At 43.4% G+C, this 272,048-nt stretch overlaps 1 protein-coding gene and 1 pseudogene across 7 annotated transcripts; one reads left to right on the top strand and one right to left on the bottom strand.

The window, feature by feature from the left end:
- Window positions 1–23,350: 23,350 nt before the first annotated feature.
- LOC125176336 (transcription cofactor vestigial-like protein 1) lies at window positions 23,351–27,046 on the bottom strand (annotated as a pseudogene).
- Window positions 27,047–49,145: 22,099 nt separating this feature from the next.
- Window positions 49,146–188,580, top strand: LOC125175982 (uncharacterized). 7 transcript variants are annotated; one of them, XM_047876680.1, is made up of 20 exons: window positions 49,146–49,255; window positions 86,679–86,700; window positions 90,884–91,016; window positions 92,683–92,780; window positions 93,624–93,659; window positions 93,739–93,801; window positions 93,929–94,023; window positions 95,425–95,537; window positions 96,552–96,611; window positions 97,320–97,527; window positions 98,470–98,551; window positions 100,007–100,158; window positions 100,794–100,858; window positions 102,492–102,629; window positions 107,538–107,613; window positions 109,780–109,839; window positions 132,108–132,137; window positions 170,877–170,976; window positions 174,514–174,603; window positions 188,539–188,580. In XM_047876680.1, the coding sequence occupies exons 7-19, from the start codon at window positions 93,984–93,986 to the stop codon at window positions 174,575–174,577; spliced, it is 1,188 nt and encodes a 395-aa protein (XP_047732636.1). In that variant the 5' UTR covers window positions 49,146–49,255; window positions 86,679–86,700; window positions 90,884–91,016; window positions 92,683–92,780; window positions 93,624–93,659; window positions 93,739–93,801; window positions 93,929–93,983; the 3' UTR covers window positions 174,578–174,603; window positions 188,539–188,580. The 7 variants fall into 7 exon arrangements, with proteins under 7 accessions (XP_047732636.1, XP_047732634.1, XP_047732635.1 ...); XM_047876678.1 differs by lacking the exon at window positions 93,624–93,659 and adding an exon at window positions 91,218–91,340 and having other exon boundaries at window positions 93,752–93,801; XM_047876679.1 differs by lacking the exon at window positions 93,624–93,659 and having other exon boundaries at window positions 93,752–93,801.
- Window positions 188,581–272,048: the final 83,468 nt, after the last annotated feature.

The following is a 272,048-nucleotide window of genomic DNA, read 5'->3' as shown; positions in this document are numbered from 1 at the left end:
TAGCATCACTGTCAGGACCAATTTCCAGTTTCAGGCTGAGAGAAACTGAAGACTCCATAAAAATAGACTTTTTGCTCCTTTTCTGGCTTCTATTCTTGCAAGGAACTGGCATCCCCCTCTACACATGCCTTGAATGCAAACAGTGAATGTCGTCCATGTGAGAGACAAGAAGTTAACGATTTCTCTAGAACAGGTAATATCTAAGAAAGGGCCAGGTAAGGGTGACCAGATGAAGCTATTATACCCGTATTCCAGACCTCCAGAACTAAACATCTCAATGCTAAGACCTCCTGGCTCCAGGGAATAACAGCTGGGCCCTTGTCTTTGTTCTCACCAGTTCCTGGATGCCTGAGAGGACAGGTGCACCAGACCTAATCCTCAAAACAAAACAAAACAAAACAAAAAACCCAGACCCCGAACAAAGACAAGACTGTCTCCTTTATGAGTCTGCCGGACACTCGGTCCGTACCTGCATTTTCTCTATACCTTCAATTAACTCTGCTTTCACCTCCTGCTGGCTCATGCTTCATTTCCATCCTTGGTGTGGCCCAGGACCCTCTTGGTTGGTCCTGAAGGACCCCCTCTGGGTCTCCTGGCCCAGCCTGCCAGCATCAAGGCAAAGGAAGAGACGTTTCTCCAAGTGACATTTAGGTATGAACTGCATTTGTTCTAACAAGCAGATATGACCTCCTTCTTCAGTCTGAAATTTTCCTTCATCATTGTGTGCCAATTGGGGGGTGGTGGTGGTTATGAGAGTCACGCCAATGGTCCCCACAGCTACACTGAATGGTGCCAGAGATGGGTTCCTACACTAGTTAGAGTCTCTGCCCTTTGGTATAAAGTGTGCAGATTGAGTCACTGGAGAAGCAGAAAAGAATATGAATTCCTAACACACACCTCTACATTGTACTCAGGAACTCTATCTAATGAGCTTTCCAACTGAGCAAGTTACTCAAAGGTTGTGTAGGAGTACAGTCCAGCATCCTAACAGGGATGGAAGTTGAAAATAGCTAAACATCTGTTACTGTACAAAATGTTGACTCATAGTGTGAGACTTTACTTTTATATGTGACTAGCCTTCCACGAAAGCTCTGGAAGACCTGGCTAATTAACGCAGATTATTTTTTTTCTAATCGTTACAATGATTGACTGAATTTTCTTCTTTACTCTGTATATTACAGCTACAGCCATGAAAGTCTCCACAGTCATTTTTTCAAGCATCTTCCCAGGATGAATTCAATGGTAACACCTAGTCACAAGTTATAAAAACTTTTATGTTGGAATCAATTTTTGAGACTTTTGTACTGTTAAAAAGAAAACCATAGGCCCCAAATGGTGTCACTTAGTTAAGGCCCCACATCAGCAAACCAAGACTTACTACCTAACCTAACTACATCTTCAACCCCCAGGAATGTAACCTTTAACCAGTCAACATGGGGATTTCCTGGTAAGCACTAGGAAATGAATTGACAGTCTCCTTTAATTCCCCTTACAAGGGTGACCTTGCCTAAAATAATGGATTCTTTGCTAATTCCTTTTTTCCATTCCCCTTCTATCTTTAAAAACCTTTACTTTTGTGTAGCCCTTTGGAGCTGCCCTCTACCTGCTAGAGGGCTGCTGCCCGGTTGAAGAACTGATTCATAGAGCCAGTTAAATCTTTAAAGTGTAATTGGTTGGGTTTTTATTAGTTAACAAAAGCTAAGAGAAAATAGCTAGAGACACTGACCAACTGTATGATTTTTTTTTTTTTTTTTTTTTGCTAATGTCATGTGATGGATAATTTATCCAGGGTAAGTGGATCATAGGGCTATTGATTCATGTTTTTCAGACTCTTATGAAAATGACATATTAAGTAGCCACCTCATTTGACGTTAAGGGGAATTACACCTACCAGATCATGTTCATAACAGTTACACCTTAAGTACGATGTTATCTAGAACATTGAAGTAAAAACCATGAAAAAGAAGTAGATACAAAATCTGAAAAAATGTTCACCTTTCTTCTGTTTATAATGTCTATGCTGCAAGCCATAGGCTTTTGTCACTGTCCACCAATAAACAGTAGGTAGACAGGCAGGTGCTCAAGGAAATGCACAAACATTATGAATTTCTTTCTAAATCATTAGAAAAAACCTTAGTAATGACATTTGGGAAGTGAGTCTTGAACTCCACTATCTTGCATTTTTGTTCCAATAATTGCCCAGGAAAATAGAGTTTCATTTCACCATAAAGAATTATTTCAGAATAAAATAAGTTTACTCACTATCATGTCTCAGACTGAAAGAACTATAGCAACACTCTGCTTCTGCCTTAACCTTTTCAGTATGCTGCGATTTCGCCATCTGACATTTACCCTTCACTCTTCTTCAGAAAATGGACTAGCCTTTGGAATAATTGGAAAAGGTCAAATTTTGTGTTTCCTTATATTTCAAAAACTCTTAACATGTTGCCATATTGTTGATATGACTTGTTATTGTAGAAGAAGGTATGTACACATATATACATCTATATAGTTTATCATAATGTATAATATATATTCATAAAATGCACATCCAGTATATGCACATAATACACATATATGGTAAAATACATTTTCAAAGCATAGTTTTGAACCTACAAAAAACATTATGCTCATAAATATTGATTTGGTTTTTGATTCTTGTCCTATCATTTCTTTCTTTCTTTTCATGATTCCAACTTTTTCTAGTCACTATATGTTACCTGCCACTCCTACAGTTATTTTCAGCCTGGTAGTTCAGAGTATAGGATCGAGACCCAGAATGTGTGGGCTTGAATGCCAGCTCTGAAGATTACCAGATGTGCATTCTTCCCTGAATTTCTTTTTTTTAATATATAATTTATTGTCAAATTGGTTTCCATACAACACCCAGTGCTCATCCCAACAGGTGTCCTCCTCAATGCCCATCACCCACTTTCCCCTCTCCCACACCCCCCATCAACCCTCAGTTTGTTCTCAGCATTTAAGAGTCTCTTACGGTTTGCCTCCTTCCCTCCCTGTAACTTTCCTCCCCCCACCGCTCCCCCCGGTCTTCTGTTAGGTTTCTCAGGACCCACATAAGAGTGAAAACATATGGTATCTGTCTTTCTCTGCCTGACTTATTTCACTTAGCATAACACTCTCCGGTTCCATCCACGTTGCTACAAATGGGTAGATTTCATTCTTTCTCATTGCCAAGTAGTATTCCATTGTATATATAAACCACATCTTTATCCATTCGTCAGTTGATGGACATTTAGGCTCTTTCCAAAATTTGGCTATTGCTGAAAGTGCTGCTATAAACATTGGGGTACAAGTGCCCCTGTGCATCAGCACTCCTGTATCCCTTGGGTCAATTCCTAGCAGTGCTCTTGCTGGGTCATAGGGTAGTTCTATTTTTAATTTTTTGAGGAACCTCCACACTGTTTTCCAGAGCAGCTGCACCAATTCTCATTCCCACCAACAGTGCAAGAGAGTTCCCGTTTCTCCACATCTTCTCCAGCATCTGTAGTCTCCTGATTTGTTCATTTTAGCCACTCTGAGCAGCATGAGGTAGTATCTCAGTGTGGTTTTGATTTGTATTTCCCTGATGAGGAGCGACGTTGAGCATCTTTTCATGTGCCTATTGGCCATCTGGATGTCTTCTTTAGAAAAGTGTCTATTCATGTCTTCTGCCCATTTCTTCACTGGATTATTTGTTTTTCGGGTGTGGAGTTTAGTGAGTTCTTTATAGATTTTGAATACTAGCCCTTTGTCTGATATGTCATTTGCAAATATCTTTTCCCATTCCGTTGGTTGCCTTTTAGTTTTGTTGATTGTTTCCTTGGCAGTGCAGAAGCTTTTTATCTTCATGAGGTCCCAATAGTTCATTTTTGCTTTTAATTCCCTTGCCTTTGGAGATGTGTCAAGTAAGAAATGGCTGCACCTGAGGTCAGAGAGGTTTTTTCCTGCTTTCTCCTCTAGGGTTTTGATGGTTTCCTGTCTCACATTCAGGTCCTTCATCCATTTTGAGTTTATTTTTGTGAATAGTGTAAGAAAGTGGTCTAGTTTCATTCTTCTGCATGTTGCTGTCCAGTTCTCCCAGAAGCATTTGTTAAAGAGACTGTCTTTTTTCCATTGGTTATTCTTCCCTGCTTTGTCAAAGATTAGTTGGCCATACATTTGTGGGTCCAATTCTGGAGTCTCTATTCTATTCCATTGGTCTATGTATCTGTTTTTATGCCAATACCATGCTGTCTTGATGATTACAGCTTTGTAGTAGAGGCTAAAGTCTGGGATTGTGATGCCTCCTGCTTTGGTCTTCTTCTTCGATATTACTTTGGCTATTCGGGGTCTTTTGTGGTTCCATACAAATTTTAGGATTGCTTGTTCTAGCTCCGAGAAGAATGCTGGTGCAATTTTGATTGGGATTGCATTGAATGTGTAGATTGCTTTGGGTAGTATTGACATTTTAACAATATCTATTCTTCCAATTCATGAGCACGGAATGTTTTTCCATTTCTTTGTATCTTCTTCAGTTTCCTTCATAAGCTTCCTATAGTTTTCAGCATAGAGATCTTTTACATCTTTGGTTAGGTTTATTCCAAGGTATTTTATGATTCTTGGTGCAACTGTAAATGGGACCAGTTTCTTTATTTGTCTTTCTGTTGCTTCATTATTGGTGTATAAAAATACAACTGATTTCTGTACATTAATTTTGTATCCTGCGACTTTGCTGAATTCATGTATCAGTTCTAGCAGACTTTTCTTCCCTGAATTTCTTAACTTTTCTGGGCCTCATTATCTAATTCTACAGGTAAGAAAGAAGAAAACATAACATTATCTCCTTCATTAGGTTTTTGTAAGGATTAAATGAGTTCATATATCTTAGACTCAGAAAATAGTGCTTGGCAAATATCCACATTCAGCCAATGTTAGCAATTGTAGAGAAAGGATGTGGCTCTTGAATTCCTTTTCTACATTGTTTTATACCACCCCCTCTTAACCCTCATACAATCTAATAAAATTTAGGTTTCAACTTACATGTCTCTGATCAGGTGGTACAAAGTGTCTGGAATATTGTTACGCAAGATTTTGAAGACTCTTTTATGGTCAGCAGGAAAGAATGACAGACCATTAGCAATACTTGACAGGGACATGGAAAGTTGTCCCTCATGTCAGATATATGTCATCCTTGAAAAAAAATATCTGCACAATATTTAGGAAATTTTCAATATGTATTTATCATTTTGATCACAATTATTTTATCATTTTATAATAGTTATCATAAGATGGTTTAGGGTAGGTGCCATATTAGACCCCACTCATAAAACTTTTGTTTAAAATTTACTATATTTGTTGCAATATGCTGGGTACTGTTACCAGTAGCAGGACTAGAAACAGAATACAAGTAGTTGACTTTGAACTAGAAGCTAGTTCCATGAAGCCTATTTTAATTTATTCATTCTAGATGGCTAAACAAACTTAAGAAGAAACATCTGCAAGGAAACATCTACTTGAACATCCACAAAGTAAAAATGAAGCGTGGACTCATTTGTTTTAGGTTTAGTATATCTGCTATGTGCTCACAGCTTATTTATTAGCATATGTATCAAATCCATGTCATGTTGGCATTGTCCAGACATTGGGTAGTTCCTGATTAATTTCCATTCGCCTCTTAGAGCGTAAGCAACTTCACACATTCGGTTCCTTTTTCTCATACTATGTTTAATAAGAAAGTTACCCTTTACTCAAGAAGCAGTAGAAAATAAAGCATTAATCACATGCCAGCTTTTTCTTATAAACTGATTTATATGTGTAGAGACCCCATGCTTTCGGAGGGCAGGGCAGCGGGGGGGGTGTGGTTACAGGAGAGCAGCCAGGCACCAACAGGAAGGGGGATAATGGAAGGCAAAGCTGGCCTGGTGACAATGTTGACCCACATACAGGCAGAAGACAGCTGACGGTGGGGTGAATGTGGATGCAGGAGTGCCTTAGAGTCTGATGGCCTGGACTTTAAAGGGGACAACCATAAGCAGAGCCTCAGACTGGGGCTGGGCATCTGGGGTATAGAACTTTTGCACAATTCAAGTCATATCCCACACAATCACTCATTTCGCCCCTGAAGACAGAGCTGGAAACAATCTGGAGTGTCTTGGCAGGGAGGGTCCAGAGGTAATGGTCTGGCTACCCTCCAGAGGGAACTCTGGGAGCCTCCCTTGCTGGAGGGGCCTGGGCTCCCATCAGGCATCCCGCCCAATTGGGAACTGCCAAACATGTTCTCAAAGATTGCTCTGGTGTGACGCCATTCAGGTGCTCTGGGGGTCACCCCGTGCTCCAAGGAACCAGAGCGTCCCTTGCAGCCGGAAGTGGGATGGCAGGTGCAGAAGTGCATCTTCAGGCTAAGGGGACCTGGGACAGGGCCGGGTCATAGAGCAGCCTATTCGGGGGTACCTGTAATCTTAGTTGTCACAGAGGCACATATTTCCCCTGAAGGCAAATCAGAGGGTAATTGCACAGCCTTCTGGCACCTGGTGGGGACCTGCTGGCTGTTGACTCCCCCCACAAAGGGCTCCGGGAGAGGCTTGATTGTTGGCAAATCAGGGACCGCATTGGGCGAGCAGGCCACATGAGGACTGAGTGCCACCACACTGAAGCTGCCATCGCTGCAACAGTCTCTGGGGTGGGATCTCTTTCCCCTGGAGGCTTTCAGGGCGGTTGGGAAAGGCGGGCTGTCCCAGAGAGCCGGCTTCCCAGAATCCCGTGTTTGGGTGCCGACTGCGCATGCGCCGGTAGCCAGGCTGTGTTTCGGTTTCGGTTACGGGAGCGCGCCCTGGGCGGCCCAAGGCCTCTACGTGATCCCAAGCCCTGTCCTGTGCAGGTGCCCCTGTGTCACCCTGGGAGGTAAAGCTGGAAAGTGCGCGGTGCCTGGCCGTTGGCATCTTTGTGGCTGCAGATGTATTCTTCTCTAACGGACACTTGGGAGCCTTGATTCCCGGGAACCCCGAGGTCCTCGGCAGGCGGGCAACCAGTCTCAGTGGGGACTGACTTTCACCACTTCACGCCGTCACCTCAGAATGTGTTGGGTCGGTGCCTTTCCCCTCCCTCCATCCCTAAATCTGGGGGCTGTTGAAGTGATTCAGGCTAATCTGAACCATCGCTGGTCGGGGGTGGGTCTTACGATGCTGATGGAGCGCATAGCTGTCCTTGTCAGGGGAGCCCGGGACGTGGGCCAAGAGTCAGGTGTGGCAGCGTCTCCAGGATGGGCTAGTGGTGACACATAAACCCCATCCACCTTTCAGCCTGAACCTGCACAAATGGGTGTATTTCCCTTTAAGCCAGAATTGAAGGAAACTGTGCTGTTTTGCCCGGGTGCACCTGAGTTCACGGTCTTCTCCTCCCAGAAGAGACACCTGAGTGCCGAGTTCTGGAGGACGTGGGGGCTTGTTTATGCAGCCAGCCCCAATTGCGGCTAATTGTAGCCAGTTTAAAACTGCTGCTCAAAGATTTTGAGGCTGGGGTGGGGCTGGTCCCATTGGCCAGCTGGTTAGGCAGCTGAATGAGTGCTCCCCCACCTCCAGGCTGACAAGGCATGTACTGCGCAGGAGCGAGCTGTGGTGGTTCCCAAAGCCAGCGGCTATGAACGGGGCAAGTGCCTATTGAGTCTCGGTCTCCGGAGCAGGCTGTTGGGTTTATAGTGCACCTGCTTGTTCCAAATTATATCCTACACAGCGGTGCGTATGCTTTATGAAGGTGCAGGTGGAGGAGTCTGGACTGCCCTTCCACGACTTCGTTGGGCTGCAAGAATGGCCTTCACGCAGAGACACCTGGGAGCCTTGAGGACTGGTAAGCCTGGGATCACCAGGCAGCCATTCTAAATGGGGACTGAGCTTGGCCGCTTGAGAGGTATGTCTAAGAAAGCTTTTTGGGTGGTGGGCTCCCTCTGGCCTGGCGGTTGCGCATGTGATTCATGACCAACCTGGCTCCACAGTCTCAGATAACACCCGACTATGGTCTGTGGGCTGATGGGGTGCCTGCTGAGCATCCTGGAGCCATGCAGGGGAAGGTGTCTAGGGATCTGGTACAGGGCAAGTGTCTGGAGAGGCCACGTCACAGAAGTAGCCTAGTGGACTACATGGCATCTGCCTACTTCCAAGCATTAATCTACACAAATTTGCATGTGTCCACTGAAGTCTGTTGTCCTTTGGGTTTGGGGAAGCAAATGATGCTCAGATTAATACTGTCTTTGCCAACATATCTTGTTAAAATTTTGAAATTTAAATTTTAGTTAATATACAGGGAAATGTTGGTTTCAGGAGCAGAATTCAGTGATTCATCACTTACATACACACCCAGTGCTCAGCACAAATGCCTTAATGCCCATCACCCATTCTAGCCCATGCCCCATCCTAGCCCATGCCCCATCCTCCTTCCTCCATTAACCCTCAGTTCTCTATATTTAAGAGTCTCTCGTGGTTTCTTTCCCTGTCTCCTCTTTTTTTTTTTAATTTTTTTTCAAAGTTTGTTTATTTTTGGGACAGAGAGAGACAGAGCATGAACGGGGGAGGGGCAGAGAGAGAGGGAGACACAGACTCGGAAACAGGCTCCAGGCTCTGAGCCATCAGCCCAGAGCCTGATGCGGGGCTCGAACTCGCAGACCGCGAGATCGTGACCTGGCTGAAGTCGGACGCTTAACCGACTGTGCCACCCAGGTGCCCCTGTCTCCTCTTTTTTAAAATTCCCCCCATTCCCATATGCTCATCTTTGTTTCTTAACTTCTACATATAAGTAAAATCATATGGTATTTATCTTTCTCTGACTTATTTTGCTTAGCATAATACATTCAAACTCCATGTCTCTTCAAATGACAAGATTTCATTATTTTTGATGGCTGAGTAATATTCCATTGTATATATACACCACATCTTCTTTTTCCATTCATCAGTGGATGGACATTTGGGTTCTTTCTATAGTTTGTTTATTGTTGATAGCACTGCTATACACATTGGGATGTGCACGCCCCTCCGAATCAGCAGTATTGTATCCTTTTGTATCCTTTGGGTAAATATCTGTAGTGCAGTTGCTGGCTTATAGGGCAGTTCTATTTTTTATTTTTTGAGGAACCTCCATACTGTTTTCCAGAGTGGCTGCATCAGTGTGCATTCCCAGCAACAGTGAAAAAGGGTTCCCCTTTCTCTGCATCCTTGCCAACATCTGTGGTTGCCTGAGTTGTTAATTTTAGCCATTCTGACTGGTGTGAGGTGATATCTCATCATGGTTTTGATTTGTATTTCCCTGATGATGAGTGATGTTGAGCATCTTTTCATGTGTGTTAGCCATCTGGATGTCTCCTTTGGAAAAGTATGTATTTGTGTCTTCTGCCCATTTTTTTTTAACAGAATTATTTGTTTTTGGGGTGTGAAGTTTGATAAGTTCTTTATAGATTTTGGATACCAACCCTTTATCTGATATGTCATTTGCAACTATCTTCTCCCGTTCTGTAGGCTGCCTTTTAGTTTTGTTGATTGTTTGCTTTGCTGTGCAGAAGATTTTTATCTTGATGAAATCCCAATAGTTCATGCTTGCTTTTATTTCTCTTGCCTTTTGTTTCCCTTTCCCACACTGGTTCACTGTGCAGGTATCTCCAGACAATTAATGGTTTTAAATTTACCATTAAAGAAATCACATGGTCTGAACTAATGCTAAGTTAATCACACTATTGTTGCAGGCAAGGGGAGATGAAAGGAATCAAGTTCAAATTTACTCAAGGTGTAATTTTTAAAAAAAAAAATTTTTTTTAACGTTTATTTATTTTTGAGACAGAGAGAGACAGAGCATGAACGGGGGAGGGTCAGAGAGAGAGGGAGACACAGAATCTGAAACAGGCTCCAGGCTCTGAGCCATCAGCACAGAGCCCGACGCGGGGCTCGAACCCACGGACCGCGAGATCGTGACCTGAGCCGAAGTCGGACGCTTAACCGACCAAGTCACCCAGGCGCCCCTCAAGGTGTAATTTTATAGGAATTGGCACATGGGGAGGCACCTTTTCCAACTAAGATCTGACCTCCATCTGCTAGAGTCAAAGTGAATTTTGGTGTTCCTGGAGCTTGTTTCTAGGGAAGAAGAGTCTGGTGTTGATGAGTGAGGTGCACTTGGCTAAGGGGCCTCTGCATGGCTTTCACCACTGCCTGTCTCCTTTCCTGTGGCAGGTATGAGTAGTTATAAGGTCTTTGGAGAGAGATCTGAAATCAGCAAATAATAGCCATGTCCAGACGGAACACTCTCAGGTAGTCTCCCAACTCTCAGTATTTATACTCTGTGTGTTCCCTTGTCATGGTTGCTTCTTCCTACATCTTCACTGATGAGCCTCCAGCGGGGCCCCCACAGCAGCTGAGCTGCTGACTTCTTAGGGGTGAGAGCAGATGAGACAATGACATCCCAATACAACTACTGAATTCTTATATCAAAACAACTTCAATATAAAAAACAGTATTTTTTTGTCTTTGACATAAATGAGTGGATTTGAAATTATATCAAAGCAACACACAACAATCTATCTTGCGATTTCAAATCACTCACACACCAATTCATACTAGGGCCTAATATCCTATACAGACTCTAGTTCTCAGAAATATCTATCCACCCTGTGATTCTACATCACTTATAGTCTTCATCACAAACACTGAATTGTATTTTGTATTTTTTCTTTGATGCACATACTTGTACACCATAATTTGATGATCAGTTTAAGGAACTGTATCTTTAATATGGTCAATATAAGCACAAGAACGAAGACTGTTAGCAAGGTCCTGTATCCAATTATCAAATGATCAAAAGTTAAACTTGTTAAGCCAGTCACTTAAGTTCCTTGACAATTAGGCTTCCAAGGAAAGATCATTTTTATAAGGCACTCTGGGGTACTAGCTTGCATAGCACCATCTAGGACATGTTTGGTTGCCATAACATTAGAATCAGGGCTGTCAAGGGGCGCCTGGGTGGCGCAGTCGGTTAAGCGTCCGACTTCAGCCAGGTCACGATCTCGCGGTCCGTGAATTCAAGCCCTGCGTCAGGCTCAGGGCTGATGGCTCAGAGCCTGGAGCCTGTTTCCGATTCTGTGTCTCCCTCTCTCTCTGCCCCTCCCCCGTTCATGTCTCTCTGTGTCCCCAAAATAAATAAATGTTGAAAAAAAAAATTTAGAGTCAGGGCTGTCAATATCTTAGAGAATGACTGTTTTTTTTCTCTTTTCAATTCCTGCAAAATTATTTTTTCAGTCTCAACTTCCAAATATTTCTTTATTGTCTTCACTTTTCTAATATATTGCTTAGGTTTATCAGATTAATTTTTGGAAGCTTAATGTGAAATATTACTCTGGCTATTTTATTTATTAAAAACATTTTTTAATGTTTGTTTATTTTGGCGAGGGCGAGGGAGAGACAGAGCATGAGTGGGGGGGGGGAGGGGCACAGAGAGAGACACACACACAGAATCTGGCACACAGCAGGCTCCGGGCTCCCAGCTGTCGGCACAGAGCCCGACATGGGGCTCGAACCCACAAACCGTGAGATCATGACCTGAGCCAAAGTTGGATGTTTAACTGACTAAGCCACCCTGGTGCTCCTACCCTGGTTATTTTAATAGTTCCTTTATCTTCTCTGATGTCCGGTAATATTTTCTTCTTTTGTTGCATTTTTGACCCATTCTAATTGTATACATCTCATCGTTTTGTGTTGTCTTCTTCTCTTGTTTCTAGTAGGTTAGGCTGAGGCTTGGCTTAGAGTATACTATACTGGACCAAGTTCCTGTATTACGTGTAACTGGTTGAGGCATCAAGGTCATATTCATAACTACTCATACCATAGGTAAAGTCAAAGGTCTAAGAGTTACAGGGTAATTTCATTCCATTCCACAATCTCTATAAGAACATGTTATCCTTCCATCATAAAGGGTTTCCTGTGGCCTGTAGGTTCACTCTGCGCTCCCCTTTGGTATTGTGGAACCACAAAGAGGTGGTAAGCCAGTGTCGTGTTTCCTCCTTCAAATGCCAGTACTCTAATATCACGGTTACCCAAGGAATCACAGTCATTAGGATGTGTGGTATTCAGTTGTGGCCAGGTTGTCTGGCACCTCGGACAACCAGGATTGCCCCAAGATGATAGCTGTTGTAAGAGTATTCCTGGTATCAGCCAATCTTGACTGCAACAATTAGAGAAACCTCTTTGATGTCAGTTTCGAGTATGTTGTTAGTTTTTGTGATTTCTCCAATTGCCTTATGCCAAATTTCTATCACTTTATTTAATTCTGTGTGAATTCACTTACGTTTTGTAATATATTGCTAATTTTATCCATCTGTGTACCCAGCGATGACAAAGCTGACATAGCGTCTGTGTGAAATTGAGCTTGTTTGTTTTCAAACTATTTAAAACTTAATGTGGTTTGGTTGATTTGCATTTGAGAAAAAGTGGCTGCCACTGTTCCTCCAGTTAAACCTTCTACCAGTTCAACAAGGAATTGTCAGGGTTTTCTTCTTTTTAGCAAATCTGCATATGGCATAAATTGTACATTGGGCATAAATGAAGTTGGACAAAATTTAGCACATTTTGGGGATCTGTATGTGTCTACAAAGTCCTGTCTATTAAGTTTCCAGTCATAGGCTACCGTTATAACTTCTAATATGATCACGAGAAGGTTTATTAAGAGAGAATTCCATGTTGCTGGGAAGGAATTATGCGGTATAAGCTTGAAGACTGGCATATACTGCCAAGGATAATGATGTGTGTTATATGCTAAGTTTGCTATGTACAGAATACAAGGTGCCACTTTTCTTTTTTTCAATGTTTATTTTTGACAGTACGCGCATGTGTGCGCGTGCACATGAGTGGGGAATGGGCGGAAAGAGAGGGAGACCCAAAATCGGAAGCAGGCTCCAGGCTCTATGCTGTCAGCACAGAGCCCAATGCAGGGTTCCAACTCATAAACCATGAGATCATGACCTGAGCCCAAGTCAAACGCTCAACCAGCTGAGCCACCCAGGCGCCCCAAAGTGTCACTTTTCTGTTAAAGTCTGGACATAGTGTCCATGGATCTATTGTTAATGATCTAATTAGTGACAGTTGTAAGTTCCTTGGAGGCTTCCCAGATTTAATCTGAAGCCAGCCCCTGGTCGGTGAGCAAGGAGAGACTAAAGAAGGGTCAGAGCACTCCAGATCGGTAGGTGGCAGGTTTAAGAAGCAAGGTAATTTACATCTATGGCTTGTCTTGGGAGCAGCAAAAAGAGTAGATCTCCATACCTGCCTTCCATATCTTAGAAGTTTATATAGAGGCTGTAATAGAGTTCAGTCAGAGTGTGTGCATATCATCCACATAGTCTCAACACCATATCAATATCTCAAGGCCATATCCTTTGGGCCTCTGGGAGTGGGGAAGGTGAGCAAAACCCACATTCCAAGGACAAGGAAGCAAAGGAGGAGCCTCCAGATTCCTTGGTCCAGATCATGGCAAGTGTTGGTAATATCCTGTCATTGACCTTTACCAAAACGCCAACCTCTGTGAGCAGCAGTTAGTCTCATGTTAATCTCTCTTCTACAATGTGCCCTGAGCAGTCAAGAAGGGGTTTCACTAGCATGGAGATGGCTCCTGTGCCAGCTATCTGGTGGCATTTGAGGCAGATGCCACAGCAATAATAGAGGCACATGCAAGATAAAGCATAGATTAAGACAGTGATTCTGAAAATGAGTGGCAGCTTTTTCCACTAAGAGGCCCATGATAACAACCCTTGATTTATTAAATCCCCATGGCTATGGTTGGATCACTCAGGGCATTCACTTATGTCCTCATGTGATTTAAGAAATATGATACATTAGCAGACTCCTCACGCATGAACACACAACATTCTGTTTGGATAATGGCACAGGTGCCTCCTTGCAAGACAACAGCAGTGTCCAAGGTCACTGTATTTTAGAGGACTACTGTTTTCATTAGAGACATTTCGATGTTTGGTAAAGGCAGGCTTTTTTTTTTTTTTTTTTGGTTGTCCCTCAAGAGTTACTGAGTGAATTCATTAAGGGCTTTATGTGCTGCAATGTCGGCAAAGCCAGTGGAGCAAACAAAGACAGCAGCCCAGTAGCCGTGAAGCAGCAAGTATGTGCATCTGCTTGAAGGAGAGGGAGGTTGTCAACTGTTATGCTTAGGGAAAACAAAGGTACAATGACTCAGCACCCAACTGGAAGACATGGCCAGATATTTGTGCCACAAAACCGTGGGATCCCATTAGGGGCTACCCTCCAAATACCTGGGTGTTGTGATCCGTCATTGCCAACCAGTCACTCTCCCTTCACATGACAGGATGGATGTAGTCTCAGTGGTATCCATCCCACATCGTTGGTGCAATTGGGTTGATTTTGTTTAGAGTGATATTTCTGTTTTCAACAAAGGGGTGCCCTGATATAATGGTCCATAGCCAAAGCCACATAAGCCCATTCCTAACCTGAGCATAACCTTGTTTGGGTCTGATGGTGGTCTTTCTAGGCCCTTTCCAGTGAGTGATTTGATGGATGCCTTTATAGGTTGTAGAATAGAAAAAGAATACCCATGACCGGTGTTATCAATACACTACTGATAATATCAGATGAAACGAGAGTGCTCGACCTACCTTGTTCTCAATTAATGTAATGCTTTAGGGCCTTCCAATTTGTCTCTTGGAGAGGCAATACCTAGCATGGCAATCCTGTTGAACTAGAGAGGGCAGGTGCCCATGTACTGAACACTTGAATTGATTTCCTGCATGAGTGGGCTCTCTCCAGGAAGGTATATTCTTTAGGTGCTCATCATGTGACTGGACACCACGGGAGCAGCAGAGTCTAAGGTCAAAAAGAGAAATAGTAGGAATTTGCATGGGGGGAGGTCTCTCCCTTCTACAAGAGTGACCTTTGTGGCCTGATCTTTAGATGTTAGTATGGCTGCCTTTTTAGGAATTTGACCAGGTTGTGTGTGCCACTGATGTTGGCCATGGAAGACAGTCCTGTCAGGTGTCAAGAGATGAACTGTGGGGAGGATCTGGCAGACCAGAACCCTGACCTTCTCCCCTCTTTTTATGCCATATGTTCCATTCCAGGTACAGTGCATTATAACAGGTTTCACTGAAGCAGTACAGTGGGATCCTGGTGGAGACTGAATAGTTTCCCGTCGTTCAGGGGTGCAAAATAACTTGCCTATGCCAGCAGGACTTCCCATTGCAAATTCAAGTACAAATTCCTTTCTGGGGTGTGATCTGGCTTGCTGTTCTCTCCAGCATGCACATTGATCAGGGCAGTGGCTGAGTCCTGTAACTTCCATACTCTTACGGTATTGGGTGCTTCAGCAGGGGTTTCCTGTGTGGCATATGAGACAAGAGACCCTACTCATTGAATTCATCTTTAATTCAAATGAATTAAAGAATGGATAGTACTTTAGTCCACCCACCCTAGGTGGTTTTACCTGTTACTAATTTAATCTGATCCTTGAATACTCCGTTGTTCTCTCTTCCAAAGCTGCAGCTTGTGGGATGCAGAAGAGAAGATGGAACCCCCACTCACTGCCACATTCTTGTCCTTAGTCGTGCACATTATGATCTTTGAAATGTCAACCCCTTGATCACTATTCAGTGAGCTTATCAATACATGGTCCTCAGCTGCTCTGGTCCCCTAGTGTTTGCAGCCCGGTTTCCATGACAACAGGGGAAAGCTTGCATTAGGCCACATGCAGTGTCTGCACAAACTAAGGCATATTTACAATCTTCACTTGGAGGGAGAGGGCTGTTATAATTAGTTTGCTGATCTCATCCCGGCTGAGAGCTGGAGTGGAAGCTTCAGGGCTTCTTTGGCAGTTGTGTTGGGCATTGTTGACAACACACAGGGCATGGTGTCACTGTGTTAACCGAATCACTGGGCTTCAAGGGCAGCTGGGATCAGTGGCAATGTGCCACCCATCCAGGTACTGTGTTGGCCACTCTGTCTACGTGCCCAGCCTGCAATATCTCTATGAAAAGTCTGTTGCTATGGGGTTCATGCCTCATCTGGGGCATCTGCTGCCTGATTACCAGGAGCTGTCAGTGCCTTACGAGCCAGGATATGAAAAACAGTGAGGACCACCTCATGGTCTTGCAGATAAACCCAAATGTCTTTCCACATAATCTTGACCCCACAGAAGCTTATTGATGATCATCCACCTTTCGGCTTCTTATTGTTCATCCCTTGAGAACAGCCCAGCTCTCCATCTAATGGATTACATACTCATGAGTGATCACCAGCCAAGCAGCCAAGTTCTGCACTGGGCCTTGTCTGATCTGGCTGCTGTGGTGTGTTTCTGTTTCCATCCGGATGGTGTCAGTGTTGGTGGAGTAGTGACTGCAGTTCAGGTGGTGAATTGCATCCATGAGAACAGTGCGGACAGGCATCAGCCAGAATTTCCCTGCTCCCTGTCCACAGGCTCCAGGGATGCTCCAGGAAGAGAGGGTGTGGCATTTGGAGCATCTACATACTCTATAGGGCCTAGTTTTGCCCTTATTTCTAGAGATAGTGGGTACACAGGGTGGTCCTCTGCTGAGAGAGACCCATAGTCACAGTGGGGGTTCCAGCCATGGCAGAGGTGGATTGTTGGAACACGTCCTCACTCGACTGCTTGAAAGGCAGAGAAGTTCTTCGCACAATATCCTTTTCCTTATGCGAGACTCTGCCTGTAGGAGCACTGCATACACTGCCAGAGCTCACGATCTGTGGGTAGCCAGCCACATGAGACTCCAGGAGCCTCCAGTTCTATAAGTGACTGACACCCCATCAGGTAGCCTGTGCAAATGGAGGGTGATGGTTGGAAGTAGAAAACTGCACCCCACCCCCACCCATCAGAAAGATGCTGGCTGCGTGTGGTCACTGCACCCTTGAGGCTCTAAGGGGTCTGAGGGCTGGCCCTAGCTCCACAGACCTGGAGTTCCCAGGCTCCTCAAGGCTCCCTGACAGGGTCAGTGAGCTTGCAGGCCCTGCAAGCCAGTAGACCCAGGAACCTGCAAGGAGGCAGCTGTAGGGAGATGCCAGGCCACAGAGGGCGGAAACTGGGAGCCGTTGGCTTCTGCCTCCAACTTCAGCTTCCAACTCCACAAATGTGCATGTCTTTCCTGAAGGCAGACCTGGAAGAATATGGAGGACCTTGGCATGACCCCATGGGAGGTAGGGAGGTCCCCTCTGAGAAGAGATACCTGGAGGCCTTGACTGCTGAAGAAGCCTCAGACCCCACAGAAGGTGCTAGTCCCCAAAGGGATCAACAGTCCTTAGTATCAAAGGAAGCCCAGAAGGCCATTCAGAGTGTGGCCTCTGCACCCTGGATGCTGTGCAGGTGGACGGGTCAGGTCAGATGTTCACAGGCTTAGAATACGCCTGGCAGCCTGGGGCCAGCCACCAGCGTGCTGACCATGTGAGGGCAGGTGGAGCAGGTCAGGGGAGCCAGGACCCAGAACAGGACAATGTCCAGCCAGGCTGTGGGGGGGGGGGGGGGACAGTGGGAACTGTTGGGAGGTTCATGGCAGCCTGAACCTGCACCATTGGGCAGGCTTCATTGAAGACTGAACCTGCACCATTGGGCCTATTGGTCTCCCTTAGGGCAGACCCGGAGGACTTGGATTTGCCCTGCTAGATCGGGGCCTGCCCACTGGACTCCAGCCAAAAGCAACACCTGGGGGCCTTGAGTTCTGGAGAAGGCCAGGAACGCATTGTGCAGCCTGTCTGAAGGGTGAGTGACAGTAGCCAGTTAGAAGCAGCCAGCTTGGAATGAGTTTCAGTGGGTGGTGTCCTTATAGCCTGGAAGCTATAGCCTGGTTGTGGATAAGCCCAAATCCACAGGGCTGAAGAAAGGCACCCCAAGACTGACTGACTGGGTCTGAAGGAGCTAACAGACCACATAGACAGCTGTGTGGAGTAGGGCAGCTGTAAGGAGGGCCCAAGGCACAGGAACAGGCCCTTGGGAGGGTCATGGCAACTTGCTTGATTTGACTCCACACCCACACAAGGCAGAGAGGGAGAAATCAGGACTCCCTGACCAGAAGGCAAGGGATGGCCAGTATGCCCACCTTCTGGACACATCTGGGAGCCTAGATGGTTGGGAAAACCCTCACCGCCTCAGGCAGCGGGAGTGAACTGGGACTGATGGTTGCCAGTTGGAAACAAAGCCTTAGCAAGGTTTTCTGGGTGAGGTTTCTCTCCTGCATGGAGGCTCCATAGGAGTCAGGACAAGCTTCACTCTAGAGGCTTGCAGGGCTGCTGACTCTGTGAAGATGGGCGTGTGAGCTGGCAGAACATGTCAGGGGGCTCAGGGACCTGGGACAGGGCAGCCGTTGGGATAGGCAGACTCTGCCTGACTCTAAGATGAAATCTAACAAACGCCTTTTTGCCCTGAAGGCAGGCCTGGAGGAATCTGGACCGCATCTACAGATGGGACACCTGTGGGATGGTCTAGGTAAAAACCAATAAGAGACACCTAGGCAGCCTTGACTGCTGGAGAAACCTGCGACCTTTTCTAGTGGCAGCCAGTGACAATCCCTACCATTAAATGGAGGCTCAGGAAGATATTACGGATGTGGGTGCTACCCACTCTGAAGTCTTTCCCTGTGATTGAGGATGGGCCCTATCTTCACAGGGCTGGAGTGACCCCTGTAGCTCCAAACCAGCTCACAGTGTGTAGATGCCCCGGTCTAGGTGGTGCAGTCAGTGTAGCCAGGGGCCTGAAACAGGGCAAGATGAGACCAATGGGGCTGGTAACAGGAGAAGCTGTTAGGGGTATCTGGCACCTGCCTTTTTTTCCAATCCTTAACCATCACACTGAGTCTGTTCCACCATAGGGACGTTGATTGCCCTGCCAGAGCAGGGCCTGGCCACTGGCATGGGTAGCCAGCCAAAAACCAAACAAAGAAACAAAACAAAAACAAAAAACTGCAGGGTGACAGAAGTGGCTGACTGCCCCTGTATGAGCTGAGCCAGACTGTCAGGGGCCCACTGCACATGCCAAGGCAGAGGCTGGAAGAGGGAGGGCCCACCCATGGGCAGCCCAGCCTCGAAATGAGGCCTGCTATTGAAATGAAGGACCGTAGGTTCGAGCCCAGGCTCCTGATCAGGCTGCCAGGAGGCCAGTCTGTCCCCAGCACAGAACTTTGAAAGCCTTTGCTGTTTTAGAAGCTATGAGTCACATTAGGCACCCACTCCACAGGGGACTGTGTGTGGCCAGGTGCAGTAGCCTCCTTGAAAGAATTTTGAAAAGGAAGCATTTTCCACCCTGGGAGTGGGCATTTTGGGGAGACTGGCCCCAGCTTGACAGCCAGGAACTAATTTGTAGGTCAAGGCTGGGTGGCACAGGAGCTGAATGCTCATGCACAGCCTAAGACCAGCTGAGACAGAGCTAGCTGTGCACGTATGGGCTATTCAGGCTCCAGGGGAGGTCTGGACCTGAAACAGAGAAGTATAGGTAGAGCCCAGCCCCTGAGCAGGCCCCTGGTGGACTGGTGTGAACTCAGCTGCCCAACAGAGCCCCTACAGGCAAACTAGCCTGGCAGTGACCAGTTGGAGGGCAGCTCAGCATGAGCCAACTGTGCATTCATGGCCACCACAGGCCTTGGATGCCCTGGACTTTATAAAGGGCAGCTGAATGCAGAACCCAGGCCTGAGAACTGGCTCCCAGAGGTGCTTGGTACCTACACAGTCCAAGTCGTATCACACAAAATCACGTGTACTGCCCAGAAGGCAGAGCTGGAGTAATCTGGGATGCGTTGGAGCAAAGTTGAGAGGGGTGGTTGGACACCTTGGAGCCTCCAGTGCTGGACACCATCAGACAGCCAGTTCAATTAGGAACTGTCAGCTAGGATCTGACTGCCACCTCAGAGGGACTATCCTGGGGTAGGCTTCCTCTGTCCTGAGGCTGTGCAGGGGCTGTTAAGTGTCTCGGGTGCTCTACAGACTGGAGTGTCCCCAGGAGTACATGGCTGGCAAGGCCTAGACAGCATGTATGTGGGCCACTCAGAGATCAGAGCAGACAAGGACCTAAAACAAGGCAGCTTAGGGGGAGGGCATAGGTTAGGGTTAGGTTTTCAATCAGAATAATACTGTGTAGCCCCATCCTCATTGCAAATAGCACAGTGACATTGGTGTTCCTGGCAGACTATACTGCAAGGTCATGTGATCTGAACTGGTTTTCTCCTCAGACCTACGCTTCAGGCTGAACAAGGGCTAGCTTTAGAGTTAGGACCTGGGTGAGGGTAGGGGCCAATCCACTGGCAAAGTGGAGACCTCTCCAGAGGGCTGAGTTCAGGGCAAGGATGAGGTGGCGGATCAGGCTTAAGCTTTGGGGTCAGGGGCCAGTTGATTGTGTGAGTTAGGATTAGGGTTTAGGGTTTGGGTTAGGCTGGGGTTAAGGTTTAGGAGTGAGAAGGCTGTTAGGCTTAGGTCCCGGGAAGTGGAAGAAGCCACACTGTGAGAGGTGCACTGATCTCTCCATAGCACTGAGTGGAGGGCGCGATTTAGGATGTGGCCCAGGCTTAGGTTCAAGTTCAGGGGCCAGCTGCTTGCACAAGCTAGGCTTAGGTTTTTGGATCAGGATCCCCTCTGCAGCTCCATCTGGGCTGTGTACATGTCCCGGCCAGCTTCTCTGTTCTGCTCTGAGTAATTCAGTGACAGTGATGGGTCCCCAATCCGTTCTTTTCTCGCACCTAGGAGATGAGCCTCTAAGGGGCCAGAGCCATGGCTAGGGTTAGGGTTAGGTCCCCAGAGGTATCAGGGGCCAAACCCCTAGCACTGCAGTGATCTCCCTGGAGGGCTGAGTTTAGGGCACATGTGTTGGTCAGGCTTAGAGTTTGGGCTCAGGGGCCTGCTGGTGGCCTGGCCCAAGGTGAGGTTGGGGCTCAGAATCCCCATCTACAGCCACATCCCAGCCATGGAAATGTCATGGAAAACTCGTCACTGAATAATTCTGCACAGATCATGTGTCACATATCCATTCTTTCCTCAGACTTGGGAGATGAGCTCCCTTAGGGCCAGAGCCATGGCTAGGGTTAGGATCGGGTCCTGGGAGGTGGCAGGGTCCAAACTTCCACCAGCTGAATTTTTTCCCTGGAGGGCTAACTTGAGAGGACATACTGGGTTGCAGGTCAGACCTAGGCTTTAGGCTCAGTGGATGGCGTGTGGTTTGGGCCAGGGTTAGGTCTTGCCTCAGGATCCCCATCACCGGCTCCATACCATCCATGGAAATGTCATGGTGCAATTCTGGGTTCATTGCTGAATAACTCTGTACCAGTCGTGGGCCCCTCTCTCGTTGATTGCTCAGACCTAAGAGATGGGCCATCTTCAAGCCAGAACCATGGCTAGGGTTAGTGTTAGGTCGAGGGAGGTGGCATTGGCCAAATAGCCAGGAGTGCAGTGATCTGCCTGGAGGGCTGAGTGGAGGACGCGTGTTAGGTTGCAGGTCAGGCTGGGGGTCTGGGCTCATGACCTGATGGTCTGGGCCAGGGTTAGGCTTGGCTCAGGATCCCCTTCTGCAGCTCCAGCCCAGCCATGAAAATGGCATGTTCAACTTTGGGTTCCTGGCTGAATAATTCTGCCTAGGTTTGGTCCCCAAATCCTTTCTTTCCTCAGACCTAGGAGGCAGAACAGGCCTGAATGAGGAGGTAGGTCCTGCCTCCTGGGAGCCTCAAATGGGATTGCATCCCCAGCCCACACCTTCCTCTCAGGGAACCCAAGTAAGCTGCGCCCGGACTCCTACCCACGGATACTGTGAGATAGTAAATGTGCCTTGTTTCAAGCCACCTAGTCCACTGTAATGTTGTTTATGCCAGAATCGCTGATGGAAGCATCTTCCTGTGTCTGGGCATATTTACATCTTTCTCTTTGTTTTTTGTTTTGTTTTGTTTTCCAAAAAAAGTAGTTCTATTATTCACCTTCTGAGTTACTGCTCAGGAACAAGTGCGGGCTACATGGAATGGAGAACATGGACATCAAGGCCTTCTGGGGTTCTCATGGGCTAATTGCCAAGCTCACACTGGCCACAAGGGTGTCTACTAGGTCAGAGGGATGAATGAGTTTGGAGAAATTTGTCACGTTATCTGGAACAATCTGCAGGGAGGTCCTGCTCCCATGTCTTGGACTAAGCCTTGTCTTTCACCACCAATTGGTCTAAGATGCTGTGGGTATCCACGTGGGTGGCCCCAGCAGCTCTGTACTGAAAAGAGAGCTAATAGTTCCCAGATGTCCCTAACAGTGAGAGAGCTGAAGGGAAGGTTTCATTGTTTGTGGAAGCCAGGTGGACCCTGGTGGCAGGCTGTCAGGTGTCACCCAGGTCCAGGGGAACACTTATGGGGTATATCAGAGGCCAGAATCCTCATCCTCAGAGTGAGAGCAGAAAGAAACTTCTGGAACTGCAACTAAGAAATGCTCTTGGCACAGAACTTACTCCAGGCCCATCTTGGGATAGGGCAGTTTCCCAACTAACTCCCAGTAAGTTAGTTCTCAGATTTCCCAGTGAGTCTATTTGGAATCACTTTTTTTTTTTTAATGGAGAAATCAAAAATCCCAAGTGAAAGTACTTCATTTGGGGTGCCTGGGTGGCTCAGTCAGTTGATTGTCTGACTTCAGCTTAGGTCATGATGTCACAGTTTGTGAATCGAGACTTGCATCAGGCTTATGGCTCTCAGTGCAGAGCCCTCTTTGGATCTTCTGATCCCCCTCTCTCTGCCCCTTCCCTGCTCACACTCGCTCTCTCAAAAATAAATAATAAAACATTAAAAAAAAAGAAAGTACTTTATTCATGAGAGGCTTCCTGAAACCTTTTCAGGATCCTTCCATACTCTGAGGATGCAGGGAATGCCCAGCCTCAACTCTTTCTCAATGGGTCTTTCACATTGTAAGTTCATTTTGCTTCTGGTGGAGGCTGGAGTGCAATTGGCCACAGTCTAGGTGAGGCTAGAAAGCTTCAGGTTGTTCCTCAGATCCCCTCCATTCAGTTGGCAAAGTGGGATAACCCCATACAACACCAAAGACCCTGCTGGTAGAGGGTGAAGGGACTGTGATTTCTAAGTAGGAGGGCTTTGGGTGCAGGGAGGGTGGGATGAGCCTCTGTGGGCCCATCACTGAACTGCTCTTTTAAACATTTCATATGCTGGGGCGTCACTGAAGTTTGAGTACTCCTGTAATAGGGCATAGGTGCCAAGGCACAGAAGTGTAGAATTTTAGGGAGAACAGAAACTTGCCCCTGGTGCAATACTGTTTAGTGACAGAAAGAAAAAAAGGACAGTACAGTCTCTAGACCCTCTAGACTCACAGTAGAAAATCATGAGCAGGTTTGGGAAAAGGAATTCTCTTCTTCAGACCAAAATTCAATAAAAGAACACATTTCTTCTCTCTGGAGACTGGCTTTTTTCACTTGCAAGGTTGGCATTGGCAGATGCGCGATCTGGGGGGAAATGTATTTTCTTATAGTGGGCTGAGCTGGGAGGCAAGTTGAAGAGCAATCCCATGCTTCCGGCTATCTGGGCAGAGCTGCAGTCCTCCCACGCTGCAGATTCCTGAGGAGGGGCTAGGTATCAGTCTTGCTGGAGGAGGCTTAAGGGGGGCTCATATTTCCTATCAGGCTGGGTCTCTGGCACCACATGCCCACTGGAGTAGGTGTGAGAGTAGCCAGGCTCTGAGGAACTGGGGCTGGCTGGGAGGGGTAATGCCATGGCTTGCCAGACAGAACAGAGGGCCTCCCTGCCTGGGACATCAGGTACTGATCCATAGTTGTGAGACCAAGCCCACTGAAGCCGCAGTTGGTGGCACCATATGCAAAAATGCTTCTGGCTCTGGCTTTGTCCACTGAGGAGAGAAAAGCCATGGATTTGGAGGCATGTCACTGTCATTCCTCAAGGTCACATCTGCACCCTGGCTCAGTCGCTGGGGGCTCTTGACAAGGCTCAGAGCTCTGGAGAAGTGTCCATCCACTTCGTCACTGATGTCCCCTTGGAAATAGGAGACAAGGATGCACTGGGAATTCTACTTTTTATAGGTCTCTGCAGCTGGATATCAGTCTTCCCCATTTCTTCCCTTGTGAGGGACGCAGATAAAAGCTACGTGTGCCCCTGGGAGGTGGTGCCACACCACGTATTGGTCCCTGTGGGCCCCTTGGAGACGGCCACTGTGATTTCTTAGTCACTCACAGCAGCCAAGCACGTTTGATGAGGACCCTTGCATATGTTTGCAGGGAAGACTCATCACAGCCTCACTCATGGGCCTACACTTGCATATTTCAGGTATGCATACTGCCACACTGCCTCCCCAAGGGGGCATCATGGTAGGTAGAGTGTCAACAGTGAAGACGCCAAGAACAGGAAGAGGATTTCACTCCTTCTACCCTGACAGGGGTCTTCACTCTCTAATTGACTAATTCTTTGTTGTAGCCACCTTTGACCTTGGACAAGAGACCCTGCAGGCAAAGCATCCCCTGCTGGAACCCACATCACACCCTCAAGCAGCAAGGACTGTCCTGAGTCCCTGCCCAGGATTGACCCCAGGACAATGATGGGCCTGACCTCAGTACCCCCTGGCACACACCCATTGGCCTTCTCTCCCCCCTGCATGCACCCAGCAGCTTAACTGCCCCCTTGTACATACCCAGTGCCCCCTGCACTCACCTGTGGGCACCCCTGCACACACACACTTGCCCCCTCCCCACACGCACCTGCCTCCTACACGCACAAACCTTCCCCCACTGCATGCACCCATGTGCTCCTGAACGCACCAACCCCTCATCACTCACCCCAGGGGCCTCTGTCCCACATCTTCCTCTATTACCCCCTTGCCCTGGTTACAGGGTGCTATAGTTGGAGGGAAGAAATGAGGCCAAGTGCTCCTGGGGAGACCTGGTGCACCTGCAGAAAAATCCCGTGGCATCGCCTCCCAGGGAGGAAGAAGGGGTGCCCAGGCTTGCAGCAGGTGCGGCTGAGCCCCTGATGGGCCTGAGAGGCTGCACAACACAACTGAAGCCAGGGAAGCTCTCATCCAAGTTGGAACATGAAGAGGAGATTTTCCCTTGGGATCTTTCTGGATTCAGATCCTACATTGGTGGAGGTTTATCTCAGGGGAAAGCCCATGAGTGGAACTTCTGATTTGTTGTCCTATAATGTCCTCCCTGGAGGAACGTTCTGCATGAGTGACAAGATAATCCCACTGGCTGTGGGTGGCTGTGGGGCCTCCAGGAAGGTGCTGTTCTGACCTCAGCAATGTCCCTGCCCCCCTCCCACCCTCCATTCTCCTGGTGTCCATGAGACAAGCAGAGAAATGGAAGAGCTGGTGAAACTTTGGAAGAGGCCACATGCCTTTAGGTGCTTGGGACCATCAGACCTGATGCACACACGATTGCTGCTGTGAGTGTGGTCAGAGGAAATGCCCATGGACACTAAAAAGCTGTTGGCATGAATCATTATTAACAATCACAGAGTCTGCAGTTTCAGGGCCAAATCAGGTCCTCCTGAGACACACCAACATGTCTAATGGCCCTGCTGCCCATAAACGTTCACAGTGGCTGACAAGGCAATGTGCCCACCTGACTGACAGTGCCAGCACCTCTTGGACCCACCTGCTCAGAGCAACCTGGATGGCAGGGACCTGTTTCCAGGCTGGCCTTCCCCCACCCCACACAGAACCTGCTCTCCAGTTCTTCCCTGTTTCTGTGTCTCTCATTCCTTTTCCTCTGCCTTTGTGTCCCCAATCCCTAACTTCCTGCTGAGCATTCCTACAAGCTCGGGGGAAATGGGGTGGCCAAGAGAGACTCGCCACCGTCAATGAGTTTCAGGACATTCTGGCTATTTCCCCCAGGCCAAAAGACTGTCTCTCTGGGCACATCCTGGCTCTTTGCTGGCAATGAGGGCACTGTTTAAATCTTAATTATTTTAAAATAACAAGTATTGGTGAGGACGTGCAGAGAAAGAAACGCTCCTGCACTATTGGTGGGAATGCAAACTGGTGCAGCTACCTTGGGGAACAGTTTGGAGGTTCCTCAAAAAGTTAAAAACAGAGCCACCCGATGGTCCAGTAACTCCACTCCTGGGTATTTACCCAAAGGAAAGGAAATCACTGTTTGGAAGAGATCTCTGCACATCCATGTTCATGGCAGCATTGTTCACAATGGCCAAGTCATGGAAGCAAGTTAAGTGTCCATCCATTGATTGATGTACGTACGGAGGAATATCGCTCAGCTGTAAAAAAGAACGGTCAGATCTGGAGGATGTTATGCTGAATGAAATAAGCCAGACACACAAGGAGAAGGCTGTGTGGTGTCACTTACACGTGGAATCTGAAGAACAGGCAGAAGCTGAGCACAGAACGACCTGGTGTAGGGACAGGTCGGGATCAGTTGGCCTCATCATTGGTGGGGCACACGGTGTCAGTAATGCAGGAGGAACCCTGGAGACCTGGCACCCGGCACAGTGACCGGCTGACAGCGCTGTACTGTATGTGTGTGACCTCAGGTGCTATGACTACACACAGACAGTAACCGAGTGGGAAGGCAGGGCCAGAGCTTGGCTCAAGTCATCACGTCACTGATACGCATGCCTCACATCACTGTGCTGAACACCCTAAATAGATGCAGTTCTTACTAAAATGTTTAAAGTTTTAAAAGTAGAACAACTAGCCTGTGTGGAGATTTTGGGGGCACAGGTGCAAAGTGTAAGCCTCAGGCCCACGAGAATGTGTCTCCAGTACTCACTTTGATAGTTAAGGTGTCCTGAACTAGTGGTGCCACTACCTGCTCTCCAGGGACTCCAGGTAGATGGATAGAGGTGGGTCAACAGAAGGGCAGGGCCATCACCTTCTAGGACTGAAGCCACCTGTGAACCTGTCTGGTACACTGGGGGTGACAGGAAGGAGCGGACACCCCCATCCCATTCATCCCGGACATCTGCCTGCAGTGGACCATATGTCGACCAGATGTGCCGTGATTCTGCCTCAGCAGGTGCGTCACTTGTGCTGGTCTCTACACTGGTCTCCTCAGATGGGAGGTGGTCTAGGGGAACCTGCCTGGACCCCTTGTGCATGGGGAAGCTTGGAATTCACGACCCCTTGTGGTGATGCCTGGGGGCTTCCTGACAAGTGAAGAGCCCCTAGCACCCCACTCAGGTCTGCCGGGGCCCTGGGAAAATCAGTGGGGCCCCACTTGCCACATACAGAATCGTGCAGAACATTACATGCCTGTTGTTTCCATAAGGGCATTTCTGTGGTTTGGATGCTGGGGTGGGTGACCCTGACAAAGTCCAGTTGGGTGGTCCAAGCTTAGCTGCCCTTGGTGGCATACATCCCTCTGGCTCTCTTTCCAGCCCTGCCCTCCCCAAAGAAGCTTCTAGATGCTGGGAGGGCAGGCTGTGGGTGGTGGGCCAGGCGATGGGAGGGCAGGCTGTGGGTGGTGGGCCAGGCGATGGGTCTACTCTCTTTGCTCCAGCAGGCTCCTGGATCTCCAATAGCCTGAGATGTTTCTCTGTGCAGTGGCCTCAGCAGTTGCCCGAGACACAACATAATGACCCTGGTAAGCAGGGGCGGCCACCCTACTCTGCAGGGATCCATCCCAGGGCCCACCAGTGCTGTGGCCAAGACCTGGGCTGCAGAGGCTGGAACATGGCCTCCTCTGAAAGACATGCCACACACAGGCCAGGCCCTGTCTCTGTATCTCTCTCTCAGTCTGTCTCTGTCTCTATCACTCCATGTGGTCCCTCTGCTGGGTGCCCTCGGAATCCAGCTTGTCACATGGACACTACCCATGCAGGTGTCGCAAGAGAAGTGGGCATAGCTGCACAGCCTCCTCGATGGAAGCCTCAGGATTTGCATGGGTCACAGAGCCCACCTGGGGAGCTGTGGGGACCCAGGAGGAGGTCCACCATCTCAAAGCCCCACTCTGACCTCAGGACACAGCTATCTGGCCAGATCCTCTCTTGCCTGCACATGGACTTCACAATCCATAGGGTTGGCAGGCAGCCTCTTCCATCTGGAGTTGACACCCTCCAGCCCCCCTGCACCTGCCCTGTCTGCTGACGAATGATGTTTACAGGCCAAGGGATGAAAAACACAGAAGTTCAGCCGGGTTGGACAGGAATGAATGTTTGTGTGAAGTAACACAAAATCTGGCTATTTGGTAAAGCTATTTCCAGACAAGAAGTTTGGGCTGCAAATATGAGAAAGGCCATCTCAGAGGGGGGTCTTACATTAATGAAATTTAGTGGTGTCACTGAAGAAATAGAGCTGGGTCCAGAGCTGAATCATGCCCCCCAGCTAGACATGTCCTACCTCTGTTTCCATTCCCTGCATGAGGACTTTTAACCTTCATGCTGGCCACCTCCTAGTTACAAAATAGCTACCAGAGCTCCAGGCTTGACACCAACATCCCATGTTTGAAGGAAGGGGCCAGGGGGGAAAGCCGATGGAGTCTCCAACTGATTAAAAAAAATTTTTTAATGTTTATTTATCTTTGAGAGTGAGAGAGAGAGAGAGAGAGAGAGAGAGAATATGAGCAGGGGAGGGGCAGAGAGAGAGGGAGACACAGAATCTGAAGTGGGCTCCAGGCTCTGAGCTGTCAGCACAGAGCCTGATGTGGAGCTCGAACCCACAAGCCGTGAGATCATGACCTGAGCCTAAATCGGATGCTTAACTTACTGAGCCACCCAGGGGCCCCACTGATTTTTTTTTTTTTTTGCCTTGCAGGGTGCCATTCACTTCTTGGAATCAGTGGCAAAGGAAAGGGGCATTTTTGCTGTGACTAGTTTACCCCAAAGGAATGTGGGAACCCTCTCTTCTCAGAGTCAAGGGTTCTCTGCCTGCTACACAAATGCAGAATTCGATTCTTCTGGCAAGGAAAGAAGTGAGGAGCCAGTGAGTAGGAAGAAGACGGTGTCTTCCATGAGTGTGGGGTTGGGTGGGGAAGGTCCCAGATATGGCTTCTTATGTCAGGCAGGGCCTATGTTCAGAGCTCCTAAATAAGGTCAAATCTTGATTCTGTTTGGATTAGAGAAGGAAGAACATAGAAATGTGAGCAAGGAAGCCAACAGTAGCCCGTCATTTGAATCCCGCATCCCACACTTTGTCTTTGAAACAAAAGTGAGCCAAGGAGTTTGTGTCCCAACAAAATCCTGCTGAGGCATCGATGGTCTCACAGACCCTCTCTAGAGGATTAGTTGAGGCCAGACGGATGCAGGGAGGGCCAGCTGCAAGGACAACTTCTCCGGGAGCTCCCCCAAATGGGCATCAGCCCGCACATGGGACTCCCAGCTAATCTGGGTCAGAAACCTGTGCAGATGTGTCTGAGTCTTGACTCCACCTGTCAGCAGGGTCTCCCAGGCTGGTATGTTTCTCCCACCAGAACTGTGAAATCTTCTGTCACCATATACATTTGGGAAATGACAGGAACATCTCCTCAGCCTTCAACCCCAGCATGGATGGACATGGGGCAGCAAATGGCATGTGCACTGGGCAGGACCCAGCAACAGAAGCCAAGTGCAGATGTGAGTGTAAGTGGTTTGGCCACCAGGCAACCATCTGGCAGCTTCTTCTGGAGGGAAGCATTCACCTGGCCTATTAACCAGGACGAATGAAAATATGTGCCCTCCACCCCTGCCAAAGCCATCAGCCCCTGTCTGTATGATCACTTATCTGGACAATGAGGCCAGCATGCCCTGCCAGCCTGTTGGTAGTGGGAAAACTCAAGCCCTGGGGTATTAGAGACCCAGGTGCCTCTGCCCACCAGGAATGCTCCAGTCAGGGTGGGTTCTCTAACCAGACTTGATAGAACATACAGATTGCGTGCTTGTGTGGGGGACTCCTGACACTCAGAGCTGTGTCTCAGAGATTCATCTGTTTCCTGGCATGGACCCTTCCTTTTCCACGGCTGAGTGCAATTCCAGGTTACAGTAAATCTGTGAGCACTCGCGTATATGCCTTTTGGTCAACATGTTCCCTTAATTTGGTTGATCTGTACCCAGAAGAGTGACTGACAGGTTGGAGCACATGTGCCTTTCTGCCACCAATGGTGCTGTTGAACCAGTATCCAAAGCAGCTTTACCACTTCATGTCCCCACCAACTGCTCCACATCCTCACCAGCACACGGTATTGTCAACTCTAGAATTCTCTTGGGTGAGTAGTTTCCATGTACGTTTATTACTGTGCTAATTACACTAGAGTGTTGGGGGCGGTTCCTAATTTGGCACGCCCATCTACTTCCCCTTCCTTAATGTAGTACACTTGTAGCTGGGTACCTGAGCACTCAGCTAGTGAGTGCACATCCCAGCTTCCCTTGCAGCTGCAAGCAGCCCCATGGCTAAGTTCTGGTCAATAGTATGTGACAGAGCTGATGTATGCCACTTCCTGTCCCAGTGAATCTGTGAGCCTACCCTTCCCCCCTGCAGGTGGATGACAGCCACGCTGCCCACAGTCTTCCTGTCCATCTCTGGCAATGTTAGGTAACAAGTAAAGAGATGTACACCTTTATTTAGCCACTTTATTTCAGATCTCTTTATTATTGCAGCAGACGATGGCCCCAAAGGAATGCACCGTGATTTCACATTCACCCTCTGGCTCTATCTAACACATTAGGACCTGTGCTGGTTCTGTCTGTTCAGCACCATTTTTTTTGCCAGGGTTCTGCTCCCACCCAGACCCAAGATTCTGTTATATGATGGACACATCCTGCCATAGGCTCAGGCAGGTGACCCAGGTCTGACCGGTTGTGACTTCCCATCCTATTCAGGATGGGGCCAGAGCCATGACTAGGGTTAGGATTTGGCCCCAGGAGGTGTCAGGGGCTCAACCACCAGCACTGCAGTGAAGGTTGAGTTGAGGGCATGTGTTAGGCTGTGGGTCAGAGTTAGGGTTTGGGTTCAGGAGCCAGACAATTGGGTGGGCCAGGGTTAGGTGTGGGTTCAGGATCTGCTCCTCCAACTCCATCCCAGCCTTGGGAATGTCATGGCAAAATTCTGGGTTCCTTGCTGAAATAGTTTGCTCTGGTTCTTGGCCCCAAATTCCTTCTTTCCTCAGACATAAAAGGTGGGCCCCCTCAGGGCAAGTGCCATGGCTAAGGTTAGGGTGAGATCCCAGAAGGCAGCAGGGTCCAAACCACCAGCAGTGCAGTGATATCCCTGGAGGGCTGAGTTGAAGGCACATGCTACAGCACTGGTCTGGCTTTGAGTTTAAGTTCAGGGGTCTGCCATCGTGTGGGCCAATGATAGGTTTTGGGTCAGGAGCCACTACTGCAGCACTATCCCAGCCACGAAAATGTTGTGGCAAGCTTCTGAGTTCCTTGCTGAATAATTCTGCACAGGTCATGGACCCCATATCCATTCTTTCCTCTGACCTAGGAGGTGTGGAACCCCCTTTGGGCCAGGCCGTGGCTACGGTTAGGGTTGGTCCTGGAAGGCAGCAGGGGTCGAACCACCTCCCTTTCCTTGATCGCCAAGGAGGGCTGAGTTTAGGGCATGTGGTAGGATGTGGGTCAGGTTAGGGTTTAGGCTCTGGGGGTGGCTTATGGTTTGGCCAGTGTTAGGTTTTGGCTCAGGATACCCTTCTACAGCTCCATACCAGTTGTGGAAATGTCATGGCAAAATTTTTGGGTTCCTTGCTGAAAGATTCTGCACTGCTCATTGCCCTCAAAGCTTTTCTTATCTCAGCCTAAAAGATGGGCTCCCTAGGGCAAGTGCAATGGCTAGGGTTAGTGTTAGGTCCAAGGAAGCGCCAGGGGCCCAACCACAATCAGTGCAGTGATCTCCCTGGATGCCTGAGTTGAGGCTGTGTGTTATGGGGTGTGTCAGGCTTAGATTTGAGTTCAGTGGCTGGATGATTGTGTGAGCCAGTGTTAGGTTTTGGCTCTGGATCCCCTTTGGCCACTCCATCCCTGCTGTGGAAATACCATGGATATTTTCTGGGTTCCTTGCTGAGTATTCCTGCACCAGTAATGGGCCACCAATCTGTTCTCTTCAGACCTAGGAGGTAGGTCCCCTTAGGGGAACAGCCTTGGCTAAGAAGTGGCCCCGGGAGGTGGTCGGGGCTGAACCACCACCAGTTCAGTGATCTCCAGGAGGGCTGAGTTGAGCACACATGTTAGGCTGTGGGTCAGGCCTAGGCTTCAGGCTCAGGGAGCAGCCAGTTGTTTGGGCCAGGGTTAGGTTTAGGCTCAGGATCCCTATCTATAGCTCCATAGAGGCCATGGAAAGGTCATGGTACAATTCTGGGTCTGTTGCTGAATAATTCTATGCTGGTCATGGGCCCCTCTATCATTTATTCCTTAGATATAAGAGATGGGCCCCTTTAAAGCCAGAGGGAGGTGGCAGTGACAGTGGCCAAATAGCCAGCAGGGCAGTGATCTGCCCGGAGGGCTGAGTGGAGGACCAGCATTAGGGTGCGTGTCAGGCTTAGAATCTAGGCTCATGGGTCTCTTGATGATGTGGGCCAGGGTAAGGTTTTGGCACAGTATCCCCATCTACAGCTCCATCGCAGCCATAGTAATGTCATGGTGATATTCTGGGTTCTTTGCTTAATAATTCTGTGCCAGTCATGTGCCCCAAATTCATTCTTTTCTCACATCTAATAGGTGGGCCCCTTGGGGCTGAGCCTCGGTGTAGCTTATCCCCTGAAGGGGCAGGTGGCTTTCCCATCTAGGGCAACCCATGGGGCCTCACCCCAGATGAGAAGCTTTCCTGACAGTGGTCCCTCATAAAGGAAGTAAGAGCTTAGAATGCCTTCTCAGTCCATGTGTGCTCAGGCCTAGAGCCTCCCAGGAGCTAGGAGCCAAGCTTTGGGGCATCTCTCTGTAACCTCCTTTCCTTGGAGGACTTCTTGTTTTTGAAGTTGACTGCATCAGGTTCCCTCTCCTGGTTTAGCCACTGTGGGCCAGCTTGTTTTCCTGTTTTTTTTTTAAATGTTTATTTTTAAGAGAGAGAGCGAGAGAGAGAGGAGAGAGAGCATGCACGAGAGGGTGGGGGTGCAGAGAGAGAGGGAGACACACAATCCGAAGCAGACTCCAGGCTCTGAGGTGTCAGCACAGAGCCCAACACGGGGCGGGGCTCAAACCCACGCACCATGAGATCATGACCTGAGCCTAAGTCGGATGCCCAACCAACTGACCCACCCAGGTGCCCCTTGTTTTCCTGTTTAACACCTTTGGTTCATTTCATTAACTTATCAGTAGTGGGAAATCCTGGGTTCCTAAACCAGAGGCCAGGTACTTTCATGGGCGTGGTCTTCCCCTGCCCCACTGGTTGGCGGTTCCCCCTCGAGCCCAATGAAGGCTGCTCTTCCCTGGGGGGTCTGAGGTCTCCTTGAAGGCTCCTAATTGCTGTTACCTCCAGGCTCCTCCCTAAACATCACCACCTGTCAGTTGTTTGGTCTCTGAGAATGTTCCTTCGTGATCAGTTCCCTGTTGCCAGCAGAGCCTGGAGCCCAGAAACAATGTTGCAACCCCCCTCCCCCAATCCTGTTTAAAGAATAGAGAGATTGGTTTCAGTACAAACCATTTATACAGATAGCAAGGTAGAAGCTATTCTGCCTTCTCAAAGAGAGGAATTTTGTTTGTAAACTCCAGACCCAGAAAATTGACTTTGGCCAACATGAGATAATTATCTGTCCTCCTGAAGCAGAATGTTCTTTCTCTGGAGCCCCGCCTGGCCGTGGGCCTTCCTCCACTTTGCTGTGGTGCAGGGGGCAGGGCTCACAGGCTCGCTGGGCAGGGCTCTTGCAGAGCATGGGATGAGGGGATGCAGCATGAGAGAGGGAAGCTAGTTCTGAAAGCCTCAGTCTCCTCCCTGTGCCTTCACAGTGGGAGACTGAACATTCACCTCAGCATTGTGCCCACTGGGAAGAAACATCACCACGGAGACCCCCTTCCACTTCTGTACAGGGCACACACTGTCTCTTGTTTCTCTGTTTCTCAAGGGTGTCCGGGCCCCTGAAGAATCTCTCAGGACTGCATCCTGGAATCACCCTGCGAAGCTCAGAGTCCTCAGGCAGTGTCACCCGCCCTTCTGTGCATGTTGTGCTGCTTCTGATATATCCAGGAAGTTTGAGAATTACGCTAAGACCAGGTTGGGGAGGGGAGCAGCACCACCGTGCCATTTGGCCTGGGCTCTGGAGACACCCCTCCCCTCCCACCTCATCATCTGCATGTTCTGTGGGATGTTGGCGTAGGGGGCATCCTGGCTTGGGGTGACACACCCCAGGACGGTAGAGAGCAGGGTCTGGCTTAGGCTGGGGCCTGACCATGAGTCCAGGCAGTGCAGAACCTTGCCCAAGGGTCTGCATGAACCCCTCAATCTTCTCCCCATGGGGACGGGAGGCATTTATTTGTGCACCCCCCGCCCCCACCCTCAATGAGTAATGAGCCCAAGATCAAGATGCCCATAGATCAGGTGTTTGTGCGAGCATGTTTCCTGGTTCACAGACAGCTCCTCTTTGCTGTGTCCTCACTTGGGCGAGGGGTGAGTGAACTTTGTGGGGTCTTTTGTAAGGGCCCCACTCCCATCCATGGAGGATCCATCCTCCTCAACTAAGCACCTCCCACAAGCCCCACCTCCTAACACCATCATCTTGGGTGCTGGGATTCTAACACGAGCTTGGGGGGCACACGACCATTCAGACCATAGAGGTATTGCATCTCCAGACTCATTGCCAGCTGTCTCACAAAGGGGTCTCCACCTTCCATAGACACTGCCTTTGAAGTCCCAGATGAACCTGTCCTCTCTTCTGTGCAGTCATGTCTTTAAAGCCACAACCTTCCTTGTAGCCTCTCTGTTGGGGGTCAAGCTGCTGCACTGGCATATATTTCAGGTACGATGTAGGCCAAATGTTCATCTGCACACTCAGGGCTGTGCAGGTATGCTGTGACAAGGCATACTTGTCCCCATGCCTGTCTGATGGAGTCAGTGTATGCCATTTGCCCTGGGCCCTTCCAGGTGTGGGACTCCTGCTCAGACTTGAGCTCTGGTCCCCACAAGCAGGAAAGGCTAATGTGTCAGAGTGAGACTGGGCACGTTAATGTTTGCACCCCTGGATTCAGGTAATGTGCTCGTTTGTCTCATTTATTTAACGAACTTTGTGATTCCAGCATACTGATTGGTCGATGAGCCTTTGTGGTCCATGACCTCTGGGGTAGCTTGTCCGGCAATGCACCTGGCAGAGACAAAGCGGTGTCTTCACCACCTCCTCCAGCTGCAGCTCCTCCCGGTGCTCCAGAGGTGGAAGGAGACTTCCTGCCTGCCTTCGAAGGACTGTGCAATTATGGAGGCAACTGGCCCTAGCAAACAAACCCTGTGTTCTCCTTCTTTGAGTAGGACACAAGATCTGGGCTGGCCCAGAAACAGCTGTTCCTCAGGAGATTAAATGTCACCTGGTGTGTGGGGCTGTAGCCTCTGTAAGATCAAACATTTTGGGTAACAAGAGTTAGGCATAGCCAGTTGCTCACATAGGTGCATGTGACCGTGTGACATGTGTGTGGATAACTCAGACATCCAGGAGGCCCTAAGTAGCCACACGATGTCCAGACAGTCACCGTGATGGCATGACTTTGCATGCAAGGGCAGCCCTCAGGCACCACCTCCTGACTGCTGGCTCTCTTCTCTGCTGTGTTATAAAAAGTGAAGCTGCAGGATGGCTGGAACATAGACCATGGAAGGTAGGAGGTGGTTGCTGTTGCAGGAGAGGCATGCTGGCAGCAGTGACATGAGCAAGAATGGGGAAACCGTGAGCAGCAGATCCAAGAAATAAAAAAGCCAGTAGATGGGGCAGGGGTGTCAGGGCTGCTTCCTTGGGAACATCATTGCTTTATGGTTCAATGAGCCATGGTCTGGTCTTGCAGACGTGTGTGCCAAAGCCCCAGTGGGACCTGGGATCGCCCAGGCATCTCTACCGTGTGCTCGTCAGCCATAACTCAAGCTTGTATCCTTCTCACCTTCTCAGGATCAAGGGTATCATTGGTCCTTGCAAAGTACATCCTGTGTCTTCACAAGTTTGCAAACATCACAGTTTGCAAAGGGATGACGCTGGGGACCTGGATTCCCAATGCAGTACTTTCTGACTTCAAGATGTCTATTCATTGGCAACCTGGTGAATTTTGTAAATAGGACCCATGTTTGTTAATTCAGCTGCATCAAATTAATAAGATCAAATAAGGTCCTTTCATAATACATTAGTTGACATCAAATCCGATGAGATACTTCTGAAAATCTCAGTTGACCGAGAAGGCTTTTCCAGAAAATGAGCCCTGACTCGTGGAGCAGCAACTTAAAGATTTGTCTTGTAGTTGAGACCCTCCTGTAAGCTCCCCTCCCATGGCTTGTGTCATGTCTGCTGCTGCTGCCAAGTGGGGATCAGCCCTGGGTTGGCCTCCTTTCCATGACATTGTACTTGGCCTCAGCACAAGCAGATGGACTGCTGGCATGGAGGCTGGAACTGGGAACTAACAGAATCTGATCCCAGGTGTAATTTCTAAGGGGATCCAGTATGCAGAGCAGAGCCACCAGGTATTCGGGGCTGCTATAGAGAGATATCCATAGTTTTGGAACAACCCCTGTACACCCCGATTCCACTTTCTCCTGCCACTAGCAGATACTGAGAAATGCCATTACCAGGTCAGTGAGGGACCTCAGCCCAGGGACGTGGAGGGCAGCATGTTGTCCCCAGCTCTGACTGCTCCCCACTGTGGACCCATCCATGGCAGCATCAAGACATCTTTGGCCTCAACCACTGTGTCAGGAAAACACCTGAAAAAGTTAATCTCAGCATTTATTTCCAAGGTTCCAAGCCACATCTGAGGAAGGAAAGATCAGCAACAATGCAAAGAGAGCCCCTTAGCCCAGCCCTGCTCACCAGCCCTGAGGTCCAGGGGTGAAGTTCAAGGGTCCAGAGGGAAGGACCTATAGGGTTGAGTAAGACAGTCTCCTCAGCATTGATTCCACAGGGTGTCACTTTCTTGGCTTATCCCCATCCAGCCCACAGATATCCAACAGAATATGTGGGCTTTCTGGAAACTTGAGGGCTGTAGTGGGTGGTGGGGGCATTCTAGGCCTGTGTTTTTGAGGAAAGATGCCACATGGTTAAGACCCCAGGCTTGGTGCTCTGGGAGTGGGCCAGCTGTAGGTGTGTTCAGAGGTCATGGCAATGCTCAGGGCTGTGTGGTCATTGGTGGGCCTGGGGTCAGTGGGCCCCCTGCAATGCCCTTCCTGCACATAATGGGGCTTTTCTGTCTCTGTAACCCCAGTGACTGGCTGGGGCCTGTGCCAAGGTAGGCACTTAAAAGATATTAAAAATAGAATATTATAACTGGTCCAGCCCAGTATGCTGCTCCCTCCTACCCATGCCACTCTGGTATCTCCTTTGATGCCTGCTTGGCTTGATGTATCTGGAGGACTAGTGCCTGGGCATAAGCTGTGCCCATCAGTGGTCAACAAGAATTCCTTGAATGCCTGATGTGTTAAGGAACTTGTCTGATCCCAATGTGAAGGGTGAGGAGACAGTTGCTGGGGTTGGGGGTTCAGAGTGAGCAGGGGAAGAGATCGGATTCACTGGCTGGAATCCCCCAAGACTCTGATACTTGGAGGGGCCCAGAGATGGTGTTCGTGGGTAAGGCATGAACCTTCATTCCAGCCCACTTTATCCCTCTCTGGCCCACCTTTCAGAAGTCTTCATGGGAGGGCCCCCTTGTAGGTAAAGGCTGATATGTCTGATGACCAAAGTGTCACCTGGATCACATACTTGGGCAAGGGGTTCCCGATCAGGATTCTGACCCTAAACAATGAGATGCATGTGCAAACTTGGAACACCCCTCCCCAGGATAACATCCTCAGTGAGGACTGAGAGAAGGAGCCCCCTGGCACGGAAGTGGGTGTTTGGTCCTCGTGCCCTCAGAGCAGGGCCTTTCCCATGTGCGAGGGAGGCAGTTGGGGTGCTGTTGTCTATCATTTCCCCACTGTCTGGTCCTTGCCTTTCCCCACAGGGGCCCTTGCAGGAAAATCTTCTTAGGGTTCATCCCTTTCAGTTGCCCTCTTCCTTCACTCATTGAGGAAAGTTCTCAAGCACATCCTTTGTAAAACCATTGTTTCAGAGTTGGAAACATCACCAGGAGACACCTGAGCCCAGTGTTGTCTTTGCTGATACTTAATCAGGGGAGCTTAGGAGGAAATCAGAACCACTGAAGGTCCCGCCAATGTCCTCCCTGGGAATGAATCCCATCAGGACACCAGGGCTCATTGACTTCAGGGCAGCCCTACCCTCTGTACTGGTGCTCCTCCTTCCTCTTAGCTCTTGTGGGTTTTCCATCAGTTGTTGTGCGGTGTGTAAGAGGTCTGGTGTTACACTTGGGGCTGTCCAGTGTTCCCAGCACCATTCACTGAAGAGACTGTCTTTTCACCATTGCATATTATTGGCTCCTTTGTTGTGAATTAATTGACCACATATGTGTGGATTTGCTTTTGGACTGTCCATTCTGCTCCATTGGTCTTTCTGTCTCTTAGCCCATAGCATACTGTTTTGGTTACTGTAGCTTTGTAATATAGTTTCAGATCAGGGAATGTGATGCCTCCCGGCTTGTTCTTCTCTATACAGATACTTTGGCTATTCATGGTCCTCTGTGGTTTCATGCACCTTTTAGGATTTCTCTACTTCTGTGTAAAATGGTACTAGAATGTTGATCAGGAGGGATTACATTTGTACATCACTTTGGGTAAAATGACAATCCTATAATATTCATTTTTATAATCCAGGAATACATAATATCTTTCCATTTCTTCATCAATGTCTTATCATTTTCATGGTATAGGTTTTTCTCGTCTGTGGTAAGGTTTTTTCCTAATTGTTTTCTTAACTTCTCTTGATGGTTCATTATGAGTTTGTCCAATGTAATGATTTTTGTATCTTGTTTTTGTATCCTACAATTTCACTGAGTTTGTTTATGTAACTTTTTTTTAGTTTTGTTTTTTTGTGGAGTGATGTGGTGGAAGATGGGAAATCAAAATGGCGTGTTTCTACCATATCCTAGGTCATCCACAACCTCCACAGCATCATGGCCACTAATATAATTTTACCACAAGGTCCTTTAGTAATATGTTGCACCTTGTGAACTATGTCCCGGTAGGGTTTGGCCTCCACCATGAAGCTTGATGTGTTCTACACTTCTCTGGTATGTTACTAATATGGTTGTTTTGAGAAGTAATGTAGTTTCCATGAATTTCCAACATATAGAAAGTCTGCAATAGCAGTAGAAATACTCTTTATCGCTACACTCAGCTTCACCAGCTATCATTTTACACAGTTGCCCCTTCTTATGACATACTTCTTTGTTTTTTACTCGAAACGGGACATCTTCCCCAGGAACTGTCATAGAACTCCCAAACACGGAAATCATTATGGTTTCTTCATTGTAATCTAATCCAGACGCAACTGCAACTGTCATCACCTGCCTGAACTCTGTGACAATGACTCCTCCTGTTGTGACCCACTTTACTGTTCTTGAGACTTTCACTCACTTCACAACCGTGATGGATTTAAAGATCACAGAGGGCTCCAATCTGGGCAGCCTTTCCTGTGTGGCTTCTGTAATTTAGTATGTTTTCAATCTTTGTTCGTGTTGTGACATGTTTGAGTACTTCAGTCATGACTTTAATTGTGGTTAAATTTACAAAACATAATAGTGACCATTTAAAAGATTTTTTAAAGTTTTTAAAAGTTTTTAAATGTTTATTTATTTTTGAGAGGGAGAGAGCGAGAGAGCGAGAGAGAGAGAGCAAGCGAGTGAGCCTGGGTAGTGGAAGGGCAGAGAGAGAGAGAGAGAGACAGAATCTGAAGCAGGTTCCAGGCTTTGAGCTGTTGGCACAGAGCCCAACATGGGGCTCGAACCCACAAACTGTGAGATCATGGCCTGAGCCTAAGTTGGGCACTTAACTGACTGAGCTACTCAAGCGCCCCTAAAAGATTTTAAGTCTAGAGTTGTATGCCACTAAATATATTCCCATTGTGCACAAATCACCATATTTCGCCTTGAGAATGTTTAAATTTTGACCAAGTGAAAGTCTGTGTATATTAAACATTAACTCCCCATTCTTCTTTCCCCATCTGCCTGGAAACCATATTTTACTTTTTTTGGTGAATTTGATCACATGAATCAAATTATTTTGGATACCCCAAACAAGTAGAATCTTATAATATTCTTTTCTGTGATTGGTTTATTACTCTTGCGTAGTGAATTGATGGTTCATCCATATTGTAATATGAATCAGTACTTTAGTCCTTTGCATGGCTGGGTAATATTCCACTGTGTATACATCACCCATTCACTCTTCAATGGTCAGGTTAGCCTTTTGACTATTGTGCATGATGGGGCTACAAATCTTGGAGAAGAATTACAGAGTGAGTCCCTGCTTCCAAATATTTGGGGTATACACCCTGAGGTATATTAATTAATTGTATTTTTAAGATATTGAGGAACTCCCATTCAGTTTTCCTCAGTAGCTGTACAAATTTATTTCATTTTTTGATATGTTGGAAGAACATTTCAGTTTATGGATCTACCCCATGTTGTATGTTCATTTACCCTTTGTGGCATGTTTGCATATTTTGTACCATTTTCCAATTGTGAATAGTATTGCTGTGAATGTTTATGTTGGCTTTGGTTGTGATAATGGTTCTGGTTGATGATGTGTGCATCATGGTATATGGCTTATAGATTATGGTTTTAGGATTCTATTGTTTAATGGTGTACAGTTTTGGGTTTGTGGCATATGGCTTTGTGTTCACACGCCGTTATGATTTGGGTGTTTTTGTGTGAGGAGGTGGGAAGAAGAGTGTTATTGGGTTTGAGATGAAATATTTCTTGTGGGTGAGTGGATGAGGGGGTAAGCTGGTGGATGTTTGTAGGGGAGGGTTTAGGAGGTTCAGTGGGTGGTGTGGGGGGGGAGCTAGTGGGTTCAGAATTTGGAAGTGATGGTTTAAGGGTGAGTGAGTGAGGGTCTGAGAGGGTAATTGTTTAGGTGGTAAGGGGGTGACAGTATTTGGGGTGGGTTTAGAAGGTTTTGAGGATGAGTGCTTATTAGTTGAGAGATTAGAGGGATAAGGTGGTAATGGTTTAGGGAATGAGGGTTTAGGATATGAGGATAGGAGTTAGGGTGAACCTTGAGTCATTGGAGATAATGGTTAATGTGTTTAGGCTGGGGTGGTGGAAGATGCAAGGAGAACCCAGTTGTCCAGAGGACTCATTAGGGAGAGCACTAGACTGATTAACTGGAGTTTGTGGGTTGCAACCTAGAGGTAGTGTTGGAGAAATGAATAAAGTAATGTACCAAAGATGGCCAATGGGACTAAAACAAGCTCTGGTCTCTATCTTAGAGACCCTCTCCTGGGTTCTTCTTGCCCTGTTTGCCTTGTGCGCGAAAACTCACACAGATATGGAAACTGACAACTATAAATTACCCTTCCCACTTGCATTCGGGGCTCAGATCTTTGGAGAAACAGTCTCCTCCTCTGAGCCCGCTGGTATTAAATAAATCTCCAATCCACCAAGACCTCTGAGTGCCCCTTGGTTTTTCCACCAGCATTCCAGCCTGGTTCTGTAACATATTTGGCTCCCTGACCAGGAAAACCAACTGCGCTGGCCCATGGTTGCCACCGGTTTGGAAGAACAGCGAGGTGGTGATGGAGTGAAGAAACAGCAAAGGAGAAAGTGCCCCCTGCCTGAATTTCGTCAGTCTCCTGTCCAGCTGTCTCTGGCCAGCCCCGCTCTGCTGTTCCCGCCGGGTTCAAAGAGGCCTGGTAGGTGGGGAACTGGACTCAACGTCGGAACCAGTAAGGCCAGAGCCCCAAAGTAGTGAGGCCCACCCAAAAGGGTGGAAGGGGGACCTGATCACTGCCTGGAGACCTGAGTGATCTCACAGGTAGAAAATTTTGCAGGAGGGAATGTAATAGCCTCTGCTGTGTGTGTGTGTGTGTGTGTGTGTGTGTGTGTGTGTGTGTGTGTGAATGTGTGGCTTGGCGAGGCTTGCCAGTCGAGTTCGAGTTTGTGGCTCCATGGACGGGCACCCTTAAGGTCCCCAAAAGTCTATGGAGTCTGAGTGGGCTCACCTACATTGCAGTGAAAAGCATACAGTCCAGGGTGGCATCAGATTAGACTCCAGTCACAAGTTACAAAGCCGAATCCACTATGGCCAAGCCTCACCTAAAGTTTCCCACGGGAACGCAACCAGTGGAGTATCTGATTGGTCCTCTCATCTGAGGGGATACCCTCCCTTTGTCTGTCTCCATGACACTGAACACGAGAAAGGAATTAATAATGGGATCAAAACAGAGTAAGCCTACGATTTTAGAGGTCATGCTCAAAAATTTTAAAAAGGGTTTTTCAGGTGATTATGGGGTAAAAATGACACCTGGGAAGTTAAGGACCTTTGTGAACTAGAATGGCCCATATTCGATGTAGGATGTCCCTCGGAAGGGACATTAGATGCTCAAGTAGTGCAGCAGGTTTGGCTGATGGTCACTGGGAACCCAGGTCACCCTGATCGATTTCCATACATCGACTCCTGGCTTGAAATTGCCCCAAATCCTCTCCCTTGGGTGCGATTCATCCATAGCAAGCAGAGATAGGCAAAGGTTTTAGCTGCCTTATCTGGAGACTCACCCAGGGAACCACAGAAGCAACCCACCACTTCCCTAGTGTTTGCAGGAGACCCAGAAGAAGATCCCATCTTTCCGCCACCTTATGACTCACCGTGCTCCCTCCCCCCTGCCCCTGTGCTTTAAACTCCTCCTCTGTCTGTCTCTCCTCCAGCCCTGGATGTGCTGCCCATCTTTCCTCCCTTCACAGACCCAGAGAACCCTCCCCCACAAGGACCAGTGGCCAGATTGTGCCCTCAGTCAGGCACAGACACTCTCCAGATGCCCATCCACATCCACAGGTACCAAGAGGCTCTCCTCCAGGGGATCAGAGCAGGGGCAGAGAAGCCCATGAATAGGCCCAGCAGCAAGGGGATTCCCCCAGGGATTATTATGAGAGGCTATGTGAGGCTTACACCCTGTTTGCTCCAGAGGCACAAGAGAGCCACAACAGAAGGATGGGGAAGGTCTACCCGCCAAAAGGTGTAAGGCCCAGAACCTCCTTAGCAAGGGGTCAGTGAGACTACTGCAAGGAGAAAGGACATGAAAAGAATAAATGTCACAACCAGGGAAAGTCCCGGAAACCCAGCCGATATCAGGAGGAACCTCGAGAAGGGGACCTTATTGGTCTGGCCGAGATAGAATCAGACTGAAGGGGACACTGACTCTCTCTCCCTCTTCCTCTGCCTAATGGATGTGAGGGATTCTCCCTCATTTCCCAGGTTAACAGCTATAATTGGAGCCAAATGTGGTTAGTCTACCTCGGGATGGGGACTTTAAGGAATGTTCCCAAGCAGTTTCTGAAACTCCATTTGTTTTGGGGAAATTCCCGGTCTTCTCTGGCCTGATGTGGACTCCATATTTCCACTTTGGTGGAAAAAACATGGCGTCTGCTCCTCTCTCTGAGTTAAGGTTTTGAATTAGGTTTTCTTTCTCTGCCTTTTACTGGCACCTTGCCTCTTCTGCCTTCCCCTCCCCCTGCTGTTTCTGCACCAACTTGGGTGTGGTCTACATAACTGGTTCCTTTATCCTCCTCAGTGCCTCAGGCACCATTGGCTTCTCCTCCCATTCTCAAGGTCAAGGAGTAAAGTGCATCCTCTTGGACATCTAGGTCTTTTCCAAATAGAATGAATTGCTAAAGCTTTGATTACTGAACATAGGTTGTATTTTTAACTTCTTATTGCAGAGAAATTAAGGCTATTTGGACCTATTGGAAAACATGCTTTGTACTTAATTGGTTGATGAATTTACCATCTAAGAAAAATTCTGGTGTAAATACCTCTCAGTTGGTTACTAAGTCCTCAATTGGAGACTAAGTTTTCCTAAGAGTTAAAATTCTGCTAAGTGTACTTAAGACTGATGGAAATAGGGAAAGCAACCCTGTATGTAGGAAAGTAGGAGGTATGTAAGAAAGATATAAGGAATGGAAATACATTTTTGTTGAGGGTAGAAGAAGGTAATTTTGTCCTAAATGAGACGGGTTATTTGGAGAGAAATGGCTTTGGGACAAAGTTTGAAGGCAAAGGGAAGTTGTAGAAGGTCCATGAAGGGCAATCCCAAGGAATTTATGTGCGCTCAGGATAGACTAAGGTTGAGATGAATGGAATTTTAAAAGTACACTGGTATAAGGTTGAAATTCTGCTTTTCTCTCTGCTCAAATTACAAAGTTTTCTTGGACTGCTGATCTGTTCTTGATAAGACAGTGCAAACAAAGGTTTGTTTTCCGGGAAAACCAAAGTTTTAGGTTTCATCTTTATAAGGTCTTTGATTACTTCGTTTAAAACTTCTCAATGTTAAGGGAGCTAGGTTTTGGTAAGAACTATATAATGCTATACATTGACCTTTTGGATCTTTTATTGCCACCTTCGTTGAATAAATAAAGTCTTAAGATTTGTAATCATCTGTAAACCTATTTAGGCTGTACTTATAACTTGCTAAGGTTTTAAAAAACTTCCCAGGATTTAAGTTGTAAATGAAGTCTTTTTGACCAATTAGGCCCTTTTATTTGGGATGCTTAGTTATTGGGAAAAGTACTGTCGTACAATGGTAAACCTTAGGTTGTACTGCACAGGTAAGTGCTGTAACTGCCCAAATATATATGCATTTCCTAATGTTTTAATGTTTTGGCATACAGTCATCACTTAATATTCTGATTACTTGAATTGTTATGTGTCACAGAAACAACTGAATTTCTTTGTCAATTGCATCATAATGAACTCTGATCAGATCTTTAACAATGTCTATTTCTGAGATTTTTGTCATTTATAATTGTTCTTATTCTCTCACAAAATGTGTTTCTTCTTCAAGGAGATTTATAAAAAGGACTTTGGGGACAAATACAGGTATTTGACATCTTTAAGATTAATATTAAAATGGGTAAGAATTTCCAGAACTAAAAAGCTGCATTCAAAATGAACAAGAATTAGGAACGTGGGATTAAATGAACTCAGGAAGATTATAGTTTTGTGATTCTTGTTGAAAATATTGTTGGTTCTCTAATGTTTGCTCTTCCAGATTAAGGACACTTTCTCTCAAGATATCTATGATATACAGAAATGTCATATTCATTTGCAAACTGAAACATTTATCTTTTCTCTCTACATAACTCCCCTGAAATTCAAAAACTCTCAGTGAGTATTCTTTCTTTCATGGCAATTACGGTTTGCATAAGTTCAGTAAGAATCTGTTCATCTTGTAACAGGTCACCATTGGAAATACTGGTTATTTTACCAAGGCTTTGACTGCAATGTCATATGTGAGAGTGACATTCATAGACTCAGATATGACCAGAGAGCTTTAAGGAACTAAGGTTGGCTTTATGAAACACGGAGCCATAAAGTCCCTTGGAAATGTTGGCCTGATACCTTGCTTACAGAGTTCCCAGCAGCCTCACCAGCTGAGTAAAGGAGGTCACTTCCTGGCAGGTGCAGGACCCTCAGGATATCTTGGGGACCTCATGAAGAGCAATTAGCCCTATTCTACAGGTATTGCAGGCCTGTCTGATGGCAAGCATTTGGCTCAGCTTCTGGCCTAGAGAAGCTACTAAATGTTCAACCCAGAGATTCCTTATAAAAGGTTCCAGCAAAGCAAACTTTAAAAGATCCTCATGATCAATCGCTATTCTTGCTGAGCTTACTAAATAATCAGGCCACGTTTGTTAAGACTGGACTTGTTCTACAAATGCACTGGTCTCAATTTGGCTATCTCTGGAAAGGGGGGCGGTTAGAGAGAAAAACTGTGTTTCAACAATGCACTGTTATGGATGTTAAATTCTAGTTCTGATTGTCTTTAAATGTTTGTTGTTTGCCTAAACTAGACAACTTGAGGTACACTTCAGAAAAATTGTCACAGTATATTATGTATAGACAATCTTCTGTGCTTGTTTTCTGTGGGGATAACAATAAGACCCCCATGGGCATATGATTATTTAGACAACTGGAAAACAGGATGAATCTCTAAATATGCAAACCATGTCTTCCCTAAAACTTATCTGACATTTACCAGAAACCCACCCCTTTCTGAGACTTGGAGGTGGACTTTACAGATATACAACCAAATAAGAGGATTCAGTTTCAGGTATCACCCTATGGGTCCATCACTCCAGACTTAAGAAGGCCAACTCAGAGGAACCCTCAACCTGGTGAAGTGATCCAGATCCAGTCAGCCCGCTTAAACTTACCCTCAAAAAGACAGTGGCCCCTGAGATCTCCAGCCCTGCTCCAGCCACACCCTGGAAGCTGGCTGGCCTGCGCATGGAAGAAGCTTGAGGAATCAACACGCAGACTGAGCCCAGGGGTTCAGATGCAACTCTGCCAGCCCTTGCCCCTTACTAGTGTCATCGCCCTGATCTTGCTTCTTGCTGTCGGGCTAATAGAGACGGCACCAACAAGCTGGACACGGAACAGACGGCAGACTCCCTGGGAACCTGACAAAGCCAAATAAACTCCCTGGCAGCAGTGTGCCTCCAAAATAGGCCAGCCCTCAACCCCCTCACTTCAGAAAAAGGAGGGACTTGTATCTTTCTGGGGGAGGAATGTTGCTATTTCATAAGCCAGTCAGGAATAGTTACAACTAAGGTTAAAGAACTCAAGGAAAGAATTCAACGTAGGCAACAGGAAAACATCAGTCAATGGAGAGGATGGGATCTCACAGACTGGGCATTCTGGCGCCCTTCCCTGGCAGGGCCCCTCCTTTCCATAATTTTACTTGTGGCCATCGGCCCCTGTATACTAAATACCCTGGTATGTTTTATTGAAAATGCTGTTGTTCGCCAAACTGCAGCATGTATCTTAGCCTTCCGAGGGTACCAACCCCTAGAGCTAAAAGGTGATGCCTAAGAAAAGATTTCTAAAAAGTCATCAATGGGGGGGGGGGGGACTGTTGGGAAAATGAATAAAGTTTTACACCATAAGATGGCTGACAGGACTAAAACAAGCTCTGTTCTCTACCTTAGAGACCTCTTCCGGGTTCTTCTTGCCCTGTTGCCGCATACATGAAACCCCACCACAGATATGGAAGCTGAAAACTATAAATTACCCTCACCCCCCTTCATTCGGGGCTCAGATCTTTGGAGAAGTGGTCTCCTCTGAACCCGCCGGCGTTAAATAAATCTCCGATTCACCAAGATCTCCAAGTGCCAGTTGGTTTTTCCGCCAGCATTCCAGCCTGATTCCGTAACATCACCAGGCAGGAAGACACAGAAAAAGACAACAAAATAAGGTTCATGTTATGGGAAAGAGAAGCATATATATATAAACCTTTGGTAATTTTCCTTCAGTCCATTACTGTCATTTGAAGAGAGATTTGAGGCCTTCCACTGGTTCACAGGAATAAGAAGGCATGTCAGCTTGCATACTAGATTCCTGTGAAGAAGGTCCAGGTTTAATTCTTGATATGTGAGTCCATGAAGAATGGCCTTCTAATTTTACTGTAGTGGAAGTACATAATACAACCCACTAAGGGGACCTTCCATTTTGGAGCTAAAACCCCTGCTGTATTAGACTTCCAGTCTTTTAAATACACCATGTCTCCTGGATTTATATGGGGTGGGTTTCTAGTAACAGATCAGGTTAAGCAAGGCTATAACTTGCATATTCATTTAGAGATGTATCAATTAACCCGGCCTCAAGTGAATAATTAAATAAAGCGCTATAGTCTATTTATAGGTCTACAGTGAGAAAAGACTTTCCATATGCAATTATTGGAGGAGTCCATCCCATTTTTAGTTGTTTAAGCAATCATATGCCCATGGGGTCCTGTTACTCTCTGCACAGAATAACAAGCAAGATTGTCCATGCCTGTGCCATTGTGACAGTTTTTTTCAAGTTTATCTCAAGTTGTCCAGCTTAGGCAAACAATATTTGTAGACTATCAGAAGTAGAATTTTACATCCACGAAGTTGCATTATTGAAACATAGTTTTTCTCTTTAAAAACCCTCATTTCCAGAGGAAGCCAAATCAAGACTAATTCATTTGTAAAACAAGTCCAGTTTTCACAACCTTGACCTAATAATTACATAAGCTCAGCAAGACTGATGATTGAGCATATAGATCTTTGAAAATTTGATTTGCTGGAACCTTTCATAAGGAACCTCTAGACTGAAATTCTAGTAGCCTCTCTAGGCCAAAAGCCAGGTCAAGTACTTGGCATCAGACCTGTCTGCAAAACCTGCAGATTTGGGCAGATTCCTTTTCATGAGGTCCCCACAGTATCCTGAGGTTCCTGTACCTTCCAGGAAGTGACTTTTTTACTCACCTGGTAAGGCTGTTGGGAACTCTGTAAGCAAGGTATCAGGCCAGCATTTCCAAGGGGCTTTATTGGCATCATGCTTCATAGTCAATCTTAGTTTCTTAAATATGTTACCATTCTGGCTAGGGTACTAACTTCCAACCATAAGGCAGGTAGAGTAGCCACGGTTGAGGGGATGGCAGCCTGAGCGATTGACATGACAGTGTTCCAATAAGACCATACTTCTCAAAAGACCCTGAAATGAGGGTAAAGGAAGGAAAGCGTACTCATCAAGTTTGCACCAGCCCAGAATCCAGATGAAAAGACCCATTGCCCCACATGATGGGTGCCATATAAATGATGAAGTTTTGGGGGTGATAGTGGGGTTCGCGGGGTCCGGAGCCCACGCCAAGAAAGAATTCTTGAAGACATCTTTGGTGCAAAAGGGTGATTTTATTAAAGCACAGGGACAGGACCGTGGGCAGGAAGAGCTGCCCCTTGTGTTTGCATTTTAAATTTCTCTACAGTTTCCAGTGAATTTTGGTGTAGGTGGTAAAGTTTGTGTGTACATTTCATTTCATATGGTTTCCAATTAATTGTTCCTTAACTATTTTTGGCACAGTTGGGGGATAGTGGGCTCCGCTTCAGTTTCAATTTCCAAAATGTCATGGATTCAGCTGGTGGCCAGGAAGGGGCGCTGCCTCCGTGGACCTGTGAGCCCAGCATGTCCAGCACTACCTCCACCGCCTGCAGGGGGGCGCCTGAGCCAGGCGCTCGCACGCGCATTCAGCCCGCCTCCTGTGTGACAGGAGCCACGCTTCCTCGGGACCCGCTGTGGGGGATTCAGGAGGACGTGGGGCCGCGTCCACACCGACAAGAACCCGGTCTCCTCGGGACCCGCCCGGGGAGGAGCAGGTGAGGAGAAAGCGAAGCCCGGAGAGGAGGAGCTTCCGGGGCGGGGACGCTGAAGGGGGTCGGTGTTCAGGGGACCCATCGGGGGAAGGACCCGGCGCCGCTTCGTGCGCGGTGATACTGTGTCCCCCGCGGGGCTGTGCGCGCGGCCGTCCGGTCTTCCCGCTCTGGGCCCCGGGGCCGCGCGTCCGTGTTCCTGCTCCGCGCCAACTCGGTTTCCGCCACGTCCTCATGCGGTTCGCAGTCTGGGAGCAGGTGCCCGGGCGGTGCTTGCGCTCCGGTCGCTCTGGCCGCTCTGGTCGGGGTGTCTGTTCCGCGTCTGCGACGGCGTCCTGGGGAGTTCGGTGCCGGATCTGGCCCCGGATCCGTAGATCGCTCCGCGCAGGACGGACGTGGTCACAGTGTCAGTTCCTCCACGTCCAGGAGCACAGAGTGGCTTTCCATCCGTGTGAGTCTTCCTCCGTTTCTGTCCCCAGTGTCCTGTCCTCAGAGAGCAGGCCTGTCACCTGCTTGCTTAGATTACCCCCACCCCCCCAGCACGTCGTTCCTTCTGATGCGGTTGTAAACGGGATGGTCTCTTTCTTCTTCCTGTGGGTCGTGAGGAGTGTGTAGATGCGCATGTGGTGTTTGTGTGTTGGTCTCATATCCTGCGAGTGTGCTTATTCATTAGTTCTGTTTACCTTAAAAACAACACCTCCAGTTTCTACCAGCAGAAGCGGGTTTATTTGGAAAGAAGAGAGTATTTGACCTCCTGTGATTGGCGTATTTCCCTTAGGACGATGACTGCAAGGTTCAGTCCATGTTGTAACAGGTGTCAGACTTCCCTTCCTTTGTGAAGCTGAGCCTGTTGCATTGTGTAGAGACCACATCTTGTTTATTTATTCACCTGTCCCGCCGTCACTTGGGTTGCTTCCATGTTTTAGCTGTTGTGAAGAAGCTGCTATGAACACAGGAACAGGAATGTCGGCTCAAGGCTTCGCTTTCAATTTCTGGGTGCGTGTGTGCAGAGGTGGGGTCCGGTGTTAACTTTATGAGGAACCACTGCACTGTTCTCTACAGCCTCACCATGTTACTTCATTCCTTTATAGGACAGAATGATATTGCTGTTCGTGGGTTTGCCCCAGTTTGTTTATCCATTCACCCACCGCGGGGCATTGGCATAGTTTCTACCATTCCACTACTGTGAACAGTGCTGCTGTATATGTTTGTGCACGTGCTCTTTTTTTAAACTACTGTTTTCAATTCATTGGGATATACATCTAAGAGTAGAGTTATTGAGCCATATGGTAATTCTATGTTGTTATCTTTTTGAGGAAATGCCAAATTATTTTACACGTAGGCTCCACCATTTTACATTTCCACATTAAGGGTTCCAATTTGTCGATATCTTTGCCAACATTTGTTATTTTGTAGTTTTCTTGATTATAGCAATTTTAGTGTGTGTAAAAGGGTATCTAACGGTGGTTCAAATCTTCCATTTCCATAAGGACTAATGTTTAACATCTTTACATGTCTATTCACCATGATCTCCCTGGGGAAAGGTATATCTGAGTCCTTTGTCCATTTTAAAACTTGTTTGTTGTTGTTATTGTTGATGATGAGTTGTAAAAGCTCTTTATATATTCTGTGTAACAGACTGTTACAACACAAATAATGTGCGAATATTTTCTTCCATTCTAGGTATTGTCTTCTCACTTTTGGGATAGCACCTTTTGATGTACAAAGGTTTTTAATGTTGAGGAAACTAATTATCTACTCTTTTCCCCTTGCTTGTGCTTTGGTGTCAGCTCTAAGAGCATTGTTAAACTCAATGCTCATGAAGATTTATCCCCATTTATTCTTCTAGAGTTTATAAGTTTACCTCTTACCTTTGAGTTTTTGATCCACTTTGAGTTAATGTTTGTATGTGGTGTGAGGGTAAGGGTCCAATTTCATTCCTCTGCGCATGTGATAGTCAGTTGTCTAGCACCCTTTTGTCGCAAAGACCATTGTATCCATAATGGGATGTTGTCCGCCCTTGTCAAAATTCAGTTGACCGTAGATGAAAGGGTGTATTTCTGTGTTTTCAATTAAATCCCACTGATCTGTATGTATATGTTTACGACAGTATCACAATGTTTATTTACTGTTGCTTTGTTTGAAGATTTGAAATTGGCAAGTATGAGTTCTACCTTTTATTTTTTTGATTGTTTTATTTATTTTGTAGCCCCTTGATTTTCCATATGACTGTCAGGATGAGCTTGTGCATTTCTTCTCAGAGGCCTTTGTGAATTTTCCGGGGAATCACATTGAATCTACATGTTGCATTGTGTACTATCGCCATTTAGCAATAGTACATTTCAGATCATCTTTAATTTCTTTCAGCAGTGTTTTTACATCTTTTACCAAGTATTTTATTGATGATGTTACCTAAAATGGAATTGTTTTCTTAAATTCTTCTTCATTGGATTCATTGTTAGTGTATAAAAATAAGTGAGATATTTGTGTATCAAAATTTTGCCCTGTAACTTTCCAGAATTAAGTGACTAACTCCAATAATTTTTGTTGATTTCTTTTGGAAGTCCTTTATATAAGATGATGTCATCTCTGGTTTCTGAATAGATGTAGTTCTGCCTTTTCCTTTCACATGTGGATGACTTTTTTTTTCCCCTCGTTGCTCTGGATAGAACTTTCAGTACAGTATTGAGTAATGAGTGAAAAGCCTGCATCTTGGCCTTGTTCTCGGTATCAGAGGAAACCTTACAGTCTTCAAAATTGAGAATGATTTTTGCTGTAGGTTTATTAAACAAATTACTCTTTATTCTGACTTTCTTGTGTGCATATCATAAACTAGCATTGGATTTTGTTTAGAGCTTTTTCTGTATCAATTAATATGATCACATGTTTTCATTTAAAAACATGTGCATAAGAATGCTTGGTTTCAGTGTGTTGAATAACCCTTGAATGTCTGGGGTAGACTTGCTTATGGTGCGTGATTCTTTTATGTGCTTTGGTTTTATATCGCTGTATTCTCTGGAGGATTGTTAGATCTGTATTTAAAGGGATACAAATATGTTTTTTTTCTGGTTTTGTGTTGTATTGATATTATATGACTAGAAAAGGTATTAGGGTTTAAAGAACTATGGCTGTGTCCAGAATAAATTATGGGGATGGGATGAGGATGGGTAAAGGTTACAGTGACATTCAGGGTTATGGCCAAAGTAAAAGATAAAGGTAGGGGTTAAGGGTCAGAATCAGGGTTAAGAAGAGGTGAGTAAATTGAGAATCAAGGTGAAAGTCAGGGTATAAAGTCAGGGTAAAGGGTCAGGATCAAGGTGAGGTGAGGGTTTAAGGGTTAGGGTTGAGGGTTAGGGAAGGTCGGATTTAGAAATGGGGGGGTTGGGGTTAGGGTTCAGGTTTGGGTTTGGGTTCAGGTTAGGGGTTAGGGCTAGGGGTTAGATTTAGGGTTAGGGGTTAGGGTTGGGGCTAGGGGTTAAGGGTTAGGGGTCAGGGTTCGGGTATAGGGTTAGGGTTCAGTGTTAGTGGGTTAGGGTTAGGGGTTTAGGGTTAGAGGATTAGGGTTAGAGGGTGAGGGTTACTTGTTAGGGTTAGGTGATTAGAGGGTTAGGGTGTCATGTTTTGGGTTAGGGGTTATGGTTTAGCGTTAGCGGGTTAGGGTTAGCAGTTACTGTTTGGCAGTCAGGGTTTAGGGTTAGAGTTAGAGGGTTATGTTTGGGGGTTAGGGTTAGAGGGTTAAGGCTAGTCGTTAGGGTTTAGGGATTGAGGTTTCGGAGTTGGGTTTAGGTTTAGAGATTAGGGTTAAGCGGTTAGGTCTAGAAGATTAATGTTAGGATTAGCTAAGGTTAGGGTTACCATCAGGAGTAGAGTAAGGGTTAATTCAAGTCACGTCTCTCCTGGCACAGGAGTGGTTCATGCATTAGCAAGGGTGTTTGTGCATGCTCCCCACTATGGGAGCGAGAGGGTGTTCTTTCACACATGCGCACAGTGTTGCTTGGGATGGATGGCTGCTGGGGCATGCGCATGATCAGACTTGGTGAGGTAAGGTGTCTGTGTATATGTAAAACCTCCGCTCAAAGACATCGGGTGATCGCGCATGGTCCCCACGCTCAATCGTGCGGAAGGATGTTGAAGCATGTGCGCAGTGACTTTTTGTTGGGAAGCTTGCTCACGCATGAGTACAACATGCCTCATGACAGAATGTGGTCACACATGCTCACAATGCTGCTCCACTGGGAAGGGCCTCTGCGCATGAACATCATGCCCCATCAGTGACGTAGGTCTTTTGCTCATGTGCCCCAATTCCGTTGGCGTTGAACTGAGCAGAAACCACCCTCTGCAAGGTAGGATGTTCACAAATCGCCCCGTCCCACTTGGCCCAAGAGGTGGTGTATAGACTTCTGCCTCTCCTCAGGTTCCCACGTGAGAGTTTCACTCATGTACAGCTTCACCCCTCAGGGATGAAGTAGTGATGTCACTATTAAATGTGATGTTTCATGAAAGGTTCTTTCCACTTTCACAGGTGAAGAAACATGCAGCTCTTTAGATAAGGGTTTGGGTTAGCATTACCATCAGGGGTAGGGCAAGGGTTAAGTCAAGCCATCTCCTCCTTGGGTACGGGAGGTTTTCAAGTATTAGTGCGCCCCCCCCCTTTGGTATGGGAGTGCGTTCACCCACGCACCAGACGGCACTCAGGCAGGGGAGGGTGTTGCGCTATGCGCCTCGCCCATTCACTGGGGATGGGGTTTCACGCATGTGCATCACCCCTCTTCAGGGAGGGAAGGTACAAACTATGCATCTCCGCGCCCTTCAATGCCAGAGGGTGTTCACACATGCACACAGCCCTTCCTCCTGGTGGGAGGGTTTTCCCGCATGTGCACACCCTCCTGGATGAGGTAGGGCATTTGTGCATGTGCACAACCCCCCTCCGCAAGGGAGGGAGTTCACGCATGCTCACAGCGCCCCCTCGTGGCAGAAGGTTGTTCACGCATGCACACAGCCCTGCTGGGTGAGGTAGGGCATCTGCACATGCACACAACACCCCCTTAGCCAGGGAGGGCGATCGCGCATGTGCCCCACTCCCCTCGGTGCCAAACAGTGTACACGCATCCACCGCCCCCCCCCCCCCGCGGCCTTGGCAGAGGGTGTTCATGCATGCGCACTGTTCCCCCTCGTGGCGGGAGGGTGTTCTAGGGAGCGCACAACCCTCTCTCTGGGAGGTAGTCATTCGCGCATGCACACAACACCCCCCAGCCACGGAGGACGTTCATACATGTTCCCCACTCCCCTTGGTGCAGGAGGGTGTTCACGCATGTGCACAGCACCCCTTAGTTGCGGATGGCTGTTGACGCATGCGCACGACCAGGATCAGCGAGGTAGGGTGTCTGCACACGCACACCCCCTTCCCCGCAATCAGGGAGAGAGGGCGATCTCGCATGCGCCCCACTTCCCTTGGTGGAAGGGTGTCCATGCATGCGTACCGCCCCCCTTCGTATGCACACAGCCCCTGTGGCAGAAAGGTGTTCATGCATGCCCACAACCTACGCTCCATGAGGTAGGGCATTTGCGCAGACACACAACCCCCCCATCAGCCAGGGAGGGCGTTCACGCATGTGCCCCACTCACCTTGGCACGGTAGGTGTTCACACGTGTGCACAGCCACTCCTTGTGGTGGGAGGGTGTGATGCACGTGCACAACCCCGCTCTGCGAGGAGGGTTTGCACAGGTGCCCCGCCCCTCTCAGCCCATGAGGTGTTTGAGGCTTTCGCCTCGCCCCCATACCCCCATCAGCGGGTGAGAGGGTCACCCCTTGAGGAGGGAGTAGTGATGTCAGTATTAAATGTGATGTTACATGAATGGTTCTTTTCACATTCACAGCTGAAGAAACACATCTCTTAAGGTAAGGGTTAGGGTCAGCATTACCATCGGGGTAGGGTAAGACTTGGGTCATGCTTACTCCCCCCTGGGCATGGAAGGTTTTCAGGCATTAGCGTGCCCCCCTTTGCACAGGAGTGGGTTCAGCATGGCCTCCCCCCCCCCCCCCCCGTGGTGAAGGAGGGGGTCACCATTGCACCATCGCCTCGGGAGGGAATGGTGTCACTCATGTGCTCTGCCTCCCCTCAGCACAGGAGGGGGTCACGCAGGCGCTGCTTCTGCGTCCATTCATCAGTGATATAGAGGTAATGTTCCTTTTAGGTCAGATGTTTTTTGTGGTGTCTCGGTTGCTCAGTGGATTAAACGTCCCACTTCGCTCAAGTCATGGTCTCACGGTTTGTGGGTTTGATCCCTGGGTGGGCTTCTGTGCTGACAGCTCTGAATGTGTAGTCTGCTTCAGATACTGTGTCTCCCTCTCTCTCTGCCCCTTCCCCACTCGCGTTCTGTCTTTCTCTCTCTCTCCCCCTCTCTCTGAGGGATGAAATGAAGCTAAAAACATTTAGCTCTCTCTCCCTCTGTCTTTGAGGGATGAAATGAAGGTAAAAACAGTTTAAAGCAGCTCCATAGGTCTTCTTGACTCTTGTCCTATTCCCGCCTCTTCATGAGAAGGTCTGTTTCACCCATTTGAAGAGACTGTAAAACCCTCGTGTGGCCCTTCATATGAGTCACTATTTAGGGAACAAGTGATTATGCTACCTTTGCACGGTCAGGTTACCAAAGCCCTTTCACAAATCTCCTTGGTCAGGCATGGCCTCTAGTACTAGAAATGCTAGACGTGATTTTATTGGTAAACAGGCAGGGTTTGTGTTCGCTGAGTTCCTTTACTTCTTTTCATCTTTCCTTGATTGCCTATCTGTGTTGGGTCAACAATTGCTTTGATATCGACTTTACAGATAGGTTATTTTCATCTTATTGTTGACTATCCATGGTTATTCGCTCTGATAGAGGCTGATACAAGGACAAATATTTCTTTTTTTTTTTTTAATTTTTTTTTCAACGTTTATTTATTTTTGGGACAGAGAGAGACAGAGCATGAACGGGGGAGGGGCAGAGAGAGAGGGAGACACAGAATGGAAACAGGCTCCAGGCTCTGAGCCATCGGCCCAGAGCCCAACGTGGGGCTCGAACTCGTGGACCGCGAGATTGTGACCTGGCTGAAGTCGGACGCTTACCCGACTGCGCCACCCAGGCGCCCCAAATATTTCTTGTTGCACATACTAGCATTATTGCTTCTCTTGTGAAATTCACCCGGTCTCAACTTGGGAGTTGGTTGTCTACTTTTGGTCTTCAGATCTTAAGATCATATACCAATGCCTGAGCCCTACTATGAATGCTCATCACTGCATCCCTAACAACTGCCTACACTACACGAATCATATTTTTTGCCCTTCTAGGACAGCCTCGATACACCTACATCAGCGATGGACAGGTGTCACGCTTGCAACCCATTGGTGAGGGAGCAGTGATGCCACTATTAAATACGACGTTTCCTGAATGGCTCTTTTCACTTTCACAGCTAAAGAAGCAGGCAACTGTTGAGGTAATGGTTAGGGGTAAGATTAGAATTAGGGCTTAGGGTAAATGTTAGGTCATGCTTGCACCCACCCTTTGGCGAAGGAGGGGATCTCGCCTGCGCTCTGCTCCCCTCAATGAGTGAGGGGGTTCATGCTTGCGCCCCATCACCCCTCAGCGCAGGAGGGGGTTCACGCATGTGCCCCTGCCCTTGGGGAGGGGGGGTCACCGTTGCGTCGTGGCCTCAGCAAAGGAGTTGTGTCACTCATGCACTCTGCCCCACCACGGCACAGGAGGGGGTCATACGTGTGCCCCTTCTACGTCCCTTCATCAGCGATGTAGCAGTGATGTTCCTTATAGGTCAGACGTTTTTTGCAGTGCCTCAGTCACTCAGTGGGTTAAGCATCCCACCTCTGCTCAGGTCATGGTCTCACAGTTTGTAGGTATGAACCCTGGGTTGGCCTCTGTGCTGACGGCACTGAACGTGGAGCCTGCTTCAGATACTGTGTCTCCCTCTGTCTCTGCATCCTTCCCCACTTGTGTCCAGCCTTTCTCTCTCTCTCTCTCTCTCTCTCTCTCTCTCTCTCTCTCTCTCTGTTTCTCAGAAAAATGAAGCTAAAATTTTATTTATTTATTTATTTATTTACTTATTTAATAATTCTATTTTTTTAAATTTACATCCAAATTAGTTAGCATATTGTGCAACAATGATTTCAGGACTAGATTCCTTAATGCTCCTTCCCCATTCAGCCCATCCCCCCTCCCACAACCCCTCCAGTAACCCTGTGTTTGTTCTCCATATTTAAGAGTCTCTTATGTTTTTCCCCCCTCCTGTTTTTATATTATTTTTGTTTCCCTTCCCTTATGTTCATCTGCTTGGTCTCTTACAGTCCTCATATGAGTGAGGTCATATGGTATTTGTCTTTCTGTGACTAATTTCGCTTAGCATAATACCCTCCAGTCCATCCACATAGTTCCAAATGGCAAGATTTCATTGTTTTTGAAATATATATATATATGTATATATATATATATATATATATATACATTATATATATATATATATATATATATATATATATATATGTATATACACATACACACACCCCACATCTTCTTTATCCATTCATCCAACGATGGACATTTGGGCTCTTTCCATACTTTGGCTATTATTGATAGTGCTGCTATAAACATTGGGGTGCATGCATCCCTTGAAAACAGCATACCTGTATCCCTTGGATAAATACCTAGTAGTGCACTTGCTGGGTCGTAGGGTAGTCCTCTTTTTAATTTTCTGAGGAACCTCCATACTGTTTTCCAGAGTGGCTGCACCAGTTTCCATCCCACCAACAATGCAAAAGAGTTCCTCTTTCTCCGCATCCTGGCCAACATCTGTTGTTGCCTGAGTTGTTAATGTTAGCCATTCTGACAGGTGTGAGGTGGTATCTCCTTGTGGTTTTGATTTGTATTTCCCTGTTGATGAGTGATGTTGAACATTTTTTTCATGTGTCGGTTGGCCATCTGGTTATCTTCCTTGGAGAAGTGACTATTCATGTCTTTGCCCATTTCTTCACTGGATTATTTGCGTTTTGGGTGTTGAATTTGATACGTTCTTTATAGATTTTGGATATTAATCCTTTATCTGATATGTCATTTGCAAATATCTTCTCCCATTCTGTTGGTTGCCTTTTAGTTTTGCTGATTGTTTCCTTCACTGTGCAGAAGATTTTTATTTTGATGAGGTCCCAATAGTTCATTTTTTGCTTTTGTTTCCCTGGCCTCCAGAGACGTGTTGGTTGAGTAAGAAGTTGCTGAGGCCAAGGTCAAAGAGTTATTTGCCTGCTTTCTCCTCGAGGATTTTGATGGCTCCCTATCTTACATTTAGGTCTTTCATCCATTTTGAGTGTCTTTTTGTGTATGGTGTGGGCAAGTGGTCCAGTCTCATTCTTCTGCATGTTGCTGTACAGTTTTTGCAGCATCACTTGCTGAGGAGACTGTCATTATTCCATTGGATATTCTCTCCTGCTTTGTCAAAGGCTAGTTGGCCATACATCTTGGGGTGCATTTCTGGGTTCTCTATTCTGTTCCATTGATCTGATTGTCTGTTCTTGTGCCAGTACCATATTGTCTTGATTACAGCTTTGTAATACAGCTTGAAGTCTGGGATTGTGATGCCTCCTGCTTTGGTTTTCTTTTTTCAAGATGCTTTGGCTATTCAGGGTCTTTTCACACTGTATGATTGTTTGCTGTAGCTGTGTGAAGAATGCTGGTGTTATTTTTATAGGTATTGCATTGAATATGTAGATTGCTTTAGATACTATTGACATTTTAACAATATTTGTTCTTCCTATCCAGGAGCATGCAGTATTTTTCCATTTTTTTGTGTCTTCAATTTCTTTCATAAGTTTTCTAAAGTTTTAAGCGTATAGATTTTTCACCTCTTTGGTTAGATTTATTCCTAGGTATTTTATGGGTTTTGGTGCAATTGTAAATGGGATCAATTCCTTGATTTCTCTTTATGTTGCTTCATTGTTGGTGTATAGGAATGCAACTGATTTCTGTGCATTGATTTTATATCCTGCCACTTTCCTAAATTCGTGGATCAGTTCTAGCAGTTTTTTGGTGGAATCTTTTGAGTTTTCCATATAGAGTTTCATTCCATGTGCTAAGAGTGAAAGTTTGACCCCCTCCTGGCTGATTTGGATGCCTTTTATTTCCTTGTGTTGTCTGATTGCGGAGGCTAAGACTTCCAATACTATGTTGAATAACAGTGCCGAGAGTGGACATCCCTGTCTTGTTCCTGACCTTAGGGGGAAAGTGCTCAGTTTTTCCCCATTGGGGATGATATTAGCGTTGGGTCGTTCATATATGGCTTTTATGATTGCCAGGTATAATCCTTCTATCCCTACTTTCTTGAGGGTTTTTATCAAGAAACGATGTTGTATTTTGTCACATGCTTTCTGTGCATCTATTGAGAGGATCATGTGGTTCTTGTCCTTTCCTTTATTGATGTGATGAATCACATTGATTGTTTTGCAGATATTGAACCAGCCCTGCATCCCAGGTATAAATCCCACTTGCTCGTGGTGAATAATTTTTTTTGATGTATTGTTGGATCTGGTTGGCTAATGTGTTGTTGAAGATTTTTGCATCCATGTTCATCAGGGAAATTGGTATATTGTTCTCCTTTTTATGGGGGGGGTCTCTGTCTGGTTTTGGAATCAAGGTAATGCTGGCTTCATAGAAAGAGTTTGGAAGTTTTCCTTCCATTTCTGTTTTTTGGAACAGCTTCAAGAGAATAGGTATTAACTCTTCCTTAAATGTTTGGTATAATTCCCCTGGAAAGCCATCTGGCCCTGGACTCTTGTTTTTTGGGAGATTTTTTTTATTACTAATTCGATTTTATACTGGTTATGGGTCTGTTTAAATTTTCTATTTCTTCCTGTTTCAGTTTTGGTAGCTTATATATTTCTAGGAATTTGTGCATTTCTTCCAGATTGCACATTTTATTGTCATATAATTACTCATAATATTCTCTTATTATTGGTTTATTTCTGTTGTGTTAGTTGTGATCTCTCCTCTTTCATTCTTGATTTTATTTGGGTCCTTTCCTTTTTCTTTTTGATACAACTGGCTAGTGGTTTATCAATTTTGTTAATTCTTTCAAAGAACCAGCTTCTGTTCTACTGGTTTTTGTTTGTTTGTTTGCTTGTTTTGATAGCATTGATTTTTGCTCTAATCTGTATCATTTCTTCTGCTGGTTTTGGGTTTTATTTGATGCTCTTTTTCCAGCTCTTTAAGTTGTAAGGTTAGGTTGTGTGTCTGAGACCTTTCTTCCTTCTTTAGAAAGGCCTGAATGCTATATACTTCCCTCTCATGACTACCTTTGCTGCATCGCAGAAGTTTTGGGCTGTCGTGTTATCATTTTCATTGGCTTCCATGTACTTTTTAATTTACTCTCTAACTTCTTGGTTAGCCCATTAATTCTTTAATAGAATGTTCTTTAGTCTCCAAGTATTTGCTGTCTTTCCAAATTTTTTCTTGTGGTTGATTTCGAGTTTTTAGCATTGTGGTCTGAAAATATGCAAGGTATGATTTCGATCTTTTTGTACTTGTTGAGGTCTGATTTGTGTCCCAGTATATGATCTATTCTGCAGAACATTCCATGTGCACTGGAGAAGAATGTATATTCTGCTGCTTTAGGATGAAATGTTAGGAATATATCTGTTAAGTCCATCTGGTCCAGTGTATCATTCAAAGCCATTGTTTCCTTGTTGATTTTCTATTTAGATGATCTTTCCATTGTTGTAAGTGGGGTATTGAAGTCCACTCCTTTTATGGTATTATTATCAATGAGTTTATTTATATGTGTAATTAATTGATTTATATATTTGGGTTGTCTCACATTTGGAACATAAATGTTTACAATTATAAAATCTTCTTGGTGGATAGACCCCCTTAATTATGATATAACACCCTTCTTCATCTCTTGTTACAGTCTTTATTTTAAAATCTAGATTGTATGATATGAGTATGGGTACTCTGGCTTTCTTTTGGTGACCGTTAGCATGATAGATGGTTCTCTATCCCCTTACTTTCAATCTGAAGGTGTCTTTAGGTCTAATGTGTGGGTCTCTGGTAAACAGCATATAGATGGATCTTGTTTTCTTTTCCATTCTGTTCCCCGTCTTTTTTGATAGAAGCATTTAGTCCATTGATGTTTAGAGTGAGTACTGGAAGATATGAATTTATTGCCATGATGTTTCTTATAGAGTTGGAGTTTCTGGTGGTGTTTTCTGGTGCTTTCTAGTCTTTGTTGCTTTTGGTCTTTTTTTTTTTTTTTTTCGTCTTTTCAACCCTCAGAGAGTCCCCCTGAAAATTTCTTGAGGGCTCGTTTAGTGGTCATGAACTCTTTAAGTTTTTTTTTTTTTTTTTTGTCTGGGAAACTTTTAATCTCTCCTATTTTGAATGGCAACCTTACTGCATAATGAATTTTTGCTGCATATTTTTCTGATTCAGCACACTGAATATATCTTGACACTCCTTTTTGGCCTGCCAAATTTCTGTGGATAGGTCTGCTGCAAACATGATCTGCCTTTGCTTGTAAGTTAAAGACTTTTTTTCCCCTTGCTGCTTTCATGATTCTTTCCTTGCCTGAGTATTTCATTGATTTGACTATGATATATCTTGTTGATGGTCGGTTTTTGTTGAATCTTACGGGAGTCCTCTGTGCTTCCTGGATTTTGATGTCTTTATCTTTCCCCAGGTTAGGACAGTTATCCACTATAATTTGCTCACACAACCCTTCTACCCCTTTTTCCATCTCTTCATCTTCTGGGACCCCCATGACTCTCATATTGTTCCTTTTTAATGAGTCACTGATTTCTCTAATTCTTAAATTGTGCTCTTTTGCCTTAGTCTCCCTCTTTCTTTTCTGCTTCAGTATTCTCCATAAGATTGTCCTCTATCGCCGATTTCCTGCTCTGTGTTATCCATCCTTGCTGCCGCAGCATCCATTTGAGATTGCAGCTCAGTTATACCATTTTTTAATTTCATCCTGACTAGCTTTTAGTTCTTTTATCTCCACAGAGAGGGATTCTAACCTATTTTCAACCCCAGCTAGTATTCTTATTATCGTGATTCTAAATTCTGGTTCAGACATCTTGCTTGTATCTGTGCTGATTATGTCCCTGGCTGTCGTTTGTTCCTGCTGTTTCTTTTGGGGTGAATTCCTGATTTGTCATTTTGAAGGGAGAAAAGGAATTAATAAGGAAAAAAATTAAAAAATTAAAAACAACACACACACACACACACACACACACACACACACATCAAATAAATGATGCTAGATCCTAGGCGTGTTTTGGTCTGGCTATTGAAAGGAGCTTGATAGATTAGATAAAAAGGGGGAAAAAAAGGAAAATGTTTGAAAATTTGAGAAAAAGAATACAATGAAAAAGAATAAAATTAAACGATGGAAGTAAAATAGAATTTGAAAAAATTACAAAAAAGTACAAAATATAGCAGAAAAATTAAAATATTTTTAATTATAATTGACAATAAAAATAATTTTTTCCCTTTCTGTATTCAAGAAAAAAAAGAGCAATAAATAAAAAGAAAATTGAATAGACGGACCAATGAACAGAGTGAAATATGATTGAAATTACATCACTTTCCCCTACAAGTGAAACTATGAAGCACTTTGTAGTCCATAAACTAAGTGGGTGCAGAGATTTGTGGTGTTCTTGAATAGTGAGTTTGGCCCAGTTGGGCGGGGCTTAGTGTAACGGCTCTGTTCTCCACTAGGTGGCGCTGCTTAGCTTACGGGGGGCAGGGGTGGAATGTTGTGGCGCTTGTTGGTGTGTATGTGCATGCAGGGGAATGGTGAAAATGGCGTCGCCCACCCACCCAGTCTCTAGTATCAGAACTCTGTGCTCTGCCCGAACAGCAATCGGACACCCATCCTTTGTCTCCAGTTTCTTTCTACTCCCTGCCTTAACACTGTCCGCGCCCAAGCCGTCAATTTGCCAGGTGCACCTCCCTCCTGGGTTTTATCTCAGATGCGGCTGTGTTTTCCCGACCCCTCACTTCTGAGGGACTGCGGCTTTGACCTGATCAGATCCTCTCAGGGAGGGTCTCACTGAGCAATGGCCAGGTGCCAGCCACTCAGAGGATCATGCTGCTGCCGATGCCCAGAGACTGCAGCTGGGTGCCATCCCCCCCCCCCCCCCCCCCAGAAAAAGTTCACGCAATCCCATAGCAGCAACATTTCAGGGATTATGGCAAAATCACAACCCACATCTGGCACCAGACTTCACCCTCAACGACCCTGTTCCAGCACCAGCAAATGTGGTTGTTTTCTGGGGTCTGCTGGGACCAGGTGGCCACACAACCTATAGCAAATGTCCTTCCAGCAGTGGAACCTCTTCTACCTGGGTGGCCCAAGGACCTCCCGGATCCCACTCTGCTCCTGGGGATTCACCTTTCCCACCACAGCACCACCAGGTATTGAGTTGTGGAGTTTCACATTCTGCACTCCCCTGTTTACAGCATCTTAATGGAATTCAAATCGTCTCCTTTCTCCTTTCTTCCTTTTTAGTTCAGTCCCTGTGACTATTTCTAGTTTTCTACTTTCTCTCTAGCCGCTTTGGAGGTGGCTGCTTTTCCTGCATTCTCTTCCCATCTCTGTCGTCTCTCTGGAAGCAAAAACAGCTCCCAGCCCTCTGTGGCTTCTCTATCCCCCATTCACCTCTCCACGCTGTGTGCCTGCTGAGTTCTGTGGTTCAGGTTGTGCAGATTGTTGTGTTAATATTCAAATAAGTTTTCTAGGTGTACATGATGGTTTAGTGTTGATCTGGCTGTATTTCACAGATGCAAGATGGAAAAAAAAAACTTCCATGCTGTTCTGCCATCTTGGCTCCTCCCTATTGGGTTAGTTTTTATACTATTCACCAAACCCTCCAACTCTTCACTCTCACCTCTTCTGTGTCTGCCTTTTCCAGCTGCTTGGTTTCATTGGAATTCCTAAGTGCTAATATTTAAAATTCTTTTTACATTTATTTATTTTTGAGAGACATAGAGAGACAGAGCACAAGTTGGAGAGGGGCAGAGAGAGAAGGAGACACAGAATCCAAAGCAGACTCCAGGCTCTGAACTGTCAGCACAGAGCCTGATGCGGGACTTGAACTTACAAACTGTGAGATCATGACCTGAGCCGAAGTCGGATGCTTAACTGACTGAGCCACCCAGGCACCCCCTAAGTGCTAATATTAATCGGGTGGTGGTGTCATCCTGCCATCCTACTGCGTTTCTCTGTTCCACTCACCTACATGACTGCTCCATAGCTTTCCTTCACTCCTCCAATCTGTAATACATCAGTGTTTTAAAAAAAATTGTTAATGTTTATTCATTATTTGTGTGTGTGTGTGTGTGTGTGTGTGTGTGTGTGTGTGTGTGTGAGAGAGAGAGAGAGAGAGAGAGAGAGAGAAAGCGAGGGAGAGCACAAGCAGGAGAGGGGCAGAGAGAGGAGGATACAGAATTTGAAGCAGGCTCTGGGCTCTGAGCTGTCAGCACAGAGCCTGATGCAGGGCTCAAACCCACGGATTGTGAGATCATGACCTGAGCCAAAGTCGGATGCTTAACTGAATGAGCCACCCAGGCACCTCTCTAATACATCAGCCTTGTTCATTCGTCTCAGCTGATTCCTTTGTACTGTATCCCACTGAAAAAGCAGAATTAGTTAGGAGATATATCTTGCTGCTCCTAGGGAGGAATTGTCCATGGTCCTGCCTGAGGCCAGCCCCTCCAGCCTTACATTAGATCCCATTAGATTCACTACATTCAATTCCTTCCCCCTTACTTAGGATGTTGGCAACTCTCACCTCCGTGGCATGTCAATTTTCCCCCTCTTGACTGTGTCATCCCCAAAGCATATAAACATGTTATTGCTTTTCCCCTAAGAAAAATATTCCTCTCCTGATCCCATTCCTCGTTCTTAGATACCATTCCATGTTTCCATTCCCCTTTTTCTGCCTAAACCAGAGATACATTCATTTTTTCCAGTTTCTCTCATCCATGACCTCTAGAAGCTACTCAAATCAGGCTGCTTGTTTTTTCAAGGTCACCAAAGGCCTCCATATTGCTAAGTCCCTTGGGCAATACTAGACTTCTTTCTTTATTCTTAGTCTTCATCTTATTTGACCTATCAATAATACTTAGATCAATGCAAATGTTCACTGTTAGGGACTGAATGTTTATGTTCTACCCTATATTTATATGTTAAAATTCTACTCCCCAACATGATAGTATTAGGAGGTGAGACCTTCAGGAAGTAATTAGCATCAGGTGCCGTCATGAGGATGATGTCTTTAGGGATGGGATTAGTGCCCTTGTAATGAATCATGAGAGAGCCTGCCTCATTTCTCTGCTTCTGTCACATGAGGATACAAAGAGAAATCTGCACCCCAGAAGAGAGCTCTCACCAGAACCTGACCATGATGCTCCTTGATCTTGGACTTCCAGACTCCAGAATTTTGAGAAATAAATTTGTATTGTTTATAAGCCACCCATGTGTGGTATTCTGTTATATTAATCAGAACTAAGACACTCCAATTGATACAGCTTCATCACTTAGCTTACAATATACCATATCGATCAAGTCTCTTCTTACTCAGTGTTTTCTTTGCTGATTCCTGTTTCTCCCCAAACCTTAAATATTGGAGGCTCCCCATCTCAATCCTTACATCTCTTCTTTTCACTGTTATCATTCTCCTAAATACCTTTCCCCCTGATGATCCTCAAATTTAAATCACCAGCCCAGACCTCCCCCTGAACTTCTGTCTCCTATTTCTCCACTTGATGCCCTTGCTTGTTTGTCTAACAAACATCTCAAACACATTATATTCAAAACGAAAATCGTGATCCTCTTACAACCTTCTCATTCCACAGTCCTCTTCCCATAGTAAATATAAATTCTATTTTTCCAGGTGTTGAGTTTTAATATCTTGGAGTTTTTTTGACTCCCCACTTTGTTTCATACCCTACCCTCATATCCAGAATGTCGGCAGGTACTGTTGGCCTTACCTTTAAAATACTTCTAAATCAGACTCCGTTTCATCCTCTCTGAACTTACCACCCTGGTCCAAGCTACCATCATTCTTCATCTAGAACATTGTAGCCGTCTTCTCATTGATATCCTGCTTTCTGTCTGACTCATAATTTTATTATTTTTTTAAAACAGAAGCCAAAATCGTCCGTTAAAAACTGAAGTATGACTGTGTGACTCTTCCACTCACAATTCTGCATTGTCTTCCAGCTCTCTCAGAGTAAAACCCAAAGTCATTACCCTGTGGCTAACGAGATCTTATATTATCTGCCCCCATCCTTGCTAGTCTTTGACCTTATCTTCTACCAGTCTCTCCTTCCCTCACTCTACTCCACCTATATTGACCTCTTTGCTGGTTTTCAAACACACCAAGTTTTTATTTCTGAAACTTTGCAAGAAACTTGGAAAGGATTTCCTCAACTATACACATGGATTGCAGCCTTCCCTCCTTCTGGCCCTAGAGCAAATGCTATCTTGTCAATAAAACTTTCCAACTACCCTAACTAAATTACACCTTCTTTCCAAACTTTGAATTCTCATACCCATTTATTTTTTTCCATAATACTCATCCGAGCTCATATATTATATCATTTTGCTTATGTTTTTGGTAAATTATCTGTTCCCCAATTCCCCCATTGAGTATTAGCTCCATGAGGACAGAGAGTATGGTCTGTTTTGTGAATGCCTGTATCCCTATTGCTTTGAACAGGGCTTTAATAAATAGATGTTCAAAGATCGAATACCTTCATATCTTTATATGAACTCTTTCCTCTGAGATGTCCTGAACGCTGTTTGTTTTGCAATTTTTAAAAAATATTTTGGTAATACAGCATCCTGTCAGAGAGATTTTCCTCTCTTATGAAAACAGCTCCTAGTTTCTTTTACTAAAATAATAATGATAATCACCATCACCATCATCATCATCATCATCATCATCATCATCACTACCGGTTATATTATGCTGACTCTGATCTAAATGCTTTATCTCTTTTATAGGTACCATAACAACCCCATGAAGTAGGAGCTATTGTAATGTCTACTTTACAGATGAGTTGACACAGGACATTTAAATTTACACAGGTAGTAAGTGGTGAAGCCAGGGTATTTTAAACTCAAGGAATATGGCTCTAAAGGCTGTACTTTCAACCATTGTATTATGCTGCTTAGAGACAGAAGTTGTGTTAAGGAGGTCTGCAGAAAAGGTGAATAGAGACTTTCATTTGACTTATGGAAGCCAGTTTCTCTTAGTGATGGCATCTGAGTATTCTTGAAAATGATTGGATAAATTTGCATAAAGGAGTCTGTGGATATTTCAGGAAGAAAGGTTGAGTTATGATTTCATTTCTGGTGCTTAACGGTGTTGGAGAAGGTGACAACTCTTACTGTCATGGTGAGACATCGGATCAGAAATAGTTCTGAGTTGTGGCAAGAAGCAAAGAGAGTGCTCTGTTTCTATGACGCAGCAAAGCCTGGAACTAGTCCCAACCCAGCCAAATAGCTCTCCTGTAAGCAGCTGGGCTGGTGAACTGAAAAACTGGCTCAGGGAAGCCTTGAAAACTGGGCCCATTAGGGCAAGACATCATCTCAACCGAACCCTATAGTTGTCATCATAGGGGCTTTGGGAAAAGTTTCTTCTGCAGGAGCACAGCCCCCTACAGCCTTCTGTTCAGTTCTTGCCATTATTCCTAAAAAGGTTCCTCTCACAGCCTGAACTCCATAATCACTAACCCTTGAGGTGACAGGCAGTCTCTAAAAACCTGACTTGACCTCACCACTCTGGGGCTGCCTTATGCCTTACGAATATGCATAGGCGAGGGAATGACAAAGCATTGATACTCAGAGTCCTGGCCCCTTCTCTGAGCATAATGCTGGGGAGTGTGCTCTTCCATCTTCAGAATCTTTAACAGCTGTGAATAGATGCTGCCATACTCCTTGAGTATGACTTCTGAGCCCCCAGTACCATGCTTCCAACACAGCCTGCTGATACCAGGTTTTAAATCTCCACTTAGCAAACTGGGTTAGGGCAAAACTGAAACCCACTGCTGTTTTGATGTATGAAAGAGAAGAGAATCTGAGAGATTCAGAATGAGTGAACTTTCTGTTACAGTACCTGGTGGTTGGTAACTCCAAGCATAGCCGAGATAGCGTCCCATTAATTGCACTCAAACCTTAAAGAAAGATGACCAGGTGTACTTCCAAATCCATCACAAATGTTATCTTACTGACTTCCTTCAGGCTAAATGTTAAACCACTGTCTCAACTTTTCCTTGCCTTGATCATAATGCTGTTAGTCCTTAGTTAATATCTCCGTCTCTCCCCACTAGCCAGTAAACTCAAGGGTAGGAACCATCTCTGATGGACCTACTTACCCTTAGACTTAGTTGTGCCTCACATGGGAAGACTCTTACTCTCTCCTTGATAATTGACTGGACAAATGAATGAGTCATGGGTGGACAAAGAATTTCTCTTTTCAGATTATGTTATTGCTACTGGGTATGCATTCTGTTTTAACAAAAACTTTATCAACAGATGGTGTCATATTGAAGGAGGGATTTGTGGCAGATATTTTGGGACATTTGTACTTTACAAACATTATGCTTCAAAAGTTGTTTCCTTTATACAAAGCTGGTATCTAATATACATATGTTAAATTAACTAAACTGAATTTATGGAACAGTAGATAGAGCAGGTCTGGTTTTAGTCCCATTTTTGCCACTGACCTTGAACAAGGAGGTTGACCTCTAAAGTCCCTTCTGGCTGTTTTGTTCTACAGCTTTGTGAATTTATATGTGGAAGTAATCTATGCATTTGTTTCCTAGTAAAATTAGTGAAAAGACAGATAAAAACACCCAGCCACTCTCAAAGCAGAGCCTACTTCTCTGATAAGAAAAGAATGTAAGGAATTCTCTCTGTTAGGCTCCATTGGGTATGGATTATTTTGCATTTATGGCACCAATCTGAGAAAAAGCTATTGTTTGAACATTTGACTCGTGATAGATATAAACAGAAACCTGTATATTTTCTGTTGTTCGAATGGATGTAATTCTAACACCTTCAGAAAACCTCATAGATTATTGGAAAAGTTCCATGAGACCAACAGTGAAATTGTAACATAATCTATTGTCTTATTTGGAGGGCTTTATAGCTCCATTCCTAAGAGAATAGAATAATACCTTGGTAAACTGGCATCTATGAGGATCACTAATTGTTAATTCACCTCTACATTGTTATAAATTTGTTGAAAATACTATAATAGTATTGCTTTGATTGATAAGAAAAATTCTACCACTTGTGTCCAATAGGTACTGCATATAACTTACTACAACAAAATCTTATATTGATTCACTTACTGACATTAATGACAGCATAATGACATATATGTATATTTTCTGCAACTCTGCTGTTAGGTTTGATCAGATTCTAGCCCATAAGCCTGTGCCCTGAAGCAAATTGGATGCTGCTAGTGCAGAGGGAAGAGGACAGGTGTGATGTAATCAGAAGGGCTTAGAGCCTTAATCAGATAAGCCAGTGAATGTTTGGGTTATCTCTCACTTTCAAGTAATTTTAAAAGCAAAAATGTGCTTTGCAATAATAAGATTTCAGGTTAGAAAGTTATGTATAATTGGGCCATTAGGTTTGAATCAGAGAAGAAAATCTCCAGTTCTAAGAACTGTCAGGAAATAGGGGAAAACAACCCCAGCCCCCAGGAGTAGAACCTGGGACTCTGACAGTAAACTGGGGGTAGAGAAGCTGTGGTCAAACGTCAGGAAACATCGGGGAACCTTGCAAAAGTTACACCTGCTCAGAGAGTGAGATCCAATAGGGCTTGTTTGGCATGGACTTTAGGAATCTGCGTTTTTAACAAGCACACTACCAAATAGAAAATTCCTTACAAGTGAGCAGTTATTCCCATGTAAAACATATCAGTCATTTGTGTAAACATTTATTTTTCCCAAGAGAATAAACAGATTTTTTTTTTTTTTGTATTATGTTCATTGCCTCAGACTTTAAGGGCATTACGTATGTAGGCATGACCTCATGCCTGAGGTATGACCTCAGGATATGTCACAACTTCTTGTTTCCCTCTTGGTTTTTTAAAAAGTTATACCTTGTTGTCAGCTCAAATAGAATTTTTAAAATTTTTTAATGTTTATTTATTTTTGAGAGACAGAGCACAAGCAGGGGAGGGGCAGAGAGAGAGAGAGAGGGAGACAGAATCCAAAGCAGGTTCCAGGCTCTGAGCTGTCAGCACATAGCCTGCCGCAGGGCTTGGTCCACAAACCACGAGATCAAGACTCGAGCCGACATTGGATGCCTAACTGACCAAGCCACCCAGGTGCCCCTCAAATAGAATTATTAAGGCATGATTGAGAAGATTGAGCCAAATTTCTGACAGCAGTTTTTTTTCCAGTTTGAATTTTTATTGGATAAGCAAAGTTTATTCATTTCCCATTTATAATCCTTTTCCCCCTCCATTTATAATCTAATTATGTCAAGCTGTATTTTAGTCATGAAAGGTATAAAGATGAATAAAATAGTCCCTGTCCTCAAAGATAGTCCCCTGTCTCTTCGTGGGTGATAAGCATATAGGTACATAAGTGTAATAAAATGTGATTAATGTTATTATTAGAACATATTCCATAGTATGGTTGGAACAGAAGAACTGAGTCAACTCTCACTGGATGGGAAAAAGTTCCCAGAAAGGCTGTATAAGGAAGTAGATGCTTGACCTGATTTTTTTTCTTGCTTTATTGAGATATAATTGACAAATAACATTATGTAAGTTCAAGATGTACAATGTGATGATTTGGTACACATATATATTGTGAAATAATTGCCACAGTAAGGTTGGTCAACACATCCAACACCTCACATTGTTACCTGTTTGTGTATGTGGGGTGGGGGATGCTAAAAATACTTAACTCTATTAGCAACTCTCAAGTACACAGTATTGTTAACCATTGTCACATGCTGCCCTGTGGGGGATAAGTTTAGGAATCCCCCGGGCTTACACCAATGGGTTAACAAGGCACAAAGAAATACAAAGTCAATAAAATGCTCACACCTGAGTTTGGGTAAACCAGATTGGCACTCCAGGAATAGGGGGGTGCAAAGACACCCCAAGAATAGGGAGGCACAAAGGTGCCAGGAATAGGGAGGTGTAATGGCACCCCAAAATAGTGAGGGGGTGCTGAGCCCCCAAAAGTAGAGAGGGAGAGGCAAATGCCTGAAATAGAAATGGCGCAAAGGTGCCCAATACACAGAAATAACAAGATTAGATATTCAGGGTGAAAGCACCCCAAATTTAGTACTGTAGCGGAAAGCTGCTTTCATAGGAGAATAGGGCCAGGTTAGGTAAATTGGTGAATTGGGCTATGGATCACTGTGCTGCAGGCAAAGCAGCCCTGAACGGAGATGGTTAACAAAAGAAAGGGTGCTTATTAACCCTGAGGTTATTCCCCCCATCTGTTTCATCCCCTAGTCTGGCAAAGATAAACAGGCTTGGGGCCTCCTGTCTACTGTTAACAACCATCTACCCATCTGCCCAGCACCAGGATTTTGTTTTATATTGACCGAAACCCCAAACACTGTATATCTTCAAAACCCCTTTCCCCCCTCAGATCACAAGTTAATGTTCCTAGTTTCGTTGTCTCTTTGTACACACCCATCACGTTTGCAAGCCTTCTGATATGAATAAATACGGGGCTAGGACGCTTATTCTGGGCTCTTGTCTTTTTCCTGGACATGAGTCGTCTCTTGTTTTAATCCTGCATCCACTCTTTTGCTAGACAAAAAACTTTACACTTAGAGTCTACGACACTGCACAATCCCCAGAACTTACTCATCTTATACTTGAAGCTTGTGCACTTTGACCAACATCTTTCCATCCTGAGCCCTTGGCAATCACCAATTTGCTCTTGGTTTCTATGAGTGAATTTGACTTTTTTAGATTCATAAATAAGTGGTATTATACAAGATTGGTCTTTCTCTGACTTATTTCACGTAGCATAATGCTCTCAAGGTCCATCCCTGTTGTCACATATGGGAGGATTTCCTTTGTTACGGCTGAATAATATTTCAATATATTTGTGATATTCATATGACATACCATATATCCATATGTTATATATATGTCATATAGACATATCTATCTATCTATATGTCTATATGCCACATATGTATAAATCATATCTTCTTTATCCACTCATCTGTCAGTGGATACTTTGGTTGTTTCCATGTCTTGGCTATTTTGAATAATGCTGCAATGAACATGCAGGGGTGGATATCTCTTTGAGGTAGTGATTTTGTTTCCCAAGAGAATAAACAGATTTGGTTGTACATCCAGAGTGGGTTTGCTGGATCATATGCTAGTTCTATTTTTTTTTTTTAAGTTTCTTTGTTTGTTTATGCCATCTCTACACCCAGCGTGGGACTGAAACTCATGACCCTGAGATCAAGAGTTGGAAGCTCCACTGACCGAGTCAGCCAAGTGCCCTGGTAGTTCTCTTTTCAATATTTGGAGGACTCTCCATACTGTTTGCCTTAGTGGGCATACTAATTTATATTCCTGCCAGCAGCGCATAAAGTTCCCTTTTCTGTACATTCTCACCAGCACTTGTTATCGCTTATCTTTTTTATAATAAGAATCCTAACGGCTGTGAGACAATATCTCATTATGATTTTGATTTGCACTTTGCTGATGTTAGTGATGTTGAGCACCTTTCATGTACCTGTAGGCCATTTTGTGTCTTTGGAAAAATCTTTGGAAAAATGTCTATTTAAGTTCTTTGCCCATTTATATTTAAAAAAATTTTTTTTTACATTTATTCATTTTTGAGAGACAGAAAGAGAACACAAGCGGGGAAGGGGTAGAGAGAGGGAGACACAGAATCTGAAGTATGCTCCAGGCTCTGAGCTGTCAGCACAGAGCCCAACGCGGGGCTCGAACTCACGGACCGCGAGATCATGACCTGAGCCAAAGTCAGACTCTTAACCGACTGAACCACCCAGGCGCCCCAAGTTGTTTGCCTATTTTTAAATTGGGTTATTTGTGGGTTCTGTTACTGAGTGATATGAGTTCTTTATATATTTTGGATATTAATCCCTTATCGGATATATGATATGCGCATATTTTCTCTCATTCTGTAGGTTCACATTTGATTTTGTTGATTATTTCTGAAAGGGCGGGCCTACGCCGGCCAACTCCATCTTGTTCTGTGTCCTTCACCTTGACCACACCTCCTCCCCTTGAGCAACACCCCCCCCACCTGCCTAACAGGAATGGGACCCTTCCCCAGCCAATCAGCTGAGGCCACAGCCATTACCTCACCAACTGCCCCTAGGCCCCAATATAACCTTTGTCCTTTTGAAACTCGCTCTCTCTCTCCGGCATCACACCACTGCCGTGCAGGTAGGGGATTGAGCTCAAGCTAGCTCGAATAAAGGCTCTTTTGCTTTTAGATCGGACTTGGCTCCTTGGCGGTCTTTGGGGATCACGAATTCTGGGCATAACAATTTTCCTTTACTGTGAGATGCTTCTTAGTTTCATGTAGTTCCACTTGTTTATTTTTTATTGCTTGTGCTTTAGTGTCACATCCAAAAAATGTTGTCAAGACCAATATTAAGGGTCTTTTCCTGTTGGTTTTCTTCTAGGAGTTTTACAGTTTCACGTACAACATTTAAGTATGTTAGTTTTTGTGACTACTATGAAATATGAGTTCAATTTCATTCTTCTGCATGTAGCTACTCAGTTTTTCCAGCACCATTTATGGAAGAGACTGTCCTTTACCCATTGTATATTGTTGCCTTCTTTGTTATAAATTAATTGACCACATATGCATGGGTTTATTTTGGGGCTCTTTATTCTGTTGGCCTATGTGTCTTTTTTTTTATGCCAGTACCATAATGTTTTGATTGCTGTAACTTTGCGGTACAATTTAAATTAGGAAGTATGATGCCTCTAGCTTTATATACTTCCTCAGATTGCTTTGGCTATTTGGAATCTTTTGTGGTTACATACAAATTTAAGGGTTTTTTTTTCCCTACTTCTGTGAAAATGCCATTGGAATCTTGATAGAGATTGCATTGACCTATAGATAACTTTAGGTAATATGGACATTTCAATGATATTAATTCTTCTGATCTGTGAACACAGGATATCTTTTCATTTGTTTCTGTTTTCTTGAATTTTTTTCATCAGTTTTATAATTTTCCATGCACAGCCCACTGTCTCCAGAAATGTGGGTGCTACTGGGTCCTATAGAATATGTACATCTTGCAAATGCTCCCACTCTTATTTGTGTTTTGGCCTCTGTGGCCTATAGAGGAAATGGAGGAAATTCCCTCTGATGCCTGATATACAGACAAGTCTAGTTGGGGAAACCCACACACAGAGGAACTCAAGTTACTATTTAACCTAATACTGATGCCACCTGGATGGAAACACTCATGCACCCCTCCCAGGGCACAGGAATCCCTCAGCCTTGCTAGGGGCCCAGAGGGCCCCCCACACCACACTTTACAACCTTCTCCTGCCATCTGCAGCTCTCCCAGCTGCTGGCCTGTGATCCTGAGCTGACCCTTCACTCCGTCCATCCTTGGGGACTGAGATGGCATCACAAAGGGAGACATGGGAGGATGAGAGAAAAATGGGCAGAGGGAGCTGAGCTTGAGGGTGGGGGAAGCATGTATTGTCTCTTGTTCACCCACTCCAGGAGTCACCCTTGAAGGGTACCCTCTGGAACTGCTCATTTCTGAGGTGCACAGAAGTACACATGCACAGAGGAAGAAATAGACACCACAAACACAGAGACACACAGTCATGGAACCACCCACAGCCTCATCTGGGGACTCAGGTATGGGCTCATGGACAGGCTCACACACAGACCCACACTGCAGACATAGACACCCAGAACACTCTCTCCTTCCTTCTCTGTCTCTCTGTCTCTCTCTCTCTCTGTCTCTCTCTCTCTCTCTCTCTCTCTCTCTCTCTCTCTCACACACACACACACACACACACACGTTTCTCTCTCTCTCTCTCTCTCTCTCTCTCTCACACACACACACACACACGTAGATACACACACTCAGGGATACACACATACACACTTTCAGGGACATGTGCAACACTCCCAAGAAGCAAACCCTACACACACTGGCCACACAGAAAACACACACACAGTTGTAATCAGAAACACTCAAAGTGACAGCAAATTCATACATACAACCAATACACACACAGACACAACACACAGATACTCCCACAGGGACACATGTACCTGAGAGATACAGATAATACAGTCACAGACACAGAGATTTGCACAGCAGACATATGCTCATTCAGAGACACAGACACAGATACACATGCATACAGATAAACACAAGAGGAAAATGATGAGGGAGCATAAGGCAAGCTGCCAGGCCTCAAATCCCCGCCCCCACCCTCAGGTGGGATATGTGTGATATCCCTTGGGCACTCCTGGCTGCCCAAGAACAAAGGAAAAGAAAAGAAAAACAAATGGTTAACAGATAGAGATCATAGTCCTGCAGGGCCGTCTCCATCTATTTATAAATATCTTAATAAATCACGAGAAAAAGGCATTGGTAATCTCCAGAAATCTATGGACTTGGTTTCCTAGAGCTCCAGCATCATCCCTCCATAGTGATGTAGGAAACCAAGGCAGAAGGAACTGGCAGATAGAACTAAATTTCCTTATAACCTGCAGCCCATTGACAGATTCTTGAGGCCAACAGAGTGAAACATTTCTCCAGGAACTCCCTGTGTCTTAATGCTAATGCTTTGCTAGAGGGCAAACAACCCTAGTTTGACAAAAGCTAGGCCTCCAGGATCCTGGGTGTCTTATTTAGCATATGAAAGTCTCACTGGAAACTTCCCCTGGACTTGACCTCCCCCCAGCTCCATAGTATATAACTAGTCTCTCCTCATGCTGCCTGGGCAGCTCTTCAGCCAGGGCCACTGGTCCTGTCCCCTGCTTTAATGAAATCACGTTTTTGCACCAAAGATGACTTCAAAAATCCTTTCCTCACGAACCCCACTGTCACCCCAAAACCTCATCAGAAAACATGAAAACAGCCAAATAACAGGAAATTCATGTCCACAGTCAATATAACCACAGACACAGAACTCCCAACTCACAGGTGCATGATGCAGATTACACACACGTGCGCAAGTGCATGTGTATGCGCGCGCGCACACACACACACACACACACACACACACACACACACACACACTCCAGGACAGCTCTGGCACTCCAGTGGAGGCCACTACAAGAAGAAGGAGTGCACAGACCCTGGCATGACCTTTCCCATCTAAGTTGTCATGGAAGGGGGTGTTTTCCTGGTTCCAACCCTGTGTTGGGCATGTGCCCCATGTCAGTGCCTTATGGAGGGTTGTGCCTGTAAGGGTTAAATTGTAGTGTAGGGCTATCGCTTAGCTTGAAAAATAACAGCTTTGTGTTGACACTGCAGATTAAGAGATAACAGCCTTGCTTTACTCTTGTAAATTACGCCTCGTACTCTTGTAAATTAGGCTTCACCAATTACGGAAACAAAAGTTCAAAGAAAAGAGCGTCAGAGGCAGGTTCAAGAGATCCACTGGTTGCAACTTGGAGGCAGAAAGTCTAAACACCTCATCAGGCAGCTGTTTCTAACTCACCTGGAAACTTTTTCTTTGTTCTGTTCCCAGGTGATGATAAAACGATATGATCGGCTATAAAAACTCTGTACCCTGGCTGTTCGAGGCCACACTCTTATCAAGAGTTTTGGTCCCTATCGGTCGGCCTTGCCTCTCATTGTAATAAACTTTGTTGTGACTGTCACTGGTGCCCATAGCATTCTGTTTCAGGAGTCGTGTGGATGCAACATGCCCAGGCCTGGATTCCAGAGAGTGTCCAGGATAGGGTGGCCACAAGGACAGGGGCACAGGGCAGAGACAGGGTATACTTAGAGTGGGGGTGTTGCATGGGACCAGGTCAGATGAGGGAGACAGGCGAGTCTCTCCAGGATCCTTGGGGTGTGTCAAAGTGGGCTGTGCCCGCTCCCACAGCAATAATAGCACTAATGGCATCATCAGGACTAGCATATGACAGCATTATCATCACCACAGAGATGAATGACCAGCAACCTGAGGTGCAGGAGCCAGGCAGTGACCTTGCCATCTCGTTTGGCCTCAGCTTCTGTACAGGCTGACCTGGAGCAAAGCGGGGCTATGGGGCCAAGCATCTTTGTGGCCCTTGCTCCCTCTGGAGTCCCCAGGCCCCAGCTTCCCACTCTCCCAACATCCCCTCCCAGACCCAAGTCAGCAGTGAGCCTTTTCTCAGCCTGGGTCCAGCCTTCCCCTTGAGGGCTCTGAGCCTGGTTCCCCATCTGTGCAAGGGGTTAGAGACGGTACTGCCGCTGGGTCCTGAGAGGTGATGTCTGCAAAGGCAAAGGCTTGCCACAGGCCTGAAACTGGAGGGAACTGAGGTTTTCACCTTTGTTGCCTTTAACAGCTGTGCAACTTTTAAGGCACCAGACTGGGAAGACTCATGCCCCAGGGAGGTGGTGACACTGATATCCACTAGTGCACAGCACGTGGCTTCCTCTTGTCCTCAGCCCAGTTCTGGACACTCCCGTTTTACTGAAGGAAACCAGCCCAGGCTCACACAGCTGGTAAGCAGCACACTGGATCTCAACCTCCAGGCTCCTGGCCCTGCCCCAGGGGCCACGAAGGACTCCCCAGATGGGAGGCTGAATTGGCTTTGGGGACACTTTCTCACCTCCATGAATGATCTCACTTGTTCAAGGCCCCCCAAACTCTGTTCACTGCCTCCTCTTTCCCCGGTTCCTGCTCCAGTCATAATCAGGGTGATCCTGGCCACCCTTCATGGAATTCCCCAGGCCCCCTTATAGTGAGGGCCTCTCTCCCATTCACTTTTGGGCCAGTCGGACTCCACCCCCTCTGTAGCCGGCCTCTCCTTGTACAACCAGGACAGCCCAACTCTGGAGCTCTTTAGGCAGGCAGCAGGATCTAAAGGGAATGTAACACTTGGTTTTTCACTCCTGCTTTGTTTTGGTTTTGGTTGTTTTGTATGGTTTCTTTATATCTAGATTGGAGCCCTTGCTTTGCTATTTTAGCAGTGCCAGAGTGGTTCCTGTTACAATACATTTACATAAAAATAAAAGTGAGGGGATTTAGAGCAATGATTTTCAGTTGGGGGTCACTGAGTCAATCGTGTAGAGAAACTATTTAGGAAGCTCAGCTCAGGACAGGGCCCAGGAGAGATGATCACAGTAGGTTTGTCTAGTCACCTGGGTCCCTGGCCTATGCCCACCTGCTTGTCCCTCCTCACCCAGCACACCTGGTACTGCCAACAATCTGGGTATTGTCCCAGTTCCCCCGGGAGAGAAGCTGATGAACTATTTCTCTTACAATGCTCTCATTCCTGGAGATTGCAGGAGATCCCTTGTGAGTCAGCTGGATTTCCCCTCACCACCCCCCCCCCCCCCGTATGGTTTATAATGTACAGCCCATGCCAATAGGTAGGAGGGTCACACAGATAAGTGACAGATCTACCACCGTTTGTGGTGTTAATGCCTAGGTCAACTAGAGATGATTTGGGGACCAGACAATCTACTCACACTAATATTCCAGGGTATTCCAGGCCAGGAGACATTTTTTATTACAATTTTATCATGCACCTATCATTCAGTTCAAATATAGCTCTTTTTCTTTGGGATTTCTTGACTCATATTCTACTTCTAGAGGAACTTCTCAATTTCTAAACATATGGGAGTTTCTAGTTACTTTATTAGTGATTTCTAGCACATTCTATTACCAAAACATGCTTTGTGTGATTTCCTTTCTCTGAAATCATTTCATTCCTTTGAAATTTCCCTTATGGCTGTAATAAATAGGGTGAATGTTTGTAACTGTATTCTCTGTGCCTAAAGTGAATGTTTCCTCTACAGTGTTATGTCCATGTCGACACATATATGGATATAGCTGTGGGATTCAGATGGTTTGCTGTCAAGATGACTACCTTATGGATGTTCTATCTGCTTTGACTTACTGAGAGAGGGTTATACTTTCCTGTCTGCTTGAGTATTTGATTGTTCTTGCAGTTGTGTCCTCCTTTGCTTTCTCGATTGTTCACCTATTGCCCATGGGAGATGGGAGTTCAGAAAGGAAGCAGAGAGCACTCAGAAGAGGTGACGGGGAGCTGGGTTGGGAGGGCCCAGAAACCAGAAGGTCGGCCAAGTTTCCAGAGAGGAACTGTCGTTGGGATGGCACGTGGTGGTGCACCAGGTGGGAAGTGGCTTTTTAAAATGAGATCACGTGGGGTGTCCATATTACTCTACCAGGGGTGAGGGCAGCTGATTGGTTGAGAGAGAGTATCAAGGCTCTGGGTTGCTAAGGCAACACCCAGACAGGTGGGGGCTTGGAAGAAGAAGGATCTTCCTCTGCTCCACCTGCTCCTGAGAGTCCACTTAACCTGCTGTTTGTGTCCTGCTCACCTAGTGATTTACTGACCTGCTGACCTACTAGCCTGTGTGAATCCTCCCCCTTCCCCTCTTATACTTGATCTGATGCTGGTACTGTCCCTGACCCCCTTCTTCTCCTGACACACCCCTTCCATAGCCCCACCCCTTTTTTATACTCCTCCCCCATCCCCAATTACCACTCCTCCCTCCTTTCCTACCCCTCCCCAGTCTTCCCTTGCACACCTACACCCCATCCCCCATCTCCACATCCTGCCTGGAACCCTAGAGTCCCCTTAAAGGACCAGGACAGAAAGGTGCAGAGGCTGTTTTTCTGGCTCCTTGTGCTTGGGTGTCCTGGTTACCCAAACACAAATGTGAGTAAACATGGGCCATCGGTGGATTCTTCCTTCCTATTGGCTTCTTTCACACTGTGGTTACACAACAGCTTTTCCATGGGGCTTTTGATGGGAACTTCAGAAGAACTTCATTTCTTCCTGAAGACTAAGGACCACAGGGCAGGTTTTTCCCCCAGCCTGAAGTGGTTGTGGCCACAAGTGTCCACATCAAGTTCTGGGTCATGTCTGTGCTGCTTGGTCCAAAAAGAGCAGTGGTGACAGGATGTAAACCCAAACATAGTAGGTTTATAGTGTCAAGAAGGAAGGATTTGTGAAGATACTAAAAGCTATTGAGCTGACTGACTCAAATAGGTGTTTCTACGATGTGTGAATTATTTCATTAAAGTTGTTCTTTTTTTTTTTTTAATTTTTTTTTTCAACGTTTATTTATTTTTGGGACAGAGAGAGACAGAGCATGAACGGGGGAGGGGCAGAGAGAGAGGCAGACACAGAATCGGAAACAGGCTCCAGGCTCTGAGCCATCAGCCCAGAGCCCGACGCGGGGCTCGAACTCCCGGACCAGGAGATCGTGACCTGGCTGAAGTCAGATGCTTAACCGACTACGCCACCCAGGCGCCCCTAAAGTTGTTCTTAAAAATGTCAAGAACTCTTATTTAATAGGAACTATGGGTATTAGACTGGCTCCTGGAAGCCCTGTTAAGATCCTGCTTCAAGCTTTGTAAGCTTAGGGTCCATCTTCTATGTAGTTCGTTTTCCTATCAGCACATTGTTCATATTTGTGAAGTTTGGTAGCTCTGGGAACAGTGGTAACTGAAGCATTGGCGTTGGTACTAGAGTGTTAAAAAGTGAAATGTCTTTGGGCTCTGTGCTTCCTGGTTTGTGGGCTTTTAGCAACTTCTGAGTCATCCCTTTGTCTCTGGTCTTGGAGTCTGTCCCCAGGGATTCTGTGCCCAACTGTGTTGATGGGAGCCTCATAAGCCCAGAAGAAACTAAGTGGCTGCATCTTGCTTGGATATTTACAATAGGAAAATCACGAGGAGCGACATGATCAGGAAGTGAAAGAATTGTTGTCCTTTCTTTAGCTAAGTATGTGCAGAGTGTTGATTTCCTCAAAGCAAGAAGGGTTCTGAATGTCTTTAATATTGTCCAAATATAATGAAATACCTGGTACCCAGTGTGACTATTTCACTGTAATATTGAAAAGAAAACGTGTACCCCTAGGAGAGTGAGACAGACAGACAGACAAACAGAGAACACCATAGAGATAAGTACATTTCTTTAGACTGGCATATACCAGATCCTTAGAGTGGGATCTGGAAAGTCCCAGTAGTCAGGAATAACCCTTGCATTGAGGCAGAATCATTCCACACGAATGCCTCCCATCTAAATAGAATTGTTTCTATTTCTTTTGAGACTCTGAAGGAGGAAAATTCTTGATCATCTTTATGAGAATTTCCCCCCTGTACCTAGGCTACCTCTCACAGATTGGTTCAGCTCTCTCTCCCTACCTCATCTCTGAATTCTTCCATTAACTATCTTGTCTTGCATTTTCCACCTCCACCTACTCATGGCCATTGACTGTGAGAACCTAGTGTTATTGGCCCCATTGGATCTAATCTAGTTCAGCATCAACTACCAATATCAGCAGTCAGCTGCCAGATGCACCAACAGTGCCCACAGCCAAAGATGTTTTACCTTCATGAAAAGATGGCATCTGTCTTTGGTGCATTAGAGCCCCATGATCAACCATTGTGCTTACAGCTACTTCTTTCTTTCAGACAGTGGCTAGTCAAAGACAGTATTTCCCACCGTTACACATTTTTGTGACCTCATCTCTGAGAGCTCAAGATGAAAATGTTATACATTTCAGAGGCTACTTTCTAGACAGGTTCCTTTGCACAAGATTAAGCTTGGTATGTGAATTAGTGTGAACTGCATTGTGAGTGTTTTGCTCCTAAAATGCTTTTAAGTCCAGTTTTTGTAGAATGAGATGTGTTCTGTTGTTTTGGTGACCATATTCAGGAATTTTGTATCCTTTGAGAGATCAATTTTCAGAGTTGCTATTGATTGATTTTAGCACAACACCATGAAATAGAAACATGAATTCCTTTCATTGGCTATTTGGAGATGTGTGTTCAGGTAACTTAAAATCCCAAAGATATTATCAAAATATACACGATCACCTGATTATGCAAATCTTTATGTGCCTCAGAAATCTGACATTTTGAGCTGTGATTCAGAATCAAAGGAACATTGAACGAAAACATTAAAAAGTGAACCATAATATGTAATTTATTTTCTTGGAAGAATAATCCCATATTATTATCATAGCAGTTGCCTGTCTCTCTCAGATATATCCATATCTATAAACATCTTTCTCTAGAACTATCTCATTTGTATCTCTAGTACATTTTGTGTTTTTACTTTCTTTCATTCTTCCATGAATTGGGGCATAGTTTGGAGATATTCCAAAGGATTTTATCCAGGTACTTTGTGAATGTACACTAGAAGTCATTGACTTCTTATCTACTATAAATTTGCATTTTCTTAATTTTTCTATTATATATTGGCTTACAAATTCTTACTATTAAAACACAGTTGAAATATGTTTTGTCAGCAAAATAAAACTTCTCAGTGTTGCCTATTACATCTTTCCTACAGCTTCAGTGTCGTTTAATTTGTATAGAATAACAACACCCTTTTAAAGAATACAGTTCGTTGATATTTGACATATGTAAGCAGCAATGAAACCATGACCACAGTAAGATAGCAAACACAGTCATCACCCCCACAAGTTTGTTCCTGCTCCTTTGTAAGCCATCTGTCCTCTCGCTCTTCCATGAGGAGACATTTGAGAGGTGTGCTTATTAACCTCCTGGAGGCTGGTAGAGGATTTATAAAGATGATTGTTTATGACAGATATAGTGTAAACGTCTTTAAGATTCCTCATCATCTCCAATATTATTTCAGCCTGTCCATATTTTGCCTGACCATTCCCCTCTTGGCTCTGATGTGTTTGAAATTCACTGGAAACATAGCATTATTCCTGCCTCCATGGAAATAATGCTTGTCTAATTTACCTCCAGTGAACTGTTTTTGCTGTGAGTATACTAAAGTACCTTTAGATAGACTTGTAATCATAATTAAGCAGAAAATTTTATAGCTGGACCTTTTATTTGCACTCAATATTACAAATTTCCCTCTAATACGTTCAATTTTCATTATCATTTAGACTAAATACGTTAACATTTCTGTAGAAATGTCTTCTTTGACCTACATGGACTTTTTTTTTTTAATTCAACTATAATTAACATACAGTGCAATATCAGTTTCAGGTGTTCCATATGATTCAGTGATTTCATGCATTTCTCGTGCTCATCACAAGTGTATTATTGATCTACTCACCTCCTTCAGCCATCCCCCAACCCAACTCCCCTCGAATCCATGTCTTTTTGAGATGGTTGTTGTTTTATCTCATTTTTTTTGTCATGGTCCAACTAAGAACTTTTTGTTCTTGACGTCTAGTTTGAGTCATTTGTGGTCTGAGAACATACTTCCTATGATTTCCTTTACTTTGTTCAGATCGCTCTGTGACGTCTCAAGTACCTGCTATAATTTTATAATGTCTTAGGGAGTGACTCTCGTCAAGGAAGCACTTTGTGCACTTTCTGGAAACGTTTGTTCATTTCTGTTGTTGCTTGTGTGTTTTCTCTAGCCATCTCCCACTTCCTTTCTCATTTGAAAACCTTGTTGGTGGTGTGGGAAAAAATCATAGGACCTGATTTGATAGAATTGTTTGTCAGTTCAGGAAATAGCCAACTGCAGGAGACATTTCTCCAGTGTTTCTGGTGAGTCAGAGGCATCTTTTAGTGTAAAGATTTTGCCTTTACTTTTGTTTTTTTCTGAATCTCTGAAATATTTGTGGTTCTAGAGTTTGTTATGGCTATTGGACTTGACAAAAAAGAATTTCAAGTAAATGGTGCATTGGTAATTAAAGTAAGTCTGCCATTTTCATTATTGAAGATTAGTAGTTTGGTATCTGTTTAATAGAATGGAAACAGAGCTTTTGGTCAAAAGATATCTAGCTTAATTCTCTTCCATAGAAATGGTTGTTAAAATATCAGCAAGTAGAAAGGAAATTCTTTCTATAGCTTATTCTACTTCTAAGTTTTTAGTATGCTAGGCCATGACTACATTTTCCTAGAGTGTTTCCTGAGGCAGAGGAAATAAAAACAAAATTAAACAATTGGGGTTGCATCAAAATAAATCACTCCTGCTCAGCGACAGAAACAATTGACAAATCTGAAAGGCAACTTATTAAATGGGAGAAGATATTTGCAAATGACATAGCTGATAAAGGATTAGTACCCAAAATATATAAAGAAATTATACAACTCAACAGCCAGAAAACAAATAATACAATTTACAAATTGGCCGAAGTCACAGGCATTTCCGTGAAGAAGACATTCAAATGACCAACAGACACATGAAAAGATGCTCAACATCATTCATGGTCAGGGAAATGCAAATCAAAACTACCACGTGATATCACCTTACACCTGTCAGAACGGCTAAAATCAATAAGACAAGAAAAAAACGTGTTGGCGAGGATGTGGGGAAAAAGGAACCCTCATGCACTTTTGCTGGGAATGCAAAAGGCTGTTGCCATTTTGAAAAACAGTATGGAATTTCCTCAGATAATTGACAGTAGAACTAATTTGTGTTGGAGTAATTGAACTACTGGGTATTTACCTAAAGAATACAAAAGAAAAAAAAACTGCTTCTAAAGGATATAAGTACCCCTGTGCGAGATAAGCTTAGGAATCCCCTGGGCTTACACCAATGGGTCAACAAGGCACAAAGAAATACATAGTCAAGATAATACAACCGAGTTTGGGTAAACCAGATTGGCACCCCAAGAATGGGGGGTGCAAAGACACTCTGAGAATAGGGAGAAACAAAGGTGCCAGGAATAGGGAGGTGCTGCAAAGATACCCCAAAATAGGGAGGGGGTGCCGAGCCCCCAAATATATAGAGAGAGGCAAAGGACTGAAATAGAAATGGTGCAAAGGTGGCCAATACACAGAAATAACAAGATTAGATATTCAGGGTGAAAACACCCCAAATTTAATAGTATAGCAGAAAGCTGCTTTCATAGGAGAATAGGGCCAGGTTAGGTAAATCGGTGAATTGGACTTTGGGCCACTGCAATTCAGGCAAAGCAGCCCGGAGTGGAGATGGTTAACAAAAGAAAAGGTGGCTTATTAACCTGAGGTTATTCCCCCTATCTGTCTCATCCCCTAGGCTGAGAAAGAAAAACAGGCACGGCACCTCCTGTCTGCTGTTAACAACCATCTACCCATCTGCCTGGTGCCTGGATTTTGTTTTATATTGACTGAAACCCCAAACACTGTATATCTTCAAAATCCCCTTCCCCCCTCACATCCACAAGTTAATGTTCCTAGTTTCTTTGTATCTTTGTATGCCCCCATCATGTTTGCAAGCCTTCTGATCTGAATAAATATGAGGCAAGAACCCTTATTTGGGGCTCTTGTCTTTTTCCTGGACATTAGCCATCTCTTGTTTGAATCCTGCATCTGTTCTTTTGCTGGCCAAAAGAACTTTAGACTTATAGTCTATGACACACCCCTATGTTTACTGCAGCATTATTTACAATAACCAAATTGTGGCAGCAGCCCAAGTGTCCATCCATAGATAAATGGATGAAGAAGAGGTGATATATACGTTAATACACACACACACGCACGCACACACACACACACAAGAATATTACTCAGCCATAAAAAGGAATGAAATCTTGCCATGTGCAACAACATGGATTGAAATAGAGGCTATAATGTTAAGTGAAAGATAAATACCATATGATTTCACTCATGTGGAATTTAAGAAACAGAACAAATGAGCAAAGGTGGACAAAATAGACGAACCAAGAAACAGATTTCTAACTTTAGAGAACAAAGTTATGATTACCAGAGGGGAGGTTGGTGGGGGGGGATGGGAGAAATAGGTAATGGGGATTAAAGAGTACACTTACCCTGATGAGCCCTGAGTAATGTACAATACTGTTGAATCCTAATACATGCACCCGAACCGAACATAACACTGTATATTAACTATACTAGAATTGCAACACTTAAGAAAATAATTTATTGGGGCGCCTGGGTGGCTCAGTCGGTTAGGCATCCGACTTCAGCTCAGGTCACGATCTCACAGTCCGTGAGTTCGAGCCCCACGTCGGGCTTTGGGCTGATGGCTCGGAGCCTGGAGCCTGCTTCCCATTCTGTGTCTCCCTCTCTCTGTCCCTCCCCCGTTCATGCTCTGTCTCTCTCTGTCTCAAAAATAAAATAAACATTAAAAAAAAAATTAAGAAAAAAAAAGAAAAGAATTTATTTTGCTGAACCACACCTTTATTATAATACCACATTGGATTATGATTTTGACTTTTCTGACATGAACTATACTTTTATAAAAAATATTGTTTCTATATCAAATTTAATTTTCTTTGTCCCTCTTCTAGGTAAAGAGCCGATTATATGAAGGTAAGCTTTTGGGCTTCTATTTTCCTTGTAATCTATTCTTTTTTAAATCTTTTTATTTTTTTTTTTTTAAATTTTTTTTTCAACGTTTATTTATTTTTGGGACAGAGAGAGACCGAGCATGAACGGGGGAGGGGCAGAGAGAGAGGGAGACACAGAATCGGAAACAGGCTCCAGGCTCTGGGCCATCAGCCCAGAGCCCGACGCGGGGCTCGAACTCACGGACCGCGAGATCGTGACCTGGCTGAAGTCGGACGCTTAACCGACTGCGCCACCCAGGCGCCCCATTCTTTTTAAAATATTCAAACCCTGACGTGGGGCTCGATCTCACAAACCATGAGATCATGACCTGATCCAAAATCAAGGGTTGGATGCTCAACCGACTGAGCCACCCAGGTGCCCTGTAATCTTTTCTTAATACAGCCGTTCACTGTGGTTTCTAATTCAGCTAGAAGTAAAGACATTGATTATCAAGTCTAGTTAGCCCCTTAACTAGTTAGCCACTCAGCCTCCTTGTTTGCATCCTAAGTGACAACACAGATTGAGTTGCCTGAGACAACTGGCACAGGTGACCAAGTAGAGGAAAAAAATCACACAATTAGAGAGAAGCAGATGAGTTTAACTCTGGTCCTAAATGTTTAAGAATCCAGTGGCAGGAGTATTTTGGCATGATCTGCCCACTGGGGGAAATGTACAGATTAAGGCACTATCCGAGCCTGTCAAGAAGCTCAAGGCTTAGAGAAGAAGTCAGATATTGCCACACCACGTGTGTATCACTAAAGAGGTTTAAAACATGGGTTATGAGTCCTGGGTGGAGAGAGCCTCTAATGCCAGTGGAGACTGAGCAGAAGTGAACAAGATGCAAAATGGGGCTAATGGATTGTGTATGGGCTTCATGGACTGTGCTGATTAAGTGACCCGGCACATAGCGGGTCCTCAAATTCTGGTGTTGCTAATGGGAATACAGCACTGCTGGTATAGAGAAGGGTGACCTCAGGGCAGCAGAGCTCTCACATTGTACAAATAGAAGGTAAGGTTGCAGTTTGGAACCAAAAGATAGAATTCAATGCCTGTCAGAAGATTCTGGAGTGCTGGGCCCTGTTCTACGTGCTGTCCTTGTGCTATCCACGTGTAAGGTGAGTGTTTCCTGCATGGTGTTTACCAGTGATGCAGGTGGTAACATTTGGATCTTGGGCTTTCACATCTTGTGATTTGGGGAGTTATCCAGGGTTCTAGCTAGTGAGTAGTAAAGCTGAGATTTTACCCAAGTGTGTTTGATTCCAAGGCCATATGCACCTGAGTGAGCATCCCACCCTGGTTCTCATGGATGGGACCCTTGGAGCAGCAGAAAGACGTTGGAGGCCTCTGAGTGCCAAACAAGTGACATTTAGAATAATTTCTCTCTCAGTATTTGTTTAAATGTTTATTTACTTATTTTGAGAGAGAGAGTGTATGCATGAGTGGTGGAGGGGCAGAGAGAGAGGGAGAGAGAGAATCCCAAACAGCCTCCACACTTTGAGTACAGAGTCTCACATGGGGCTCAATCTCACCAATTGTGAGATTATGACCTGAACCAAAATCAACGTATTAGGTGCCCAGGTGCCCGCCTCTTATTATTGTTATTGTTGTTTATCTATCTATCTATCTATCTATCTATCTATCTAAAGGATTTGTTTGTTTTTGAGAGAGAGTGAGAGTGCAAGTGAGGAGGGGGGGCAGAGGGAGAGGAAGACAGAAGACCCGAAGGCAGGCTCTGTGTTGACAGCAGCGAGCCCGATATGGGGCTCAAACTTGTGAGCGGTAAGATGAGGACCTGTGCTGAAGTTGGATCTCAACTGACTGAGTCACCCAGGTACCCCTTTCATTATTTTTAAAGGGTGGGTGAAGGTGGGGGGAAACCTGGAAGAAATTAGGTGGGTTATTTGTTCTTTTTGATTCTTGTTTTTAAAGTAATTACACTGATTTGTTTATTTGATAATGAAGGACAGAATATAAGTATGTAGGATACTTGGTTTTTCTCCTTTTCTCCTCTGGTGATGTCAGAGCAGTTTGAACTCTTCATATATTCTAAGAAGAATGTTGCTTAATGATGGGATATTAGGGGACACCTGGGTGTCTCAGTCAGTAGTGTATCTGACTTTTGATTTTGGCTCAGGCAATGATCACAAGGTCATGGGATTGAGCCCTGCCTTGGACTCTGCACTGAGCCTGGAATATGCTTAAGATTCTCTCTCTCTCCCTACCCTTCACCCACTCATGTGTTCTTTCTCTCTCTCTGAAAGAAAAAAAAGAGGAGAGAGAGATAGAGACAGAGAGAGAGGAAGGAGAGAATGAGAGAAAGAAAAATAAAATGCCACTAACTAAAACTTGCTTTCTTCAGGGACCACAGTAATGCCAAAATGTTGTATGTGACCACAGTGCCAGATCATGTGCCTTTGCTGTTGACACAATGGGTAATTTGATTTTACTGGTTTTGGTACTAATCTTAAGAGATTGCTGTTTTACCTTTTTGGTTAATTTAGATCAAATTTCTGATAAGATTAAGTACTACATTAAGGAAAATGCCAAATGTGCAGAAAACATATCCATTTGTGAATAGAAGGTATAACCATCCCCCCCTTTTTTTCATTTTCTTGATTTCACCTGGAATTATGTTCACTTCTGGTTCACTGATTTTGCCATCTCCTCTTTCATCCTGATGTCCCATTTCATTCCATTCTCTAACAGGCTAAATTCAAAGCAATCATCACATATGTAAAATACCACATTATTTATTTCTGTAATGACTTACCCACCAGAGATAGGTTTTTATGTCAGCGTAATTAATATTTTTGAATTCTGAATCCTTTATTATGTATTTGTGTAGATCAACGGAGCAAAGAAATGTGCTCAAGAAACCATTTGGCAAAATAAGCTTCCCTCTTACGAAGCACAAAGATGTAAGATAAGAATCCCTTCTTTGTCCTGGGTGCCTGGGTGGCTCAGTCGGTTAAACATCCAACTCTCGGTTTCAGCTCAAGTCATAGTCTCATGGTTCGTGAGTTTGAGCCCTGCATTGGGCTTCGTGCTGATGGTGGGAAGTCTGCTTGGGATTCTCTCCCTCTGTCTCTCTCTGCCCTTCCCATGCTCACTTGCTCTGGCTCTCTCTCAAAACACAAATTAAAAAAAGCATTAAAATCCCTTCTTTGTCCCTTAAAAATGGAAGTAAAAGTGATGAGTAAGTATTCCTGATGACTATGTGTTTTGTTGAAGAATAACAGTGAGACCCTTGAGCACACTAATGAATTTTTCAATGACATCATTCCAAGTGCGCATGCTTCATTGCAGTCTGAGAGAAATCAGAATGTTAAGAATCGGGGCTTCCTGAGTTACCATAATTTGATGTCTGTGCCCTTCTGGTCATTAGGTGAATTGAGCCCCTCAACCTTCCATGCTGTTCACTGCTGTTTCAAGCAGTAACACCACAGTACCTCTTTTATTTAGGAGTGAGGCAGAATTTGTTTTCATAACCCTGGCTCAATTTTTATATCATTCACTGCTGCTGGGAGAGAGCACTAGAAGTTCCTTGCCATGTTGAACAGTTCTGGTCCTCTTAATGCAGAGCAGAGAATTTTGAAAGAGAATCTGGTGACAATATTTCTCTTCCATAAAGAAAAGTCATTCATTGGGCTGTTTGGCTTGAAAGATTTTACACTTACTTGATTTTTTCATTGTCATCCAGTTACAGTTCCATTGTGTCAAAACCAACATAGTTGCTCTGAATCATTAACACCTTCCACTGTTCTCTTCATCCTTCATTTCTTTATGTGTCTGGCTTTTCTCTTTGGCCCAAACTGGATTGACTGTTTTTAATGATACAGGGACTGACAGTGGGATATGTGCTATTGACAATGCTTCTTTGTGACACATTGTCCTGTGTTTGTTTGGAAAGCCTGGTACACGTTTTGTTTCTATCCTACTTGCAAATCGGGGAAAGGAAAAATCTATAAAGAACTTGAAAGGTGCTAATTTAGTAAACACTTCAGAAGTTTCAGAAGTAAATTCCCTCTTTTTCCTGCAGGATTTCCATTGTACACTTTAGCTTTGAAGAAAAACAAATTTTTCATATCTTAGAATATTCGATTTATATGTTATCTACTGAGTGATCTTCTTGGGAAGAAGTCACTAGAGAGAATGTTTTGCTCAGGTTCACCTCTCCCTTAATGAAGTTCGTACCAGCGAAGTGAAACTGAAGTCTGAAGAACAGGAAGTGAGATCGAAGTCTGAAGATACAGCCTGTGCAGACAGAAAATGCTCAGCTTAAGGTACACAAGAATCAGGTAAAAAAATTTACCATCAACTGTTATATAAATCAGAAATGAACACCATTACTTCCTTTTTAAGTTTCTCTTCTTTAACTGTGGTAAAATACATGCATTAGAAAGTTTCCCAGCATAAACTTTTAAGTATACATTTTAGGAGTGGTAAGTACATTCACGTTCTTCTATAGTCATTCCACCTTTCTCAAATCTGTCTTAAAGTCAGGGGATACAAGTGCACGCATCAAGGATTCTATGCAGAGTCTTGACGTCTCATAAACCTGGAAGAGGTGTTGTTTAGAGGGAATAAAACCACAGTTGGTAGAATGAGTTTGCTCTGGGAAGGTAAAAAGTGGCTTCCTGCCTTGGGAATCCTGTTCTTTCTCCTCTCCCCGCTCATTGCCACACTCGTGGGAACAGGTGCGCATCCTCAAGTACACTGTTTTATGCTTGTCAGGCAGCAAAAGAGAACTGGGGGACAACTGTGAGGCACCTAGGTGTGGGAAAGGGGCAAAGGACCCCAAATGGGACATGCTGAAGAAGAATGTAGATGTTTGTAATGGAATGTGTGGACAAAGAAGCTCACAGAAGAGTAAGACTTTCAGGAATTGTTACAAACACTGTTGTAAGAAAAGATGTGTCAGACAGTGGGGATAATTTTCTTTCTTTGAGCACATTTAACGCCAACCGTACTTTTACCATAGTAATCAGTAAAGAATTGTGTTTCTCCCTTCTGCCTTGATTTCTGTGATCTGCACCTTCCTTCACTTTGTGGAAACCTCAGGGTTCATTTTCATTGTTCTTTACATTTCAGCCCCATCGTAGCAACATGACTGCCATATGTATATATTTTGTTGTTAAACTCTAGACATTGGGTAGGAAATACTGGGAGGAGAATTCATGTGTACTGGGATGGTATCTTGCTGCAGATGAGATGGGAGTTTATGTCTGGTAGGAGATCAGAGGTGCTGGCATTACTGTGAATTCAGTTTTCCTTCCTTTCTCTCTTTTCCCTTCCCTTCCCTTCCCCACATTCCTTTTCCAGGAGACAGTATTCTGAAAGTGGGAAATTCACATCATTTTCTTTTTGTCAGTGTATTTTGCATTCTTCTCAACTGATGTCTTTGAGTCAGGTGGCAGGAGTTCCCTCATGAAGTGTAGAAATGTCCAGTAGGTCATTGTACAGTGTTAATAACACCATGTCCAAGAAAGATGTCTCTATGGCATTGTCATGGCCCGAGCCTTGATTGAGAGTTCAGGGCTCTTGGGAGAAATCAGACAAGTCAGGAACCCCTGCACCATCCTTGTGTGTTTAGTTGTGATGAGTTGGTCAGGCTTGGTTTTGTACACTGAAAAGAAATATGCTTATGCTGTCCCAATCACAAGAGCCTGAGTGCACCCCGTGTGGGCTTTTTATATTTATGTGATGTATTGATGAGTAGGAATAGAGAGCTATGAAGAGAAGCTCAGAGTTGCCAAAGACTTGCCAGCATTCTGGAGTTTCCATTTGTTTAGTCCCTTAACAGGGGGCATCAATGCTTTCCCCTGGTTGTGTTTGTGGATCTCTGCATTTACGGGGAATGGGAGAGTGCACATTTGAGACCTGCCTTCAGATTTCAGGGAGGGAAGAAAGACAGAATTTCTCATGGGCTACCAGGTAATCTATGTTTCTTTCCCTTTAATGAAGCTGCGACTGAAAGAATGGGAGCAGGTGAAAGGGGAGAAGCAGCTGTCAGCCACAGAGGAGAAAGTGAAATTAGCCGCAGAAGAGCTGTGGAACTACAAGTGAGTTCAGCTCCTACCAGCATCTCACACTACACCCATTGTATTACTTTGAAACTTTGTACAGTTAGACCCAAGTAGCACACAAATATACACAAATATTCAGGAGACATTTATTTATATAGACACTTCAAGAGAGATGTGACATTTTCCAGATGTTAAATTAAAAATATTAATCTAAACAAGTTAAGTCACTAAAGATTTCCTGATCCCCGGTGCTGGCCAGGCTATGTGGAAATGTGGTTCCTGAACATATTTCTGGAGGTGCTGGAAATGATTACAAACCTCAGGAAGCAGTTTGGTGGAGGATGAATCACATTGACAAGTATGACCATCCCGTTTGAGAGACCCACTTGTTGTAACCATGAGAAATATGATGAGGATACAAAGAAAAGATTTGAACTTTACAATGAAAGATGCTCATTGCAGAATCAGGGAGCTGTCACCACAGTCAAGGAGACCGTGTCAATGTGGAGCCCCACAGGCATCAAATAATAAATCCAAGATGATGTAGCAATGGCTTTGAGCTTTCTACTCTCCTCCTCATGTGAAATGTGTCTTATATGATTGGGTTGTGTGTATAAGAGTTCAGTTATTATACTGGGAACCTGGGCCAATTAACATCACCCTCAACATGGTGCTTCATCTGATGAAAGCCATTTCATGCCCAGGAGAAGAGTAGAAGAAACACAAGAGCAGCTGCAGCAGTCAGAGCTCACCTTCGGACACCAGGTAGCCTGCACTCTGCCCAGTAGTTCTTGAGTGCTTCAGCACCTAATGCAGATGATCATAATGGGCCACTGAATCTCTCCACATGGGTTTTTACTGATGTGCTGACTCTTTCAGATTGCTCCTTGTGAGAAGGCAGCTCAGGACAACTGGGTAAGAATGTTTTTCTCTCCTCCTCTTGTGCACACCCTGCCACAGCTGAACGTGGATGTGTTTCTCTCTCCCACCTCAGGGCTCATGATCAGGAGAGGGCGGTGGCAGAGCAGAGCAGGGAGGTGGCCTACTTGAAGTGCAGGTACAGGATTTTGACATATTTATTTTAAGGGTGCTGTGAGGTTTTTAAAAAGGCTAAACCGTTCGGTGTCCAGTGGAGGCCTGGGTGTGGTAACTCTTAGTGAAACTGATTCATCTCGATTTTCAAGACTGGAAGTCATCCAAAGACAGAGGCTTCCAGAGGAATTCAGGAGGCACAAACCAATGGCAAGAGGACCTGACAGGGAGATCCCTCCATGGAGAGGTATGGAGCACATTTTGAAATGCAGTAGTTTAACTTCTGTGGCAACATCCGCACAATCGGCTTCTTGTTACCGTGGGTGTAATTGTTTGGTCTCCTGCAAACAGTCCCAGGTGGTTATTAGAGGGCAAAGTTGTCTTACAGTGGTGACAGTACACTGTTTCCCTCAGATGCCCCCAGCCAGCAGGGCTCTTTGGGTCTGTCCCTTGTGAGTGGTGTAGCTCATGCCCCTCCAATGATTGTGGGCCCCCCTGCAACCTCCCAGTTACACTTAACTGGAGAGTGGATGCTAGAATGGACATCGGTCAGCCCCCCTTTCACCTTGAGACAATGTTGAAGGCTGTTTCTTTTGTTTCACATGAATAACGTGGACAACAGCATGAATTGCAGGCTGTATGTCCCAATGAGCTTTCTTGATTTGGCTTTTGGATAAATGCTCCATAGAAAATATGCTTTCTGTAAAGAAAGCAGACATTTCTTTGCTCTGTTTAGAGGTCTCTTTATTCTTTAAAAGTTTTTTTTTTTGTATTGTGAACTATAGTACTCCATTAGTAAAGTAAATCCTTGTGAAATTTCACTCCTCTCATATTATTTTATTAGTGTAACTCTAAAGCTTTGCAGGTCATTCCACACATGGAATTAACCTTTCCTTACCTCATTACTATAGCATTAGTCTCTTCAAGGCAATTTCTGTTCATGAATCCTCACATAATCCCTTGTCAGATACATAAGGCAGATGATGTATACAGTAAACCACTTCAAAAATCCCACCCATGCCTTGTAGAAAAGGACAGTGTGCTTTCATGCTGATGTTTACCGACATTATCCTAAGCCATTCTTATTTTCATTTTTATTTTTATTTTTATTTTATTTATTTATTTTTTTAATTTTTTTTCAACGTTTATTTATTTTTGGGACAGAGAGAGACAGAGCATGAACGGGGGAGGGGCAGAGAGAGAGGGAGACACAGAATCGGAAACAGGCTCCAGGCTCTGAGCCATCAGCCCAGAGCCTGACGCGGGGCTCGAACTCCCAGACCGTGAGATCGTGACCTGGCTGAAGTCAGACGCCTAACCGACTGCGCCACCCAGGCGCCCCTTATTTTCATTTTTAATCTGTGATAAATTGTCTTTTCCCATGATGTGTATTAGGAAACCCTTTTAGTGTTGATTTCCAATGAATTGAGCCCTGACATATCCACAGGTGGTTGATTACCAAATATCTAACAAAAGCCTTCTGGTGCCTTCCTCAAGGCTCCCCTGAGTCCCAAGCGGTCACCTGTGCCATGTGGAAAACCCTCTGTTTCTTGTAAGGGACCTGATTGTAGCAAGCAGTGTAATATGGTGGAGGAAGGCATGGAGGTTTTTTTTGTTTTGTTTTGTTTTGTTTTTTTTTTCCACCCAGTCTATGCAAGTCAGAATAAACCTCCATCCCTTATTTGGCCTCTATCAAATGCAGAACCTGGTGCAGCTTCTGTGAGGAACAAGAATTCTGTCCCTACTATGGACACAGAGAAGGTAAAGGGAAATGATGTGACCATTTTCAGTTGTAGCTCTCTCTCTGGAATCTTTTTCTCTTTATACAGACTTTCTCCTGGTCTTGTCTTTAGGTTGTGTGTTCTGAGATATATCTATGGTGTTATTTACTTTACAAAGAGTAAAACTCTTTGCCAAGAGCCCATGGGCCTCTCTGTTCTTAGCTTGTTTGTCACCTTTGGTGGTGCCTTCAGAAGCCATAAGTGTTTAGAGGCTGAGGACCACAGAGAAGTCACTGTGTGTTTGTGGAAATATGAGGAGGATGACATCTCACTGCACACTTACGTCTCCTGGCCTGGCTCACTTCTTCCAGACCTCCTTTCATGGGAATGTTCCTGAAAACTGAAACAGTAGTGTTGTTGTTCTTTTACTCCTTTTCTATCCAGAGTTAGTCGCCAACCTGTTTAGAACATCGATTGTAATTCTCACTAACTGAAAAACATGAAAAGCCCAACTTTCTGAGAGGTGCGTAGCAATTTTGAATGCTCTTATTCGAAGGTTATTTTTTTCTAAATTTCATAATTCATCAGTTTTCCCATCTCTTTTGGGAAATGTGCTTTTGCAAAGTCATTGCAGCTGTTCAGTTAGTAAAAATATTATGATTTCTCAGGGAAGACATATTTGCAGTAGAAAATGTACACTGGAACTGAAGGAACAGAGAGTGAAAGTCAGGTCTGATGTGCCAGTTTCTAGAAAAGAGCTGAAGCCATGTTCATGTAACCAGGTTCTTTTATGGCCTCTGTAGCTGTTATAGCTGGCATCTTCTATTCATACCTTAACTGTCTTTTCCATTTTGATATCAGAACATATTCATTTTAATTCTGTCATTTCAAATTCCAAAATATTTTTCCGCGGGAAAAAATTAGTCTGTGTGTCACAGTGTACGTAAAAATTCGGCATTACCTGTGAATTCACATATTATCTATAACTTTTCCTAACTAACTCCTGTAGGTGGCACTGTTCCTGCAGAAAACACTTTTCCCAATTCCCCTTTAGGGATGTCATCTCCCCAGAGATCTCTGTGGCTTCGGACAGCAGGTCCAGAGAGGGAGCCAGGTAAGCAGAGGCTGCCAGCAGGACCTTGCAGGCAGAGCTGGTATCAACTCCTGCTTCACCTTTTGCAAGCCTTTTACCTTCATTCCTCTTAGAGCCTGTTTCCTTACATTTAGAGCAGGGTGTGGCTGGCCATCCTTACCTTGCAGAGTTCTGAGAATCAGAGCTCGGGCATGAAAGGCCTGTAGAAGGTTCTCTCATGAGTCTCTATGGTGAAACCACTCATAAGAATTAACTGGAGACAGACTAAAGATTTAAATGAATGCTATGAAACCATAATTCCCTGTCCTTCTATCTGCTCTTAATATGCCAAGATGGAGCTGTTGAGGTGGTAAAGGGCTGGATGGAGAGTAGTCCTGGAAATAGATGCCTGGGTGTGTGGAACAGACATTTTTTAGTAGTCTGGAATTATCTATCTGATCCTCTAGGACCGGCCACTTCCTTCCTCCATTTGCAGACACAGCCAGTAACATGCATGCTGCCAGAAATTTCTGTCTTGGTTCCTCAAACTCCTATAAGGTCTAGGTGGGACCCAGTCGGAGGGGTGGAGTTTTATGGCACTGATGCTGCCCTGTTGAAACCAGGTGGATGGGAAGGAGACAGGCACTGTTCCTGCTTCATTGTGGTTCAGCTATGTTAGTGTTGGTGTTGGTGTTGGATTTTTCACCTTTTACCCTAACACATCTCAAAAGTTTAATTTCTGTCCTACAGGTCAACATGGCTGCCAGAGCATTTCCTTCTTTACCAGAAGTGCCCTCCATGGGGCACTATCCCATGGGCTGCCCTTCATCACCATTCATGGGCTTGGGGCCACCCTTACCTTCTCCACCCTGGTGGTCTCTGGGACCTCACCCTCCATCTCCACCTCCACCTCCACCTCCACCTCCACCTCCACCTCCACCTCCACCTCCAGCATTTGGTAAGATGATCTGAATAGTAGAAGTTGACTTGTAAAACATATTTCATCTTTTTTTCTTGTTGAGTCTTTGGGGGAAGTGCAGTGATGGCATCACAGGGCTTTCAGGTCACCCTGACTGAGGGCATTGTAACATTCTCAGGAGATGCATGAAATGGGCTGTCATTTCCAAATGGTCAGCTGGGCAGCAAGTGTCTCTTATACAGAAGAAACAGGTCTTATACAGGTGGAAAGACATAGCACTCCTTAGTACGTAGCTTGTTACAGAGACCACGTGTTGGGCTCTCTGAGGGATGACACACACCCCTAAATTTATTTCTAGCTAGTTGAGACCTGAGCTATTCACAGGTGCTTGATCAGTTATGAAAACACCTGAACCAAGGCCCTGTGGAATCTTTCTCAAGGGTCAGGGTCAGATCTCTTCTCTTGACTGTAATATTAGTCTAAGTAGATTTCTATTCAGAAATAGTTATATAATACCTGCTCACATGTGAAAGGAAGCTTATAGATAAGCTGAAAGATTGAACAATTCTCCTGGAGCCAGAAGAAACACACCCATGCTCTTCTGTTGAGGATTTATTGATGTTATACCAGTTGACACTCTCATTTTAATTCTTATCTATCATGAGATGGTGATTTATTACCCCTAATGTATATTAAGAAATGGCTGTTTTGGTGACGATTTCCAGATTTCCATTTGAGTTGACCTGTTGAAAGTTATTTGACTAATTATGAAGAACAAGAACCAGGGCCCTATGGTTTCTTCATTAAGATGAGGGGATGGATCTCCCCCTTATCATCGGGGTCACCTGAGGCTTGTGGGTTACTATCTGCCTCTCTTCATGGTCCTGAGTGTGGGGAAGAGTTTAAGATGTCACAAGATGTGGTGTTTGTTTCAATTCTGCACAGTCTACTAAAAGGAGAATACACCTCCATCCCTTCTAGAGACTTTAGCCGATCCAGAAGCTGGTGTCACTCCCGTGAATCACAACAACAAGCACTCTACAAAAATGCCAAGAAGGACCAGGTAAATGCTGGGGCCATTTTCAGCTGTCCATCTGTTGGGACACCCTCATTTGCGATACAGCATGCTCTCCAGCCTTTTCCCTGTTTTGTGTGTTGTGTGATATGTCTGCCTGTTTCTATTTGCCAAATGCACAGCCTTAACCCAAGAGTCTACAGGCTTCTCTCTTTTCAGCCTGTCACCTTTTTCTGGTAAGTTTAGTAGCCAAAGGAACTCAGAGATTGAGGACCCTATGGCTTTTCCCATATGTTCTGGAAATAACACCAGGAAGATAATACTGCACTGCATACTAAAGTCTCTAGGCTTGTTGACTCCTACCATACCGCCTCTCTGGGGGATCAGTGTTGTTGTTATTTTCCTTTTTCTGGTCATGCGATTACATGTTAAAGCTATCTGTTAATTGGAAATGCGAAAAGATGCCCCTCTATTTTGATATTGTGTGCTCTGTACAATTTATGACAAAGTCATTGTCATAACTCACCACCTTCACATCTTCATTGGTCAATGAGCTGTTTGGAATCCTTCAAGCTGTATCATAGGTAAAAAATATTCTGAACGCAAAGTCCTTCAGTTGTGTCTCCAATCTGTATTAGAGCTGATACCATCACTCATGTCGCATCCCTGGGAATTGATACCAAAATCAAAACACGTTCGCATTAATTCTGTTACATGAATTCCTTCCTCTTTTTTCCCATATGATGTATTAGTCTGTGTCTTGTAGTGTGCTCAAAATCAGAATTCCTTATGAATTCAGATAAACACATGTGGGCTTAGTAGACATTGACAAGTAATATGTTTGTCACAGCAAACACTTTCTCAGTTGCCCTGCAAAATGCCAGGCACCCCCCAACTCCCCAGTGTCCTCTTAGGCCTTTGACAGCACAATGAGAGATGGGGAAGACCCCTTTCTCAGGGAGGGAAGCAGAGGGGGGCAAAGTGAGGGGCTTGCAGGCAGAACTTTTCCCCAGGAGTAGCTGTGATTTTTTTGTGTGTGTGCAGATAATGAGCTGTTTATTTGCACTGAATTGTGTGTGTGTGTGTGTGTGTGTGTGTGTTGCGTGTGTGTTCTGAAGATGCCAAAAACAGAGCTTCTACAGTCACTGTAGTGGAGGGATGCAGAGTAATCTTGGACATAGATGTCTGCCTGTCTGGAATATGCTACTTCATTTGTTTGGACTTACTTCTTTTAATCCTCTAAGATGGGATCATTTTGTTCTCCATTCTCAGACATGGGCAGGGATATGTGGTGTCAGTAGTTTAGCCTCCTGCATTTATTTGCCTAGGCTGTAGGTGGTACCCAGTGGGAGGATAGAGTTTTCAGGTAGTGATGCTACTCTCTTGGATCCTAGTGGCAGACAAGGTGGCAGGTGCTGACCCGTACTTCTCTGGGTTTCAGCTCCTTTGGATATTGGTTCTCTTGTCTGGCATATGAATGTAGCAGATACTTCTGTTCTGCAGGGCAGTGTGGATCCGTGGGGGTCTCCTCTCTGAACTGGAAGATTCTGCACACCCTACCCTAAAGGCCACCCTATGGGCTCCTGGGCACATCCACCTCCTGAACCTTGGTGGCCCTGAGGAACACCCTAAAACCCCTCCACCTACACCACTTGGTAAGATGATCTGAGCAGTATGTGTTGACTTGCAAAACACATTCATCTAATTTTTGTTGTTGTTGAGTCTTGGACAAAGTGCAGAGGTGTTACCACTGGGCATTATAATGCAAGAGAAATGTGTCTACCGCAATTACTACATTCCTCAAGTGTCTCATGATCCCTATCATCTTTGTGTCCTTTCTCCCACTCTGTGTTGGTACATATGTCTCTTGTGGAGATGGAATGGGGCCATATACAGAAAAGCAGGCATGGCGCTTCAGCAGATGTGTGCCATACACAGTCCATGTGCTGGGCAGTGGGAGGCATGAGGCTCAGCCTAACGTATATCTATCCAGTTGAGCCCTCACTCATCCACAGTTGTTTGATGAGTTATGAAAGCACCTGAACCAGGGCTATAACAGGTCTTCATTCAAAGTTTAACAGATGGTTCTCCCCTTCACCTTGGGATCGCCTGAAGCATGTGGGATACCCTCTGCATGTGATTTGGGATGTGACTGGGCCAAAGAGTTTAAGTTGTTTGAGGAATGAGGTGATGGTTTTTGTTTTTAGTTTTTTGTTTTGTTTTTTTTTTTGTCTCTGCACAATCTACTCCAATCAAAATAAACCTCCATCCCTTCTCGGGTCTTTTGCAGATCCAGATTTTGCCCCCGTGATTGACAACAAAACTGACTCTACCAAAAGGACCAAGAAGGACAAGGTAAGTGCTGTGGACATTTTCAGTTGTAACTCTTTGTGGAAACCCTTATTTTTCTGTTCAGCACTCTCTCCTGGCATTGTGTCTGTTTTTTGTGTTGTATAATATGTCTGCTTGTTTTTCTTATTTTCAAAATGTACAACCTTAACCCAAGTGTCTACGGGTTCTCTGTTTTCATCCCGTCAACTCCTTGTGGTAAGTTTAGAAGCCAAACATGGTCAGGGCTGAGGACCTGAGGGCTTTTCCAGTATGTTCCTGGAAATAACCCAAAGAGGATGACACCACACTCCACCTGGAAGTCTTCTGGCATGCCTCATTTTTTCTGGACCTCCTCAAAGTTAAATCATTGCTTTTGCTGTTACTTCTGTTCTGTTTCTGTCTAGGGGATTAACGTGTTCAGAAAATCCACGGTTATCCTTATGGTATGAAAATGCAAAATGCCTTCACTCCAACTTTATTTTAGTATGTGTCATTTAGAGTGTTCTTAGACAAAATAAATTTCATACCCATCAACATTTAGCCTTTTTTTCTTTTTTCTTCCTTCCTTCCTTCCTCTTTCTTTCTTTCTTTCTTTCTTTTTCTCTCTTTCTCTCTTTCTTTCTCTCTTTCTTTCTCTCCTTCTTCTTCTGTAAATGTGCTGTCTGGAATCCCTTCACATGTGCCCTCAGTCTAAATACTCTGAACTATAAGAGGTGACATATTTACCCAAGAAAACATGCATTGGAACATGAGTGGCAAAGAGAGAAAATCCGTTATTACCTGCATTGTAATTCCCCAGTGTGTCCTTCATTTGTATTCGCATGAGCACGTTCTCTTGTGTCCTGTGTCAGTGTTACAGGTGAAGCATGGAAATGTAAAGCAGAAATGAAAGTGCATTTATGTTAATTGTTAATTAGAATTTCAGTTCATTTTTCCAGAGGACATGATTACCCTGCAAATTATACTGTACTTAAACTGAGAAGTACCACTGAATGAAAATAAATTACCTAAGCCTAACTAACATGTATAGGTAACATGTTTCTCTAGGAACATGCTTTTCCAGGTTCTCTGCATGACCTCAGGATTCCCATTGCCCCATGTGTGTCTGTGCCCATGGATAGCACTTCCAGAGAGGAGAAGACCCCATTGTCAGGAAAGAAGCAGATTGGGCACAGGTGGGGGTTTAGAGGAAGAGCTTTGAGCCACGAGGGCTATGATTCCATGTGTGGACACTGGCATTGTCATTTCTTCTCATTTTGTAATTCTTCACATACAAATAAGCAGCCTCTGTGGTGGAGGAGGATGAGGGGTGGTGGTTGATCCTGGACTTAGATGCCTTCATATCGGGAATATGCTATTTTATTAATTTACTCCGTATTCACTCCATGAGTCCTCTAGGACAAGAGCCCTTACTGTCCTACATTTGCAGACATATGGGGACACTATTTTCTTCCCATAGCCTCCGTTCCCCACCCCCAAAGCTCTCAGCAGAACCCAAAGTGTGGGTAGAGTTCTTTTGATGCTGATGCTGCCCGCTTGGAACCTGGTGGTGGGAAAGCTGGCGGGAGATGAGCACTGCTTCTTTAGGTTTTTGCTTTTTGCTGGTGCTGGTGCTTGGTTCTGTCCTATGAACACAGCTTTCATTTCTGTTCTGCAGGCCGTTATATATGCAAGAGGGCCTGGTCCTTTCCGAGGTTCGCCTTTAGGTTGTGCCCCATGGATTGCCCTTCATTACCAGTCATGGGCTATCGGCCACCTCCCCCTCCTCCACCAGCTTCTCCATGTACTCAATTTGGTAAGATGACCGGAACTAGATGAGTGACTTATAAAGTGTATTCATCTTCTTGGTGATTGACTTTGTGGGAATGATGTTGAGATGCTTGTGAGGGCTTGGAAATTCAACTACAAATCTGCCTGAGGACAGTGTAATATAAATCCAAAGTTTCTCAGGACATATGTACAATGGGCTTTGCCATTTCCCCACAATGAGGTGAGCTACAGGTTTCTCTTGTCAAAAAGAAGGAGGCTTTTGGTTTTTTTGTTAAAAAGATAACAATACTTTTTTTTAGACTAGCCCCATTCACTTTCCTTTCAGTCAGACCCTTGCTATTTCTCTCCCTCTCCCCTACCCCATTATCTGGCAGAGAATATTATTTTTCCTGGTCTCTAAGCCCTTTTTGTTTGTTTTTTTTTTTTTTTTAATATGAAACTTATTGCCAAATTGGTTTGCATACAACACCCAGTGCTCATCCCAAAATGTGCCCTCCTAAATGCCCATCACCCACCTTTCCCTCCCTCCCACCCCCCATCAACCCTCAGTTTCTTCTCAGTTTTTAAGTCTCTTACGGTTTGGCTCCCTCCATCTCTAACCCTTTTTTTTCCTTCCCCTCCCCCATGGTCTTCTGTTAAGTTTCTCAGGATCCACATAAGAGTGAAAATATATGGTATCTGTCTTTCTCTGCCTGACTTATTTCACTTAGCATAACACTTCCCAGTTCCATCCAAGTTGCTACAAAAGGCCATATTTCATTCTTTCTCATTGCCATGTAGTATTCCATTGTGTATATAAACCACAATTTCTTTACTCATTCATCAGTTGATGGACATTTAGGATCTTTCCATACTTTGGCTATTGTTGACAGTGCTGCTATAAACATTGGGGTCCCAGTGCCCCTATGTATCAGCACTCCTGTATTCCTTGGGTCAATTCCTGGCAGTGCTCTTGCTGGGTCATAGGGTAGATCTATTTATAATTTTTTGAGGAACCTCCACACTGTTTTCCAGAGCAGCTGCACTAGTTTGCATTCCCACCAACAGTACAAGAGAGTTCCCGTTTCTCCACATCCTCGCCAGCATCTATAGTCTCCTGATTTGTTCATTTTGGCCACTCTGACCGGCGTGAGGTAGTATCTCAGTGTGGTTTTGATTTGTATTTCCCTGATGAGGAGCGACGTTGAGCATCTTTTCATGTGCCTATTGGCCATCTGGATGTCTTCTTTAGAGAAGTGTCTATTCATGTCTTCTGCCCATTTTTTCACTGGATTATTTGTTTTTCGGGTGTGGAGTTTTGTGAGTTCTTTATACATTTTAGATACTAGCCCTTTATCTGATATGTCATTTGCAAATATATTTTCCCATTCTGTTGGTTGCCTTTTAGTTTTGTTGATTGTTTCCTTTGCAGTGCAGAAGCTTTTTATCTTCATGAGGTCCCAATAGTTCATTTTTGCTTTTAATTCCCTTGCCTTTGGAGCTGTGTCAAGTAAGAAATGGCTGCGGCCGAGGTCAGAGAGGTCTTTCCCTGGTTTCTCCTCTAGGGTTTTGATGGTTTCCTGTCTCACATTCATGTCCTTTATCTATTTTGAGTTTATTTTTGTGAATGGTGTAAGAAAGTGGTCTAGTTTCATTCTTCTGCATGTTGCTGTCCAGTTCTCCCAGAATCATTTGTTAAAGAGAGTGTCTTTTTTCCATTGGATATTCTTTCCTTCTTTGTCCGAGATTAGTTGGCCATATGTTTGTGGGTCTAATTCTGGAGTTTCTATTCTATTCCATTGGTCTGTGTCTGTTTTGTGCCAATACCATGCTGTCTTGATGAGTACAGCTTTGTAGTAGAGGCTAAAGTCTGGGATTGTGATACCTCCCACTTTGGTCTTCTTCTTCAATGTTACTTTGGCTATTCGGGGTCTTTTGTGGTTCCATACAAATTTTAGGATTGCTTGTTCTAGCTCCGAGAAGAATGCTAGTGCAATTTTGATTGGGATTGCATTGAATGTGTAGATAGCTTTGGGTAGTATTGACGTTTTAACACTATTCTTCCAATCCATGAGCACGGAATGTTTTTCCATTTCTTTATATCTTCAACTTCCTTCATAAGCTTCCTATAGTTTTCAGCATACAGATCTTTTACATCTTTCGTTAGGTTTATTCCTAGGTATTTTATGCTTCTTGGTGCAGTTGTGAATGGGATCAGTTTCTTGATTTGTCTTTCTGTTGCTTCATTATTAGTGTATAAGAATGCAACTGATTTCTGTATCTTGATTTTGTATCCTGCGACTTTGCTGAATTCATGTATCAGTTCTAGCAGACTTTGGTGGAGTCTGTCAAGTTTTCCATGTATAATATCATGTCATCTGCAAAAAGTGAAAGCTTGACTTCATCTTTGCCAATTTTGATGCCTTTGATTTCCTTTTGTTGTCTGATTGCTGATGCTAGCACTTCCAACACTATGTTAAACAACAACGGTGAGAGTGGACATCCCTGTCATGTTCCTGATCTTAGGCGGAAAGCTCTCAGTTTTTCCCCATTGAGGATGATATTAGCTGTGGGCTTTTCATCTATGGCTCTTATGATCTTTAAGTATGTTCCTTCCATCCCGACTTTCTTGCGGGTTTTTATTTAGAAAGGATGCTGTATGTTGTCAAATGTTTTCTGCATTGATTGACAGGATCATATGGTTCTTTTCTTTTCTTTGATTAATGTGATGAATAACACTGATTGATTTGTGAATATTGAACCAGCCCTGCATCCCAGGAATGAATCCCACTTGATCATGGTGAATAATTCTTTTTATATGCTGTTGAATTCGATTTGCTAGTATCTCATTGAGAATTTTTGCATCCATGTTCATCAGGGATATTGGCCTATAGTTCTCCTTTTTTTGTGGGGATCCTGTCTCTTTGGGAATCAAAGTAATGCTGGCTTCATAGAATGAGTCTGGAAGTTTTCCTTCCATTTCTATATTTTTGGGACAGCTTGAGAAGGATTGATATGAACTCTGCTTTAAATGTCTGGTAGAATTCCCCAGGGAAGCCATGTTTGTCCAGGACTCTTATTTATTCAGAGATTTTTGATAACTGATTCAACTTCTTTACTAGATATGGGTCTGTTCATATTTCTGTTTCTTCCCATTTGAGTTTTGGGAGTATGTGGGTGTTTAGGAATTTGTCCATTTCTTCCTGGTTGTCCAATTTGTTGGCATAGAATTTTTCAAAGTATTCTCTGATAATTGCTTGTATTTCTGAGGGATTGGTTGCAAGAAATCCCTTTTCATTAATGATTTTATCTACTTGGGTCCTCTCTCTTCTTTTTGAGAAGCCTGGCTAGAGGTTTATCAATTTTGTTCAGTTTTTCAAGAACCCCCCAACTCTTAGTTTCATTGATCTTTTCTACTGTTTTTTTTGGGGGGGGGGGTTCTGTATTGTTTGTTTCTCCTCTGATCTTTATTATTTCTCTTCTGCTGGGTTTGGGGTTTCTTTGCTGTTCTGCTTCTGGTTCCTTTAGGTGTGCTGTTACATTTTGTATTTGGGACTTGTTTCTTGAGATAGGGCTAGATTGCAATGTATTTTCCTCTTAGGACTGCCTTTGCTGCATCCCAAAGGGTTTGGATTATTGTGTTTTAATTTTCTTTTGTTTCCATATATTTTTAAATTTCTTCTTTAATTGCCTGGTTGACCCATTCATTCTTTAGTAGGATGTTCTTTAGCCTCCATGCATTTGGACGTTTTCCAAGCTTTGTCCTGTGATTAATTTCAAATTTCACAGCATTGTGATCTGAAAGTGTGCATGATATGATCTCAATTCTTTCATATTTATTGAGGGCTGTTTTGTGACCCAGTATGTGATCTATCTTGAAGAATGTTCTCTGTGCACTAGAGAAGAATGTATATTCTGCTGCTGCAGGATGAAAAGTTCTAAATATATCTGTCAAGTCCATCTGGTCCAGTGTATCATTCAGGGCTATTGTTTCTTTATTGCTTTTCTGTCTAGATGACCTGTCCATTGTTGTAAGTGGAGTGTTAATGCTTCTGCAGTTACCACATTCTTATGAATAAGGTTGTTTATGTTTGTTATTAATTGTTTTATCTATTTGGGTGCCTCCAAATTCGGTGCATAGAAATTTATAATTGTTAGCTCTTCCTGATGGATAGATCTCATAATTATTATGTAATGCCCTTCTTCATCTCTTGTTACAACCTTTACTTTAAAATCTAGTTTGTCTGATATAGGTATGGCTATTGCAGCTTTCTTTTGACTTCTAGTAGCATGGTAGATTGTTCTCCATCCCCTCAGTTTCAATCTTAAGGTGTCCTCAGGTCTAAAATGGGTCTCTTGTAGGCAGCAAATAGATGAGTCTTGTGTTTTGTTAATCCATTCTGATACCCTTTGTCTTTTGATTTGAGCATTTAGTTGATTTGCATTCAGTGTTGTTATTGAAAGATATGGGTTTAGAGTCGTTGTATTATCTGTAGGTTTCATGCTTGTAGTGATGTCTCTTTTCTTTGTGGTCCTGGCACCATTTTACTCAGAGAGTCTCCCTTAGGATCTCTTGTAGGGCTGGTTTATTGGTGATGAATTCCTTCAGTTTTTGTTTGTTTGGGAAAACCTTGATCTCTCCTTCTATTCGGAATGACAGTCTTGCTGGATAAAGGATTCTTGGCTGCATCTTTTTGCTGTTTGTCACATTGACAATTTCCTGCCACTCCTTTCTGGCGTGCCAAGTTTCAGTAGACAGGTCAGCTACTACCCTTATCTGTCTACCCTTATATGTTAAGCCCCGTTTATCCCTAGCTGCTTTATGAATTCTCTCTTTATCTTTGTATTTTGCCAGTTTCACTATGACATGTCATGCAGAAGAAGATTGATGCAAGTTACATCTGAAGGGAATTCTCTTTGCCTCCTGGATTTCAATGTTTGTTTCCTGCCCTAGGTTGGGGAAGTTCTCACCTTGTTTTGTTCAAGTACACCATCGGCCCCTTTCTCTCTCTTCTTCTGGAACTCCTGTGGTAAGGATATTGTTCCGTTTCATTGAATCACTTAGTTCTCTAAATCTCCCCTTGTGATCCAGAATTTTTTTCTCTCTTTTCCTCAGCTTCCTCTTTTACCATAATTTTGTCTTCTAATTCACCTATTCTCCCCTCTGCCTCTTCAATCCTTGATGTGACCACCTCTATTTTATTTTGCAGCTCATTTATAGAATTTTTTAATTCATCATTACTGTTTTTTAGTTTATTGATCTCTGCAGCAATAGATTCTCTGCTTTCTTCCATGCTTTTTTTTCAAGCCCAGCAATTAATCTTATGACTATTATTCTAAATTCTTGTGCAATTATATTGTGTATGTCTTTTTTGATCAGTTCTTCAGCTGTCATTTCATCCTGGAATTTCTTTTGAGGAGAACTCTCCCATTTCATCGTTTTGGCTAGTTTTCTGTTTTAAAAGCTTGTTAGGTGCCCCGCACCTGCGAGCACTTCTATATTAAAGAGGGGCCATGCCCTGTCCAGGGCTTGGCCCTTCCCGAGATGTTTTTGTGGAGAGTGTTACTTTCTCTCTCTTGTTGTGACCTTGGGTCCTTTATCTCACAACTCATAGTGATATTTTGGACCCTCCACTACGTGTGCTTTAACTTGTTCATTGAAGTAGCCCTGGAAAGGAAAACAAACAGACAAACAAAAAGCAACCAGAAAACAAAAACATGCAAACACACAAACATACAAACTAAAAAAACCTAGAACAAAAAAACCAGAAACACCAGCTACAAGTAAACCACAGAGTTGAGGCAGTGCTGATGGAAGAGGCCTTATCCCATGAAGAAAGACATGAAAGGGTCAGGGAAAAGAAAGAGTAAAAATGGACCAGAGAAACTATACAGCTTAATCCAGAGAAAGAGAAAGGAGAATAAAGAAGGAGGTGGGGAAAAAAAGAAAAAGAAAATAAAGTTATCTAGACAGAAAAACTACATACTATACAGTTTAATCCAAAGAGAGAGAGAAAGGAAACTGAAGAATGAAGCGGAGAAGAATGAAGTAAGATAAAGTCCAGAAAGAGGAACTATAGGGCTTAATCCAAAGAGAAAGAATGGAGAATAAAGAAGGAGGTATGGAACATGTATCAAGAGAACGGATTAAATATGTCTCTTAAACAAACCAACAACCCGAGTAACCAGAGTAGAGGAGGGAAGAGATGAAAAGGAGAAAAAGAAGGAAGAATGTATCTATATAATTAGAATTGCCCAAGAATTAAATCAGGCAATGTAGCAGCACAGGTCTGGAGGAGGGGATGTCCACTCTGGGTTCTGCTCTCTGATCCCTGAGGCCCTATCTTGGTGGTCGTGGGGAGAAAAATGGTGATACTCCCCCAAAGTCTCTCCTCTGCAGACCATTCTGTTCGAGCTGTGCTCACTGTGCCATGGATACAAATGAGGCAGTCTGTCTCGCTCCCCTGACTCCTGTGCCTGGCACTTGGCTGGGATTCAAACTCTTGCTCCACAGGCTCCAGTACTGGGGAAGTGTCTCTCTGCACCACCTTATATGTGGTCCCTAGCTGGCGGGTGCAGGCAGGCTTTGTCCTGTCCCACAGCACTCCAGGGAGGAGATCGCTTTCTCCTAGTGCGAACTGCGCTCCTCACCTAGCCCCTGAGCCCGGGGCTGGCTCCCCTCCTCCCCCGGTTCGTGATCTGGGCAGCTGGCCCCACTTTGCAGCACACCCTGCAGTTGAGATTGCATCTTACTCTGACCTGGTCTGAGGTTTCTCTCTTGTCCAGATACAGTCCTAGTTTCCCAAGCCACCCTTTCTCTTCCCTTTGTCTCTCCAAAGAAGCGGATCTCACCCTCTGTTCATTTCTTCTCTCCCAGTTCACAATCATGTACCTATGGCCTGTCAGGTTGTCCTGGTGGGTCCCTGGAATTGCGACTGTCTCTTTTCCTCCCGGACTCTTGGGATTCAAAGTCCTTTGGCTTCAATACTTCTTTGTTTTGGAGAAGAGGGAAGTTTAGATTGCCCTACTTCTCCACGATGTTGGCTCCTCCCCTCAGGTGTTACCACTTTAAATGGTTGAAAGGATGCAGCTCTGAAGCCATCAGATCCTGGCCTTTCGTTTGTTGGGAGTTTTTTGATTACTGGTTGAATTTGATTGCTATTCATCATTCTGCTCAAATTTTCTATTTCTTTCAGGTTCACTTTTGGATGTGATGTTTCTAAGAATTGATGCATTTCTTGTAGGTTGTCCGTTTGGTAAGTATATATTTTTTCATGATATTCTGTTATAATCCTTTGTATTTCTGTGATGTCTGTCATTATTTATCCTCTTTAATTTCTGCTTTTAGTTTAGTTCTCTTGTTGGGGGGAGGAGGATGAGTGTAGCTAAAGGTGCATCAATTTTGTTTATTCCTTGAAACTATGAGCTTCTGGTTTCTTTGAAGCCTTCCGGAATCTTTGGGGTTTGTTTGTTCTTTTTCTAACTCCTTTACGTGTGTAAGTTTAGATGCTTTATTTGAGATTTTTCTTCTTGAGGGAGGTCTGGTTTGTTGTAATCGTCCCTCTTCTGTCTTTCACAGCATCCCAAGAATTTTGGACCCTGGTGTTTCCTTTTTCATTTGTCTCCCTATATTTTTGGATTTGCTCTTTGATTTCTTGGTTGACCCATTCATTGCTTAGGAGCATGTTGTTTATCCTGCATTTCCTGATTCTTTTCCTGTGATTGATTTGTGGTTTCCTACCATTGTGGTCAGAAAAGATGCATGAGATACATTCATCTTTTTGAATTTGTTGAAACTTGTTTTGTAGCCTAACACGTGATCTCTTCTGGAGAATGTTCCATGTGCACTTAACAAGAATGTGTATTCTGCTGTTTGGGGATGGAATGTGTGAAATATATTTATTAGATCCATCTGGTCCAACGTGTTATTCAAAGCCACTGTTTTCTTTTTGACTTTCTGATTTGGATGATCTGTCCATTGTTTTAAGGTGATGTTAAAATCCTATACTAATATTGTATTGCTGTGAATTTCTTCTTTTATGTCTGCTGTTAGCTGTGTTATATATTTCAGTGCTCCCATGTTGGTTGCATGAATATTCATAATTGGTATGTCTTCTTGTAGATTGTTCCAATTATCACAATGTAGAGTTCTTGCTCTCCTGATACAGTCTTTGTTTGAAAGTCTATTTTGCCTGATTGGAGTATTGCTACCCCACCTTTCTTTTCACTTCCATTTGCCTGATGAATGTGTTTCCATCTTTTCACTTTTTTTTTTTTAATTTTTTTTTTCAACGTTTATTTATTTTTGGGACAGAGAGAGACAGAGCATGAACGGGTGAGGGGCAGAGAGAGAGGGAGACACAGAATCGGAAACAGGCTCCAGGCTCTGAGCCATCAGCCCAGAGCCTGATGCGGGGCTCGAACTCCTGGACCGCGAGATCGTGACCTGGCTGAAGTCGGACGCTTAACCGACTGCGCCACCCAGGCGCCCCCCATCTTTTCACTTTTGATCTGCATGTGTCTCTAGCTCTGGAATGAGACTCTTGTGGCAGCAGATAGGTGGGTCTTGCTTTTTTATCCATTAAGGCACCCTGTGTGTTTTGATTGGAGCATTTAGTCCACTTATATTCAAAGCTTGTTACTTATTTTAGTATATTTTATTTGCTGAATAGTTAACATGCACTGTTCTGTTAGTTTCAAGCATTCTGTTAGTTTCAACAATTTTCTACATCACCAAAGCACATCATAATAAGTCCACTCCTTAATCCACATCAGTGATTCCACCCATCCCCCACCCCACCACCTCTGGTAATCATCAGTTCTCAAGAGTTAAGAGCCTGTTTCATGGCTCATCTCTCTTTCTCTCTTTTTCCTTCAGTCATTTGTTTCTTAAATGCCACACGTGAGTGAAGTCATTTGGTATTTGCCTTTCTCTGACTGATTTATTTCACGTAGAAGTATACTCTGTAGCTCCATCCGTGTGATTGCAAATGGGAATATTTCATTCTTTTTTATGGCTGGTACGATTCCATTGTGTGTGTGTGTGTGTGTGTGTGTGTGTGTGTGTGTGTGTGTATACATACATACATATACATATACACACATACACATATACATACATACATACATACACACATATATATATATACATACATATATATACATATGTATATATACATACATACAGTTCTTTATGTATCTATCTAGGGACACTTGTGCTCTTCCATAATTTGTCTTGTAAATATTGCTGCCTAAACATGGGGTGCATGTATCCCTGTGAAAGAGTGTTTTTGTATTTTCGTGGTCAATACTCAGTAGTGCTGTTGCTGGATCATTGGGTAGTTCCATTTTTTACCTTGTGGAGGAACCTCCATACTGTTTCCACAGTGTGGCAGCAGTTCGCATTCCTACCAACAGTGCATGAGAGCTCCTTTTCCTGCGCAGCCCATTCTACCCTTGTTTCTTCTGTTGTTAATTGTAGCCATTCTGACAGGTATGAATTGATGTCTCCTTTTACTTTTTATTTGCATTTCCCTGCTGAGGGGAGACGTTAAGCAACTTTTCATGTGTCTGCTGGCTATCTCTGTATCTTCGTTGAAGAGATCTGTTCATTTCTTCTGCTAATTTTTTAATTGGATATTTTTGTGTGGGTTGATTTGCACAAATTCTTTATATATTTGGGATACTAACCCTGTTTTGGATATGTCATTTGCAGATATCTTCTCTCATTCAGTAGGTTCCCTTTTAGCTTTGCTGATTGTTTCTTTTGCTATGCAGAAGCTTTTTATTTTGATGAAGTCCCACGAGTTTATTTTTGCTTTTATTTCCCTTGCCTCAGGGGACATACCTTGAAAAATGTTGCTATGGTTGTTACCAGAGACGTTACTGCCTGTTCTCTGTTCTGGGATGTTTATGGATTCATGTCTCATGTTAGGACCTTAATCCATTTTGAATTTAGTTTTGTGTGTAGTGTAAGAAAGTGGTCCAATTTCATTCTTCTGCTTATAGCTGACCAGTTTTTCCAGCACCATTTGTTGAGGAGCCTGATTTTCCCATTGGATATTCCTTCCTGCTTTGTTGAGGATGAATTGAACATAAAACTGTAGGTTTATTTCTGAATATTTTATTCTGTCCCTCAACGTATGTATTTATTTTTCTGCCAGGACCGTATTGTTTTACTGCTTCCTGCCTTGGACTAGAACTTGAAGTCTTGGATTATGATCCCTCCAGCTTTGCTTTTGTTTTCCAAAGCTTCTTTGGTAATTTGGGATCTTTGCTGGTTCCATATATATTTAGGATTTTTGTTTTGTTGTGTGAAAAAATGCTGTTGGTACTTTGTTAGGGATTACATTAAATCTGTAGATTGCTTTGGGTAGTGTAGGCATTTCAAAAATATTGGTTCTTTCTTTTTCATTTATTTACTGAAAATTTTTTATGTTTGTTTATTTTTGAGAGAGAGAGAGAGCACGAGCATGAGTGGGGGTGGGGCAGGAAGAGACAGAGGCATAGAATCCCAGGCAGGCTCCAGGCTCTGGGCTGTCAGCACATGGCCCAATGTGGGGCTCGAAGGCACAAACTGTGAGATCATGATCCGAGCGGAAGTCGGACACTTAACTGGCTGAGCCAGGTAGGTGCCCCTTTTCTTTTCTTAAAAAAATTTTTTTTAACGTTTTATTTAGTTTCGAGAGACTGAGACAGAGCACGAATGGGGGAGGGGCAGAGAGAGAGGGAGACACAGAATCTGAAGCAGGTTCCAGGTTCTGGGCTGACAGTACAGAGCCTGACGCAGATCTCAAACCCAGAAACATGAGATCATGAACTGAGCTGAAGTCGGACGCTTAATCAACTGAGACACCCAGGCGCCCCTGGTTCTTTCTGTGCATGAGCATGGAATGCCTTTCCATTTATTTGTGTTGTCTTCAATTTCTTTCATCAGTGTTTCACAGTGGTCAGAATAAAGGTCTTGCACTTGTTTGCTTAGGTTTGTTCCTAGGTATCTTATTATTTGTGTGTGTGTGTGTGTGTGTGTGTGTGTGTGTGTGTGTGTGTGTAAATGTAATTGGTATTGTTTCCTTAATTTCCCTTTTATTGCTTTATTATTATAGAAATGCTACTGATTTCTGCACATTGTTTTTCCATCCTGTGACATTACTAAATTCAGGTTTCAGTTCTGGTAGATTTTTGGTGGAGTCTATTGGATTTTCTATATAGAGTATCACATCATGTGCACATAGTGAAATTGTACTTCTTCCTTCCCAATGTGAATGCCTTTCATTTCTTTTTGTTGGCTAAGTGCTGTGACTAGGACTGCCAGTACCTATGTTGAATAGAAGTGGTAAGAGTGGAGATCTTTACTTTTTACTGACCTTGGAGAAAAACTCTCCGTTTTCTCCACTGAGTACGTTGTCTGCTGTGGGCTTACATAGATAGACTATATTAAGCTGAGGTATGTTCCCTCTAAGCCTTCTTTTAGAGGGCTTTTATCATTAATGGGAGTTGTACTTTGTCAAATAATATTTCTGTGTCTGTAGAAATGGTATGTATTTTATCCTTTCAATTATTACTGTGATATTGCAGGTTGATTGATTTTTGAATATGGAACTACCCTTGCATTCTGGAAGATATCCCACTTTATGCTGGTGGACTATTTTTTCTTTTTGAATGTGTTGTTGGATTCTGTTTGCTAAATCTTGGTTGAGGACTTCTGTATCTGTGTGCATGAACTATATGGACCTTTAGTTTTTTTTTTTTTAATGGTGCATTCATCTGGTTTTGGTGTCAGGATAATGCTGGCCTCATATAATTAATTTGGGTATTTTCCTTCCTGTTCTGTTTTCTGGAATAGTTTGACAAGTATGGGCATCAACTTTTCTCCGGATGTTTGATAGAATGTGCTTGTGAAGTCCTCTGGTCCTGGACTGTTGTCTGTTAGCTGATTTTTGATTACTGAGTCTGTCTCCTTGCTAGTAAACAATCTGTTAAAATTTTCTATTTCATCTTGCTTCAGTTTGGTAGGTTCCATGTTATAGGAATTGATCCATATATTCCAGTTTGTCCAGCTTGTTGGCATATAGTTCTTCATAATATTCTTTTACTATTGTTTGTATTTCTTTGGTGTTGGTTGTTCTTCTCTGTCACTGTTATTTATATGTGTCATTTCTGTTGTCTGATTAGTTTGGCTAGGGGTTATGAGTTTTATTGATCTTTTCTTGGAAGCACCTCCTAATTTCATTTATCTTGTTCTTCTGTAGTTTTAATTTCTATATCATTTATTTCTCCTCTACTTTTAATTATTTTCTTCATTCTGCTGTTTGGGGGTTTTGTTTGTTGTCCTTTGTCTAGCATTTATTGTTATAAGGTTATGGGGTTTACTTTAGTTTTTTTTCCCCTGAGGCAGACCTGTATTGCTATAAACTTCCCTGTTAGAACCACTTTTCCCGATTTACAAAAGTTGGGATTGTTGTGTTTTCATATTCATTTGTTTCCATGTCCTTTTGGATTTCTTCTTTGATATCTTGGTTGACTCATTGATTGTTTAGGAGCATGTTATTTAACTTCCTTGTTTTTGTGTTTATTTCCAGATTTTTTTTTCTTGTTGTATACTTCTACTTTCATAGCATTGTGGTCTGAAAAGACACATGGTATGACATCGATGTGTTTGATCTTGTTTTGGCTTGTTTTATGACCTAATATTTTATCTAGTGTGGGGAATGTTCCATGTGTACCTGAAAAGAATGTGTATTGTGCTGTTTTAGGATGGAATGTCCTAAATATATCAGTTAAGTCCAGCTGGTCAACTCTATCATTCAAAGTCACCACTTCCTTGTTGATTTTATGATTGAATGATCTCTCCATTGATACCATTGGGGGTGTTAAAGTGTCCTACTATGATTGTATTACTATCAATTCCTTTACTTTTGTTTTTGACTTGTGTATTTGGATGCTCTCAGGTTGAGCGCATGTATGTTTGCAATTGTTTTATCTTTTGTTGGATTATGCTTTTTATTATTATAGTGTCCTTCTTTGTCTCTTGTTAAAGTTTTATTTTTAAATCTATTTTTTCTGATATAGGTATTGCTACTGAAGTTTTCTTTTGATACTTTAGTTCTATAATTACTCTCGTAAGTAGAAGATAGATGGGTCCTATATTTTATTCATTCTATCACCCAGTGCCTTTTATTATTAAGAGCGAGAGCAGGGGCGCCTGGGTGGCACAGTCGGTTAAGCCTCCGACTTCAGCCAGGTCACGATCTCGCGGTCCAGGAGTTCGAGCCCCGCGTCAGGCTCTGGGCTGATGGCTCAGAGCCTGGAGCCTGTTTCCGATTCTGTGTCTCCCTCTCTCTCTGCCCCTCCCCTGTTCATGCTCTGTCTCTCTCTGTCCCAAAAATAAATAAACGTTGAAAAAAAAATTAAAAAAAAAAAAAGAGCGAGAGCACAGGCATGGGAGGTTGGGGGGGAGTGGGAAGAGAGACAGAGAGACAGAGAGACAGAGACAGAGAGAGAGAGGAGGGGAATGAGAATGGGAATGAATCTTAAGCAAGTTCCATGCTCAGTGCAGAGCTCAACATGGGGCTCAATCCCATGATACTGGGACCACAGCCTGAGCTGAAATCAAGAGTCAAAGTCTCAAGCGATTGAGCCATCCAGGTGCCCCTATCTGTCACCCAGTGCCTTTGATTGGAACATTTATTCTCTTTCCATTGAAAGTAATTGATAGACATGTACTTGTTGTCATTTTATTACTTGATTTTGGTTGTTTCTGAATCTTTCTGATCCTTTCTTCTCTTTCTCTTGTTTATGGTTTGCTGGGTTTCTTTAGTAGTACATTTTTAATTGCTTGTCTTTATTCGCTGCACATGTATTAGTGGTGTTTTGTTTGTAGTTATTATTAGGTTTGTACCTAACCACTTCTGCATATAGAAGTCTATGTTAAGTTGATAGTTGTTTAAGTTTGAGCCACTTCTTTACTCCTCTCCTCCCTGTGTTGTAGATATGTAGTATCATATTTCAAAAGCTTTTATATCGTGAATACCTTGACTGATGTTTGACAGAAATACTCATTTTTATTGCTTCAGCGTTTCACACTTTAATACTCTCACTTTAGGTGTTTATTTTCCACTCAAAGAGTCCCCTTTAACATTTCTTGCAGGGGTGGTTTGTTGGTTGTGAACTCTCTTAGTTTTTATTTGGGAACCCCTTGATCTCTACTTCCATCTGAATGACAGTGTGCTGGATAGACTCTCTATGGCTGCAGATGTTTTCTATTCAGCACCTTTATCATACCATGCTGCTTACTTACGGTTTCAAAGTTTCTTCTGAAAAACATCCAGTGATAACCTTCTGGGGTTTCCCTTGTAGGTAACTGTCATCTTTTGTTTTCCTTCTGTTAAAATTTTTATTTATCACGACATTTTGCGTTTTAATTACTATATGACTTGGTATGGTTCTGCTTCTGTTGAATATATTGGAGGTTCTTTGTGCCTCCTGCTTCTGGATCTGTTTCCTTCCCTACATTAGGGAAGTTTTCATCTTTTGTGTCTTCAAATAAATTTTCTGGTTCTGTTTCTCAGAGTTCTGAGAATGAGAGACCGGACAGGAAAGATTTATTGAAGGTTCTCTGATGAGTCACTGGATTTGCATGTATGGATGATAGATTTGGGACGCAAATGAACAACCTAACTTTAACTTCAAAGAAGTAGAATAAACAACAATCTAAGTCCAATGTTCTCAGAAGGGAGAAAGTAATACACATGAGAGTGGAAACCAATGAAACTGAGACCAAGAAATCAATAGAAAATATGAAGAAGACCAACAGTGGGTTTTCTGAAAAATTAAACAAAATTGACAAGACTGTACATAGACTATGCTAAGACAGAGAGAGGACCCAAATCAAAAGAATTATAAATAAAAGAGAAGACATTACATCTGATGCCACAGGGACATAAAGGAGAAAAAGAGACGACTATGGCCAAATTAAATGCCAGCAAACCGACTATCTAGAAGAAATGGATAGGTTCTTAGAAACACACAACCTACCAAGACTGTATCAGGAAGAAAGAGAAGGTTTTCACAGATCAATTAAAGGAAGACTGTATCAATACCAGAACATAACCAATGAAAGTAATTTGAATCAGTAATTGAAAATCTCCCAGTGAAGAAAAGCCCAGGACCAGATGGGTTCACTGGTGAATTTGACCAAACGTTTGTAGAAGAAACTAACAGCAGTTCTCTCACTGATTGAAGAGGAATGAACACCACGAAACTCATTTCATGAGAGTGTAATTACCCTGTTATGTTAGGAAGCCAGTAAAGGATACTACCTGAACAGAAAACTATAGGCCAGTATCCCCGTGATGTATATAGATGAAAATTTTCCAATAATATAAAAGAAAACCAAATTTAGCAGCACAGTAAAAGGCTCATTTACTGTGATGAAAGGTTTTTTTTCCCTGTAAAGAAAGGATGTTTCAGAAATGCAAATCAATAAATGTGACCCCTCACATAGTTGCATGAAAGAAAAATCAACCAGAAACCAGACTCTTAACTGTAAATAGCAAACTGAGGGTTACTAGAAGGGAGGTGGTGGGGGATGGGTTAAATGGGTAATGGGCTAAGGAGGGCACTAGTAGTGAGGAACACTGGGTGTTGTATGTAAGTGAATGATGACTAAATTCTATACCCGAAAGTAGTATTACACTGTATGTTAACCAACTGGAATTTAAATAAAAACTTGAAAAAATAAATACTAAATAAATACATAAATTGTGTAAAAATTTAAATTAAAAATAAATAAGTTTTAAAAATTAAAAAGAAAACTGATACACCTTGTCAATAGATGCAGAAAAAAGTTCTGAGAAAATTTGGTATCCATCTGTGCTAAAAAACTCTTTAAAAATTCAGTGTAGAATGAACATATCTCAACATAAGAAAGGCCATGAATGTGAAGCCCACACCTAACATCATACTCAATATTGAAATTGTGAAAGATTTTCCTCTAATAGTAGGCACAAGACAAGGATGCCCTAGATATATGAAGGGGATTGGGTGATGCGGGCTTCTGGTTGTGGAATGAATAAATCACAGATAGAAGATATAGCGTAGGGAGCATAGTGAATGGTACTGGAATAGCGATGCATGGTGACTGATGATAGCTACACCTGTGTTAGTGTAGCCGAATGTATACACTTGTCCAGTCACTATGTTGTTCATCTGAAACTAATGTAACATAGTGTGTCAGCTATTCCTAAATAAAATGATTTTTTAAAATAAAGGAATGAAATAAAAAGTTTAATATAAAAGAGCCTGTTAATATCTAATCAAGAAATGCAGTAAGGTTGCAAAATGGAAAGTCACCATACCGAATTCTGTAGCATTCCTACACACTAATAAAAGTATCTAAAAAGAAAAAAACAATCCTACTTACAATAACATCAAAAACAATAAAATATGTAGGAATAAATTTAGCCAAGGAAGTGAAAGATCCCCCTACAGAAAACCATAAAACCTGTGTGGAAAATGGAAGAAATTCAATTTGGATGAAAGAAATGGAAGAACACACAAGTTAGTGAAAAGCCATCCCATGTCCATATTTTGGAGGAATTAATATAGATACAATGTCCATACTACCCAAAGTCATCTAGAGATTCAGTGCAATCTCTATCAAGACTCCAATGCAATTTTTATGCAATTAGAAACACATATCCTAAAATGTATTTGGAACCAGAAAAATACCCCAAGTAGCCAAAGCAAGAGAGAACAAAACAGGAGGCATCACACTTCTAGATTTCAAGCTGCATTGTAACACTAACAAAATCAGTTATGTCACTGGCAAAAGCACACACGCAAGACAATGGAACAGAAATAGAGAGCCCAAACTAAACCCATGCATGCACAGTCAACTAGTATTTGACAAGGGTGTCAAGAATACACAGTGGAGAAAAGTAGTCTCTTGAATAACTGGTGCTGGGAAAATTGGATATCTACATGCATAAGAATAAAGCTTAGAACCTTATGTTACACCACTCACAAGTATGAACTTGAAATGCATTGAAGATGTAAATGAATGATAGGAAAACATAATTCTTCCTCATCATTTCAGCTCTTATTATGCCAGACAGAGCTGTTGAGGTGGTGAAGGGCTGGGTGGAGAGTAGTCCTGGACATAGAAGACTGTGTGTGTGGAACAGACTTTCTTTAGTAGTCTGGAATTACCCTCTGATCCTTTAAGACTAGCCACTTCCTTCCCTACATTTGCAGACACAGCTAGTACCATGCATACTGCCAGCAATGCACTGCTTTGTCCATTATATTGATCTATGCGTCTGTATGTTTTTTTCTTTTTCTTTTTTACTTATTATTTTTGCCAGTACCATACTGTTCTGATCACTACAGCTTTGTAACATAACCTAAAGTCTGGAATTGTGATGTCTCCAGCTTTTCTTTTCTTTTCAAGTTTGTTTTGGCTGTTTGGGGTCTTTTGTCATTCCACACAAATTTGGGGATTATTTGTTCTAGTTCTGTGACAAATGTTTTGTTGATGTGATAGGAATTTCAATACATGTATAGATTGTTTTGAGGAGTGTAGGCATTTTTACAGTAGTTGTTCTTCCCATCCATGAACATGAAATGCATTTTCATTTCTTTGTGTCCTCTTCATCAGTGCTTCATGTCCTTTCATCAGTGTTTCATAGCCTTTAGAGTATAGGTCTTTCACCTCTTTGGTTAGGTTTATTCCTGGTATGTTGGGGTATTTGGTGCACCTGTCAATGGGATTGATTTCTTACTTTCTGTTAATTCATGATTTGTATATAGAGGTGCAGTAGATTTATGTACATTGATTTCTGTATATTTTGACTTGTCGAATTCATATATCACTTCTAGCAGTTTTTATAGAAGTCTTTCATGTGTTTTATAGAGAGCATCATGTCAGTTACAAATAGCGAGAGTTCTACTTCTTCCTTGCCAATTTGGATGCCTCTTATTTCTTTTTGTTGTCTGATTGCTGTGTCTAGGACTTCCAGTACTATGTGGAGTAATAGTGGTGAGAGGGGTCATCCCTGCCTTGTTCCTGACCTTAGAGGAAAAGCTTTCAGTTTTTCCCCATTGAAGATGAGATTAGCTCTGGGTTTTTCATAGATGGCCTTTATTATGTGCAGGTATGTTGAGTCGCAATGTACTTTGCTGAGGGTTTTTTATCATGAATGGATGTGACATTTGTCAAATGCATCATATTGCATCTGCGGAAAGCATCGTATTGTTTTTATCCTTTCTTCTATTGCTGTGGTGCATTATGTTGATTGATCTGTGAATGTGGAACCACCCTTGCAGCACAGGAATATATCCCACTTGATTATGGTAAATGATTCTGTTAATGTATTGTTGACTTTAGAATTTCTGCATACATACTCATCAGGCTATTGGTCTGCAGTTTTATTTAAAAATTTTTTAAAATATATTTTTAGATGTTTATTCATTTACTTAGAGAGACAGAGTACATAAAGGTGAAGGAGGGCAGAGGGATGGGAGAGAGAGAAGCCTGAGCATGCTCCATACTGTCAGCACAGGGTCCAATGTGGGACTCAGACCCAGGAACCACAAGATAATGACCTAATCTGAAGTTAAGAGTCAGACAGTCAACCGACCAAGCCTCCCAGGTGCCCCTGCAGTTTTCGGTTTTAGTGGATTCTATCTGGTTTTGGTATCAGGGTAATGATAGCCTGATAGCCTGAGTTTGTAAGTTTTCCTACTTTTTTATTTTTTGTAATAATTCGAGAAGTATAGATATTACCTCTTCTTTAAATGTTTAGTAGAATTCATCAGTGAAGCCAGCTGGCCTTGAACTCTTCTTGTGTTGGGGGAGATTTTTTTTTTTTTTATTACTGATTCAATTTCTTTCTGGTTTCAGATTTTACCTATCTTCTTTTTTCAGTTTTGGTAGTTTATGTGTTTCAAGGAATTTATCCATTTTTCTCCGAGTGTCCAATTTGCTGCATATAGTTTTTTCTAATATTATCTTCTAACTGTATTTCTGTGGTGTGGACTGTTATTTCTCCTCTCTTATTTGTGATTTTATTTAATTGAGTCCTTTCTCTTTTCTTTGTGAAAAGTCTGCCTAGGAGGTTTTCAAATTGATTACTGTTTTCAAAGAACCAGCCCCTGGTTTCATTGATGCAGTATAGTGTTTTTTTAGTTTCTATATCACTTATTTTCTGCCTTAATCTTTATTGTTTCCTTCCTTCTGCCGTCTTTAGGCTTGGATTGTCCTTTTTCTCATTCCTTTTGTTGTAAGTTTGGATTGTTTGAGATTTTTCTTGCTCTTTAAGGTAGGCTCATATTGCTATATACTTCCATCGTAGACTGCTTTTGCTGCATTCCAAAGGTTTTTACCAGTGCATTTTCATTTTCATTTGTTTCAGTGTAGTTTCTCATTGATTTCCTGGTTGACCCATTCATTTAGTAGTATGTTGTTTAACCTCCCTTTTTTTGTGGCCTTTCTTTCTTTCTTTCTTTCTTTCTTTCTTTCTTTCTTTTTTTGTGGTTGACTTCAAGTTTCCTAGCTTTTTTGTCAGAAAAGATGCTTGGTCTGATCTCTGTCTTTTGGTACATGTTGAGGCCTGATTTGTGACCTAAAATGTGATCGATTCTGGAGAATGTCCCATGTGCACTTGAAAAGAATGTGTACTCTGCCATTTTAGTATGGAGTGTTCTGAATATATCTGTTAAACCCATCTGGTCCAGTGTGTCATTCAAAGCCATTGTTTTCTTGTTGATGTTCTGTTCAGAGTTTCTGTATGTTGATGTGAATGATGGGTTAAAATCCTCTACTATCCTTACATTATTATAAATGAGTTCCTTTATGTTTGTTGTTAATTGTTTTATATATTTGGTGATGGCATGTTGGGTACATAAAAATTTACAATCCTTGGATCTTCTTGTTTGGTTGTCCCCTTTATTATGAGATAGTGTCTGTCTTCATCTCTTGTTACAGCTTTATTTATTTATTTTTTAATTTAAGCTGTAGTTGACATACAGTGCATTATTGGTTTCGGGAGTAGAACTCAGTGATTCATCAGTTACATACAACACCCAGTGCTCATCACAACAAGTGCCCTCCTTAATACCCATTCCCCACCCATCTCCCTCCATCAACCATCAAATTTTCTCTATCATTAAGAGACTCATATGGTTTGTTACCACTCTTCTCTTTTCCTGCCCCCTTCCCATGTTTTTGTCTGTTTTGTTTCTTAAACTACAGAAGTGAAATCATGTATTTGTCTTGCTTTGATTGACATATTTCACTTAGCATAATACATTCTAGCTCCATCCACATCATTGCAATTGGAAAGATTTCATTCTTTCTGATGGCTGAGTAATATTCCATTGTACATATGTATTCATGTATGTATATATGTATATACATATATATGTGTGTATGTGTCTACATATATATACACATACACACAGTCACACACACACACACCTCACGCCTTCTTTATACCCTCATCAATTGATGGATATTTGGGCTTTCTCCATAGTTTGGCTATTGTTGATAATGCTGGTATAAATATTGGGTGCATGCAATTTCACTATTCGGTATTTACCCAAAGGGAACAGAAATAAAGTCTTGGTTTTAAAGTTTATTTTGCCTGATATAAGTATTGCTACTGGCTTTCTTATTGGCATGAGAAATGTTTCTTTATTCCCTCACTTTATTTTTTTAATTTAATTTTTTATTTTTTTATTTTAATTTTTTATTTTTTTAAAGTTTACATCCAAATTAGTTAGCATATAGTGAAACAATGATTTCAGGAGTAGTTTTCTTAATGATCCTTACCCATTTAGCCCATGCCCCCTCCCACAACCCCTCCAGCAACCCTCAATTTGTTCTCCATATTTATGAGTCTCTTCTGTTTTGTCCCCCTCCCTGTTTTAAATTATTTTTGCTTCCCTTCCCTTATGTTCATCTGTTTTGTCTCTTAAAGTCCTCATATGAGTGCAGTAATATGATTTTTGTCTTTCTCGGACTAATTTCACTTAGCATAATACCATCCAGTTCCATCCATGTAGTTGCAAATGTCAAGATTTCATTCTTTTTGATTGCCGAGTAATACTCCATTGTGTGTGTGTGTGTGTGTGTGTGTGTGTGTGTGTGTGTGTGTGTGTGTATATACTCACCACATCTTCTTTATCCATTCATCCATTGATGGACATTTGGGCTCTTTACATACTTTGGCTATTGTTGATAGTGTTGCTATAAACATGGGGGTGCCTGTGTCCCTTCTAAACAGCACACCTGTATTCTGTGGATAACTGCCTAGTAGTGCAACTGCTGGGTCGTAGGGTAGTTCTATTTTTAGTTTTTTGAGGAACCTCCATACTGTTTTCCAGAGTGGCTGCATCACCTTGCATTGCCACCAACAATGCAAAAGAGATCCTCTTTCTCTGCATCCTTGCCACCATCTGTTGTTGCCTGAGTTGTTAATGTTAGCCATTCTGACAGGTGAGGGGGCATCTCATTGTGGTTTTGATTTGTATTTCCCTGATGATGAGTGATGTTGAGCATTTTTTCATGTGTCAGTTGGCCATCTGGATGTCTTCCTTTGAGAAGTATCTATTCATGTCCTTCGCCCATTTCTTCTCTGGATTATTTGTTTTTTGGGTGCTGAGTGTAATAAGTTTCTTATAGATTTTGGATACTAACCCTTTATCTGATATGTCATTTGCAAATATCTTCTCCCATTCTGTCAGTTGCCTTTTAGTTTTGCTGATTGTTTCCTTCGCTGTGCAGCTTCTTATTTGATGAGGTCCCAATAGTTCATTTTTGCTTTTGTTTCCCTTGCCTCCAGAGACTTGTTGAGTAAGAAGTTGCTGTGGGCAAGATCAGAGAGGTTTTTGCCTGCATTCTCCTTGAGGATTTTGATGGCTTCCTGTCTTACATTGAGGTCTTTCATCCATTTTGAGTTTCTTTTTGTATATGGTGTAAAAAAGTGGTCGAGGTTCATTCTTCTGCATGTTGCTGTCCAGTTTTCCCAGCACCACTTGCTGAAAAGACTGTCTTTTTTCCATTGGTAATTCTTTCCTGCTTTGTCAAAGATTAGTTGGCCATATGTTTGTGGGTCCATTTCTGGGTTCTCTATTCTGTTCCATTGATCTGAGTGTCTGTTCTTGTGCCAGTACCATACTGTCTTGATGATTACAGCTTTGTAGTATAGCTTGAAGTCTGGGATTGTGGTGCCTCCTGCTTTGGTTTTCTTTTTCAAGATTGCTTTGGCTATTCAGGGTCTTTTATGGTTCCATACAAATTTTAGTATTATTTGTTCTACCTCTGTGAAGAATGCTGGTGTGACTTTGATAGGGATTGCATTGAACATGTAGATTGCTTTGGGTAGTATCAACATTTTAACAATATTTGTTCTTCCTATTCAGGATCATGGGATCTTTTTCCATTTTTTTGTGTCTTCTTCAATTTCTTTCATAAGCTTTCGATAGTTTTCAGTGTGTAGATTTCCACCTCTTTGGTTAGATTTATTCCTAGGTATTTTATGTTTTTTTGTGCATCTGTAAATGGGATCGATTTCTTGATTTCTCTTTCTGTTGCTTCATTGTTGGTGTATAGGAAGCAACCGATTTTTGTGCATTGATTTTATATCCTACAACTTTGCTGAATTCATGAATCAGTTATAGCAGTGTTGGTGGAATCTTTTGGGTTTTCCATATAGAGTATCATGTCATCTGTGAAGAGTGAAAGTTTAATCTCTTGGCCGATTTGGTTGCCTTTTATTTCTTTGTGTTGTCTGATGTCAGAGCCTAAGACTTCCAATACTATGTTGAATAACAGTGGTGAGAGTGGACATCCCTGTCTTGTTCCTGACCTTAGAGGAAAGGTCTCAGTTTCTCCCCATTGAGGATGATATTAGCGTTGGTTTGTTCATATGTGGCTTTTATGATCTTGAGGTATGATCCTTCTATCCCTACTTTCTTGGGGCTTTTTACAAAGAAAGGATGCTGTATTTTGTCAAATGCTTTCTCTGCATCTATTGAGAGGATCATATGGTCCTTGTCCTTTCTTTTATTGATGTGATGAATTACGTTAATTGTTTTGCGGATATTGAACCAGCCCTGCATCCCAGGTATAAATCCCACTTGGTCGTGGTGAATAATTTTTTTAATGTATTGTTGGATCCAGTTGGCTAATATCTTGTTGAGGATTTTTGCATCCATGTTCATCAGGGAAATTGGTCTATAATTCTCCTTTTTAGTGGGGTCTCTGTCTGGTTTTGGAATCAAGGTAATGCTGGCTCCATAGAAAGAGTTTGGAAGTTTTCCTTCCATTTGTATTTTTTGGAACAGTTTCAAAAGAATAGGTGTTAACTCTCCCTTAAATGTTTGGTAGAATTTCCCTGGAAAGCCATCAGGCCCTGGACTCTTGTTTCTTGGCAGATTTTTGATTACTAATTTGATTTCCTGACTGGTTTTGTGTCCGTTCAAATTTTCTATTTCTGTTTCAGTTTTGATAGTGTATATGTTTCTAGGAATTTGTCCATTTCTTCCACATTACCCATTTTATTGGCATATAATTGCTCACAATATTCTCTTATTATTGTTTTTATTTCTGTTGTTTTGATTGTGATCTCTCCTCTTTCATTCTTGAGTTTATTTATTTGGGTCCTTTCCTTTTTCTTCTTGATCAAACTGGCTAGTGGTTTATCAATTTTGTTAATTCTTTCAAAGAATCAGCTTCTGGTTTCATTGATCTGTTCTGTTTTTGTTTTGTTTTGTTTTTTGGTTTTGGCAGCATTAATTTCTGCTCTAATCTTTATTATTTCCTGTCTTCTGCTGGATTTGGATTTTATTTGCTATTCTTTTTCCAGCTCCTTAAGGTGTAAGGTTAGGTTGTGTATCTGTGATCTTTCTTCCTTCTTTAGGATGGCCTGGATTGCTAAATACTTTCCTCTTAGGACCGCCTTTGCTGTGAACCAGAGGTTTTGGGTTTTGGTGTTATCATTTTCATTGACTTCCATGTACTTTTTAATTTCCTCTTTAACTGCTTGGTTAGCCAATTCATTCTTTAGTAGGATGTTCGTCACTCTCCAAGTATTTGTTACCTTTCCAAATTTCTTGTGGTTGATTTTGAGCTTCATAGTGTTGTGGTCTGAAAATATGCACGGTATGATCTCCATGTTTTTGTACTTACTTAGGGCTGATTTGTGTCCCAGTATATTCTGGAGAACGTTGCATGTGCACTGGAGAAGAATGTATATTCTGCTGCTTTAGGATGAAATGTTCTAAATATATCTGCTAAGTCCATCTGGTCCAGTGTGTCATTCAAAGCCATTGTTGCCTTGTTGATTTTTTGATTAGATGACCTGTCCATTGCAGTGAGTGGGGTGTTGAAGTCTATGATGGTATTACTATTGATGAGTTTCTTTATGTTTGTGATTAATTGATGTATATATTTGGGTGCTCTCACATTTGGCACATAAATGCTTAGAATTGTTAAGTCTTCTTGGTCTATAGACCCCTTGATTATGAAATAATGCCCTTCTGCATCTCTTGATACAGTCTTTAAAGTCTAAATTGTCTGATACAAGCATAGCTACTCTGGCTTTCTTTTGTTGACCATTAGCATGATAGATAGTTCTCCATCCCCTTACTTTCAATCTGAAGGTGTCTTTAGGTCTAAATTGGGTCTCTTGTAAACAGCATATCGATGGATCTTGTTTTCTTATCCATTATGTTATCCTATGTCTTTTGATTGGAGCATTGAGTCCATTGACATTTAGAGTACTGAAAGATATGAATTTATTGCCATTATGGTGCTTGTAGAGTTGGGAGTTTCTGGTGGTGTTCTCTGGTCCTTTCTAATCTTTTGTTGCTTTTGGTATCTATCTATCTGTCTATGTCTATATCTATATCTATATCTATATCTATATCTATATCTATATCTATCATCTACATATATATCTATTTATATCTATCTTCTCTTTTCTCCCCTCAGAAAGTCCCCTTAAAATTTCTTGTAGGGCTGGTTTAGTGGTCACAAACTCCTTTAATTTTTGTTTGTCTGGGAAACTTTTTATCTCTCCTTCTATTTTGTATGACAGCCTTGCTGGATAAACAATTCTTGGCTGCATATTTTTCTGATTCAGCACACTGAATATATCCTGCCACTCCTTTGTGGCCTGCCAAGTTTCTGTGGATAGGTCTGCTGCAAACCTGATCTGTCTTCCCTTGTATGTTAGGGACTTTTTTTTTTCCTTTGCTGCTTTCATGATTCTCTCCTTGCCTGAGTATTTTGTGAATTTGACTATGATATGCCTTGTTGATGGTCGGTTTTGTTGAATCTAACGGGGGTCCTCTGTGCTTCCTGGATTTTGATGTCTGTGTCTTTCCCCAGGTAAGGAAAGTTTTCTGCTATGATTTGCTCACATAAGCCTTCTACCCCTATTTCTCTCTCTTCCTTCTCTGGGACACCTATGATTCTGATGTTGTTCCTTTTTAATGAGTCACTGATTTCTTTAATTCTTAAATCGTGCTCTTTTGCCTTAATCTCCCCCTTTTTTTCTGCTTTGTTTTTCTCTGTAAGTTTGTCCTCTATATCGCTGATTCTCTGTTCTGCCTCATCCCTCCTTGCTGCCGCTGCATCCATCTTTGATTGCAGCTCAGTTACAGCATTTTAAACTTCCTTTTGGCTATTTTTTACTTCTTTTATCTCTGCAGAAAGGGATTCTAATCTATTTTCAACTCCAGCTAGTATTCTTATTATCATGATTCTAAATTCTGGTTCAGACCTCTTGCTTGTATCTGTGTTGGTTAAATCCCTGGCTGTCGTTTCTTCATGCTCTTTCTTTTGGGGTGAATTCCTTTGTTTTGTCATTTTGAAGGTAGAAAAGGAATTAATGAAGTAAAAAAATTGAAGTTAAAAAAATAACATTAAAAAATACTAAAATTAAAAATTAAACACACACACACACAAATCGAATAGATGATACTAGATCCTAGGTGTGTTTTGGTCTGTGTGTTGAATGTGTTTTGACAGATTAGGGGAAAAAAAGGGTGGAGAGAAAAGAAAAAAAAAGGAAATCGGTTAAGAATTTGAAAAAATGAATACACTGAAGTAGACTAAAATGTGATGATGGGGGTAAAATAGAGTTTGAAAAAATATACACAAAAGTAATGAATATAGTATAAAAATTAAAGAAAAATATTTTTAATAAACATTAAAAATAAATGTTTTTTTTTTCTTTTCTGTATTTAAGAAAAAAACGAAAAGGAGAAAAAGTAAAAAAAAAGGAAAAAAGAGAAAAAAAAGAAATCATTGGAAAATTTGAAAAAGTGAATACACTGTAGTAGACTAAAATAAAATGATGGGAGTAAGATAGAATTTGAAAAAATTTACATAAAAGTAAAAAATATAGCAACAAAAATTAAATAAAAATATTTTAAAAATAAATGGAAAGGAAAAATGAAGTTTTTCTCTTTCTGCATTCAAGAAAAGGAAAAGAAACAAAAAAGAGGAAAAAAAAGAAAAAAAAGGAAATTGTTTGAAAATTTGAAAAGGTGATTACACTGAAGTAAACTAAAATAACATGTTGGAAGTAAAGTAGAAGTTGAAAAAATTTACACAAAAGTAAAACATTTGGAATAAAAATTAAAGACAGATATTTTTAATCAAAATTGAAAATACAAATGAATTTTCTCTCTTTCTGTATTCAAGAAAAAGAAAAGAATTGTAAAAGAGGAAAAAGAACAAGGAAAAAAAATGAAAAAAATTGAATAGATGAACCTGTTAACAGATTGAAGTAGGACTGAAATGGCCTCATTTTCCCCTAGAGGTCAGCCTATGTAGCTCTCTATAGTCCATAAATTAAGCCAGCGATGAGGCTTGTGTTCTTGAAGAGCGAAGTTGCCCCACTGGGTGGGGTTCAGTGTAACAGCTCCGCTCTCCTCTAGATGGTGCTGCTAGCTTACTGGGGTGGATGGTTGCGTGCTTGTAGGTGCGTATGCTCATGTGTGGGAGCAGTGAAGACCCACCACCCAGGTACCCAGTCTGTTCTCCCAGATCAGCACTTGTGCACTGGTCCTCTATCTTCAGCTTTCGTCCACTCCTTGCTTTTTCACTCTCCGTGATCAGGCTCCAGGCTGTACCTCTCTCCCAAGTTTTGTCTCAGATGCGGCTGTTTTCCCTGGCCCCTTACTTCCAAAGGACTGTGGCTTTGACCCGTTCCGCCCCTCTGCAGGAGGGTTTCACCGAGCAATGGCTGAATGAGCAATGGCTGAATATCGGCTGCACCCAGGAATGCCCGCTGGACTCTGCTATTGCCGGTGCCCTGAGACTGTGGCCAGGCACCAGCCCACCCCAAAAAAGGATTGCGAGACAGGGTAGCCTCAGTGTTTCAGGGACCGTGGAAAATCACAACACACATCTGGCACCAGGCTTCACCTTTAACGACCTTGCCCCAGCACCAGCTAATGTGGCCGCTTTCTGGGGTGTTCTGGGACCAGGTGGCTTCAACAGTCTCTACCAAATGTCCTTCCAGCAGTGGAACTGCTTTTCCCCGTGTGACCCGAGAAACTCCTGGACCTCGCTTTGTTCCTGGGGATTCGCCCTTCCCACCAGAGCAACACCAGGTGTCAAGCTGTGGAGTTGCAGCCTTTGTGCTCTCCTTGTTTACAGTCTTAATGGAATTTAAACCCTCTCATTTTTCCTTTCTCCCTTTTTAGTTTAGTCCCTGTGGCTGTTTCGAATTTTCTACTTTCTCTCCAGCTGCTTTTGGGGAGGGGTGCTTTTCCAATATGCTCCCCCTCTCCCCAGTCTCTATCCTCTCTCCACCTGCAAAAGGGGTTCCCTAACTTTCACAGCTTCTCACTCCCCAACTTCAGCTCTCTGCACCATCTACCTGCTGAATTCTATGGTACACGTTGTGCAGATTGTTGTGTTAATCCTCCAGTCAGTTTTCTAGGTGTGTAAGATGGTTTAGTGTTGGTCTGGCTGTATTTCATGGATGCAAGACACACAAAAAGCTTCCATGTTGTTCTGCAATCTTGGCTCCTCTCTCATTCCCTCACTTTAAATCTTCAGGTGACTTTAGGTCCAAATAAGGCTTTGTAGGCAGCATCTGGATAAGTCTTGCTTTTTTGTTTGTTTGTTTGTTTCTTTCTTTTTTTTTCTTTTGTCCATTCTGACACCCTACCCAATGTCTTTTGATTGGAGCATTTAGTCCATTTACATTAAGAGTAATTATTGATAGGTATATATTTAGTGTCATTTTACTAGTTGTTTTGCCATTGTTTCTTGATGTTTTCTCTGATCATTTGTTGTCTATATAACTTTTGGTCTTTCATTTCCACTAAATGGGTGCGATTTAAATATTCTTTTTTTTGACTGGTAGTGCATTTCTTTACTTATTTTTAATATTTCTTCTTGTTTAAATTTAAACCCAAGTTAGTTACCTTATAGTGGAATACAATTTCAGGAGTAGAATTTAGTGATCCAACAAGTACAAAGTATACCCAGTACTCATCCCAAGTGTCCCCCTAATGTCCAATACCCATTTAGCCCATACCCCTATTCAGTAATCCTCCAGGAACCCTGAGTTTGTTCTCTGTATTTAAGAGTCTTTTATCATTTGACTCCATGTTTATATCTTATTTTTGCTTTCTTTTCACTATGTTCATGGGTTTTATTTCTTAAATTCCACAGATGAGAGAAATCATAGGATGTGTGTCTTTCTCTGACATATTTTGCTTAGCATAATAGAGTCTGGTTCCATCCATGTTATTGCAAATAGCAAGATTTCATTCTTTTTGATTGCCGAGTAATATTTCACTGTATGATTATACTACATCTTCTTTATCCATTCATCAATCAATGGTCATTTGGGCTCTTTGCATAATTTAGCTGTTTTTGATAATGCTGCTGTAAACATTGGAGTGCATATGGCACTTTGAGTCAGCATTTGTGTATCCTTTGGATAAATACCTTGTAGTGCAATTGCTGGGTCATTGTGTAGTTCTATTTTTAGTTTTTGTGATAAATCTCCATACTATTTTCCAGAGTGGCTACATCAGTTTGCATTCCCACCAGCATTGCAAAAGGGTTCCCTTTCTCTGCATCCTTGCCAATACCTGTCGTTTCCTGAGATGTTAATTTTAGCCATTCTGATAGGTGTGAGGGCGTATCTCATTGTGGTTTTGATTTGTATTTCAGTGATGACAAGTGAGGTTGAGCAACTTTTCATGTGTGACCAGTCTGGATGTCATCTTTGTTAAAGTGTCTTTTCACCTCTTTGCCCATTTCTTCACTGGATTATTTGTTTTTTGGGTGTTGAGTTTGATAAATTCTTTATAGATTTTGGATACTAACCATTTATTTGATATGTCACTTGCAAATATCTTCTCCCATTCCATTCAGCTGCCTTTTAGTTTTGCTGATTGTGTCCTCTGCTGTGCAGAAGCTTTTTATCTTGACGTCCCAATAGTTCATTTTTGTTTTTGTTTTCCATGCTTCTGGATACACAACAAGCAAGAAGTTGCTGCGGCCAGGATCAAACAGGTAGGTTTCCTGTTTTCTCTTTTAGGATTTTGATGGTTTCCTGTCTTACATTTAGATCTTTCATCCATTTTGAGGTTGTGTGTGTGTGTGTGTGTGTGTGTGTGTGTGTATGTATGGTTTCAGAACATGGTCCAGGTTCATTCTTCTCACTGTACTTCTCTAGTACCATTTGCTGAAGAGATTCTTTTTTTCCATTGGATATTCTTTTCTGCTTTGTCAAAGAGTAGTCAGCCATATGTTTGAGGGTCCACTTCTGCATTCCCTATTCTGTTCCACTGATCTATGTGTCTGTTTTTGTGCCCGTACCATACTGTCTTGATGATTACAGCTTTGTAATACCCAATAAAGTCCAGAATTGTGATGTCTCCAGCTTTGTTTTTCTTTTTCAACATTACTTTGGCTATTTGGGGTCTTTTCTGGTTCCATACAAATTTTAGGATTGTTTGTTCTAGCTCTGTGAAGAATGCTGGTTTTATTTCATAGAGTTTGCATTTAATGTGTCACTTGCTTTGGGTAGTATTGACATTTTATCAATAGTTGTTCTTCCAATCCATGAGCATGGAATGTTTTTCCATTTCTTTGTGTCTTCTTCAATTTCTTTCATAGACATTTTGTTGTTTTTTCTTTTAATTTTTTTAATGTTTGTTTTTGAGAGAGAGAGAATGAGAGATAGAGAGAAAGAGAGAATGAGAGACAGAGAGAGAGAGAGAGAGAGAGAGCGAGCATAAGCAGGGGAGGGGCAGAGAGAGAGGGAGACACAGAATCTGAAACAGGCTCCAGGCTCCGAGCTGTCAGCACAGAGCCTGACATGGGGCTCGAACCCACAAACTGGGGAATCATCACCTGAGCCAAAGTTGGCGCTTAACCGACTGAGCCACCCAGGCACCCCTCTATTGTTTTCAGTGTACTAGTCTTTTACCTTTTTGGTTAGGTTTATCCCTAGGTATTTTATGGTTTTCAGTGCAATTGTAAATGAGATCAATTCCTTGATTTCTCTTTCTACTGGTTAATTATTGGAGTATAGAAATGCAATCAAATTCTGTATAACGATTTTATATCCTGAGGCTTTCCTGAATTCCTTTACGAGTTCTAGCAGTTTTTTGGTGGAGTCTTTTGGATTTTCCACGGAGAGTATTATGTGTGTAAGGAGGGAAATTTGACTCCTCCTTGCCAATTTGGACGCCTTGTATTGCTTTTTGTTGTCTGATTGCTGAGGCTGGGACTTCCAACAGTATGTTGAATAACAGTGGTGAGAGTGGTCATGCCTGTCATGTTCCTAACTTTAGGGGGAAAGCTCTCAGTTTTTCCCCATTGAAAATGATATTAGCTGTGGGACTTTCGTATCTGGACATTCTCATGTTGAAGCATGATCCTTCTATCCCCCCTTTCATGAGGGTTTTTTTTTTCATCAAGAAAGGATGCTCTATTTTGTCAAATGCTTTTTCAGCATCTATTGAGAGGATCATGTGGTTCTTATCCTTTCTCTTATCAATGTGTTGTATCCCATTAGTTGATTTGTAGACATTGAATCAGTTGTGCCTCCCAGTAATAAATCCCACCTTATTGTGGGGATTCATTCTTTTTATGTATTGTTGGATCCAATTTGCTACTTTTTGTTGACAATTTTTGGATCCAGGTTCATAAGGGAAATTGGTCTGTAGTTTTCCTTCTTAATGGGTTCTTGGTCCAGTTTGGATTCAAGGCTATGCTGGACTCATAGAATGCGTTTGGAAGTGTTCCTTCCATTTCTGTGGCCATGATCTTATCTTTTTCTTTCATTTGGGATGCATTCCTCGTGTCTTGGAATTTTGGCTGAGTATTTGCCTTCTCTGTGTTATAAAAGCTCATGATGTTACCTGCCTGTGAGATGAATGGCTTTATGAAGAGGAGGTCATCTAGTGTCCAGGGACTGGCCCATCAGGGAGTGTCTGTGGTGTGTGTTGCATGCACTGTTTTGTGTTCTGGCTGCAATATCCTTCAGGCCAGTTGTACGGGCAATGTATAGTCCTTGGCCAGAATGTGGTGAGTCTTATCTAGTTCTGCTCTCATCTGCTTGTTTTTTTTTGTTTTTTTTTTTTAATTTTTTTTTTCAACGTTTATTTATTTTGGGGACAGAGAGAGACAGAGCATGAACGGGGGAGGGTCAGAGAGAGAGGGAGACACAGAATCGGAAACCGGCTCCAGGCTCTGAGCCATCAGCCCAGAGCCTGACGCGGGGCTCGAACTCCCGGACCGGGAGATCGTGACCTGGCTGAAGTCGGACGCCCAACCGACTGCGCCACCCAGGCGCCCCTCTCATCTGCTTGTTAAATGAGACTTGAAACGACTGCCACTAGAAGTGAAGCCCTGCACAACTGTCTGGACAAGAGAGGTGGTGTGGTCATGGGCTTCACCTGGTCTTCTGGGGAAGGGGCCAGCTCCATTGGGTCTGAGGCAACCTTGAATGACCTAGAAGGGCAGTCTCGCCAGAGCATAGGAAGGTGAGGTTGGTGTAAGCAGCATAGGCAGCCAGTGTGGGAATTGCCTGGTTTCCAGCATTTGGCTCTATGTTTATGCTGGGGGAAGAGGAGGACAATGGCACCACCCAGCTCCTCTGTCCTAGCTCCTTTGTCCCCTCATTGTGAACACTACCTCTCAGGGATGCTCTCCACGATGAGTGTATAATCTCCCCACTGTGTGCCCGGGCAATGTACAGACCTCTGTTTCCATGCCATCTGCCTGCAAGTTGTTGGCTGCCTTCTCTTTAGGAGTAGGCCAGTGCCCTAATGCCTGTATCCCAGCCAAGCCTGCTAACCTTTAAAACTCCACATTCTCAGGGTGCCTGGATGGCTTGGTTAAGTGTCTGAGTCTTGATCCTGGCTCAGATCATGACCTCGTGGTTGTGGGATTCTCTCTTTCCCTCTTGTCCCACCCCTCCCTTGCATGTGCTCTCTTTCTCTCTCTCTCTCTCAAAATAAATAAACTTAAATTTAGTGGCTGGAGTACCTTATTTAGGCAAGATTGCCTCCCTGAGGGGAATGGAAGAGGTCTATGAGTTAAATTTCTAACACTGACTAGGAAATTCTTTGCTGACTGGTTAAAGGTTACATTCCTGCATGAATGAAATTAGGTTTAGTGACATGGGGCCTTAACATAAGTAACTCCATGATGGGCCTGTGATTTTTCTTAACATTCCAAACACAAATTTCAACACATCCATTTTTTTATTAAAAATATAGCCCTAAATAAAATTTTAGCTATCTACTGCTGGCCCGATGATCATATCCTGTAAAACTGTGACCATCTCCTAATCATAGCTGAAGATCAACTCTGGCTCTAAGATCTTTGTGGCTTTAAGTTACGTTGATGTATGTTACTAAGATCTTTGTGAGTCTAGGTTACTGCTGGCCTTTTGGCATTTTGACCCAGGGACCCCCAGCCAGGTTGCTGAGCCATCACTTAGGCACAGAAGCACCCTTTCCAAGTCAGCTCTCCCTAAAGCGTTGTCTTTTCCTTTGGTACTTCTGAGTCTTACCCTTTTGCAGATCACAGGCTGTGATGGACATCCCCTCATGCAAACCTGTCAACGTGGACCAGAGAAAGCTGCGTGCCTGTGACTGCCACTTCATGGTCACATCTTTTCCTTCTGAAACCCCTTGAACTCCCTATCATTATTCCAGTCTTTGAATATCTCTTTGATTTGGAAATATTTGATACTCTTGTATTCCTGCCAAAAATATGCATGAAAATATTAAAGCAAGGATTCTTTACAATAAGTGAGCTACTCACAATGATTCATCTGGCCGTGTGTATATTTTTATTTTTGACAATGTTCAGGCATGATGTGAAGTACATCCTGTAAAATCTGAGTATCATTCATTATCTAGGATAACCACCTTTATGGAAAGCCATTCAATGACATGCTCGTTCAAGATCACAAAAAATACTTAATTTACATACCACATAATACAGTGGTATATACATATGTTATTATCTTAAAATATGTAAAGTAGATGTTTCTATGAAGTGTGTATCATGCATTCAGTTTTCTGCACCATGAATGCTATTATTTAAATTAAACAATAGTAATAACAGTAAGAATAGGTACATATCCATCACTAGTAACTAATACTGGAACTAGTCATATAATATTATGTGTTGAAAATATAAAAACCATGATTACTAATAATCTTTTCATTCGTGATGGGTTTGTAGTTACCAGAAAAATTGGGAAGATATTATTGAGTCTCCACATACATCAGACTCTTTTCTGACTATTGATGTCGTATGAGTTGGTACATGATCACAATCAATATCCCAAAGAGATATGATCGTATTAACTAAAGTTTATATTTGTATTCAGATTGCTTCGGTTTTAACCTCTTCTGTCTCAGACTCATCCCAGCTGGCACATTACAGTCATCCTGTCTCCTTAGGCTCCACTTGGCCATGACTGCTTTTAGATTTTCTATAGTTTTCATAATCTGCAAAGTTTTGAGGGTATGTTTGTAGAGTGTATTTTGTAGAATGATCCTTGGTTGGGATATGTCTAATGTTTGTTCAAATGCTTAGGCCAGAGTTACTGTGTTTTGGACCAGAAGATCCAGAGGCATAATGCCATTCATAATTAACACTTCACATAAAGGTTGTTTACTCTGAAGATTTGGGTCTTTTGTGGTTCTGTACAAATTTTAGGACTGTTCTAGTTCTATGAAAAATGTTGTTGCTATTTTGATGGCGATTGCATTAATTGTGTCAGTTGCTTTGGGAAGTATAGACATTTCCATGAAATTTGTACTTCCGATCCATGAGTATGGAATATCCTTCTATTTCTTTGTGTCATCTTGTATTTCTTTCGTCACTGTTTTACAGTTTTCAGAATATAAGTCGCTCACCACTTTGGTTAGATTTATTCATAGATACCTTATAATTTGGTGTACAACTGTAAATGGGACTGTTTTCTTAATTTCTCTTTCTACTGCTTCATTATTGTTGTCTAGAATTGCAACCAATTTCTGTACAATGATTTTGTATCCTGTGACATTGCTGAATTCATTTATCAGTTCTAGCAGTTATTGGGTGGACTCTTTAGGGTTTTCTATATATAGTGTCATGTAATCTGCAAAGTGTGAAAGTATCACTTCTTCCAGATTTGGAGTTATTTTATTTTATTTTATTTTATTTTATTTTATTTTATTTTTTTATTTTATTTATTTTATTTTATTTTATTTTATTTTACTTTACTTTACTTTACTTTACTTTACTTTAGTTTCTTTATTTTTGTTTCATTTCGTTTATCTGCTGGCTGTGGCTTGGACTTCCAGTAAATTGTTTATTAACAGTGGTTAGAGTAAACATCCTTGTCTTCTTCCTGACCTTACAGGAAAAGCTCTCAGATTTTCCCCATTAAGGTTGATTATAGCTGAGGGGTTTTCATAGAAAACATTTATTACATTGATGTATGTTCCCTGTAAACCTATTTAGGGGGTTATAATCATGAATGGATGTTGTGCTGTGTCAAATGCTTTTTTCTGCATGTATTTGAATGACAGTATGGTTCTTTTCTTTTAACGTTTATTAATTTTGAGAGAGACAGAGTGTGAGCAGGGGAGGGGCAGAGAGAGAGAGTGGGAGACACAGAATTTGATGGAGGCTCTTGGCTCTGAGCTTTGAGCACAGAGTCTGATGTGGGACTTGAACTTACCAATCATGGGGTCATGACCTGAGCTGATGTCGGACTGTTAAAGGATTGAGCCATCCAGGGGCCCCGATCATATGGTTCTTATCCTTTCTCCTGTTGATATATTGTATCACATTGATTGATTTGCAAATATTGAACCATCCTTGCAGCTTGGGAACAAATCCCACTTAATTGTGGGATATATTTACAGTTGTTATATCTTCTTTTTGGACTGTACCCTTTACTGTTATATAGTGTCTTCCTCTGTCTCTTGTTATGTACTTTTTTTTAAAGTGTATTTTTTCTGATACAAGTATTGCTACTCCAGCTTTTGTTTTTTCATCCGTTCTTACACCCTACGTATCTAGATTGGAGCATTAATTGCATTTACCTTCAAAGAAATGATTGATGTGTATGTATTGCCATTTTATTACCTGTTTTCTTGTGGTTTCTAATGATTTTCTCCGATCCTTTGGTGTGTGTCTTTCATGTTTTGCTTATTTTCTTTAGTGATATTTTTGATTTCTTTATCTTTTCTTAGCATATTTATGGCTAGTTTTAGTATATGGTTACTGTTAGGTGTTTATATAACCTCGTCTGCATTTAGCAGTTTGTATTAAGTTGATGGTCATTTACCTTGGAACCCATTATTATCTCCTCCCTAGGTTTTTGGTAGATGCTATTATATTTCAAATCCATTTCTCTGAGTTCCTTAACAGATTTTTTATAGAAATACTCATTTTTTTACTTGATTTGTGTCTTCTACCTCTATACTGTCACTTTTAGTCTCTCCTTTCCACTCAAAGAGTCCCTTTTAATATATCTTGCAGGAATGGTTTAGTGGTACAAACACCTTTAGTTTTTGTTTGGGAAAGTCTGTGTCTCCTTCCATTCTGAATGGTAGCCTTTCCGTGTAGAGTACTCTTGGCTGCTGATTTTTCCATTCAGCACTTTGAATATGTGATGTTACTAATTTCTGGCTTGCCAAGTTTCTGTTCAGAAATCTGGTAGCTAGCCTTATGGGTCTTCCCTTCTAAGTTAAGGTCTCTTTTGTCTTGCTGCTTTTAAGAGTTTTTCTTTATTGTCACTGTAATTTGCAAGTTTGCTTATAATATGTCTGGGTGTTGGCCTGATTTTGTTGATTTTGATGGGAGTTCTCTAGTCTCCTAGATGTGGATGTTTGTTTCCCTCCCCCCATAGGGAAGTTTTCAGCTATTATTTTCTCAAATAAGTTTTCTGCCCCCTTTCTCTTTATTCTGGGAATCCTACAATATGAATATTATTATGTTTACTGTAGTCACTGAGTTCCCTTAGTCTCATCTCACATTGCAGAATTCTGTTGTCTCTCTTTGGTTCAGTGTGATTAATTTCCATTACTCAGTGTTCGAGGTCACTGGTTTGTTCCTCTGCTTCTTCTATCCCTCTGTTCATTCCAGAAAGCATGTTTCTCCTTTATTGTGTCCTCAATGTGTACTGTGTTATTTCTTATCTCCCTCTTCTACTCATTTCGCAAATCCATTGAGTATCCTTATGATCATTGATCATACAGAGCCTTAAATTCTGTATCAGGTATATTACTTATATCTCTGTGGCTTAGATCTCTGGCTGTGGCTTTGACTAGGTCTTTCATTGTGGATAAACATCTCTGTGTGTCCATTTTGTCTGTCTCTCTGGCTCTATTTCTCTGTGTTAAAAAGTCAGCTATGCCTTCTGCTCTTGAAACTAATGCCATTATGAAGCATAGGTCCTGGAGACCTCAGCAGTGCACGTCTCCATTTATAGGACCTGGACCTCCAGGAGGATATCGTATGGGTGTTGCTCACTCCCTGATGTTGTGTCTGGTTTACCTTTCCTTTCAGTGCAGATGTCTGCACTGATTGTGTGCCTGTTGTGGGCTGTGCTTTCTCTCAGTCGTGTTAGTGGTACCCAGGCAGGCCAGCTGTGGGGTGGTATGCCCGCTGGGTAAGGTGGGGTCAGGGCAGGAGTATTAGCAAAATTTCACAGGACTACTAGTCCTTTGCCAGATTTCCCGATGTCCTTTGGTGGCTGGGTACTGTGGACCAGCAGTGGAAGCTAGGGTCTTGAGGATATCCACAGACCTTGTCTGTGCCTGGGGACTAGTGGCTGGGTGAGACAGATGAGGGTGCCTGGATATGCACAGCTGGGTGAGGTTCAGATGTGCACAGCATGCTGTAGCATCTTGTCGAATAGGGTGCTCTTGTGGTTTTAAGAATGTTTGCACTGAGACCAGCAGGCTTGGTGTGGTGAGTCCCCCAGTGAGCCCTTGGGACTGGCACACTTCTAACAGGTTAGGTAGCAAGTGTCTGTGCAGCCTCACCCTCTGGTGGGTGCTTCTATGTTTATTCTGGGAGGCTGGGGGACAAGAATGGTGACTGTGAGCTCCCTCATTGTTGGAGAAGTCCTCCAAATACTCAGGAATCAGCATGAATACATCTGTCTCCTATTGACTCGGCATTGTGTAAAATGCCATGTTTACGTTGCCTCTCTACACAGGCAAAGACCTGGCTATCACTCATCCTCCTGGATCACCCAGTGCTGGGTCAGCTGACCTCCAATGCTCCAGGATGTAAACTCAAGGGAATTCAGCCCCTCTGGTTTTAATGCCAAATGTTATGGAGATTAGTCTTCCCTGTGTCAGCTCCCTGGTGTGAGGGCTCACTTTCTCTGACCCTTCTGCAGACAGCCAGCCTCCACCTTTCTGGCCCTCCTAAACTTTCTGATGCAGCTTCTCTCTACTTCGGTGTGGAGTTTGTTCTGCCAGTCTTTGGATTGCTCTCTGGTTCATGGACTTGAATGTGGATGTTATGTAGTTGAAAACATGGGACAGGGTGAGCTCAGGGTCCTCATACTCTGTTATTATTAATTTTTTAAATGTCTTATCATTTTGGAGTTTTGAGACATGGACAGACAGACTCATATCACACATGCACTTCAGGATTAGAAAGGAACTTTCCCACATTTGCTTCTAGTATTTTATGTTTTGAAACTCTCTTTATTGAGGTATAATTTACATATGACAAATAGCCTCAAGTTAAAGGGTATAATTTGATGAGACATGAGGACACAGGACCATGGGTACAGCACCGTGAAATCATATGGTTTCTCCCTAAACCTTCCATCATGATCCATTTGTGTCTAACGCTAATGTTGCTTTTGACGTAAGGTCTACTTTTTTTTCATGTTTTCAGATATTGTCCAGGTGTCTGAAAGCCTGCATTGGGGTACCTCCTTTTCCAATAGTCTATATTTCCATAAGTATTGCATTCGGTCTACCTTTGGACTTTTTCTTTTCTTGTATCTCTCTGTATATTCACATACTTTTGTTGCACTACTTTAATGATGAGGCCTTCATCATTGCTTTAATTTTCACTAAATGGTATGAAGTTCCACTCATGACAGAAAGCACAGGCTTCCTGTGTTAGGTATTCAAGAGCAAGGCAGATATCCTGAGCACTTGAGCTGAGAATGTCACTCTGTCTTTTTGCCAGCCCTCTTCCCTTCCCTGCAAGACAAGAATCTCCTTTGGTTCACACAGAAATGTGGGTGAAGTCAGTAGAAAACATTCCCTTCTCTCCTCTTCCTTTTATCTCTCAAACTCCTCTTTGCTACCCTCTGCCTTTCCCTTTCTCTGACTCAATCCCCCAAGGCACCTGCTCCACTCCAGCCATGATCAGGGTGTCCTCCAGCTGCTGGCCTCTGTCCTGTCCATCCCTCAGTGAGAAAGCTGGAGTAGGATTATGCAGTTCACAAGGCTGATCAAGAAATCTGTGATCCTCAGAGCCCTCCTGCACAAGGTTGCTGTCTGTGGAAACCTGCCATCTTGGGTGAGGATCTGACTCCATGTGTGGCCTCCTCACCCATCTCCCACAGTCACTGCTCATCCCTGATCCTTACCCACGGTTAGAAATCAGCCATATGCTAGGGTCAGGTACCTGTCTCTGTGACCCCAAGGCACCAGGAGTCAGTGAATATTTCTAAAATAAATGGGCAGGTATTCTCTCAGAGCACAAGAACCCCATGCATCTAGAGATAGGAAGTTACCACCACCCCCAAAAAGCTCTCCCCTGCACAAAGGGTTATCTTGCTACTATCCTCCATCACCACAATTTCTGCTCATTTGTTACCTGTGTGTACAGGAACCACACTGTGTGCATTCAGTGGGGAGTGAGAGTAGGTCCTCCTAGAGCAGACACTGAAACAGAGACATAATGGTGAAAGGTGTATTAAGGGATAATAAGATAAACAAAGTGGAGGGAGCAGGGTGGTCAGGGAAAGCTTGCAGGTAGATCTGACACATTTTAAGATATATAATCACCATACTCTGTCATCTCACACAGTCCTCTTCAAATTTCAAAATAGTTGTCGTATAAGGCAGTGAGATTTATGAGATTTGGGGTTATTTCCCTATGGTCTTATGTTTTCCTACATGCATTCTGTCTTCTGTAGTTTATCTGTGGCCTGAGATGAACACTTTAGTGGGTGGCTGCATCTGCGAGTCTTTATGTAATGGAATAAGATTGTCTTCAGATCTCAGATGTAGATCTCTGATATCACATTCTCGTAATTATCGTTTCTTTGTTTGTCTGGTATGGCCTGAATTTTAATAGAAAAAGTGTGTCCTTGTCTTATTGTTTAAAATGGCAATCCCCAATCACTGGGCTGAGGTGTTAACAGTCTTAGTTTAATGAACTTCCGTGGCCATCTTTTTTTGATGATCATTTGTGTGGAGATATCTTAATTGAAACTGTGAGAAGGGTGAGTGGACACTTCCCAGACATTTTGCAGATGCATTCTGTATTCAATGTATTCTTTTTGTTATGTCCTTAGAAACAAATATTACCCCTGTTTCACAGATAACACACCTTAGGCTCTGTGTAGGTCCCACTGAGAATTGGTATTTGGGCTGAGAGAGCAGGAACACAGGCAAAGCCTCGGGATATCGTGAGAGAAGTTTGAGGAGATAGATGCAAAGCTGTAGTCAGGGTGATGACAGGGGTCCGACAGGGGTGGCATCTGGCCAGCCCTGAATTGTAGGTTGACCGAGGCTGAAGGCCAATGCAGGCACTCAGCTGATCTAGATCCTGTCTTCACTTTTCGTCTCACTGAGGGATATGAACATAGGCAGACAAACATTTCTCTAAGACCAAGTTAAATAACCTATATATCCAGGGCATATTTTCACCCATAAATATCCAGAACCTTCAGAAAATGCAGGGAGACAACTGCTTCTTTAGATGGTTACCTAGGTGCACTTCGACAAAAATGCCATTTCGGAGATGAACCCTGCATCGTGCAATTAGAGTGATCCCACATAGCAGCTCTATGTGGACCTCATGCTCTCTGCTCAGGCTGTGGTCAGGAATGGCCTCCAACTGCATCTCACTGACCCCAGCACCCTCCCCTCTGCACCTCCTCAAATTATGCTTTTGTCCTCAACTTCCCTTCTATTCCTGTGTGATTCAAGTTTCCCCCACTCCTTCACTGGTGTTTCCATTATGGTGACTACAAGGTCTGTGTCATATAATGCATGTGCCCCATTTCACACAGGACATCTGAGGGACCTATACTTAGGGGTGCGTCTTATCTTTCACAGAACTCAAAAAATTGTATCTGTAAAATATGCAACTGTACTCCCAATACATCTGCCTTTGTGTAAAAATCCTCTTTCTTTTTGACAAGAGAAATGTACAGCTGACCTCATTACAGGTAACTGACACAGACCATTGTACATATGTCCTGAGAAACTTGAGATATGTTACACTGTCCTCAGGCAGGTTTGCATTGAATTTCCAAGTCCTCACAAGCATCTCTACATCATTCCCTCCAAGTTTTTCACGAAGAAGATGAATATGCTTTACAAGTTCTCATCCAGTTCAGGTCATCTTACCAAATGAAAGAGGTGGAGGAGAGGTGGCTAATAGCCCATGACTAGTGTAAAAGGACGGTCCATGGGGTATGACGTGCAAGATGGTCGTGGGAAAGGACCAGGCTCTCTTCTATACTTCATGACCCACAGAACATAAAGGTTTAAGGCTTCTGAGACTGTGTCTTCCCCCTCTTTCCAAATAGTAGGATTAGGATTGTTATTTTTTTTTTTAGTAGAGCATATAGGGGCTGAGCTTTAAGAGAGAAGTTTGGAATTCAGTTTTGAGAGTAGACAGCCTGTCCAAGAAAGCCTTGTACTTGGCTCTTAGTTTAGGTTGTGAGAGGTTGTGGATGCCTTGCGTCTGCCTGGATCTAGATGTGGGCCTTGTTCTGAGAACAGGTGAGCTAAATATCTAACCTGAGTTTGAGCAAACTGCAGTTTTTCTTTGGAGACTTTATGGGCCTTTTAAAACCAAAAGTTTTCCCAGGGGGGTGCTGTCTTCGTGTGAAGAGGCATGATCAGGGGAGAAAAGAAGCAAATCATCTAGACATTGTAACAAAGTAGAGGCTCCAGAACACTTTCCATCATACAAATAAGCCTTTAAGGTTTGTGGGAAACATGGAGCCCTCTGTGAAACCCAGGGAGGTTGCAGTCCAGATGTATGGTCATTCCCTGCATGTGAAGGTAAAAAGATACTGGCTATCCTTATCAACTGGAATGTTAAAAAACTACACCACATAGGTCAAGTACAGTGAAAACTTTGCTTTCAGGTGGAGTGGATGTTGCTAGAGTGTGAGGTTTGGAAGGAAGGGGATGTCGAGGGATTATAGTGCTATTTATTGCTCGGAGGTCCTGGACAAAATACTCTCCTCAGCATTGGGTTTTCTCACAGGTATGAGAGAGGTGTTATACGGACTACTGCAGAGGATCATGAGACCATGAGGCTTGTAACATTCTATTATGATGTTGATGCCTTGAAGGCCTTCTTAATTTATAGGATATTGATTAATTCTAGGGAGAAGTTTTGCAGGATCGATCTGAATCTTGACGGGAGGTACACTGTGGATTCTGCCAATATCAGTTGAAGATTTTGCCCATAGAGGATGGTAGCTGATCCAATAGGAATAAATGATCAGTACTTCCAGACTCACCTGTAGTACCGGCACAGACACGGCACAGAAAAGGTGCCAAAGGCTCATTTGTTTCCCCTTTTTGCTATTTTGGTTACTGTTGTCAAATTATAAGTCTTGGATCTCAAGTTCAGAGCATCTCCACAATATTTTAGAAAATCCTTCAAAGGATCCTCTTGGAGGATAGAGATTCCTGGTCTCCTGAGGGAGGCATTCAGTCAGTACTATCTTAAAGTTAGATCTGTATTGTAAACGAGAGGGCAAATGGTCAAAATTTCCTCACGTAAGAGTTGTAAGTTAGGTGCCAACCTTCTGGACCTTAAAGGCGTCGAGAAAAGCAAGTTCTTGCAGACTTGCTCTCAGAGAGCTCTTCTTAGGAAAAGCCACCTGTTAGACCCTCATACCCTCGTTATCCAGGATTGTCAGAGATGAAAAATCTTCTCCTCGAGAGGAAGACACATTCAATGTATCTATTGACCAAAATGCTTCATGGTGAATTTGGTCCCATGAAGGTTCCATTTTTGTTGCAAGATTCTAAGCAAATAAAAGGGCCTGAGCAAAGTTGCAGACAACCCTGAGCAATATATACAAGTGTTCCAAAAGCCAACCCAGGGTGCTGGGGAACGAAAAAGACACACGCCATCCCTAACAAAGGGGACTTTAACACCCGTTTACCGTTTTTCCTAATACCTTCCGGTTACTGTAACTGTATGTGGGGGCTTCTTTCTCATTTATTTCCTGGCTCAATGATTATGGTGATTAGAGCCAACTATCTCTAGTTGGTCTACCTCAGAATGGAGGGTTTCAGGAATGTTCCCAAGCTGCTGCCAAAACTCCTTTTAATCAGTGGAAGTTCTCTGTCTTCTCTAGCCCGACATGGACTGCCTAATTCCTCTTGTTGGTGGAAAAAAACCTGGCGTCTGCTCATCTGTTCAAGTTGACAGACTTTAGGAACAGGAGACCTCTTTCTCTGTCCTCTAGGCTTTTATCTGCCTCAGGCTTTTAGGCAGAATCTTGCCCCTTCTGTCTTCTGCCCCTCCTCCTGTTTCTGCACCACCTTGGGTGAGACCTGCATAACTGGCTCCTATACCATTCTCAATGCCTCAGGCACCATTGTTTTCCCCTCCCACCCTCTAATGTCGGGGAGTGAAGAGCATTCCCTTGGACCACCCACTTCATATCTCCCCACCAGTGTCCCAGGTAAAAACTGGCAATAGGGAACAAATTGAGCTTCTTTTAAGTGGATGCAAGAGAAACTTAATTAGGTATGTAAAGGAGTTTAAGTTTGTTGGCTTATAAAAAGTAGAGTTATCAACATTTTGATACAAAATGCAAAATTTTTTTCTATCTAGGTTTACTAAAATACAAAATTTTTTTCTATCTAGGTTTACTAAAGGTCAAATAAGCTCATGTTGTCTGCGTTGCAATTTGATAGCCAAAAGGTAACTTAAAATGATGATTAATTCTTTCTCAAAGTTTTCATGGGTAATTGTGAAGATAGCTTTCAAAGTCTTTGGTAACCTGAAAAGTATAAGTTTTGCTAGGATGATAAATTGAAATTGAATTCATTGAATATCTAGGTCTTTTCCAAATGAGATAAAGTGCTAGAGGTCTGATTGCTAAACATAGGTTTGTGCTTTTTATTTCTTACTGCACAGAAACAAAGCATATTTGGGTCTTTCAGAAAACATGCTTTTGCTTAATTGATAAATTTGCCATCTACATAATTCTGCTGTAACAGTTTACAATTGATTACTACTTAGTTTTCACTGGAGACTAAGGTTTCTACGAGTTAAAATTCTGCTTAATATAATTAAGATGGATACAAATAAGAAAGTTATTATGTAGAAAAGTAGGAGATATATAAGAAAGATATAAGGAATGGGAATAGATTTTTGTTGAAGATAAAAGAAAGTAATTTTGTCCCAAATGAGACTGGTTGTTTGGAGAAAAGGGGCTTAGGTCACAATCTGAAAGCAAAAGAAAGTTGTAGAAGGTTTGCGAGGGTAAATCTTTGGAAATAAATTTTATATGTGTTCAGGGTGGACTAAGGTTCAAATAAATGGATTTTAAAAGTACAGTGGTAAAAGATTAAAATTCTGCCCTAGTCTCTGTCAAAAAAAAGCAAAGGTTTCTTGGATTGTTGGTATGCTTTTGAGAAAAAAAAAGGGTAAGCAAAGCCCCCCCCCCCGCCCATTTTGTCTGCCCAAAAAGATGGAAGAAATGTGATTTTAACCAAAAGGGCAGGACAGCATGCTCTTTTGCTTTGTTCTACTCTAGCCTTGGTTGAAATTTCCCCTCCTTTGATCCAAATCCTGGGGAGATGGTGACAGTGTCCTCGCTGCCAGACTCCAAATGCTCCACATTTGGGTTGTTTCTGTTTAGATAGGAATGGATGCCTGTGCCATTGAAGGAATAGATCACTATAATATATAAAGAGCTTGTACTAGAATATATAGGAGCCATTTTGCTACACTTAGCCCAATGTCTGCCAATTTATAACAACCTAGATACTCTAAATGGTGGAACATATTGCTCTAGGCACTGCTGAAAAAGGCAAGGAAATAAACCTGTACTTTGGCCCTTTTAGCCCTCTTGGCAGCCAATTTTGTCCTAAAAAAATGGTTTTTGCAAGCCTTTTCAAATATATTTGTAAAGTCGATTACTGTTGGGCCAAAATAAAATTAGTGCATCCTTCAACATCCAGAGAAGTCTTGCTTGGTCGTAGTCGACACCCCCAAAGTCCTGCACGTGGAAAACTGAGGGATAGGAGAAATCAGGGAAGACCAGGTCAATTCTGGGAGGTAGGGTCAAGCCTGGATAAGAGTGACTGCTCCCAGCATCTCATGAGGCTGAGAAAGCTTTTGGCTGCCAATCGAATAGCCAGACAAAATGTAGGGCTAGGAGATGAGGCTTCTTCTCCTGTCCCACTATCAGGGTCAGGACATGAAGCTTCTCCTGGCCAGCTATGGAAAATTAAGATAAGGGATGCCTCTTCCTCCTTTTCCTATAGATGGGCATTTCCCCAACCAAGGCCAATACTCCTGTGGGATGCATTCTGAAAAATTGGGATGATTTTGATCCATAAATTCTAAAATAAAAAGATAAAGACAACTCATTAATTATCATGGGGTTGGAGGCCCTATAGGGAACTTCCAGTTTCCTACTGGGCCAAGGTAATTACATCCCAAGATCCTACCTGGGACTATGACCATCCATTAAGAAATGGTATTGCCACCACTTCCAAGCTTGTGCTTTAGAGATATTGATGAAGTCGAAGGTTAAGCCCTTAAATTATGTTAAATTAGGCACTATTTTACAAACACAAAATGGGAGCCTGATGGCCTTCCTAGAGAGGTTGAGGGAGGCTCTCTTTAAATATATGGCTATCTCCCCTGACACCCCTGAGGCCGAGATGATTTTAAACGACAAATTTGTCACTCAATTGCCCCCAGATATTCAGAGAAAGCTGCAAAACTTGGCTATTGACCTGGAAGGGATACTGGAGGTGGTCTTATGAGCTGCCACCTGGGGACATTACAACTGAGATAAAAACAAATCAAAACAAAACAACAGGAAAGGAGACTTAAGGAAAAGCTGGGGCCTTAGTCATGGCCTTACACACTATGTCAGACAGAGGAAAATGGTCAGCAGAGGCAGGGCCTGAGGTGTGGCCTGAGCACAAGGTGGTTGCCTCCTGTCTAGACAGAGAAGGTGGGGGAAGGGAAGAAGAGGACTCAGAAGCCACGTTTTGTATTTTTAATCTATGCTTGTGTCATTTAGTTTGTAAATTGTATTTGGAGAGATGTAATTTTTGATTCTTGATAGTGTTTGGAAGCTTCAAAATACCTATTGAAATAGGCATCTCATTCAGTTTTGTCAGTTTTAGGACCATAGTTGTTCAATTTAGCTTTGAGAAAATTAAATTTGAGATAACTGAAAGTTCCCCATCTTGGCCATTGAAGTTCTAAATTACTTCTGGTTAAGTCAATCTATTCATTTATAAATGTGCATATGGAGAGGGACCATAGTTTTTAAACATAAAACCATCCAGAGTCCCAGTAGGCAGGATGCCCTCAAAGCATTTTGATGTGTGGGATCCCATTTCTTAGAAAATTTTCAGGGATTCCCTATTTCCAGAAGGAATCAGACCCAAGGCTGGCACAGTTCCAAAGAGAACAGTCGAGCCCCAAACAGATCACAGACTGAAAGATAACACATTTCTAACTGGCAGAGTTCCAATGAGAACAGTCCAGTTGCAAAAGGGAATAGGAACAACGGCCTCACAATTCCGACTGGCACAGTTCCAACTGGAAAGGTCTGATTGTGAAAAGGACTCAGACTGAGGGCCAGTTCAGTTAGGTGCAGTCTGATTCAAAACTGGAATTAGACCAAAAGCTAGCACAGTGCCTTTAGACTGAAGACCAAACGAGTACCCTCTGAGATGATTAAAAAAAAAAAAGATCATATATAGATCCCAATTAAATCCTGGAGAACTGAGACATGAGATATGGAGCTTGAAATCCAGGATAAAACTTGTCCTTAAAACCCCAGGGTAGGCATGAAAGCAACTCAAAAAGTTCCATGGGTACTGCACCTGTTTGCTCGCCAGCTCTGGAGCAGTTGGGGTCTTCTCTGGAGCCCACTTCTGATCACCAAGAATTGTCAACCTTAAAAATAGAAACCACCAGTTATTTTACCAGAAGAAAATGTTTTTATTGAGGAATGAAAGAGAATTGTAATCTGGGACATACAAGCTGTGGCAAAACCATAAGCAAGTACAGGAAACAAAGGAGAGGAATGCTTTTTTAAGGAGAAAGGGGGTAAGCAGGGAACGATGATGAAAAGTCCATTGGAGTAAAATGGGGGTTTGCAATGTGGTGGCTTCTCATTTTCTGAGCTGTTGCAGAGATGGTGGTGGAAAGAGTTTCTCCCCTGTGGCTGGAGAAGTAGATTAGTATCCACATGCAAGATCAAGTCTTTGTAAGGTCAAGGCCTTCTCTTCCTGTTGTGTCTACAATTAATTTTCTATGGTAGGGTGGGAGAGCTGCCCCTATCAAAACATCCTGTATCCATTTTGTCAGGTTTCCCATTACTAATTTTCACAAGTTCATACATGTTTTTGATGAAATGTGAAAAAATGTTTTGAAGGTTTGGGTTTGAGAGCGAACGGCTAAGAAAGAATTCTTGAGATGCCTTTGGTGCAAAATTTTTTTTTTTTTTTTATAGCACAGGGACAGAACCTGTGGGCAGAAAGAGCTGCACTGGGATTTTTTTAATTTTATTTTAAGGAGAGTGAGCACAAGTTGTGGAAAGTGGGCAGAGGCAGAGTGAGAGGGGAGAGAGGGGGAGAGAGAGAACCTCAAGGAGACTCCATGCTCAGCCTCAAGCCTGATTGAGCTTTTCCTAATCTGGAAGAGCAAACATTAGAGAACAAATAATGTTTCAAACAAAAGTCATAAAAATCATATTTTTTCAGTTCATTTAGTGTCACGTTGCTAATCTTTTGTTCAGTTTGAATGTAGCTTTTTAGTTCTAGAAATTCTTGCCCATTTCACCTTTATGATTTTGAAGATATCAAAAACCATATTTGTTTTTTAAAAAAGTTCTTTTTATGAATCTCCTTGAAGATGAAACTCCTTTTGCAAATTACAAATGACTTTAATGCACTTGACAAGAAAATTCAATTATTTCTATCACACAGAACACTTCAAAAATCAGAATACCAAGTGATGACCTTATTATCAAAGCATATGAAAACTTCTGGAATTTCATATATATATTTGAACACTTACAGCATTTACCCAAGCAATACAACCTAAGGTTTATCATTATTTGTTTGAGAGTTCTTTCCAAGTAATTTAACATACCAAACAAAAAAGCCTAATTAATCAAAAGGACTTCATTTACAATTCACATCTTGGGGAAGTTTGTTAAAACCCTCAGAGAATTTTACATTTATTTATTTTTGACAGAGACAGAGCACAAGTGGGGGAAAGAAGGAGACAGGGAATCCAAAGCAGGCTCCAGGCTCTGAGCTGTCAGCACAGAGCCTGATGTGGGGCCCAAACTCACAAATCGTGAGATCATGAACTGAGGTGAAGGTGGACGCTTAACTGAATGAGCCACTCAGGCAACCCAACCCTCAGAAAGTTTTAAAGTTACATGTCTAAATAGGATTATGGTTTAATATAAAACTTAAAACTTAATTATTTATTTAATGAAGGTGGCAATAGATTTTGAAGGCAAATATGTAGGGTTATTTATATAGTTGTGAGTAAAACTTAGCTCCTTTCATATTGAGAAATTTTAACCATTTTTAAGTAACCAAAGACCTGGTAACGACAAAACATAGAAACTTTGGTTATCTAGGGAGACGAAAGAGAAGAAAAAACAACTTTGTTTACATTTTTTTTCATCAAGAGCCAACCAAAAATCCAAGCAACCTTTGTCTTTTTTAACAGAGAGAAAAGCAGAATTTCAATCTTATACCAGTGTACTTGTTAAAATCCATTTATTTCAACCTCGTCCCAACAGCAAATAAAATACCTTTCCAAAGATTTCCCTTCATAAAACTTTTACAACCTTTTTTTTAAAAAATTCAGAGTTGTTTTCCTTATTTCCATCAAACCTAATTACATTTAGCAGAAGAATTTTAACTCTTTGAAAACTTAGTCTCCAGTGAAAACTAAGTAGTGACCATTTGTGAACTGTTACATCATAATTTTTCTAGATCTGAAATTTTAAAACAGAGGTTTTTCCATAGTAGAGACTTTCATTAAAGCACAAAACATATTTACCAACAAACCCAACTATCCTCAGGTTCTGTGCAATAAGAAGCCGAAAGCACAAAACTACGTTCAGTAAACATTGCTTTCGTATTTTATCTCATTTGGAAAATGCTTAGATACCAATTGAGTTCAACCCAATTTATCATTTAACTTAGCAAAACTTCAGTGTTTCAGGTTACCAAACCTCTTGATAGCTATCTTAACAATTACTCATTAGGGGCACCTGGGTGGCTCGGCTGAGCGTCCGACTTCGGCTCAGGTCACGATCTCGAGGTCCGTGAGTTCGAGCCCCACCTCGGGCTCTGTGCTGACTGCTCAGAGCCTGAAGCCTGTTTCAGATTCTGTGTCTCCCTCTTTCTCTGACCCTCACCCATTCATGCTCTGTCTCTCTCTGTCTCAAAATAAATAAACGTTAAAAAAAATTAAAAAAAAAGAAAACAAAAACAAACAAAACAATTACTCATGAAAACTTTGAGACAGATGAAATTAACCATCATTTCAAGTCATCCCTTTGCTAAGAAATGGCCACAGAGATAACAGGAGCTTATGTGACCTTGAGCAAATGTTGGTAATGTTTCACATTTCATGCTGACAACTCCAAAGACATGTCTATCTTAATTAAACCAACAAACTGAAATTAGTTTAAATGTTGAGTATGTTCCACCTGTGTCCACTTAAAAGTCAACCAATTTGTTCCCCATTGTCAATTTGTACCTGGGACATTGGTGGGGAATCTGAAGTGAGCATTTAAAGTCCAAGGGGGTGCTCTTTTCTCTTCGACAGTGAAGGGAGCAGGAGGAGCCAATGGTGCCAGAGGCACCCAGGATGGTAGAGGAACGAGTCAGGCAGGCAGTACCCAAGGTGGTGCAGAAACAGGAGGAGGGGGAGGGGAAGGCAGGGATGGGAGACCATCTTCCTGCTGCCAGGAAAGCTGGTTGGAGGCAAGACAAAGCCCAGAGGGCAGAGAAAGGGCTTTTCTGGTCCTAACACCTGTCATCAGACAGATGACCAGATGAAGATGTTTTTTCCACACCAAAAAGGGGAAATGGGCAGTCCATATCTGCCCAGAGAAGACAGGGAATTTCTCTGAAACAAAGGAGTTTTGGCAGCTGCTTGAGAATATTCCTTAAACTCCCTGTCCCAAGGTAGACTCACCAGAGACAATTGGCTCCAATTATCATAGCCATTAACCTGGGAAATGAATGAAGGAGTCGCTCCCACTTACAGCTAGAGGAACCTGAGTCTGTAAGGAGGAACGAAGAATGTCAGCATTCCCTTTGATAGGGATGGCCTGTGTTTCTCCAGCAAGCTGGGTTTATTCAGAGGAGTCCTGTTTAGACAATCATCCAATATATCAGGAGGGAATTTATCAGCCTGGTTAGTGGCCAGTAACATTCTGCAAGAGGCCCTTAGATCAGGGTCCTGATATAGGGCCATTCAGGCTTGGACATAGGGTACCTCAGTCCATGTCCCCTGTTTCCTGCAGAAGAGATCTAATGGAAAGGTTATACTGAAGGTTAATGTCCCATTAATGGGCCATTTTTCCTCATATCCTAAGGAATAATGAGGTCTTGCAGTGTTACAGAAGACCGTCCTTTTGTAAACCTTGCAATCCTAATTGGTTCCAGTCGGTTGAAAGGTAGGCCAAAGGAGAGTCCTTGGGAACCAATGAAGCAGCTAGAGAAGGTCCATTACTAAAAATTCACGCCATTCCCTGCCCTCGCTCCCACCCCCACAATTCCTGGGTGGAATCCCACACAGGTTATGTCTTTGACACTAGGTACCTATGTATGACATACCATAGTTTTCATTTGGGTTCACTCTTGGACTGTACATTCTGTTGGATTGGGCAATTTTTGATGACATGTATCCACCATTATACTATCATACCCACTAGTTTCACTGCCCTAAACATTCTCTGTGCTGCACCTATTCATCCCTCCGCCTCCCTCTGCCCTAAGCCTTGACAGTCACTGACTTTTTTACTATCTCCATCATCATTCCTTCTCTAGAAGATCATATAGTTGGACTCATAGTGCATTTAGCCTTTTCAGACTGGCTTCTTCCACCTAATAACATCTGTTTAGGTTTTCTTCCATGATTTTTCATAACTTGATACATTATTTCTTTATAGCCCTGAATAATATTCCATTGTCCGGATGTACCATGGTTTTCTTTCTTTTTTTCTTAATTTTTTTATGATTATTTATTTTTCAGAGAGAGAGAGAGAGAGAGAGAGAGAGAGAGAGAGACAGACAGAGCATGAGTGGGGGAGGGTCAGAGAGAGAGGGAGACACAGAATCCGAAGCAGGCTCCAGTCTCTAAACTGTCAGCACAGAGCCCGATGCAGGGCTAAAACCCACAGACTACAAGATCATGACCTGAGCTGAAGTCAGACACCTCACCGACTGAGCCACCCAGGCACCCCATGGATGTACCACGGTTTTCTTATCCATTCGCCTATTGACAGACACCTTGGTTACTTCCCACTGTTGGAAATTATTATTAAAACTGCTCTTATCACCCATGTTCAGGGTTTTGTGTGGGTAAAAGTTTTCAACTTTTTGGGTAAGTAACTGAGGACCACAATTACTGGATCGTAGGATAAGTGTTTTGTAAGAACCACCCAACTCTCTCAAAAGTGGCTATACCATCATTTTACAATCCCTCCAGGAATGTATGAGTTTCTGTGGCTCCACATCCACAACAACCTTTGGTGTAATCAGTCTCCTAGATTCTGGCCATTCCTAACAGGTGTACTGGTATCTCACTGCTGTTTGAATTTGCATCTACCTTGTGACATATGATGTAGAGCACATTATCATATGCTTATTTATTATGTGTGTATCGTTCTGTTGAAGCATCTGTAAAAGTCATAGCCCATTTTTCTATCAGGTTGTTTCTTTCTTTCTGTTGAGCTTGAAGAGTACTTGGCATATTTTAGATAACAGTCCTTTACAGGTGTGTGCCTTACAAATATTTTGTATCAGTCTGTGGATTCTCTTTTTGTTCTTTGATGAGGATGACTTCTTACTTGGTTTTGCTCTTTAATTTTTTATTTGAAGTATTGGAATCCAAAACTTAATACTAGGGTTGAGAAAAAAAGCAAACTGTTTGAGAATTTGCCCTGAAAACATCTTGTGTATTTTACCTTACTTTGTGTAATAACTTTGAAGCTATAGTTCCAACTGTGTGCTCATTCCTGGCATAAAGTCATAATGAGTCAAGTGTTGATGCAGGAGAGTTTGGATGCAAATTTTCTGACAACAATTATGTGTCAACTATACTTTAATGTTTTGAAATCCATTCCTAATTGTACAATACTATCATGAAAATGTTTTTTTTTTTTTTAATTTTCTTTGGAGAGACAGTGCACATGAGCAGGGGGGAGGAGCAGAGAGGGAGAGAGAGAGAATCCCAAGCACGTTCCATGCTCAGTGTGGAGCCCAACGCAGGTCTCCATCCCATGACCCTGGGATCATGACGTGAGCCAAAATGAAGTCAGACGCTCAACCAACTAAGCCACTCAAGCAACCCCAAAATGGTTCTTGTTTTATGAAAAATATTTGAAGGCTTCAGAAATGTTCTCAGGATACGGAATCTGCTCGTTTTCTTTTTTCTTAAAGGGCTTGTCACATCATTCCTCCTGTTCATTTTCTCTCCTTCCGATGTTTCTGATCTAACTCTGTGACATCCTCCTTTGTCATTTTATGAATGATTTCAATACTTTCCAGCATCAGTCCTCTTAGCATCCTGAAATCTCACACCTCATAGACCATTGGCAGCAGAGGCCAGCATCAAGAATGTTGGCAAGAAGGGTGAGGAATAGACACTTGAATGAATTAGAGAGGAATAAACAAGAACATTACCCAAGGACAAAACTTTCTACGGAAAGAATTTAGTGTGTTTTCAGTTGTACAAGGTTTAGTTGGATCCTGGGGGAAGCATGACTTAGTCATTGCATTTGTGTGGAGGTTACATGTGGGTTTAGGAAATGTGTGTGGTGCTGTGCTGATGCATGACAAAGCCATCACAGTGATCAGTGGTACATGCAGCAGGTTCCATAGGATATATCATTGTGTAGTGGCCAGTGCTGGTTCCCTCAGCATCATCCTACCCATGGATCCTAATGAGGATCCAGATGATCCCTTTCCCATGGTTCAGTCTGAAGCAACTTACTGTTTAAGGGCTAAGGTGAAATTTTCTAATGCCCACACCACCAGGGCCATGATAGTTGCTGCTTTCATCCCTTCTGAGATGGACAAGGCCTCTCAGGACTTTTCTACTCACTTCTCAGGAGGAAGCCTATTTGAGGGAGCAAGGGAAGATCTCATCAGCCCTTCTTTGCTGCATCACAGGTGGGATCAACACCTGACCCTTCTAAGTCCCTGCCTTCTTGTTCTCTACTATAAGGGGCTTTAAGAATGGTTCGTGGTCATTCTGGGATGACATACCAAGTGGGAGACCCGGGGAGCCAACTAGGTGGCAGGAGGTGTCCTAAGCATCTTGATGTGGTAGGTGGTTCCATAGATGAATGCACATGTAAAAATTTAGTTGAGCTGTGTCACAATATGTGTGCAAATTAAATTGTGTATTTTATAAACTCAAATAGTATTTTGAAAACAATTTTGATAAGAATGAAGAGTACTTAAAAGCAAGTGCATCTAGCAGTGATGGTTGTAGAACCTTATGAATATACTAAAATCCACCATGATAAATTTCATGGTGAGGAAATACCTTTTTCTCTCGTTTTCTAAAAAGAACTAACTGAAGTACAAAATATCTACATAAAAGTGCTCAATGAATTATCCCATGGTATGTCAATTAAAATATCCAACCTGGAGTGATTCTGTGATCATTACAAGTTGTTGTTCAGCTTCTCTGGAGCTTCAGATTATTCATCCTCCACTCAGAGTGTTGTCTTACTGTGACAGAGAAGGGGTAGTGGATGTTGGTTGACAGTTATCATCTTGGCTCTAAATGGCCTGGAAGGTCTAGACCAAGCCCACCTCTCAGTGACCCCTGACATCCAACCCCCGACACTCAGTAGTGTGTGCATGACCCTTCTGAGAGTTCCTCTGGTGCGAGCTGCCCCCTTCCAGGCACCCCACCCCACCTGGTAAAGTCCCATTTATCCTTCAGATATCAGGGCAAGTAGGACTTTTTAGGGGAAGGTATCATTTTTCTCCTAAAATTGGTAATTTCCTTCTAAATGTATCTTCGTGGCCTTATCTGGTCCTTCCCTTAATAGCACTTATTTTCGTTTGTGGCTATTTTCTTACTACACGGTTATTAGGCTAAATTTTTTTCCTCTGCTGTATCTGAATCCCATGAGGCTGGGCCGTGTGTTCTGGTTCACCACGATGTACTTTGCTTAGAAGAGAATAGGCTTTCTGTTAGTGTTCATGGAATGAATAAATGAATGAATGAATGAGTGAGTGAGTGAGTGAGTGAATGAATCAGAAGCTTGGATACAGACAAGGATGTAGGGGAACATGTTCCTTCAGTTACATGTTCCTTCAGTTGTTCCTTAGCACAAGGGAAAACTAGGTCTTGGATCTCAAGTTCAGAGTATCTCCACATTATTTTAGAAAATCCTTCAAAGTATAAGAAATGTTGACTTTGTTCATACCTCTGTGTGTTACCTGCCTACACGTTGGAGCGAGGCATATTTTTTTAAGTTTATTGGTTTATTTTGAGAGTGCAGGGAGAGGGAGGGGCACAGAGAGAGGAAGAGAGAATCCCTAGCAGGCTCCACACTCAGCATAGAGCCTTATGTGGGGCTTGATCCTATGAACGTTAAGATCATGACCTGAGCCGAAATCAAGAGTCGGACATTTAATGGACTGAGCCACCCAGGCGCCCCAAGAGCAAGGCATTTTCATTAACCTAGAAACTCATAAGCTGAGGTAGCAATACAATAGGACATGTAGGAGGCAGTCTTCAACTTCAGATCAGAAAATCTTATTGACTTTGTTATGATTACAGTCCATGTGCCCAAAAAAACATGCAGGCTGAACATTAGGATGAAACAGGTGATAATTCAACTCTGAGTCCCAACACTAGCTGGTGACATGGGACAAATTACTTCACATTTGAGTCTGTGTTACCTTAGAGAAACTGGGGAAGTAACTGTATTTTCTAATCCTTTATGAAGTCATGATGTGTGGAAATGAATCTGCACTACGCTTGCATACTATAACAGCTTAATCTGTGGTAACCTTCTTATCATTTTGAGAATGTAACTTACTGAGAGCAGGGACCCTATCTGTTTGTTCTCTACGGTGTCCCCAAGACCATGAATCATGTCTGACACATAGCAGGTACTTAACATTTGTTGAATGGATATTCGGCAGTCTTGGAGAGAAGGCAGAAGGAGGAATGGGACATGTTTGTAAAATAAAGTGATTTTTCTAGGAAAAAGTTTACATTATCCTACAGCACCCCATTTCCATGTATATTTAAACAATAGAGAGTCTTTTCTTCTTTTTCCTAAAACATGCTCATATAATGAGGAATAGGATGCAGAACTTCCCTGAAGGTTTCAGACAAAGCCCCAGAGCTCAGGGAGGACTAAACATGTGTCCTCTTCCCTGACCAGAGACAGTGAGGTAAGAAACTTTGGGGAGCATGTGACTATCATATTTCTTTTTTTTATTGCTTATTTTTTTTGAGAGGGCAGAGATAGAGTGTGAGAGGAGAAGAGGCAGAAAGACAGGGAGACACAGAATTTAAAGCAGGCTCCAGGCTCTGAGCCGTCAACACAGAACGCAATGCGGGGCTCAAACTCACAACCTGCTAGATCATGACCAGATCTGAAGTCGGATGCTTCACCCACTCAGCCACCCAGGTGCCCCGTGACTGTCATATTTATTACATGGAGTGTCCATTCTTCATATATGGGGCCCAAGACAGAGGCAGGTCGCAGGTATCTGGGCTCCCTGACATAGTTATCCTACATACCAAAGTAAGATGTGACACTCCAAAATATGACACTAGATGGCCTGGGTCACCCAGCCCTGCCAGCTGCTCAGAAACCGAGAAGGAGTCATTGATCCTTCAGGTGCTGAATCGGGCCAGTGAGGTGGAGAATGCCCTGATGGAATATCTGGCAGTAGCTGAATCAGCTGTGGTGAGCAGCTGAACCCGATTAAAAGGGAGGTAGAGACTAGGACACAGAGGGCATCATGTCTGTGTGTGGGCACCTGGAAGGCAGGTGCAGGAAAAACATTTTCCAGGCCATATCTCCCCAGCCTCCCACCTAGGGTGGAGGGAGGGCAAAGTGCATGTGCATGTGCATTTACGCTGTGTTGTCACCAGAGGGCACTGTGGCCCTAACTGTGTGCTGACAGAAAATGATGCTTGTGAATGCTGCTCCTGCTGCTGCTGCCAATCTCCTATTGAATGAGCCCTTACTATGTGCAAGCTCATTTCCCCCTCACAACAGCCTAATTCATTAAGGATTCTGATACCCTTTTTTAAATAGTAAAGAAGCATAAAGAGATTAAATAACTTGCCCAATCACAAAGCCCTTAAGTGGTGGAGGTGGAATGGGAATCTGAGAGGTCTGGCTTCAGAGCATGCATTCACTGATTCAACAAGTGTGTGCTGAGTACTCACTATGTACAAGGCCCTGTGTCCTGCAGGTTTATGGTTGTAGGGTTATGGTTAGAGTTGGTATGAAGTTTAAGTGGAGGGGTATGTTTAGGGTCATGGTTAGTGTTAGGGGTAGGACCCAGGAGGTTCCAGGCGGTGAACCCCTAGCAGTGCAGTTGTCTCCACTGAGGCTGAGTGGAGGCTGCATGGGAGCCTTCAGTTCAGACTTAGTCTTTTCATGCCAGGACCAGCCTCCCGTGGTCCTCTTCAGTTGGGCCTCAGTAACTTCCTTGTGCAGTTCTATCTTGGCAGTGGAAATGATATGATGATGTTCCAAATCAAGTCTGAACAATACTGTAGGGATCGGGCCCTATGTGCGTGGTGTTCTCAGAGTTAGGAAGTGGATCCCCATTGGGAGAGAGCATAGATAGGGTGAGGGTTTGGTCCAGGGATATAAGAAGGGCCGAAGTGACACCAGTCCCGTTGTCTCCATGGAGGGCTGAATGAGGGCCCATGAATAGGTGTGGGTCAGGTGTAGGGTTAGCGTTAGAGTTGGAGTGAGGGTGAGGTTGATGTATATGGTTCTGGTCACTATTAGGGTTAGGATTACTTCCCAGGTGGCTCCAGGTGCTGAACCACAGAAGTGCAGTGGTCTCCCCAGAGGGCTCATTGGAGGCATATGGGAGGGTGTCAGTCATGCTTAGTCTTTGTGTGCCAGGGAGAGCCTCCTTTGTGGGCCATTCTTTGGGTGAGTCTCAGAAACCCCCTTCTGCAACTGCATCTGGGCTTTGGATATTATATGGGTTATATTCCACGTTCCATGCTGAGTAATCTTGCTCATCTTCTGGAACCCATGTGTGTGGTATCCTCAGACTTAAGAAATGGGTCTTCATCGGGAGAGAGCCTTAGTTAGACTAAGAGTTCTTTCCAGGGCCGAAAACAGGGCCAAAGCTATACCAGTCCTGTTATTTCCATGGTGGGCTGAATGAGAGCCCATGTGCGGGTGAGGGTTGGATGTAGAGTTAGCGTTAGATTTGGGGTGAGGTTTAGGTTGAGGACTATGATGAGGGTCACAGATAGGGTTAGGGGTAGGTCCAAGGAGCCCCCGGATGCTGAACCCCTAACAATGCAGTGGTCTCCATGGAGGGCTGAGTGGAGGCTGCATGAGAGCCTTCAGTTCAGACTTAGTCTTTTTGTGCCAGGGCCAAACTCCCTTGTGTGCAACTCTTTAGTTGGGCCTTAGCAACCTCCTTGTGTACCTCCATCCCGGCAGTGGAAATGACATCATGATGTTCCAATTCCATCCTGAACAGTACTGCAGGTGTTTGTGCCCTATGTGCGTGGTGTTCGCAGAGTTAGGAACTGGATCCCCATTGGAGAGAGACATAGCTAGGGTGGGGGGTTGATCCAGGGATATAAGCAAGGCCGAAGAGACATCAGTCCCGTTATCTCTATGTAGGGCTGAATGAGGACCCATGCACGGGTGCTGGCCAGGTGTAGGGTGAATGTTATAGGTGGTTTGAAATTGAGGTTGATGTGTATGGTTTTGGTCACTATTAGGGTTGGGGTTATATCCCAGGTGGCTCCAGGCTTTGAAGCACCAGGAGTGCATGGTCTCCCCCAAGGGCTCAGTGGAGGGCACATAGGAGGGTGTCTCTCATGCTTTGTCTTTGAGTGCCAGGGCGAGCCTCCTTTGTGGGCCACTCTTTGCTTTGCCATCAGCAAACCCCTTCTGCAACTACATTTGGACATTTGATGTTACATGGTGATATTCCACGTTCCATGCCCAGTAGTTCATTTCCTCTTCTGGGCCCCATGATGTGTATGGTATCTTCAGAATTAAGAAATGGGTCATCACTGGGTGAGAGACTTAGAGTTAGGGTTCTTTCCAGGGCCAAAAGCAGGGCAGAATCTCACCAGTCACATTACTTTCATGGAGGGATAAATGAGGGCCTGTGAGTGGGTGAGGGTCAGGTGTAGGGTTAGCATCAGAGTTGGGGTAAGGTTTACGTTGAGGAGTACAGTGATGGTCAAGATTAGGGGTAGGGGTACGTCTAAGAAGTCCCCAGATTCTGAACCCCAAGCAGTGCAGTGGTCTCCCTGGAGGGTTGAGTTGAGGACATATGTTAGTGTGCCGGTCAGGCTTCGTCTTGGGACCTAGGGCCTGCCTTGGCTGTAGGACACTCTTTAGTTGGGCCTCAGCAACCCCCTTGAGCAGCTCCCTCTGGGCTTTGGAAATTACCTGGTGATGATCCATGTCCCTTGGTGAGTACCACTGCACCGCCTCTGGACCCCATGTGCGTGGTAATATCAGACTTAGGAATTTGGTCTTCATTGGGAGAGACCCTTAGCAGGGTTAGGGTTCAGCCCTGTGACGTAGAGAGGGCTGAAGCGACACGAGTCCCGTGATCGCCCTGGAGGGCTGATATGAGGTATTATGTACGAATGCAATTGAGGAGTAGGGTCATGGTTAGACAGGGTGTGAGGTTTTGGTTGAGGGGAATGGTGAGGGTCACGGTTAGTATTAGGGTTAGGACCCAGGAGGTTCCAGGCGGTGAACCCCTAGTAGTGCAGTAGTCTTTATGGAGGGCTGAGTGGAAACTGCATGGGAGCCTTCAGTTCAGACTTATTCTTTGAGGGCCAGGACCAGCCTCCCATGTATACCACTCTTCAGTGGGACCTCAGCAACCTCCTTATGCAGCTTCATCCTGGCAGTGGAAATGACATGATGATCCCCCAAATCCATACTGAATAATAGTGCAGGGGTTTGGGCCCTATGTGTGTGGTATTCTCAGAATGAGGAACTGGATCTCCATGGACTCCTTTGTGGGCCACTCTTTGGTTGAGCCTCAACAACTGGTTCTGCAACTACATCTGGGCTTTGGATATTACATGGTGATACTCCATGTTTCATTCCAAGTAATCCTGCTCCTCCTCTGGACCCCATGTGTGTGGTATCCTCAGACATAAGAAATGGGTCACCATCGAGACAGAGCCTTAGAGTAAGGGTTATGTCCAGGGCTGTAAGCAGGGCCCAAACTACACCAGTCTCGTTAAGTCCATGGAGAGCTCAATTAGAGCCCATGCACAGGTGAGGGTCAGGTGTAGAGTTAGTGTTAGAGGTGGGGTGAGGTTTAGGTTAAGGACTATGATGAGGGTCACAGTTAGTATTATGGATAGTTCCAAGGAGGCCCCAGATGCTTAACCCCTAGCAGTGCAGTGGTCTCCACAGAGGGCTGAGTGGAGGCTGCATGGGATCCTTCAGTTCAGACTTAGTCTTTGCATGCCAGGGCCAAACTCCCGTGTGTGCAACTCTTTAGTGGGGTCTCAGAAACCTCCTTGTGCAACTCCATCCCGGTAGTGGAAATGACATGATGATGTGCAAATTCCATACCGAATAATACTACAGGGAATTTGGGCTCTGTGTACGTGGTGTTCTCAGATTTACGAACTGGATCCCCATTGGGAGAGAGCCATAGCTCGGGTGAGGGTTTGGACAAGGGACATAAGCAGAGCTGAAGCAACACCAGTCCCTTTATGTCCATGGAGGGTTGAATGAGGGTCCATGCAAGGGTTCCTGTTAGGTGTATGGTTAGCATTAGAGTTGGGGTGAAGTTGAGGTTTATGTGTATGTTTCTGGTGACTTTAAGGGTTGGGGTTACGTCCAAGGTGGCTCCTGGTGCCGAACCCTCAGCAGTGCAGTGGTCTCTCCAGAGGGCTCAGTGGAGGGCACATGGGAGGGTGTCGGTCATGCTTAGTCTTTGAGTGCCATGGCGAGCCTCCATTGTGGGCCACTCTTTGGTTGAGCCTCAGCAACTGCTTCTGCAACTACCTCTGAGATTCGCATATTAGATGGTGATAATCCACATTCGATATCCATTAATCCTGCTCCTCTTCTGGACACGCCATGTGTGTGGTGTCCTCATACTGAAGAATTGGGTGACCATTGGGAGAGAGCTTTATCTAGAGTTAGGGTTCAATCAAGATGCGTGAGCTGGACTGAAGCGACAGTTGTCCCGTGATCTCCCTGGAGTGGTGAAATGAGGGCCCATGCGAGGATGTGTGTCAATTATATGGTTATGTTTAGAGTAGGGGTGATTTTAATGTTGAGGGGTACGTTGAAGTTCACGGTTAGGGTTAAGTCCCAGGAGGATCCATGTGGAAACACCCCAGCATGGATGTGGTTTCCCAAAAGGGCTGAGTGAAAGCCCCATGGATCATGCTGGTCAGAATTTGTCTGTGAAGGCGAGGGCAAGCCTCTGGTGTGGGCCACTCTTCAGTTTGACCTCAGCATCCCCCTTGTGCAGCTCCATGAGGAAAGTGGGAATGATACGATTATGCTCCACGTTCCATGCTGAGTAATCCTGCACTGCTCTGGGCCCCAGGTGTGTGGTCTTCTCAGAGTTAGGAGTTGGATCTGCATCGGGAGTGTACCATAGTTAGGGATGGGTTTCGAACCAGGGACATATGTATAGCCAAACGACACTAGTCCCATTGTCTCCATTTATTTCTAAATGAGAGACCATGCACAGGGTGTGCGTCATGTGTAGGGTTAGCGTTAGACTTACAGTGAGTTGAGGATGATGTGTATGGTTGTGGTAAGTATTAGGGTTGGGTTTACGTCCCAGGTGGCCTCATGCACTGAGCCATCAGCCGTGCAGTGGTCTTCCCATAGGGCTCAGTAGAGGGCACATGGCAGAGTATGGGTCGTGCTTAGTGTTTGCGTGCCAGGGCGAGCCTCCTTTGTGGACCACTCTTTGGTTTAGCCTCAGCAACCCCTTCTGCAATGACATCTGGGCTTTGGATATTACATGGTGATATAATCCTGCTGAGTAATCCTGCTCCTCTTCTGGACCCCATGTGTTTGGTATCCTCAAACTTAAAAATTGGGTCATCATTGGAGAGAGTCTTAGGTAGAGATATGGCTTGGTATAGCGACATAAGCAGGGCCGAAGCTACATCAGTTCCGTTATCTCCATGCAGGCCTGAATTAAGGCCCATGAGCAGATGCGTGTCAGGTTTAGGTTTAGCATTAGAGTTGGGGTGAAGTTTAGGTTGAGGATTATGGCATCGGTCATGCTTAGGGTTAGGGTTAGGTTCCAGGAGGCCCTAGGTGCTGAAACCCAAACAGTGCAGCAGTCTCTCTAGAGGGCTCAGTGGAGGGTGCATGGGAGGGTGCCATTCAGGCTTAATCTCTAGGGGCTAGTGCCAGCCTTGGATATAGGCCACACTTTGGTTGGGCCTCAGCAACCCCCTTGTGCAGCTCCCTCTGGGCTTTGGAAATTACCTGGTCATTTTCCACGTTCCATGCCGAGGAATCTGGCTCCTCTTCTGAACCCCACGTGTGTGGTCTCTCAGATTTCGGAATTGGATCACCATCGGCAGTGAGCCGTAACTAGGTTGAGGGTTCATGCAAGGAACATTGATAGGGCCGAGGTGACATTAGTCCCATGTTTGCCCTTCAGGGCGGAAATGGGGGCCCATGCATGAATGCTAGTCAGCTGTAGGGTTATTTTTAGAATTGGGGTGAGGTTACGTTGAAGAGTATGGTGAGGGTCACGGTTAAGGTTAGGGATAGGGCCAAGGAGGCCCCAGATTCTGAAATGCAAGCAGTGCAGTGGTCTGTACGGACAGCTGTGTGGAGGCTGCATGGTAGCCTTCAGTTCAGACTTATGCTATGTGTGCCAGGGCCAGCCTCCCATGTGTACCACTCTACAGTTGGGCCTCAGCAACCTCCTTTTGCAGCTCCATCCTGGCAGTAGAAATGACATGATAATGTTCCAATACCATCCTGAATAATACTGCAGGGGTTTCGGGCCTATGTGCATGGTTTTCTCAGAGTTAGGAACCGTAACCACATTGGGAGAGAGCCTTAGTTAGAGTTAGGGTTCGGTCCAGGGCCATAAGCATGGCTGAAACTACACCAGTCCCGTTGTCTCCATGTGTGGCTGAATGAGGGCCCATGCGTGGGTGCGGTTCAGATGTAGGGTTAGCATTCGTGTTGGGGTGAGGTTGAGGTTGAGGAGGACAACGAGGATCCTGGTTGTTTAGGGTTAGGTTCCAGGAATCCCCAGATGCTGAACCCATAGCTGTGCAGTGGTCTCCCTGAAGAGAGCAGAGTGGAGGGTGCATGGGAGGGTGTCGTACAACTTAGTCTTTGGTTGCCAGGGCCAGCCTCAGGTGTGGGCCGCTCTTCAGTTGGGCCTCAGCAACCCCCTGTGCACCTCCCTCTGAACTTTGGAAATTACCTGGTGACATTCCACTTTCCATGAAAAGTAATGCTGCACCGCTTCTGGGCCCACATGTGTGTGGTCATATCAGACTTAGGAATTTGGTCCTCATCGGGAGAGAGTCTTAGGTAGTGTTAGGGTTTGGCCCAGGGACATAGATAGGGCTGAAAGGATAGGAGTCCCATGATCGCCCTGGAAGGCTGAAGTGAGGGCCCATGGACTAATGCGTGTAAGGTTTAGGATTATGGTTAGAGTTGGTGGGAACTTTCGGTTGAGGGGTATGGTGAGGGTCACCATTACTGTTAGGGTTAGGTCCCAGGAGGTTCCAGGCGGTGAACTCCTAGCATTGCAGTGGTCTCCACGGAGGGCTGAGTGGAAGCTGCATGGGAGCCTACAGTTCAGACTTAGTCTTTGCGTGCCAGGGCAGCATCCTATGTGTGACTCTCTTCCGTTGGGCCTCAGCAACCTTCTTGTGCAGCTCCATCTCAGCAGTGCAAATGAAATGATGATATTCCAATTCCATTCTGAAGAATACTGCAGGGGTTTGGGCCCTATGTGCATGGTGTTCTCAGGGTTAGGAACTGGATCCCCATTGGGGGAGAGCCATAGCTAGGGTCACGATTAGGTCCAGAGACATAAGCAGGGCCGAAGCGACACCAGTCCCATTATCTACATGGGGGGCTGAATGAGTGCCCATGCAGGGGTGCAGGTCAGGTTTAGGGTTACCTTTAGAGTTGGGGTGAGGTTGAGGATGATGTGTATGGCTCCGGTAAATATAATGGTTAGGTTTTGTCCTAGGTGGCTCCAGGCGCTGAAGGACCAGCAGTGCTGTGGTCTTCCCGGAGGGCTCAGTGGTGAGCACGTGGGAGGGTGTGGGTCATGCTTAGTCTTTGAGAGCCAGGGCGAGCCTCCTTTGTGGGCCACACTTTGGTTGAGCCTCAGGAACCGCTTCTGAAACAACATCCAGGCTTTGGATATTACATGGTGATATTCCATATTCCATGCCGAGCAATCCGTCTCTTCTTCTGTACCCCCTGTGTGAGGTATCCTTAGACTTAAGAATCGGGTCACCATCTGGAGAGAGCTTTAGATAGAGTTGGGTTTCAGACCAGGGCCATAGGCAGGGCCGAAGCTACCCCATTCCACTTACTTCCATGCGGTGAAGAATAATGGCCAGTGTGCAGGTAAGGGTCAGTTTTAGGGTTAGCGTTAGTGTCAGAATGAGTTTGAGGTTCAGGGTATGGTGAGGGTCACGGTTAGTGTTAGGGTTAGAGCCCAAGAAATTCCAGGCGGTGAACCCCTAGCATCACAGTGGTCTCCACGGAAGGCTGAGTGGTGGCTGCATGGGAGCCTTCAGTTCAGACTTACTCTTTGTGTTTCAAGGCCAGCCTCACATGTGTGCCATGCTTCGTTTGGGTCTCAGCAACCTCCTGGGGCAGCTCCACCCCAGCAGTGGAAACGAAATGATGATGTTCCAATTCCATACCAAATAATATTGCAGGGGTTTTGACCTATAGGCGTGGTGTTTCAGAATTAGGACCATATACCAATTGGGAGAGAACCACAGATAGAGTGAGGTTCCATCCAGGGACATAAGCAGGGCTGAAGAGACACCAGTCCCGTTATCTCCATGGGGCCTGTATGAGGGCCAATGCGCGGGTGAGGGTCAGGTGTAGGATTAGCATTAGAGTTGGGGTGAGGTATAGGTTGAGGAGTACGGGGAGGGTTACGGTTCAGGTTAGGACTAGGTTCCAGGAGTCCCAAGGTGCTGAAGCCAAGGCAGTGCAGTTGTTTCCCTGGGGGACTCAGAGGAGGGTACATGGGAGGGTGCCGGTCATGCTTAGACTTTGGGTGCCAAGGCCAGCCTCTTGTTGACATTAGACTTGGGGTGAGGTTCCGATTGAGGAGTATGGAGTGGGTCATGATTAGGGTGAGGGATAGCTCCAAGGAGTCCCCAGGTGATGAACTCCATGCAGTGCAGTGGTCTCCCGGGAGGGCTCAGTGGAGAGCGCATGGGAGGGTGCTGGTCAGGCTTAGTCTTTGGTTACCAGTGCCAGCCTCGCATGTGGGCCACTCTTCGTTTGGGCCTCAGCAGACACTTTGGCACCTCCCTCTGGAATTTGGACATGACATGGTGGTGGTCCACATTCCATGTGGAGTAATCCTGCACTGCTTCTGGGCCCCATGTGCCTGAAATTCTCTGCATTAGGAATTGGATCCCCATCGGGATAGAGAAACAGCTAGGGTTACAGTTTGATCCAGGGACATAAGCAAGGCTGACAAAACAACATTCCATTTATCTCCATTGAGTCTGAGTGAGGGCCATGCATGGTAGCAGATCAGAGGTAGGGTTAGTGTTAGAGTTGGGGTTAGGTTTAGGTTGAGGAATACGGCAAGGGTCATGGTGAGGCTTAGGGGTAGGTTCCAGGAGGCTCTTAAGTGCAGAACCTTAGTAGTGCAGAGGTCTCCTAGAGGGTTGAGTGGAGGGCGCAAGGGATGGTGCCATTCCTTCTTAGTCTTAGGGTATCAAGGCCCTCCTCGGGTGTAGGACACTCCTTAGTTGGGCCTCAGCAGCGCCCTTGTGCAGCTGCCTCTGGGCTTTGGAAATGACATGGTGATGTTCCAGGTTCTGTGCCGAGTGATCCTGCACTGCTTCTCTACACCATGTGCGTGCTGTTGTCCGTTATTGGAATTGGTTCCCCATGAGGAAGGAGACATAGCTAGGGTTAGGATTCTGTGCTGGCACATCACCAGGGCAGAAGGACTCCAGTCTCGTGAATTTTATGGAGGGCTGAAGTGAGAACCCTTGCGAGGGTACGGGTCTGGTATATGCGCCTCGTACTCTTACTGTGGGAGGCTATTCATGCATGGGCACTGTCACACCTAGGGACAGAAGGGTATTCACACACGTGCACAAACCCTCTCATGGTGGAATGGTGTTCGCGCATGCGCCCAGCCCTTTCCACGGGGAGAAGGTTCTCGTATGCACCACGCCCACTTGACATGGCAGGGTGTTCACGCATACGAACCAGCCCCTCTCTATGAGGGAGGGGTGCTTTTGTGCATGTGCCATGTAACTCTGTGGCCAGGGAGGCTGTTGACATATGCTCCCTGCTCCCCTCGCCAGAATGGTGTTCACGCATATGCAAAGATCCCCCTCCTGTCCAAAGGGGGTTGAGGCATGCCTACAACACCCGCTCTGTGAGGTAGACCATTTGTGCAGGCACACAACCCTCCCTCAGCAAGGGAGAGCGTTCATGCTTGGCCCAACTCACCTCGGTGGGAAGGGTGTTCACACGTGCACAGAACCCTCCTCAGCGATGGAGGGTGTTCAAACATGCGCCCCACCCTACTTGACGCCAGATGTGTTTCAGGATTCTGCCTTGCCCCTGGTTGGTGTATGAGATGGTCACGCATGCACAGTGACATCCTTCAGGGAGAGAGTAGTGATGTCACCATTAAATGTGATGATTCACGAATGGTTCTTTCACTTTCACAGTTGAAGAAACATGCGTGTCTTAAGGTAAGGGTTAGGGTTGGCACTGACATAAGGAGAGGGTAAGTCTTAGGTCATACTTCCTCCACTCTGGGTATGGAAAGTTTTCAAGCATTAGCGCTCCCCCCCCCCCCCGCCTTTGGACAGGAGGGAATTGAAACATGCACCCTCCCACATCAAGGGAGGGGGTCACCATTGCGCCATTGTCTCTGGAATGGAGGGGTATCACTCATGTGTACTCCCCCACCTCAGCACGGGAGGGGATCATGCATGTGTCCCTTCTGCATCCCTTCACCGGTGATGTAGCGTTGATGTTCCTTTTAGGTCACACGTGTTTTGCACTGCCTCAGCCATTCAGTGGATTAAGTGTCCCACTTTGGTTCAGGTCATGGTCTCAAGGTTTGTGGGTATGAACCCTGCTTCACCTCTGTGCTGATGGCTCTGACCACGGAGCCTGCTTCAAATACTGTGTCTCACTCTCTGTCTGCCCCTTCCCCACGTGTGTTCTTTATCTCTCTCTCTCTCTCTCTCTCTCTCTCTCTCAAAAAAAAAAAAAAATGAAGCTAAAAACATTTGAAAGCAGCTCCATCGGTCAACTTGTCTTCTTGCCCTATTCCCGCCTCTTCACAGGAAGGTCCATTTCACCTATTGGAAGAGACAGTAAAACCCTCGTATGGCCATTCATATGAGTCACTATTTAGAGCACAAGTGATTATGCTACCTTTGCACGGTCAGGATACCATGGCCATTTCACGAATGTCCCTGGGCAGGCAGGGCCTCTAAAACTACAAATGCTAGAGGTGATTTTACTGGTAAACAGATGGGGTTTGTGTTTGCTGAGTTCCTTTTACTTCTTTTCATCTTCCTTGATTGCCTATCTGTGTTGCGTCAACAATTGGTTTGATATTGACTTTACACTTAGGTTATTTTTATCTTATGGTTAACTATCCATGGTTATAGAGCTTAGGCAAGTACAAATATTTCTTGTTGTACATACTAGCATTATTGTTTCTATTGTGAAATACACCCAGTGTTAACTTAGGAGTTGGTTGTCTATTTTTGATACTCAGATCTTAAGATCATATACCAGTGCCTGAGCTCTACTATGAATGCTCATGGCCATAACTCTAACGGCCACCTACAGTGTGTGAATCATATATTTTGACCTTCAAGGACAGCCTTGATACCCCTACATTGGCAATACAGGGGTCTGACGCTTGCAGCCCTTCTGTGCCCCTTCATTGGCCATGTAGATATGTCATGCCTGTGTCCCTTCCTGGGCCATGTAGGGGTGAGCCACCTGTGCCCCTTCATGGTCTATGTAGGGGTGTGGCGCCAACACCCCTTCATGGCCACTATAGTGTTTGTACTGTCATGGTTTCCAGGACCCACCTGGAGTCTCCGGACATATCCCCATGGATAACGGGGAGCTTCTGTAGTTGTGTTCCTCTGCATTACACCTCCCCACAAGGGTCTCCTCTCCAGATAAATATTACAGGATCAGGAACCACTTTTCTTTGCAGTTTCTTCTTGTGGAAACATCTTGTCTTTGCTTAGCATGGCTGCTTTGGCCTCTTCACCATCTTCTGGAGGTTCCCTTACCTTTGAACTGTTCTTCACTCACTTCTTTTTTTTTTTTTTTTTTTTTTAATTTTACATTTTTTTTTTCAACGTTTATTTATTTTTGGGACAGAGAGAGACAGAGCATGAATGGGGGAGGGGCAGAGAGAGAGGGAGACACAGAATCGGAAACAGGCTCCAGGCTCCGAGCCATTAGCCCAGAGCCTGACGCGGGGCTCGAACCCACGGACCGCGAGATCGTGACCTGGCTGAAGTCGGACGCTTAATGGACTGCGCCACCCAGGCGCCCCCACTCACTTCTTTTGGGTGAGCTGTCTGCCTCTGTCGCAGTCCTGCACCAGTGGTAATTTGTACCATGTGTGGCCATAGGAAACCGGTTGAAAATGGAACTCTGGGACTGGACTGCTCTTCCAGTAGAAGACATACAAGTAGCTTCATTGATGGCAGAAGTGGATACTGGACATTGGTGGTAAGAGGTGACTTCACATTTGCTCACATTACCACTAGTGCTGGTGTGGAGTGATGGAGGAGAGCACGCTGGAGGATCACGGGTGGAGTTGTCACTGTGGCCATGGGGGGCAGTTACAGAGCCTGTCCGCGGTCAGTTTTGGGTGTCTGGGGTATACGCAGGAAATAGGAGAGGTTGAAAGCAAGGGAAAAACACCAGAAAACGTATGACTCCATGAGGTGAGTATCTTGTGTTTGTTGCCAAGAGAGGCAACTCCCCTGTCTGAGGAAAATAGTCCTATCCCACCTCAGGACCCCTAGAGAAAAGGTTTCAGTGGCTTCACCTAATATAATACTGTCATGACCGAGAACAGTGATCTTCAGGCTCCATGTCTACCATCTGTGTTTACTTCCTGGAAAATAGTGGGATTTCAGTGTACTCCAGACAGAGGTATGGGATCAGGTCCATGCGTGATCAGGTGTCCATGCAGGGGAGTTTCAGGATATTACCATTTCGCACTGGTAGTAGATGGGGGACGAGTATGGGAGTGGGTTCAAAGAGTATTACACCAAAGAGGGTGACATAAAATAGGCCAGACATGGATACATGGTTCTTCCTGCAGGAAATGTAATTTAATGTGTTGCCTGGAAAACTGGGAATGTTCATAATAATGACTCAATGGCTGCCTGCAGTCAACTAGGTTGAAAGGCCAGAGCTTCCCTGACTTTCTCAGGGAAGGAAGAGTCCAAAGTCCAAGGGAGATGGGAATGGGGGCCTGTTGTGCGCATACCTGCTCTTTTCCCATAAACTTGATGGCTTATGAGAACAAAATTATGTTCTCTCAGAGTTCTGGAGGCCAGGAACCCGAAATCCCTTTACTGAGACTAAGGTGTCAGCAGGGCTGTACTCCCGGTGGACACTCCAGAGCTCCAGGGGACCGTGTACCCCTTCCACCTAGTAGCTCCTGGTGGCCACCAAACTCCCTTAGCTTGTGACCACATTACCCCAGTCTGTCTCCATGGACACAGTGCCTCCTCTTTGGTCAAGTCTCCCTTTGCCTCTCTAAAGATGCTCGTCATTCCATCTAGGGCTCACTCAGGCAACCCAGGCCTCAAGATCCTTAACTAGATCCCATCGATGGGAGTTAGATTCTAGCTATTAGGACTTGTTTTCTTTGAGTGCCATTGCACAGCCTAGTACGACGTGTCCTTCCATAGGGAGACAGCCAAACCATGCTATCCCCCTGTGGTGGGTGCTCACCTATGAGCAGTGCCAGGGCACACACTGCTGACAGACACTGCAGCAGGACCGAATCTCTGGAGAATTATGCCCAGAGTGGAAAAGCGAATCCTAAAACGATCATGTGCTTTTCGATTCAATTTGTATAATATTCTCAATGCGACAAAATCATAAAAATGGTTAGCAGATCAGGGATTGCCAGGCATCACAAAGGTGATGGGTGCAGGAACGAGATGGGGATGTCTGCTGTAAGAGGACAACTTGGGAGTCCCTATGGACGGCTTGATGCTCTGTTTCTCGTGTGCATTAGTATTGAAATGCAGGCCATGATCCCATTCTACAGGCAGAGAGAACGTAGGGCATCTTTATCATGTTTCCCAATCACACACATTCCCAACAGCCTGACAGCCGCCCACCTTGCTACATCTGTCCCCACGGCTCTGGCTGGTGTCCCGTTGACACAGTTGGGTCATAGTTCTAAAGGAGGATTCCATTTCTTGCTAACACGCTTCCCATACCGCTTCCCTCTCTCCTGCACACCGCGGATTTTCTCAGGACCTGGCCATCCTGTGCACCTGCAGCTGTTTCTCCCAGCCTAGTAGGAGCAATCACTTCCCATCCAGCACCACCTGTTTGGTCTTCCTACATATAGCATTGCACGTGCCGGTGCCTGCTGACCTTCCCTTGTCTCTGTCAGCTGAGTCTGAGTGGTGAACTCGCCCCAGTTCTCATCTCTTTAATGAATGACATACATCACTGAAGGTCACAGTGAAGTCTCAACCCCCAGTATGTGGACGACGTGGCACCATTTAACAGACTCACTTGATTACTCCCTTTCTTTAAAAATTACTTCCTTCCTCCTTCCACCATCTGGGCCACTGCTGACCAGTGTCTGTGTTGGTTGGTCTTCATCTTCTTCCCACACCCCCCGCATCTGCTTTCAGTCCACCCTTACTCTGGTGTGATGGCAGCCAGCCTCAGGCTTCTATCTACCAGCAGCTGGGGCCTCCAAGTCTTTATGCCTTGCCTCCAGCTCTGTATGTCTCCAGACTACTGACTCCAACGTATACCACAAAGGTGTTACCTCCTCAGACTCTGGTAACTCCCTGAAGGCCTCTCCTATTCCCTTCCCCTTGTTTACTAGGCTGCGGCCACACCTGCCCCCTCCCTGCTCCCTGAGCATGTCAGGCACATACTCCTGCTTCAGGTCTTTGCACTCACTTTTCCTCTCTCTGTCCGGAATGTTCTCTCACATGCCAACATGATATACTCCATCATTTCCATCATATCTTTGCTCTGCCATCACCTGCTCAGTGGCGTCTCTGCTAGCCCTGTATCTAAAACCGAAAACTGCTCCTTCTCTGACCTGAACACTTGATATCCCTTCCCAGAATTCTTTTTCTTTCCGACCCTTGACATCATCTGTTTTTCTTTCTTGCTTGCTGGATGTCGCCTACTGCAGTCCTTGCCAGAATGTCGGCTCCATGGGGTTCAAAGACCAAACTAACTTGTTTAGGACTCTTTCCTTAGGGCCCTAGAACAGTGTCTAACTCCTTCAAAGGCTCAAACATCATTTACTGAGCAAGTAAATATTGGGATTTCGTATTACTTTGCTGGGTCCACCATCACAAAGTACCACAGCCTGGGTGGCTTAAGCAACAGACATTGATTTATTTATTTTCTCACACTTTATTTTTTTAACGTTTATTTTTGAAACAGAGAGAGACAGCTCATGAATGGGGGAGGGTCAGAGAGAGAGAGGGAGGCACAGAATCTGAAACAGGCTCCAGGCTCTGAGCTGTCATCACATAGTCCGACATGGGGCTTGAACTCATGAACTGCGAGATCATGACCTGGGCCAAAGTCGGACACTTAACCGATTGAGCGACTCAGGTGCCTCCAACTTTCTCACATTTTAGATCAAGGTGTGGCCAGGGTGGGTGTCCTGTGTCCATGACTGGTGGACGACCTCTTTCCCACTGTCTGCACGTGCTCTTCCTTCTGTGTGTGTAGGTGCCTACTCTCTTCCTATACGACACCAGTTATGATTAGAGTCCCTCCCCGCAATTGAGCTCATTGGAACTCCACTTTACCTTTCAAGATCTGGTATCCAAGTACAGTCCCATGGGTAGTTAGGACTTCAGTGTATGGAGTTAGGGGGCAAATGCATTCCATAACAGATTTTTGTCTGTTGTACCTAGTCAGTACCTACATGGGTTTTTTTTTTCTCCATGCCCTTTTCCCCATTATTTGCTCACACAGTGCTAATCCCAGTTTGCCCTTAGCCCAAGTTATAATTCTGTTTATTTATTTGTATAGGCTTGCATCTTCCCACTACCTCTATACTCCAAGTTCCTGGCTGGCACTGGAATTACATCCTTAGCATGGACATCATAACCTCCAGGTGAGGTAAGTATGATTATTCTCGTTTTGAAAATCCACAATCTGAAGCTCAAGAGAGAGTAGGTCATGTTTCTGAGATCATAGTACTAGTAAGTGCTGTCCTTTGGATAACTTTGTTCTCATGGGCTCCAAAGCCCACTTTCTTTCATCTACCAAACTGTCCCCAAGATGAACGGAGAAAAGCCATACTTCAGCCTGGTATATTATAAGCAACAGTATGTGTAAAGCTGCTGTCACATTCCAGGAAATGGGATTAAGTTTAGTATCTGAGTAATTATACCCACGGGTTGAATTTCAATATCACATCCTTTTATTTTTTACTGCTGCAATTTCTGTTATCCTTAATAATTATATAAATGTATTCATCCCTTTGAAAAATTTAGCCAGCAAGAATACTGAGAGAGGTTGTTTCCTTTGTAACAGGTCTGAATTATACAATGAATTCATAATGTCAAGATAATAGCTGTTATTTTTCCCTACAATATAGAGGAAAAGTCACTGCCTCTGTTGTAAGAGTTTACCATGTGTTCTTGGTAACATGACTGAGCTGTATTGGTGAAAAACCGTCGTAGACTTTGAAAGTCAGTTATTTATACTTAAGAGAGTATCGTTCTTTCTTTGGGTGCAGCTGGTTGTTGGAAATAGAACTTAGGAGTTTTCTGCATAGATTGTCTATTTCAGAATGAGCTTTGTTTTAAAAAGTATATTTGCATTCATGCGAGTTGTACAATTATTCTTTTGGGTTGCTAAGTAATACTCCATTGTGTATGTATATATACATACATATATATACCACATCTTTTTATCCATTCATCCATCAATGGACATTTGGGATTTTTCCATACTTTAGCTGTTGTTGATAGTGCTGCTATAACCTTTGGGGTTCACTTGTCTCTTCGAAATAGCGTATCTGTATCTCTTGGATCAATACCTAGTAGTGCAACTGCTGGGTTATGGTAGTCCTCTTTTTCATTTTGTGAGGAACCTACCTACTGTTTTCCAGAGTGGCTTGACCATTTTGCATTCCCGCCAGCAGTGCAAGAGTTCCTCTTTCATCACTTCCCCACCAACATCTGTTGTTGCCTGAGTTGTTAATGTTAGCCATTCTCACAGGGGTGAGGTGTTATCTCATTGTGGTTTTGATTTGTATTTCCCTGATGATGAGTGATGTTGAGCATTTTTTCATGTCTCATTTGGCCATCTGGATGTCATCTTTGGAGAAGTGTTTGCTCATGTCTTTGCCCATTTCTTCACTGGATTACTTGTTTTTTGGGTGTTGAGTTCGATATGTTCTTTATAGATTTTGAGTACTAATCCTTTATCTCATATGTCGTTTGCAAATATTTTCTCCCTTTCTGTTGGTTGCCTTTTAGTTATGCTGATTGTTTCCTCCTCTGTTCAGAAGCGTTTTATTTTAATGAGGTCCTAATAGTTCATTTTTGCTTTTGTTTCCCTTGCCTCCGGAGACTTGTTGACTAACAAGTTGTGGAAGCAAACATCAAAGAGGTTTCTGCCAGCTTTCTCTTCGAGGGTTTTGATGGCTTCCTATGTTGCATTTAGGTCTTTCATCCATTTTGAGTGTCTTTCACCCATTTTGTGTCGTGAATTACATGGAGGGCTGAAGTGAGGGCATATGCGGGTCTGCTGTAGAGTTACTGTGACAGATAGGGTTAGGTGTAGGTTGAGGGTTATGGTGAGAGTTAAGGTTAGGGTTAGGGTTATGTCTGAGGAGACTCCAGGCCCTGACCCCACAGGAGAGCAATTGTCTGCCCGAAGGCCTGAGTGGAGTACACAGGGAGGGTGCGAGTTAGGATTAGGAGTGGGTTCCAAGACCAGACAAAGTATGGTCAATCCTTCAGGGATCCTCTCGAATTCCTGCAGGTGCACTTTGGAATACCCCTCAGGTATCACCTTGTGCAGCTGCAGGTGCACTTTGGAAATGACATGGTGATGTTCCACATTCCATGCCGAGTATTTCTGTACTGATACTAGAATCCATGTACGTGCTGTTGTCAAACATTGGAATTGGGTCCCGATTGGGAGAGAGCATTAACATTGTTAAGGATTCGATCCAGGCACTTCGCCAAGGCTGAAGCAACTCGAGTCTCATGACCTTCGTTTATACAATAGGGTTCGGTTGAGGAATAAGCTTAGAGTTAGGGTTAGGTTAGAGTTAGAGTTAGGGTTAGCCCAGGAGGCTCAAGGGGCTAAAACCACAGCGGTGCAGTTGTCTCCCCAAAGTCCTGAGTTGAAGGCAAAATGGAGGGTGCTGGTCAATATTAGTCTTTGGTTTCCAAGACCAGTCAACTGTATGGGCCACTAGCCGGGTAGGCATCAGGAAACCTCTCAGGCAGCTGCAGCCAGGCCTTGGAAACGACATGCTAATGTACCAGGATCTAGTCCAATGATCCTTCATCTCTCTGAGACCAGGCATGTGTTGTTGTCAGATTCTGGTATTGGATCCCCATGGAGAGAGAGTATTAGCTAGGTTTGAAGTTCAGTCCAGGCTCGTCCCAGGGGGAAAGCAAATCCAGACTCATTATATCCCTCAAGAGTTGAAGTGAGGGCCCAGGCAACGAGGAAGTTTGAGTGTAGGATAATCTCTTAGAAAGGGTTAGGCTTCCATTGACCATTGTGGTTAGATTTACGGTTAGGGTAAGGCCACAGGAGGCTCCAAGTGCTGAAGCCAGAGCACTGCAGTTGTATCCCCACAGGGCTGAGTGGAGGGCACAAAGGAGGGTGCCGGTCAGAATCAGAATTTCTTTCAAAGGCCACAAAATTCTATGGGCCACAGGTCGGGTAGGCCTCAGGAATTCTCTGGGGCAGATGCAGCCGGGCCTGGGAAACGACATGGTGAACTTCCAGGTTCCATGCGGAGTGACCCTGCAATGCTTCTGGACCGCAGGTGTGTGGTGTTGTCAGACGTTGGTATTCAGGCTCCATGGGGAGAGAGCCTTAGCTAGGGTTAAGGTTCGGTCCGGGGACTTCGCCATGGCCAAAGGGACTCCAGTTTCATGATCTCCCTCCAGGGCTGACCTGAGGTCCCATGAGACAGTGTGGCTCAAGTGTAGGAGTACTGTTCGAGGCTGGCTTAGGTTTCACTGGAGGGTTCCGGTTAGGGGTAGGGTTAGATTTAGGGTTAGGTCCAGGAGGCTCCAGGAGCTGCACCCACAGCAGTACAGCGGTCTCCTCGAAGGGCTAAGTTGAGGGCCCAAGGGAGGGTGCAGGTCAGGATCAGTGTTTGGCTTCCAAGGCCACACAACTCTATGGGCCCCTGGTGGGGGAGGCCTCAGGAAGCCTCTCGGACAGCTGTAGCTGGGCCGTGAAATGACATGGTAGCTCCCAGGTTCCATGCTGAGTGACCCCGCAACGATTCTGCACCGTAGGCGCGTGGTGTTGTCAGACTTTGGTTTGGGCACCATGGGGAGAGAGCCTTCACTAGGGTTAGGGTCGGTAACAGACGTCGCCAGGGCCGAATCGACTGCAGTCTCATGATCTCCCTCGAGGGCTGAAGTGAGGGCCCATGTGATGGTGCAGCTAAAGTGTAGGGTTAGGGATCAAAGCCGGCTTAGGTTTTGGTGGAGGGTTCTGGTTAGGGATAGGGTTAGGTCCCAGGGGGCTCCAGGCGCGGAACCCACAGGGGTGCAGTGGTCTCCCCGAAGGGCTGAGTTGAGGATACAAGGGAGGGTGCCAGTCAGGATCAGTCTCTCGCTTCCAAGGCCACACAACTCTATGGGCCACTGGTCTGGGAGGCCTCAGGGACCTCTCAGGCAGCTGCAGCCGGAACTGGGAAATGACACAGTGAGCTTCCTGGTTCCATGCCGAGTAATCCCACACCGCTTCTGGACCCCAGGCACGTGGTGTTGTCAGACTTTGGTATTGGGTCCCCATCAGGAGAGAGCCTTAGGTAGGATTAGGGTTCGGTCCAGGGACGTCGCCAGGGCCGAAGCGACTCCGGTCTCCTGTCTCCCTCTAGGGCTGAAGTGAGGGCCCATGCGACGGTGCAGATCAAGTGTAGGGTTAGGTTTTGATGCCGGTGTAGGTTTCGGTAGAGGGTTCTGGTTAGGAGTAGGGTTAGGGTTAGGGTTAGGTCCCAGGAGGCTCCAGGCGCTGAACCCACAGCGGTGAAGTTGTCTCCTCGAAGAGCTGAGTTTAGGGCACAGGGAGGGAGCAAACCAGCATCAGTCTCTTGCTTCCAAGGCCACACAACTGTGGTATTTGATCTCCATGGTGAGATAGCCTTAGCTCCATTTAGGCTTTGGGCCAGGGAAATCTCTAGGGCTAAGTGACACCAGTCCTGTGATCTCCCTGTGTCAATGATGTGTGGGCACATGCATGGTGCGAGTCATGTTTAGGGTGAGTGTTAAAGATGAGGTGAGGTTTAGGTTCACGTATATACTGTGGGTCACCGTTAAGATTAGGGCTTGGTCACACGAGGCTCGTGGTACTATACCCCCAGTAGGTCAGTTATCCCCCCTCAGGGCTGAGTAGAGCGGTCTAAGGAGGGTCCCAGTCAGGCTGAGTTTTGGGTGCCAGGGCCACTCCTTGCTTAGACCTTAGGAAGTCCCCTGTGGAGCTCCTTCTGGTCTTTGGAAATGACACTGTGTTATTCCAGGTTCCATGCTGAGTAATCCTCCTCTGCTCTGAAGCCCATGTCCGTCATGTGCTCAGACTTAGGAATTGGGTCCCCATTAGGAGAAAGCTTTAGCCAAGGTTAACTTTCGGTCCAGGGACGTTGTCAGGGCCAAAGCGACATCATTGCCATGATCACCCTGGAAGGCTGAATGAGGGTCCATGCGCGGGTGTGGGTCATGTGCAGGGTTAGTTTCGAGTTGGGATGAGGCTTAGTTTGAGCGGTATGTGCGTGTCACAGTTAAGGTTAGGGTTAGGTCCCAGGAAGCTCCAAGCACTGAAACGTTGCAGGGTAGTGGTCTTCCCAGAGGATTGAGTATAGGCCTCATTGGAGCGGCCTGTTCAGGCTTAATCTTTGTGATCCAGGGCCAGCTGTATGTGCCATCTTCAGTTGGGCCTCATCATCGCTCTTGTGCAGCATCATGCGGGCATTGGAAATGTCATGATGATGTTCCATGTTCCATGCCAAGTAATCCTGCACCGCTTTGGGCCCATTGTTTGTGGTGTTCTCAGAGATAGGAATTGGGTCCCCATTCAGAGATATCCTTAACTAGGTTTAATGTTCTGTCCAGGGACTTCACCAGTGCCGAGGTGACACCATTCTTGTGTGTCATGTGTGTTGGGTTAGGGTTTGGGATTGGGTTTGGTGTTAGGGGTTAGGATTACGGTTAGGGTTGGTGTTAGGTGTTAGTGTTAGGGGCTAGAATTCGGTTTATGCATTAAGGTTGGGTTTAGGGTTATGGTTAGTGTTTTGGATTATGGTTAAGTGTTAGGGTTTGGAGTTAGAGTTAGGTTTAGGCATTAGCTTTGGACTTGGGTTAGGCTTAGGTTTAGGATTATGGTTTGGGTTTGAGAGTTAGGGTTATGGTTAGATGGTAGAGTTAGGGATAGGTGTTAGCATTAGTGTTAGGGTTTGCGTTAGGTTTAGGGATAAGGTGAGGTCTAGGTCTAGGACTTTGGATTATGGGTTAGGGGATCGGATTAGGGGTTAGCATTAGGGTTAGTGTTAGAATATTATGGTTAGGGTTAGTGTTAGATTTTTGGTTTACAATTTTTGGGTTAGCAGGTAGAGTTAGAGATTTAGGGTTAGGGTTTTAGGATTAGAGTTTTAGGAATAGGGTAAGAGGGTTAGGGTTAGTACGGGATATGTTTACTTTTACGTTTTGGTAGGGTTAGGGTTGGGTTTAGAACTAGGGATAGGGGCAGGGTTTAGTATTAGGGCTATGGTTAGGGTTAGCTGTTAGGTTTAGGACTTGTTGGGATTTGGTTAGTGTTAGGGTTAGGGCTTCAACAAGAAGTAGGTCATATTTGCACTCCCACTTGGAGCGGGAGGTTGTTCATGCTAGGACACCATCCTCCATCTGTGTGGGATTTCGTTCATTTTATCGCCCCTGTCTCCCTGCACTGGAGGTTGTTTTTGCCTCGCCCCATTCCAGCTTGGTTGTGGAGTGTTTCACGCCATCACCCTGCCCTCTCTCGGTGTGGTAGGATTTTGCTTACTGCCTTATCCATTTTCTTCCTTGGGTTGCATACTTTTAATCTTGATATCATTTATTTCCCCTCTGATTTGAATTTTTTTCTTCATTCTGCTGTTTGGAGGTTTTGTTTGTTGTCCTCTGTCTGGCTTTTATAGTTATAAGTTCATGGAGTTTACTTCAGGGTTTTCTTTTTCTTGATGCAGACCTGTATTGCTATAAACTTCCCTGATAGAACCAGTTTTCCTGCTTTACAGAAATTTCGATTGCTGTGTTTTCATTTTCATTTGTTTCCATGTCATTTTGGATTTTGTCTTTGATTTCTTGGTTTAGGTATTGATTGTTTAGTAGCATGTTATTTAACTTCCATTTTTTTGAGCCTTTTCAAGATTTTTTTTCTTGTTGTAGTCTTCTACTTTCATAGCATTGTGGTGTGGAAAGACACATGGTATGACGTTGATCGGTTTGATTTTGTTTTGGCTTGTTTTATGATGTAATATTTTATCGAGTGTGGGAATATTCCATGTGCACATGAAAAGAATGTGTATTGTGCTGTTTTAGGCTGCAATGTCTAAAATATAAGGTTTAAGTCCATCTGGTCTACTCTATCATTCAAAGTCACTACTTTCTTGTTGATTTTCTGATGTAATGATCTCTCTATTGATGTCATTTGGGTGTTCTAGTGCCCCACTATGATTGTATGACTATCAGTTCTTGAGGTTTGGACTGTTTTGTGTATTTGGATGCTCTCAGGTTGAACGCTTATATGTTTACAATTGTTCTATCTTTTTGCTGGATGGTACTTTTTATTAGTATAGTGTCTTCTTTGTCTCTTGTTACAGTTTTCTTTTTAAATCTATTTTTTCTGATGTAGGTATGGCTACTGCGGTTTTCTTTTGATACTTTTGTTTTTCAACTAGTCTTTTGTAGGTGGAAATATGGGTCCTATATTGTATTCATTCTATCACCCAGTGCTTTTTATTATGAGGAGAGAGAGCACAGGCATGGTAGGGCGGGTTGGGGGGAATGGGGGAAGAGAGAGACAAAGAGAGAAAGGGAGAGAGAGAATGAGAATGAGAATGAATCCTCACCAAGTTCCACGCTCAGTACAGAGCTCAATTGGGGCTCAATCCCATGATCCTGGGATCATAGCCTAAGCCGAAATCAAGAGTCGAAATTTCAAGTGATTGAGCAATCCAGTTGCCCCTATCTGGCACCCAGTGCCTTTGATTTGAGCATTTATTCTGATACCATTCAAAGTAATTGATAGACATGTACTTGTCCTATTATCACTTGATGTTGGTTGTTTCTGAATTTTTCTGATCCTTTCTTCTCTTTCTCTTTTTTTTGGTTTGCTGGGTTTCCTCACAATTTCACAGTTGAAATTGCTTATCTTTATACTCTGCATATGTATTAGTGGTGTTTGTTCTGTGGTTATTATGAGGTTTGTACCTAACCACTTCTGCATATAGAAGTCTATATTAAGTTGATAGTGGCTTAAGTTTGAACCGGTTCTTTACTCCTCTCCTCCCCGTGTTGTAGCTATGTACTGTTCCTATTTCAAAACCTTTCATATCCTGAATACCTTGACTGATGTTTTACAGATTTACACATTTGTATTGCTTTTGCATTTCACACTTTAATATGGTCACTTTAGGTGTTTCTTTTCCACTTAAAGAATCCCCTTTAACATTTCTTGCAGGGGTGGTTTGTTGGTTGTGAGCTCGCTGGGTATTTATTTGGGAACCTCTTGATCTCTCCTCCCATTTGAATAATAGTTTGCTGGATAAACTCTCTTTGGCTGCAGATGTTTTCCATTCAGCACCTTTACCATACCATGCTGGTCACTTACAATTTCAAAGTTTCTTCTGAAAAACATCCAGTGATAACCTTATGGGGTTTCCCTTGTAGGTAAATGTCATCATTTTTCTGCTGTGAAAATTTTTCTTGATCACGACATTTTGGGTTTTAATTACTATATGACTTGGTGTGTGTCTGCTTCTTTTGAATATATTGGGGGTTCTTTGTGCCTCCTGCTTCTGGATCTGTCTCCTTCTCCTCATTAGGGAAGTTTTCATCTATTGTGTCTTCAAATAAATTTTCTGATCCTGATTTCTCAGAGTTCTGAAAATGAGAAATAGGACAGAAAAGACCTATTGAAGGTTCTCTGATGATCCACTGGATTTGCATGCGTGGAGGATAGATTTGGGACTCAAATGAACAACTACCTTTAACTTCAAAGAACTAGAAAAAAAAAACAATCTATGTCCAATGTTCTCAAAAGGGAGAAAGTAATCCATACGAGAGTGCAAACCAATGAAACTGAGACCATGAAGTCAATAGAAAATATGAAGAAGACCAACAGGGGTTTTCAGAAGAGTGAAACAAAATTGTCAAGACTATACATAGACTATGGTAAGACAGAGAGAGGACCCAATTCAAAAGAATTATAAATAGAAGACATTACGCCTTATACCAAAGAAACATAAAGGAGACAAAGAGGCGACTATGGCCAAATTAGATGCCAGCAAATTGCCTGCCTAGAAGAAATGGATAGGTTCTTAGAAACACACAACCTACTAAGACTGTACCAGGAAGAAATAGAAGGTTTGCACAGACCCATTAAAGGAAGACTGTATCAATACAAGAAGATAACCACTGTAAGTAAATTGAATCAGTAATCGAAGTTCTCCCATGGAAGAAAAGCCCAGGACCAGGTGGATTCACTGGTGAATTTGACCAAATGTTTGTAGAAGAACTAACAGCAGCCATCTCACTGATTCAAAAGGAATGAACACCACCAAACTCATTTCATGACACTGGAATTACCCTGGTGGGAAGCCAGAGAAGGATACTACCTGAACAGAAATCTATAAGCCAGTATCCCTGTGATGAATGTAGATGAATAATTCCCAATAATGTGCAGGCAAACCAAATTCAGCATCACATTAAAAGGATCATTGACCGTGATGAAAGGTTTTTTCCCTGCAAAGGCAGGATGTTTCAGAAATGCCAATCAATCAATGTGACCCCTCACATAATTGAATGAAAGAAAATCAACCAGAAACAAGATTCTTAACTATAAATAGCAAACGGAGGGTTACTATAAGGGAGGTGGGCGGGGGGATGGATTAAATGGGTGATGGGCTAAGGAGGGCACTAGTAGTGAGGATCACTGGGTGTTGTATGTAAGTGAATGATGACTAAATTCTATACCCGAAAGTAATATTACACTGTATGCTAACCAACTGGAATTGAAATAAAAACTTGAAAAAATAAATACTAAAGAAAGACATAAACACATTTAAACTAAACTAAATAAATACATTTTAAAAAATAAAAAGAAAACTCATGTGATGATGTCAATAGACACAGAAAAAAAGTTCTGAGAAATTTTGGTATCCATTTGTGCTAAGAAACTCTTTAAAATTCAGTGTAGAAGGAACATATCTCAACATAAGAAAGGCCATGTGTGTGAAGCCCACAGCTAATATCATATTCAATAGTGAAATTGTGAAAGATTTTCCACTAAGATCAGGCACAAGACAAGGATGCCCTAGATATGTGAAGGGGATTGGGTGATGCAGGCTTCTGGTTATGCAATGTATGAATCACAGATAGAAATATAGCATAGGGAACATAGAGAATGGTACTGGAGTAGTGATGCATGGTGACAGATGATAGCTACACCTGTGTTAGGGTATAAGAAAGTATACATTTGTCCAATCACTATGTTGTTCCTCTGAAACTAATGTAACATAGAGTGTCAGCTATTCCCAAGTAACATGTTTTTTTTTTTTAAATAAGGTAAAGGACTGAAATAAAAAGTTTAATGTAAAAGAACCTGTTAATATCTAATCAAGAAATGCAGTGAAGTCCCAAAATAGAAAGTCACCGTATCAAATTCTGTAGCCTTCCTATACACTAACCCAATTATCTAAGAGGAAGTAAAGAAAACAATCCCATTTACAATAGCATCAAAAACAATAAAATGTATAGGAATAAATTTAATCAAGGAAGTGAAAAATCTCTCTACAGAAAACTGTAAAACCTGTGTGCAGGAATGGAGGAAATTCAATTTGGGTGAAAGAAAGAGGAGAACACACAAGTCAGTGAAAAGCCATCTCATGTCCAACTTTCGGAGGAATTAATACAGATACAATGTCCATATTACCCAAAGCCATCTAGAGATTCAGTGCAATCTCTATCAAGACTCCGATGCAATTTTTATGCAATTAGAAAATCATATCCTAAAATGTATTTGGAACCACACAAAGACCCCAAGTAGCCAACGCAAGAAAGAACAAAACAGGAGGCATCACATTTCTTGATTTCAAGCTTCATTTTAACACAAAGAAATCAATGATGTCACTGGCATAAGCACACACACAAGACAATGGAACAGAAATTGAGAGCCCAATCTAAACCCATGCATGCACAGTCACCTTGTATTTGACAAGGGAGTCAATAATACACAGTGGAGAAGAGTAGTCTCTTGAATAACTGGTGCTGGGAAAATTGGATATTCACATGTATAAGAAGAAAGCTTGGTACCATATGTTACACCACTCCCTAGAGAGTGAAAGGAAGAAACAGAGAGATGTGGTAAGAGAGAAACAGAGACAAAGAGGAAGTACAAGGTGGAAAGTAGAGACCTGGTCCGGGTATGTGGACACGGTTAGATGGGCCAGGGGAGAGGGGATGTAGGAAGTGGCTCTGAGTGCTGGGGCAGAAAGGGCTTGTATCATGGGCAACAGAGTTCCATGACCCCAAGACTCCAACATCCCTGGGTCCAAGTTCTTCAGAGGCCATTGGAATTGAAAAGATGGGTAGCCCTCATTTCTTCTGGAATTGTGAGGCTCAGCCTCACGTTCTGTCATGGAGAGGGATGTCTTGAGGGAGAGTGTGCTGCTCTTTGGCAGGTAAACCCCAGAGCCTGCCCTGTGGGGAGGTGTCCCAGGGCCATCTCCCTCAATGCCCCAGGCCCTGTTGGAATCTGTCTAATCCTTTCTTCTATTTCTCTTTTCTATGGTTTTCTGGGTTTATTTAGTAGTGCAGTGGAAATTGCTTGTCCTTATACTCTGCACATGTATTAGTGGTGTTTGATTTGTGTTTACTATTAGGTTTGTATGTAACCACTTCTGCATATAGAAGTCTATATTAAGTTGATAGTTGTTTAAGTTTGAGCTAGTTCTTTACTCCTCTCCTCCCCGTGTTGTAGATATGTAGTGTCATATTTCAAAACCTTTCATATCGTGAATAACTTGGCTGATGTTTTCAGATATATTCATTTTTATTGCTTTTGTGTTTCGCACTTTAATACTGTCACTTTAAGTGTTTCTTTACCACTTAAAGAGTCCCCTTTAACATGTCTTGCAGGGGTGGTTTGTTGGTTGTGAAATCCCTGAGTATTTATTTGGGAACCTCTTGATCTCTCCTTCCATCTGAATGATAGTGTTGTGGACAGACTCTCTTTGGCTGCAGATGTTTTCCATGCAGCAACTTTACCATACCGTGCTGCTCACTTACGGCTTCAAACTTTCTTCTGAAAAACATCCAGTGATAACCTTTTGGGGTTTCCCTTGTAGGTAACTGTCAACTTTTGTTTTCCTGCTGTGAAAATTTTTTCTTTATCACGACATTTGGGGTTTTAATTGCTATACGACTTGGTGTGGATCTGCTTCTGCTGAATATATTGGGGGTTCCTTGTGCCTCCTGCTTCTGGATCTGTTTTCTTCCCCGCATTAAGGAAGTTTTCATCTTTTGTGTCTTCAAATAAATTTTCTGGTTCTATTTCTCAGAATTCTCAGAATGAGAAATAGGACAGGAAAAACCTATTGAAGGTTCTCTGCTGAGTCACTGGATTTGCATGCGTGGAGGATAGATTTGGGACTCAAATGAACAACCTACCTTTGACTTCAAAGATCCTGTTGGATTCCCCCCTCCCCCCACCAGCTGGCCTTCCTCAAGTTCTGAACCCAGCCATCAGGCATTGTGTTGCCCCCAGGTCTGGCAGTCTGGACCTGGCAGAGGTGGACTAGTAATATTGATAAAAAAAAAAAAAAAACATTTGACAATAAGGTCCATATCCTCCCTCTGGGACTAGAGGTGTGCATCCAAATCATAGGTTGCTATCCTCCAGTCCACAACGAATCTGAGGATTCCAGAAGGTAGGTGGACCCTTTAAAATACCATAGTCTTCTCTTACATCAAATTCAAAGACATTTTCTTGTTCCAGATTTCTTTTAATTCTGAAGAGATGGCAATTAGTAATTGAAGGCATAATGGTCCTATAGGAAATTGACCTATATGACTGATGGACATTATTTCATCCATCCGTATCCCTAAAGCACATTTGATTGGAAATATTAGCCAAGGATACATACTGTAAATTTACAACAGATGTGTAGCTCCCTGTAAGTTGCATTCTGACCTTGTCACATATGTGTCATCAAAGATATTATTAGTGACTTTTCAGATAAGCTTTCAACATCAAGAAGGTGATGTTAGAGAATCTGGTATAAATGGAAATTCACAGATTCTAAATGAGGAATGATTTTTCATTTTTAATGTTTCTTTTTTTGAGAGAACCCGAGCTGGGGAGGAGGGAGAGAGTGGGAGACACTGAATCTGAGGCAGGCTCGAGGCTCTGAGCTCTCAGGACAGAGCCTGACACGGGGCTCAAACTCATGGATGCAAAATCATGACTTGAGTCAAAGTCAGACGCTTAACTGACTAAGCCATCCAAGCGCCCCAGGAATGATAGTTTATTCGCAAAGAAGAAGAAATTAAAGATAGTGTAAAGGATGTCTATTTTTAATTGAAATATTGTTCACACATTTGTTGTGTTAGTTTTAGGCATGCATTGTAGCCCTTCCACATGTCTGTACATTATGTTGTACTTAACCACAAGTGTAGCTATCATGTGAAAGCATGCAACAGTATTATCACAGGATTGACACCATTACATTGGCTGTCCCTTGTATCCCTAGGACTCATTCATTCCATAGCTGGAAGCCGGTATCTCTCTCTCTCAAAGGTGTCCATTCTTTATCTAACCTATGTATTTTGGTGGTAAATAAAATTACCTCTTTCTTGTTCAGCATGTGTAAATTGGCGGTCTATTTTTCTGTGAACATTGCTTAAAACATTAAAAATGATGTCATTACGTTAATAAATTCGGTTTCATTCTTCATTAACAAGAAAGGAGAAGAAAAGATTTGTGTTCCAGGCCCTGTCACTACAACCCTTCCCAATGTGGAGAACAGGCTTAGTTGCTCAGAGCACCTTTGGTCTCTCAGCTGAGCAACCAGGGCCTTCCACATTGAAGGAATTCCCATGGTGGCCAGCAGAGAGAGCTCGAGCACCACAGACCGGGAGGGGCGGGTTCCTCTGCTGGGCAATGATAGCCAGCAGAGGGCGCACCATCTGCTTTTCTGACCCAGGGCACCTCAGAGCAGGAAGGGCTTCTATTGCTCTCAGAGGACTCAGGCCTCTGCTGGCGCCTCAGTACAGACAGCAGAGCTGCATTTCCAGCAGGTTCTGCCACCCGCCCCAGGGGAGACCTTGGGAGCTTAGCAGCAACTTGGCATCTCCTGAGTCGCCAGAGAGAGGCTGTCTTGTTGTACTGAGTGCTGAGCAGGGAGCGCCAGGTGGCTTCACTGGTCAAGCTGGTTGCTGAGCTGCACAGGCCTTTGCATTTTCTGGGCTGTTCCCGTGTTTCATTCCACCCCTTCCAGGACAGTTTTTGAACAAGACGTATTTTACTAAAGGACTCGTGGATTGCGGGGTCTCACGACATCACCTCATAGATGCAGTCGTTGGTTTGCTCCAGATTCAGGTTTGTTTCCGGGAAGGAACCCTAACAGAAATTCAGAAGCACGGGAGCTGCATTCAATTAGGACGTGGATACATGAAATGCTCGTCTCAGGACCTTCTAGAAGAATGAGCTGGGACCCATGTTCCGAGTCCTGCTGGACCCAGAGACCAAGGTAAGGGCAAAAACTGTCCCACACATCATACATGCTTTTTAAAAAATTTCATGGTTATTTTTCCACCCTAGTGAAGTGATTGAACACTACCGAAAACCCGGTAGGTAAGTCTCAGTAACCTTATGTTATCTTTTAATTTAAATTCCACTGAGTGAAGACACAGTGTAATATTAGTTTCAGGTGTCCAATATAGAGCAACACTTCCACACGTCACCCGGTGCTCATCCCAGGTGCACTTCTTAATCCCCATCAGCTGTTTCACCCATTCCCTCACCTCGCTGTGGAACTCCTCAGTTTGTTTCCTAGTTAAGAGTCTGTTTGTCACTGTCTCCTCCCCCCCCCACCTTTGTTTTGTTTTATTGCCATGTGTTCATGAAATCATCTGGTATATGTCTTTGTCTGACAGGCTTATTTCACCCAGCATAACATTCTCTCCCTCTGTCCACCTCGTGGCAAATGACAAGATTTCATGCTTTTACGGCTAAATAATATTACATTCCATATACTACATCTCAATTTATTCATCATTGATGGATGCTTGGGCAGTTTCCGTAATATGGCTGTTGTAGAAAATGCTTCTGTAAACATCAGGGTGCATGTATCCCTTTGAAGAATTATTTTTGTATTCTTTGTGTAAATACCTCGTAGTGAAATTGCTGGATCGTAAGGTAGTTCTATTTCCAGGTTTTGTTGTTGTTGTTGTTTTTACAAATCTCCATGATGTTTTCCAGAGTGGCTGCACCAGTTTGCATTCCTCCCCACAGTGTAAGAGGTTTCCTCTTTCCCCATATCCTTGGCAACAGCTGCTGTTTCATCATTCATTGATTTTAGTCATTCTGACAGATGTGATGTATTATCTCATTGTACTTTTGAATTTAATTTCCCCTAAGATCAGTATTATTGAGCATCTTTTCATGTGTCTCTTGGCCACGTGTATGTCTTCCTTGGGAAAATGTCTATTCGTGTCTTCTACCCATTTTTAATCGGATTTCTCATTTTTTGTGTGCTGTATAACTTTATATATTTTGGACACTAACCCTTTATCAGATGTCGTTTGCAAATATTCTGTAGGCGTTTTAGTTTTGTTGATTACTTCCTTGGTGATGGAAGCTTTTTATTTTTATGATGTCCCATTATTTTTGCTTGTGTTTCCCTTACCTCAGGAGATATGTCTACAAAGACATTTGTACAGGCAATGTCAAATAAGATACTGCCTGTGTTAATTATCCTCTGGGATTTTTATGGTTTCAGGTTTCACACATAGGTCTTTATCCATGTTGGATTTATTTTTGTGTATGTTTTAAGAAAGTGGTTCATTGTTGTTTTGTTTTGTTTTGCAGGTTGCTGTCCAGTTTTTCCAAAACCATATGTTGAGGAGACTTTAAGTTTATGTATTTATTTTGAGAGAGAGAGCATGAAAAACAGGGGCAGAGAGAAATGGAGAGAGAGAATCCCATGCATGCTCTGCACTGCCCTGGATCATGACGTGAGCTGAATTCGCAATCACACGCTTTCATGACTGAGCCACCCATGTGTCCCAAGACTATCTTTTTTTTCCATTGGATATTCTTTCCTGCTTTGTTGAGAATTAATTGACCATATAGGTGTCCGTTCATTTCTGGGTTTCCATTCTATTCATCTATGCCTCTGTGTTTTGTTGTTGTTGTTGTTGTTATTGTTGTTGTTGTTGTTTTGCCAGTACCATACTGTTCTGATCAGTACAGCTATGTAATATAACCTAACGTCTGGAATTGTGATGTCTCCAGCTTTGCTTTTCTTCTTCAAGTTTCTTTTGGCAGTTTGGGGACTTTTGTCATTCCATACATTTTGAGATTATTTGTTCCAGGTCTGTGACAAATGTTTTTGTTAGTGTGATAGGGATTTCATTACATGTGTAGATTGTTTTGAGGAGTGTAGACATTGTAACAATATTTTGTTCTTGCCATCCATGAACATGAAATGTATTTCCATTTCTTTGTGTTCTCTTCCATTTCTTTCATCAGTGTTTCATAGCCTTGAGAGTACAGGTCTTTCACCTCTTTGGTTAGGTATATTCCTGGTATCTTGTGGTATTTGTGAACCTGTCAATGGGATTGATCCCTTACTTTCTCTCTGTGTTAATTCATGATTCGTGTACAAAAATGCAATACATCTATGTAGCTTGATTTCTGTATATTGTGACTTGTCGAATTCATATATCAATTCTAGCAATTTTTAAGGTAGTCTTTCATGTTTTTTTATAGAGCACATCATGTCAGTTCCAAATAGCAAAAGTGCTACTTCTTCCTTGCCTAATTGGATTCCTCTTATTTCTTTTTGTTGTCTGAGTGCTGTGGTTAGGGTTTCCCGTACTATGTGGGATAACAGTGGTGAGAGGGGTCATTCCTATCTTGTCCCTGACCTTGGAGGAAAAACTTTCAATTTTACCCCATTGAGGATGAGACGAGCTGTGGGTTTTTCATAGATGACCTTTATTATGTGCAGGTAGGTTGAGTCTCAATGTACTTTGCTGAGGGTTTTTATCATGAATGGATGTGACGTTTTGTCAAATAGTTTTCCTGCATCTGTTGAAAGCATCCTATTGTTCTTATCCTTTCTTCTGTTACTGTGGTGCAACATGTTGATTGATCTGTGAATGTGGAACCACCCTTGCAGCCCAGGGATATATCTCACTTGATTATGGTAAGTGATTCTATTAATGTATTGTTGACTTTAATTTGAAGGTATGTTAATGAGAAATTCTGCATACATAGTCATCAGGCTATTGGTCTGCAGTTTTACTTAAAATTGTTTTAACATTTTTAAAAAATGTTTATTTCTTTCCTTAGATAGAGTACATAAAAGTGAGGGAGGGGCAGAGAGACAGGGAGAGAGAGAATCCTGGTCATGCTCCACACTGTCATGGCAGGGCCCAACATGGGACTCGAACCCATGCACCACAAGATAATGTCCTAATCCAAAATTAAGAGTTGGACAGTAAACCGCCTGAGCCACACAGGCGCTGCTGCAGTTTCCGGTTTTAGTGGAGGCTTCATCTGGTTTTGGTGTCAGGGTAATGATGGCCTCATATGATGGATTTGTAAGTTTTCCTTCTTTTTTATTTTTTGTAATAATTCGAGGAGAATACATATTACCTCTTCCTTAAACGCATGGTAGAATTCATCACTGAAGCCATCTAACCCTGAACTCTTGTGTTGGGGGGAGATTTTTTTAATTACTGATGTGGTATGTTTCTGTTTTCAGATTTTAGATATCATCCGTTTCAGTTTTGGTAGTTTGTGTGTTTCTAGGAATTTGTTCATTTTTCTCAGAGTGTCCAATTTGTTGCATATAGTTGTTCATAATATTATCTTTAATTGTATTTTTGTGGTGTTGATGGTTACTTCTCCTTTCTTATTTGTGATTTTATTTATTTGAGTCCTTTCTGTCTTTTTTGTGAAAAGTCTGCCTAGGAGGTTTTCAAGTTGATTACTGCTTTCAAAGAACCGCGCCTGGTTTCATTGATTTGGTCTAGTGTCTTTTTGCTTTGTGTATTCCTTATTTCTTCCTTAAACTCAATTATTTCCTTCCTTCTGCTGCTCTTTTACTCATTCCTTTAGGTGTAAGTTAGGATTGTTTGAGATTTTTCTTGCTCTTTCAGGTAGGCCTGTATTGCTATATACTTCCATCATAGACTGCTTTTGCTGCATTCCAAAGGGTTTTTACCAGTGTATTTTCATTTTCATTTGTTTCAGTGTATTTTCTCATTGATTTCCTGTTTGACCCATTCATTTCGTAGCATGTTATTTAACCTCCCTTTATTTGTTTCCTTTCCTCCTTTGTGTGTGTGTGTGTGTGTGTGTGTGTGTGTGTGTGTGTGTGTGGTTAACTTCCTAGCTTTGTGGTCAGAAAAGATGCTTGGTCTGATCTCTGTCTTTGGGCACCTCTTGAGGCCTGATTTGTGACCTAGAATGTGATTACTTCTGGAGAATGCCCCATGTACGCTTGAAAAGAATGTGTACTCTGTCATTTTAGCATGGAGTGTTCTGAATATATCTGTTAAATTCATCTGGTCCAGTGTGTCATTCAAAGCCATTGTTTCCTTGTTGATTTTCTGTTTATAGATTGTGTCCATTGATGTGAGTGATGTGTTGAAGTCCTCTACTATCGTTATATTATTATAAATGAGTTCCTTTGTGGTTGTTGCTAAATGTTTTATATACTTGGTGATGGCATGTTGGGTGCATCAAAATTTACAATCATTGGATATTCTTGTTTGGCTGTCCCCTTTAGTAAGAGATCGTGTCTGTCTTCATCTCGTTATAGCTTTATTTATTTATTTATCTTAATTTAATTTAATTTAATTTAAGTCTTAGTTGACATACAGTGCATTCTCAGATTCAGGAGTAGAATTCAGTGATTCATCCCTTACATACAACACCCAGTGCTCATCACAACAAGTGCTCTCCTTAATACTCGTCCTCCATCTAGCCCAGCGCTGACCCATCTCCCTCCATCAACCTTCTCTCTTTTTTCTCTAACATTAAGAGACTCATGTGGTTTGTTACCACGCTTCTCTTTTCCTGCGTCCTTCCCTAGTTTTCATGTGTTTTGTTTCTTAAATTCCACATGAGTGAAATCATATATCTGTCTTTCTCTGATTGACATATTTCACTTAGCAAATACATTCGAGCTCCATCCACATCGTTGCAAATGGCAAGATTTCATTCTTCTTGAAGCTGAGTTATAGTTCATTGTATATCGTATGTATGTATATATGAACATACACATATGTACATATGCATATACATACGTATACACACACACACACACACACACACACAGACACCACAACTTCTTTATACCTTCATCAGTTGATGGATACTTGGGCTTTCTCCATAGTTTGGCTACTGTTGATAATTCTGCTATAAATATTGGGTGCATGCAATGTCACTATTAGGTATTTACCGAAAGGGTACCAAAATAGAGTCTCGGTTTTAAAGTTTATTTTGCCTGATATAAGTATTGCTACTGGCTTTCTTTTGACATTATTGGCATGATAAATATTTCTTCATTCCCTCACTTCAAATCTGCAGGTGACTTAAGTCCAAATAAGGCTTTGTAGGCAGCATCTAGATAGACATTGTTTTTTGTTTGTTTGTTTGTTTGTTTGTTTTGTCCATTCTGACGCCCTATCCAATGTCTTTGGATTGGAGCGTTTAGTCCATTTATAGTCAGAGTGATTATTGCTAGGTATATATTTAGTCCCATTCTACTAGTTGTTTTGTCATTGTTTCTTGATGTTTTCTCTGATCCTTTCTTGTCTGTAACACTTGCAGTCTTTCATTTCCACTCAAGAGCCCGATGTAAATATTCTTTTCTTTTGACTGGTGGTACATTTTTTACTTATTTTTAATATTTCTTTTTTTTTAATTTAAGCCCAAGTTCGTTACCTTATAGTGGTTTCAGCAGTAGAATTTAGTGATCCATCAAGTACAAAATATACCCAATACTCATCCCAAGGTCCACCCCTAATGCCCATCACCCATTTAGCCCATACCCCTATTCAGTAACCCTCCAGGAACCCTGAGCTTCTTCCCTCTATTTAACAGTCTCTTATCATTTGACTCTGTCTCTATTTGTATCTTATTTTTGCTGTCTTTTCACTATGTTCATCAGTTTTATTCAGTTGGACAGATGAGAGAAATCATAGGATGTGTGTCTTTCTCTGACATGTTTTGCTTAGCATAATAAAGTCCGGTTCCATCCACGTTGTTGCAAATAGCGAGATTTCATTTTTTTGATCGCCGAGTAATAGTCCATTGTATGAATATACCATATCTTCTTTATCCATTCATCTTTCAGTGGTCATTTGGTTTCTTGGCATAATTTAGCTATTGTTGATAATGCTGCTTTAAAGATTGGAGTACATGTGCCACTTCGAGTCAGCGTTAGTGTATTCTTTGGATAAATACCTAGTAGTGCAATTGCTGGGGCCTAGTGTAGTTCTATTTTTTGTTTTGGTGACGAATCTCCATACTATTTTCCATAGTGGCTACACCACTTTGCATTCCCACCAGCATTTCAAAAGCGTTTCCTTTCTCTGCATCCTTGCCAACATCTGTCTTTTTTTGAGATGTTAATTTTAGCCATTCTGACAGGTGTGAGGGGATATCTCATTTTGGTTTTGATTTGTATTTCAGTGATGACGAGTGAGATTGAGCATCTTTTCATGTGTGACCAATCTGGATGTCATCTTTCTTAAAGTGGCTCTTCATGTTTTTTGTCCATTTCTTCACTGGATTATTTGGTTTTTGGGTGTTGAGTGTGATAAGTTCTTTATAGATTTTGGATACTAACCCTTTATCTGATATGTCACCTGCAAATATCTTCTCCCATTCCATTCAGTTGCCTTTTAGTTTGGCTGATTGTGTCTCCTGCTGTGGAGAAGCTTTTTGTCTTCGGGACTCAATAGTTCATTTTGGTTTTTATTGCCCTTGCTTCTGGAGACATGACAAGCGAGAAGTTGCTGCGGCCAGGATTAAGGAGGTACATTGCCTGTTATCTCCTCTAGGATTTTGATGGTTCCTGACTTAAATTTAGATCTTTCATCCATTTTGAGGTGTGTGTGTGTGTGTCTTTTAAGTGTCCAGTTTCATTCTTCACACTGCCCAGTTTTCCTACTACCATTTACTGAAGAGACTCTTTTATTCCATTGGTCTTCTTCCTGTGTTATCAAAGATTACTCACCATAAGTTTGAGGGTATATTTCTGGGTTCCATATACTGGTCATTGACGTCTGTCTCCGTTTCTGTGCCTGTACCATACTGTCTTGATGAATGCGGCTTTTTAATACACCACAAATCCAAAATAGTTATGTCTCCAGGTTTGTTTTCTTTTTCAACATGACTTTGGCTTTTGGTGTCTTTTTTGGATCCTCACACATTTTAGGGTTGTTAGTTCTTGCTCTGTGAAGAAAGTTCATGTTATTTTGATAGGGATTGCATTGAATGTGTCGATTGCTATGTTAGTATTGATATCTTAACAATGTTTGTTCTTCTAATACATGAGCATGGAAAGTTTTCCATTTCTTTGGGATTCTTCAAATTTCTCATAGAAGAATTATTTTTTTTTTTCAACGTTTATTTATTTTTGGGACAGAGAGAGACAGAGCATGAACGGGGGAGGGGCAGAGAGAGAGGGAGACACAGAATGGGAAACAGGCTCCAGGCTCTGAGCCATCAGCCCAGAGCCCGACGCGGGGCTCGAACCCACAGACCGCGAGATCGTGACCTGGCTGAAGTCGGACGCTTAACCGACTGCGCCACCCAGGCGCCCCTCTCATAGAAGAATTATTATTTGTGCCTTGTGTCTCCAATGGAAGGGAGTCTGAGCAAGGGTTAGGGTTCGATGCAGGACGTTGCCAGGGCCAAAGCAACTCCAGTCTTGTGATCTCCCTCGAGGGCAGAAGTAAGGGACCAGGCGACCCCGAGGGTCAAGTGTTTGATAAGGTTTCAAGATCAGCTTAGGATTCAGTTGAGGGTTCTGATTAGGGGTAGGGTTTGGGTTAGTACTCAGGAGGCTCCAGGTGCTGAACCCACAGGAGGGCAGTGGTCTCCCAAGTGGGCTACATTGAGGGCACAAGGGAGGAGCTGGTCAGGATTAATCTTTGGCTTGCAAGGTCACACAATTCCATGGGCCCTGGTCGGGTAGACCTCAGGAATCCTTTCGGGCATTTGCAGCCGGGCCTGGGAAATGACATGGTGAGCTTCCAGGTTCCATGCCGAGTGACCCTGCACTGCTTCGGGACCCATGTGCGTGGTGTTCTCAGACTTTGGTATTGGGTACCCATGGGGAGAGTGCCTTACCTAGGGATACGGTTCGGTCCAGTGACGTCGCCAGGGCCCAAGGACCTCCAGTCTCCTGTTCTCCCTGGAGGGCTGAAGTGAGGGACCATGCCACGGGGCAGTCCAAGTATAAGGTCAGGGTTAGAGGTCGGCTTAAGTATCCGTGGAGGGTACCGGTTCAGGGTAGGGTTAGGGTTAGGTTTATGTCAAGGAAGCCACAGGCGCTGAACCCACAGCAGGGCAGTAGTGTCCCCAGATGGCTCAGTTGAGGTCACAGCAGAGGGTGCCGGTCAGGATTAGTCTTTGGCTGCCAAGGCCACGCAAATGTATGGGTCCCTGTTCGGGGAGGCCTCAGGAATCCTCTCTGGCAACTGAAACCGGGCCTGGGAAACGACATGGTGAGCTTACAGGTTCCATGCTGAGTGACTCTGCACCGCCTTGAGCCCCATGCGCCTGGTGTTGTCAGAATTTGGTTGGGTAGGGATGGGGAGAGAGCCTTAGCTAGGGTTAGGGTTCGGTCCAGGGACATTGCCAGGGCCGAAGCAACTCTAGTCTCGTGATCTCCCTCGAGGGATGAAGTGAGGGCCCATGCGACGGGGCATCTCAATGTGGGTTTAGGGTTCAAGGCCGGCTTAGGTTTTGTGGGAGGGTTCCAGTTAGGGTTAGGTTTCGGGTTAGGGATAGGTCCCAAGAGGCGCCAGGCGCCGAACCCACAGCAGTGCAGTGGTCTCCCCGAAAGGCTGATTTGAGGGCACTAGGAAGGGTGCCAGTCAGCATCAGTCTCTGGCTTCCAAAGCCACACAACTCTAAGGGCCCTTGTCAGGGAGGACTCAGGAATCCACTCGGGCAGCTGCAGCCGGGCTTGGGAAAAGACATGGTGAGCTTTCTGGTTCCATGCCGAGTGACCCTGCACCGCTGAACAACCCCAGGAGTGTGGTGTTGTCAGACTTTGGGATTGGGTCCCCATGGGGAGAGAGCCGTAGCTGCGGTTAGGGTTTGGTCCAGTGACATCGCCAAGGGCGGAGCGCCTCCGGTCTTGTGATCTCCCTCGAGGGCTGAAGTGAGGGCCCATGCAATGGGGCGGCTCAAGTGTAGGGTTAGGGTTTGAGGCCAGCTTAGGGTTTGGTGGAAGGGTCCATTTAAGGGTAGATTTAGGGTTAGTGTTAGGTGCCAGGAGGCTCCAGGCGCCGAACCCACAGCAAGGCAGTGGTGTCCCCGAAGGGCTGAGTTGAGGGCACAAGGGAGGGTGCCGGTCGGGATCAGTCTTTGGCTGCCAAGGCCACACAAGTCAATGGGCCCTGGTCAGGGAGGCCTCTGGAATCCTCTCGGGCTGCTGCACCCGGCCTATGAAACGACATGGTGACCTTCCAGGTTCCATGCCGAGTGAGCCTGCACTGCTTATGGACCCCAGGCGCGTGGTGTCGTCAGACTTTGGGATTGGGACCCATGGGGAGAGAGCCTTAGCTAGGGTTAGGGTTCTGTCCAGGTACGTCGCCAGGGACGAAGCTACTCCAGTCTCGTGATCTCCCTGGAGGTCTGAGGCGAGGGCTCATGCGACGGTTTGGTTCAAGTGTAAGGTTAGGTTTCGCGGTCGGCTTACGTTTCGGTGGAGGGCTGCGGTTAGGGGTAGGGTTAGGCTTAGGGTTAGCATTAGGTCCTAGGAGGCTCCAGGCGCCGCACCCACAGCGGTGCAGAGGTGTGCCCGAAGGGCTGATTGAGGGTACATGGGAGGGTGCCGTTCAGGATCAGTCTCTGGGTCCAAGGCCACACAACTCATTGGGCCCCTGGTAGGTGTGGCTTTAGGAATCCTCTCGGGCACCTGCTGCCGTGCCTGGAGAACGACATTGTGACCTTCCAGGTTCCATGCCAAGTGACCATGCACTGCTTCTGGGACTCAGGCGCGTGGTGTTGTCAGACTTTGTTATTATGTCCCCATGGTGAGAGGGCTTTCCAAGGATGTCGCCAGAGCTGAAGCAGCTCTAGTCTCATGATCTTCCTCGAGCACTGAGGTGAGGGCCCATGCGACGTTGCGGCTGAAGTCTAGGGTTTGGTTTCGTGGTTGGCTTAGGTTTCGGTGGAGTGTTCCGGTTACGGGTAGGGATAGGGTTAGGGTTTGTTCCTAGGAGGATTTGGTGGTGACCCCTCAGCAGTGCAGTGTACTCCCTGGAGGGTTAAGTTTAGGGCATATGGGAGGGTGCCGCTCAGGATCAATCTTTGGCTTCCAAGACCACAACCTCTCTTGTCCCCTGTTGTGGGAGGCCTCAGGAATCCTCTCGGGCAGCTGTAGCCGGGTTGGGAAACAACATGTTGAGGTTCCAGGTTCCATGCTGAGTTAGCCTGCACCTCTTCTGGACCCTTGGCGCGTGGTGTTGTCAGACTGGGGTATTGGGTCCCCATGGTTAGCTAGGGTTAGTTTTCGGTCCAGGGACGTCGCCAGGACCACTGCGACCCGAGACTCATGATCTCCCTCGAGGTCTGAAGTGAGGGCGTATGCGACAGTGGAGCTCAAGTATAGGGTTATGGTTTGAGGTCGGCTTAGACTTCCGTGGAGGATTCCGTTTAGGGGATGGGTTAGGATTAGGGTTAGGTCCCAGGAGGCTCCAGGCCTTGAACCCACATCAGTGCAGTGGTCTCCCCGAAGTTCTGAGTTGAGGGCACAGGGAGGGTGCCTGTCAAGATCACTCTTTGGCTTCCAATTTCACACAAATCTATGGCCCCCTGGTAGGGTAAGCCTCAGGAATCCTTTCGGGCAGCTGCAGCTGGGCCTGGGAAGCGACATGGTGAGGTTCCAGGTTCCATACCGATTGACCCTTTACCACTTCTGGACCCCAGCCACGTGGTTTTGTGAGAGGTTTATGGTTCGGTCCAGGGAAGTCACCAGGGTCGAAGCGACATCAGTGTTTTGAATTCCATGTAAGGCTGAAATGTGGGCACATGCTCCAATGTGCATCTGTTGTAGTGTTAGTATGATATATAGGGGTAGGTGTAGGGTGAGTATTCTGGTTACGGTAACCATTTGGTTTAGGGTTAGGTCCCTGGATGCTCCAGGTAGTTACCCCAGAGCAGAGTAGGTGTCTCCCCAAAGGGCTGAGTGGAGTCACCAGGGTGTGTGCCGGTCAGGATTATTCTATGTGTTCCAAGGCTAGACAAATGTAATTGCCACCCTTGGAGTAGGCTTCAGGAATCCTCTCGTGGCGCTGCCGTCGCGCTTTGTAAATGACATTGTGATATTCTAAGTTCCTTGTCGAGTATTTCTTCACTAATTCTGGAACCCATGTGCATGCTGTTATTAGAAAATACACAAATGTATATTTTCTGATGGAATGATATCTCCCTTGATACCTTTGCGGTGTTAAAGTGCCCTTCTATGATTGTATGAGTATCAGTTCTTTACTTTAGGTTTTCAGTGTTTTGTGTATTGGATGCTCCCAGGTTGAGCACATATATGTTTACAATTGTTGTATCTTTCGTTGGATTATACCTTTTATCATTATAGTGTCCTTCTTTCTCTCTTGTTAGAGTTTCATTTTTAAATCTATTTGTCTGATATAGGTATGGCTACTGCTGTTTTCTTTTGATAATTTACTTCTATAATTACTCTCTTATAGGTAGAGGATAGATAGGTCCTATATTTCATTCATTCTCTCACCCAGTGCCTTTTATTAAGAGGAGAGAGAGCTCAGGGATGGGAGTGTGGGGTTGGGGGAATGAGGGAAGATAGATTGAAATAGAGAGAATGAGAGTGAGGATGAATCTTAAGCAAGTTCCATGCTCAGTGCAGAGCCTAATTGGGGCTCGATCCGATGATCCTGTCATCATAGCGTGATCCAAAATCAAGAGTCGAAATCCCAAGTGATTGAGCCATCCAGGTGCCCCTATCTGTCACCCTGTGCCTTTGATTTGAGCATTTATTCTGTTTCCTTCAAAGTAATTGATAGACATATACTTGTCCTTTTATTACTTGATGATTGTTGTTTCTGAATCTTTCTGATCCTTTCTCCTCTTTCTCCTTTTTAGGGTTTGCTGGGTTTCTTTAGTACCACAGTTGAAATTGCTTGTCTTTATAGTCTGCATATGTATTGGTGGTGTTTGATTTGTGGTTATTAGGTTTGTACCTAACCACTTGTGCATATAGAAGTCTATATTAAGTTGATAGTTGTTTAAGTTTGAACCAGTTCTTTACTCCTCTCCTCTCCTCCCTGTGTTGTAGATATGTAGTGACATATTTCAAAACCTTTCATATCGCAAATACCTTGGCTGATGTTTTACAGACATACTCATTTTTATTGCTTTTGCGTTTCGCACTTTAATAGTGTCACTTTAGGTGTTTCTTTTCCACTTAAAGAGTCCATTTTAACATTTCTTGCAGGGGTGGTTTGTTGGTTGTGAAATCCCTGAGTATTTATTTGGGAACCTCTTGATCTCTCCTTCCATCTGAATGATAGTGTTGTGGATAGACTCTCTTTGGCTGCAGATGTTATCCATTCAGCACCTTTACCATACCGTGCTGTTCACTTACAGTTTCAAAGTTTCTTCTGAAAAACATCCAGTGATAACCTTATGGGGTTTCTCTTGTAGGTAATTGTCATCTTTTGTTTTCCTGCTGTTAAATTTTTTTCTTTATCACGGCATTTTGCATTTTAATTACTAGATGACTTGATGTGGATCTGCTTCTGTTGAATATTTTGGGGATTCTTTGTGCCTCCTGCTTCTGGATCTGTTTCATTCCCCGCATTAAGGAAGTTTTCATCTATTGTGTCTTCAAATAAATTTTCTGGTTCCATTTCTCAGAGTTTGGAGGATGAGAAATAGGGCAGGAGAGACCTATTGAAGGTTCTCTGATGGGTCACTGGTCTTGCATTAGTGGGGGATAGATTTGGGACTCAAATGAACAACCTACCTTTAACTTAAAAGAACTAGAAAAAAACAACAATCTGCAATGTCCATTGTTCTCAAAAGGGAGGAAGTAATGCATATGAGAGTGGAAACCAATGAAACTGAGACCATGAAATCAATAGAAAATATGAAGAAGACCAAAAGTGGGTTTTCTGAAGAGTGAAACAAAATTTTCAAGATTATACATAGACTATGCTAAGGCAGAGAGAGGACCCAACTCAAAATAATTATAAATAAAAGTGTGGACATTACATCTGATACCAAAGAAACATTAAGGAGACAAAGAGGCGACCATGGCCAAATTAGATGCCAGCAAACCGCCTACATAGAAGAAATGGATAGGTTCTTAGAAACACACAACCTACCAAGACTGTATCAGGAAGAAATAGAAGGTTTGCACAGACCCATTAAGGAAGACTGCGTCAATACAAGGAGATAACCAAAGTAAGTAAATTGAATCAGTAATTGAAATTCTCTCAGGGAAGAAAAGCCCAGGACCAGGTAGATTCACTGGTGAATGTGACCAAACGTTTGTAGAAGAAATAACAGCAGTCCTCTCACTGATTCAAAAGGAATGAACACCATAAACTCATTTCATGAGAACGGAATTACCCTTGTAGGAAACCAGAAAAGGATACTACCTGAACAGAAAACTATAAGCCAGTATTCCCATGATGAATATAGATGAATAATTCCCAGTGATATACAGGCAAACCAAATTCAGCATCACATTAAAAGGATCATTGACCGTGATGTAGGGTTTTTTCCCTGTAAAGGACGTATGTTTCAGAAATGCAAATCAATAAATGTGACTCCTCACATACTTGAATGAAAGAAAAATCAACCAGAAACCAGACTCTTAACTATAAATAGCAAATGGAGGATTACTAGAAGGGAGGTGGGCAGGGGGATGGGTTAAATGGGTGATGGGCTAAGGAGGGCGCTAGTAGTGAGGAACACTGGGTGTTGTATGTGATGGATGACTACATTGTATACCTGAAACTAACATTACACTGTATGCTAGCCAACTGGAATTGAAATAAAAACTTGAAAAAATAAATACTAAAGAAATACATAAATAAATTTAAACTAAACAAAATAAATACATTTTTTAAATTTTTCTTAATGTTTATTTATTTTTGACAGCGAGAGAGAGAGAGAGAGAGAGAGAGAGAGATTGAGATTGAGATTGAGAAAGACAGGGCATGATCAGGGAAGGGGCAGAGAGAGAGTGAGACACAGAATCCGAAGCAGGCTCCAGGCTCTGAGCTGTCAGCACAGAGCCTGATGCGGCGATCGAACCCATAGACCGTGAGATCATGATGTGAATCAAAGTCGGACACTCAACCAACCGAGCCACCCAGACACCCCATACATTTTAAAAATTAAAAAGAAAACCCTGTGACGATGTCAACACACAAAAAAGTTCTGAGAAAATTTGGTATCCATTTGTGCTAAAATACTCTTTAAAAATTCCCCGTAGAGGGAACATATCTCAACATAAGAAAGGCCATGTATGTGAAGCCCATATCTAACATCATACTCTATAGTGAAATTGTGAAAGATTGTCCTCTAAGATCAGGAACAAGACAAGGATGCCCTAGATACGTGAAGGGGTTGGGTGATGCAGGCTTCTGGTTATGGAATAATAAATTATAGATAGAGGATACAGCATAGGGAACATTGAGAATGGTACTGGAATAGTGATGCATGGTGACAGATTGTAGCTACACCTGTGTTAGTGTATCAGAATGTATACACTTGTCCAATCACTCTGTTGTTCATCTGAAACTAATGTAACATACTGTATCAGCTATTCCCAAATAACATGATTTTTTAAAAAGGTAAAAGAATGAAATAAAGTGCAGTGTAAAAGAACTTGTTAATATCTAATCAAGAAATACATTAAAGTTCCAAACTAGAAAGTCACTATATCACATCCTGTAGCTTTCCTATACACTAACCAAATTATCTAAGAAGAAAAGAAAACAATCCATTTACAATAGCATCAAAAACAATAAACTGTATAGGAATAAATTTAGCCAAGGAAGTGAAAGATCTCTCTACAGAAAACTATAACACCCATGTACTGAAACGGAAGAAATTCAATTTGGATGAAAGAAACAGGAGAACACACAAGTCAGTGAAAAGCCATCCCACGTCTGTCTTTCAGAGGAATTAATATAGATACAATGTCCATATTACCCAAAGCCATCTAGAGATTCAGTGCAATCTTTATCAAGACTCCAATGCAATTTTTATGCCATTAGAAAAACATATCCTAAAATGTATTTGGAACCACAAAAAGACCCCAAGTAGCCAACGCAAGAAAGAACAAAATGGGAGGCATCACACTTCTCGATTTCTAGCTGCATTCTAATACAAAGAAATCAGTTATGTCACTGGCATAAGCATACACACAAGACAATGGAACGGAAATTGAGAGCCCAAACTAAACCCTTGCATGAACAGTCAACTAGTATTTGACAAGGGAGTCAAGAATACATAGTGGAGAAGGGTATTCTCTTGAATAACTGGGGCTGGGAAAATTGGATATACACGTGCATAAGAATAAAGTTTAGCACCTTATGTTATACCACTCCAAGAATTAACTTGAAATGGATTAAAGATGTAAATGAATAGTATGGAAACAAAATTCTTCCTCATCGTTTCCGCTCTTACTATGCCAAGACGGAGCTGTTGAGGTGGTGAAGGGCTGGGTGGAAAGTAGTCCTGGACATAGAAGACTGTGTGTGTGTGGAACAGACTTTCTTTAGTAGTCTGGAATTATCCCTCTGATTCTTGAAGACTAGCCACTTCCTTCCCCACATTTGCAGACACAGCTAGTACCATGCTGCCAGCAATGCACTGCTTTGCCTCCTCCAACTCTTAGAAATTCTAGGTGGGACCCAGTGGGAAGGGTGGAGTTTAGAAGCACTGATGCTGCCCTGTTGAAACCAGGTGGAGAGGAAGGAGACAGGTGCCATTGGGGTTCAGGTATGTTAGTGTTGGGGTTGGTGTTGAATTTTTCACCTTTTACCCTAACACATCTCAAAAGTTTAATTTCTGTCCTGCAGGTCCACGTGGTTTCCAGGATATTTCCTCCTTTCCCAGAAGTGCCCTCCATGTCATACCCCGTGGGCTGACATTTATCACCACCCATGGGCTATGGACCACTCCCACCTTCTCCAAACTGGGGTCCTCTGGGACCTCACCTTCCTCCTCCACCATGTGGAAAGATGATATGACTAGTATGAGTTGACTTATAAAACACGTTGTGTCTTTTACTTGTTATGTGTTTGGAGGAGATGCATTGATGGCACCACAGGGCTTTCAGGTCAGCCTGAGTGAGGACGTTGTAAGGTTCTTCAAGTTTCTCAGGACATGCATGAAATGGGCAGTCATTTCCACGTAGTGAGCTGGGCAACACATGTCTCTGATAGAGAAGGAAAGAGGCCTTATACGTGCTGACAGACATAGCATTCCCTAGGATGTAGCTTGTACAGAGACCATGTGCTGGGCTCTCTGAGGGATGAAACACACCCCTAACATACTTTCTAGCGAGTTGAGACCTGAGCTGTTCACAGCTGCTTGATTAGTTAAAAAACACCTGAACCAGGGCCCTGTAAACCTTCCTCCAGGGACAGGATCAGATCTCCCTCTTGTCCTCAAGGGTCACCCGAGGCACGTGGAAAACGCTCTGTCCCTGGTAAGGGACCCGAGAGTGTGAATGAGTTGAATATAATGAAACCTGTTCAGGATGGTTTGTTTTTCTTCCACACAGTCTATGCAACCTCCATCCGCCTCCATCCTTTATGAGACCTAAGACGTGATGCAGCTCCAATGGGAAATATCAGTTGTGTCTCTACCAAGGATGCAGAAAAAGACAAGGTAAATTCTGTTGCCAGTTTCAGTTGCAATACTTTCTGGAAACTTTTATCTGGCCTTGTATATTTTTTGGGTTTTTTTGTTGTTGTTGTTGTTGTTGTTGTTGTTGTTTTGGTCTTCTGGTGTCTTTACTGTTTGATTTATGTCCTCACAAGCCTCCCGGCTTCTCCAATGTAACATCATCATGTTAGCTAGTGCCTCTGGACGCCACAAGTGCATAGAGGCTGAGGACCACCTGGCTCTCACTTAGTGTTTGTGGAAATAACTTGAGGAGGATGACACTTCACTGCACCCTCAAGTCTTCTGGAGCGTCTGACTCCTTCCACACCTTCTTTACACGGGATTATCCTGATTATTTTCATTTTTTTTTTCCTTTTCAAGTGTAGGCCATGAATGTGTTCAGAATGTCTGCTATGAGCCTCATGACTGGAATTGATAAAAACTCTTTCCAACATTATATTGTGTGCTTTGTGCAGTGCTGAGGGTTCTTAGAAAAATTTCAGAATTCATTACTGGTCCTTCTGTGTTGGCAAATGTACGATAGAGAATTTCTCCAGTTGTCCCCTAGGTGGAAATACTCTGAATTTTCAGAAGTGGCATGTGTAATAAAAAATGTACGTGGAACTGCAGAGAATCAGTGATTACTTGCAAGGACAATACCTCATAGAGTTCTCCAGTTGTGTTTATAGGAGTAGGTTCTCTTGTGTCCCGGGAGCAGTTGTAATTGGTACTTTGTCTCATGATACCTTATGGGAGTTTTTCACCTGAAATTGAGACATGTTTGTGTTCATTCTTTTACGTAGAATTTCTACCTCCCTTTTACAAAGGCACAAAATAGCTCTGCAACTCATGTTGTATTTAAAAGCTGAATTACCTGTGAATTAAGATAAACATACTTGAGACCAATGAATATGCACAGGTAATGTGTCTCCCTCAGAAAACTCATATCCAGGCCCCAATGCTGGACTCCAGGAATCCCCATCTCCTCAGAGGTCTTTGTGGCCTTGCACAGAAGATGTGTTTGTAAGGGAGGGAAGCAGAGTGAGGACAGGCATGGGATCACAGGTAGAGCTTTGACCTTGGGGCGGCCCTGGATCTCTGTGTGGTTCTGGTCATTTCTTTCATTCCTTCATGTTCTGTCTGTTCTCAATGTGCAAAGAAAAAGTCTGCAGATCTGGTGGAAGAGGACACCAGAGAGATCCTGGACACAGATGCCTGCCTCTCTGGAATACTTTCCTTTATTAGACTGGCATTACTGCCATCAATCTTCTAGAACAGGACTCCTTGGCTTTCTGCATTTTTAAACATGGGCAGTGATGTGTGGTGATAGTCATTTTTCCTTGTGGCATCTGGTACCTTCAGGATATAGGTGGGACCTCATGGCAGGGTAGAGTTTTCTGACACTGATGCTCTGTTCTACTAGAACCCATGAATGAACAAGGGGCCAGGTGCTGACACCTGCTTCATTGTGTTTCAGCTCCTGTGGGCGTTCTGCTTCTGTCTGTCATACCAACACACCTGTCACTTCTGTAGGTCCCTATGGATGCAAGAGGACCTCCTTCTTTCCCAGGTCCACCCTGCACAGATACAATTTATCACTGTTCATGGGCCATATGGGCTGCTTCCAGCTCCTTGATGGTGGGACAGTACCCATCACCTCCACCTCGACTATTTGTGAGATAAACTGAGCTGTATGAGTTGACATGTTCAGCATGTTCAGCTTCTATGTTGTTGAGTCTTTGAGAAGATGGAGAGATGGCCTCACACGCTTTGTAATGCAAGGGTGCTGCTGGATGTGGACACTGTTAAGATTCCTCAAGTTTCTCAGGACATACATATGTTGGGCTGTGTCATTTCCATTCCTGAGCTGGGCTGCATATATCATTTGTGGAGAAGGAAAGAGTCTTTTAATAGAAAAGCAGGCATATCAGTTCTGCAGATGTGCCCAGCACACAGTCCATGTCCCTGGCTCTGTGAGAGATGAGGCAAACCCTTACCATCAGGGGCTTCAACTGTCCTAATGGGGAGAGAGTCACGTGCGTTAAATTACATGGAGCTTCTGGTCTACAATAATGGCAGCTCCAGTAATGGGTCCTCAAGTACAAGAGACGGAGACATGAAACTCATGGAAATGAATTGGAGACTGTGCATGAGAAGGGAGAGCTGAGATGGTACAGAGAGGAGGGTGTTGGACTCAGTGAGATCGAGTTGGAGGCCATTTGTGGCAGGGCCCACAACCTGGGCAGGGATAGTGAGCGCAGAGCGGCATCCACACAGAGCTGCTGTATGGGTTCAAGGATAGTCCATGCAGGTATCATCTCTGAAATGTCATTGTGGCCAAAGTGCACCCAGTTCATTATCTAAATAAAGACTGTTGTTTCTCTTGGAGGTTCTCCTGAAGATTCTGGATCCTTGTGAAAGAATTCCCTGGAGATTTGTAGTTTTCCTTGGTTCTTATGGGATGCTTGTCTGCCTAAGTTTGTGTGCCCCTGTGAGACTAAATGTGATGAAAGGTTGTAGATTAGCTGTGTGGCTTCCTTGGCCTTCAGCCTGAATCAGACTCTTACCAGGGAAATCAGGGTTGACCAGGAAACGCCCCTGCTGGAATCTTGTCACCGCACCCCTGAACCTACTGTCATGACCCTGCATGAAGGTGTACATCTCTGAAACTTCCCTCACAATTTCCAGAGGCACTGCCTGTGATCCTGCTGTCTAAGCCCTAATGCCAGCTCTCAGTGGGGCCATCTCAGAGCCTCAGCATTGTAATCTGAGAAGCAGGAACAATGTTGGTCTCTGATGTCAGTGCGATGAAGAGGTGGTTAAGCACATAAGGAATTTGTAAAATGTATGGGATGAGTGTGAATTCACCCTTCTCAGGGTGGAAATGAATGTATCTGCACACAGAAGATCATCAACAGATGTTCATTCAGTTTCATGAAACTAAGGGTATAATGCCTGAGGTTGGGAGATTGGCAATTCCTGTTTCCAAAGATACAACAACGACCCCTGTGTTTTTTCTATTAAAATTCAGGTCCTACTTTACAAAGAAGGAAAAGATAAGTATGAGAATGTGTATATTCAGGCATCTACATCTAAGATCTGAGGTAGACATACAAATGCAGCCACACAAATATGTGCTCATCCAAGGCCACAGATGTATTGTAGAAGACAAAATGCATAGAGGAGAACAGAAGATCCCTTTGCAATAAGTCAAAATCACTTTGACGTAGAGGACAATCCGTTTGAAATTTGGAGAGAACACTGAACCATTACAAACCAGCTATGGTTATTATATATTTAGAGATGGTGTCTAATCTGCCCCTTGGTCTGAATGCTTTCCCTGCCCACCCTGTCAACTCCACTTTGTCCTTCCTAATGTCCCCTAATACACTTGTCACAGTTGTGTTTCTGTGTCAGCGTCAGCTTCCAGGAAAATAACACTCGTTCCCCATCAAGCGTACACTTTGGGGTTCCTGTATATGCAGTCAGCCAACACATAGCATGTACAGGATTGGTGGAAGAAGACAGATCATTCTTTGGGGTTGTAATGCCTGGAAGGGACCTATAGTTCCATCTGAGGAGTTGGATACATCCTTTAGGGAGATCTGGTGATGGTTGTTATATCTGTAGATAGATACTCATGACCACATGGCGTGCGTGCTAGTTGATGGGGTTCGTGCTGATGAGGAGGACAGGTATCTGTCTCCAGGAAAGGGTCTCTTCCGATGGTGAGTAATGGATTCAGGAGACCGGTAAGGAGGCCCTGCATTAACTCAGCTCTTGTGCCCTTGTGCACCTTACCAGCTTCCCCCAATAGCACCAATCTAGGTGTCCTCAAGGGGGCAAATGGCGCAGCGTTTGTGGTGAGTCCCACATGATGTCCCACAAAGCTTCCCCTGTTGCCTTATTGAGGAATCGGGAGGGCAGAGCTCCATGGTCTGAGATAGGTTCCTTGGACACCACCCAGGAGAGTTGTGGGTAAGCATATGGCTCCTTCTACATCGGCCAAGCCAATCCACTTTGCCCCAGGCACCCCGAAACCTCTGAGCCCCTTTTTCCTCCCAGCTTAGGGAAGCAGCCAGCCCTCCAGAAGCTTTTGGGTCATGGATTAGCCACCAAGGGTAAATGTCTGGCTGTCCACATGCTGCCAGCATTGCTCTAGCAAATGTCAACATGAGCAGCTGCTGTACAGGGGATTCTCCTCCATTGTGATCAGGGCCTGGGACAAAACAAGACATGAGAGAGGGAGAGACAGGAGTGCCCTGTGCTCCTGGACAGGGCTCCATGCAGAAAGCAGATACCCTGAAGCCTGGGGAGAGGTGGAGAAAGAGACAGGCAGGGAGAGAGACATTGAATTTGTGATAGGGGAATTGGGCAAGTCCTAGAGAGTGAAAGGAAGAAATAGAGAGTGATGTGGTTAGAGATAAAGAGAGACAAAGAAGAAGTACAAGGAGAAAGTAGAGACCTGGTCCAGGAATGTGGATGGGGTGAGATGGGCCAGGGGAGAGGGGATGTATGAAGTGTCTCTGAGTGCTGGGGCAGAAATGGCAGGTATCATGGGCACCAGTGTTGTATGACTCCAAGACTCCAACATCCCTGGGGCCAAGCTTTGCAGAGGCTATTGCATTTGAAAAGATGGGTATCCCTCATTTCTCCTGGAATTGTGGGGGCACAGCCTCATGTTCTGTCATGGGGAGGGATGTCTTGAGGGAGAGTGTGCTGCTCTTTGGCAGGTAAACACTAGAGCCGCCCTGTGGGGAGGGAAGCCGGACCCATCTCCCTCACTTCCCCAGGCCCTGTTGGATTTCCCCGCAGCTCCCTACCAGCTGGTCTTCCTCATGTTCTGAACCCAGGCATCAGGCATTGTGTTGCCCCCAGATCCGGCAGTCTGAACCTGGCAGAGTTGAACTGCTGATATTGCTAAAAAGTATTTGACAAGAAGGTCCATATTCTCCCTCTGGAGCTAGTGGTGTGCATCAAGATCGTGGGTTTTTATCCTCCTGTCCACTGCCAAACTGAGGATGCCAGATGGTAGGTGAACCTTTTAAAACACCATAGTCTTGTCTTACATCAAATTCAAAGACATTTTCTTGTCCCAGCTTGCTTTTAATTTCGAAGAGATGGCAATTAGTAATTGAAGGCATAATGAATGGTCCTATAGGAATTTGACCTATATGACTGATGGACATTATTTCATACATCTGTATCACTAAAGCACATTTCATTGGAAATGTTAGCCAAGGATACATACAATAAATTCATAACAGATGTGTAGCTCCCTGTAAGTTGCATTCTGACCCTGCCACATATGTGTCCTCAAAGATATTATTAGTGACTATTCAGATAAGCTCTCTACATCAAGATGGTGATGTTAGAGAATCTAGTATAAATGGAATTTCACAGATTCTAAATTAGGAATGATTGTTTTTAATTTATAATGTTTCTGTTTTTCTTTTTTGGAGAGAGCCTGAGGGAGGGAGGGGGGAGAGAGCAGGAGACACGGAATCTGGGGCAAGCTCCAGGCTCTGAGCTGTCCGGACAGAACCTGACGCAAGGCTCAATCTCATGGACTGCAAGATCATGACCTGAGGGGAAGTCGGATGCTTAACTGACTAAGCCACCCAAGCGCCCCAGGAATGATAGTTCATTGGCAAAAAAAGATAAATTAAAGATAGCGTAAAGGATGTCAACTTTTCATTGAAATATTCTTCACACATTTGTTGTATTAGTTTTAGGCATACATTGTAGTCATTCCATATGTCTATAAATTATGTTGTACTTCAGCACAAGTGTAGCTATCCTGTGAAAGCATGCAACAATATTATTACAGGATTGACTCTATTCCATTGGCTGTCTCTTGTATCCCTAGGACTCATTCGTTCCATAGCTGGAAGCAGTTATCTCCCTCTCAAAGGTGTCAATTCTTTATCTAACCTAACTACTCTGGTGGTAAACACAATTACTTGCTCAGCATGTGTAAATTGGCGGTCTATTTTTCCTTGGACATTGCTTAAAACATTACAAATGATGTCATTATGTTAATAAATTCTGTTTCATTCTTCACTCAAAAAAAAGGAGAAGGAAAAGATTTCTTTGTGTCCCAGGCCCTGTCACTAAGACCCTTCCCATTGTGGAGAACAGGCGGAGTTGCCCAGAGCACCTTCAGTCCCTCAGCTGAGCGACCAGGGCCTTCAACATTGCAGGAATTCCCATGGTATCCAGCAGAGAGAGCTCAAGCACCACAGACCTGGAGGGGCGGGCTCCTCTGCCTAGGCAGTGATGGCCAGCAGAGGGCGCACCATCGGCTTTTCTGACCCAGGGCACTTCAGAGCAGGAAGGGCTGCTGCTGCTCCCAGAGGACACAGGGCCTCTACCGCTGTCTCAGGACAGAGAGCAGAGTTGTGTTTCCAGCGGGTTCTGCTGCCCGCCCCAGGGGAGACCTTGGGAGCTTAGCAGCAACTTGGCATCTCCTGAGTCGCCAGAGAGAAGCTGCCTTTCCCCCTTTGTGTGTTTGTGTGTGTGTGTGTGTGTGTGTGTGTGTGAGTGTGAGTGTGGTTAACTTCAAGTTTCTTAGCTTTGTGGTCAGAAAAAATGCTTGGTCTGATCTCTGTCTTTGGGTACCTGTTGAGGCCTGTTTTGTGACCTAGAATGTGATCAATTATGGAGAGTGCCCCATGTGCACTTGAAAAGAATGTGTACTCTGCCATTTTAGTATGGAGTGTTCTGAATATATCTGTTAAACCCATCTGGTCCAGTGTGTGATTCAAAGCCATTGTTTCCTTGTTGAATTTCTATTTACAGGTTCTGTCCATCGATGTGAGTTATGTGTTAAAGTCCTCTAATATCGTTATATTATTATAAATGAGTTCTTTTATGGTTGTTGTTAAATGTTTTATATACTTGGTGGTTGCATGTTGGGGGCATCAAAATTTATAATCATTGGATCTTCTTGTTTGGTTGTCCCCTTTAGTATGAGATAGTGTTTGTCTTCATCTCTTGCTACAGCTTTATTTATTTTTTAAATTTAAGTCTTAGTTGACATACAGTGCATTCTCGGATTCGTGAGTAGAATTCAGTGATTCATCCCTTACATACAACACCCAGTGCTCATCACAACAAGTGCTCTTCTTAATATAGGTCCCCCATCTAGCCCAGAACTGACCCATCTCCCTCCATGAACCTTCACTTTTTTTTCTCTATCATTAAGAGACACATGTAGTATGTTACCACTCTTCTCTTTTCCTGCCCCCTTCCCATGTTTTCATCTGTTTTGTTTCTTCAATTCCACATGAGTGAAATCATATATTTGTCTTTCTCTGATTGACATATTTCACTTAGCATAACACATTCTAGATCCATCCACATCGTTGGAAATGGCAGGATTTCATTCGTTTTGAAGCTGAGACATATTAGATTGTATATACATATGTATATACATATTAGATTGTATATACATATGTATATACATATACAAACACACACACATGCATATACATGAATACACAGACACACACATACACAGACCCCACTACTTATTTATACCTTCATCACTTGATGGATACTTGAGCTCTCCATAATTTAGCTACTGTTGATAAAGCTGCTATAAATACTGGGTGCATGCAATTTTACTACTAGGTATTGACCTAAAGGGTACCAAACTACAGTCTCGATTTTAAAGTTTTTTTGCCCGATATAAATATTGGTACTGGGTTTCTTTTGACATTGTTGGCATGAAAAATGTTTTTTCATTCCCTCCATTTAAATCTGCAGGTGACTTAAGTCCAAATAAGGCTTTGTAGGCAGTACCTAGATAGGCCTTGTTTTGTTTGTTTCTTTTCTTTTTTCTTTTCTTTTCTTTTCTTTTCTTTTCTTTTCTTTTCTTTTCTTTTCTTTTCTTTTTTTGTCCATTCTGACCCCCTATCCAATGTCTTTTGATTGGAGCATTTAGTCGATTTACATTAGAGTAATTATTGATAGGTATATATTTAGTGCCCTACTAGTTGTTTTACCATTGTATCTTGATGTTTTCTCTGATCCTTTCTTATCTGTAACAATTTTGGTCTTTCATTTCCACTAAAAGAGCCCGATTTGTATATTCTTTTCTTTTGACTGGTAGTATATTTCTTTACTTATTTTTAATATTTCTTCTTTTTTAAAAGTTAACCCCAAGTTAGTTACCTTATAGTGGAATACAGTTTCAGGATTAGAATTTAGTGATCCGTCAATTACAAAAATATATCCAGTACTCATCCCAAGTGCTGTCTCTAATGCCCATCACCCATTTAGCCCATACCCCTATTCAGTAACCCTCCAGGAACCCTGAGCTTCTTCCCTCTATTTAACGGTGTTTTATCGTTTGACTCCATCTCTGTTTGTATCTTATTTTTGCTTTCCTTTCACTATGTTCTTCAGTGTTATGAATTCTCTCATCTGTGGAATTTAATATGATGTGTGTCTTTCTCTGACATATTTACTTATAATAAAGTCCAGTTCATTCCACGTTGTTGAAAATAGCAAGATTTCACTCCTTTTGATCGCCGTGTAATATTCCATTGAATATTACATGAATATTACATGAATATACATCTTCTTTATCCATTCATCCGTCAATGGTTATTTGGCCTCTTTGCATAATGTAGCTATTGTTGATAATGCTGCTATAAACATTGGAGTGTATGTGCCACTTGGAGTCAGCATTAATGTATCCTTTGTGTAAATACCTAGTAGTGCAATTGCTGGGTCCTAGTGCAGTTCTACTTTTGGTTTTTGTAACGAATCTCCATACTATTTTCCAGAGTGGCTACACCATTTTGCATTCCCACCAGCATTGCAAAACTTTCCCTTTGCATCCCTGCCAACATCTGTCGTTTCCTGAGGTGTTAATTTTAGCCATTCTGATAGGCGTGAGGGGATATCTCATTGTGGGTTTGATGTGTATTTCACTTATGAGGAATGAGGGTGAGCATCTTTTCACGTGTGACCAATCTAGATGTCCTGTTTGTTAAAGTGTCTCTTCATGTCTTTTGCCCATTTCTTCTCTGGATTATTTGGTTTTTGGGTGTTGAGTGTGATAAGTTCTTGATAGATTTTGGATACTAACCCTTTATCTGATATGTCACCTGCAAATATCTTCTCCCATTCCATTAAGTTTCCTTTTAGTTTTCCTGATTGTGTCCTCTGCTGTGCAGAAGCTTTTTATCTTGAGGTCCCAATAGTTTATTTTGGTTTTATTGCCCTTGCTTCTGGAGAAATGACAAGCAAGAAGTTGTTGCGGTCAGGATCAAAGAGATAGGTTGCTTGTTTTCTCCTCTAGGATTTTGATGGTTTCCTGTCTTACATTTAGATCTTTCATCCATTTTGAGGTGTGTGTGTGTGTGTGTGTGTGTGTGTGTGTGTGTGTGACAGAGAGAGAGAGAGAGAGAGAGAGAGAGAGAGAGAGAGAGACAAGTTTAAGAACATAGTCCAGGTTCATACTTCTCACTGTCCAGTTTTCCCAGTACCATTTGCTGAAGAGACTCTTCTTTTTCCTTTGGATATTCTTTCCTGCTTTGTGAAAGATTATTCAGCCATATGTTTGAGGCTCCATTTCTGGGTCCCCTATTCTGGTCCTTTGATCTATGTGTCTGTTCTTGTGCCCGTACCATACTGTCTTGATGATTGTGGCTTTCTAATGCACCATAAAGTCCAGAGTTGGAATGTCTCCATCTTTGTTTTTCTTTTTCAACATTACTTTGGCTCCTTGGGGTCTTTTATGATTCCATACAATTTTAGGATTGTTGTCTCTAGCTCTGTGAAAAATGCTGGTGTTATTTTGATAGGAATTACATTGAATTTGCCAATTGCTTTGGGTAGTATTGACATTTTAACAATATTTGTTCTTCTAATCCATGTGCATGGGATTTTTTTTTCGTTTCTTTGTGTCTTCTTCAACTTCTTTTATAGACGTTGTATGGTTTGTTCTTTTAATTTTTTTAATGTTTATTTATATTTGAGAGAGTGAGCGAGCAAGTGACAGTGCATGAGTGGGGGGGGGGCAGAGAGAGAGAGGGAGACACAGACTCTGAGGCAGGCTCCAGACTCTGAGCTGTCAGCACAGAGCCCGTCAAGGGACTCAATCCCACAAATGCAGGATCATGCCCAGAACCGAAGACAGCACTTAACCGACTGAGCCACCCAGGAGACCCTCTATTGTTTTAACTGTACTGATCTTTTCCCTCTTTGGTTGGGTTTATCCCTGGGTATTTTATGGTTTTCAGTGCAGTTGTAAATGACATCAATTCCTTGATTTCTCTGTTGATTCATTACTGGTGTATAGAAATGCAATCAACTTCTGCATATTGATTTTATATTCTGATACTTTCCTGAATTCTTTTATCAATCCTAGATGGTTTTTGGTGGAGTCATTCGGATTTTCCACGGAGAGTATCATGTCTGTGAGCAGGGAAAGATTGATTCCTCCTTGCCAACTTGGACACCTTGTATTCTTTTTGATGTCTGATTGCTGAGGCTAAGACTTCCAACAGTATGGTGAATAAAAGTGCTGAGAGTGGATATCCCCATCGTGTTCCTGACCTTAGGGGGAAAGCTCAGTTTGTCACCATTGAAGATGATATGAGCTGTGGGACTTTCATATCTGGATAGTCTCATGTTGACGCATGATACTTCTATCCCTCCTTTCATGAGGTGTTTTTTTTTTTTTTCACCACGAAAGGATGCTGCTGCATTTTGTCAAATGTTTATTCTGCATCTATGGAGAGGATCATGTGGTTGTTATCCTTTCTTTTATCAATGTGATGTATCACATCAGTTGATTTGCAGATATTGAATCTATTGTGCATTCCAGGAACAAAATCCACCTCATTGTCCTGAATAATCCTTTTTATGTATTGTTGGATCCGGTTTGCTACTCTTTGTTGAGAATTTTTGCATCCAGATTCATCAGGGAAATTGGTCTGTAGTTTTCCTTTCTAGTGGGGTCTTTGTCCAGTTTGGACTCAAGGCCATGTTGGCCTCATAGAATGAGTTTGGAAGTGTTCCTTCCATGTCCCTGGCCATGACCGTATCTTGTTCTTTCATTTGGGATGCATTCCTCTTGTCTTGGCATTTTGGTTGAGTATTTGCCTTCTCTGTTACCAAAGCTCATTATGTTACCTGCCTCTGAGATGAATGGCTTTATGAAGAGGAGATCATCAAGTGTCCAGGGCCTGGCACATCACGGAGTGTCTGTGGTGTGTGTTGCATGCACTGTTTTATGTTCTGGCTGCACTATCCTTCAAGCCAGTTGTATGAGCAATGTATGGTCCTTGGCCACAATGTGGTGAGACTTATCTAGGTCTGCTCCGATCTGCTTGTTAAATGAGACTTGAAACGATTGCCACTAGAAGTGAAGCATAACTGTCTGGTCAAGAGAGGTGGTCTGGTCATGGGCTTCCACTGGTGTTCTGGGGAATGGGCCAGGTCCATTGAGACAGAGGCAAGCTTCAATGACCTAGGCCAGTCTTGCCAGAACACAGGAAGTTGGGGCTGGTGTAAGCAGCTTAGGCACCCAGTGTGGGGACTGCCTTGTTTCTAGCATATGGCTCTGTGGTTTTTTTGCTGGGGGGGAGGTGTGCAGAACAGGGAAATGGTGCCACGCAGCCCACCTGTCCTAGCTCTTTGTCCCCTCATTGTGAACACTGCTTCTCAGGGATGTTCTCCCCGATCAGTGTATAATCTCTCCAGTGTGTGCACCAGGCATTGTACAGGTCACTGTTTCAATGCCATCTGACTGCAAGTTGTTGGCTGCCTTCTTTTCAGGAGTAGGCCAGTGCCATCATGGCTGTATCCCAGCCAAGACTGCTAACCTTTGAAACTCCACATTCTCGGGGTGCCTGGATGGCTTGGTTAAGGGTCTGACTCTTGATCTTGGCTCAGATCATGACCTCTTGGTTGTGGGATTCTCTCTTTCCATGTTGTCTTGCCCCTCTCTGGCATGTGCTCTCTTTGTCTCTAACTTGAATAAACTTTAAAAAAAAAAGTGGCATGGAATACCTTATTTAGGCAAGACTGCCTCTGTGAGGGGAATGGCAGGGATCTATCAGTTAAATTTCCAGTACTGACTAGGAAATTATTTGCTGACCGGTGAAAGATTACATTCTTGCAGGAATGAAATTAGGTTTAGTGACATGTGGCCTTAACGTAAGTAACTCCATGATGGGCCTGTGATTTTTCTTAACATTCCAAACCCAAATTTTTACACATACATTTTTTCATTAAATGTATAGCCCTAAATAATATTTTAGCCATCTACTGCCGGCTCAAAGATCGTATCCTGTGAAACTCTGACCATCTCCTAATCATAGTTGAAGATCGCCTCTGTGGCTCTAAAATCTTTGTGGCTCTAAGTTACTTTGATCTATGTTACTAAGATCTTTGTGAGTATAGGTTATTGCTGGCCTTTTGAAGTCTTTGACGCAGAGACCCCCAGCCAGGTTGCTGACCCATCTCTTAGGCACAGAAGCACCCTTTCCACGTCACCCCGCCCTAAAGCGTTGTCTTTCCCTCTGGTACTGGTGGGACTTACCCTTTGGCAAGTCACATATCCTCATGCAAACATGTCAGTGTGGACCAGAGAAAGCTGCTTGCCTGTGACTCCCCCTTCATGGTCACATCTTATCCTTCTGAAACCCTTTGAACTCCATATCGTTCTTCCAGTCTTTGAATATCTCTTTGATTTGGAAATATTTGATTCTCTTATATTCCTGCTAAAAGTATACGTGAAAATATTAAAGCAAGTGTTCTTTACAATAAGTGAGCCAATCACAATGCTTCATCTGTCCGCATGTATGTTTTTATTTTTGACAATGTTCAGGCATGATGTGACGTACATCCTGTAAAATCTGAGAATCATTCATGATCTAGCATAACCACCTTTATGGAAAGCCATTCAATGACATGCTCGTTCAAGATCAGAAAAACAATTTACATACCACATAATAGAGTGGTATATACATACGTTATTATCGTAAAATATGTAAAGCTAGATGTTTCTATGAAGTGTTTATCATGCATTCAGTTTTCTGTACCATGAATGCTATTATTTAAATTAAACAATAGTAAGAACAACAAGAATAGGTACATGGCCATCACTAGTAACTAATACTGGAACTGGTTATATAATCTTATGTGTAGAAAAACCATGATTACTAATAATCTGTTCTCTCATGATGGGTTTCTACTTACCGAAAAAAATTGGGAAGATAATACTGAGTATCCACATACATCAGACTGTTTTCTCACTATTGATGTCATAATGGTTGGTACATGATCACAATCAAGGTATCAAAGAGATATGGTAGTATGAAGTAAAGTTTATATTTGTATTCAGATTACTTCGGTTTTAACCTCTCCTAGCCCAGACTCATCCCAGCTGCCACATTACAGTCATCCTGTCTCCTTAGGCTCCACTTGGCCATGACAATTTTTAGATTTTTCCATATTTTTCATAAGGTGCAAAGTGTTGAGGATACGTTGGTACAATGTATTTTGTAGAATGATCCTTGGCTGGGATATGCCTAACGTTTGTTCAAATGCTTAAGCCAGAGTTATTGTGTTTTGGAGCAGAAGATCCAGAGGCATAGTGCCATCCATAATTATCACTTCACATAAAGATTGTTTACTCTGAATATTGCGGGCTTTTTTGGTTCCATACAAATTTTAGGACTGTTGTCGTTCTGTGAAAACTGCTGTCGGTAATTTGATGGAAATTCCATGAATTCTGTCCATTGCTTTGGGAAGTATAGACATTTTCACTATATTTGTACTTCTGATCCATGAGTGCGGAATGTCCTTCCATTTCTTTGTGTCATCTTGAATTTCTTTCATCACTGTTTTATACTTTTCTGAGTATAGGTCGCTCACCACTTTGGTTAGATTTATTCATAGATATCTTATTTTTGGCATATGACTGTAAATGGGACTGTTTTCTTAGTGTCTCTTTCTACTGCTTCCGTATTGTCTACAAATGCAACAGATTTCTGTACAATGATTTTGTATCCTGTGACATTGCTGAATTCATCTATCAGTTCTAAGAGTTATTGGGTGGACTCTTTAGGGTTTTCTATATATAGTGTCATGTAATCTGCAAATCATTTCGTTTCGTCGGCTGGATGTGGCTAGGACTTCCAGTAATTTGTTTACTAAAAGTGGTATGAGTAAACATCCTTGTCTTCTTCCTGACCTTACAGGAAAAGCTCTCAGATGTTCCCCATTAAGGTTGATTATAACTGCAGGGTTTTTATAGTTAACCTTTATGACGTTAATGTATGTTTCCTGTAAACCTACTTTAGGGGGTTACATGCATGAACGGATGTTGTACTTTGCAAATGTTCCTTTCTGCATGTATTGAAATGACTGTATGGTTCTTTTCTTTTAACGTTTATTAATTTTGAGAGAGGCAGAGCGTGAGCAGGGGAGGGGCAGAGAGAGAGGGAGACATAGAATTTGAAGGAGGCTCTTGGATCTGAGCTTTCAGCACAGAGTCTGATGCAGGACATGAACTCAGGAATCGTGAAGTCATGACCCGAGCTGATTTCAGACTGTTAAAGGATGAGCCACCCAGATGCCCCAATCATCTGGTTCTTATCCTTTCTCCTGTTGATGTATCACATTGATTGATTTGCGAATATTGAACCACCGTTGTAGCTTGGGAATAAATCTCACTCAATTGTGGGATATATTTACAGTTGTTATATCTTCTTTTTGGATTGTACCATTTACTGTTATAGACTGTCCTCCTCTGTCTCTTGTTATGTACTTTTTTAAGTGTATTTTTTTCTGATACAAGTATTGTTACTCCGGCTTTCTTTTGACATTCATTTGTGTGATGTTTCTCTATCCTCACTATCATTCTTGAGGTGTAAAGTGGGTCACTTGTAGGCATCTGAATCTGTTTTGTGTTTTCATCCATTCTTACTCCCTACCTCTCTAGATCGGAGCATTCACTCCATTTCCCTCAAAATTGATATGTCTATATGTATTGCCATTTTATTGCCTGTTTTGTTGTGGTTTCTAATGATTTTCTCTGATTCTTTCTTGCCTTTCTTTCATGTATTGCTTATATTCTTTAGTGATATATTTTGATTTTTTTATCTCTATTCTTAGCATATGTATGACTGGTTTTAGGATATGGCTACAGTTAGGTGTTTATATAACCTCTTCTGCATTTAGCAGTTTGTGTTAAGTTGATGGTCATTTACCTTTGCACCCATTACTTTCTCCTCCCTAGGTTTTTGGCAGATGTTATTATATTTCAGATTTTTTTCTCTGAGTACTTTAACTGATTTTTTTCCAGAAATGTTCATTTTTTACTTGAATTTGTCTTCTACCTCTATACTGTCACTGTTGGTCTCCCCTTTCCACTCAAAGAATCCCTCCTCATATTTCTTGCAGGACTGGTTTAGTGGTACAAACTCCTTTAGGTTTTGTTTGGGAAAGTCTGTGTCTCCTTCATCCTGAAAGATAGCCTTGCTGAATAGAGTATTCCTGGCTGCTGATTTTTCCATTCAGCACTTTGAATATGTGATGTCACTCACTTCTGGCTTGCCAAGTTTCTGTTCAGAAATATGTAGCTAGCCTTATGGGTGTTCCCTTCTCAGTTAAGGACTGTATTGCTGCTTTTACGAGTTTTCTTTATTCTCACCCTAATTTGTAAGTGTGCTTACAAAAGTTTGTGTGTTGGCCTGATTTTGATGGGAGTTCTCTAGTCTCCTGGATGTGGATGTTTGTGTCCCTCCCCCAATGAGGGAAGTTGTCAGCTATTGTTTCCGCAAATAAATTTTCTTCCCCATTTTCTCTTCCTTCTGGACTCCTACAATACGAATACTATCTTTGCTGTAGTCACTGAGTTCCCTTAGTGTCATCTCACGTTGCAGAATTCTGTTCACTCTCTTTGGTTCAATGTGATTAATTTCCATCACTCAGTCTTCGAGGTCACTAGGTTGTTCGGCTGCTTCTTCCATCCCTCTGTTCATTCCAGCAAGCATGTTTCTCCTTTATTGTGTCCTCAGTGTCTACTGTGTTATTTCTTATCTCTATGTCAGGGGTCTCACTCTTCTACTCATTCCACAACTCCAGTGAGTATCCTTATGATCATTGCTTTAAATTCTGTATCAGGTATGTTCCTTATATCTCTTTGGCTTAGATCTCTGGCTGTGGCTTTGACTAGGTCTTTCATTGTGGATACACATCTCTGTGTGTGCATTTTTTCTGTCTCTCTGGCTCTATTTCTCTGTGTTAAGAAAGTCAGCTGTGCCTTCTGATCTTGAAATTAATGCCGTTATGAAAAAGAGGTCCTGGAGTCCTCAGCAGTGCATGTCTCCATTTATAGGCCCTGGACCTTCAGGAGGATATCGTATGGGTATTGCTCACTCCCTGCTGTTGTGTCTGGGTTACTTTTCCTTTCAGTGCAGGGGTCTGCACTGATTGCGTGTCTGTTGTGGGCTCTGCTTGCTCTCAGTGGGACCCAGGCAGGCCAGCTGAGTCAAGAATCAGCATGAATACATGTGTCTCCTGTGGCCTAAGCATTGTGTGAAATGCCATGTTTATGTTGCGTCTCTACACAGGCAGGGACCTGGGTATCACTCATCCTTCTGGATCACCCGGTGCTGGGTCAGCTGACCTCCAAAGCACCAGGATCTAAACTCAAGGGATTTCAGCCCCTCTGGGTTTTAATGCCAAATGTTATGGAGATTAGTCTTCCCTGTGTCAACTCCCTCGTGTGAGGGCTCACTTTCTCTGCTCCTTCTGCAGGCAGCCAGCCTCCAACTTTCTGACCTTCCTAACCTTCCTGCTGCAGCTTCTATTTAGGTGTGGAGTTTGTTGTGCCAGTCTTGGATCCCTCGCTGGTTCATGGACTTGGATGTGGATGTTATGCAGTTGAAAACATGGGACAGCGTGAGCTCAGGGTCTGCTTAGTCTGCTATTACTAATTTTTTAAGTGTATTATTTTGGATTTTTGAGACATGGGCAGACAGACTCATCTCACCCGTGCACTTCAGGATTTGAAAGGAACGTTCCCACATTAGCTTCTAGTATTTTGTGCTTTGAAACTCTCTTTACTGAGGTAAAATTTACATATAACAAAGAGCCTCAAATTAAAGGGTATAATTTGATGAGACTTGTTCTCATGGTTACAGCACCATGAAGTCATATGATTGCTCTCTAAACCTTAATCATGATCCTTTGTGTCTAGAGATAATGTTGCTTTTGGAGTAAGGACTATTTTTTTTTTTTTTACGTTTTCAGATATTGGCCAGGTGTCTGAAGGCCTGTACTAGGGTACCTGCCTCCTTTTCGGATAGACTGTATTCCCGCAAGTATTGCCGTCGATCTACCTTTGGACTTTATCCTGCGTTGTATCTTTCAGTGTGTTCACTTAATTTTGTTGGAGTGCTTTAATGCTGAGGGGTGCATAATTGGATTGATTTTCACTAAATGCTATGAGCTGCAGTTCCAATCATGACAGAAAGCTTGTGCTTCCTGTGTTAGGTACTCAAGAGCAAGGCAGATACCCTGGGCACTTGAGCTGAGTATGTCACTCGGTGTTTTGCCAGCCCTCTTCCCTTCCCTGGGAGACAAGGGTCTCGTTTTGGTCACACAGAAATGTAGGTGAAGTCAGCAGAGAAGGGTCCCTTCTCTTTCCTTTGTCTCTCAGACTCCCTGTCACTACCTTTGCCTGTCCCTTTCCCTGACTCAATCCCCCAGGCCCACTGCTCCACTCCAGGCATGATCAGGGTGTTCTCCAGCTGCTGGCCTCTGCTCTAGCCATTGCTCAGTGAGGAAACTTCAGGATGATTATGTAGTCCATGGGTCTGATCAAGAAATCTCTGCTCCTCAGAGTCCTCCTACACGTGGTGCTGTCTGTGGAGACCTGGCATTCTGGGCATGGGTCTGACCCTCACTCCTCTACCACAGTCACTGCTGGTCCCTCATCCTTCTCCACCATTAGAACTCAGCCATTTCCTAAGGACAGATACCTATCTGACCCCAAGGCACCATGGAGTCAGGGAATATTTCCAAAATAATAGACCATAAGCACCCCATCAATCTAGATATAGGTAGTTCCCATCGCCCCAGAAAACTCCCTCAGGCTCCCCTGCACAAAGGGTGATCTTGCTTCTATCCTCCCTCACCACCATTTCTGGCACTTTGTTTCCTGTGTGTACAAGAACCCCACTGTGTGCACTCAATGGGGAGCGAGAGTAGATAGCCTTAGAAGCAGACGCTGACACAGAGACAAAACGATGAAAGGTAGATTAGGGGACAGTAGGAAGGACAAACTGGAGGGGACAGGATGGGCAGGGAAAGCATTCAGGTAGATATGACACCTTCTGAAAATGTATATACAAACACTATTGTCTGTCACCGTGCACAGTCCTCTTCAATTTCAAAAGAGTTGTCCTATAAGGCAAAGAGATTTTGGTTTATTTCCCTGTGGTCTTATGTTTTCCTACATGCATTCTGTCTTCTGTAGTTTATCTGTGGCCTCAGATGAACATTTTAGTGTGTGGCTGCATCTGTGAGATGATGTGTAATAGAAAATGATTGTCTTCAGATCTAGGTCTCATAATTACCTTTTCTTTCATTGTGTGGCAGGGCCCGAATTCTAATAGAGAAACGAGGGACATTGTCTTCTTTTTTAAAACAGTGATTCCCACTCCCTGGGCTGAGTTGTTAACATCTTAGTTTAATGAACTCCCGTGACCATCTTTTTTGGAGGATCATTGTGTGGAGAGATCTTAATGGAAACTGTGAGAAGTGTGAGGGGACCCTTCCCGGAGATTTTGCAGACGCTTTATGCACTGAATGTCTTCTTTTTCTCTTGTTCTTAGAAACAAATATTACCCCTGTTTTCACAGATAACACAGCTGTCATAATATTGTGAGAGAAGTTTGAGGAGATGCAAAGCTGTAGTCAGGGTGATGACAGGGGTCCAGCAGTGGTGTCATCTGGCCAGCCCTGAATTGTAGGATGACTCAGCTGATCTAGACCCTGTCTCCACTTTTAGTCTCTTGAGGAATATGAACTTGGGCATACAGCCTTTTCATAAGACCAAGTTAAAATCCCCATATCTCCAGGGCTCTTTTCCCCCCACAAATATCCAGAACCTTCAGGAAAATCCAGGGAGACGAGAATCTTTTTAGGTGATTACCTGCGTGCACTTTGCACTGAGAGCAATCCCACATAACAGTTCTGTATGGACCTCACACTCCCTGTTCAGGCTGTGGCCGGAAAGACCTCCAACTGCATCTCCCTGACCCCAACACCCTCCCCTCTGCACGTCCTCAAACTCTGCTTACTGTGCTCAACTTCCCTTCTATTCCTGTATGATTCAAGGCTCCCCCGGTTTTGCCCTGGATCCTCACTGGTGTTTCCATGTTGGTGATCACAAGTAATGAATGTCCCTCTGTCACACAGGACACCTGATGCTCTAAAAGTTAGGGGTTCACTTCATTCATTACAGAACCCAACACATTGTGTCTCCAACATACCCACCAGTACTGCTGATACGTCTACTTTTGTGTAAAAACTCCTCTTTCATTTGACAAGAGAAACATATAGCTCACTGTATTACAGGGACATGCAACTGCCCATTGTATGTATGTCCTGAGAAACTTGAGATATGCTACAGTGTCCTCAGGCAGTTTGTAGTTGGATTGCCAAGACTCACAGCCATCTCTACATCATTGCCACCAGGTCAATCATGAAGAAGATGAATATACTTTACCAGCCACTCAGCCAGTTCAGGTCATCTTAACAAATAGAGTAGGTGGAGGAGGGGGATGTGGTCTATAGCCCATGACTGGTGGTGAAGGGTGGTCCACGGGGCACAGCCTGCAAGGCAATCCTGGGAAAGGACCAGGACTCTTGCATACAAAATAGCCTGCGGAAAAGAAATGAGAGGTATGTTCATAGGACAGAACAGAGCACCAACACCAGCAAAAAGCAGAAACCCAAAGCAGCAGTGCTCATATCCTACTAGCTTCCCCACCACCAGGTTCCAAGAGGGCAGCATCAGTGCCAAAATCTCTACCCATACTTTGGGTTCCACTTACAGCTTTGGGGTGGGGAATGGATGTGATTGGGATAAACTAGTGTCCCCACGTGTCTGGGAACGTAGAAACATCAAGGGCCCTTTTCCTAGAAGATTTATAGGCTGAATACTAAATTAACACAGTAGCATATCCCAGATAGGAAAGCAACTATGTCCAGGATCACACTCCACCCTCCACCCCAGAGGCTGTTTATTGTGTCTGTGGAGAACTACAGAATGAGAAGGAATGACAATGCCAGTGTCCACACATGGAATCATACCCTCGTGGCTCAGAGCTCTGCCTCTAAGCCCCTGCCTGTGCCCAAACTACTTCTGTCCCGACAATGGGGTCTCCTCCTCTCTGGAAGTGCTATCCATGGACACAGAGACACATGGGGAGATGGGGATCCTGCGGGCCTGCAGAGGCCCTGGGAAAGCATGCTCTTAGAGAAACGGGTAACCTATACATGTTAGTTGGGTTCAGCTAATTTATTTTACTTCGGAGGTACTTCTCAGCTGAAGTGCAGTACACTTTGCAGGGTACTTGTGTCCTCTGGAAAAATGAGCTGAAATTCTAAAAGACAAAATTAACACAAATGCACTTTGATGTCTGCTGTAAGTTTCCATGTTTTAGCTGTACCTGTGACACAGGACACGAGAGAACGTGCTCATGTGAACACAAGTGAAGGACACCGTGGGCACTTGCCACACAGGTACTTTTGGATTTTTTCTCTTCACAACTGAAGTTTCAGTGCATGTTTTCTATCACAAACATGCCACCTCTTATAGTTCAGAGTGTTTGTGCCCAGGGCACACCTGAAGGGATTCTGGACAGCACGTTTACCAAAATGATGGGTATGAAATTTACATTCTAAAGGACACATACAAAAATATAAGTTGGAGTGAAGGCAGTTCGCATTTTCAAATGGTAACGATACCCCCAGATTTTTCTGAGCACGTTAAAATCCTCAATAGAAGGAAACAGGAGAGGCAGACACAGCAAGAGCAATGATTCCACACTGAGGAGATCCACAAAGAATGAGGCAAGGTAGGAGACTTCCAAGTGGAGTGTGGTGTCATCGTCCTTGATTTATTCCAGGAACACATTAGAAAAGCCCTATGGTCCCCACCTTTAGGCACTCTTAGCTGCTCAAGTTACCACAAACAGATGCCAGCTGGGAAACAGGGAAGCCCGTAGACTCGGCAGTAAAGGTTTTGCATTTGGGGAAAAAAACAAAAACAAAAACAGCAGACAGACCATACGACACACAAACCAGAGACAATGGGAGGAGAGTGTCCTGTACAGAAAGATGTGGCGGCCCATAAATACTTAGAACTGAAAATGGCCACAGCATTTACTTTGTGCTTCTCGGCAGTTTTGGCAGAGTCAGTGTCGATGTCACTCTTGGTTGTGATACCTACTTCTGGATCTGCAAAAAGCCCCAGAAGGGATGCAGGTTTATTCTGATTTGAGTAGACTGTTGGGAGGTCAAAAACAAAACAAAAAACCCTCCCCTCAAACTTCCGACCACTTCAACTCTTTGTCCCAGTGTGATCCCAAATTACATGCACAGGGTGTCCCACATGCCTCTGGTGATACCCAAAAAGAACTTGAAGAACCATCCCTTATAACTTGATGAAGACTCCTAAAAGCCCTGACTCAGATGTATTCATCACTCATCGAACAACTATGGATGGCTGGGGGCACAACTAGATGGACGTACGTTACATTGTGCCTCATGCCTCACAGATCCCAGCACGTGGACTGTGTACAGGGCATTTCTGCTGAAGCGCTATGTCTGGTTTTCTGCATACGGCCCCATTCCTTCCTACAAGAGACGCCTGTACCAACCCATGGTGGGGGAAAGGACAAAGATGAGATCCTGAGAAACTTGAGGAATATGGTAATGGCAGCAGACACATTCCCCTTGCATCACAATGGTCTGTGGTACCGCCTCTGCACCTTGGCCCAAGACCTAACAGTAACAAAATAAGGTGAGTGTGTTTTACAAGTCAACTCCTAGTGCTCAGATCGTCTTACCAAGTGTTTCAGGTGGAGGGGTTTCGGGTGGCCCCAGGGCTGCCAAGGTTCAGGAGGTGTATGTGCCTAATAGTCCATGGGGGTGGGGCGTCTCCAGGGTAGGGCATGCAGAATCGTCCAGTTAATGGAGGAGGTCCCCAGGATCCAGACTGCCCTGCAGAACAGAAGTGAAGCTACATCCATATTCCAGACCAAAGAACCAATACCAAAAGCAGCTGTAACCCAGAGAAGAATGTGTCAGCACCTGCCACCTTCTCTGCCACCAGGATCCAAGAGAATAGCATCAGTACCTGAAAACTCTGTCCCTGCCACTGGATACCACACATCACTGCCCATGTCTGTGGAAGTAAAATGGCAAGGGTCCTGTCCTAGAGGGTTAACAGAAGTAATTACAGACTAATGAAGTAGCATTCTCCAGACAGGCAGCCATCCATGTCCAGGTTCACCCTGCATCCCTCCTCTACAGCGACTCCAGATGCTGTGCTTTTGCTATTTTAAGAACACAAAAAAAATGAGTGGGAATACACGGCTCATATTCTGCTCGTGGAATCACAGCCACTCCTGGCAAAATATTCTGCAGCCGGACCCTCACTGTGCCTCCTCTGCTCCTCTCCCTGAGAAAGGAGTCTTCCCTCTGGAAGTGTTGTCAAAGGCCTCGGAGACCTCTGGGGAGTGGAGGATGCCTGGAATCTTGCAGGGGAAGGAGAGTCTTCTGTGAAGAACAAGTTACTTGTGGTGAATGTCTACAAAGCTCAGATGTGTTCATCTTAATTCGTAGGGAATTCTGACTTTAAGCATACTACAGGACACAGAGTCATTATGTGCAATGGAAAAAAAGAGGGAGAAATTCACATAACAGATTTCATGCAAGTGTTTTGGTATAAAACTGGTATGTATCATGAGACTATATCAGCTCTAACAGTGACGGGACAAAACCAGAAACTGCTCATAGAAACACAATTGAAGGACACAGTGTGCAAATTGTATTTACCTAAGGCATAGCTGGAGGATTCCAGACAAGTCATTTACCAACAAAGACGGAAAGGTGATGAGTGATGATATTGGCTTTCTCTATGACCACTCTAAATGGCACAGGGCACATAATAGAAAGTTGGAGTCATGATGTCGTTTCTAACAGGTTCATCTCCTAGTCAGAATCAAGAAAGGAAGACACAGCAGCCACACTGTTCCCACAGAGGTGAGGTCTGGAAGGGATCACCCAGGCCGGGAGACATCGGTTTGGAGTGTGCACTCATCCTCCTCTCATTATTTCCTGAAACTCACAGAAAAACCTTAAGGTACTCAGTCTCTAAGCGCTTTTGGCTTCTAAACGTACCACAGAAAGCTGACAGACTAAAAATTGAGAAGCCTGTGGGCTCCTGGGTTATGAGTGTGCATTTGGAAAAGAAAGAACAAACAGACATAGCACACAACATGCAAAACGAGACAAGGCCAGGAGAGCATACTGTACATAAAGATGAGGGTTTCCCAAAAGAGTTACAACTGAGAATGGTCCCAGCATTTACCTTGCCCTTGTCTGCATTCTTGGTACAGTCAGAGCCACTGTAACCCACAGAGGTTTCAGCAGTTTCTCGATCTACTAAAGACCCTAGAAGGGACAGAGGTTTATTCTGCTTTTAGAGAACAGTGCGGAATGAAAACAATCCCTGAACTCATTCCTCAAATATCTTAAACTATTCCCTACAGTCAGGTCCCTGACCAGAGGCAGAGGGTATCCCAAATGCCTCAGGTGACCCCCAAGGAAAAAGGGGAGAACCGTCCCCTCACCTTGATAAAGACCTCACGGTGCCCTAGTTCATGATGTTTCATCATTAATCACGTAACTGTGGACAGGTCAGGTGCAACTAGCAATTTAGAATTCACCAGTAAAACAGTTTTCTCAGTATACATCATGGGAAATCACGATTTCATTACAGATCAGGAATTAGTCTGAGGATGCTTGGATTCAGCATCCGACTCTTAATTTTGGCTCAGGTCACGATCTCACAGCTTGTGAATTCAAGCCCAGCGTTGGGTTCCTCACTGACAGTGTGACGCCTGCTTGGCATTCTGTCTATGCGTCTCTCAAAATAAATAAACTTAACAAAAAAGAATAACACTGAGAACACTGGTTTGGTGTATATCCTCAATGAGTCCTCAACAAGGGTGCATTTCTTCAGGCAATTTGTTCAATCTCCCAGCTTATCTACAAGCTGCCTTCCACAGCAGTTATTATGTAAGGAAAGACTAATTTGACACTATTGAGAAAAGGAAAACTGCGAGAAGTTAGCAGTGAAGCTGCAGAGTTGCACTGATACCATCAGAGGACTAAGCTAAGCTTTATGGAACTTGAATGGCGGGATGTAGGGCTACAGTTCCCAAAACAAACAAAAAGAAAGACTCTTCAAACTAGTGAATAAAGGACCTTCTCCTCAAATAAACTAAAGTCTTCACATTGTATCCGGGTGGGAAGAAAGTTTCCAGGCTCTTCAGACAGGGGGATGCTAGAGGAGGTGGGAGGGTCACCATCAGAGGAGGGGCATGAGCTCTACCAGTCACAGGGACAAGTGCCTCACTGTCTGTGGCACCAGAGGACAACATCCTTCTGTCACCCCTTCAGACCACCTGCCGTCCTTAGTGCGTGTGATTCTTTCCAGACCACACGATGGTCACACACAGGAACAGGCTGCCTCTTTGGTTCCATCCCGTCCAGTCTTGGATACAGAAAAATAATGGACTTCTATAAGAGTTGCAACACCACGTCATCTACTAGACAAGTAAGAGTGCAGGTGTCATCCCTGGAAACACCCATAAAAACGCAAGTCAAATGACCACACCTGTATTTCTTTTTTTTTTTTTTTTAATTTTTTTCAACGTTTATTTATTTTTGGGACAGAGAGAGACAGAGCATGAACGGGGGAGGGGCAGAGAGAGAGGGAGACACAGAATCGGAAACAGGCTCCAGGCTCTGAGCCATCAGCCCAGAGCCCGACGCGGGGCTCGAACTCACGGACCACAAGATCGTGACCTGGCTGAAGTCGGACGCTTAACCGACTGCACCACCCAGGCGCCCCCACACCTGTATTTCAAGTAAGCGACCTCCCTGCCCTGCTCCGCCATCTCCCTGTCCCAGATCTGAGTCTTGATCTGGGGGAGAAAAAACACATCCACCTTCAGTCGGAAGGTGGTGCCAGACTGTGCACCAAAGAAAGAGGAGGAAACAAGAAAACACTTACCAGGTTGTCCTGAGCATTCTTCTCATGAACTGCAAGCTGAAAAAGCCAACAATGAAAAGCCTGTGGTGAAGGATTCCAAGGGCCACTACACTCACCTGCGTGAGGTGCTAAGGGTTCAGTATGTCAGGCAGAACTCAGGTTACCTGGTATCTAAAGGTGAGCTCTGCCTGCTGCAGCTGTTCCCGTGTTTGTTCAATTTGTGGCCTGTGAGTTACAATTGCTCTTGTCAGATAAGGCCCAATATTGGGTATGATTTTAAATAAGCTGCCCACGATCCCAACAACCTCATATCTGTCCCCTGATACAATTTATTCTTACACATGAAACACTTTGCCCGTGATTATCAATGTACAGTAGGATCAAAGCTATTGTTACATCCTTTCCTTACTCATTATCCCATGCCTGTAGGGTTCAGAGTTCATGGAATTCCTTCCCATTTTCAATCTTTCTCTAATTCATCATGTGACAAGTGTCTTTTATCATAAAGATCTATTCTTTTATAACTTTTATCCTCACCATGTTTCCCAGGGTTGCAAAGACAAGGGCCATGAAATGGCACTACCACGTTGATGGGTATGATTCATTGTACGACACACTGCTTTCCTACAGATGATGACACTTGACACCACCCCCGAGGAATGGTAGCATGGACAAAGTTTCCACACAGTCTGCTCACTACTTGAGATCTTCAAATGTTTAGAACCTTAATTATTTTATTCCTTCTAAAACTTACCTTTTTTATCTGTTAATACTCTATGCATATGTTGACTTCAAACTTTTCAAAAAGATTAAAAACCAAAAAATAACAGCCGTTTCATGAGCTCCTGGTAATTACTAGGTGAACTCACTTGTACTTGTTTATTTCTTCTGTAGCTATTTTTTTCCTAATGTTTATTTATTTTTGAGACAGAGAGTGAGCACATGCATGAGTGGGGGAGGGACAGAGAGTGATGTAACAGAATCTGAAACAGGCTCCAGGCTCTGACCTGTCAGCACAGAGCCTGACACGGGGCTTGAACTCCCGGACTGTGAAATTGTGACCTGAGCTGAAGTTGGACGCTTAAATGATGGAGCCACCCAGGCGCCCCTTCTGTAGCTATTTTCAAATTTTACCTGCAGCTGCTAGCTGATTCTTCTTTGCCGCCAGTTCACAGTGTCATTTTCAGCTTCCTAAGATGGGAAAGATACATACACAGTCAGGAACAAGGTCCAGAGGTTCTCCCTTTTTACCTCCCAGCACTCTTGAAGGCCTATGCAAATATCCCTTCCCCCACTTCTCCCATAAATGCACAGACTGACAACCGAATCAGAGAAATTAAGTGAACACTCCATTTAAGTTCAAGAAAATTCAACTTCTGTCTGCTGCCACGTCTCTACTATTGGAACTGTCTTTCTAGTTCTCGTTTCCTCCCCTTTATCATAAAGTCATCAAATAACATTGTACTTTGTGCCTTCCCAGAGTTGGTCTTTTGTTTGATATGGCGAAGACCCATTTCATCAGTGAGTGAAAAACCGTATCTGACCAACTGTACCCATTAGGATGAATCAAGGGATCATCACTAGTCTTTCACCTCCATGGGGAGCCCTGATTCTCAGTCCAAAAGTTGTACCATGGCACAGGCAATCACCTGAAAGACGACCTTCCAGAATATGGTTTCACTAACATTGCAGCTCACTCCCAGACATCGCTAGCGTTCAGGACTGCAACCCCTGCCTCCACCTTCAAAAGGCCATTCTTAGAACAACATCATCTCCTGACATACAACCTGATATGAACTGTCACGCAGTCTGGGTTTACTTCCAGGAAAGAGATTTCAGGTGGAAAACTCTCAACTTCATGGAGCCAAATCTACTTTAACAAGACTCATTCCATTGATAGTGAAGGCAGCAGAAGGCACTGCTTGGCAAGGCTGGGTTGCTGTGTTGCCCTCAGACTATTTTCTTTGTGGTGTTGACTGAGATGGTTTCAACTTGACACTTGATGTCCTCAAGAATCATACGCAAAATTGAAAATCTCTTAGCAAATGACACAAAAGCACTAGACAGAGAAAGGCACATGCATTTCCTTCTGGCCTCTCAGGCAGCCCTTGGGCAAATGCTTGCTGGCGTGGTTGTAATGTAGTGGCTCTGTTGTAAGGGGTTGAAGATAGAGAGGTGGTCAGGTTGCTGTACCCACTCACAGAAAGAGCTTACGAGTTAACAAAAACAAGATGCCAGTGAGAGCAAGCCCTAATCCCAGCTGTGGGAAGGACGAACATAAAGGTGAGTCTCCAAGGAAGAGAAGTCTTCACTTTCCAACACGAGTGAGGGACTCTAAAGTCCCCCATCTCCTCCTGAGAACAAAAGGAAATACTGTACAAAGGAGGAAACATGGGACTGAATGCACCAAGTATCTGACAACCCCACAAAGACACACAAGACCAAGATGGAGAAGAAGGAAGCCCAGGACAAAGCCATCCCTCAGGGGAGGCCAGCAAAGATGATCCCTAGTGAAGCTGCGGGCTTTGGCCAAGACTCAGAAAAGTTACACTTGAAAAATCAGGGGACAGGAAACAACTTGACGTTCTTAGGGATTGGGCCTGCAGTGAGCAATCTCACTGGCAGAATGGATGCTGGTACCCCTACCCACTTTCCAGAAAGCAACTTCAATTGTTTCTGCAGCAAGAGAATTCATTTTTTCCCCACACATTTTTGACCCATGTCTGGTCCTGAACAAAAATGACCTAACTGCTGGGTGACAAAACAGTGTGATGCGATTGAAATCTATAGGACAGTGTAGATGGATCCAGAGTGAATCCATGTATTAACGTTATTAATGATGGTACCTTCCCTCTGCCGCCCCCAAAAGATAACACAATGTGTGGCAAGCACTTAGGAGAAAGGAAAATGCAGGTTACGTTACAAAAAGCAAGGTAGGAAGGGAAGGTCCAATTCTACTGAATGCATTGGGCAAAAATACTCTGGACCCAGTTCCAAAAGAAATACAATTATCTCTACTGGCTGCCCTGTTCTCCCATACAATACGGTCCTTGTGACAGTTCTCACATGAACATCTTACTTTTCTAAATTTTTTTAACGTTTATTCATTTTTTTGATAGAGACAGAGTGAGAGTTGGATAGGGCCAGAGGAATATATAGAATCCAAAGCAAGCTCCAGGCTCTGAACTGTCAACACAGAGCCTGACATGGGGCTTGAACTTATGGACCGTGAGATCATGACCTGAGCCGAATTTGGACGTTCAACCGACTGAGCCACCCAAGCGCCCCCATCTTACTTTTTTTGTAGGCACTTTTCTTTGTTCATAGAATTCTTCCAGGTTATGTGCTTTCTCTTTCAGCTGTTTGACTTTTGCTTCCTTTGTGGCTTTCACAGACCTCAATGCATTACACTTGTCTTCCACGGCGTTTTTATTTTCTGGAAAAAAAAAAAAAAAAGGTGTTTGCTTGATAAACATGCACATGACCTGAGTCTTGATTTTGGTGAGACACAAAAAGCGCAAGAACCATGAAGGCATGAAAGTATTCTTTCCCTTATCAATGCAAAGTCATTGCCATCATATGGGGATTTCTCCCCAACAGAAAATATAACTTCTAGTTGACAGTAATTGGACCTCAAGGCTCTTAGCTCTACATCCTCGAATTCAACATTGGCACCTTGTGGTTAAGACAGATATGAGGAAAGACTTTCACGGAAAACTGATCACACAACAATTTGTACCTCACACAGCAAGATCGTGCATTGCAATCAACAAACACTAGAGGCATGAATATAACTAGAAGACAAAGATGATGGAAATAGTTCATGTCTAACAACTCATGGCTTTCTTAGCGGTGTATGTATGTATGTATGTATGTATGCCTGTTTATCCCCCATTCACGTTGAAAATTTACTATTCAGCATTCAGAGAGAAAGAGACTATTGCGCACCTGGGTGGCTCAGTCAGTTGAGCATCAGATTCTTGATTTTGTGTCAGGTCACGATTGTAGGATCATGTGATCCAGACCTGTGTTGGGCTCCACACTGAGTGTGAATCCTGCTTAAGATTCTCTCTCTTTCCCTCTCCCCCACTTGCATGCCCCCTCACTAAAATTAAAAAAAAATCATAAAGCATAATTTAAACATATTTTTTAAAGGGAAAGGATTATACACGTTGGCTATCACCCTTTCTCTCTCAACTATATTTGGGTATTTTCTACATATCTTGGAGGGCAGAATTGAATGATGTGATAATTACTGAGTTGTGAAAATAAAAGATAACTCCTAGTCCTTGAAATAGCAAATCTCATCTTGGCGGTCCTAGTAAAATTCCAGCTCATTGGTCAGAAAGAGTTTTGGCTCCCAGAGGCCTGCTGTCTACTGTGGTAAATGGCAGGCAAATATGCTGTGCTCACTTCACCCAATGAACAAAAACCCTCCAAAGCCAAATTACGGTAAAACTCAGCAGCCAACTCTTAACTACTTCCTGATTCTTCACATTTCTTTCTCTCTCTCTGAGTTTGCAAGGTAGCAAATGCACTTTGAACGCTGTCATTTAAAATGTCACTAAAGTGGGTGCCTGCGAGGCTCATTCAGTTAAGCATCTGACTTCAGCTCTGGTCGTCATCTCATGGTTTGTGAGTTTGAGCCCTGTGTTGGACTCTGTGCTGACAGCTCAGAGCCTGAGGCCTGCTTTGGATTCTGTGTCTCCCTCTCTCTCTGCCCGTCTCTCTCTCTCTAAAATAAATAAACATAAATAATTTTATGTTTACTTGTACTCAACATGTACAAAAAGATAGAGATCATACCGTGCACAGTTTCAGACCCCGATGCTATGAAACTCTAAATCAACCACAAGAAAAAATTTGGAAAGATAACAAATACTTGTAGACTGAAGAACATCCTATGGAACAATGAATAGTGGAATGCAAGCTGCTGCAGCCACTCTGGAAAACAGTACGGAGGCTCCTCAAAAAGCTAAAAAGAGAACTATCCTACGACAGCAATTGCAATACAAGCCATTTTTCTAAGGGATACAGGTGTGCTGTTTTGAAGGGACACATGCACCCCCATGATTATAGCACCACGATCAACAATAGCCAAAGTATGGAAAAAGCCCAAATGTCCATTGATGGATGAATGGATAAAGAAGATGTGGTGTGTGTGTGTGTGTGTGTGTGTGTGTGTGTGTGTGTGATGGAGTATTACTCAGCAATCAAAAAGAATGAAATCTTGCCATTTGTAACTACATGGTTGGAACTAGAGGGTATTCTGCTAAGTGAAATTAGTAGTCAGAGAAAGACAAATATCATATGACTTCACTCATAGGAGGTCTTTGAGACACAAAACAGATGAACATATAATGGAAGGGAAACAAAAATAAAAACAGGGAGGTGTACAAAAGAAGAGCACACATAAATATGGAGAACAAACATGGGGTTACTGGAGGGGTTGTGAATGGAGGGGGGGATGGACTAAATGGGTAAGGGGCACTAAGGAATCTACTCATGAAATAACTGTTGCACTATACGGTACCTAATTTGGATGTAAATTGTAAATAATAAAAACTAAAATTAAAAAAAAAAGAATGAATGGGTGAACCAAGAAGTTAAAGGGAAAATTAAAAAGTACATGGAAGCCAATAAAACTGATAACACCAGAGTCCCAAACCTCTGGGATGCAACAAAGGTAGTCATAAGAGGAAGTTTAGCAATCCAGGCCTTCCTAAAGAGGGAAGAAAAGTCTCAGATACACAACGTAAGCTTATACCTTAAAGTAATGGAAAAAAGATCATCAAATAAAATCCAAATCCAGCAGAAGACAAGAAATGATAAAGATTACAGCAAAAATCAATGCTTTCAAAACTGAAAACAAAAACAAAAACAAACAACAACCCCCCCCCCCACACACACACACACAAACAGTAGAAGAGATCAATGTAACCAGAAGCTAGTTCTTTGAAATAATTGATAAAATTGATAAACCACCAGCCAGTTGGATCAAAAAGAATAAAGAAAGGACCCAAATAAATAAAATCAAGAATGAAAGAGGAGAGATCACAACCAACACAGGAGAAATACAAACAAGAATAAGAGAATATTATCAGCAATTATATACCAAATAAAATGGACAATCTGGAAGAAATGGACAAATTCCTAGAAATACACAAACTATGAAAACTGAAAGAGGAAGAAATAGAAAATTTGAACAGACCCATAACCAGTAAAGAATTGAATTAGTAATCAAAAATCTCCCAAAAAAACAAGAGCCCAGGGCCAGATGGCTCTCCAGGGGAATTCTACCCAACATTTAAGGATGAGTTAACACCTATTCTCTTGAAGCTGTCCCAAAAATAGAAATGGAAGGAAACATCCAAACTCTTCCTATGAGTTGGCATTACCTGAATTCCAAAACTAGACAAAGATCCCACTAAAAAGTAGAAGTATAGACCAATTTTCATGATGAACATGGGTGCAAAAATCTTCCACAAGATATTAGCCAACCAGATCCAATGATACATTTAAACTTTATTCACCACGACCAAGTGGGATTTAACCTGGAATACAAGGCTGGATCGATATCCACAAAATAATCAATGTTATTCATCACATCAATAAAAGAAGGGACAAGAACCACATGATGCACTCAATAGATGCAGAGAAAGCATTTGACAAAATACAGCATCCTTTCTTGATAAAAGGGTTCCACCAAAAAACTGTTAAATGATCCATGAATTCAGCAAAGTGGCAGGGTATAAAATTAATGCCCAGAAATTAGTTGCATTCTTATAAACAAACAAAGAAGCAACAGAAAGAGGAATCACAGAATCCATCCCGTTTACAATTGCACCAAAACCCATAAAATACCTAGGAATAAATCTAACCAAAGAGGTGAAAAATCTATACACTGAAATCTATAGAAAGATTATGAAAGAAATTGAAGATGACAAACACACAAAAATGAAAAACATTCCATGCACCTGGATAGGAAGAACAACTATTGTTAAAATGTCAATAGTACCCAAAGCAATCTATATATTCAACTGAATGCCTATCGAAATAACACCAGCATTCTCCACAGAGTTACAAAAAACAATCCTTCAATTTGTATGGAACCAGAAAAGACCCCGAATAGCCAAAGCAATCTTGAAAAAGAAAACCTAAGTAGGAGGTATCACAACCCTGGACTTCCAGCTGTATTACAAAGCTGTAATCATCAAGACAGTATGGTCCTGGCACAAGAACAGACACTCAGATCAATGGAACAGAACAGGAACACAGAATTGGACCCACAGATGTATGGCCAACTAATCTTTGACCAAAAGAAAGAAGATCCAATGGAATAAAGACAGTCTCCTCAGCAAGTGTGCTGGGAAAACTGGACCGAGATATGCAGAAGAATGAGCCTGGACCACTTTCTCACATAAAACACATTCAAAACGGATGTAAGACCTAAATGTAAGATAGGCATCCGTCAAAATCTTCAAGGGGAAAGCAGGCAAATACCTCTTAATGTTGGCATCCACATCTTCTTACCCAACACATCTCCAGAAGCAAGGAAAACAAAAGCAAAACTGAAGTATTAGGACCTCATCAAAATAAAAAGCTTCTGCACAGAGAAGGAAACAATCAGCAAAACTACAAGGCAACCAACAGAATGGGAGAAGATATTTGCAAACGACATATGAGATAAAGGATTAGTATTCAAAATCTATAAAGAACATACCAAACTCAAGAACATACCAAAAAACAAGTGATCCAGTGAAGAAATGGGCAAAGACACGAGCAAACTCTCCTCCAAGGAAGACATCCAGATGGCCAACCAACACATGAAAAAATGCTCAAAATCACTCATCAGGAAAATACAAATTAAAACCACAATGAAACACCCCCTCCCCTCTGTGAGAATGGCTAACATTAACAACACAGGCAACAACAGATGTTGGCGAGGAAATGGAGAAAGAGGAACTCTTGCACTGCTGGTGCACTGGCTTGCACTGCTGGTGAAGCCACTCTGGAAAACAGTATGTAGGTTCCTCAAAAAATGAAAAAGAAGACTGTTCAACAACCCAGCAGGTGCACTAGTAGGTATTTATGCAAGGGATACAGATATGCTACTTCGAAGGGACACGTGAACCCCAAAGTTTATAGCAGTACTATCAACAATAGCTGAAGTAAGGAAAAAGCCCAAATGTCCATCGATGGATGAATGGATAAAGACGTGGTATATATACATACATACATACATACATACATAGTATGTATATGTGTGTGTGCGTGTGTGTGTATACACCTACATACATACACACACCATAGAATATTACTTAGCCATCAAAAAAAATAAAACCTTGCCATTTGAAACTACATGGATGGAGAGCCTCCTGGGACCTAACACTAACCGTAAACATAACCCTAAACATAACCCTCAACCTACCCTATCTAGCACATGAAAAGTAAACCAGATGCACAGCCGCACATGTGCCCTCACTTCAGCCCTCCATGGATTTGACAACATTGGTGTCACTTCGGCCTTAGCAATTCCCTGTACAGAACTCTTACCCTAGCTAAGTGTCTATCCCCATGGGGACCCAGTTCAAAAGTCTGACAACAGCACGCACACAGGTTCGAGAATCGGTGCAACAATACTCGGCATGGAACATGGAACATCACCATATCTTTTGCAAAGTGTGATTGCAGCTGCACGACAGGATTCCAGAGGCCTATTCCAAGGGTGGCCCAAACATCTCTCTGGCCTTGGATCCTATGAAGTGATACTGACCGGCACACTCCTTTATGTACTCTATTCATCCCTTCGGAGAGACAACTGCACTGTTGTGGGTTCAGTGCCTGGAGCCTCCTGGGACCTAAAACTAACCCTAACCGTAACCCTAAACATAACCTTCAACTTACACCTAACCCTATCTGTAATTGAACCCTATACTTGACCCCCACCTTTTCTAGGGCCCTCAACACAGCCCTCGATGGAGATCATGAGACTGGAGTCGCTTCAGCCCTGTCGACTTCCTTGGACTGAACCCTAACCCTACCTAAAGCTTTCTCCCCATGGGGACCCAATTCTAAAATCTGACAACACCACCCACAAGGGTTCGAGAATCAGTGCAAAATTACTCAGCATGGAACGTGGAACATAACCATGTCATTTCAAAAGCACAGCTGCAGTTGCACAAGAAGATTCCTGAGGCCTAACCAAAGGGTGGCCCATACATTTTCCTGGCCGTGGAACCCAAAGACTAATCCTAACAGGCACCCTCCCTTGTATCCTACACTCAGCCCTTCGGGGAGACAATTGTTCTGTTGTGCGTTCAGTGCCTGGAGCTTGCTGGGTTAGGACCTAACCCTAACCCTAATCGTAAACTTCAACCTACACCTAACCCTATCTCTAACCCAAACACTACACTTGACCCGCACACTCGCATGGGCACTCAGTTGAGCCCTGCAGCGAGATTACGAGACTGGAGTCTCTTCGGCCATAGCCACACCGCTGGAATGAACTCTAACCCTAGCTATGGCTCTGTGTGCGTTGGGACCTAATTCCAATGTCTGACAACAGCTCTCACACTGGTTTAAGAATTGGTCCAGAAATAGTTGGCATGGAACTTGGAACATCACCATGTCACTTCCAAGGCACGACTGCAGCTGCAGGGGAGGAATCCTGAGGCCTACCCAAAGGGTGGCCCATACATTTGTTTGGTCTTGGAACCCAAATACGAAGACTGACAGGCAACCGCCCTTGTGTACTACACTCAGCCCTTCAGGTTGACACCTGCTCTGTTTGGGGTCAGTGTCTGGAGTCTCATGGGACCTAAACCTAAACCTAACAGTAACCCTAACCATAAATATCACCCTACACTGAACCCTATCTATCTCATTAAGTCTACACCAGACCCACAGCTGTCATGTGCCCTGACTTCAGAGCTCCATGGAATTCACAACACTGGAGTTGCTTTGGCCCTGGTGACATTCCTGGACCAAACCCTAAACCTATCTAAGTGTCCCTCCCATGGGGAAACAAGTCCAAAATCTGACAATAGCACACACAAGGGTTCGAAACAGGTGTAGAAATACTTGGCATGGAATATATATCATCACCATGTTATTTCCAAACCATAACCCTAACTGTACCCCTAACAATTACCCTCACCCTACGCCTACCCCTATATCTAACCCTACCCTACATTGAACCACACCCTCGCATGTGCCCTCAATTCAGCCCTCGAGGGAGATCACAAAACCAGAGTTGCTTCGGGCCTGGCGACTTCCTTGGACCAAACCCTAACACTAGCTAAGGCTCGGGGACCCAATTCCAAAGTCTGACAACAGTACGCATGCGGGCTCGAGAATCAGTGAAGAAATACTTGGCATGGAACGTGGAACATCACCATGTCATTTCCAAAGCGCGACTGCAGCTGCACGAGAGGCTTCCTGAGTCCTACACGAAGGGTGACACATACATTTCTCTGGCCTTGGAAGTCAAAGGCTAATCCTAACCGACACCCTCTCTTGGGTACTCCACTCAGCCCAGCCCCTCGGGTTAGCACCAGCTCTGCTGTGGGATCAGTGTCTGGAGTCTTCTGGGACCTAAACCTAACCCTAATCCTAAACATAATTCTTACCCTACACCTAACCCTATCAACCTGGATAACTACACCAGACCCATAGCCACGCACAACCCCCTCTTCAGCCCCCCATGGAATTCACAACACTGCTATGGCTTCTGCCATGGTGACTCCCCTGGACCGAAACCTAACCCTAACTGAAGCTCTGTCCCCATGGGGACCCAATTGCAAAGTCTGACAAGAGCACGCACATGGGTTCGAGTAACGGTGCAGAAATACTCGATGTGGAACGTGGAACATCACTATGTCATTTTCAAAGAGGAACTGCAGCTGAACGAGAGGATTCTGAGGCCTATATGAAGCTTGCCCAATATTTGTTTGGCAATGGAAACCAAACACTAATCCTGACTGGCACCTTCCTTTGTGTACTCCACTCAGCCCATCGGGGAGACAACTGCTCTGCGGTGGGGTCAGTGCCTAGAGACTCCTGGGACCTAACCCCAGCCCTAACGTAACCCTAAACATAACCCTCACCCTACACCTAACCCTAACATTAACCCAAATCCTACACTACCCGAACTGTCGCATGGGCCCTCAATTCAGTCCTCGAGGGAGATCACGAAACTGGAGTCGATTCGCTCCTGCTGACTTCCCTGGATCTAACACAAACCCTAGGTAAGGCTCTCTCCCCATCGGGACCCAATTCCAAGTCTGACAACAGCATGCACACGGTTTCGAGAATCTGTACTGAAATACTCGACATGGAATGTGGAACATAACTATCTCATTTCAAAAGCACGACTGCAGCTGCACGAGATGAATCCTGAGACCTACCCGAAGGGTGACCCTTACATTTGTCTGGCCTTGGAACCCAAAGACTAGTCCTGATTGATACCCTCCCTTGGGGACACCACTCACCCCTTTGTGGAGATAACACCAGTGTTGTGGGTTCAGTGCCTAGAGCCTCCTGAGACCTGACCCTAACCCTAATCATAACCCTAACCATAACCTTCACCCTACCCCTAACCCTATCTAGTACACTAACTCTAAACCAGATTCACAGCCACGCATGTGCCCTCAATTCAGCGCTCCATGGAATCCAAAACACTGGTGTCGCTTCGGACTTGGCAACTTCCGTATACTGAACCCTGACCCTAGCTAATTGTCTATCCCCAGGGGGACTCATTTACAAAGTCTGACATCAGCACATACATGAGATCAAGAATTGGTGCATAAATACTAGGCATGAAATGTGGAACATCACCATGTCATATGCAAAGCACGACAGCAGCTGCACGAGAAGAATCCTGAGGCCTACCCAAAGGGTGGGCCATATGTTTGTCTGGCTTTGGTACCCAAAGATTAATGCGAATGAAAACCCTCCCTTCTGTACTGCACTCAGGCCTTCAGGAAGACAACTGCTTTGCTGTAGAGTCACTGCCTTCACTCACCTGGAACTTAACACTAACGGTGAACCGAAACATAACCCTCACCCTAAGCCTAACCGTATCTAGCACACTAACTCTATAGCAGACTCACAGCCACACATCAGCCCTCCAATGAATTCACAACAGTGGTGTTGTTTCAGCCTGGCGACAACCCTGGATGGAACCATACTCTAGCTAAGGCTCTTACCATGGGCACCCAAAACCAAAGTCTGACAACACCACACACCTGGGGTCCAGAAGCAGTGAAGGATCATTCCAGATAGAACCTGGAACTTCAGCATGTCGTTTTTCAGGCCGGGCTGCAGCTTTCTGAAATGATTGCTGAGGCCTACACAACCAATGGCCCATACAGTTGTCTGGAAATGGAACGGAAATACTAAAAATGATTGGCATCCTCCTATGTGCCCTCAACTCAGCCCTTCGGGGAGACAACTGCACTGCTGTGGACTCAGAGCCAGTAGCTTCCTGGGACCTAACCCTACCCCTAACCAGAACCCTCAACTGAAACCTAATGCTCCACTTGACCCGCACCGTCACATGGGCCCTCACTTCAGCCCTCGAGGGCGATCAAGAGACTTGAGTCACTTTGCATCTGGGCACATCCCTGGACCAAACCCTAACCCTAGCTAGGGCTCTCTCCCCATTGGGACCCACCAAAGTCTCACAACACCACGTGCTTGGGGTCCAGAAGCAATGTAGGATCATTCAGCATAGAAACTGGAACATCACCAAGTCATTTCCAAGGCCTGAGTACAGGTGCACAAGAGAATTCCTGAGTCCTAACTGACGAGTGATCCATAGAATTGTATGGCCTGGGACCCAAAGACTAATCCTGAGCGGCACCCTCCCTTGTGCCCTCAACTCAGCCTTGCAGGGAGACATCTGCACTGCTGTGGGTTCAGCACAGGGAGAATCCTGGGACCGAACCCTAACCCTAACCAGAACCCTCAAGAGAAACCTAACGGTATCTCGAACCCAAACCCATGACTCACACCATTGCAAGGACCCTCAATTCAGCCCTCGAGGGAGATCACGAGACTGGAGTCGCTTCGGCTCTGGTGTTGTCTCTGGACCGAACCTTATTCCTAGATAAGGCTCTCTCCCCATAAGGACCCAATACCAAAGTGACAACACCACGCGCCTATGGTCCAGAAGCGGTGCAGGATCACTCAGCATAGAATCTGGAACATCACCATGTCATTTCCAAGGCCCAGTGGCAGCTGTTCAAGAGTATTCCTGAGGAATATCCGAACACTGTCCCACAGCGTTGTCTGGCCTTGGAATCCAAAGACTCATCCTGAGGGCACCCTCCCTTGTGCCCTCAATTCAGCCCTTCGGGGAGTCAACTGCACTGCTGTGGCTTCAGCTCCTGGAGCCTGTTTGGACCTAACGCTAACCAGAACTCTCAACCAAAACCTAACCCTATCTCGAAAACTAACCCTACAGTTGAGCTGCACCGTCGCATGGGCCCTCACTTCAGCCCTCGAGGGAGATCACAAGACTGGAGTTGCTTTGGCCCTGGTGATGTCCCTAGACTGAAACCTATCACAAGCTAAGATTCTTTCCCAATGGGGACCCCATACCAAAGTCTGGCAACACCAAGCGCCTGGGGTGCAGAAATGGTGCAGGATCACTCAACAAATAATCTCGATCATCACCATGTGGTTTCCAAAACCCGACTGCAGCTATCTGACAGGAATCCTGACGCCTACCCAACCAGTGGCCCATAGAGATATCTGGCATAAGAACCCAAAGACTAATCCTGACCAGCACCCTCACTTGAGCCCTCAACTCAGCCCGTTGGGTAGACAACCACACTGCTGTAGGTTCAGTGCCTGGAGCCTCTTGGGACCTAACCGTAACCCTAACCCCAACCAGAACCGCCAACCAAAACCTAACCCAGTCTTGAAACCTAACCGTACACTTGACCCGTACCATCACCCAGGCCCTCACTTCAGCCCTGAAGGAAGATCACGAGACGGGAGTTGCTTCAGCTCTGGTGACGTCCCTGGACCAAACCCTAACCCTAGCTAAGGCTCTCTTCCCATGGGACCAAATACCAAAATCTGACAACACCATGCGCCTGGGGTCCAGAAGCGATGCAGGATCACTCCACATAGAACCTGGAACATCACCATGTCGTTTCCAAGGTTGGGTTTCAGGTACTCAAAAGTATTCCTGAGGCCTAACCGACCAGTGGCCCATAGAGTTGTCTGGCCTTGGAACCCAAAGACAATCCCTGACCGGCACCCTCCCTTGTGCCCTCAACTCAGCCCTTCAGGGAGACAAGTGCACTGCTATGTGTTTAGCGCCTTGAACCTCCTGGGAACAAAATCTGACCCTACTTCTAACCCTCAACTGAAACCGAACCTAACTCGAACCCAAACCCTACAGTTGCTCCGCATCATCATATTGGCCCTCACTTCAGACCTCGAGGGAGATGACGAGACTGGTTTCGCTTGGAGCTGGAAATGTCACTGGACAGAACCCTAACCTTAGATAAGTCTCTCTCGATATTAGACCCAATAACAACGTATGACAACACCACATGCCTAGGGAACAAAAGCGGTGCAGCATAACTCCGCATAGGACATGTAATATACTATGTTCTTTTGAAGGACTGGTTGAAGATTCAGAGAGATTTCCAGAGGCCTACCCAACTAGTGGCCCATACAGTTGTCTAGCCTTGGAACTCAAAGACTAATCCTAATCGGTACCATCCATTGTTCCTTCAAATTAGACTTTCGGGGAAACAACTGCACTGCTCTGGTTTCAGCGCCTAGTGTCTCCTGGAACGTAACCATAAACCATGCCTAAACCTAAACAGAACCCTCAACTGAATCCTAACACTATCTCAACCTTAAACCTACAGTTGAAAAGACCATCGCATGGATCCTCAATTCAGTCCTAGAGGGAGATCACGAAACTAGAGTCACTTACATCCTGGCAATGTCCCTGTAACAAACCATAACCCTAGTTAAGGCTCTCTACCCATGCGGACCCAATAACAAAGTCTGACTACACCACGCCCTGGGGTCCAGAAGTGGTGCAGGATCACTCGGCTTAGAACCTGGAACATCACCATGTCATTTCAAAAACCTGGCTGCAGCTGCCCGAGAATATTCCTGAGGCCTACAGGACCACTCTCCCATACAGTTGTCTGGATTAGAACCAAAAGACTAATCGTGACAGTAACCGACCTTGGAACCTCACCTGAGCCCTTAGGGTAGACAATTGCAATGCTGTGGGTTCAGCCCCTGCAATATCCTAGACCCTAATCCTAACTACTAACCCTAACCCTAACCCAAACCCAAACCTTAATCCTAGCCCTAAATCCTATCCCTAACCCAAACCATGGCACTAATATACATTAACACCATCCACATCAATAATACAAACCCTAACCGAAACGCTGAACCCTAAACCCCAAATCCGAATCCAAATCCTAACTGTAACCATAAACTTAAACCCTAGACCTGAACACTAACCACTAACACTAATCCCCAAATCATAAATACTAAACACTAACCCTAACCAAACACTGACCCTGACCATAACCCTAAAACCTAACCACTAAACGTAACCGCGAAAACTTAACCCCTACCCCAAAACCTAAAACCTAAACTCTAAACAATAAAACCTAAATCCTAATCCCTATCCCCTGACCCTGACCCTGAAGCTAATGCTGATACTAACACCTAAGCCCTAACCTAACCCTAAGCTACTCCCCAACCCTAGCCCCTAAACCCTAAACCTAAATTTCACCGTAATCCCAACCCTTTAAATCTAACCATCTAATCTAACCCTAACCCCAAACCGCTAACCCTAACCCCTAACCCTAACCCCAAGGACAGTCCTTCATCACCAGTCATGGGCTATGAACCACCCCCCCATCCTCCACCTCCTCTATTTGGGTAGATAAACTGAAGTGGTTAGGGATTTCTAAAGCATATTCATCTACTTCGTGAAACACTTTGTGGGAAAAATGTAGAGATGGTTGTTAGGGCTTGGCAATTCAACTGCAAAACTGCCTGAGGACTTTGTAACATATCTCAAGTTTCTCAGGACATATGTTCAATGGACTGTATCATTTCCCCGTAATGAGGTCAGCTTTAGGTTTCTCCTGTCAACAAGAAAGAGGATTTTTACACAAAGACAGATGTATCGGGCGTACTGGTGCATATTTTACAGACACAATGTTTTGAGTTCTGTGAAGGATGAGATGCACCCCTAAGTGTAGGAGACTTAGGTGTCCTGTGTGAAATGGGGCACATGCATTATATGACATAGACCTTGTGGTCACCATGTTGAAAGCACCAGTGAAGGAGTGGGGGAAACTTGAATCACACAGGAATAGAAATTTGAGAAATTAGAGGACAGTAAGCAGACTTTGAGGAAGTGCAGAGGGGAGGGTCCTGGGTTCAGTGAGATGCAGTTGCAGCCCATTCCTGACCACAGCCTGAGCAGGGAGCACGAGTTCCACACGGAGCTACTATGTGGGATCACTCTCAGTGCACAATGCAAGGTTCCTCTCCAAAATGTCATATTTGTCAAAGTGCACCCAGGTGATCATCTAAAAAGGTTGTTGTCTCCCTGCGTTGTCTGAAGGTTCTGGATATTTATGGGTGAAAAAATGCCCTGGATATATAGAAAATTTAACTTGGTCTTAAGGAAATGCTTGTCTGCATAAGTTCATATCCTTCAGTGAGACTAAAAGTGAAGACAGGATCTAGATCAGCTGAGTGCCTGCATTGGCCTTTAGCCTGGGTAAACCTACAATTCAGGGATGCCCAGATGCCACCCCTGCTGGACCCCTGACATAAGCTGACTACGGTTTTTAAACTTCTCTCACAATATCCCAAGGGTTTCCCTGTGTTCCTGCTATTTCAGCCAGAATACCAATTCTCACCGGGACCTACACAGAGCCTGAGATGGGTTATCTGTGAAAGAGGGGTAATATTTGTTTCTAAGGACATAATGAAAAGAAGACATTGAATACAGAATGCATCTGCAAAATGTCTGGGAAATATCCACTCACCCTTCTCACAGTTTCTATTAAGATATCGCCACACAAATGATCATCAAAAAAAGATGGTCACAGAAGTTCATTAAACTAAGACTGTTAACGCCTCTGCCCAGGGATTGGGGATCGCCACTTTAAAGAAGACAATGGCACACTTATTGTATTAAGATTCAGGCCCTGCCAGACAAAGAAAGAAAAAGATAATTTCGAGAATGTGTATATCAGAGTTCTACATCTGAGATCTGAAGACAATCATATTCCATTACATATAGACTCGCAGATGCATCCACACTAAAGTGTTCATCTGAGGCCACAGATTAAGTACTGAAGAGGGAATGCATGTAGGAAAACATAAGACCGTAGGGAAATAACCCCAAATCTCGTAAATCTCACTGTCTTATACAACAGCTATTTTGAAATTTGAAGAGGACTGTGTGAGGTGACAGAGTATGTTGACTATATATATCTTAAAAATGTGTCAGATCTGCCTGCATGCTTTCTCTGCTAACCCTGAGCTCTCCACTTTGTTTTTCTTAGTATCCCTTAATAGTACTTTCACTGTTCTGTCTCTGTTTCAGTGTTTGCTTCTAGGAAGACCTACTCTCACCCCCCATCGAATGTACACAATGTGGTTCCTATACACACAGGTAACAAACTAGCAGAAGTTGCAGTGATGTAGGATAGTAGCAAGATCGCCTTTTTTGCAGAGGAGCCCGAGAGAGTTTTCTGGGGTGATGGTAACTTCCTATATCTAGATGCATGGGGTGCCTGTGCTCATTTATTTTAGAAATATTCACTGACTCCTGGTGCTTGGGGTCAGATAGACAGGTACCAGACCCTAGCATATGGCTGATTTGTAATGGTGGGTAAGGATCAGGGACAAGCAGTGACTGTGGGAGATGAGTGAGGAGGCCACACATGGAGTCAGATCCTCCCTCAGGATACCATGTCTCCACAGACAGCAACCTTGTGCAGGAGGTCTCTGAGGATCATATATTTCTTGATCAGTTTTGTGAAATGCATAATCCTACTCCAGATTTCTCACTGAGGGATGGACAGGGCAGAGGCCAGCAGCTGGAGGACACCCTGATCATGGCTGGAGTGGAACTGTGGGCCTGGGAGATTGAGTCAGAGAAAGGGAAAGGCAGAAGATAGTGGCAAGGATTTTGAGAGATAAAGGGAAGAGGAGAGAAGGCAATGTTTTCTACTGACTTCACCCACATTTCTGTGTGAACAAAAGGAGATTCTTGTCTCGCAGGGAAGGGAAGAGGGCCGGAAAAAGACAGGGTGACATTCTCAGCTCAAGTGCTCAGGATATCTGCCTTGCTCTTGAATACATATCTTAGGAAGCCTGTGCATTCTGCCATAAGTGGAACTGCAGCTCATACCATTTAGTGAAAATTAAAGCGATGATGAAGACCTCATCATTAAAGTATTGCAACGAGAGTATGTGAACATACAGAGAGATACAATAGAAGCAAAAGTCCAAAGGTAAACCGACTGCAAAACTTATGGGAATATAGACTATTGGAAAAGGAGATACCCCAATGCCAGCTTTCAGACACCTGGGCAATATGTGAAAACGTGGGGGGAAAAAAAAGTAGTCCTTACTTCAAAAGCAACATTAGCATTAGACACAAAGGGATCATGATGGAAGGTTTAGGGAGAAACCATATGATTTCATGGTGCTGTACCCATGGTCCTGTACCCTCAATCTCATCAAAGTATACCCTTTAACTTGAGGTTTGTTAGATGTAATTATACCTCATTAAAGAGAGTTTCAAAACATAAAATAATAGAAGCAAATGTGGGAAAGTTACTTTCCAATCCTGAAGTGCATGTGTGATATGAGTCTGTCTTCTCATGTCTCAAAAATCCAAAATAATAAGACTTTTAAAAAATTAATAATAGCAAAGTAAGAGGACCCTGAGCTCCCCCTGTCCCATGTTTTCAACTGCATAACATCCACATCCAAGTCCATGAACCAAAGAGCGATCCAAAGACTGGCAGAACAAACTCCACACCGAAGTAGAGAGAAGCTGCATCAGAAAGGTTAGGAATGTCAGAAAGGTGGAGGCTGTCTGCCTGCAGAAGGGGCAGAAAAAGTGAGCCCACACCAGGGAGGTCATACAGGGAAGACTAATCTCCATAACATTGGGTATTAGAACTTAGAGGGGCTGAATGCCTTTGTGTTCATATACAGGAGCTTTGGAGGTCCAATGACCCAGCACTGGGAGATCCAGGAGGATTAGTGATAGCCAGATCCCTGCGTGTGTAGAGAGGCAATGTAAACATGGCATGTTGCACAATGCTGAGGGAACAGGAGACAGATGTATTCATGCTGATTCCGGAGTGTGTTGGAGGACTTCTCCAACAACGAGGGAGCTCACAGGCACCATTCTTCTCCCCCAGCCTCCCAGAATAAGCATAGAAGCACCCACAAGAGGGTGAGGCTGCACAGACACTTGCTAACTAACCCATTAGCAGTGTGCCAGTCCCAAGGGTTCACTAGGGGACTCACCAAACCAAGCCTGCTGGTCTCAGGCCAAACATTTTTCAAACCACAAGGGCACCCTGTCTGACAAGCTGAATGCATAGCTGCCACAACATGCTGTGCACGTCTGCACCTCACCCAGCTGTACATATCCATGCACCCTCATCTGTCTCACTAAGCCACATGTCCCCAGGCACAGACATGCTCTGTGCATATCCTCAAGCCCCTAGCTTCCACCGCTGGTCCACAGCCCCCAGCCAACAAAGAACATAGGGAAATCTGGCATAGGACTTGTAGCCCTGTGAAATTTTGCTAACACTCCTGCCCTGTGCCCAAGTTATCCAGCAGGCATACCACCCCACAGCTGGCCTGCCTGGGTCCCACTAAAACCAATGAGACGAAGCACAGCCCACAACAGCATGCAATCAGTGCAGACACCTGCACTAAAAGGAAAAGTAACCCAGACACAACAGCAGGCTGTGAACAGTACCCATACGATAGCCTCCTGAAGGTCCAGGTCCTATAAACAGAGACATGCACTGCTGAGTTCTCAAGGACCTCTTCTTCATAACGTTATTAGTTTCAAGAGCATAAGGTACAGATGACTTTCTTAACACAGAGAAATAGAGACAGACAGCCAAAATGGACACACAGAGATGTTTATCCACAATGAAAGACCTAGTGAAAGTCACATCCAGAGATCTAAGCCAAAGAGATGTAGATAACATACCTGATACAGATTTGAAAGCAATGATCGTAAGGATACTCATTAGAGTTGTGAAATGAGTAGAAGAGTGAGACCCCTGACTAGAGATAAGAAATAGTACAGTAGACATTGAGGACACAATAAAGGAGAGACACGCTTGCTGGAACTAACAAAGGGACGGAAGAAGCAGAGGAGCAAACCAGTGACCTCGAAGACTGAGTAATGGAAATGAATCACATTGAACCAAAGAGAGAGAACAGAATTCTGCAACGTGAGATGAGACTAAGGGAACTCAGTGACTGCAGCAAAGATAACAATATTGATATTGTATGAGTCGCAGAAGAAAGAGAAAAGGGGGCATAAAATTTATTTGTGGAAACAATAGCTGAAAAATGCCCTAATTGGGGGAGGAAACAAACGTCCACATCCGGGAGGCTAGAGAATTCACATCGAAATGAAGAAAATCAGGCCAACATCCAGACATATTGTAGGCAAACTTGCAAATTACAGTGACAATAAAGAAAAACTCTTAAATGCAGCAACACAAAGAGACCTTCACTTAGAAGGGAAGACCCATAAGGCTAGCTACCAGATTTCTGAACAGATACTTGGCAAGCGAGAAGCAAGTGACATCACATATTCAAAGTGCTGAATGGAAAAATTAGCAGCCAAGAATACTCTATCCAACAAGTCTATCATTCAGAATGGAAGTAGACACAGACTTTCCCAAACAAAAACTAAAGGTGTTTGTACCACTAAACCAGTCCTGCAAGAAATATGAAGAGGGACTCTTTGAGTGGAAAGGAGAGACCAAAAGTGACACTATAGACGTAAAAGACACAAATCAAGTAAAACATGAATATTTTTGTAAAAAATAGTTAAGGAACTCACAGATATGGATTTGAAATATAATAACATCTACCAAAAACCTAGGGAGGAGAAAATAATGGGTTCCAAGGTAAATGACCATCAGCTTAATACAAACTGCTAAATGCAGAAGAGGTTATATACATAACCCAGCAGTAACCATATATCAGAATCCAGTCACAAATATGCTAAGAATAAAGATAAATAAATTAAAATACTTCACTAAAGAAAATAAGCAAAACATGAAAGACAGACAAAAAAGGATCGGAGAAAATCATTAGAAACCACAAGAAAACAGGTAATATAATGGCAATACATACATACATACATACATACATACATACATAGCAATCATTTCTTTGAAGGTAAATGGAATGAACGCTCCAATCTAGAGACATAGGGTGTAAGAACACATGAAAAAAAAAAACTAGAATAGCAATACTTGTATCAGAAAAAATACACTTAAAACAAAGTACATAACAAGAGAGAGAGGAGGACGTTATATAACAGTAAAGGGTACAGTCCAAAAGGAGATATAACAACTATAAATATATCCCACAATTAAGTGGGATTTATTCCCAAGCTGCAAGGGCGGTTCAGTATTTGCAAATCAATCAATGTGATACAATATAACAACAGGAGAAAGGACAAGAACCATATGATCGGGGCACGTGGGTGGCTCAATCCTTTAGCAGTCCGACATCAGCTCTAGACATGACCCCATGCCTCGTGAGTTCAAGTCCCACATTGGACTCTGTGCTGAAAGCTCAGAGCCAAGAGCCTCCATCGAACTCTGTGTCTCCCACTCTCTTTCTGCCCCTTCCCTGCTCACACTCTCTCTCAAAATTAATAAACGTTAAAAGAAAAGAACCATACAGTCATTTCAATACATGAAGAAAAAGCACTTGACATACTACAACATCCATTCATGATTATAACCCCCCAAAGTAGGTTTACAGGGAACATACATCAATGCAATAAATGTTTTCTATGAAAACCCTGCAGCTATAATCAACCTTAATGGAGAAAATCTGAGAGCTTTTCCTATAAGGTCAGGGAAAACACAAGGATGTTTACTCTTACCACTTTTAGTAAACATAGCATTGGAAGTCCAAGGTACAGCCGGCAGATAAATCAAACATAACGAAACGAAAGAAAACAACATAAAGTAAATTAAAGTAAAAGAAAAGAAAAGAAAAAAAAAGAAAAGAGAAAAGAAAAGAAAAGAAAAAAAAGAGAAAAGAACAGAAAAGAAAAACTAATCCAAATCTGGAAGAAGTGAATCTTTCACACTTTGCAGATTACGTGACACTATGTATAGAAAACCCTAAAGAGTCCACCCAATAACTGCTAGAAGTGATAAATGAATACAGCAATGTCACCGGATACAAAATCATTGTACAGAAATCTGTTGCATTTCTAGACAATAATGAAGCAGTAGAGAGAGAAATTAAGAAAACAGTCCCATTTACAGTTGTACACCAAATAATAAGGTATCTATGAATAAATCTATCCAAGCTGGTGAGCGACCTATACTCTGAAAATTATAAAACAGTGATGAAAGAAATACAAGATGACACAAAAAAATGGAAGGATATTCCATACTCATGGATCGGAAGTACAAATTTCATGGAAATGTCTATACTTCCCACAGCAACTGACACAACTAATGCCATCGCCATCAAAATAGCAACAACATTTGTCATAGAACTAGAACGGTCCTAAAATTTGTACAGAACCACAAAAGACCCAAATCTTCAGAGTAAACAACCTTTATGTGAAGTGATAATTATGGATGGAACTATGCCTCTGGATCTTCTGCTCCAAAACACAGTAGTCAGCCTAAGCATTTGTACAAACGTTAGACATATCCCACCCAAGGATCATTCTACAAAATACATTCTACAAACGTACCCTCAAAACTTTGCAGATTATGAAAAATAAGGAAAAATCTAAAAATCGCCATGGCCAAGTGAAGCCGAAGGAGACAGGATGACTGTCATGTGCCAGCTGGGATGAGTCTGGGACAGAAGAGGTTAAAACTGAAGCAATCTGAATACAAATACAAAGTTAGTTAATAGTACCATATCTCTTTGGGATATTGATTGTGATCATGTATCAACTTAGAGGACATCAATAGTCAGAAAACACTCTGATGTATGTGGAGACTCAATAATATCTTCCCAAATTTCTGGTAACTAGAAACCCACCACGATTAAAAAGATGATTAGTAATCATGGTTTTATGTTTTCAACACCTAATATTATATGACTAGTTCTAGTATTAGTTACTAGTGATGGCCATGTACCTATTCTTGTTGTTCTTACTATTGTGTAATTTAAATCATAGCATTCATGGTACAGAATACTCAATGCATGATATACACTTCATAGAAACATCCACTTTACATATTTTAAGGTAATAACATATGTAGACACCACTGTATTAGGTGGTATGTAAATTAAGTGTTTTTTGGATCTGGAATGAACATGTCATTAAATGGCTTTCCATAAAGGCGGTTATCCTAGATAATGAATGATACTCAGATTTTACAGGATGTACTTCACATCATGCCTGAACAGTGTCCAAAAAAGAAAACATACGTACACACGGCCAGATGGATCATTGTGACTGGCTCACTTATTGTAAAGAATCCTTGCTTTAATATTTTCACGCATATTTTTTTTAGCAGGAATACAAGAGACTGAAATATTTTCAAATCGAAGAGATGTTCAAAGGCTGGAAGAATGATAGGGTGTTCAAGGGGTTTCAGAAGGAAAAGATGTGACCATGAAGTGGCAGTCACAGGCAAGCAGGTTTCTCTCGTCCACTTTGACAGGTTTTCATGAGGGGTTGTCCATCACAGCATGTGATCTGCAAAAGGGTAAGACCCAGAAGTACCAGAGGGAAAGACACGCTTTAGGAAGAGGTGACTTGGAAAGGGTGCTTCTGTGCCTAAGTGATGGCTCAGAAACCTGGCTGGGTGTCCCTCGGTCAAGATTTCAGGAGGCCAGCAGTAACCTAGACTCACAAAGATCTTAGTAACATACATCAATATAATTTAGAGTCACAAAAATCTTAGAGCCACAGAGTTGATATCCATCTATGATTAGGAGATGGTCACAGATTTACAGGATATGATCATTGGGCCAGCAGTAGATGGCTAAAATATTACTTAGGGTTATGTTTTTAATAAAAAAATTGATGTGAAAAAATATGGGTTTGGAATGTAAAGAAAACTCACAGGACCATCATGGAGTTCCTTACGTTAAGGCCTCATGTCACTAACCCTAAATTCATTCCTGTAGGAATGTAACCTTTAACAGGTCAACAGTGAAATTCCTATTCATCGCCAGAAATTTGACTGATAGACGGCTGCCATTCCCTCAGGGAGGAAATCTCGCCTAAATAAGGTATTCCATGCCACTAAATTTGTTTTAAGTTTATTTATTTTGAGAGAGAGAGAGAGAGAGAAAGAGAGCACATGCAAGGGAGGGGCAGGAATAGAGGGAGAGAGAGAAGCCCATGATCACAAGGTCATGATCTGAGCCAGGATCAAGACTCGGACACTTAACCAAGCGATCCAGACCCCGAGAATGTGGAGTTTCAAAGGTTAGCAGGCTTGGCTGGGATACAGCCCTGAGGTCACTGGCCTAATCCTTGAGAGAAGGCAGCAAACTACTTACAGGCAGATGGCATGGAAACAGTGACCTGTACACCACCTGGTGCAAACAGTGGGGCAATTATACACTCATCATGGAGAGTATCCCTGAGAGGCAGTGTTCAGAACAAGGGGACAAAGGAGGTAGGACAGAGGAGGTGTGCGGGACCATTTTCCTCCTCTTCCCCACAGCATAAACACAGAGCCATCTGCTGGAAACAATGTCATCCCCACACTGGCTGCCTAAGATGCTTACACCAACCCCACATTCCTGTGCTCTGGTGAGACTGGCCTTCTAGGTCAATCAGGCTTGCCTCAGTCCCAATGGAGGTGTCCCCTTCCCCAGAAGACCAGCGGAAGCTCATGACCACACCACCTCTCTTGACCAGACAGTTCTGCAGAGCTTCACTTCGAGTAGCAGTCATTTCAAGTCTCATTTAAGAAGCAGATCGGAGCTGACCTAGATAAAACTCAGCACATTCTGGCCAAGGACCATACATTGTCCATACAACTGGCCTGAAGGAAAGTGCAGCCAGAACACAAAACAGTGTACTCAACACACACCACACACACTCCCTGATGTGTCAGGCCCTGGACACTAGATGACCTCCTTTTCATAAAGCCATTCATCTCACAGGCAGCTAACATAATGAGCGTTTGTAACACAGAGAAGGCAAAAACTCAGCCAAAATGCCAAGACAAGAGGAATGCATCCCAAATGAAAGAACAAGATAAGGTCATGGCCAGAGACATGGAAGGAACACTTCCAAACTCATTCTATGAGGCCAGCTTGGCCTTGAGTCCAAACTGGACAAAGATCCCACCAAAAAGGAAACTACAGACCAATTTCCCTGATGAACCTTGATGCAAAAATTCTCAACAAAAAGTAGCGAACCGGATCCAAGAATACATACAAATAATTACTCACCACAGTGAATTGGATTTATTCCTGGGATGCACCACCAATTCAATATCTGCAAATCAACTGATGTGATACATCACATTGAGAAAAGAAAGGATAACAACCATATGATCCTCTCAATAGATGCAGAAAGAGCATTTGACACAATGCAGCATCCTTTCTTGATGAAAAAAAAAAAAAGCACGCATGAAAGGAAGGATAGAAAGATCTTGTCTGAATATCAGTATGTCCAGATACGAAAGTCTCACAACTAATATCATCTTCAATGAGAAAAACTGAGAGGTTTCCCCCTAAGGTCAGGAACACGACTGGGATGTCCACTCTCACCACCGTTATTCCACAAACTGTTGGAAGTTCTAACCTCAGCAAGCAGACAACAAAAGGAAATACAAGGCGTCCAAATTGGCAAGGAGGGTCAAACTTTCCCTCTTCGCAGACATGATACTTTCCAAGGAAATCCAAAAGACTCCATGGAAAAACCGTTAGGACTGATACTGGAATTCAGGAAAGTCTCAGGATATAAAATCAATATACAGAAGTTGACTGCATTTCTATACACCAATAATGAGTCAGCAGAGAGAAATCAAGGATTGATGTACTTTACAACTGCACTGAAAACCATCAAATACCCAGGGGTAAACATAACCAAAGAGGTAAAAGATCAGTACATTTAAAACAATAGAGGGGCGACTGGGTGGCTCAGTCGGTTAGTGCCGACTTCGGTTCAGGACATGATCCCGCATTTGTGGGTCTGAGTCCCGTGATGGGCACTGTGCTGACAGCTCGGAGCCTGGAGCCTGCTTCAGAGTCTGTGTCTCCCTCTCTTTCTCTTTCTGCCCCTCCCCTGCTCATGTGCTCTCTCTTTCTCTCTCTCTCTCTCTCTCAAAAATGAACAAAGATAAAAAAAATAAAGGAACAAACCATACAACATCTATGAAAGAAATGGAAGAAACACAAAGAAACGGAAAAACATTCCATGCTCATGGATGAGAAGAACAAATATTATTAAAATGTCAATACTACCCAAAGCAATTGACACATTCAATGCAATCCCTATCAAAATAACACCAGCATTCCTCACAGAACTAGAACAAACAACCCTAAAATTTGTAGGGAGCCAGAAAAGACCCCAAATCGCCAAAGTCATGTTGAAAAAGAAAACAAAGCTGGAGACATTAAAATCTGGACTTTATGGTGTATTAGAAAACCGCAATCATCAAGACAGTATGGTACGGGCACAAAAACGGACACAGACATCAATGGAACGGAATGGGGAACCCATAAATGGACCCTCAAACATATGGCCGAGTAATCTTTGATAACACTGGAAAGAATATCCAATGGAAAAACAAAAGTCTCTTCAGCAAATGGTACCGGGAAAACTGGACAGTGAGAAGATTGGACCTGGACTATGTTCTTAAACCACACACACAGACACACACACACACACACACACACACACACACACACACACACACACACACAAACACCTCAAAATGGATGAAAGATATAAATGTAAGAAAGGGACCATCAAAATCCTAGAAGAGAAAACAGACAATCTACCTCCTTGATCCTGGCCACAACAACTTCTTTCTTGTCATGTCTCCAAAGCAAGGGCAATAAAAACCAAAATGAACTATTAGGACCTCAAGATAAAAAGCTTCTGAACAGCAGAGGACACAATCAGCAAAACTGAAAGGCCACTGAATGAAATGGGAGAAGATATGTGCAGGTGACATATCAGATAAAGGGTTAGTATCCAAAATCTGTAAAAAATTATCGCACTCAACCCCCAAAAAACAAATAATCCGGTGAAGAAATGGGCAAAAGACATGAACAGACACTTTAAGAAAGATGACATCCAGATTGGTCACACATGAAAAGATGCTCAATCTCACTTGTCATCACTGAAATACAAATCGAAACCACAATGAGATATCCCCTCACACCTATCAGAATGGCTAAAATTAACATCTCCGAAAAAGACAAATGTTGGCAAGGATGCAGAGAAAGGGAACGCTTTTGAAGTGCTGGTGGGAATGCAAAGTGATGTAGACACTCTGGAAATAGTATGGAGATTTGTCAGAAAAACTAAAAATAGAACTACACTAGGCCCTAGCAATTGCACTACTACGTATTTATCCAAAGGATACACTAACGTTGAGTCCAAGTGGAACATGCACTGCAATGTTTATAGCAACATGATCAACAATAACTAAATTATGCAAAGAGCCCAAATGACCATTGACAGATGAATGGATAAAGAATATGTGGTATATTCATACAATGGAATATTACTCCGTGGTAAAAAAGAATTAAATCTTGCTATTTGAAACAACATGGATGGAACCGGACTTGATTATGCTAAGCAAAATATGTTAGAGAAAGGAACACATCATATGATTTCTCTCACCTGTGGAATTTAATACACCTGATGAATGTAGTGAAAGGAAAGCAAAAATAAGATACAAACAGAGAGGGAGTCAAACGATAAGAGACTCTGAAATACAGAGAAGAAACTCAGGGTTCCAGGAAGGTTACTGAATAGGGGTATGGGCTAAATGGGTGATGGGCATTACGGGCGCACTTGGGATGAGTATTGGGTATATTTTGTACTTGATGGATCTCTAAATTCTACTGCTGAAACTGTATTCCACTATAAAGTAACTAACGTGGGCTTAAATTTAAAAAAAAAAGAAATATGAAAAAGAAGTAAAGAAATGTACTACCAGTCAAAAGAAAAGAATATTTAAATCGGGCTCTTTGAGTGGAAATCTAGGACTAAAAGTGTTACAGACAAGAAAGGATCAGAGAAAACATCAAGAAACAATGGCAAAACAACTAGTAGAATGGCACTCAATATATACCTATTAATAATCACTCTAAATGTACATGGACTAAATGCTCCAATCATAAGACATTGGATAGGGAGTCAGAATGGCAAAACAAACAAACAAACAAACAAACAAACACAACACCTATCTAGATGCTGCCTACAAAGCTTTATTTGGACTTAAGTCACCTTCAGATTTAAAGTGAGAGGATGAAGAAACATTTATTATGCCAATAATGTCAAAAGAAAGCCAGTAGCAATACTTATATCAGGCAAAATAACCTTTAAAACCGAGACTCTATTTTGGCACACTTTGGGTAAATACCTAATAGTGACATTTCATGAAGCCAGTATTTATAACAGCATTATCAGCAGTAGCCAAACTATAGAGAAAGCCCAAGTATCCATCAACTGATGAAGGTATACAGAAGTTGTGGTGTGTGTGTGTATGTATGTATATGCATATATACATATGTACATATGTGTACGTTCATATATACAAACATATGTATATACAAAGAAATATAACTCAACTTCAAGAAGAATGAAATCTTGCCATTTGCAATGATGTGGATGGAGCTAGCATGTATTATGCTAAGTGAAATATGTCAATCAGAGAAAGACAAATATATGATTTCACTCATGTGGAATTGAAGAAACAAAACAGATGAAAACATGGAAAGGGGGCAAGAAACAAGAAGGGTGGTAACAAACTACAGGACTCTCTTAATGTTAGAGGAAAAAAAAACGAAGGCTCATGGAGGGAAATGGGTCAGTGCTGGGCTAGATGTGGGATGAGTATTAAGGAGAGCACTTGTTGGGATGAGCACTGGGTATTGTATGTAAGGGATGAATCACCAAATTCTGCTCCCAAATCCGAGAATACACTGTATGTCAACTATGACTTAAATTAAAATAAATAAATAATAAATAAATAAATAAATAAATAAATAAATAGCTATAACAAGAGATGAAGACGGATGCTATCTCATACTAAAGGGGACAATGAAACAAGAAGATCCAATGATTATAAATTTTGATGCACCCAACATGCGATCATCAAGTATATAAAATATTTAACAACAACCATAAAGGAACTCATTTTTTATAATATAATGATAGTAGAGGACTTTAACACATCGCTCACATGAAAGGACAGAAGCTGTAAACAGAAAATCAACAAGGAAACAATGGCTTTGAATGACACACTGGACCAGATGGGTTTAACAGATATATTTAGAACCCTCCATACTAAAATGGCAGAGTACATATTCTTTTCAAGCGCACATGGGACATTCTCCAGAATTGATCATATTCTAGGTCACATATTAGAAGAAGAACAGCAGAAGAAAGGAAGTAATAGAGATTCAGACAGAAATAAGGGATATTCAAACCAAAAAGACACTAGACAAAATCAATGAAACCAGGGGCTGGTTCTTTGAAAACAGTAATCAACATGAAAACTTCTAGGCAGACTTTTCAGTAAGAAGAGAGAAAGGACTCCAATAAATAAAATCACAAATAAGAAAGGAGAAATAACAGTCCACACCACAAAAATACAGTTAGAAGTTAATATTATGAACAACTATATGCAACAAATTGCACACTGAGAAAAATGGACAAATTCCTAGAAACACACAGACTACCAAAACTGAAACAGGAAGATACATAAAATCTGAAAACAGAAAGAAATCAAATCAGTAATAAAAAAAAATCTCCCCCCAACACAAGAGTTCTGGGCCAGATGGTTTAACTGATGAATTCTACCACCTATTTAAGAAAGAGGTAATATGTATTCTCCTCAAATTATTACGAAAAATAAAAAAGAAGGAAAACTTATAAATTCATCTTATGAGGCCATCATTACCTTGATACCAAAACGAGATGAAGCTTTCACTAAAACCGAAAAATGGCGGGGTGCCTGTGTGACTCGGGGTGTTTACTGCCCAACTCTTAATTTCGGACTAGGACATTATCTTGCGGTGCGTGGGTTCGAGTCCCATGTTGGACCCTGCCATGACAGTGTGGGGCATGGCCAGGATTCCCTCTCTCCCTGTCTCTCTGCCCCTCCCTCACTTTTATGTACTCTATCTAAGGAAAGAAATAAGCATTTAAAAAGATGTTTATAAAATTTTTAAATAACACTGCAGCCCAATCGCCTGATGGCTATGTATGCCGAAATTCTTATTAAAATACCTTCAAATTAAAGTCAACAATACATTAATAGAATCATTTGCCATAATCAAGTGGGATATATTCCTAGGCTGCAAGGGTGGTTCCACATTCATAGATCAATCAACATGATGCACCACAGTAATAAGAGAAAGGATAAGAACAATACGATGCTTTCAACAGATGCAGGAAAACTATTTGACAAAATGTCACATCCATTCATGATAAAACCCCTCAGCAAAGTACATTGAGAGTCAACCTACCTGCACATAATAAAGGTCATCTAGGAAAAACCCACAGCTCATCTCATCCTCAATGGGGAAAATTTGAAAATTTTTCCTCCAAGGTCAGGGACAAAACAGGGATGACACGTCTCACAACTGTTTTTCCACACAGTACGGGAAACCCTAACCACAGCACTGAGACAACAAAAAGAAATAAGAGGCATCCAAATCGGCAAGGAAGAAGTAGCACTTTCACTATTTGGAACTGACATGATGTGTTCTATAAAAAAACATGAGAGATTCCCTTAAACATTGCTAGAATTGATATATGAATTCCACAAGTCACAATATACAGAAATCAAGCTACATAGATGTATTGAATTTCTAACACAAATCATGAATTAACACAGAGAGAAAGTAAGGGATCAATCCCATTGACAGGCTCACAAATACCACAAGAAACCAGGAACAAACCTAACCAAAGAATTGAAAGATGTGTACTCTAAAGTCTATGAAACACTGATGAAAGAAATGGAAGAGGACACAAAGAAATGGACATACATTTCATGTTCATGGATGGGAAGCACAAAATACTGTTAAAATGTCTACACTTCTCAAAACAATCTACACATATAATGAAATCCCTATCACACTAACAAAAACATTTGTGACAGAACAAGAACAAATCATCTCAAAATTTGTATGGAATAACAAAAGTCCCCAAACAGCCAAAACAAACTTGAAGAAGAAAAGCAAAGCTGGAGACATCACAATTCCAGACTTCAGGTAATATTACAAAGCTGTACTGATCAGAACAGTATGGTACTGACAAAACAACAACAAAAAAACACAGAGGCATAGATCAATAGAATAGAAACGCAGAAATGAACTCACACCTATATGGTCAATTAATTCTCAACAAAGCAGGAAAGAACATCCAATGGAAAAAAAGATAGTCTTGGGACACAGGGGTGGCTCAGTCAACAAAGCGTGTGATTGGGGATTCAGCTCAAGTTATGATCTCAGGGCAGTGCAGAGCATGCGTGGGATTCTGTCTCCATTTCTCTCTGCCCCTCTTCTGCATGCTCTCTCTCAAAAGTAAGTAAATAAACTTAAAAAAAGTCCCCTCAACATATGGTTTTGGAAAAACTGGACAGCATCCTGCAAAACAAAAACAAAAACAACAATCGACCACTTTCTTACAACATACACAAAAATAAATCCAACATGGACAAAGACCTATATGTGAAACCTGAAACCATAAAAATCCCAGAGGATGACACAGGTAGTATCTTATTTGACATTGCCTGTGCAAATGTCTTTATAGATATATCTCTAGAGGTAAGGGAAACACAAGCAAAAATAATGAGATCTTAAAAATTAAAACCTTCAATCACCAAGGAAATAATCAACAAAACTAAAACACCTACAGAATGATATTTGCAAACGACATCAGATAAAGGGTTAGTGCCCAAAATATATAGTTATACAGCACCCAAACAATGAGAAATCTGATTAAAAATGGGCAGAAGACACGAATGGACATTTCCCGAAGGAAGACATATACCTGGCCAAGAGACACATGAAAAAATACTCAACAATACGGATCTTCAGGGAAATACAATTCAAAAGTACAATGAGATAACACAGCACATCTGTCACAATGACGAAAATCAATGAAGGATGAAACAGCAGGTGTTGCCAAGGAAGTGGAGAAAGAATAACCCTCTTGCACTGTGGGTAAGAATGCAAACTGGGGCAGCCAGTCTGGAAAACATTATGGAGATTTCTCAAAAAAAAAAAAACTGAAAATAGAAGTACCTTACGATCCAGCAATTTCACTACAAGGTATTTCCACAAAGAATACAAAATCTTCAAAGGGATACATGCACCATGATGTTTCCAGCAACATTTTCTACAACAGCCAAATTACAGAAACTATCCAAGCATCCATCAACTGATGAATAAATTGAGATGTAGTCTATGGAATGTAATATTATTAGGCCGTAAAAACATGAAATCTTGTCATTTGCCATGAGCTGGATGGAGCGAGAGAATGTTATCCTGGGTGAAATAAGCCTTTCAGACAAAGACAAATACCCAATGATTTCACTAACACATGGCAATAAAACAAAACAAAGCGGGGGGTGGGCAGTGACAAACAGACTCTAACTTGGAAACAAACTGAGGGCTTCCAGAGCAAGGTGGGGAATGGGTGAAACAGCTGCTGGAGATTAAGAAGTGCACCTGGGGGCGCCTGGGTGGCGCAGTCGGTTAGGCGTCCGACTTCAGCCAGGTCACGATCTCGCAGTCCGTGAGTTCGAGCCCCGCGTCGGGCTCTGGGCTGATGGCTCGGAGCCTGGAGCCTGTTTCCGATTCTGTGTCTCCCTCTCTCTCTGCCCCTCCCCCGTTCATGCTCTGTCTCTCTCTGTCCCAAAAATAAATAAACGTTGAAAAAGGAAGAAAAAAAAAAAAAAAAAAAAAAAAAGAAGTGCACCTGGGATGAGCACCGGATGACGTGTGGAAGGGTTGCTCTATATTTTACACCTGAAACTGATACTACACTGTATCTTCACTCACTGCAATTTAAATTAAAGATAACGTAAGTTAATGACAGGTACCTACCAGGTTTTCTGTAATTTGCAATCACTTAATTAGGTTGGAAAAATAACCATGAAACTTTTTAAAAAGCATGTATGATGTGGGGGACAGTTTGTGCCCTTACCTCGGTCTCTGGTTCTAGCAGGACTCAGAAAGTGGGTCCCAGCTCATTCTTCTAGGAGTTCCCAAGACGAGCATTTCATGTATTCATGTGCTAACGGAATGCAGCTCCTGTTCTTCTGAATTTCTGTCAGGGTTTCTTCCCGGAAACAAGCCTGAATCTGGAACAAACCATCGACTGCATCGATGAGGTGATGTCGTGGGACTCCGCAATCCACAAGACCTTTAGTAAAATATGTCTTGTTCAAATACTGTCCAGGAAGGGGAGGAATGAAACACGGAACAGCCCAGAAAATGCAAGGGCCTGTGCAGCTCAGCAACCAGCTTGCCCAGGGAAGCCACCCAGCGCCCATTCCTCAGCACTCAGTACAATAAGACAAATTCTCTCTGGCGACTCAGGAGATGCCAAGTTGCTACAAAGCTCCCAAGATCTCCCCTGGGGCGGGCGGCACAACCTGCTGGAAATGCAGCTCTGCTCTCTGTACTCAGGCAGCGGCAGAGGCCCTGAGTACTCTGGGAGCAATCAAAGCCCTTCCTGCTCTCAGGTGCCTAGGGTCAGAAAAGCCGATGGTGCGCCTTCTGCTGGCCATCACTTCCTGGGCAGAGGAACCCGCTTCTCTGGGTCTGTGGTGCTCGAGCTCTCTCTGTGGGCCATCATGGGAATTTTTGCAATGTGCAAGGCCCTGGTCGCTCAGCTGAGACACTGAAGGTGCCTGGGCAACTAAACCTGTTGTCCACATTGGGAAAGGTTTCAATGACAGGGCCTGGGACACAAAGAAATCTTATCCTTCTCCTTTCTTGTGAGTGAAGAAAGAAACCGAATTTATTAACGTAATGACATCATTTGTAATGGTTTAAGCAATGTTCACAGAAAAATAGACCGCCAATTTACACTTGCTGAGCAAGTGGTAATTGTGTTTACCACCAAAATACTTAGGTTAGATAAAGAAGGAACACCTTTGAGAGAGATACCGGCAGCAGCTATGGAATGAATGAGTCCTAGGGATACAAGGGACAGCCAATGTAATGGAGTCAATCCTGTAATAATACTGTTGCATACTTTCACAGGATAGCTACACTTGTGCTTAAGTACAATATAATTCATAGACATATGGAATGACTACAATGTATGCCTAAAACTCATACAACAAATGTGTGAACAATATCTCAATTAAAAATAGACATCTTTTACACTATCTTTAATTTCTCCTTCTTTTCCAATAAACTATCATTCCTGGGGCGCTTGGGTGGCTTAGTCGGTTAAGCGTCCGACTTTGACGCAAGTCGTGATCTTGCAGTCCATGAGTTTGAGCCCCGCGTCAGGCTCTGTCCTGAGAGCTCAGAGCCTTGAGCCTGCCTCAGATTCGGTATCTCCCACTCTCTCCCCCCTCCCCAGCTCGGGCTATCTCAAAAAAAGAAAAAAGAAACATTAAAAATGAAAAATAATTCCTAATTTGGAATCTGTGAAATTCCATTTATACCAGATTCTCTAACATCACTATCTTGATGTGGGGAGCTTATCTGAAAAGTCACTAATAATATCTTTGATGACACATATGTGACAAGGTCAGAATGCAACTTACAGGGACCTATGAATCAGTTGTGAATTTACAGTATGTATCCTTGGCTAATATTTCCAATGAAATGTGCTTTAGGGACACGGATGGATGAAATAATGTCCACCAGTCATATAGGTAAATATCCTATAGGACCATTATGCCTTCAATTACTAATTGCCATCTCTTCAGAATTAAAAGAAAGCTGGGACAAGAAAATGTCTTTGAATTTCATGTAAGAGAAGACTAGAGTGTTTTATAGTGTTCACCTACGTTCTGGAATCCTCAGATTAGTTGTGGACAGGAGGATAGCAACCCACGACTGGGATGCACACCGCTAGTCCCAGAGGGAGGATATGGACCTTATTGTCAATTTTTTTAAATCAATATCAGCAGTCCACCTCTGCCAGGTACAGACTTCAGGACCTGGGGACAACATGATGCCTGATGCCTGGGTTCAGAACTTGAGGAAGGCCAGCTGGTGGGGGAGGGGGGAAATCCAACAGGCCTGGGGCAGTGAGAGAGATGGCCCCAGGACACCTCCCCACAGGGCAGACTTGGAGTATACCTGCCAAAGAGCAGCACAATCTCCCTCAAGACATCCCTCTCCATGACAGATCATGAGGCTGAGCCTCACAATTCCAGAAGAAATGAGGGATACCCATCTGTCCAATTCCAATGGCTTCTGCAGACCTTGGACCCAGGGATGTTGTAGTCTTGGGGTCATGGAACTCTGGTGCCCATGATACAAGCCCTTTCTGCCCTAGCACTCAGAGCCACCTCATACATCCCCTCTCCCCTGATGCATCTAACGCCATCCACATACCTCGAGCAGGTGTCTACCTTCCTCTTTGTACTTCCTCTTTGTCACTGTTTCTCTCTAACCACATCTCTCTATGCTTCTTCCTTTCAGTCTTTAGGGAGTGGTGTAACATACGGTGCTAACCTTTATTCTTATACACATGAATATCCAATTTTCCCAGCACCAGTTATTCAAGAGACTATCACTAGGTCATTTCCAAAGCACGACTGCAGCTGCACGAGAGGATTCCTGAGGCATATCCGAAGTGTCTCCCATACATTTGTCTGGAATTGGAACCCAAAGACTTATCCTGACTGACATCCTCCCTGGGGGCACCACTCAGCCCCTCAGGGAGACAATGGCACTCTTGTGGAATCAGTGCTTGGAGCCTCCTGGGACCTAACACTAACCAAAACCGTAACCCAAACCATATCCCTCAATCTACACTTAACCCTATCTCTAACCCTAACCCTGTACTTCACCTGAAATTTCGCATGGCCCTCAATCAGCCTTCTAGGAAGATCATGAAACTGGAGTCGCTTCAGCCCTGGTGACTTCCCAGGACCGAACCCTAACCCTAGCTAAGGCTCTCTCCCCATGTGGAATAAATTTCAAGTCTGACAACAGCACACACATGAGATCGACAATCAGTGCAAAAATACTCGGCATGGAACATGGAAATTCACCGTGTCATTTGCAAAGTGCGATGGCAGCTGCATGAGAGGATTGCTGAGGCCTACGTGTAATGTGGCCAAAACATTTTTCTGGCCTTGGAACCCAAAGCCTAATGCTGACCGGCACCCTCCTTTGTGTAGTGCGCTCAACCCTTCAGGGAGACAACTGTGGGTTCAGTGCCTGGGGTCTCCTGGGACCTAACACAAACCCTATCCATGACCAAACCATAACCCTCACCCTACACCTAACCCTATCTAGCACACTAACTCTATAGTGGACTCACAGCCACACATTTTCCCTCACTTCATCTTCCATGGAGTTAACAACACTGGTGTCGCTTCAGCCCTGGCAACTTCGCTGGACCCAATCCTAAACCCAGCTATGCTTCTCTTCCCATGGGGTCCCAATTCCAAAGTCTGACAATACCACGCAGACGGGTTCAAGAATCGGTGCAGAAATACTCGGTATGGAGCGTGTAACATCACCATGTCGTTTCCAAAGCGCGACTGCATCTGCACAAGAGGATTCCTGAGGCCTACCCGAAGGATGGCCCATACATTCATCTGGCCTTGGAACCCAAAGACTAATACTGACCAGCACCCTCCCTTGTGTCCCTCACTCAGCCCTTTGGGGAGACGAAGGCTCTGCTGTGGTGTCAGTGCCTGGAGCCTCCTGGGACCTAACACTAACCCTAAACATAACCCTAATTGTAACACTCACTCTACACTTAACCCATTCTCTAACACTAACCAAACACTTGACGCGCACCGTCCCATGTGCCCTCATTTCAGCCCTTGAGGGAGATCACAAAACTGGAGTCGCTTGAGCCGGGTCTATTTCACTGGACCGAATCCTAACCCTAGCTAAGAATCTCTCACCATGGGGACCCAATTCAAAAGTCTGACAACAGCCCGCTCAAGGGTTCAAGAATTGGTGCAGAAATACTCGGCATGGAACGTGGAACATCAGTCATTTTCTAAGGGTGACAGCAGCTGCAAGAGAGGTTTACCGAGGCCTACCTGAAGGGTGGCCCATATATATGTGTGGCCTAGAATCCAAAGGCTAAGCATGACCGGCACCCTCCCTTGTGTCCTCCACTCAGCCCTTTGGGGAAACATCTACACTACCTTGGGTTCAGTGTCTAGAGGCTCCTGAGACCTAAACCTAACAGAAACTCTAACCAGAACCCTCAGGCGAACCCAAACCCTATACGAACTCTAAGCATACACTTGAAGCGCACCGTCACATGGGCCCTCACTTAAGCCCTCCACGAAGGTCACGAGACTGGTCTCGTCAACACTGGTGATGTCCCTGGATCAAACCCTAACCCTAGCTAAGGCTCTCTCCCCATAGGTAACCAATATCAAAGTCTGACAACCTCACGTGCCTGGGGTCCTGAAGCAGTGCAAGATCACCTGGCATAGAACCTGGAACATCACTATGTTGTTTCCAAGCCCCACTGTAGCTGCCCCTGAGAATTCCTGAGGCCTACCCGACCAGTGGCCCATACAGTTGTCTGGCCTTTGAAACCAAAAATTAATCCTGACAAGCACTATCCACTGTGCCCTCACTCAGCCCTTCAGGGAGAGAACTGCACTGCTGTGGGGTCAGCGCTTGGATCCCCCTGGGGACTAACCCTAACCCTAACACTAGCCAGGATTTCAACAGATCCCTAACCCTATCTCAATTCAAAGCCTACTCATGACCTGCACCTTCGCCTGGGCCCTCACTTCAACCCTCTATGGAGATCACAAGACTGGATTCACGTTGACAATGGTGATGTCACTCAATCAAACCCCAAATTTAGCTAAGGTCTCTCCCCATGGGGACCCAATACCAAAGTCTGAAAACGCCACGTGTCTGGGTGCATGAAGTGGTACAGAATCCCTCGGCAAAAAACCTGGAACATCACCATGTCCTTTCAAAGGCCTGGCTGCAGCTGCCCAAGGGGATTCCTGAGGCCTCCCTGAAGGGTGACCGATACATTTGTCTGACCTTGGAACTCAAAGACTAATCCTGACCGGCATCCTCCCTTGTGTACTCCACTCAGCCCTTTGGGGAGACAGTTGCTCTGATGTGGGGTCAGTGCCTGGAGTCTCCTGGGACACACCCTAACCCTAACCATAATCCTAACCCTAGCCCTCAACCTACTCCTAACCCTATCTATCACACTAACTCTACAGCAGGCCCACAGCTGTGCATGTGCCATAACCTCAGTCCTCCATGGAATTCATGATACTGGTGTCGCCTCAGCCCTGTCGATGTCCCTGGTCCGAACCCTAACCATAGCTATGGCTCTCTCCCCATGGGACCCAACTCCAAAGTCTGACTAAAACACGCACGGGTTCGAAAATAGATGCAGAAACACTTGGCATGGAACCTGAAACATCACCATGTGATTTCCAAAGCACGAGTGTGTCTACAAGAGAGTATTTCTGAGGCCTACCTGAAGAATGTCCCATACAGTTGTCTGGTCTTGGAACCCAAAGACTAATCCTGACTGGTACCCTCCCTTGTGTACTCCACTCAGCCCTTCGTGGAGACACGTGCACTGTTGGGGTTTCAGTGGCTGGAGCATCCTGGGTCCTAAGTCTAACTCTAACCTTAACTCTAACCATAACCCTCAACCTACACCTAACCCTGTCTCATTAAAAAGGACAACATCAGAATCAGAAGGCTCCAGGAAGATGAAGAGAGAGACAAAGGGGTAGAAGTGTTAAGTCAGCAAATCATAGCGGATATATATATATATATATATATATATATATATATATATATATATATATATATTTTTTTTTACCTAGGAAAAGGCACAGACATTAAAGTCCAGGAAGCACAGAGGACTCTCATAAGATTCCACAAAAATCCACCAGTAAAAGGAATATCATATTCAAATTCACAAAATACTCAGGCAAGGAAAGAATCATGAATGCAGCAAGGGAAAAAAGTCCTTAACCAACAAGGGAAGACAACAAAGATCAGGTTTGCAGCAGACCTACCCACAGAGGCTTGGAAGGCCAGAAAGGAGTGGCAAGATATACTCAATGTGCTGAAGCAGAAAACTATGCAGCCAAGAGTTCCTTATCCAGCAAATCTGTCATTCAAAATAGAAGGACAGATTAAAAGTTTCCCAGACAAAACTTAAAGGAGTTCGTGACCACTAAGCAATTCCTCAAGGAATTTTCAGGGGGGCTCCCTGAGGAGAGAAAAGATAAAAAAAAATAAAAATAAAAAAACACCAAAAGTACCAAAGACTGGATAGCACAAACAAATACCACCACAAAATCCAGCGCTACAAGACACATAATGGCAATAATCTCATATCTGTGAGTACTCACTCTAAACGTCAATGGCATAGATGCTCCAATCAAAAGACACAAGGTAACAGGGTGGGGAAAAAAACAAGGTCCATCTATATGCTGTTTACAAGAGACCCATATTAGACCTAAACACACCTTCAGATTGAAAGTAAGGGGCTGCAGAACCTTATATCATGTTAATGATAGCCAAAGAAAGACAGAGTAGCCTTACTCATATCAGACAATCTAGACTTCAAAATAAAGACTGTAACAAGAGATGAATAAGTGTGTTGTATCTTAATTGAGGGGATCTACCCACCAAGAAGAATTAACAATTGTAAACATTTATGCTCCCAATGTGAGAGCACCCAAAGATATAAATCAATTAATCACAAATATAAAGAAGCTCATTGATAATAAAACCATAATAGTATGGGACTTCAACACCCCATTATGACAACAGAAAGATCATTTAAACAGAAAATCAACAAACAAACAATGGATTTGAGTGAGACACTGGACCAGATGGATTTAACAGTTATATTCAGAACATTTCATCCTAAAGCAGCAGAATGTACATTCTTCTCCAGGACACATGGAACGTCTGCAGAATAGATATCATACTGGAAACCAAATCAGCCCTCAACAAGTACAAAAAGTTCGAGATCATACCGTACATATTATCAGACCACAATGCTATAAAACTCAAATTCAACCACAAGAAACAATTTGGAAAGATAACAAACACTTGGAGACTAAAGAACATACTACTAAAGAATGAATGGTGCAATACAAGCTGGTGCAGCCACTCTGTAAACAGTATGGAGTTTCCTCAAAAAACTAAAAACAGAACTACCCTACGACCCAACAATTGCACTGCTAGGCATTTATTGAAGGGATACAGGTGTGCTGTTTTGAAGGGACACATGCACCACCCCCATGATTATAGCAGCACTGTCAACAATAGCCAATGTATGTAAAGAGCCCAAATGTCCACCAATGGAAGAATGGATAAAGAAGTGATATATATATATACATACACATACATATATTGATATGTATAGGTGATATATATATATATATGTATATGTGTATATATATATATGTGAGATATATATATATATATATATATATATATATATATATATATATGACTGAAATCTTGCCATTTGCAACTACGTGGTTAGAACTGTAGGGTATTATGTTAAGTGAAATTAGAGAAAGACAAAAATCATATGACTTCACTCACATGAGGACTTTAAGAGACAAAACATGTGAACATAAGGGAAGGGAAACAAAAATAAAATAAAAACAGTGAGGGGGACAAAACAGAATGGACTCATAACTATGTAGGACAGAGTGTTACTGGATGGGATGTGGGAGGGGGTTGGGCTAAATGGGTAAGGGGCTTTAAGGAATATTCTCATGAAATCATTGTT

Source organism: Prionailurus viverrinus, chromosome D1 (genome assembly GCF_022837055.1).
Source record: "Prionailurus viverrinus isolate Anna chromosome D1, UM_Priviv_1.0, whole genome shotgun sequence".
In the NCBI taxonomy this organism is placed as follows: domain Eukaryota; kingdom Metazoa; phylum Chordata; class Mammalia; order Carnivora; family Felidae; genus Prionailurus; species Prionailurus viverrinus.
This window is presented reverse-complemented; position numbering and strand designations above follow the sequence as displayed.

What these genes read in the sequence shown, in the direction of transcription:
- LOC125175982 (XM_047876678.1), top strand. An exon ending in CCCTCCACCTACACCACTTG is followed by an intron (nt 100,159 to 100,793) that starts GTAAGATGATCT and finishes GGTCTTTTGCAG; the next exon opens with ATCCAGATTTTGCCCCCGTG. An exon ending in GTGGATACTGGACATTGGTG is followed by an intron (nt 170,977 to 174,513) that starts GTAAGAGGTGAC and finishes TTATTTGTATAG; the next exon opens with GCTTGCATCTTCCCACTACC.